This window comes from Cibotium barometz, chromosome 4, assembly GCF_041138505.1.
Source record: "Cibotium barometz isolate CiBa-2024 chromosome 4, ASM4113850v1, whole genome shotgun sequence".
NCBI lineage: Eukaryota > Viridiplantae > Streptophyta > Polypodiopsida > Cyatheales > Cibotiaceae > Cibotium > Cibotium barometz.
In genome coordinates, this window is record NC_141049.1 from 55,426,414 (window position 1) to 55,714,771 (window position 288,358).

At 45.0% G+C, this 288,358-nt stretch overlaps 2 protein-coding genes and 1 pseudogene across 5 annotated transcripts; all 3 read left to right on the forward strand.

Annotated features, from left to right (window-relative positions):
- The first annotated feature begins 5,139 nt into the window (after window positions 1-5,139).
- Window positions 5,140-53,589, forward strand: LOC147639415 (deSI-like protein At4g17486). Its single transcript, XM_086783365.1, has 4 exons — window positions 5,140-5,452; window positions 7,969-8,230; window positions 52,991-53,058; window positions 53,157-53,589. The coding sequence occupies exons 1-4, from the start codon at window positions 5,318-5,320 to the stop codon at window positions 53,436-53,438; spliced, it is 747 nt and encodes a 248-aa protein (XP_086639491.1). The 5' UTR covers window positions 5,140-5,317; the 3' UTR covers window positions 53,439-53,589.
- Window positions 53,590-99,115: 45,526 nt separating this feature from the next.
- Window positions 99,116-228,807, forward strand: LOC147639416 (flagellar radial spoke protein 4-like). Of its 4 annotated transcripts, none has more exons than XM_086791121.1 (6): window positions 99,116-99,399; window positions 141,539-141,696; window positions 153,108-153,359; window positions 153,640-153,883; window positions 222,162-222,272; window positions 227,969-228,807. In XM_086791121.1, exons 1-6 carry the CDS (start codon window positions 99,283-99,285, stop codon window positions 228,563-228,565), a joined length of 1,479 nt encoding a protein of 492 aa, XP_086647247.1. In that variant the 5' UTR covers window positions 99,116-99,282; the 3' UTR covers window positions 228,566-228,807. The 4 variants fall into 4 exon arrangements, with proteins under 4 accessions (XP_086647247.1, XP_086647257.1, XP_086647259.1 ...); XM_086791131.1 differs by having other exon boundaries at window positions 153,108-153,324; window positions 153,671-153,883; XM_086791133.1 differs by having other exon boundaries at window positions 153,108-153,324; window positions 153,683-153,883.
- Window positions 211,779-212,788, forward strand: LOC147639417 (uncharacterized; annotated as a pseudogene).
- Window positions 228,808-288,358: the final 59,551 nt, after the last annotated feature.

Genomic DNA, 288,358 nt, shown 5'->3' on the forward strand with positions numbered 1-288,358 from the left:
CCATCTTCCCCACTAAAAAGGCTTTGTTCACCAAATAAATCAGGGCTTGATGGTCCACATGGAAAACAAATTTGTTTCCCAAGAGGCAGTGTTGGAGCTTGTTTACAACATAAATCAATGAGAGAGCTTCCTGCTCTATCGTGTTGTAGTTCCTTTCTCGCCTTGTGAGGGCTTTGCTAGCATTATGAATGGGTTGCATATACCCCTCTTACTTCTCCTCCATCAGTGCATTGACCACTGCTTTGTGTGAAGCATCTACATACACACATGGAATATTTCATTCCAGTCTGGGGTGCAGTTGACACTATTCTCTTTAGCCATTGAAATGCTTTTTGACACTATTCTCTTTAGCCATTGAAATGCTTTTTGACACTCCGGATTCCATTCATACTTTGCATCTTTCTTGGTAAGTACATACAATGGGTTAGCCACATCTGCTAAATATTTTAAAAATCTAGCATGCCACTTAACCTTACCAAGAAACCTCTCTAGTTGCTTAATATTCTGAGGAGCACAAATTCTAAATATGGCCTCCGCTTAGTAGGATCTACGGCCAATCCTTGGGCTAACACTATGTGTCCTAACAATGTTCCTGATCTTACTGCAAATGCTCGCTTGGCTAGATTTAGCTTAAGCCTTGTGTCTCTGCATCTCTACAGACACAGCCTCAAATGATAGATGTTCTTTGCCTTATCACCGGACACATGGAAGTCATCTACAAAAGCTTTCATGAAGTCTGTCAGGTAATCATAGAAAATCTCTTGCACCATTATGTAAAAAGTATTTGGTGCATTTTTCAAGCCAAACATCATGACAGTCGCACAAAGACACCCCATTCAGTGATGAAGGCTATTTTCTCCCTGTCTTTGGCGCCATGTTTACCTGGTTGTACCCAAAACATCCATCCAGATATGAGTACATTTCCTGCCCATCTACCTCATTCAACAAAGAGCCTGTAAACGGAAGTGGAAAGGGATCCAAGATAGTTGCGGCATTTAGCTTGTGGTAATCCACACAAATTCTAATCTTCATGTTCTTTTTGGGCACTACCACAATGGGGATATCCAAGTAGCTTTCTCTATTGGCACAATGAAACCTACTTTTAATAGTCTATCAATTTCTTTGATTTGTTTGTCATAGTTAGGGTTCATTCTGTACCTCTACTTTCTGATTGGTATTTGATTGGTATGGCTCCTTCTCTTAAATTGAGCATGTTAGGTATGTTGTTACTTGGAAATAATGCATTAAAGGAGATATTTGTGGCTCCGAGATTGGCCACTCAAGCAGGTCTGAAATGAATCAAACACGTGTGTTTTGCCCCAGTTGCAAAAATGAAAATTTTCTCATCATGTGGAAGGTGGTCAGACTGAGCGTTATGTCGCCACTAAGCCGCTGGGCATAACAGAGGACAATTACCCCTCTCGTTTCCAAGTATTCCATAGTTCCTTCGCTCACGTCTATGTTTATTTGGCTTAGTTCTTCCCATGGCTCCTCCTTTGAGATATATTTGAAGGAATCTTATCTTCTTGCAACAATTGAGTGCTAGTCGCTCGATTGGACCAAAGGTTGGGTGTGCTTGAGGAAGCATGGTTTGATGCATTATAGGTCGGTTGTAAACAATTGAGTGCTAGTCGCTCGATTGGAGCAAAGGTTGGGTGGGCTTGAGGAAGCATGGTTTGATGCATTATTGGTCGGTTGTTTTGCGGTTTCCACATGGGCCAAAGGGTTTTCTCTCTGGAGATTGTTCTTTAGCACTCTCACTAATGAGTTGATAAGTGGTTGGTGGTTGGTTGAAACGAGCATGTTAGGTATGTTGTTACTTGGAAATATGCATTAAAGGAGATATTTGTGGCTCTGAGATTGGCCACTCAAGCAGGTCTTAAATAAATCAAACACGTGTGTTTTGCCCCGGTTGCAAAAATGAAAATTTTACACAATTCCATTTTCTCATATGTAACATCCATGCTATAAAGACCTAAGAAGATTTGTCATTGTGTGAGTTGTTCGTTTCCATTTATCAAGGTTATGATTTGTTTTAAGTCACCTCTTCTTGGAATAATGCTCTTATGCCATTAATGATCCAATGTGTTTCACCCGAGGCCGCCCTGGAGAGTGCTAAGTGCACTAGAAAGACAATATTTACATTTTAGATTATTATCAATCTTGTAGAAATATCCTTACCACTTGAAACTTGAACTTTCATATATTGTACTAATCATAACATATTCTTTAAAACAAATTGGTTGCTTTAAGGATCTAATGCGTTTCACTCCATGCTCTAGAGTCCATTGAGAATTTTCTTGAGGACTTCAAGCTATAGTTGGGTGTGAAAATTATAGTTGACACATTGGAGAGTGCTTAGTGCACTAGAAAGACAATATTTACATTTTTAGATTATTATCAATCTTGTACAAATGTCCTTACCACTTGAAACTTGAACTTTGATAGATTGGACTAATCAGAACATATTATTTAAAACAAATTGGTTGTTTTTCCCTCCCCTTTGTATTATCTAAAAAATCAACCATATCGGTAGTTTTTGCTACCCAAATTTTTATTTAGTCAAATAATCAAGTCTTTTTCAAACACTCCAGGATCCCACTTATTATTTGTCACATGTGTCCTCCCACAAAGTGCTAAGGTTTGGAATTGTCCCATGCATTGTACAAGCTTTCACACTTTTAAAAACTGCTACAAAGTAGTGTAAATTCTATCTTTGAAGCTAAAAAACATCTAACATATGAAGCATCCTTTAACTACGTGCTTGTCAAGATGATAAAACTATCATTTGAAGTGTGAACATTGTAAAAAATTAACCATGTAGAATTGTTATGAGGAATTAATTCATGGTATATATATTTCCATGTTTTTTATTATTATGGATTGGAGTTAATCCATGGAATATATATTTCCACGTTCCCACTTTTATGAGTTCTCCTAGATAGATTTAGATTGGGACGCCTTTGGGTACCCTTGTATGTGTTGTGTGTGTACATTAAAGAAATTACCCTTTCATATATATCTTTTTTATTACTATTATAATTATCTTTATTCAAATTAAAATAATATAAAATATCAAAAGTAAAAATAAATATACATTAATATCATATAATAATAAAATATGCATATAAAATAAAAAAAGCTAATTGATAGAGAAAGTAAACTTTTGTTAAAATAGACCTCTCCAAAGTAGTCTATTTTTACATACAACCGAATTTAGCAAAACGGCCCATAGCGGTCGGTTGTAGATCGACAATATTCTCGTAAATTTAAGTATGAAATTGATTATATTATGGCAAAATACTAGAGTTACAACCGTCGCTGCAAGTTGCAAGCTTGTACCTACATACAAGGAGCCGGGCAAACATCTACAAAGAGTATCAGTTTCTTTTACTATTTTTCTTGTATAGTTTAATTATTTCATATGAGAGAGAGAGAGAGAGAGAGAGAGAGAGAGAGAGAGAGAGAGAGAGAGAGAGAGACTCTACCAAATGTGATTTGTAAGAATTACACGTTCCTTGGATGAATCTCCCCTTTCTTTCTATGTTTTCTTTTCTTCTCCGACGAGATGAGATATCATCTCCAAAGAGATTGATTGTACCAAATTACTTCATATCTTAATAAATCATTGAAATACTCATGTATGAATTGGACCCAATATGGTGTTTATGTCTCTATACTTTAATTTCTTGCAAATTATTATTTGAAGTGAAAATTTGATTATTTTGATTTCAATTTGTTCCATTGCGCAACAAGAATTTACACAAAGGAGGGCATACTTTCTTGTGGAAAATCAACATTGGAAATACATATTGCATGAGTGGGGACTTTAAGGTTTTTATGTCCTCCAAGAGTTGGCCTTCTAAAACTATCGGCATTGTCACATAGAAATGACAGACATTTAGCATTTAATGAATTCCACTTAGCATTTAAATTTATGGAATGCATTAATAGGACACTGGTGGTAATGCACAACAGATTAAGAAGAATGTGTTTCTTGAGGGGGAGGGGGTGGGTGATGTCTATGTGTGGCATTTTAAGAGAAAACAAAAATGGAGAGTGTGGGCGAAGGAAAGTTGGCATGAGTGTAAAAGGCACATTATTTGTGTGTAAGATTAGGGAAATTCACATGTGAATAAAAGTACAACCACATCAATGTGTGAAGTGACCATCTCTTATGCAACAACTTTCTATTCACGAAGAAATATCCTAAGTATTACACATGTGAATAAAAGTACCACCACATCAATGTGTGAAGTGACCATCTCTTATGCAACAACTTTCTATTCACGAAGAAATATCCTAAGTATTACACATGTGAATAAAAGTACCACCACATCAATGTGTGAAGTGACCATCTCTTATGCAACTACTTTCTATTCACGAGGAAATATCCTAAGTATTATTTTATGGAAGATATCTAACAAACAATGGTTAAAAAGTATCCGCCTCACTGTAATTGTGGTGTCATGCACAACAGGGGGGTCAAAAAACCATTGTGGGTGTGCACCCAAGTGTAACAAAGTTCAACCCATAAAGTAAATCATTCTTCAAGGCATACTTCTTATGAAACTCTTTCAATCATAGTTGTGTTCGTGGGTTTGGGTGAGTCCCATGGTTGTTTGCAATCCTTGCCTTGCCTCTTTTGACCAGAGATGATCTACTGTGGGGTCTTTAGGTTGTTCCTTAGCATTAAAGGTGCCAAGAGTGGAAGAAGTGGAGGTAAAGGTGTCATGATGTGTCCAATTGATGTATCTAGTGAGTTCCTGATGAATTCCTCGTGATGTGTGTCTCCTCTTTTCTTTTGATGCAAACTAATGTGTAAAGAAAGTCCTTACTCAGTGGAAAATCCTTTCCTCTAAAAGCGTTAAGGTATTTATCACTAAAACCCTCAAATTTTATTCAGTTTCAAACCTTCAAATGTAAAATTGAAAGTATATTTTCAATTTTATAAGGTCGAGGTTTTTTTTGTCACATGGTGAGAACACTTTTTCCTTTTGCGGTGGTTTAACGAGATATGTGCCCACATTCTTTTGCTGATTATTTAACAACCACCAAATGTTTATTATGCGAGCCAACTTTTAAGTTATTTTTTCGCGGGTCGGGCGAAGAGAGGGAAAGAGAAAAAACGAAAGAAAAAAGCCTGTAAAGCTATAGCGCGCGCTTTACGAAACAACAACAGATTATACAAGCAAATGCTTCTTGTTCATCGCCATCGTCATCGCCAGAGAGCTCCATCGCCATAGCCAGGAGACTCTCTCTCTCTCTCTCTCTCTCTCTCTCTGTGTGTGTGTGTGTGTGTGTGTGTGTGTGTGCCATGACACAGGTTTTCCTGCATGTCTACGATGTCACCAACAGTGCCTCTGCCAAAACCAATACCGCCATTGTGCAGTTGAACAAGCTCCTGCGCGATGGCATTGGACTTGGCGGCATTTTCCACAGCGCTGTCGAGGTCTCTCTCTCTCTCTCTCTCAAAAATAAAAATACAAAATCGTTTTCGTAATGCTAGTTAACCTTAGCCACGGTGTTATTGCCGTCCTAGTTGCTCCATTACTTGTATCAGAGCTATGGTGTTTTTTCCTCAATATTTTTATCAGAGCTATGATGTTTTAACTCCACCTAGCGGTTTGCAGTTTTTTCCATTTTTATCAGAAAGAACCCTAGCTATGGCCGTGATGTTTACACCCCAAGTAGGATTTTAACCAGGAATAACCCAGCCATGTCTGTGGTGTTGTTGCATCAACTAGCATTTGTATCAGCATGGCCCTAGCCATGGACATGGCCCCTACTAGCATTTGTAGTAGGAAAACCTGTGTTTTTCACATCAGGAAAGAATGGTGTACTCATGCCGATGGCAGGGCTAAAAAAAATCTTAGGTCGCAGCAGATGAAAGTCTTAATAAGAGAAGAACTGCCTCAAACCAGGCATTGCTGACTCCTAATCCGGATCTGGGCCACGCCCATGGTCTAGAATGCATTTCAAACACCAACAACATTCTGATTGCAAATCTGTGTACTCTAAATTAATTTTTTCTGGTAGCATCACCCATTGACATGCTAGCCTTAGAAACACTTCGGACACAAAAGATTCATCTCATGGACAGGTGTCACAGGATGATTTGACCCTCTGATTGGGGGATGTCCACAACTTTCCACTCTGCAACACAAATTCCGAGTGCTGGTGTGTTCAGATTTATTTTGGAGGAGATTTGCTTTTGATCTGACAGTGGAGATCATTAATCATTCATACTGATACCATGATGATTGCGTGCTTCATTTCTCACTATGGGGACTCTCAGTTTTATGACATTCAAGCTTTTGAAGATGCATTTCTCTTTTTTTTTGGGGGGGGGGGGAGAGGGGGACTCAATCCACTCAAGTCTTCTTAGAAAATTGCATACTATGAAGTTTGTGCCATCTCCATTGTTGGTTTAGTGTTCTTGTCACGCTCAACCTAGTATATAAAGACCTATACACACGCACACGTACTTATATATATAAACACATCTACATACAGTGATTGATATGTGCGTACATGTGTGTACATTGTATGTATATATATGTATATGTGCACGTAGATCTATACACACGCATGTGTATACATATGAATGTGCGTGTGTGTATGTGTAACTAGTAACTCAGAATAGCCATCTGGAAATGTGGAGCTGGTGACAGGGATATGGACATGATAGCAGGTACAAGAGGTATCACCAGCAGAGGATTATGAGTACTAAATTAATCAAAGATAACGAGAACAGAAAGAAAGGCAAGAGTTGTAGTGTTCCATGCAGCTCAACAAGGCCTGTAATTGCAGCAGAGGCCTCAGTGGGCTCACCTGAGGCAGGGACATCTTAGGGAAGCATCTAGGGAGACAAGAAGCAGGAGCACACGTGCCAGCAGTAACCACAGAAGTAAGAGGGCCAGCCGTTCACAGTGAACCAGAGCAATACCCTGTATGCCTAGTTAAGGTGGTTATAGAGAACCGCTTTTTAAAAAAGCCACGTGTCATAGGCTAAAGTACCACTTGCTGACTTGTAAGGCTTATTGAAATGAAGACAAGAGGGATAATATTCGGTGAGAATAACTTATTGACCCCTAGGTGAGGTTCATTAGTCAGAAAAATATGCATCTTGTGTTGCAAGATACTTTCCAGCTAACAAGGACTAAGAATCTCACCTTCAAAAAAAAAGATACTTTCCAGTCTAAGAATCTCACCTTCGAAGATACTTTCCAGCTAAGCTAACAAGGACTAAGAATCATGTTTGTATGTGAGGAGACATTTCCGCCCCTGATAGGGGCACTGTAGACCTATGAGGCGTCACAAACTTGAAAGGGCATCCTGGGAGAGATTTATCTTTTCCTTGCATGGTAAGGACTGTTGGTTAGAGAATGACTTCCATAGGAAGCTAGATTCACCCTTCTTTTCTAAGAGTAATCGCAAGAGTGGTGCAGGTTGCATCTATGCCCACTTGGACCGCTATTATGTTGATGATTGAGCACTTGATAGAGGTGGCACTATCTTCATTGCTCTAGGCACCTCAAAGTCGGACTATTGCCCTGTAGTTTTGTGCATCAAAGATCTGGAGAGCCAGAACTCTCCTCCCCCCCAAGTACGCATATAAGAGTCTCTTTACTCAAATGCAGAGTAATCAGGGCAGGTGATGGATGTTTGGAGAGCTAGTGATGCTCCTGACCCTAGGCCAAGAGTTGCTCTTCCCTTAGGGAGTGTCAGTGATCTTTTATCACAATGTGGTCCTAGACAGGAGGCAAGAGATCTTTGATACAAAGAGAGCCATCCAGCATAGAATGTGCTTTGTAGAGGGATCTTGAGAAACACCCTGATGCCTAGTGGATCTCACATGCATTATGCACCGTTATATGTACGTAAATATATTGTTCCTCTTTCCTCTTGTGGATAAGCAAGCATCATGTATGTATGCTTACATGCTATGGTGCTCCTTGTTTGCAGGTTTATGACCATGAAGAGTGGTCATTTGGATACTGTGAGACAGGCAGTGGTGTTTTCAGTTGTCCTTCAAAGACAAACCCTATGTACTCTTACCGTGAGAGTATCTCTCTTGGAAGGACGACTCTTCCTCGAATCAAAGTTACTCAAATTTTGTGTGAACTTGGTAGAGAATGGCCAGGCTGCTCCTACGATCTTCTTTCGAGGAACTGTAATCACTTTTGTGATGCACTTTGTGAACGGCTTGGTGTACAAAAAATTCCTGGTATGCTGTAGTGTTCTGACCTATACATGGCTCTTTATAAGATGTTTTTTTGGCAGTGTTGTGAGTTTGAAGAGTTTGTCAAAGTAGTGTGTATGCGTTGATATATGTGAATTTTGATGGCATCATGTAGCAGAAATAGGAGTCATAGATTGGCAGGCATCCTAAGTGATTTAAGATCTTTTACTAAAGGAACACTAAGTGCCCATAGTTAGTTGTATGAGATCCTTTTCATGCTTAACAATTTACAAGTTGGCTACTCCTCTTAGCCCCTTCTTCAGCACTTTGAAATGTCTCTTAAGATCCCTATTATAGCCCATTCTTTTGTGCAACCCCAGGCACATGTGAATGCTCATTCCCAACACCTTATTAACCCATTGTGACCATGTCTTCACTGCTTGAAACCTTGCCAATATCTATCGTTAAAATTTCCTATACCTCTGTCCAGTTCAGTGTTGCCACCCTTGCTTCACCTTATATTGAATTTTTAAAAATTCTGGTGGGGTGGTTTGACGGCATAGGTTACTTTCTATTATATGAAAGACCAGTTTGAAATGTCTCTTAAGATCCCTATTATAGCCCATTCTTTTGTGCAACCCCAGGCACATGTGAATGCTCATTCCTGACACCTTATTAACCCATTGTGACCATGTCTTCACTGCTGGAAACCTTGCCAATATCTATTGTTAAAATTTCCCATACCTCTGTCCGGTTCAGTGTTGCCACCCTTGCTTCACCTTATATTGAATTTTTAAAAATTCTGGTGGGGTGGTTTGAGGGCATAGGTTACTTTCTATTATATGAAAGACCAGTTTGCCACTATAAGGACATGGGGCCTTTCTTGCATGCACAAACACTTATCTCACTCTTCTGGCTAATAAAGTTGTGCATTACTGATATAATTCTGGCTTGAAAAACAGACGCTAATGGGCTATAGGTAGAAGATCTTGATGGTTGAACTTATCCTGCTCCTCTTCTTTCTCACTCTTTTTTTCCCATCTCTTCTTCAGAGCTGCCCTTTTGATCTGACTTTTGGTCTTCTTCCTCAGAGGAGCTACATGATGGATAATCTCAATTGTAATTTTCAGAGTCTCCAGACTCTGGAATCTGTATATAGGGGGAACTGCAAGGAGGGCTTGTGCTTGGGTAAGGCTAATGCAAGAGAACTAGGAACTCCTTCGCTCTCTCTAAGACTAGAGAAAGGTTCTCATCTTCGTCTCAAACTTTCTGAGAATGGTCTTTAGAGCAATTATAATTGTGCATCTATATAAAACATGCATGGCTGAGGGAACAAAGTTGCTAAGAGTGATCTTACCAGCGATGAAGAGCCATCTAGTCTTCCTCTATAAAATTCTTGAAAATTCTTCCGAGGAGGTCATTTCAATCTTTGGTGAGCAGCTTCATGCTAGCAATGGTATGTGACTGAGTCCTCTTTTTCGAACCACATACATGGTCTTTAGGACCAAGGGAATAAGAGGAGTCTTGAAAAGCTGCAGATTAAGCTGCCTGAACAGCAACAACTAAAAACAGACATGTGAGGCTTAGTCCTCAGCAGAGTTTGTGGAGGTCTGAGGACTACATAAGGTATATAAGTTTTTCTTGCTATGTTCACAGCCCAAGATCTCTGAGAGAACAAGCAGCCCAAGATCTCTGGGGCTTGGTTCTCAGCAGAGGTTGGAGAGGACCATATAAGGTTTTCTTGCTATGTTCACAGACCAAGATCTGAGAGAACAAGCAGGTCAAAGATCTAGCATGATGTCTTGTAAGTTTATAATCTTTTTTCAGGTCAGTAATATACAATAGGCAGACAGGGAGGACCAGGAGCACATTTGGCAGGAGTCTTGATACCGATCCTCTTGTATGCAGATGATATTATTCTTATTTCTGATTCACCAGAGGGGCTGCAGAGGCATTTGGATGCATTACAGGCCTTTTGCGAGGATCGGGACCTCACTGTGAACCTTGGAAAGACCAAGGTCATGATCTTGAACGCCTCCTCACAGTGGATAAGTAGATCTGCAGTACAGTTTACATACAGTGGAGAGCCTGTGGAGTATGTTACCTCATTTGTATTGGGGTCACTTTTGCTGGACCGCAGTTCTCGATGCGGAAGGCGGCCGAAGCTAGATTGATGAGGGGATATGCAGCCCTTGGCTCGCTAGAGAGGCAATGCTCACAGATACAGTTTTAGGAGCCGAGGACGAAGCTTTGGCTATTTGATACTCTAGTTACACCTGCACTACTGTATGGTGCCCCCATTTGAGGTCCTAGCTTATACCACAGGAGGAGACAGAGGAGAGAGCCAACCGAGACAGATACAGAGGAGGTATATGATGGGTGGAAGCCGATGGAGAGGCCCCTAGTGGCGATGATCTCACACATGATTAGGAGTAAGCCGTCAATGCCTCATGAGATTGTGCGGGCAGAGATGGGGGCTGCACAGATAGTGACAGAAGCTCTATTCCAGACAGTGACATACTGGCATAGGCTATGGGAGCTTCCACTTGATAGATACCCCCGGCTAGCCCTGGAGTCCTCGAGACAGTTGACACTTGAGGGAGATACAGAGTGCTGGTATGCACAAGCAGACACTTGGTTTGGTATGCACGGTATGCAGATGGAGGCACTTCCCCCGGCTAGCCCTGGAGTCCTCGAGATGAGGGAGATACAGAGTGCTGGTATGCACAAGCAGACACTTGGTTTGGTATGCACGGTATGCAGATGGAGGCACTCCCCCCATTCCAGTACAGCATAGAGGCTCCATCATTTGCTCTCAGCCCCATAGAGCGGAACAGGGTTATCAAGGACATTGTCAGACTGGATACTTAGAGGACATGGAGTTCACCTAGTCGTCCACTGGGGATGAAGATGGCCTTCTATAGAGATCACCTCCTATGCTTGACAGAGGACGGGTTCATCATCCACATGGACACACACCTATCCTTTGGGGTGAGATGTGTGATCGGCCAGATCCGCACCTCGTCCCACAACTGAGATGGAGACTGCCAGATATCGGCCTAGGGCGGCCGCACCAAAGGACAGGATATGCTAGCTCTGTCACATAGAGCTCGAGACAGAGGATCATTACATATGTCAATGCCTTGTATACTACGAGATTCGGGGGAGGGTCCACTGCCTCTTCCGAGTTGGGTTCGGACCACTTTCCAAGATCATGGACTTCCCGGATCAGAGATGCCTGGGACTTTTTCTTCTAGAGCTCCGTAGACACAGGAGTCCTTAGTGAGTTCTAGATCAACTGTACTTGCTCGAGGACCAATACAGAGAGCTCTCATCGACTTCCTCCATACCAGCACTTCGAGGGATGATGCACCCATCATACCCAGACCACAGGCTAGTGCAGAAGCTCAGTCGAGAGGTGTGACACTCGACACAGCCACTGAGTTATGCAGAGCTTGACGCCCCAGACTCCATGGCCCTCGCCCATGGCCATGCCACCTCAGGAGGATCCGGGCCATCATCTCCCATCATTGCAGGACCTTGCGCCAGCTCAGTTTTACCACCTTGAGCACCATGTCACAGCAGCCCATGAGGGATGTATTAGGGTGATATGAGAGCTCTCTGCTCATGTACGTAGTTCAGTTCTAGATTTTTGTTATCTTTCTTTATTACTATTTTGTACCCAGGATGATGTACCTCATGGATATGATGTAACCTTTTGGTCTCATAGGTCATTTTGGCCTTTTGAAGACGTTAATACAACTTTCTTTCTTTCTTCTCTCTCTCTCTCTCTCTCTCTCTCTTTTGATCATGTATATGAGGAACACTTATCCCGTCGAATCCCCACCCTAGATCTATTACTACCTCTCTCTGACATCATAGCCCAACTCTCCTCTATCATCCATGACTTTGCCCATGCCAGCTTCCCCCACACTACACACCATGGCCAGCCTACAAATGGGTTCCAAACCTCAGAATGGGGGTTATGATGATGAGTGCGGGACTACCAGATTGGGCATCTTATGTGAGAGGGAACTCAGACAGATCACAATACACGAGATGCAATGTAACTTTCGCTGACTCACCCAGCGCAAGAGGAGGGCTTTCCTTGTGACGAGAACATGAATTTTATTAGCTTTTCTTGAGTGAAGGCAATTCGGAGGCTTGGCACATTTTGGATGAGAAGAAAACTCCCACTCCCATCACAGACCTTGTCATATGGGATGCATATGCGAGGCAGCCTGCACCGCTTGCGCCTCAGATGTGCGCCACCCTGCCTAGCTACCCATCCGTACAGATTTGCACCGCTAGTAGTATCTACGAATGCTGTTCGTCGTCCAAGTGTACCTGCACACTGTAAAATTTGAGGTATTTGAAAATTTTTAAAAATTTCAATCCATACATGGGCATTGATTTCATCAGATTTGGTGCGAAAATGCACTAGAAATTTGGAGATTTTATAGGAATTGGCACTATTTGCAGGCACTTTGGATGTTACAGGTACATTTATGTAACGCGCGGAAGCTTTGGGTAGTCTTCTTTCAGCCCTAAACACTCTTGAAGATCTTCTAATGCAAAAACGCACCATGATGCAAAAACGCAGGTAGAGAGAGAGTAGAGAGAGAGAGTGAGGAGTGCTGGAATTTCAGTATATACTATGTACAAAAAAGGTACAGATCTTTACAGCCATGGGCTGCCTTCATAAAAAGGTTCCTAACCCTAAAATCTGTCCCCTATGGGACCTCTAAGTGACCCACACCCCTAGTGGGTGGAATGCCTAAAACAAAGAGCAAGGGGGGCTATTTATAGCCCCTTGGACAAAATAGGGAACTGGCCGACTGCTGGTCGGCCAGTTAATAAATCATTAATATCCAATAAATGCAGCCAGACTGGATCTCTTGATGCGCCTGCTGCCAGCACCTTCTGCCCTGCAGCCGACAGCCTTTTGGTACTGCTGATGTCAGCCTCCTTGCAGCCGACAGCCCTTTTGATCCATGTTTTGCTACAAGTCCTGCTCCAAGTCCATCTTCTACTGGTTCATAGTCTTTATCTGCTTGCCCCTTCTGGATTTAGTCTTGAGAAAGTCCATGGCATTGCTGATGCACATGACATCCCCCTCTGCTAAACTTGATGACGGGAATCCAACCTGCTCTTGGATGACTGTCATCATCCCAGTCCTGTCCCGAAGTCCCTCTGTCATCTTCCATCCCTGGCAAACCTTTTTCTCTGAAAATCCAATCTGTTCTCCAAACCACTCTGTCTCTGATAAAGATCTATGCATCTGGTCTTCCTCTAGTCCACAATCCATTCCTGCCCTGGCTCTGAACACTGTCTTGGTCTTCGTTCCTGGAACTGAGTCTGGCACTCTCACATCACCCTTGGAGGATCAACCTCCCTTGGGACCGTTCCCTTAGAACCCATCTGGCTCACGGAACTGCCATCCCCATCTGGCACTGTGGAACACCACCGACAAACCTCCTGGGAGTTCTTCCCGCTTCTGTGCTCCTCGCCTTGGGCTTCGAATCCGTGTACTTTCCTGTACCTTGGACCTGTACACTATCATCTGGGACTGAATCAGTGTTTAGCTTTGCTGAGCCTGATGCTCTGATACCAATGTAACGCGCGGAAGCTCTGGGTAGTCTTCTTTCAGCCCTAAACACTCTTGAAGACCTTCTGATGCAAAAACGCACCATGATGCAAAAACGCAAGTAGAGAGAGAGTAGAGAGAGAGAGTGAGGAGTGTTGGAATTTCAGTATATACTATGTACAAAAAAGGTACAGATCTTTACAGCCATGGGCTGCCTTCATAAAAAGGTTCCTAACCCTAAAATCTGTCCCCTATGGGACCTCTAAGTGACCCACACTCCTAGTGGGTGGAATGCCTAAAACAAAGAGCAAGGGGGGCTATTTATAGCCCCTTGGACAAAATAGGAAACTGGCCGACTGCTGGTCGGCCAGTTAATAAATCATTAATATCCAATAAATGCAGCCAGACTGGATCTCTTGATGCGCCTGCTGCCAGCACCTTCTGCCCTGCAGCCGACAGCCTTTTGGTACTGCTGATGTCAGCCTCCTTGCAGCCGACAGCCCTTCTGATCCATGTTTTGCTACAAGTCCCGCTCCAAGTCCATCTTCCCCCTTCTGGATTTAGTCTTGAGAAAGTCCATGGCATTGCTGATGCACATGACAATTTACTTGGCATTGGGACATTTCCCCCAATTTTTGGGGCATTTGGTATAGGTGATAATTGCTTTAGCAGATTTACAGGTGCAGATCCGGTTCAGATTTGGTCTAATTGGCTGCCTAAAAATTGAGGCTTTTCTACATTGAGTCCATTTTTTCAGCATTCGACCAATCTATCTTTGATTTTGCTAGAATTTGAGCACTTGCAGCTCTTACAGGTGTCAGTTGATCGTGTTTTTCATGGCACATGTATACTTTTGTGGTTTGCTGCAATATATGTATGCCATTGTGGACACTTTGACATGTTTGCATCATCGTGTAGTACACTTGCAGAGTTGGGACATGCATATGTATTTCTTGTGGTGAAGGAGTTTCCTTTCAGTCCATTGATTATCTTGCTATTTATTGCCTGCATTCTTACGGTTTTGCCGGGCATTGTCTACTTGTGGTGATTTGTGATAGATTTGTTGTGTTATCATGGCCAACAATAATAATGATCTCTTTAAAATGCTATCTCAAGAGGACAAGCTCAATGGAGATAACTACCCTATGTGGGCTTATATGATGCGTCATGTATTGGTTGCCAAGAATGTATGGCTATATGTGGATGACACTGAGGAGCGTCCTCTTGCACTTGCTCTAGGGGAAGGTGAAGTGATTCCCGCCCACCCTCCTGCAGGTCTACCTCCTTGTCCTCCTACTTAGCAGGAGCGTACTTGGGATACTCAGGTGCATGCGTTAATTGCTCTCTCGTGCCGCAGGCATATCATTTCACACATTCGTTCTTGCACCACTGCAAAGGGTGCTTGGGATACCTTGGCGGCGTTGTATTCAGGTCGCAATGAGGCTCGTGTAGCTTACCTTCGGGGCAAGCTTGTTGAGACTGACCGCATGCTTGAAGATGACTATCGATCAATAGCTTACGCATGTGAAAGACCTACGAGAGCAGCTCATTAACATTGATGAGGTCTTGACAGATGGCTATCTTGTTCAGACAGTTTTGCGTAATTTGCTCGACTCTTATCAGACATTTGGCACCACTCTACGGGTTTTGGTTGGCAATGCACCTAATGTGGTCACTTTTGGCAACCTTGTGACTCTCTTGCTTAGTGAAGAGCAATCTCGTTCTAACAGGAATAACACGATGTCTGCTGAGTCAGCAATGGCTGCTCCCTTTCGTGGGAATCGATCTGGGCCTAAACCTAGTCCATCGGATCCTCCCAAGAGAGAGGACAAGCTTGAAAAGAAAAAGCGTTGTAATCATTGCAAGAAAATAGGGCACACCATAGAGGAATGCAGGAAGTGTATTGAGAGTGAAAAAAAGAAGCTGGCCTCTTCTTCCACAGGTGCAGATCACGCCAATTTGGCTACACATGTATTAGCCTTGACCCTTACATCTTCATCACTTGTAGAGATGTCTTCTGATGCCGTTGCTTTTGATGACTATGCCCTATAGTCAATACTTCTTGGTATGCATTGTCTGGCAGATGCATTTCAGGGGGGGATTTTACTTGCCCACATGCAGTTGGTGATGCCTCATGGTCACTTATGCTTGTTGACTCTTATTCTTGTCTATGCTAGACGCTTTCTCTTATGTGATGTCTATTGGAGATGCCTTTTATGCTGTTTACCCTTGCAGTGGGATTGTTTCTACAGTGTTGACATTGCCACTTTCTCACATGTGATGTTTACTGGGAGTGCCTTGTACACACCTGGCCAGTGTTGGCTTGCTTTGACATGTCACATGTATATTATTCATTGTGGGATTATGCATCTTTACACTTGCTATACATGCCACTGATCATGGCATCGCGGAGAGTTTACCCATCCTCTCATAGCATTGGCTGATGCCCGCCTCGAGTCCCCACTTTTTCTCCCGATTTTCAGCTTTTCCCATTGTTGAATTTTTTCTTTTATCAGCCCTACCATTGCTGATTTTTTCCTCATCGGATCCTCCATTGATGAATTTCTCTCTTGTAGCTTACATCGCATGTCTCACAGGTATGACTTCTGGATCTTGTTGCCTTTACACATGCGTATATCTGCAACCACTTCTTATGCTTATCTCACAGGTGCAGTTACATAGCTATGCTTTGCTCTCTTGTTGTCATTGATATGGATTACATGCAGTTGAGCTTGGCATTTGGATGCTTGCCTTCAGGGGGGGGGGGGGGGGGGGGGGGGGGGGGGGGGTATTATGCGATGCCTCTTGATTTGATGCAATTGATGTCCACATGATCTTTGACATGCATTTTAGGTGATGCGTTCATGTACTACTGTGCTCTAGCATTAGCACTGTGACATTGGGGGTTCTCCTTTTCCCCGTCATATAGTGCTTGCTTTTCCCATTGGCATTGCAGTTCATCTTTGCCATCGTGATCTCTCTAGATCACTCTTATTGTGGAGCATAGTGCAGGGCAACATTCACAGCTTTATCACCCTGTTGCTACCCGTTCACACCGTTCACTTGAGGGGGGTTTGTTGGTCATGTCCACTCTCGGCTAGTTCAGGTGTGAATCCAGCTTACTCACGGGCACTTTTTCCGTGTGACTGGACATAGGTTTTTTTTCTGTGTGAACACACTTATGTGTGTTGGGCACTTAGCCCTAGGCTTTTTAGTACTCACTTGTACTTTCATTTCATATCATTATTGAGTACATCTTTTCCAGCACTCACGTTTTCTCTGTGCTTGAGGTTGTGTGTGTGTGTGTGTGTGTGTGTGTGTGTGTGCAAGCTAGCTGCCCTCCTACCCAACAATAATATGGCCAAGATCTATGGGATGATGCTTGAGGACATAATCAGCTTTGTGATAGAGTATGTAGGTCACAAGGCTGTTGGTCAGGCAGGTTTTATGAAACATTTCTTCACATTGGACCATATATCCACACTTCGGGCTTAATCAACTTTGTGATAGAGTATTTAGGTCACGGGATAGTTGGTGAGGCAGGTTTTATGAAACATTTCTCCAAGTTGGACCATATATCCACACTATGGGCTCTCATAGAGGAAGATGATCACGAATGAAGTATGTGATTGTTGCTTTGTGGATTTCTGTGAAGCTTTTGATTCAGTCTCTCGATCTCGACTCATTGGATGCTTGGAGGAGCTCGAGCTACCACATGATGCAATTTGGGCTGTGATGTCACTATATGTGTAAAGCCTCGAGGCTAAAAGACCTTGCGATTAAGTATAAACAAAAAGGAAAACACACAGACTTAGGCATCTAGCTCATCGCCCAACCATAGAGCCATTCAGACTCACCCCTGCGTGAAAGAGTGCACAGAGCGGAAGCAGAGTGGCACTAGAATGTGCTGAACAGAGAGTGCAAGAGAGAGAGAGATATGGAGCAAACTATGCTGAATATACTGAACCAAAACAGTCCCAAGCAAGAGACAGTGATAGTCTCATAAGTGAGGGAGCAAATAACTACAAGACTCTATGAAAAATGAGAGGCCAGCACCCACTATTTATAGTGGGGAAGGAGCATAGAAACAGGCCGACTGGAGCTGTTGGACATGGCTCCCTAGAAAAATGCCAGAAAGGCTGGGAAAAATCCCAGAAAAATACTAAAAAAGGGGTGGCCAGCCCACAAACAAGGGCCATGCAAAAGGGGACCAAATGGGCACCATACAGAGCAGAAACTGGGGATGAAAGTGCTAACACCCCCTCTCAGCACCAGATGCTGAACAAACTCCGAGAATCCAAAGATGAGGAGCCAAGGAAGCCTGAGAAACCGGCTTGGTGAACAAATCTGCAGCATTCTCCGCGGAAGGACAATACTCCAAACGCAAATCTCCAGCAAGAACCCGTTCACGAACATAGTGATACTGAATCTCAATGTGTTTCGTACGAGCATGAAACACAGGGTTCTTGGCGATGGCGATGCAACTCTGATTGTCACACCAAAGAAGAGTAGATCCGGTAGGAGGACAGCCAAGCTCCTCCAATAATCTCCGCAACCATATCGCCTCACATGCAGCATAGCAAACTGCACGGTACTCCGCCTCGGTAGAGGAAAGCGCCACAGTAGGCTGCTTTTTACTGCTCCAAGAAATGGCTCCAGACCCAAGTGAAAAAACACAACCAGTGGTCGAACGCCGTGTATCTGGATCTCCAGCCCAGTCTGAGTCAGACCATCCAACAAGAGTGCGTCCTTGGCCATAAAAGATGCCAAAATCCAGAGTGCCACGTAAGTACCGAAGAACTCTGAGAGCACACCGCCAATGCTGCTGACGGGGTTTGGATGAGAAGGAACTCAATAAACTGACTGCGAAGCATATGTCCAATCGGGAGTAGGTCAACCATACCAAACAACCGACGAGAACCCGATACTGGCCCTGATCAGTCCCTGGAGAAGCATCAAGTGAAGAAAGCTTCTCACCAATATCCAAAGGAGAAGATACTGGTTTGCACCCAGTCATCTGAAATCTGTCGAGAATCTCCCGAGTGTACTTCTGCTGAGAGAAGAAAATGCCCTTCGAGGTCTGCCAAATCTCAAAGCCAAGAAAATAGTGCAAGAGGCCCAGATCCGTCATCTCAAACTCTGTCTCCAAAGCATCCATAACAGAACGGATCCGCACAGAATAAGAACCTGTAAAGATGAGGTCATCAACATAGACCACAATGATAACAATCAACCCCCTCTCAAGGAGGATATAAAGGTTCGAATCTGCATGAGAGCGGCGCAGGCCGAGCTTCTGAAAGAACTCATCAATCCGCTGGTACCAAGCCCGCGGAGCCTGCTTTAGACCATATAAAGCCTTCTTCAGCCGGTACACATGATCCTGTTTGCCCGGAACAACAAATCCTGGCGGCTGATCAACATAAACCTCCTGTGTAAGCTCTCCATTCAAGAAAGCCGACTTGACGTCCATCTGGAAAACGGGCCATCTATGATGTCCTGCAAGTGCAAGAACGGTACGAATGGTAGTCATTCGGGCCGTTGGAGCGAAAGTCTCATCGAAGTCGACACCGGGGCGCTGAGCATAACCCTTGGCAACCAACCTCGCCTTGTGCTTGTCCAAGCTGCCATCAGCTCGGAACTTTGATTTGAAAATCCAACGCACACCAATCACCTTACGTTGCAGAGGCCGAGGCACCAAAATCCAAGTGCCATTCCGTTCGATAGCATCCAGCTCTGTCTGCATAGCATGACGCCAAGACTCATGTGAAAGAGCCTCGTCTACAGAAGTGGGATCAGAAGGACCATTAATGATTGTAGACATAAGAGCATAATGAACAAACATGTTGCCCTCATGAATTTGTTTCCCTGTAACTCTGGAAGAACGCCGAAGAGAACCAGGCGGAGGAGCAGAAGGAAGCTCACGTAACCCAGAGTCACGAACTGTCTGATAATACCAACCAGGTACAGATCTGCTCGAACTCGCCGGAGGAGGAGCAGGGTCATCATCATCTGACTGAGAATCCTCAGCTGGAGGTGTGACAGTAACAGCGGGAGCAGGAGGATGAGTAGGAGGAGGAGAAGGAGGTGCAGGAAGAAGAAGCTCACCAAGCTCACCACCCCCCTCTGAAGATGTAGGAGTCTCGTCGAACACCACATCACGGCTCACAATAACTTTACCGGCTTGAGGATCATAAAGACGATATGCCTTGGACACAGTGCTGTATCCGAGAAAAGTCATGCGCTGAGACTTCGAGTCCAACTTGGAGCGGTGCTCCTTAGGCACATGAACATACGCGGTACATCCAAATATCCGGAAATGAACAACGGAGGGCTTCTCACCATGGAAAGCCTCATATGGAGTTTTGTCGGGAAGAGCAGCAGTAGGAGACCTATTCTGAATGTAGACAGCAGTGGAAGCCGCCTCAGCCCAGAAACGTCGAGGTAATGAAGAATGCTCAAGCATAGCACGGGCCATCTCCATAATGGTCCTATTCTTCCTCTCGGCAACTCCATTCTGAGATGGAGTATATGCTGTAGTAAGCTGTCTCCGAATGCCATGTGTCTTGCAATATTGCTTAAACTCCTGGGATGTAAACTCACCCCCTCCATCGGTCCTGAGAGCCTTGACCGAGTGACCGGTCTCTTTTTCCACCTCGGCTTTCCAATCACAGAAGTGATGAAAAGTCTCATCCTTGGTCTTCAGAAAGAAAACCCAAGTATATCTGGTAAAATCATCCACCATCACGAGCATGTACAACGCCTTACTCAAAGACGCGGTACTCATAGGACCACACAAGTCTGCATGAATGAGAGCAAGTGATGTCGAAGATCTGTGTGTCGCCTCCTTCGGAAAGGCGGCTCGGTGCTGCTTCCCCTGTAAACAAGAGGAACAAGGAGAAGACGGAGCCTTGATGGTTGGTAATCCATCAACCAACCCATCCTTCGAAGCTCGCTGCAGAAGCTGATAGCTCAAATGGCCAAACCGAGCATGCCAAAGAGCAGAAGAAGCACCAGAAGAAAGCAGAGCGGTCAGTTTGTAGAGGCCACTATCTTGGACTCCCTGAGCCAAGATGCTACCAGTCGCTTTATCACGAATGGTAATCTCATAACGAGAAAAGATCACCTCCGCACCCTGAGCTGTAAGAGCACTCACTGACAAAAGGTTAAAAGCCAAATCTGGAATATACAGAACGTCAGAGAAGTACCTCTTGTCCTCTTCAGAACGGAAGATGGGGATAGTGCCATGACCATGCACTGGCACAGAAGAAGAATCACCCAGAGTGATCTCGCCTGATCTGGCAGTGAAGTCCTCGAACCAATCTCGATGGGGTGTCATATGAGCAGTAGCACCGCTATCAACAATCCAAGACCGTGACTGAGAAGTCACAAGAGCAAGTATACGCCGAGTACCTGCTAAGAGAAGAATTCCATCATCCTTCTTGGGTTGAGACACCGCCGTTGAGGAAGAGTTCTTTGCTGCTTCATCACGCTTCTTCTTGTGACATTGGGGTGACTTGTGACCCTTCTTGCCACAATAGTGACATTCAATGTCTTTATTCTTTGAAGATTTGTTGTCTTTATCCTTATCAGAATCCTTGGAGTTCTTGTCAGAACCCCCTTTACCTTTCTTTTGTTGAGACTTCCCTTTATCTCGTGCTGCCAAAGCTCCATCAGGGCCACCGGAGGTGCCAGTCCGCTCCTCAAAGCGAGACTCTATCTGCATAATGGAGGGGAGAACATCCTCCCAAGTAACTGGAACAGGACGAGGAGAAGAAACCAAAGACTGAAAGTATGCATCAAACCTCTCTGGAAGTTTGGAGAGCAGACGAATAGCCATATCCTCTGTGGAGATGTCCTTGCCACAAACAGCAAGCTCGTCCCGGAGATCTTTCATCTTCGAGATGAAAGCAGATAAAGATGGAAACGCAGAAACTGATAAGTTCATAAGTTGCTTTTCCAATGCCAAAATCCGACCCGGAGACTTAATCTCATAGAGATCTGCAAAAGCCTTCCAAACTTCATGTGCAGCATCAGCTGTACGTACATGAGAGAGAACAGCATCCTGACAGTTCAACATCAGAAAGGAAAAAACACGTCGATCATTCGACTGCCAAATATCAATATGTGCCTGAGTCACACCACCGGAAGCAAGGGTGGGAGGGGTGGCATTGGCTGGTGTAACAAGCCAATCCCAGAGATCCACGCCACGCAAGGCCGATTTCACCTTCACCTTCCATAGGGTGTAGTTGGAACCATCCAACTTGGCAGACTCTGCAAACATATGAAGAGAAGTGGGAGCAGCCATCACAAGAGCTTGGGCTCAATCTCAAGAAATGCACAATCTCTGAAAAAAAGTGTCCTCCACAGGTACCAAGTGTGCCACCAAAGCCTGCAACACCACAAGCCCCCTCTGCAAAGGGAAAGAACCACTGGAGAGGAAAAACGCAGCAATGAAGAAGTGCTGTCCTGTAGAAAACAGGCCGCCTGCAGTCCAATCTCCAAGTGGGCAATGAAACACTGATCTCCAAGAGCCAGACGGCTGAATCGGTGAAGCCAATCTGAAGAGGAACCGACCAGCAGAGTGCTGTCCAGAAAACGCAGCAGCAAAAAGCTATGGATCTGGAAGAAAAACGCAGAGGAGAAGTGCTGAAAACAGGGCTGAACTGGGGCAGCAGAAAGGTTGCTAACCTAGAGCGATGATACCATGAAAGAGTGCACAGAGCGGAAGCAGAGTGGCACTAGAATGTGCTGAACAGAGAGTGCAAGAGAGAGAGAGATATGGAGCAAACTATGCTGAATATACTGAACCAAAACAGTCCCAAGCAAGAGACAGTGATAGTCTCATAAGTGAGGGAGCAAATAACTACAAGACTCTATGAAAAATGAGAGGCCAGCACCCACTATTTATAGTGGGGAAGAGCTGGCCGACTGGAGCATAGAAACAGGCCGACTGGAGCTGTTGGACATGGCTCCCTAGAAAAATGCCAGAAAGGCTGGGAAAAATCCCAGAAAAATACTAAAAAATGGGTGGCCAGCCCACAAACAAGGGCCATGCAAAAGGGGACCAAATGGGCACCATACAGAGCAGAAACTGGGGATGAAAGTGCTAACACTGCGCACAATGGTATAGTAGCATCAGAGGCAACTCTCCACGTGGAAAGTCCCTGGCATTCCATACCACTAGTACACACCCATCGGATGTAAGTATAGAGTAGTCTCAAGGCCTAGAGTCTAGGGCAGAGGAGCTCTCCCTTAGATTGACTCATAAAGTCACTTATATAGGCTTCATAAAAGCTACCTTCACTAAAGATGCCTTGCTCCTAGGCTATGGTTAACCTAACCAGAAGGTCTTAATCTTGGTTAGACTTGGGACATAAGATACTTCTCTCCTTAAGAATCATTGATGTCCTCAACAATGAATCCAAGGAAGTGACTCTTCAGACTATGCAACGACTCTCATGTGGCCTCAACCTCAAACCGTCCTTTCCATTTGATCAAGTACTCTGAATAGATGGTGTGCCGTGATCGTCTAGGATGTTGATCCAGAGCCAACTCGGGTCCCATAGAAATATACCTAGTCATGTCCTGGAGGTTAGGGATTTCCTCCACTGGCACAATCTCATCACCTTCACCCAGACGTTCTTTCAAAAATTGTTGATGTGAAACATAGGGTGAATCTTGATTCTAGGAGGTAGTGCTAATCCGTAAGCCACATCACTAATCTTCTTTGTGAAAAAAAAGGACCACAGCATCGAGAAGATAACTTGTAATGCTTGTCAATCCTCATTGTCTTAAGAGTCCTTTGGGACTTTAAGATACATGCACATGCATATAAGCACATGCCTTGTAAAACTCTTAGGGTCTGTTGCTTCAGAACCCTTGTGGCATTCTACCCTTCACATCTTGAGCTCTCTTTACGCTATCCCTTGCAACGTTCAACATATCTTGCATATCTTGCAAGAAATGCACTGCTGATTGTAACTTGATCCCTCGTAGTCCTATGGCAATGGGTGACTTTGGTTGATAACCGTACATAAGCATAAATGGGCTAACACTAGTAGCCGCATGCTTACTATTGTTATACACTACTCAGGGATCCTACTAAGGGCATCAGTTGCCCCCTTATGGATGTCAAAGTCAAACTCTTGCATGAGGTCAACACATCTGGCCTTTCAACCCTTCAAGTCGGGTTAATCGCAAATATACTTCAACAAGCGGTGATCCATCTAGACAACAAATCGAGATCCATAGAAATAGTGTCTCCAAATTTTCATTGCATGGAGAACAACTAGAAGCTCCTTTTCCTTCGTAGGATACCTCATCTATGTGTTTGAAAGCTTCTTACTCTCAAAGGCTATGGGTCTCTTAGCTTGGAACAAGGCAACATTGTTAGCATTTCATCCTTGTATGCTGTCCATATTTAGCCCATATTTGTTCCCTTTTATGGCCCTTGATTGTGGGCTGGCCACCCTATTTTTTCCCCATTTTTCTCCTTTTTTTTGGCATTTTTCCTAGGTCGGGTCTTCATGTCCAGTCGGCCTTACCTATATATAGGTGGCCTGGCCTCTCCCATTCCATATGTTCATTAGTGTTGTTGTGTGGTTCATGTGTTCACACACTTGCTCCCTTTTGTATCCTTCACTTATGAGACTACTAGGTCTCTTGCTCAGGATTGTATTCGTTGCAGTATATTAAGCCTTTTGGCTTCATCTCTCTCTCTCTCTCTCTCTCTCTCTCTCTCTCTCTCTCTCTCTCTCTCTCTCTCTCTCTCAGAGACGTTAATATATCATTTCATTTCTCTCTCTCTCTCTCTCTCTCTCTCTCTCTCTCTCTCTCTCTCTCTCTCTCTCTCTCTCTCGCTGGTGGTCTTGCCTTGCTCGCTGCTCACGCTACGCACTGGTGGTTCTGTCCTGCTCGCGCTACGCGCTTGTGGTTCTGCCTTGCTCGCGAAAAGCCGTCTGGTCCATGGCGTGACGTCGTGCAAGCTCTCCCTGCTCGCGCTACGCGTTGGTGGTCCTGCCCTCTCTCTGCTCGCGCTACGCGTTGGTGGTCTTGCTCGGCTCGCGAAAGCTGTCTGGTCCATGACGTGACGTCGTGCAAGCTCTCACTGCTCGCGCTACGTGCTGGTGGTCTTGCCTTGCTCGCGTTGCATACCCTGGCTGTGCTGCGCCTGGCGCTGCCCTGTCCATGCTGTGCTACGCCTATCCCCACCCGAACTGCCCTGCTTGCGTCGCACGCCTGGAGTTGTTGTGCTCGCATTGTGCTGGCTTGCTTGCATTGCTAGAAATACTCTCTTTCTCTCTACTGCGATCCCTCTCTCGCTCCTCTCAGAGTAATCTCGAAGAATGGCTCCGAGTCTCCAAGAGAAGCTCGAGGCCCTCGAGACGACAATGAAGGCACTAATCAAGGAAAACAAGAAGACATCCGATTTCAACCTCAATGAGGTGGAGAACAAGTTACACCGGCACATCATGGCCCTCGAAGTACGGGTCACGAAACTTGAACAAGAGAACACGACACTCAAGGAGGAGGTGAGTGCATTGAAAGTGGAACTGGTAGCTGTCAAGAACACCGAGAAGGAAGAAGGGGAGATCAATGGCAACACTCTCACAGCCATCAAAGAAGAGATCTCCAAGGAGATCACAAAAGACATGGAGGGGAAACTCGAAGCCAAGCAATCAGGATGGGTTGAAGTGGTGAAGAAGAACATCCGTAAAGAGGTGAGGGAGGAGACTCAAAGGGAAGAACACCAAATCATTCACACCACCATTGAAGAGGAGAAGATGTGGCAGGCCCGTCGCCTCAACATTTGAGTTACAGGTATAACCGAGACACCCGACTCCACTCCTGAGAAAGATGGACAGCTTCTATGCACGAAGCTCGGCTACAAGGAAGAGGACCCTCCCCCCTTCACCAAAGCATGGAGAGTCGGGAAAGACTCAACACACAAGCGAGCCCTCATCCTACAGTTTGCAGGGGAGATGGAGAGGGCCACCTTCATGAGGAAGAGGGTGATTCTACGAGGATTACAGGGAGATCCCATCTATTTAGATAATGACCTTACGAGGATGCAGATAGAACACAGGAAAACATGTATGCCGAGAGTCCTACAGGCCCGAAAAGAGGGCAAGAGAGCATTCTATCGTGATGGTCGTGTCATCATCGATGGCAAGGCCACCGATTAGCGCCAGGCGGCCTATGGGACATCGGCTATGGAGGATCCAGATTCACAGATACACATAGCAGTTTGGAACTGCAATGGAGCACTTTGGACACATCTTGGGAGGATGGAGGAGGTCATGGAGGGACGGGATATTATACTACTAATAGAGACACACTAGAGCCCAGAGAGGGGGCTACCCAAAGTAGAGGGTTATCACTGGGAGTCTACACACAAAGGGACCACACGGTAGAGCACATTGAGAGGATCTGGAGGTATAGCGGTACTCTTCAGGCGAGAGCTACATGGGCGCCTATGGGTGGTAGCATGTGACCAGGGGGCTAGATACATGTGGATCAAACTGCAGCTCTCAGTAGACAAGGTGTTATACATTGCTCTATGCTACTTCTCTCTTAGAGGATCGAGATATGCCATGACATCAGAGGAGGAGAGTAGAGAGGAGGTGGAGGACACAGGGCCATTAGGAGAGTCACTATATGCAGCCCTTTCAGATGAGATCATAAACTACTCCAACCTCGGGGAAGTCCTCCTTATGGGGGACTTCAATGCTGAGTGCAGAGAGCTATACAGACACCTCCGTGCCCAGAGAGCACTAGGGACCATTACACAGAGATGCGAGCCGACAGATATGGACCCTCACACGCCGTAAGAGGCGTGCATATGAGGAGGCACAATATTGGGATATGTACCACCTTCTCATGAGCAGAGATACAACCATTGCATGGTGTAGGATGAGAGAGCCTTGCCCTTGTACCCCGATTGAGGATCCACACACATAGCACACATGCAAAGAGCCTCTACCATATCCCTCAGCAACCGCCCATATCACAGCCACAGGAGCCCCGCCCTACCACCACCTCTACTTTCTTTACCGCCCTGATGGTAGAGAGAGCTATCTGCCGGTTACAGCATGGGAGATCGGCTGACCACATAGGTATACAGAGTGAGCATCTTATTTATGCAACTGACACACTGGCACCCTTTGTTGCTCGCCTCTTTAATAGGGCACTAGTGGAGGGCCTACCAGCTGAATGGACTATGCACACCATCGTGCCTCTCCACAAAGCGGGAGACATGCTAGACCCTAGCAACTACAGGACTATCATGATTGGTCATACATTGGCCAAACTTTATGGCGCAGTGCTCGAGGCAGAGTGGAGCTCATATGCAAAGAAGGAGGGACTGCGAGCACCAGGGCAGGTTGGATTCCGACGAGCTTTCTCCACTATTGACCATATATTCACTTTGAGATGTTTGATTGATCAAGGAGATTATATTGCTGCTTTGTAGATTTCCGCAAAGCATTTGACACGGTGCCACGGGAGAGACTCTTCCAATGCCTCCAGTCATTGGGGATCCCAACGGAGATGGTCTGGGGCATCTATGCTTTATATGAGTAGGTCATCGGTCGCATATGATGCCCCGAGGGGGCAATCTGATGTTATTGCTAGCACCATAGGTGTGAAGCAAGGATGCCCACTCTCTCCTACACTATTTGGGCTATACATTGATGAGGTGGTTGACTTCATTGTTCATGGTGGTGGGGATGGGGTAGACATCTCAGGTACCACAATCCACATTATGCTATATGTAGATGATATCATTTTGGTCTTTGAGTCGCAGATGGGACTACAGCATCATCTCCATGCACTCGATGCCTTCTGCACACAAAGGGAACTTACAGTGAACCTCGGGAAAACTGAGGTCATGATTTTCCACACCTCAGGGCCGGTTAGACAACATGCCATCTTCACACAGGCAGGAGGACAGGTAGAGGTGGTAGACTCATATGTGTACTTGGGGATTACATTCGCGACTCTGCCAGGTCGACACGGTGCTGACTAGTGATCGTCTCCTCTCTTTATATATATATATATATATATATATATATATATATATATATATATATATATATATATAGATGGGGAGGGGAGGTTCTCATGCAAGTCAAGGAGAGACCTTTATATATATATATATCGACATGCTTCTCCTCTTAAAGAATTAGATAAAGAAATTCATATGTCCTCATCTCGACAATAGGTAGGGAATTTTACATCCTTTCTCTCTTAAAGAAATTCACATGTCCTCATCTCGACAATAGGTAGAAAAAATCTTGATACAACTTAAATTCATCTTTATAGGTAGCATCTTTTGCTGGGAAATCTTTCCATTGAATTAGATATTCTCTAATGCTCTATTTTTGAGAGTCCTTTCTCTAGAACTAAGGATTCTGTCATTGATCATTGATTCTTTTGGTAATAACATAAGATTCACAGTAGCAAGGGCTCAACTTTTTGAACTTTCCTAGAGATATAGAGCTTCTTTTTGGACGTACCCTTAGAAAGACCGTATCTCTTTCTTTGAATAATTATTGAGTTCTTCTAGCATCTGCGTAGTGCTTGTGTCTATTTTGGGTAGCTTTGATCTCCTTTTGGACAGCTTTCATTTGTTGATCCATGTCATCCAACATTTGTTTAGGGATTTCTACTTTGTCCATTGGATCAGCGTGTTATACAATCTTGATTATATAAAGCCTTCAAAGGAGACATATCTATACTCGTGTGATAGGTTGAGTTATAGACAAATTTCACCAATGGTAGTTAATGAAGCCATAGCTTTGGCTCGTGATTGCAATAAGCCTTGAGTATGTCTTTAATGACTTGATTTTTGGACAATAGGCTGTACTAAAGTTTACTTGAGTCCCAATCTCCTAAAAAAGAGGTACAAAATCGAGAAGTGAACTTTGTATCCTTGCCAATAACAGTTCTTCTAGGTAATCCATGCAATTTGAATCTCTCTTTGATGAATATTCTTGCAATGTCTATTACCTTGAAGATCTTTTTGAGTGGGATTAAATGACCTACTTTCGTTAACCTGTCTATCACCACCATGATAGAGTCGTATCCTTCTTGTACAAAGAGAAGACTAGTGACAAAATCCATGTTGATATATTTTCACTTTATTTGAGGAATGTCTAGTGGATATAGCTTGTTTGGCACCTCTACTCTTTTAGCCATGTTTCTTTGACAAGCTAAGCATTGTGTGATATATGTGATTCTTCTTCAATCTTGGCCAAAAGAAACTCCTTTATAGAACATTCAGTATCTTCACATATCTTGGATGTCTGGTTGATAGTGTATCATGAGCTTCATATAGGATTCGATCTTTCAACTCTTTGATGTTTGGTATGCACATCCTTAGTTGATAGAATACACATTCATCATTAAGAGCATAATCTTTGATTATCTTTCTCTTTTACAGAGTGAGTTGTTTCGGTCATAAGTTGTAAAATATGTCCAAAGTACTTATCTAAGGCTATTTTGTCTTTCACTTTCATAAGTAAAGGGTTACCAGACATAGATATTGTAGCCACAAAGGACTTCCTACTCAATGCATCTACAAGTATATTATCTTTGTTCTATCTGTATTTGATTTCAAAATAAAATTTTGATAAGACCTCCATCCAGCGTCTTTGTCTTATGTTGAAATCTGGTTGGGTAAAAATCCACTTTAAGCTCTTATGGTCTTGGGTAAGCATGAACTTTATGTCTAGTAGGTAGTATCGCCATAGCTTAAGGGCAAGAATTATAGCTAAAAGTTCTAGATCATGAGTAGCATAGTTTCTCTCATAATCCTTGAGTTTTCTTGAAATGTAAGCTACTTGTTTTTTGTCTTGTGAGAGTACTCCGCCGACAGCTAATTCACTAGCATCAGTGACTACTTCAAAATCTGCATCAAAATTCGATAGTTGAAGGATGGGTGCAGTGTTGTGAGAGTCACTTTGAGTTTATCGGAGCTTTGTTGATGCCCTTTAGTCCAAACTACTTTTGCATTCTTTTTAAGTAGCTTGGTTAAAAGTGTAACTATCTTTGCATAATCTTGAATAAAGACATAGAACCTTGTGATATCGAGAAATCCTTGGATTTCCTTGACGTTGGATGGTTGAGGTCATTTCACTATATCTTGTACCTTTGTTGGGTCTATTGAAATTCCATCTTTGGAGACAATGAATCCTAGATATAATTTTGTCTGCAAAGAAGAGACACTTATTCTTTTTAGTAAAGAGTTAGTACTCTCATAGGATTTTTAAAACTTCTATAACTTGGGCTTCGTTCTCTTTCTCATCCTTAGAGTAGATTAGAATATCATCAAAGAACACCAAGATATGATTGTCTAGCTACTTCTTGAATATATCTTGCATGAGCCTGTTATAAGTTGTTAGGACATTAGTGAACCCAAATGGCATCATGATGTATTCATAATGCTCATATCTGGGGTTGAATGCTGTCTTTGGAATGTCTTCTTTCTTGACTGTAATTTGATAGTTACCAGACTTGTGATATGCAGCGGAAGTCTTTGTATTGGAAGATCCTGTCACACAAATGCTCACACCGTCTTCTATATCCTGAGTTTCGTGAGTTTAGCAATCCACTTTAATACTTCAAACTTTAAGGAGATGAGAGAGTGAAATATATGAGAACTGTACACTAGATTGGATCTCAAATTATCCATTGAAGGGTTCCCTATCCCGATAACGAGATAGTATTTGCTTTATTACTTTAGAGAGAATGACTGTGGACTATAGATAAGCCAAACGCAAGATCTCGGAGGATCTGAAGCCTGGCTGAATTGTACACGGCTGTAGAAAGACCTCAATGAACTGATCTCGAGCCTATGCACTCTTCCCAAGGGCATGAGGAAGGGCTACACACCTGAGGCTGAGAAAAGAAGGTGGTAGACTGTTCTAAGCTATGTTAGAATGCTGTAAATACTTATGAATGATAGAATACCTTTACTAGATGACTGGTGTATGCTTGGATGATGCACTGAATGCTGGATACTGATGTAGACTAATGAATCAAGGCTGAAACTGCTGGGAATATGCAAACACAGGTATGTAGGGCTGAATACTGGTGTAGGACTGATGTTGGACTAAAACGCAGACTGTAGGGCTGCTGTGGGATTGTAAACGCAGGGCTGGGCTGCTGTAGATTTGTAAACGCAGGGTTGTAGAGGACTGAACACAGGCCGGCTGGGTTATATGCAGAAAACGCAGATGTGTTTGTTGATTTGGGCTTGTGGATGTATTGTATGGCTGCGCCTATGGCTGTAGGGATTGCTGAACTGCTGCGTTGGAGAACCAGGGCTGGCTGAAGCAAAACTCAAGTACTCCAAGGGCTGGATGAGACTAGTCTAGGGCTGAAGGCAAGGGTACTCCTAGGGCTGAGGAGGAAAGCTCTTAGCACACTAAAGACTGAATGGGAAACTAAGTCCTATGCAAGCCTATTTATACTAGATAGGGGTTGGTCAAGTTGGCTGGTCATAATATAATAAACTTTATGTTTATAAATGACATTAAATGCTAAATAAATACCATAAAATATGAAAAAAATACCAGATAAATCCTAGTAAATTTCCTAAGGCTTCTTGGATGTTCTAAATGATGCACAAACATATGAATGCATATTATGCAGGATGCAGAGTGCTTTTTGATGCAAATCCTAAGGCTTCTACTGACTCTACATGCATGAATGATTCTCTCCAAGTGGGTTAAGGGACTTGACTGACTGACTGGTCTGCTAAGGCTGAGGAATGACCTACGTAGCTCGTGCATGATTTATCCTAGATTGAGGATGTACAATAGGGTCACGGCGTACGACAATTATCATCCTACTGGGTTTTAATAATGTACAAATGTTGCACTGCTGATGATGAGCCAGTTTGTCACCATGCATTGAGTGCAGAGTGCATGTGACAAGACTTCAAATTAATCTTTGTGAAGACTTTGGCTTCGTGAAGTCGATTTAGAAGTTTGTCAATCCTAGGAATTGGATACTTATTTTTCATGATGACTTGATATAGACTCTTATAGTCAATGCATGATTGTAAGGCTCTATCCTTTTTCTTTTGAAATAGATTCAGAGCTTCCCAAGGTAATATACTCAGCTTAATGAATCTTTTCTCTAACATCAGTCGAAGTTGTTTCTTGAGTTTCATCGACTCTAGAACTGACTTTTTATATATGCTTTTTGTCACAGGTTGTGCTCCATGAATAAGCTCAATCTCGTGGGTCAATTTTCTTATGTGGATGCATCTGGATAAGCTTCTCTGGGAAGAGATCTTTGTAGTCTTGTAGTCAATCAAGTTCACTTCCTATAGTATCTTTCTCTACCTTGTTGAGTTTTACTACAAACACCCTTTGATACTTCTTGAGATCCTTTAGTAACTTACTAGCTTTTACTAGCTGGAAGTTGGGTCTACCTGAAACCGATCCCGTCAAGTGGGAAAGACTCAGTTGGACACCTACACGTTTAATAGCATAACTTTAAAACCACAAATATGAAAAGGACAACTTAAAACAACTTGAAATTTAAATGAACAGAAATGGAAAGATGGACACCAGCACTGGGGCCGGAACGGGCCGACCCCCCCCTCAATATATGATATATTTATTGGGAGTATTTAAAGAATACAATGCTTCACGGGTTCTGAGAACCAGATCATGTCCATGTACATATGAAAACAGTATTAAACAAATAGCTCGAATTCCGATGTAGAAACTCGAAGAAGATCGACCACTGGTGTGGTCCAATCGCTACGGTCATGTGCTTTCATTGGACTCCGCGGAGAGCACCACACTGGTGTTCCGAGACCACGCACAGACAGGCGCTCTCGTACTAACGCCTGGCTCTCCCGATCTCAGCACCTTTGGACCGAGGTTCGCCCATATAGCTTGGACAACCCGGCACCGAACGGGTGTAGGCCGAGCGGGACGAATCTTTTACCAGATTTAAACATATAATACTTTACTCAAATCTGAAAATCACTTACTTGTAGATGGTTGATATGAAAACCAATCCTCAGAGTATGATGAGGTCTTCCAAGTGATGTGGAGTCTCCTTGTAGAACACCAATGGAAAAAGGATGTACCACCTTTGTAAGATAGAACAAGCAGCACCTGTGGTGTAGAGAGCAGCCGAGTAGGAAGTGGTCGCCTGGTTGCTGTAGGAGCAGCCGAGTAGGAGGTGGCTGTAGAGGTGCACTCAGCCGCCTGGCTGCTGTAGGAGCAGCCGAGTAGGAGGTGGCTGTAGAGGTGCACTCAGCCGCCTGGTAATATCTCTCAGCCACCTGTAGAGGCAGGCGCAGCCAGCAGCAATCGCCTGGGAGCAGAAGCGCATACAGTCCAACAGTCGCCTGAGGTGAACATGCGCAAGGAGAGTGCAGCCGCCTGTAGTTGCAGTCCTTGGGAAGGGTAGCCGCCTGCAGGGCAGTAGCAGCCAGCAGCAACAAGCTTAATCGCCTGTAGAGGCAGGTACAGCAGCAAACGTAGGAAACTCCAGCCGGAAGGGAAGCCAGCGCCGGTTGATGAAAATCCACGCTAAAAAGAAGAAACGATTCCTCTACGCTTGAATGAGGGAACTTTTTTTAATAAAATTAATGTGGAGATAACCTTAGCTTGCATGTGGGGAATTAGTGGGGGTTGGTGACACCCACCCCCACACTCACTTAAAAGTGAGGCTCCCCACCTTGGCCCCAAAGTGGGTGCCCAAAGGGGGTGCCCACTTTTAAGTAAGTGTGAACCCCTAACCTTATAAATCAAAGGGTTAGAATTTAAATCATTAAAACAACATGTACCATATACTTACCACCTGTTCACATGCACTGAAACTCGTCAGAATACAGGGCACACTTCACGACTCACTGGCAGGCGTCCCCGCTCAGTAAGTAACACGTCAGGCAGGCAAACACACGAATACATGTCATGCGAAAACAGTTTCAAGCATGCAAAATATGTGTGCATGTGCAAAAGTAACATGGACATATCTCCCGTTCATGGAACATGTACAAAATATTTGTCGGCACAAAACTGGCACGACATAAAATATAAAAACCTGGTCTTCCTATGGAGTGACAGTCCCATAGGTAAGACACAGTTCCAGGCACGAGTTTCCCTAGGTGTGACAGTCCCATAGGTAAAACACGGCACGAATACTGGCCCTTCCATGGCGTGACAGTCCCATGGATCGAACACAGTCCAGGTCATACACGGGTGGCACTGATCTGGCTCCCGTCCATACGACACCATCCTGCTAACACACGGGTGGCACCAGTCTGGCTCCCGTCCATGTCAGCAAAATACTGGCCTCTTTCACATGAGACACCGGCCTGGCCTCAAGTGAACGAGACGCAAAAATGTGGGAATGGACCAAATGGTCGGCCAATTGGTGACATCCCCCCGGGCTTCTAAAGAGTTGACCTCAACTTAAAAGCCTCAAGATATGCCTGCAACAATTGCGGATAATCTGCAAAATAATCCTCATTTACCCACTTGGCATCAATAGGCAAATAATTCTTAAACTTCACAAGGTATCTCCTGGAAAGCTTTCCTGCAGGTAGCTTTCTCTCCTTGTGAAAAACAATCTGTTCTGGCTGGAGGATCTCCTCAAGCTCTTCAATCTCTGGCGGATCTTCTGTGACAGGCTCATCAGGATCTGGCCCCACATATTTCCGAAATAGACTCACATGAAAAGCATTGTGAATCTTCCAATGATTAGGTAAAGCAAGCCTGTATGACACTTCATTGATCTTGTGAATCACCTTGAAGGGTCCATAATAGCGAGGAGAAAGCTTAGGATATGATCCTTCTCGTCTTGGCCTCTTCCGAAGCCTAGCCTTCTCAAATTTCAGCAATACCCAATCACCTTCTTTGACTTCCATGTCCCTTCTATGCTTGTCAGCAGCCTTTTTATGCTTATCCTGAGATCTTGCAATGGCTGTCCGGACCTGACCAAAGGCAACATCCAAGTCACGAACATATTCATCAGCAGCAAAAATCTCATCCTTGGTACGAAGGATGGGTGGCAAGACCACTCTGCCATAAACAACCTCAAATGGAGCCTTTCCTGTGGAAGCATGGATTGTATTGTTGTAGGCAAACTCAACAAGTGGAAGATACTTCTCCCATGCACTCTTTTGATCTGCCACATAACATTTCAATAGATCCAACACTGCTGAATTTGCAGCTTCACTTTGGCCATCCGTTTGGGGATGATAAGCTGATGAAAACTCAAGCTTAGTACCCATATTATCAAATAAAGCCCTCCAAAATAGGCTTGTAGTCCTGGGATCTCTATCCCCAACAATGGATTTAGGCATACCATGATGCTTGAAAATATTAGCAAGAAAAAGCTTTACCATATGATCAGCTTTGATGGTTTTCTTGACGGGCAAGAAGTGAGCTTGCTTGCTAAACCTGTCCACAATAGTCCAAATAGCATCATTCCCATGTTGGGATCTAGGCAAATCCATAATAAAATCCATCGTGATACTTTCCCAAGGTTGCGAGGGAATAGGCAATGGCTGAAGCAAACCCGGAGGCTTTTGCCTATCAAATTTCACCTTTTAGCAAGTGATACATGCACGCACATAAGCCTCAATATCTTTACGCATGCTTGGCCAAAAGAAATACCTCTGAATCATGCGAGTAGTAGGCATTATACCTCTATGACCAGCGTATGGTGGAGCATGACATTCGTCCATAACCTTTGGACGCAAATCCTTCACCACACATAGGCAATTATCCTTCATGAGATAACCCTCATTGATAACATAAGAGGCATGTGAATGACCAGCCATCAAATCAGTCCATACATGGCAAAAATCAGCATCCAAATGATACAAATCTCTCATAGCAGATAGATCTCCATGAGAGGCCACTGAGACTGCAGCAATATAAGGCCTCCTAGATAGTGCATCGGCCACTACATTTTTCTTTCCTGGAGTATGCACAATCTGAAAATGAAACATGGAAAGAAAATTCGCCATTCTCATTTGCTTCTCCGAAAGCTTGGTTTGAGATAGAAAGTATCTCAAGCTTTGATGATCTGTCTTGACCACAAATTCAGCCCCAAGAAGGTAGTGTTTCCAAATCTTTAAGGCGTGAATTACGGCCAAGAGCTCTTTCTCATAGATATCCATATGAAGCTCAGCATCATGCAAACGACGACTCTCGTATGCAACTGCATGCCCTTCTTGATTAAGGACAGCTCCTATGCAATCACCACAAGCATCACATTCAACCACGAATGGCTTGTGCAAGTCAGGAACAATCAATACTGGACCACTTATGATGGCATGCTTGAGCTGCAAGAAAGCATCCTGTTCCTTTGAAGTCCATTTGAAAACAGTTTTCTTTTTCGTGAGATCATGTAGAGGAGTTGCAATCATAGCAAAGTGCCTTATGAAACGCCTGTAGTACGAACATAATCCCAGAAAACTACGTACTTGATGTACGTTTTGCAATTCGGGCCAATTCCGAATAGTCTCTATCTTTGCAGGATCCATTGTAACTCCATCCTTGGATACAATATGTCCCAGATAATGAATCTCTGAAAGGAAAAACTCACTTTTCTTGGCATTGACGAAAAGTTTATGTTTCCGCAACTCTTCGAACACTGTGAGCAAATGAGTTCTGTGTTCCTGCTCATTCTTGGAGAAAACCAAGATATCATCAAAGAAGACTCCTGTAAACTTGCGATGGGATCGGAATATCCTATCCATCATTCGATTAAAAGTAGCAGGAGCATTGGTGAGACCAAAAGGCATTACCAAGAATTCATATAATCCGAAGGCTGTCCTGAATGCAGTCTTATGGACATCTTGCGGCACCACTCGGATCTGGTGATAACCACTCTTCAAATCAAGTCTGCTAAAGCAAGCTGAGCCATCAAGCTTATCCAAGATATCATCAATACGTGGAATTGGGAATCTATTCTTGATGGTAAGCTTGTTCAAAGCTCTATAGTCAACACACATACGGAATGATCCGTCCTTCTTTTGAACTAGAAGCACAGGAGAGCAGTAAGGTGAGGAACTGGGCTGAACCAAACCTTTCTCTAAAAGCTCGTTTACCTGCTTCATAATTTCTTCTTGTTGTGCGGCACTCACTCGGTATGCGGGTTTGTTAGGTGGAGAACTACCTGGCACAAGATCTATGCAATGATCTTCGGGCCTTTGGGGAGGTAATTCACCTGGCAATGAGTCAGCAAAACAATCTTTGAATGCATCAAGAAAATTCAGCCTATCTTTAGACATAGCATCCACATTTTGTTGATTTGGCACAAGACTATCACGCACAAAAACCAAGTACGCTGAAAGACTCTTTTTCATTGCTTTATTAATCTGGATGTGTGATACAACTGGGATGGAATCCCCTTCTTTGCCAGCATCAATAAAGTGCATGCGGCCTTTATGCATAAAAGAGATCATATTGGACTTGTAGTCTTTGCGGGGCTCAAGCCTATGATGCCAGGGCTTGCCCAACAGTACATCACATCCATTCAGAGGAGCAACTAAGAAATGCTCATTGTCAAGGTAGCCCTGTATATGAATACGCAACTTCCCAATCAAAGGGGTAACCTGCACCTCTTTACCAATGAATGCAGCTTCGGCTTCAATCTGAGGTCCCATGCTTTCAACCTCAATTCCCAAAGCAGCTGCCATTTGCATAGAGATGAAATTGTCAGTTGCACAGTCATCAAACATGAATAGTGCGGGCTGATCCTTAACTTGCCCCCATGCCTTGCAAACCATTCTCTCTTTAGCATCATGACCTGTATTACCTTGCACATCAGGAACTGCATGAACATTTGCTTTGGTATGCTTGTCCTCGTGCTTTGGTTTGCGATCTGGGCATTGCCGGAACATGTGGTCTTTGCTACCACAAGAAAAGCATTTTCCATCCTTAGCATATTGCTCTCTTTGCTCCGGGGTTAATCCAAATTTGTTCTTTCTTGGGCCCTGTTCTTTATTTTCAGCTTTACCACCCTTGTAAGGCTCCCGAAAGCTCTTTTTAGGTGGCTGTCCACCCTTTTGCTGATTTGGGGCAGCCTTGTTCTTCACCTTGGAACCTCCTTGATCTTGCTTGATCTTGAGCACCAATTGCTCTGTAGCAAGGGCAGAAGCTGTGAGTTGTTGCAACGTATGTTTTGGGTGCAATTCAATACCCGATCTATAAGCAGGTTGCAATCCAGAACGAAACTTCCTCTTTCTTTCATCCTCAGAGATTAGCATGAAGGGAGTCACTTCCAGCAACACTTTCCAGAATTTGTTCACATACTGTTGCACACTCTCATTATCTTTTTGTTCCAGCCTGTCCCACTTTTGAGTGAGAGTTTGCTCTGCATTGGGTGGCAGGAACTGAGCATAAAACCTATCTTTGAATTCCTTCCAAGTAGAGATGGGATCCTTGGTGATCTTTTCGGTGATCCACCAATGGGCAGCAGTGCCTTTCAGAAACATACTAGCATGGCGCACCTTCGACTTTTCTGTAAAGTCTTCATCGCTAAAAGCAATGTCGAATTGTGCCACAAACGCTAACACCTTAGAGGCATCATGTTCACCATGAAAGACATCAAATTTGACAGATTTATCACCTGCTTTGAACTCCTTGAGCTTCCTGGTATGAGGCTCATGGTCCTCTCTTTTTCTTTTCCCCTTATCCAATGGGGTAGCCCTGTCTGCATGGGCTCCATGGGCCGTCATAGAAGCTTCATGGGGCACGGTGGCATGTGCTCCACGAACTCGAAGCTCAGATGCATGTGACTTACCTGCATATGGCATAGTCTCTCCATGAGACAACTCAGAAGGTAAATTTTTTCTGGAAGCAGACCTGTCACCATGAGATACATATCTTGCATGCATGTGACTCTCATGCCCTCCATGAGCACTGGCATACATATGTCTGTCAGGCTTAGTGCCTTGGGGAGAGGATGCATGACGAGAAGTGACAGTCACCTCTTCCTTTTGCATATAAGATTTCAGCCTCTGGGATGCGGGATCTCCATGCTTTAAACGAGGTGGATTTCTGAATTTTAGTTCTCCGTCATCCCCCTCTTTGATATCACCTTTGCGAAGGAGATAGGCAAGTGCCAACTCCCTTGGTTTCTTGCCCACTTCACGAGCCATTGATTCAAAGGTTACATCAACCATAGCATCAGCCTTCCTGGCTTCAATAGCACTTTGCAGATGAGGATCTTCATGCAAAAACTTCAATTCTTGCTCTTGAGCCTGCAAAAGTTTTCTCATATGTTCCATTTCAGCCCTCATAGCATCAGGGTCTTGTTCAAGCATAACTGTCTTCCCTGGAGACAGTTGACCTTTGGATTCACTATCCATAACCCTTTCAAGGGGCTTGTGCCTACCACGCAGGGCATCAGACCCACGAGAAGCACTAGAGGGACCCCTCGAATTTGGTACTTCCAAAGGGTTGCCTTGGCTGTCCATTGTGTTCAAAGTTTGCTAAAAGCGGGATGTCCAATACACAGGTTCGTTTCCCCACTAGGAAGAGGGAAACAACCGTGCTCTGATACCAATGAAACCGATCCCGTCAAGTGGGAAAGACTCAGTTGGACACCTACACGTTTAATAGCACAACTTTAAAACCACAAATATGAAAAGGACAACTTAAAACAACTTGAAATTTAAATGAACAGAAATGGAAAGATGGACACCAGCACTGGGGCCGGAACGGGCCGACCCCCCCCTCAATATATGATATATTTATTGGGAGTATTTAAAGAATACAATGCTTCACGGGTTCTGAGAACCAGATCATGTCCATGTACATATGAAAACAGTATTAAACAAATAGCTCGAATTCCGATGTAGAAACTCGAAGAAGATCGACCACTGGTGTGGTCCAATCGCTACGGTCCTGTGCTTTCACTGGACTCCGCGGAGAGCACCACACTGGTGTTCCGAGACCACGCACAGACAGGCGCTCTCGTACTAACGCCTGGCTCTCCCGATCTCAGCACCTTTGGACCGAGGTTCGCCCATATAGCTTGGACAACCCGGCACCGAACGGGTGTAGGCCGAGCGGGACGAATCTTTTACCAGATTTAAACATATAATACTTTACTCAAATCTGAAAATCACTTACTTGTAGATGGTTGATATGAAAACCAATCCTCAGAGTATGATGAGGTCTTCCAAGTGATGTGGAGTCTCCTTGTAGAACACCAATGGAAAAAGGATGTACCACCTTTGTAAGATAGAACAAGCAGCACCTGTGGTGTAGAGAGCAGCCGAGTAGGAAGTGGTCGCCTGGTTGCTGTAGGAGCAGCCGAGTAGGAGGTGGCTGTAGAGGTGCACTCAGCCGCCTGGCTGCTGTAGGAGCAGCCGAGTAGGAGGTGGCTGTAGAGGTGCACTCAGCCGCCTGGTAATATCTCTCAGCCACCTGTAGAGGCAGGCGCAGCCAGCAGCAATCGCCTGGGAGCAGAAGCGCATACAGTCCAACAGTCGCCTGAGGTGAACATGCGCAAGGAGAGTGCAGCCGCCTGTAGTTGCAGTCCTTGGGAAGGGTAGCCGCCTGCAGGGCAGTAGCAGCCAGCAGCAACAAGCTTAATCGCCTGTAGAGGCAGGTACAGCAGCAAACGTAGGAAACTCCAGCCGGAAGGGAAGCCAGCGCCGGTTGATGAAAATCCACGCTAAAAAGAAGAAACGATTCCTCTACGCTTGAATGAGGGAACTTTTTTTAATAAAATTAATGTGGAGATAACCTTAGCTTGCATGTGGGGAATTAGTGGGGGTTGGTGACACCCACCCCCACACTCACTTAAAAGTGAGGCTCCCCACCTTGGCCCCAAAGTGGGTGCCCAAAGGGGGTGCCCACTTTTAAGTAAGTGTGAACCCCTAACCTTATAAATCAAAGGGTTAGAATTTAAATCATTAAAACAACATGTACCATATACTTACCACCTGTTCACATGCACTGAAACTCGTCAGAATACAGGGCACACTTCACGACTCACTGGCAGGCGTCCCCGCTCAGTAAGTAACACGTCAGGCAGGCAAACACACGAATACATGTCATGCGAAAACAGTTTCAAGCATGCAAAATATGTGTGCATGTGCAAAAGTAACATGGACATATCTCCCGTTCATGGAACATGTACAAAATATTTGTCGGCACAAAACTGGCACGACATAAAATATAAAAACCTGGTCTTCCTATGGAGTGACAGTCCCATAGGTAAGACACAGTTCCAGGCACGAGTTTCCCTAGGTGTGACAGTCCCATAGGTAAAACACGGCATGAATACTGGCCCTTCCATGGCGTGACAGTCCCATGGATCGAACACAGTCCAGGTCATACACGGGTGGCACTGATCTGGCTCCCGTCCATACGACACCATCCTGCTAACACACGGGTGGCACCAGTCTGGCTCCCGTCCATGTCAGCAAAATACTGGCCTCTTTCACATGAGACACCGGCCTGGCCTCAAGTGAACGAGACGCAAAAATGTGGGAATGGACCAAATGGTCGGCCAATTGGTGACACTACCAGATCTCCATGAAGTCACTTTTGCGTTTTTGGCATCCTTGGATGAGATTTCTCCACTCTCATAGTCGATAGCAGTACTTTTTGCTTTTAGTCAATCCATTTCAAGAATACCATCATAAATATCCAGGGACATCACGAGAAGTAGCAGTTGGTTGGTTTGCCATCAAGATCAAACTCTAGATTCCCTATGGTATATAGACAAATTACTTCCTTGTCACTAGCTAGCTTGTTGATCACTTTCTAGGATGGTTTTTGATTAAGATCTAATTGTCTGATGCACTTTGGTGAAAGAAATGAATGAGTACTTTCATAATCAATTAATAATTGAAAATGTTTACCATAATGAGATGGTGGTGTCTGGAACATTGAAAATTGTCGATTTTTACTTTGGAGCTCTATCGTAGCATGAACCTGGGCTCTATTCTTCTCTTTATCTTCAAAGGTTGCTTCTTTAGTTGGGACCATAACAACTCTTTCTCTTCTATGATCTCTTTTATGATATCAACCTCTGGGGTCCTGAAGTCCGTTTCTTACTTGATTGGATTGTTGAATGAAAGTAACTCTTCTTCAAGGATTAGTTCGTGGATTCTTGAAAAAGTTTGAAGGAGGTAATTTTGAAAGATTTAGAGCCTTTTGTGGATGAGGACATTCAACACGACGATAATCTGGTTGGTGGTAATTGAGCACACTCCACTTTGCCATGCTAGGTTATTCTATAGGGTTTCGAGCAAGACAAGAGTGGTCGTGAATTTGGGCCACTAATTGGCGGTCGATTGAAGGGCGTCGAGAGAGTCGTTCGAAATTCGACAATTCTCTTCTTGAAGTTGTTACTATTTTTATTCTTCAGTTTTTCTTTTAAGGGTTTAGCTTGAAAAACTAGAAGTTTCCTTTCAGCTTCGACATCCTTTTGGCGTGAAAAAAGAGAGAATATGCTTTAACGCCAAATTTGAGGAAAACTAAAGATACAAAAGATAATATTCACTTTTTATTACATTTTATGAACTAGGGTACATGCTGATTTTCAATAACTTTCTCAGAGATTGCTTATGCCTATGACAAACTTGGGAGGTTGTTTGGTAAGATCCAAGGCATAGATTTTTGTTGAATCAGTGATCCCAAAAAATCTCGAGTGAAACCTACCACAACAATGAATCCTACACTTAGGGATGAGTCGAGTGATCTGATCAAATAGTAGTTGTGAATGAAGAGACTCGTTCTGCATCGCAACATATCTACGATCAGATGGCTCGATTCATCGTGTAGGATTCATTGTTGTGATAGATTTCACTCCGGATTTTTTGGGATCATTGATTCCACAAAAATCTATAGCTTGGATCTTACAAAACAGTCTCCCATGTTTTTTCTATGGATAAACAATCTCTGAGAAAGTATTGTAAGTTAGCATGAAACCTTCTTCGCATAATAATCCTCGAAGATGAAGAGGAGGATAGAGCCCAAGTTCATGTTGCGATAGAGCACCAAGGTGAAAATTAGCAATTTTCAGTGATCCAAATACTAACATCTCATTATGGTAAAATATTTTAAATTGCTGATTGATTTTGGAAGTACTCATTCATTTCTTTTACCAAAGTACATCAATCAATTAGATCTTAATCAAAACCATTCAAGAAAATGGTCATCAAGCTAGTTAGTCGTAAGGAAGTAATTTTTTAACATACATAGAGAATCTAGAGTTTGATCGATGGCAAACCAACCAACTGTTACTTCCACGTGATGTCCTTGGGTATTTATGATAGTATTCTTGGAATGAATTGGCTAAAAGCAGAAAGTGTCGCCATTCACTGTGAGAGTGGAAAAATCTCACTCAAGGATACCAAGAACGAAGAAGTAGAGGCTTCAGGGAGGTCTGGGAGACCCAACTTTCAGCTAGTAAAGGATAGTAAGTTATTAAAGGGTCTGAAGAAGAATCAAAGAGTGTTTATAGTAAAACTCCACAAAGTGGAGAAAGATACTATAGGGAGTGAACCTGATTGGCTACAAGACTACAAAGATCTCTTTCCAGAGAAGCTTATCCAGATGTCTCTATATAGGAAAATACACCATGAGATTGAGCTTATTCATATAGCACAATCTATAGCAAAAAGGATATATAAAATGTCGGTTTCAGAGTCCATAGAACTCAAGGAACAATTCCGACTAATGTTAGAGAAAGAGTTTATTAAGTCGGGTGTATCGCCTTGGGGAGCTTCGGTTTTATTTCAGAAGAAAAAGGATGAAACCTTATGGTTATGCATTGACTATAGAGAACTAAGTCAACTCATCGTGAAAAATAAGTATCTAATCCATAGGATTGACGAACTTCTAGATCGACTTCACGAAGCTAAAGTTTTCAAAAAGATTGATTTGAGGTTTGGTTACTATGAGATTAAAGTCAAGGAGAAAGACATGTCAAAGATAACATTCAACTCCATTATGAATACACCGCGATGTCATTTGGTTAACTAATGCTCCAGTAACTTTCAACAAGCTCATGCGGGATATATCTAGAAAGCAACTACACTATCATATCTTAGTGTTCTTTGATAATATTCTTATCTACTCTAAGGATGAGAAAGAGCACGAAGCCTAAGTTAGAGAAGTTCTAGAAATCCTAAGAAAGCACCAACTCTTTGCTAAAAAGAGTAAGTGTATTTTCTTTGCAGACAAAATTGAATATTTGAGATTTATGGTCTCCAAACATGAAATTTCAGTAGATCTAGCAAAGATACAAGATATAGTGAAATGGCCTCAACTGTCTAAGGAAATCTGAGGATTTCTCGGTATCACAGATTAGTACCGTGTCTTTATTCAAGATTATGCAAAGATAGCTACATCTTTAACCAAGCTACTTAAAAAGAATGTAAAAGTAGTTGGAGTAAGGAGCATCAACAAAGCTTTTACAAACTCAAGGTAGCTCTCACAACTGCATCCATCTTTCAAGTACCGAATTTCGATGCAGATTTAAAAGTAGTCATTGATGCTAGTGAATTAGTTATCGGCGGAGTACTCTCACAAGAAGGAAAACTGGTAGCTTACACTTCAAGGAAACTCAGATTATAAGAAACTATGCTACTCATGATCTAGAACTTTTGGCTCTAATTAATGTCCTTAAGCTATGGTGACACTACCTACTAGACAGAAAGTTCATATATATACTTAGATGAATCCAAGCACATGCCCAAATTTACCTTTTAGGAACGCGCATGTTATATACTCATGGTAGTCAACCCACAAGATTATATAATTATCAACTCCATTATGCATAGTATGGACTAGATACTACGACATCCCCACTAAAGTCATCAGTGCCCAATAGTGGATGTAGAACTCTGTATTAAGATATGCTCTCACACGCGCACTACCATGGACCATAAGAGCTTAAAGTGGATTTTTATCCAACCAGATCTTAACATGAGGCAAAGACATTGGATGGAAGTCTTATCAGAATTTGATTTTGAAATCAAATACAAGCAAGGCAAGGATAATGTAATTACAGATGTATTGAGTGGGAAGTGCTTTGTGTCTACAATCTCTATGTCAGGTAATCCTTTACTTATGGAAGTGAAGGACAAAACAGCCTTACTACATGAGTACTTTGGGTATATTTTACAACTCATGGTTCAAATAACTCACTTTGAGAAAGAGAGGAGGATAATTAAAGGTTATATTCTTAGTGATCGATGCTTATTCTATCAACTAAGGATGTGCATACCAAACATGAAAGAGTTGAAAGATCGAATCCTACATGAAGCTTATGATGCACCATGAGCCGGATATCCAAGATATGTGAAGATGTTGAATGTTCTATAAAGGAGTTTCTTTTGGTCGCGATTGAAGAAGGATGTACTTAGGTATGTTACAGAGTGCTTAGCTTGTCAGAGGAACAAGGTTGAAAGGGTAAAGATGCCAGGCAAGCTGTATCCACTAGACATTTCTCAAATGAAGTGGGAATGTCTCAGCATGGATTTGTCATTAGTCTTTCTTTTATATAAGGGAGATATAACTTTATCATGGTGGTGGTATTAGTCTTTCTTTTATATAAGGGAGATATAACTTTATCATGGTGGTGGTAGACAGGTTGACGAAAGTAGTTCATTTAATCCCAATCAAAAATACCTTCAAGACGATGTACATTATAAGAATATCCATCAAAGAGAGATTCAAATTACATGGATTACCTAAAAGGATTGTCAGTATAACAGGGATACAAAGTTCACTTCTCGATTTAGGCTCTGGTTGCCTTTTCTGGACTAGCTGAGGAACTTGTCCATGGGCATATGTGCACATGACATCCCCCTCTGCTAAACTTGATGACGGGCTTCCAACCTGCTCTTAGATGACTGTCATCATCCCATTCCTTTCCCGAAATCCCTCTGTCATTCATCCATCTCTGGCAATCCTTTTTTTTCTCTGAAAACTCGGCCCGGTCTCCAAACCACTCTGTCATAGACTAAGATCTATGCATCTGTTTCCATCTAGTCCACAATCCATTCCCGCCCTTACTCTGAACACTGTCTTGGTCTTCATTCCTGAGAAATGAGTCTGGCACTCTTACATCACCCTTGGAGGGTAATCCTCGCTTGGGACCGTTGCATGAGAACCTATCTGGCTCACAGGACTGCCATCTCCTCTGGCTCTGTGGAACACCACCAACAAATCTCCTGGGAGCTCTTCTCGATTCTGTGTTCGTTGCCTTGGGCTTCGTATCCGTGTACTTTCTTGTACCTTGGATCTGTACACCATCATATGGGACTGAATCAGTGTTTAGCTTTGTTGAGCTTGATACCAATGTAACACGCGGAAGCTCTGGGGGTCTTCTTTCAGCCCTAAACACTCCTGGAAACATGCTGATACAAAAACGCAGATATGGAGAGAGAGTAGAGAGAGAGAGAGAGATGTGCTGGAAATTCAGTATATTACTATAGTACAAAAAGGTACTCTTCTACAGCCCTAGGCTGTCTTCATGAAAAGGGTGATATACACCAAAATTTTGGTCCCTACTTGGACCCTAAAGGACTCAATCCCTAAAGGATTGAATGAACATAACAATGAGTTCTTGTGCCTATTTATAGGTCTTTGGGAGCATAGAAGAGCTGGCCGACTAACAATGAGCTCTTGTGCCTATTTATAGGTATTTGGGAGCATAGAAGAGCTGGCCGACCAGCAGTCGGCCAGCCGACTGCACTCTTCACCATAATCCTCTCTTTTGCGCTTGCAGCCGCCTGGTGCACTTTCCATGTTTTGATGCGTTTCAGCCCCCTTGCTCTTTGGCACAGTCGACAGTGCCTGTAATCAGCCAACAGTACCTCCTTTTAGGCAGCCGACAACATCCTCTTCTTGTTCTCCAAGCCTTGCTCCACACTGGCTTGCACCTTAGGCTCCATGTCCTAGTTCTAATGGTCTTTTTCTGGCTGCCTTTTCTGGACTAGCTGAGGAACTTGTCCATGGGCATATGTGCACATGACATCCCCCTCTGCTAAACTTGATGACGGGCTTCCAACCTGCTCTTGGATGACTGTCATCATCCCATTCCTTTCTCGAAATCCCTCTGTCATCCATCCATCTCTGGCAATCCTTTTTTTTCTCTGAAAACCCGGCCCGGTCTCCAAACCACTCTGTCATAGACTAAGATCTATGCATCTGTTTCCATCTAGTTCACAATCCATTCCTGCCCTGACTCTGAACACTATCTTGGTCTTCATTCCTGAGAAATGAGTCTGGCACTCTTACATCACCCTTGGAGGGTAATCCTCGCTTGGGACCATTGCACGAGAACCTATGTGGCTCACAGGACTGCCATCCCCACTGGCTCTGTGGAACACCACCAACAAACCTCCTGGGAGCTCTTCTCGATTCTGTGTTCCTTGCCTTGGGCTTCGTATCCGTGTACTTTCATGTACCTTGGACCTGTACACCATCATATGGGACTGAATCAGTGTTTAGTTTTGTTGAGCATGATGCTCTGATACCAATGTAACATGCGGAAGCTCTGGGGGTCTTCTTTTAGTCTAGGAGGTACAGGCGGGTACAGTTCAATCCTGTACAGCTGGTACAGGCGGCGCATCACAAGGACAGTTGCAAGTGCATACGGGTTTAGACAGGTTTTGTCCGGTTGCTACTGACTAGCTCACGTACACCACCTCTGAGCCACTGATGATGTAGGCCATGTGGTAGATGTATGTGTGAGCACTTTAGTCAAGGTCACAGGCACTTGTAGTAGCCTTGGACACATAGAGAGAGAGTGTCAAGGACTATGAGTTTAGGGACTTGAGGCACTGGTCACGGACTATCAAGTAAGAAGGAAACTTGGTATAGGGTCCAGGAACACTCCTGGAAACATGCTGATGCAAAAACGCAGATATGGAGAGAGAGTAGAGAGAGAGAGAGAGAGATGTGCTGGAAATTCAGTATATTACTATAGTACAAAAAGGTATTGTTCTACAGCCCTAGGCTGTCTTCATGAAAAGGGTGATAAACACCAAAATTTTGGTCTCTACTTGGACCCTAAAGGACTCAATCCCTAAAGGACTGAATGAACATAACAATGAGCTCTTGTGCCTGCATAGAAGAGCTGGCCGACCAGCAGTCGGCCAGCCGACTGGACTCTTCACCATAATCCTCTCTTGCGCTTGCAGCCACTTGGTGCACTTACCATGTTCTGATGCGTTTCAGCCGCCCTGCTCTCTGGAACAGCCGACAGTACCTCCTTTTAGGCAGCCGACAGCATCCTCTTCTTGTTCTCCAAGCCTTGCTCCACACTGGCTTGGGCTCCATGTCCTAGTTTTAATGGTCTGTTTCTGGCTGCCTTTTTTGGACTAGCTGAGGAACTTGTCCACGGGCATATGTGCACATGACATCCCCCTCTGCTAAACTTGATGACAGGCTTCCAACCTGCTCTTGGATGACTGTCATCATCCCATTCCTTTCCCGAAATCTCTCTGTCATCCATCCATCTCTGGCAATCCTTTTTTTCCTTTGAAAACCCGGTCCGGTCTCCAAACCACTCTGTCACAGACTAAGATCTATGCATCTGTTTCCATCTAGTCCACAATCCATTCCTGCCCTGACTCTGAACACTGTCTTGGTCTTCATTCTTGAAAAATGAGTCTGGCACTCTCACATCACCCTTGGAGGGTAATCCTCCCTTGGGACCGTTGCCCGAGAACCTATCTGGCTCGCAGGATTGCCATCCCCTTTGGCTCTGTGGAACACCACCAACAAACCTCCTGGGAGCTCTTCTCGATTCTGTGTTCCTTGCCTTGGGCTTCGTATCATGTACTTTCTTGTACCTTGGACCTGTACACCATCATATGGGACTGAATCAGTGTTTAGTTGTGTTGAGCCTGATGCTTTGATACCAATGTAACACGCGGAAGCTCTGGGGGTCTTCTTTCAGCCCTACAAACACTCCTGGAAACATGTTGATGCAAAAACGCAGATATGGAGAGAGAGTAGAGAGAGAGAGAGAGAGATGTGCTGGAAATTCAGTATATTACTATAGTACAAAAAGGTACTCTACAGCCCTAGGCTGTCTTCATGAAAAGGGTGATAAACACCAAAATTTTGGTCCCTACTTGGACCCTAAAGGACTCAATCCCTAAAGGATTGAATGAACATAACAATGAGCTCTTGTGCCTATTTATAGGTCTTTGGGAGCATAGAGGAGCTGGCCGACCAGTAGTCGGGACTCTTCACCATAATCCCCTCTTGCGCTTGCAGCCGCCTGGTGCACTTGCCATGTTCTGATGCGTTTCAGCCGCCTTGCTGTCTGGTACAACCGACAGTGCCTGTAATCAGCCAACAGTACCTCCTTTTAGGCAGCCGACAGCATCCTCTTCTTGTTCTCCAAGCCTTGCACCACATTGGCCTGCACCTTGGGCTCCATGTCCTAGTTCTAATGGTCTTTTTCTGGCTGCCTTTTCTGGACTAGCTGAGGAACTTGTCCATGGGCATATGTGCACATGCCAGAGGAGGAGGAGGAGGAGGAGGAGGAGGAGGCGGAGGAGGAGGAGGAGTAGAAGACCCTAACATGGGACTGGTTTACAGGCTGCAGATTTATGGCCCAGGAAGATCTACAGAAAGTCAATCGTTTTCATCATTCAATAAGGCAAATACACCAATCCTTGGTGGGGGCCTTTCAGAGGGTATTTGGGTCCCAATCGGGTGTACTTGTCTTTGTTGTTGTTGTTGTTGTTGTTGTTGTTCTCTCTCTCTCTCTCTCTCTCTCTCTCTCTCTCTCCTCTGCTACATTGTGCAATCATCAAGAACCAAGGTGCTGAATTTTTCATTATCAAAGTAAAATCCTGTATGTAAGGGCTTCCGCATGTTACAAATCCCTTAGCTTGAAGGAGATTATGCGGACCAAAGGTAGACACACTAATACGACACCCTTGTGATGAATTTCAACAGAAGAGATCAAAGATACCTTGTATTTTCATAATGTGTTCGCCCCGAAGCCTTCGTCTTTGTACAATGCTTGTAGTGATGGTCAGGCTGGTCGCACTCGAAGTACATGTTAAACTTCCACACCTTTGCCACCCATTCCTCGATAAGAGGCATAGACCTTCTCTTGCCTCTAGAGCGCTTCTTGGGATTGTGTGGCGACGACTGATCCTCCTGGAGATGTCGTCCATTGAGTGAATATAGTTATGGAGAACCTCATTCTGATAATCTGGTGAAAGGCCAAACAAGTATAGCATGTAAACCAACACACCACGTTGTTGGTTTCAGTTAGAGGTCTTTCCACCAAGCAAACTCTTTATGATGTAGCATAATTTGAATCTGACTAATATGCTATGCATCAGTGTACTCGTAACAGATAAAAAAAAGTGGTCTGCTTCCCAAGCCACTTATGGTAAAAGTTGTCAAAAATTCCCCATACACATGCTTTTTTCAGATGGTGAGTCACCCCCGTAGTGCACCCATACTTGTAGCCCTTTCCAGCCTTGTTGTCTGCCCTGTAAACTGACATGTGTGGGCCTAGATTGTGTACACGTGTCACAGGCCTCCATACCATGTGTGTCAGCAGTCAGCGCTGTATGGCAGTTTGTTGGCACGCTATACTTTTCAGCCATTCCTGTATCTTCTGTAAACCAGTCCCATGTTAGGGTTTTTCCCCCTCTCCTCTCAGTCGGCAGGCCAAAAGGTAGTGCTGTTTGCAGCTGTACACAAGGAAAGCATGCAAAAGAGTCCCAAAAAGCACAACCCTTGCCCACAACCAAAAGCGCATAGGTTATAGCCTCGACCGGCTCTCTGTTTCATACAGCCAGTGGCCATAAAACCTCGAGCACCAAAACGACCAAGATCTAGGGTTTCACCCATAAAGATGTTGACATGGTGATTGTCATAGAACAAGCAGCACACAGACAAACACAGAACAAGCAGCACACAGACAAACACGACAAAAGATCTTTCTTTTCCCATAGACATGCATCGATTCCAAGAACCGTTTGTGCACATCAAACCATGTCTTCATGTTCTTCTGACTGCCCCATGCTCTGCCAAGTGTCCCATACCATTGGGCCTCTTGATACCAATGTAAAGCCCTCAGGCTAATAGACCTTGCGATTAAGTATAAACAAAAAGGAACACACAAAGACTCGGGCATCTAGCTCACCACCCAACCATAAAGCCATTCAGGCTCACCCCCGAGCACAAGGGAGGGATTGGCTATGAGATTAGCCATGTGCACGTGACAACTTGAAACTAGGAAACAAAAACAGCTAAGAAATGACACGTCTTTAAGTATAGATGTAAATAAAAATGATGGAAAATGTTGAGAGGAATAGAGGGGAAACTTGGGATAGATCATAATTTGGAAGAGATAACAAGGGAAATTGGAGAAAATCCAAACTTCGCAGGGGAAAAATGTGGAAGAAAGTCATACGTGAGAAAACGAAACAAGGAACTCACATCCCCATAGAAACTGAGTTCCGCAATTTTGACTAGGAAACGGTTGTTTCCTTTTACTATGGTTGCCTGACCTGCCCTACCTCTTGCTCACATTGTCGAGCCTGCCAAGATGGTTCCAAATCCGCCCAAAACAACTGCATCTTACCTTCTTGTAATTGATTTTGGTTGACCTTGGCACACCTCAACTCCAAATGGATTTCAAAATTGTGCATGATTCAAGCACGGAAAACTGCCTTGGCTTACCCAAGCCTACCCTGACAACGACTGGCCTAACATGTCCCTGGACTAAGGCTCACAATAGGGCACAGCATGGACTTTGCATGTGGAGCTATGGCTACTATCGATTAGGGGGAGACGTTTTAGGGTAAATAGCAGGCTCTGGCAGGTAAAGAAGAAGTCCCAAAACGCAGCCCACCAGTTGGCCAGGTTATAAGCAGCAAATAGACAAAGTCAACATCATTTAAATGATACTTTTTGTGCTTGTTTCTGTTGGCCGCCAACTGTCAGTTTGCTACAAGGTTGTTCCTAGGAGCCTATGAATAGCAAGTTATCGTCATTCATTAGACTATCTGACCCCCACTCTTGAGACAGGTGTTAGTCAATCCATAGAGGTCTTGGGTAGCCCTTTTGGAAGGCCATGGAAATTGTACAGCAGCAATACATCTTTTGGTATCATATCAATATACTGAAAATACAGTCCATCTCTCTCCTCTCTCTCTATCTATTCGCATTAGTGTTCCTAATCAGTAGGCTTAGGGCTGGATCAAGTGCAGCAAGGCTTCCGCATGGAACATTGGTATCAGAGCATTGAGGCTCAGCCCTCTAAGCACTCAGCTGTCCCAAGCAGGTGCACAAATCCATGGAAGAATGCAGCTAGGGTAGCATTTATGAGGTGGTCGGCAGCAGGCAAAGCGAGAGGAAAAGCATTCCTTGGGAGTTGTGTGCTCAAAGGAGCATACCATTGGCCCTCAGATCAGTTCGTAAGTTGGAGCATTATGCATGATCATTCTCATCGGGAGACCATAGCTGTGTTAAGGGAAAGGGATTGCATGAAGTGGAATAGATGCACAGTTCTCAAACCAGACTTGGAGTGGAATCAGAGGAATTAGCAAGAGGGAATGTCATGTGCACACACGTGGACATGGCTAATCTCATGGGTACAGCAAGCAACCCAGGTCGTCTTCGTTTCCTAATTTCACTCCGTTTTCGTTGTAGAGACATCATCGGTTTCTGTCGCCGTTTCCAGCATAACGGGTGTGTTTTTGCCCTATAAATAGGCTCAGCCTTTCCCTCATTGGGCATTTTAGAAAAAAGAAAAAAAGAGGAACAGAAATAAAGAAGTGTGGATGGGAAAGTGGGCTGATTTCTATAACCTTCAAACATCAAACAAGAAGTAAAACCACTATAACACAAGGAAACTGGAACAAAACCACTATAACAAGGAAACTGACTAAAACATGCCCTCTTACATGATAATTATGATCTTTAAAGGAAGTTTTTGTGAAGCATATCGAAAAAAGTACGTTGGGCGCTACCTAGTTTGATGCCACGTGACTTTCATTAGTCTCGATAACCTAAGGTGTGCTTCGGTGTTTATGTTGACGTAGGCCCTAGGGGTCTCTCTGCCTCGCACACAAGCTTTCAGATATCATTATAGAATGCTTGGGTTACTATAGGTTGCTTTTACTCAAGATTTGTCGGTTAAAAGATCTTGACTGTCATGCTGTCTGTTTGTGGGAGACAAAAAAGGCTTGACATTATCTTCCTTCCTGTGTCCAGCGTGGGTAAATCGCTTTGCGCATGCTGGGGATGCTGCAGTGGAAGTTGCCGAGACCACAATAAAACGGGTAATAATCTGTCTGAGTTAAAAACCCATCTTTCAAGCCCACACACACACACCCCTGTGCTTTCCTTTGCATCATTCTGATGAGTTGATTTCATGCAGCTGAGGCAGGCAAAAACGGATATAGTCACTGCAAGCAAGGTTGCATACCGATTCATGATGGGGGGTGGCTCAACATCCTCAATCAGCCCGGATCCGGGAGCTGTCGACCCTGTGGCCTCACACAGGAACGGCACAAACTTATTCCGATTGTCGTTGCTGAAAACTCCTGTTACTTTTTTGTCCAGAAATTGTCTTGGCTTCCAGGAACAGGTTATGGCGGATAAGTCACAAGTAATTGACAACAGGTTATCCAAGGACACCAATAAAAAATCTCCCGTCTAATGGTTTCTCTTTTCACTACTTTTAAACAGTATTACGTCTCTGCAGGCTAATTTTGAGAAATCACTTCATTAACTACATAAGGTCTTCGTTACGTTTTGAAGAAAAGATTAGAATGCTTTTGTATTAAAAGAAAATAAATGTTTCACATAAATACCATGGTATGTCTTTTTAGTTAAAACGGTGGAATATATTAAAAAAAATATGGTTACAAGATCCCATGTGGAAGGTCCATGGGGAGACACTACGACCTGATGAAACCTTCAGAAAAAGAGGGTAAAAACCCTGAAACAAAAACAGAAACTGTACTAAATCATATCATGAACTGTTCGGCCAGCCAGCACCAGTAAAGGTAAAGATCTTCAGAAAAGGAACAACAGAGACACTGCAGCAGAAAATCTTGATGTATCAGTTCTCGGCGGCCAGCCCCTCTTCTAATCCGTGAGAGAGGATGATGAAACATAATGAGCAGAAGATTGAGGCCAAGAAACACTGAAACATAACAATTCTGATGCACCAGTTTGACAGACAAATCTTGAAGCACAGACTGAGGCACTAGGCAGTGGCCAGTCAGCCCCAGTGGAGCTTGACTGAAAGGTTGGTAGAATATCATGAGCAGAAAATTGAGGCCATGAGGGCTTAAAGAACCCCACAGAAGCTCTCTGAAGCTTGGACGTAGAACTCGGAATTCTGCAGCCTTCTTTGACATTCCAGATGGAGCCCTTGTATCATAACTTCCTTTGTTTGGCTATGCGAGGAGACATGGAATCTCTTCCATTTCCTCCAAGGTAGGTCTTGCCACCGGTCCACCTCCATGGAAACACCACTCGGCTGGAGTCGATGGATAAGCTTGAGTACACTGTCAAGAAAAAGATAAAAGTGGTGATTAGTATTAATTTCATATAGCGCTTCATTACGTTGCTTCCATACATGCCAAAGAAACAGAATTCTGACGGACTGCCACGTTAAGGGGTCCATAGAGTGACACCATGGTATGTCTTTGTATGTGTGTTGCACTATAGAGGTCTTATAGCACCAATACTTAATGATATTTTGTAATTAATTGAGGCCACCTCAATTTATCGTTTTAGGCCACCCGTTGAAGTAATTTACTCAATATGAGGCTTGAAAAGCCCCACGTATCCCTTAATCTTTGTATAACACGAGCACCTTATTTCTTCTAATTCGAATTGTCCCTACCACTAGAATTAAATGACACCATACCTCTTAAGAGGAAAAGTCCCAATCACCAAGCATCCATTGATTACATCGTAAGTTATAGCCAAAAGCATTATAGATCCGATTGGAGATGGCTTTTCCAGATAGTAGCATGATCGGAACAACGTCGGACTGTGGGGTGATGGTCAAGCAATTTGCAGAAGGGAAGGAGTTAAAGGCATCTATCTCTCTCAGCATGGATAAAGCCTTCGGCTTTTCACAACTAGTAGAGACAAAGCTACCAACCACAAATGGGAGTCTCTTTGGAAGCCAGACAAGATAGTGCAGAAAAATGCTTCAGTAAGACAGTAAGACGAGGAGAGGGGAGGTCAGAAAATCCACAGCTATTCTGTTGCAACAAACGGTATGACAATGGACGCAATGAGGCAATAAAGAGTCATCATAGCCACTGATGCTGAAGAGAGAAGAACAGTAGATAAGGTCAGGAGGATGCCTAGGAAAAGGAGAAACTATGAGTTGGCACAAGAGCGACCAGCTTGTCCCAAAGGCTTTTGGAAAGGGATTAAAAGGTTGGAAAATGGTAGCATAGGGAATATCAACATGGAGCAAATGCTAAAGGCCTATATATGCGAGTAAAAGCAGAGAAAATGCCACAATGTGACAAGTGGGGCCCCTCCAGCTAGAAGACATCAGAAAAATGGCAAATGGCAAGGCAAGTGACCTCCAATCAAGCTGAGTAGGTAGGGAAAGAAGCTTCTAAGTGGCTGTGCGGCATGTTCACAAAAGGGGGGAGAAAAAGATAAGCTTGGCATTACTGTACAATCATGGTGAGTTCAACTTTAAAAAAGCTCTTTTGACTAGGAGTTAGGGACTTGATGCACTAATCGCGGGCTACCATTCATGTAAGAGGGAAACTTGGTATAGGGTCCAGGTGTGCTAGAATTATTCACTTGAGGGGAGGTGTCAAAATATACCAGTGAATGGGTGTGTGTGTTGGAACAAGCTCTTAGCAAGAGGTTGTAAAACAGAGTTTGTAAATGAGTGGGTAGGAGTAAAAAGGTGAGAAGTTTCTACTGGGAAAGAGTAAAGGGTAGCATGAGAAGATCTAGGGTGTGTGGAGATATTCTGGGAAAAGTGAAGAGGTGGAGAGGATCAAGCAAAAGAGGTGGAGAGAATCTTGTGTTTCCACTACCAGATGTATTGGCCTTTAAGGCCAATACATCTGGTAGTGGCCTTTAGGTCTCTTACATGCATTTCCACTACCAGATGTATTGGCCTTTAAGCCACTTTGTTCAAGTCAAGAGCTTCCTTAGCCTTGCCAAAGTATGTCGTTGGGCCTTGCCTTACAGCCGTAATTGCAACTTCCCTTCGTGGGTGCACTAGATTGTACATCGCATCCTCACTTCGTTGTCACACCAGAATGCTCCTTACCGATTGGTTTCTCACAAGAGCTAGGGGAAGAAGAAGCTAATTGAAGAGAGAAACCTATAAAGTAAACCTATTCAAGCAAGCATCTATCTAGCATGCATGAATCTAATAGCATACAAGCAAGAAAGAGTAGAGAAGAGAAGAGCTCACAAGTATTCTATTGCAAGGGAATGATCATGTAATGCTTATTGTTAAAAATGACTCATATACAAGTAACTAATTTTCACACTAGGTAGACCAAATTTGGTATGGTCTCTATTACTAGTCTTAAGCAAGTATGTACACGAAGTCCTTAGACTTTCCCTATTTGACTTTGAGCACAGGTAAGGCTGCTTATATGTTCTAGCGTCATCTTATATAAAAAATAAGTGTCCGTTTGAGTGGGTAAGATGGTAAAGCACCTTATGGTAGGTTGGGTAGGGGAAAACATGTTAACCTATAGAGTGTTTAACAGACCCCCTTTCTAATGCATCCTCGTGTCACCCAAGTCGGTGGTGAAGTTGCCATCAAGGTGGAAAGGTGTGATGGTCTAGGATATTCCATGAAGTTGGCATTCGAGGTTCAGTGGTATGGTTTGGGACCGCTCCCGTAGCCATAGATGTTCTCTCTCTCTCTCTCTCTCTCTCTCTCTCTCTCTCTATCCTTCTCTTTTCTAACTTGCTCTATCCTTCTCTCTTTTGTATCTCTCTCTGTCCTCTCCTTGTCTCACACACTCTCTCTCTCTCTCTCTCTCTATCCTTCTCTTTGCTAACTTGCTTTATCCTTCTCTCTTTGTATCTCTCTCTGTCCTCTCCTTTACTCACTCTCTCTACCCTTCTCTTTGCTCTCTCTATTTCTCACCCTTTCTGTTCTTCTCTTTGCTCACTCTCGCCTTCCTCTCTCTCTCTCTACCCTTCTCTTTGCTCTCTCTTTCTCTCAGAGATCTTTTCTTTGCTCACTCTCTATCCTCCCTCTCTCTATTTCCCTCTCTACCCTTATCTTTGCTCTTGCTCCCTCCCTCTCTCTCTCTCTCTCTCTCTCTCTCTCTCTCTCTCTCACACACACACACACACACACACACACACACACACACACACACTCTATACTTCTCTTTGCTCACTCTCTCTATATTTCCTTCTTATTTATCAACGTAGCATACTTAACTCATGTTTTGTGTATAGATCCTCGAGTCTACAAACACTTTACTACTTTATTCATCCACACAATATAAAAAATGTCGATTCTTTATCGGTTTGTATGACAGGTTGTACATAAACATTGTTGTAGAAGAGGGGAATGATGTCTTATTGCAAAAACCTAACGTGCATTGCTCTTGTGCTCTTTCTCTCTCTTTTAATATGAGAAATAAGATTATGACACAATCATAAACAATTGCTAAACGCAGTCACTTGAATATTCACAAATAAATATGTTTACTACACTACAATGAAATATTCATCAAGACACCCTCCTCCGCGAGATCAATACAAATAATGTTCATGCCTGAGTTTTGTGTTACCTGTACCCCTTTGCGGCCCTTGACAAGCTATGTGTTAACTTGCAACCCACTATTATGGCAGAAAAGATCCATTATATGCATTAGCTTTTGTTTGTCCTCTTGGGTTTTGAACACTAGCACAATGTCATCAGCATATAGTAGTAGAGGAATGACTTGTACACTACTTTTGGATTTCGGTGAGCCTTCTTAGGTTGTGTATGCATGTACAATCTCCTCTAGTTTATCAATACAATGTCATCAGCATATAGCATTAGAAGAATGACTTGTGCACAATTTTAGGTTTCGATATCTTGGGCATATTCAAAACTTTTCGTATGCATATTCAAAACTTTTCATATGCTAATGTACCATACTAAGGTAGATCTGAGCTAATACATACTAAAAAAACTAAGAAAGAAACTTCTCTACTTGCATCTTCTTTGCCTACGGTGAAGAAAATGCCACCTCCGCCCCAAGTTCTCATCATCCACATAGACATAGCATACCCTACCTCTCATCTACTCAACTATTCATAGAGACCAACAAACATAGAGACATGCAAGCAAGTTGGTAAAGCCTTTGAAACTTCCTTGAATGAAAGAAACATAATGGCAAGAGAGAAAGACCGATGACGATGCCCGTAGATTTATTACTCTAGGAAGACATGCGAGAGAGAGAGAGAGAGAGAGAGAGAGAGAGAGAGAGAGAGAGAGAGAGAGAGAGAGAGAGAACCCATGTGCTCAAAAAAGAGAAAGAAGGAATCATACGAGGAAGAGAGTGAAAGGCAGAGAGGGGAGAGAAAGAGGCACATGCAAATAGTAAGTATTGAAAGAGAGGCACGAATAAAAAATATGAGGAAGCAAGTGAAAGGCAGAGAGGGAGAGAAACAAGCACACGCAAATAGCGGGTATTGAAAGAGCAGCACGAATAAAAAATACTAAAAAAAAGATCTCTTTTGATTTAGAAGGTCTGAAAGAGCGGCACGAATAAAAAATACTTCTCTTTTGATTTATTTATCACCAAAAACAAACATAAGAGTGAAACTGCCACTCAACTAAAGTTCAACCTATACTAAAACTCACTTTGTATGCTGGGGTTAATTAATTATTATGAAAAAAGCATTTTGGTGGTTTATCTTGGGCTATGTATGCATGTCTAGTTTCCTCGAATTCATCAATGATGCAAAGCCCAAGCAACATGAAGGAGAGTGGGTGCAACCTTGTTTTACCAGAATGTGGGAGGGAGACTGAGCAACCTTGTTTTACCCCAATGTTACTATCAAGGAGAGTAGGCAACGAGAGTGGGCAACTATAAGATTCCTCCCCAGGCTCTCAAGATGTCCAGCATCTTCCCCTGTAATCAAATTCCTCTTCAAAAATATAAAAGATCTTGTTTCTACCAGTTTTGGCCTAGAGAGAGAAAATCTTCTAGAGAGTGGTAATCCAGTTTTTAAATATTTCTAAATAGAAAAATATATCATCTTATTAAAATAAGTTCCCCTGAAACAGTTCAAAAAGATTTTCAGAAGGTGCATTAGAAATTAAGTATAATCTGTTCAAGAGGCATTATCCTGAGGATCAAGATTTTTTTGAAATTTTAAATTAAGGTTCCTATGGACCAATAAGATTCATCCAAATGTAGGAAGGAGATAAATAGAAGAATAAAAAGAAATTCTCTCAAAAATGAGTAAATACTCACATAATATGAAGAGTTGACTAAGGACAAGGTTAATAGTTAAAAAAGAGAGATGAAATGGTGCATTTTTGACACCTCAGTATGGGAGAATTTCCCTCATGAAGGAGGTGTTTTACATGCTTGAATGAGTTTTAAACTCCCAAATAATGAGATATTTTTATCTCTCCTCTCTCCTGTTCAACTAGATCCAAAAAGTGAGCAAAACTGACCCAAAAATGGTCAAAAATTGACCAAACTGATCTAGAAAATTCTAGAATCAGTTGGCTTGGTTAGAAGCTCACTTTTTCCTATAAATAGAGGCCTTCCCCTTTGTTGAAACTCAATAGTGTTTTGCACTGTTACCCTGCCTCTCCCAAGTGCCAAAAACTGTGAATTTTACTCATAATTCATTAGTTTTTGACCTTCCCTCTTCTAAAGGATTGGTGGCCACTCTTGTTTCAAACAAGAGTAGAACCCTCAAACCATCAAGCCAAAGAAAAGCTCTCAAATTATCTATGTAAGTTGGAGATTCTTCTCTTTTCTATTTCTTTTATGATTTTTTATGATTTTTGTCTTCTCTAAAATGAAATGATGTTATGCCTCATTGAAAAAAGGCATTCCCCTCTCTTCTTTAGTAAATCCAATCATTCTTTATCCTAGAAGATTGATTATTGGATAAAATCAAGTTTTTCATAATGTTTCTCTTAAATAAGTAGAAAATATTTACATTAGAATGATTTAAATACTCTTGGTGAACTTCTAATTAATTTTAGTGAGTTAAAATTTAAAAAATGGTCAGCCATACAAAAGAGGTTATGGCAAATTTTTTTAGAAATTTATGAAATAAATTTCATCTTTTATTAATAAAAAAGAGTAATCCCCATCGTTAGAATATTCTAAAAGTGTCATTTTCATTCATGCATAGAAAGATGCATATTGATTAATTTTCATAAAAGAATGATTTTCAATAGAATTAAATTTTATGAAAGATACTTATTGATAAATTTTTTTATTATGAAAGTGTTACTTTCTTCATTATGGATTTTTATGCATAAAATAATGCATAAAGTATTTTTTTATTACAAAAGAGTTACTTTCATCATATTGATTTTTATGCATAAAAGAATATATTTTTTTATTATAAAACTGTTACTTTTATCATTATTGATTTCTATGCATAAAAGTATGCATAAAAGATTTTTTTTTTTATAAAAGTGCTACTTTTATCATTATTGATTTCTATGCATAAAAGAATATTTTTTTATTATAAAAGTGTTACTTTTATCATTATTGATTTCTATGCATAAATGAATATTTTTTATTATAAAAGTGTTATTTTTATCATTATTGCATAAAAGAATATTTTTTTATTATAAAAACGTTACTATTATCATTATTGATTTTTATGCATAAAAGAATATTTTTTTATTATAAAAGTGTTACTTTTATCATTATTGATTTCTATGCATAAAAGAATATTTTTTATTATAAAAGTGTTACTTTTATCATAAATAATTTTTATGCATAAACATATGCATAAAAGATATTTTTTTAATATTAAAAGTATGGTTTTCATCATAAATGATTTTTATGCGTAAACATATGCATAAAAGATAATTTTTTTTATATTAAAAGTGTGATTTTCAGCATAAATAATTTTTATGCATAAACATATGCATAAAAGATATTTTTTATTAAAAATGTGATTTTCATCATAAATGATTTTTATGCATAAACATATGCATAAAAGATATATTTTTTTATATTAAAAGTGTGATTTTCATCATAAATGATTTTTTTTATGCATAAATGGGTGCATAAAAGATATTTTTTTAAGTCATCATAAATGATTTTTATGCATAAACATATGCATAAAAGATATTTTTTTATATTAAGAGTGATTTTCATCATAAATGATTTTTATGATGATAAAAGTGTGACTTTCATCAGAATTAGATTTTATGCATAATTAGATGCATATAGAATCTTTATAATTAAATAAGGGTTCTCCTTAATCCTCTTTTTATTTTCGTAAAAATTAGAAAAATGAATAAGTAGATAATCTGTGAGAAGAAATGCTACCGTTTCATATTTATTAAGATGGTAATGAGAAAATTCAATTAAACTATCGAAGCCGGAGATCGAGATAAATGATTATTTTATTCTTCCTAAGAAATTCATGTTTTAGAAATCTGTAAGCAAATATTCGTCGAATGAAATTTAGAAAAAGAGAAATTGAAATAGTACCTTTCGAGAAAGATAATTTAGGAAGAACCTTTCCAGACCCAAACCCTGATTCAGACTATTGACCAAGACCTAATTCCTTCATCAATTTCAATCAATGATGATGTGCCCAGTTCAGGTAAAATGTACTCAAATCTCCCACCGAATCTGAAACTAAGTTAAGACTTTTGATTTTGATCTGAGGATCAAGTTAACAGAATTCGAGGAATTCTGTTTGGAATTTAGACCTAGATCTAAAAGTATTGAGATACGGAATTAAGATTATTCATGGTTTTCAAACAAAATCAAAATTGAAAACTTTCATAGAAATCCTATTTTCTTAAAGGACTGTCTTACGTCAAAATGCTGGAGGGAGCATTTGGCATATATGTTTATCTAAGGGAAGTTCGGTTGCAACAGCTGGCGGGGAGTGTTCGAGGGACAGCTCACGCGGCAAAAACCTGCCCATGTCTTGACCAGCCTGGGTATGGTGAAAAATGGTGTGCTTCCGGTACGATGGGCGAGGGCCAACGAAGCGGTCCCTGAGTGAAGTGCCAGGACACCTAAGGAGGATCCTGGAGGGTTCTGACCAGGCGATGCACGGGCTCGCGGTGCTTAGGACACCCATACGTATGTCGAGGAAGATATATATATGTATGTTGACAAAGTGATTATTGTAATCTGTTTTACTGGATCTCGTTGCTGTATTAGGTTCGACTCCATTTGTGGCTTCTGGCTTTCACGACTGTACACACTTGTGTTCTGTTGTCTTGGTTTGATGCATGTAGTAATCCAGTACAATGAAATTCATTTTTTTCTGGTAACGCTTGTGTATTTCAGAATTCCAGTCGCTTTTTTTTTGGAAATGTTTGTGTATTTGAGATTTCCATTCGCTTTTCTTTGGTAATGTTTGTGTATTTCGAATGACACGCGTCCCATTTGCTGAAATTATTATTTCAATATTTCGTAAATTATTCTCACTGTATCGTTGACACCAAACAAAACAAGTGAATATGCACACCAAACAAAAAAAAACTCTTTGAGGCTATTATGGAGGATAAAAATCAGCATGTGGGTTGAGATGAATGCAAAAAAGGCCAAAGGCCAAGTAGGGGTCTAGAAAATGAATGGTAGAGTGGACCACCTTGTAACGTTGCGAGTTCTCATGGAGACTTTTGATAGTAACATTGGGGTAAAACAAGGCTGTTGTGAGATCCCTCTGCCCCCTCCGCGCACCGGATTCCCGGTAGAAGCTGACAACGAAAGCAGTCCCCTCATGCGCGGGGCAGGGTTTCTCACTCGGGGCCTCGCCCACGAATATCCGGGCACGAGACTAGGCTGGGGGTCACTCTGAAAACCGAAACCGAGAAAATTTCCCATGCCCGGAAAGCGAGGACGATTTCAAATTTTTGAATTTTCTTAACGAATTTTTTTTCTAACGAGATCAATTCTAAACTATCCTTCACTTGAATAAACCAGATAGAAGGAAGCTATCACTGATATAATTTGATCATTTGAGTAATTTCAACGCTTTTTTCCTAATCAAGATCAAGCACAGTCGTTGATTCACTCAATTGAGAAATTTATCAGGGAATTAACTAACTATTCGAATCCTAACGTGATCCTAAGATTTTTCAGTTTGATTATTAAAACTCCACTGGTTCTAGCCTAACCCCATCCGGCCCATGGGTTAGCCACCACCCTACCACTGAATCGGTAGAACCAAACAAGTACTCATCCACCCATAATTGAAATGTCTTTCTTAACTTTAGCTTTAGAAAACAGGTACGCACACACTCCTCTTTAAAACTTTAATATAAAAATAATCCATTGACAAAACAGATATGATCACAGATTTTATAATTCAAAATTTCCATTCAATCCCTTGTTTCACAAAAACAATACCACTCTGGACTCTCCGTTGGGACCAGGCCAAAACAGGTAGAAACAAGATCTTTTATTATTCTGAAAAGGGGATTAATAACAAGGGAAGAAACTGGACATCTTGAGGGGCTCGAGAGGATTGAAAACTTACTTACACTAGAACTCTAGCCATATTTGGTAGTGACGTGTGAACGCACTAGGACGAGTAGGGAAACTTTTTTCATCTTTAGGAGATCTTTTCCCCCGTGCTAGTATACACCTATCTTGGGGTATACTTATCATCTTTGTATAGCACACATTCATTATCTATCTTTTATCTTATTGTGTACTCCCTTGAGATTCTCCTTCATTGTATGTACATCTGTGTGTGTGTGCGCGTGCACACATTTCTGCAACCCTATTTCCAACATTTGCTATCACAGCTTATGCCCCTTCTTGGAGAAGAAAAAGAACCATGAAGTGTTTAGTACTTTATACTAAAGTATTTACAAATTTAGCATTTTAACGAAAAAACATTTGCAAAACAAATGTGCACCCCATCTCTATCCAATATAATAATCTCTTATTCTCTATGTACATATGCTATTTGTAACTCCATGAAAAATTAAACTTTTGTTGAACTCTCTTGCTATCTTACTTAGTTCTTAGTGGCTTTGTAAGGAAAGAGCCTGGTGGGCCTTTAATGATGGACATAGAAAAGCAGCCTTTAATGATGGACATAGAAAAGCAAGAACCCATTATGAACACAAAACTTCTAAACATGCAATCAATCACCTCAATAGGAGTAGCAACTTAATATAAAGTTTCGAATATTGGTATATTGTAAGACCTTCCTTTTGAAAAGGCATGCCGAAATTCGAAGAAGTTGGTGGGTATTGTCAAATTATTTAGACTACTTTCTTGAAAGCATGCAACGCGTTTCAACACCCTATACACTACCAGTCTACCTTGCTAGATTTTAGTATTTGGAAATTTATTTTCAAGACGGGGGGAAAAAAAAACTCGTGCGGCACGAAGTCATCTCTATTGTGACAAACACTTTTTTGAACTTCTGAGTTCTCTCCCGAACAAAAAGATACGACGTACTGTAGTCTTGTTGTGAGTGTGTTTCCTCATCATCGTCATAACAATATGATTGGTATGACTCCTTTCTCCAATGCACACAATTCCTTCAAGCACTCCATTCTTACAAACTCTTCCAGTAGTTCCCAACATGAGACATTGATGTCTACATTTCCGATGGCTACTGTTACTGACACTTCAAATAGTTTTGTCTTCTTCTCTAGCGGTAAGTGAGGTATCTTGTGCACAGAGGGCCCCGAGTCAACATTCTTCTCATTCATCACATGTTGTTTAACTTTGTTAACACTCTATGAGGATCCTGGATAGCAAGAACATGCAAAAGGAAACGAGTCATCACACGATGTCAAAGCATGCATGACAAATTTTATGAACTCCATGAAAGAACCAAGTTCCAGCAAACAACAGATACAAACTAAAGGACCGGGCTTTTTGCTTGCCTACATGTAGATTGCGCACCGTAGAAGGGCCTTCGATAGGAGTGACATCACGACAAGAAACTGGATCAACTTGCGCTCTTGGCAACAGTCGAGGTCAATAGCTCCTCTCGATCAACTTGCACTCTTGGCACAATTGAGGTCGATCAAACAGCCTCATGACAAAGCAAGGAGGAAGGACAACTATCAATTTTCATCATGTTGCTAATATCATGGAGGGCTTTCCTCCTAGGAGCCATAATAGGCAAGATGAACAAACGTCAATAACCAAGACAACGTGAACTCTCATTAAATAAGCAACACACAATCCATAAAAAGATAGTTATGGTGAACGTGAAGACAAACCAATAACAAAAAGACATGGGAAATAATTCATAACCTGCCATGGGATAAAAATGCTCCAGAAGCATGAGTTGTTCTAGAAAGACGATAACGTCCAGAAGTACTTCGCGTAAAGAGAACTCGAGAAGCAGGGTAATCTAAGAAGCATACAAAAAAACCAATGAGGCATACATGCAGAGACATGGAGAAGCTGCAATGTCCACAAAAACCTAAAGAACACGTCAAACGCTATACGTGGACTGAGCAACATGCGCACGATCATTGCCACGAGATTCCCAAAGAAGAAAGAAATGACGAGAACACAATGCCTCGAGCATCCAACTTCCAAAGGACAAAAATCAAGGTACACTGCAGACCACACAAAGCACAGCAAATACATGCCCAATACACGTGCCAAGAATGAAGCAGCCAACCACGAGGATGCAAATCAGCAAACGACAAAACGAAAACATGTGAAATTGCAAGAAGGTCCAAAAAAGAAAACAATGGCACCACCACCAAAAGAACCATCGACATCGAAAAGAAACACGTCTAAATCCAGCTTCGAGGGGACGATAAACAAGGTACACCGAAGAGACCGCAAAGCAAAGCACGTACAACGCACCACCATCGACAAGGAGGGCATCAGCACGCATCCAATGACAAAAACCAACGACATGCAAAATCGCAACAAGCTCCACCCCCAAAAAAAAAAAAAACCACCACCACCACCACGAGGACAACCATGCAAATCACCAACAAACAGGTGTCAACACTTCCACATGTCGATACTTGCAAACCAAAGCCATCGTGAACTTGAGAGAAGCTTAATCTTCAACGTAATTAAGTAATGCAAAAAAACATTGGGGGTGCTTATTAGGCCCAAAAATCGCAACAAGCTCCACCCCCAAAAAAAAAAAAACCACCACCACCACCACGAGGACAACCATGCAAATCACCAACAAACAGGTGTCAACACTTCCACATGTCGATACTTGCAAACCAAAGCCATCGTGAACTTGAGAGAAGCTTAATCTTCAACGTAATTAAGTAATGCAAAAAAACATTGGGGGTGCTTATTAGGCCCAAAGAGCTTTAACAGCCTATCCCAAAAGTCATATTCATGCTGAGATCCACACCTGCAAAGAAAACATCTCTCTTAATTCCACTAAAAAATGTAAGGCCCTTGTTAATGGATTAACAAACAATGTTCATGCCTAATTTTTGTGCTACCATAGCACAATAGGCATAAAGCTCTACTATCACTTGCCCTTGCTTTACATGATGCTTTTAACAGGCTATCCCAAAAGCATATCCACCTCCACGGTGAGATCCACCTACAAAGAAAACATCTCTCTTAATTCTGCTAAAAAATGTAAGGCCCTTGTTAATGTATTAACATGCTACCTCACAAAGCACAAGAGAGAGGAAGAAGAGAGTGCATGCAAGGGTCGAATCCGATGATTTGGCCAACCCTATTAGGGTTAACTCCCTGATGTGAGGCCGCTAAGGGCTCACTCTACACTCTCTTTGTGTCACCCACCAAGAGGAGATCCAAACAAGCTAGGTAGCAGAAAGAGGGAAGGAGCTATGGAGATCTCAACCTCTACCTCATGACAATCGTATGCAAACAAGACAAGGTGGAGAGCAATGAGAAGGGAGTGAAGGAGAGAAGGGAGAGCAACACCATTCCTATTCACATACACCAAAAATAACAAGCAAGCAAGCATCACAAGCAAGTAAGCCACCATAAGATCAAGAGAGAGAGAAAGAGGGAGAGAAGATAAAATTGAATTGAGACAAATGGGATTGTCCCTTTTCATATTTCATAAAACATCTTATATACATGAGCTCATATTTACAATGTACGGCTGCCCAATTACAAATGGGGGCCCAAAACTAGTCTTCCTAGTTTATCTAGCTCTATGTACATCAATTTCGTATGACCAGCATTCACAAGCCGTAAGCTTGGTCATCCCATGTCTCATTTACAATTGGCTTAGCGCGGTCACAAAAAGATGAATTACAAAGGAAGTATAGTAGCCGCGCGAAAGGTCATGTTAACCAGAGTAGTTATCATACCCCCCTTCTAATTGCAAGTCCGTCCTCAAAATTGGTCGAAGAAGTTATCTATAGTAGATAGAGTAAGTGTGGACAAAGTCCCATCAGGAGGTAGAAGCGGGAGGGGCACGATGGTAGACGCGATAGCTTGTCCCCAGAAGGTCCTCTCCATCATGTCTTCAAAAGTTTGGAGCCTCCCAGCAGCAAGCATCCATATGAATTGTTCGTAGTAGCCGAACAACTACTTGAGTGTGGGCCCTTTGTTGATGTCGAATGGGAAGAAAATCTGGGTTGATCCTCAACACGCGGGGCGCAGTACAATAGATGTCCCAAGAAGGGCCGTCTCGCGAGGCCAACTACTCGTCCATGAGATTGAATGTTATGGGACGAGCATCATTGACTGCTGGTGGCCGGTGGTATATCTGCTCTGCGGGTTCTGGGTGGATAATCACGCCACGCTAGGTGATGTGCTTGGTGCGACGAGGTACGGGCGAAGGACATTGAGGTCGAGGCGATCAGTGATGCGGGTGATGTTGGAGTTGTTGATCGAGCAGGATGGCGATGGCCTGCTCGAACTCTGTGTGGTCTAGAGGATCATGCCAAATCAAAGGATTTGGCGGAGGGTCGAATTCCGTGCGCTCAGACGGTGGTGGCGGCAGGATTTCCCCTTCTTCGAGTGGTGGGTTGGTGGGTGGCAATGATGAAGGTCTTGTGGTGAGGCTCGCGTCAAGAAAATGTGGGGGTCTGGCAAAGGTGGAGGGGATATCTTGGAATGCTGTGTGCATCCCTAAGTTGAGGGTTAGTGAAATTGGTGAGGGAGGTGTGGGTGATGGGGGTGGAGTGGGAAAGTGAAGGGGGGGAGAAGAAGGTGGGGCACCAAAAAGGGGAAGAGTGGAGGTGCTTGAGGGGGGTGGTGGGGGTGGGGGTTGTGTGTGAGGAGATGCAGACGAGGAGCTTGATGGTGGAGCGGGGGTTGTGGTGAAGATCTTGGGGGTGGAGGAGGCAAACCGCCTTGCTCATTAGTGCCATCATTGTAGTCGTTTGGGCCAAGGCCACTTGCAGTGGGATAGCCTGAGGATCATGAGCATAGAAGAAATGGAATGTAGCGGCAGCTTTGGCTTCGTTGTACTCCCATGGAAAGGCAATGTGGGAGTCATGGAATTGGCATATGAAGTGGCCTCCATGACTTCGATCTGGATAAAGCAGCAGTGGTAGAGAATGAGTAAGCCGACTGTTGAGTAGGATGGTAGAGGATGGAGCTTGGATATAGAGAATATGTATACTGTTGGCGGGAGAGGGACTCTTCTATATAGATATCATGTTAGAGAAGGTTAAGGCGGATGGCTCACAAACTATAGATCAAGGAGCTGATAAGGGGTTTGAGGAGGAAATGCCAAAATGGGGAGCTCGGTGGTGGCAGTCTCCATAAGTGCATCCATCTTGTGGTCGATCGAGCTGGATGAAGGAGCCGATGGAGTGGATGACGGATGGGTAGCTCAAGCCTCAGCATCTCCGAGCTGCTTATGCAGGCGATGGATGGTGGCTTCTGTTAAATCACGGTGCTTTGCGAAATTTGTGGTGGTGTGGGCTAGAGTATCCTCTGCTGTTTGAGCCCGGCTCATGGCCTCTTGATGTAGTCCTTCAATGATTGTGAGCTCTTTGTGGGCTGTTGCTACCGTTGCATGGGCTTGGTTGACCTATTGCTGGTGCTTAATAATTCTGTTGATAGCTGTGCCCAACTGCTCTGTTTGTTGGTCGAAGTTTTTCTGTAGCTCCATGAAGTGTACATTGGTCGAAGTTTTTCTGTAGCTCCATGAAGTGTACATTGGTTTGGTATAACTTCTCAGACACCGCTCTCTCTCCTGGTCTTTGGCTAATAAAATTTCCCTCTGTGAAAGTTTTGCAACTTCTTACTGTCGGGAGATGCAGTCTGTTTTCATTTGTTGGATGAGCTTTTGAGCCATGTTAGCAAAGCTGTGGGCAAAGTTAGGCATATCTTCGACGGGCCACATGGATACTCTCTGCATAATTCTGGCTGGAGTTGAAACTGCTTGCACGAGCCCAACGGAGAGTGTTGACTGTGTACTAGTTGGGGGATGAAGGCCCGGCCTGATTATGAGGAGGCATTTCCGTGAGCTTGTGAGGGGGTGGGGTCTCATATAAACTCATGTTAAGAAAATCCTACCTCTGGTGCTCCTCTTCCTCTTCGGTGGCCTTCTTTTAGCAGCTTCTGCAGTTCAGCACAGCAAACGAGCTCTTCCTGTGTGGGCTTGGGGCTTGGGAAGTTTGTCAGTGGTAGCTTGGGGGTGACTGTGTCACATAGGACTTTCTGCTTCCCTTTGTCTTGAGTAATCTTGACTATAGATGTTGCCTGAAGGGTAGGGGATTGTGGTGTGACACCACGAGGTAGGAGCTTAGGTTGGAGAGATTTGGGGATCCATATGGTATGATTAACTTCATAGTAATGTTGGGCGCCGTGGAGGAGAGATTTTGGGATCTAGTGAAGAGTTGAGTGCGTGGGTTTAGGGTTTGGTTGAGGTTCATAGCGCGTAGGTTTGCGTCGATCCTATACCCTCTGTAGGCTTGAGATTGGTGAATGGGGGGCCTACATTGGGGACGAGAAACTTTGGATGCCTGATGGTTGTTGAAATATACAAGTGAATAGGGCGTGTGCGGGAACAAGCCCTTGGCTAGAGGCTGTAAAAGAGAATCTGTAAATGTGAGAGAATATGAAAAGGAAGAATCTACTGGGAGAGAATAAAGGGTAGTATGAGGAGATTTAGGAGGTGCGGACATATTCTGGGAGAGGTGGAGTGAATCAGGGAGAGATTAGTGGGATTAGATGCTTGGATGAAAACCTTATAAATTGAGGCATTGGCCTAATGAGAATTTGCTAGTTTTTTATTATCCATGCCTACATTAAGCTATTAATTAATTACTCACTAATCATGTCTTAGTTATCATCTAATCTCTTGTTAATGATGTTGATTCTAGCATTTTGATCCACCATAGCTCATCACATTGCTGTAATTTTAACATGGTATCAGAGCCTAGCCTAGAATCCATCAAGTTTATGAGCCCATTATCTAACTAATTAGGATTAGTATATGATTAAGAAATAATCATCTTTTTTAGTTATTTTCAAGTAGCCCATTGTACCCCTAGCCAGTGGAGGGGCTTGATCTCCCTCCAAGAGAAACATTATCTCAAGCCCTTATAGCCATACATAGCTATCTCACCTGCGCTCTAGCCAAGCAAATTAGTGCAGCAAACCGCCTACGAAAGCTCATGATTTCTGCTAGTTTACAAGTGTCATTTTTTCTGAGAAAAAATGATTTCTCTTCTTCTCCAGTTGTAATGGGTCTAATTCCTCTTGGCCCTAGGGGTTTTCAAGGGTGCTCTACAAGCTGGTGAAGTTAGAATTTGATTTGATCAAGTCTACAAGGAGATCCAAGCTCTTCATCAAATCTGTAGGTGACTTTGGTAAAACAAAGATTAAGCATCCAATGTTTGGCCAAATCTTGTGTTTCTTGGCTTAATCCTCTACTAGACTAATTGCTATTGATGGCCTTGAAAGGATTTGAGCTCATTTGAACTCTAAGGCCTCATATCTGGGCTCCTCGCATACTCTGTTTTTTGCACACAAAATAGAGGATTAATTTGCTAATCAGTGAATTAATCAGTGCTAATCACTATTTTTGGTGCAATTAAGGATTCAAATTAACCATTAGTATCTGATACAGATCTCTATAACTTCAGATTGCAGTTCGGAGATGATTTGATATTCCGTACAAATTGGTTACCCTTGATTTAATGTAATTTCTAGTGATTTTATGGTGATAAATGTGTTGTAATCATCTCTTAAAAACCAGATTGAGTTTTAAAAGGGTAGACACTGCCCTTGAATCTTGAAATTGGATCGAGGTAAGACCCCCTTCACATTATCATGAGTACGACAGAAGAAATAGCCAAATTTAACCGGGGAGTAGTTTTACACATGGCAGACAAAAACCATGTATCTACTCATGAGGAAAAATCTGTGGGGGCTAGTTGAGGGAAGAGATGAATGCTCAGAGGCGAGAGGGAAAAATGAGTGGAAGAGCAGGAATGAAAAAGCATTGGGACTTATCGCACTCAGTTTAAATGATGAAATCATTCATCACATCATAGAGATACAATGGGCAAAAGAAGCATGGGATGAACTCAATAAATTATTTGGCACACAAGCTAAAAAATTCAAAGATAAATCTGTTAATGCAATTCTACAAATTGGATATGAAGGAAAGTGAACCTTTAATCACACACCTTAATAGATATAAAAGCATTAAGCAACAACTGTCAAATATTGGTAAAAAGGTAGAAGATGATGAGGCACTAGCAGTGCTACTGAGAGTGTGGACAAAGGTGAATATGAAAACATTGTAGAAACACTAAAGAATGTACCTGAATTGAAGCTACACGAGATAGAAGGAGCTCTACTAGAGCAAGAGACCAAAGGCAAAGAGAAGAAATGGCTCGACTCAACAACACGAGAAGAAAAAGCATTCTTCACCCGAGGAAGATTCTCTCGAGGACGAGGACGAGGAAGAGGCAGAGTAGGAGGAAGTAACTTCACTTGCCACTACAACTGTGGAAAGCTAGGACACATGGCAAGAGACTGCTACAGCAAACCCAGTGGAGAAGAAACGACATCGGCAAACTTCATGGAGGCCCCTAAGGAAGTGGAGTCGGATCATCTTCATGGAGGCCCCTAAGGAAGTGGAGTCGGATCATCTTTTCTGAGAGAGAGAGAGAGAGAGAGAGAAACCCCACAACCCAATGTAACCTGCCTCAACAGAGTAAAACCACCTCTGAGACACCGATGATGTAGGCCATGTGGTAGATGTATGTATGAGCACTTTAATCAAGGTCACGGGCACTTGTGGTATAGGGTCGAGGTGTGCTAGGATTATTCACTTGAGGGGAGGTGTTGAAGTATACAAGTGAATAGGGTGTGTGCGAGAACAAGCCCTTGGCTAGATGCTATAAAAGAGAATGTGTAAATGCTGAAATATACAAGTGAATAGGGTGAAATATACAAGTGAATAGGGTGTGTGCAGGAACAAGCCCTTGGCTAGATGCTGTAAAAGAGAATCTGTAAATGTGAGAGAACCTGTGAAAAGGTGAGAAGAATCTCCTGGGAGAGAATAAAGGATAGCATGAGGAGATTTAGGAGGTGTGGAGATATTCTGGGAGAGGTGGAGAGAATCAAGCAAAAGAGGTGGAGTGAATCAGGAAGAGATTAGTGGGATTAGATGCTTGGATGTAAACCCTATAAATTGAGGCATTGGCCTAATGAGAATTTGCTGGTTTTTTATTATCCATTCTTACATTAAGCTATCACTTAATTGCTCACACTAATCACATCTTAATTACTCACTAATCACATCTTAATTATCATCTAATCTCTTGTTAATGATGTTGATTCTAGCATTTGATCCACCATAGCTCATCACATTGCTATAATTTTAACATTGGTATGAGGTGGGACCTTTTGGGGATTCACAATGGAGATGCCTCCTTGTAGTAGCCTTGTCTTGCAAGAAGTTGCTTGGGCACCCAATAGTGAGATATCAAATCCTGTGAAGATTTGTTAGTATGGTTAGTAGTGTTAGTTTGGTTAGTGTGATGTAGTAAGGCAACTGCTTGTGATTTAACCATGTGAGAGTGCGCTACCCCTGTGAGAGTGCACTGCCCCTGTGATTTGACCATGTGAGAGTGCGCTGCCCCTGTGCGTGGTGGTGGTGTGGGTGCGAGAGGCATTGATGTGGATGGCATGTTGAGCGGCCTCTTTTTTTGGGAGAACAGATTAATAAGGGTGAGGTGTTGGGGTACTTGTGGGTGGTGGTATTGGGAGTTCTTGGCATGGGGAAGCGACGGAAATTGACTCTTCATCTGTCATTAGAACGGTAACATGGCTAGAAGCCAATTGTAGGATGGCCGTCGGTGCATCCCAGTCAATGTTACATCTGCTATGGCCCATCCTTCCTGTGCTGAAGGAGGATCTCTTCAGGCATAGTTCCTGCAAGCATCACATAAAACTTCCCTTCCAAGGGATTATTTCCAATGTGGAACAAAAGTGTGATTGTGCCAATGCAATGAATATGCTGTGAGGCAACCATGGTGACACAACGACAAGTGTTTCTTTCAATGTGGGTTCCCTGAGGGAACACCATGTTTCATAAGATTGTAAATTGTAACTAGCCCTTATCTCAACAAGAGCTTTTTTTTGGACAAAGCTGGTTGGTGTGGTCATTCCTAACCATAACCGAGCTGGCTTCACCTCCCAATCTTCTTCTTCTAAGTCAACTACTTGGGCCATGTTGACCATGATATGCTTTTGCTTTAGCTTGGCTTGCCTCACTTTGGCCTCTTCTTGCGTAGTTTTTTTCGTATCCTCTCATGGTCTTGTTTTCATCGTTTTTTTAAATCATGGATGGCTTTCAAGGTGGCCTCGATGAGAGGGCCATACTAGCGTTTAAGTTTGTTGCCATTGAAGTAACCAGCCATCTCAACACCATCAAGTGTTTAAATGCGCACAACGACTTGTGGTGTGATTTTAGAGACTAGGAAAGGTCCTAAGCCCCTAAGCTTAACCTTTTTCTTGTGTGTTTTGGTGTTGAATAAGAGGACCATGTCACCCTCATTTATCTGTTTGTCCTTGAGCTGATGATCAAACCATTATGCCTAAGCTTCTCTACAATCATGCTGTAGACTGCAAAGAGGCGGGTTTCATCAAGCTTTTTAAGTTCACACAGGTGACAACTTAAGGCATTTTTGGTGAGTTTTTCATGCACTGCAACACGTAGACTTGGGACTAAGAACTCCATGAGCATGAGTGCTTCTCAATACCGTAGGTTAAACTGAAAGGGGTAGCTTTGGTTGTTGCTTTATATGAAGTTCTATAGGGGTGCACCTGACAACTTGTTTTCTCAATCGTTTTGCAGGCTGGCCTCCACTGTTTTGGTGAGAATAGCACACATGGTTTTGTTTGTGCTTTCGGCTTGGCCATTCTCGCTTAAGGATAGTAAGGGGAGGACTTCCTGTGGGGCTGACAAGGAACTCTTGCAAGAGGAATTTGATTACCTTGTTGGATGAAATGCGTTCCATTGTCGTCGTCGCGCTGAGACAAGCTCGAGAGGACAACCAAAGCGTGTGATTACAGACTTATAGAGAAATTGAGCCGTCGATCGAGCATCAGCTTTGCAGGTTGCACGAGCTTCTACCACTTGGTGCAGTAGTCCGTGGCAACAATTATATATCTAGCTTGAGTGTATTTGGCTGCCAGATTGATGGGTCCTACGAAATTTATGCCCCATTTTTCAAATGGCTGTAAGGACACAATGAGCTTCAGGGGCATATGATCCTTGAAACGAGGGATTACTACCTGCTCGCATTCATCACATCGTTTGACATACTCATCAGTGTCAGCTATTAAGGTGGGCCACCATAACCCAACTGTGACAACCTTACGAGCAGTGATGCAAAGTGCCCGCCGCCAACATAGGTAAAGTGAGCCTGTTCAAGGAGGAAGATATACTCGTCTTTTGTAATATGTCTTAGGATTTTGTCCTTCCCCTGCTTTGTATAGTTGACTTGCGATAAGTTGGGAAGGGGCTGCCATTTTTATTAAATGATGGGCATTGTCCTTGTTGAGGAGAGGATCAACAGGTAAGCCATTGGCTAAGAAGTGAGCCACTTCTTCACCCCATTTAGGAATTAAGCAAAGTTGGAATAGGGCGACGTCTGGTAAATCATTGTCAACTCCCATTGGCTATTCACCATTGGGGATCCTTGACATGTGGTCTACAAAAACATGATGTTAATCCAATTCTAGGATTAACAAGAGCTATCGCCATTATCTTACATCAAGGAGTCACGGTAGATACACCAAAGGGTCATACATTTAAGATATCAAGCAATAGTGTCCAAAGCTACAACTTGGACGGGCACCCGTAATGGTGTAACGGAGTATTTATGGCAATTCTCGCTTCAAGAGTGTGTGGTAGTAAGATAGGATGAAGTCCTAAGCGATGTACTTCATGGATATATTATGAGAGTAGTTATTGTAATAGCATTAGCATAAAGTGCCCGATCGATCACAATTTAAGTGAGTGTAAACACTTATGGCCATGTATATAGGTGAATTTCTCTCATAATACAAGATACTCTCCCATTATGCAATTGAGTCTTGCTCTTGCTAATCTCTCTCCCTAATGCATGCTAGTGAGTGTGTGTGAGTGAAGTGAGGTGAGGAGGAACGAGGACTCGTACTGCAACGCAACGGTGTGACAACACTCGCGGGAGATGCAGTGGAATTGCTTCTCAAGGAGTTGTAGAGCTTGGATACCTCGAGGGTTACGAGCTCAGACATTGGAAAGATTCTCATGATAGTTATGGTTCACCAGGTAAGCTCTTTTTGGACGTGTTTCAAGGAGGGTTAGGGTGAGACTTAACATTTTTGGCGCCGTTGTGCCGGGGAGCCATCCCTTGGCTTTTTCCACTGTTTTGTCTCTAATCTATTGATAACTCATTGCCCATTATCTTGATTAGTGGTTTCCATGAAAAAGATGTGGATTTGATGGTGATTTGGTGTAGAATATCTCTCTTTTTTGTTATTGAAAAGAATGTTTTTTGCTTAATTTTTAGATTAATTTGTTATTTTTGTTGTTGTTTTTATGGTTTATCATGGGCTTAAGGCTTGTAAAGAGTGTGTACTAGGCTTAGTTTGCATCCCCATTGCATCAAACAATGCAAGAGAATGCATTTGTTAGTGAATATGTTAGCTTTCTTTAGTTTAAACATAGAATCTAAGATCATTAATTCTAGTTTAATTATGAGTTTTTTGTTGAAATTGTTTGGATTAGAGTAATAGCAAACATTAGGAGTAGCATAATCTCTCAAAAAATTTCTTAAAACCATCAAAAAACTCTTGAATTTGACTAATTTCTCTTAATGGACTGGTTTTTTGTCGTTAAGAGTGATTAATCTTGTTCAAAGAGGCTTAAAAATTAGAAAATGTGTTAATCGGGGTCTAAATTGATCATTTGAGTAGTCAAAATTGGGATTTTTGAGTGCTTTGAGAGCATGTAAACGCATCAAAACACCTAATCACATCAAGTTTTTGATCAATTGGAGAATTTTGACTCTCTTTGCTTAACTTTGTCTTAAAAAGGAGACTATAATTAAGAGTCTAATTAATCACCTAATTTAGATTAATTTATACAATTGTTAATGCACATAGATTAGTTTTTCCTTGCTCTATCCAATGATATACTCAATTGTGTGACTTAATTAGGGATTAGTGGTTAATTATAGTCTTTGATTAGTGTAAAAGAGAGAAAGATTAGTGAAAAGATTAATCTTGGTTTAATCCTTGATCACCTTTTTACATAACTCATTAAGGTTGATGAGCATTCAATGAGAAGATACTTATGAGTTGTCAATTTGTCTATTTTGGGGGTCATTTATGAAAGGTGTAAGGTGTGTCATTAAAGGGTTGACTTACTATCCATTCCCTGATGAATAATCACCGTAAAGTTGAGCACAAGCTCCTTTACTACACCGGTCCCTATTATGGAGTTATCGCAGCTGACCTAGCAGTGGTACAGAAATTGGAACAACTTAGATTGGGCTGTCTACCCACCCTGGAGCCTTGGGGGCCAGACTTATATAATGCCTTATACTTCATTGAATCTTATGATGTAGATTAGCACACAGGTGTTATCTTGGATATCGAGGGCCGCAGGCATCCAGTCCAGCTCAGCGTAGGGCTTGTGTGAGAGGCACTTGCACTCCCACATATGGAGCAGCCATATGTACACCTAGTCAACGCCCTTAAGCTCAGTCTCGTGGCTTGTACAGAGGGAATTCTAACAAGGATGGAGTTGAGGGGGGCAACATTGCCCAAGATGACCTTTTGATCCGAGCCCGCGCTCTATAGTTTCTCCTCACCACCACAAGGTAAACTGACAGGTTTAGCAGGTGCAGTTTAACAACCTTATCTCATGTGCACCAAGGGCAACAAGTCGATTGGGCCGACTACCTCTTCCGAGAGCTCCATGCAGTCTGCTCCAACCCCCACGGCAAGTTGGCGGCAACAACATTACTCACCAGGGTACTCTACTACGCGACAGGATGGGAAGAGCTGCCTCGTGCAATCTAGCTGAGCAAGCCAGATGCTGCCATTTCTTCTTTATACTCTCCATCCACCTCTCCTATTTCCCCACTAGCCAAGAGGCCCCACCATGAACCCCCCTATAGAATAGCCTCAATATTCTAATAAAGAAAATTTTTGAATTTAGGTCCCTAATCAAAAGCAAACTACCATCTTACCCTAGCCCAAGTATATCAAGGTTACTTCATCAATGACCCATGACCAATGTGCCCCAATGTCCAAATCACACTTGGAAGAGGCAACCTATATGAATAGAGACTATGACAACTCCACCACTAGTAGCAATTGCTTCACTAAGAGTAGACAAGGGCAAGGCACTTATGGATGTTACTACAGCATCCCCACCTCTCCAAACTTGGCTATCTAAAAAGATTTTGAGGACACAACATAGCTCAGGAAGGGGGGAGTCAAACCATGATTCAACATAAAAAATCCATAGACCTCCTTGTTTGCCAAGAGGCTTCTTCACCTATCAAAGCATCAACTCATACTACTGAACTCCAACTCTTCTCAAATGCAACAGCCCCTTAAGAGAAAATAGATGTGCCAATACATTATAAATAGTACCTAATCCAAATTCACTCTTATTAAAGCACATTGCCACCTCTTCAATTGAATGTAAGCACTTAAATGTGTACCATCACCTAGGCCTTCTCAATATAGCATCTGGAAAAGGATGGTTTCATCAAGCTTACACTAGAGTGAGTAAAGGACAAACTTGAGGTGGTGACCCAAGGAGAGAGTCTCATCTTTCTTCAAACCCTCCTAGACATTTCACCATGTTCACATCGAGAGAGGGAGCTTGTTGGAAAATTTAATAACAAAAAAACTGGTATTGACCCAACATATATAGCATTAATACTTGTACACAACTTAAACATTATTTATCTTTTTCATAATCACAAAAATATAAAAAAACAAAAAACAAAAAAAAAAGTAAGAGAAGAGAGCACTAATTAATGACAAGCAAGCATGTACTTCATAATCTTGGATGTGCAGAGTTTTCTTAAGTATTTTTATAGGTTTATCACGATGTAACAATAAAAGCTTCTACAACAGCAGACACCTACACAAAAAATCTTCATTCTCGACAAGTAGCTACACGATCTTTCACCAAGATCAAGAGCAAAAGGATAAGCAATGACTTCACGAGCTTCAAATTAAAAAGGTGTATTTTAAACTGGCTCTTCATACATCTCTCTTTTGCAATTCTATACTTCAGTTGTTCCCTTGAAGAGCATAATTGCATTGCACTTGTCTGGTTTGCCTTTCTCTTAGTATCTTCCCAGATGAATATTAATGCTAGCATCTTTTCTTTTAAATTGTTCTAGTGTTATGATTCTATATCTAAAGATAAAGTATGCCAAGTACTCCATTTTACATTTATTAAACCATCTTTAGCTATATTCTAGCTCTTTAGGTAACGTGTGAGTGAAAAAGATAGTTGATACATTATAAAAAAGCACACAAAATTTTAAAAATATAAAAAATTAGACCAAGCAGATAGCCATCACAATGTGGAATCGTCGTAGGTATTTGGAAAACTAGAAATGGTACCATAAGACCGATGCCTTGATTTCTCATAGGGTGGAACCTTGTGTCTTTGCTTGACTAACAAGCCATTGCTGTTAGAGGCTCTTAGTGGTTCTTGATATCCTTTGCGGGAGTCACTAGGCCATTGTTTTGGTCTCCATGGGGTGGTAGCTTATCACTCCATTTCACAAAAGAAGCAAAAAAAAAACACACACACTTTTGTTATATAAGTAATCGTCTAATCACTTTCAGTTTTACTTCCAAAGCTAACATATAGCTTTAGATGGTTTGTATATGATGCGACATTGCGTTCAAGACTCTGGTCATAACCATAGGCATATTTTTGAACTAAGTTCATGAATTGTACACTTGTACCTATTTCTAAGTTAGATCCGCATTAATCTTCATCTTTGTAGTATCTTTGGGAAGCTTAACTAGTCTTATCCCTTAATTCATAATTGCTTGCTCAACTATTTTCTTGCTAAATTTTGCTTGTTGCTCAAAGAACATCTTACTGGTTATTACTGTTATTGCCATGCAGATCATCCCAAGCCTTGCATTGCTTTCCTCATGTGACCTCAAATCTTCTTCAACCACATCTTTCGAGGATGGAATCTCCTTCAAGAAGGGGGGCATGTTAAGCGTTGTCAAAGACTTCTATGACACCGCATTTGGCCACCACATATTTCAACATTCATTGGCCTAGGCACTAGAGAATTCATATAATTTCTCTTGTAATGGATTATTTTACATGTGCAATTGCTGCTTATATATGAAAGGTGTGCCATGGGATAATAAGGTTAGAGTTACTAGCTAGGAAAAGGTGTTTGCACTAACATTCATTGGCCTAGGCACTAGAGAATTCATATTTCTCTTGTAATGGATTATTTTACATGTGCAATTTCTGCTTATATATGAAAGGTGTGCCATGGGATAATAAGGTTAGAGCACTAGCTAGGATAAGGTATTTGCACTAGTGTAGGTAGTCTTGGATGCACTAGGATCTCATTTTTAACAAGTGTGAACACTATGAGCCAAGTATAAAGGTCAAATTGTAACTCTAAATCCTCATTCTTGTATACACTCTTGTATGCTCTCAAGTGAAGATAGTGCTCTATTCTTGTCTCAAACCTTGTCTATCTCTTGTCTTCAATGCTTGTGTGAGTATGTGTGTGAGGGAGGGAGTGAGAGAGAGCAGTGGCTACACTTTAGGCATTGTGAGCTGTTTTGGCATGCTTCCATTGATGTAGCTACCAGGAGGAGTCCCCTATTCAAGCAAAAAAGATACAGGTAAGTAAGAGTTTCCTCACTAATGCATTGTATGTTTTCCATGGCATATTGGGTTTGGGTTGGATTCTAGGCTCCCTGAGGCATGAGAGAAGAGTCCCATTGAGTGACCGAAAGCTCGACACCAAGCCTAGGCCAAAGCATGCATAAAAAGTATGTATGCTTAGAGCAAGCCTAGGCCCCTTAACAAGCCTGGGCCAAAGCATGCATAGTATGCAAGCTCTAAGTATGCATAAAGAGTATGCTTTATGTGTGCATAAAGAGTATGATTTATGCATGCATAGAGCATGCTCTCTCTCTCTCTCTCTTTAATCTTAAACCCCAAGGGTACAAACAAGAAAAGCTTAAATAGAAAAAAATCTTACCTCAAGTTGATAAGAAGAGTTAAGATTAGAAATAGAGAGACCTATAATACAAAACAAGAAAACAAGGTAAGCATAAAAGAATTAGGCTTAAACATTATGCATAAAAACCATTACTCTATGCATACTCTAGGTGTGCATAGAGCATAGAGCATGGATACTCTTTATGCTTGCATAGAGTGTAGAGCTCTCTTTATGCTCTATGCACGCCTAGAGCATAGAGCATGGATACACTTTATGTATTCATAGAGCTCTCTTTATGCATGTTAGTCTATGCATACATAGACTATGCATACTCTATGAATGCATAGAGTATGCATGCTCTTAGCATGCATAAAGAGTATGCTTTATGCATGGATGGACTATGCATACTCTATGCATGCATACATAGAGCATGAAGTATAAAGAATGCTTTATGCATGAATTTAGTATACATGCTTAGAGATCTAAGCATGCATAAAGAGTAAGCTTTATACATGCTCTAAGCATGCTCTCTCTCTCTCTCTCTCTCTCTCTCTCTCTCTCTCTCTCTAATCCTAAACCCTAACACCTGAGGGTGAAAACAAGAAAAGCATAAATAATAAAAGAGCTTACCTCAAGTGGTTGACAAGGTACCGATGTAGAGAACTTGCCCTCCTAAAAAATACACACGAAAGGAGCAAACCAATTAGGAAAAATCAATAGATAACATAGCAATTAGGGCAAAGGAAAAATGGGAAAGCCAAGCCCTAGGCAACATTACCTTGACTTGAGACACAAAGGAAAGAAGATATGAGCCTGCAAATACACACAAAAGGAGAAAACCAATAAGGAAAGAAGATATGAGCCTGCAAATACACACAAAAGGAGAAAACCAATAAGGAAAAATTAGAGATAAGAGAAAAATTAGGGCAAAGGAAAGATTGGCAAGCCAAGCCTGGGTAACATTACCTTGACTTGAGAGGGAAAAGCACAAAGATACGAGCCTACAAATAAAAATAGACACACACCCTAGGCAACATTACCTTGACTTGAGACACAAAGGAAAGAAGATATGAGCCTGCAAATACACACAAAAGGAGAAAACCAATAAGGAAAGAAGATATGAGCCTGCAAATACACACAAAAGGAGAAAACCAATAAGGAAAAATTAGAGATAAGAGAAAAATTAGGGCAAAGGAAAGATTGGCAAGCCAAGCCTGGGTAACATTACCTTGACTTGAGAGGGAAAAGCACGAAGATACTAGCCTACAAATAAAAATAGACACACACACACACACACAATAGAAAATTTGTAGCAAAGGCACGAGAAAGAAGGGGAAAGGGTTGGGGAAAGGGAAAGAGAAGGCAAGAGAAAGAAGAGAAAAGGGTTGGGGAAAGGGAAAGAGAAGACAAGAGAAAGAAGAGAAAAGGGTTGGAGAAAGACGGGGATACCTGCCATGTACCCTATAAACACACACTAACCCATAAAATGGTTTGTTGAGGTCATGAAACCCAATTCTGTAATATTTACAGCAGGCACCGATATATGCATCGATATAAGCACGCGGATGGGTGCTGGTAAATAATTATTGGCATCTATACCGATGCCTATATTTTGTTTAAAAATTCAAATTCATAATTTTAATCTTTTCCTTTTGGTTTGCGCATCCAACGTTTAAAATTTGGTCTTGAATTAGTGGATCCACGAATTTGGTCTTTCCTAAATGACCCAAAAACTTCGGCGATGAGACGGATAGGGAGCTACAAAACTCTGGCAGCATGGCAGACATGGAGCCAAGAAATAATGACAACATGGTGCTCTAAAACACTTGTGATGTGGAGCCACAAAGTGGCAATGTGGTCAATATGAATCCCCAAAACACTAGCATGGTACCCATAGAGGTGTCTGCTAATCAATCTTGAGTAGAGATAAATGTGCCCATACACACGTAAGTATCAAGTCACTTGAAAACGAAGAATTTGTAACAACCATGTATGTATGTACAATATATATCTAGTGGAATGTCTACAAAATCTACATTTTTGTTGAGGACCCTAGTAACATTGATGAGCCTATTGACTACATGGGAATCTAGCTCAATAGGACACTACCAGATACTATTTTGAGGACGGGACACTGAACAAGGCAAAATATACTGGATGATACCCCACATGAACCCATCCAACCACCTCAACAATGAGAAGACACATAGAGGAGTCCACAATGGATGAGATGTTAGATGCATTTACAAAATTAATGGACCATGGACCAAAGGATCATGGTGATAAGGAAGATAGCACAATATGGCATCGAGCTACAACACACAAAGAAGAGGAGTTGCGTAACCTCGCATATCTACGTGTGTATTCAGGAGCTGAGATATCCAAATTATGCACATGCCTATTTATGTTGAACTTACAATCCATGTTTAGGTAGTCTGATTCAAGCATGTCAGAACTATTCAGGTGTGTATTGCATGCATAAGATGTATTTTTGTTATGTGTATATTGTACATGGTGTTGATTAAGCATAGCTATTTCATCTTGGCAGGTTATTAAAGGACCAAATCTTGCTGGAGGAAAATGAGATGTCGAGCTCTCATGCGGAACCAAAAGATTGCTACAGACTCTTGCTAAGGGCTTGTTCCCGCACACACCCTATTCACTTGTATATTTCAACACCTCCCCTCAAGTGAATACTCCTAGCACACCTGGACCCTATACCAAGTTTCCCTCTTACTTGATAGTCCGTGACTAGTGCCTCAAGTCCCTAAACTCATAGTCCTTGATACTCTCTCTCTATGTGTCCAAGGCTACTACAAGTGCCCGCACCGTGACCTTGACTAAAGTGCTCATACATACATCTACCACATGGCCTACATCATCGGTGGCTCAGAGGTGGTTTTACTGTGTTAGGGCAGGTTACATTGGGTTGTGGGGTTTCTCTCTCTCTCTCTCTCTCTCTCTCTCTCTCTCTCTCTCTCTTTCTCTTAGCAGAAAAGATGATCTGACTCCACTTCCTTAGGAGCCTCCATGAAGTTTGCCGATGTCGTTCCTTCTCCATTGGGTTTGCTGTAGCAGTCTCTTGCCATGTGTCCTGGCTTTCCTCTTACTCTGCCTCTTCCTCGTCCTCATCCTTGAGAGAATCCTCCTCGGGTGAAGAATGCTTTTTCTTCTCCTGCTATTGAGTCGAGCCATTTCTTCTCTTTGCCTCTAGTCTCTTGCTCTAGTAGAGCTCCTTCTATCTCATGTAGCTTCAATTCATATATATTCTTTAGTGTTGCTACAATGTTTTCATATTCACCTTTGTCCACACTCTTCAGTAGCACTGCTAGTGCCTCATTATCTTCTACCTACAATGTTTTCATATTCACCTTTGTCCACACTCTTCAGTAGCACTGCTAGTGCCTCATTATCTTCTACCTTTTTGCCAATAGTTGCCAGTTATTGCTTAATGCTTTTATATCTATTCAAGTGTGTGATTAAAGGTTCACTTTCCTTCATATCCGATTTGTAAAATTGTATTAACAGATTTATCTTTGAATTTTTAGCTTGTGTGCCAAATAATTCATTGAGTCAATCCCATGCATCTTTTGCCCATTGTATCCCTGTGATGTGATGAATGATTTAAACTGAGTGCGATAAGTCCCAATGCTTTTTCATTCTTGCTCTTCCACTCATTTTTCCCTCTCACCTCTGGGCATTCTTCTCTTCCCTCAACTAGTGCCGTACTCATGATAATGTGAAGGGGGTCTTACCTCTTGATCCAATTTCAAGATTCAAGGGCAGTGTCTACCCTTTTACAACTCAATCTGGTGTTTAGGAGATGATTACAACAGATGATTGCAACAGATTTAGGAGATGATTACAACAGATTTATCAGCATAAAATCACCAGAAATTACATTAAATCAAGGGTAACCAATTTGTACGGAATGGTTGGAGTATCAAACCATCTCTGAATTGCAATCTGAAGTTATAGGGATCTGTATCAGATACCTAATGGCTAATTTGAACCCTCAATTGTACCAAAAAATAGCGATTAGCACTGATTAGCAAATTAATCCTCTGTTTTGTGTGTAAAAAATAGAGTATGCGAGGAGCCCAGATCAAAGGCCTTAGAGTTCAAATGAGCTCAAATCCTTTCAAGGCCATCAGTAGCAATTAGTCTAGTAGAGAATTAAGCTAAGAAACACAAGATTTGACCAAACATTGAATGCTTCATCTCTGTTTTACCAAAGTCACCTAGATTTGATGAAGAGCTTGGATCTCACTATAGACTTGATCAAATCAAATTCTGACTTCACCCGTTTGTAGAGCACCCTTGAAAACCCCTAGGGCCAAGAGGAATTAGACCCATTGCAACTGGAGAAGAAGAGATATCATTTTTCTTAAGAAAAAATGATGCCTGTAAATTAGCAAAAATCGTGAGCTTTTGTAGGCGGTTTGCTGCGCTGATTCGCTTGGCTAGAGCGCAGGCGAGATAGCTATGTATGGCTACAAGGGCTTGAGCTAATGTCGCTTCTGGAGGGAGATCAAGCCCCTCCACTGGCTGGGGGATAGTGGGCTACTTGAAAATAACTAAAAAAGTGATTATTTCTTAATCATCTACTAATCTTAATTAGTTAGATAATGGGCTCATAAACATAGAAATCATCGCTTTTTTTCATTAAGCGAGGCACATCCGTTGATTCTTTTCCACAAAACAAGAATCTTCTTGGGATTTATTCTAACTAACGTAACTTGAATATTTTTAACTGTATTGTAAGAATCCATCAATCCAGCCTAACTCCAACCGGCCCATGGGTTAACCAACCGCCCAACCACTGTATTGGTAGGATCCCTTTTTATAAAAATTTGGTTATGTTTTGTCATCACGGGTACCAGGGAAAAGAGTTCCCAAGCCCCCTAACCAGCACTCAAGCAAATTACAAAATAGACACACCACTTACACACCCAATATGAAATTACCTTTTTCACAGATTCAGCTGTCTTTAAAACAGAGTTGGAATGAAACCATAGTATTTCCATCATAATCCTCAAAATTCTAGTCCAATTGGCAATGTTTTACAATCAAAATGTCATCCAGACTCTCCGTTGAAGACCAGCTAGTCAACAAGATCCAATTTCAAGTTCTAATTCACTTAGATAATTTCTTTCCAGTCCATCAATATCTTCCTAGATATACTCATGGGTGTCCTAGCAACCGCGAGCCTGTGCATCGCCTAGTCAGAACCCTCTAGGATCCTCCTTAGGTGTCCTAGCACTTCACTCAGGGAACGCTTCGTCGGCCCTCGCCCATCGTACCAAAAGCGCACCATTTTAACCATACCAAGGTCGGTCAAGATCTTGGCAGGCTTTGCCGAGAGAGGTCTTTCGCCGCCAGCTATTACAACGTAATTCTCCTTAGATTAAATCATAAGACAAATGCTTCCTCTAGCATTCTGGCGTAAGATAGTCCTTTTAGAAAAACAGAGTTTCTATGCAAGTAAGAATTTTCCGTTGAGTTTGATTCCACAAGACTCTTTTTCTCAATATCCAGACTTTCTTAATGAAAATCACAATTCTAGTATCTTGGTAACCCACCCATCAATTACAATGAATTTTTGACTTATTTTTAGATGATTTCGGTCTAAGGAAAACTTCTCTAAATCGTCGATAATCCATTCTTCGTAGTACTGAAGAAATGGGAATGGTCACAACGTTTTGCTTAATTTCTGATTTGGGAGATAGGTAAGCATCTTACTGGCCCACCATTCTCACGTGGTCGTGGTCTCTAACCATAAATTACTCGGATTTAATCCTAGCTTTGATTCCTAACGATTTTTCTTCTTTTTATCTGATAAATTAACTAGGATTTCTAATCGTAAGGGTAAAATCTAAAATTATTAAAATTTATTATTTCCTGGCCACAATTGAATTATAAATAGTTCTATTCGAGAATAATGGAATTTTATAAAGATAACTCTTTTTTCCAATAATCCATTTGTGAATATGCATACATCATTTTATTGATTTATTCGCATAGAAATATCTTAAAATATCTTTTTCTCCATTTTGATCCTCAACATTAATATACTATAAATTTCTACATGAAATTATGGTGAAATCTTCTCTTTTAACACCGAATTTAATTTATGCATTTTCTAATGAAATTACGATGAAAATTTCTCTTTTAAATAAATAAAAATATCCATGTTTTAAAATATGCCAAGAATTTCTCTTTTAATATTTAAAATATTTGTATCTAGAATATCGTGGAAATTCCTCTTTTGTATCTATTTTTTTTGCATGAAAAAATAAATATAACAAAAATTTTTCTTTTCTCTATTTAAATAATTATGCATAAATACTATAAAATTATATTCTATAAATATGAAAAAAATCATTCTTTAAGCATAAAAATATCTATGCCTAGAATGTGATGGGAATTCTTCTTTTTGGTTTATTAAATTTATGCATAAAAATAAGATTCATCTTTTTTTTAAAAACTTTTTTGCCATAGCTTCACTGGCAATTTTAGAGAATGTTTAATTTTCTAATCTAAAATAAATATTCATAATTGAAATGTGATAGGAACTTCTCTTTTAAACTAAAATTTTATTATGCATACTTAGCATAATTATAAACATAATTATATTTAAACCTTTTGATTATTCTTAAAATATTCATTCATTATACTATATGAAAATACTTACAGAAATATTAGCATAACTCTCTTTCAATCTTTAAATGAATTAATATGATTTTTCTTAATCATAAATAAGCTTTAAAAAATTAATCATAATTTTTAACTAGATTAAAATCATAAAATATTTAATCTTCTTCTCTAGCTGATCAAGCCTAGAGTTTTGATTAAGATCATGAGATTATCATTAAGATCTATTTTTCTTACAAGGATCTAACCATAAAGATGATTAATCTTTTAAAAGGAGAGATTTACTAATAAAAAAATATTATAATTGAGCATAAAGATTACCATTAAACGATTTAAACATTATGAATCATTAAAAAGCTTGATTTCAAGAAAAAACCACTGATTAAAAAACTTTCCAAGCATTAGAGGGTTTGGAAAGAAGATTATCATTGAGAAAGATAGAAAAACACCATGGATTAACACTAGTTCTGTACTCGGACATTAAAGTGTCCAAAGACAGAAAAACGTCCTGAAAGTGAGTCCAATTCATTGATTTAATTTGAAACCCTCTCAATCCCAATTCTCAACTCTAATGGCTCAGAGACATGCTCTAAGATGTAAAAAAAATTCTCAATTTTTGTTTCCCTAAAAATTTCATCATTAGCTTTAACCACATGTAAAAAGTTTAAACTGCTTTATTAAACTTTTAATATCTGCTGTGCAAAAGCTATCCACAGCGTATGAACTCGTGGATGTCTGTTCGAGCATGAAAGCGCTGCAGCGATTGAACTGGCGACGATTGATTGTGTTGAACATACCCTCTCTACGTTCACCAATAGCCAAGAACGAAAATCTGTGAGTTCACGAATACAATTTTTGCATTGCAAACCTCTGTTGCGCTTCCACTGTGTGCGGTTGCAGGTCAGCAAAAACGCCAAGATATGGCAAGTTTGTGCGTCTCTGCTGTGCCTAATGCTCCTCCCCCCTTATCTACACTACAAGGAGAGCCTAGCCATGAATTTTGCAGAGCTTTAGAGGGCCGAGAACTCCTGTATCCAGCCATAGAATTCGGGGTACAATGGGCACAGCAAGCTCACCCTCAGGATTGGATGCATAAGAAGTATAAGGGTAAGATTTGCAGGTACAATGCACGAAAGCGCCTGTTCAAATGTATTTTTGATGGAGATGCCAATGCATACTTCCTCACATGGCAAGGCATACGAGATGTTTTGATAGAACAATCAGACAGCTGTAATGAATGCTTGCATGATAGAGCCGTACTTGATGAATGCAACACCTCTTTAGCAAACTATTTGGGCGCCCAAAAGAGGCTAAAGAGAGATGCAGTGATGCAAAACAGTTTGCCAGTACACCTGATGCAATTCTTGATGTGGATGCTGATGATATGCAAGATGTGATGGTGGGTTTGCAATCTATGCATGACAAGTTGTTGGAAGATGTAGACAGAAATGCAGTGAACATTGATAACTCAGTTATGCACAGTCTTTGTCCTGAGGCTGCAGTATATGCTGATATGCCAACAAATGACATGCGAAATTCCCAAATCATCGCGCAAAAGCGAGGGAGACCACCAAAGAAGGTGATCCTTGGACGAGGTAGGCCGCGATGGCATGAGGATGGCACACATAGTCAAGAAGCTGATGCGTCAAGGAGCAAGAAAGCTCCTAGAAGAGCAAAGAAGAAAGGGAATACTAGTGTGAGAGGTCGGCCACCTCGTCAAGACTCAATGCAAGAGGATTCAGGTGATGAACATGCATCAGTTGGTGAGGGTGATGTTGTGGAAGATGAGCTACTTGAGGCTGAAGGTCCGGTTTTGCATGAAAGTGATGATGAAAGTGAGGTGCCTATACGTTTTCCCTCTTGGGTAAGTGGCAATGGCCTTCATGAAGAGCCCGCCAGCACATTCAAGCCCTTGCCAACATGGTTGGATAATGCAGGACCAGATCTGGGACAAATACCTCGCGAGTTCACAGAAATTCAGTTATTTTTGTCTCTCTTCCCGCTTGATTTGGTAGATATGATTGTGGATGAGACTAATCGCTATGCAAATGAGAAGAGAAACAGAGTGTTGGAGAGCTCTAACTCGACTCGCAGATGGGTACCTCTTGATAGACACTCGTTCTTACGCTTTTTAGGTGTTTCTCTTGGCATGGCTTTGCAATTTATGCCTGACAAGACATACTATTGGCGAGGAGATAGATGTGGGGTCATGAGATATCCTGACTATGCTGAGAAGATGGGACAAACTGAATACCAACAGATTAAACACTTTTTGCATATACGTGATAATGCACAAAGACCTCTTACAAGAGGCATGAAGGAGTACAAGTTGTGGCAAATACTACCTCTTGAGGAAAGACTGAATGCAACTTTTCAATTGCATTATAATTGTGGAAAGCATGTAACCATTGATGAGAGGATCATTCCCTCAAAATGTAAACTAAATCCTTGTCGAGTTTACAATCCCAAGAAGCCGCACAAATTTGGGATTCAATTGTGGAATCTATGTGATTCTTTGACCGGTTATAATTACTCTTTTCGTATATATGATAAGCTTCCTTGTCCTGAGCTATCATTGCATATTGTATCGTTACTTGCCAAGGATTTAAAGCAAAAGGGGCACCATGTATTCTTTGATAGATGGTTCAACTCCGTAAAACTTTTGATGCATTTGTCAAATGAGGGATATGGTGCAACAGGAACATACATATCTAATCGAAAGCATTTCCCTGGCAAGGACATGTTGAATATTGAGCGCATGGAAAGAGGAACTTCAAAGTTTGCATACTGTCGTGACCATGGCTTGTTGGCATGTAGTTGGATGGATAAGAAGCCTATTTTGTTTGCATCCAATGTATATGGTATGCATGAAGGACAGGTCCAAAGACAAATTGGTAATGGTCGAAAAGTTGTAGTTCCATGTCCAGAGATTGCTGTCCAATACAATAAGTTCAAGGCAGGTTGTGATGTGTTTGATAGCATGGTGTTGGGATCTGGATATAGTATGGAAATGAGTATCCATGGGTGGAAATGGTGGCATGCCTTGTTTTGGGGTCTTCTAGATTCTGTAATTGTGAATGCTTACATAATCTGGAGAAGCTTGCATGGCAAGAAGGACACTAATCGCTTCAAGTTTATGTTGAGACTCCAAGAGCAGTTGGTTGATAATCATTTTGCTGGGATGCTATCATGTAGATCACACATATACACTGAGGGACCTATGGGCGGTCACATGTTGGTGAGGTTGAGCTCCCAATCAAGTAAGTTCTGTGTCGTATGCGCTGATGAGCGTAAGAGGTTGACGCGTGAGGGAAAACCTGTCAAAGGAAGCAAGCCATCAAGGACAGTATGGGGTTGTGGAAAATGCAAGATGTTTTTATGCATAGATCCATGCTTCTATAAGTACCATTCCATGGCAGGATACGAGCGGGTTGGTACTACTGCAAAGAGGATTGTGAGATCTGCAAATCGTCCTGTACTGACATAAGTTGGGCAAGAAGTGAACTAGAAATGCATGCTTTTACTCAACATCCATCGTCTCCATGCTTTCTCACATGGACCTAGTTATCCATACATGGCATCTTATCACCTATTGCATGGCCGAGTATCTTCCATGCCATGTACTCTCGTTTCCATTTATTGTGCTTATATCACCATTTCCACCTTGCTGTTTTAGCTATGCATCCATAACTTCATGCAATTTTATATTTGCTAAGATGATTTTTGCTTTGAAAAATGACTTTGCACCATAGATCCTTAGGTATGAAATGAGGAATTTAAATTTAGTTTGGATATGTTTGATTTTTTTTCCTCTCATAATGATGCAATAAAAGAAAATAAGCCTGTCTTTTCATACCATAGTGTATTGTTGTGCTAATTTGACAAATGAAAAATCTTTCAATCTCATGCATAATAATTTTTCTTCCTACCTAGTGTTATCCTTGACAAGCCCTATGAAGGAAATTTTCATTGGACGATTCTATGAATCATGGTATTTTTTGGTTGTAGGCTTAAAAAGGACGTTGTAGCGTCCTGTTTTGGTACCAAACTAGAGAATGTTTTGGCAATTTTAGAGAATGTTTAATTTTCTAATCTAAAATAAATATTCATAATTGAAATGTGATAGGAACTTCTCTTTTAAACTAAAATTTTATTATGCATACATAGCATAATTATAAACATAATTATATTTAAACCTTTTGATTATTCTTAAAATATTCATTCATTATACTATATGAAAATACTTACAGAAATATTAGCATAACTCTCTTTCAATCTTAAAATGAATTAATATGATTTTTCTTAATCATAAATAAGCTTTAAAAAATTAATCATAATTTTTAACTAGATTTAAATTATAAAATATTTAATCTTCTTCTCTAGCTGATCAAGCCTAGAGTTTTGATTAAGATCATGAGATTATCATTAAGATCTATTTTTCTTACAAGGATCTAACCATAAAGATGATTAATCTTTTAAAAGGAGAGATTTACTAATAAAAAAATATTATAATTGAGCATAAAGATTACCATTAAACGATTTAAACATTATGAATCATTAAAAAGCTTGATTTCAAGAAAAAACCACTGATTAAAAAACTTTCCAAGCATTAGAGGGTTTGGAAAGAAGATTATCATTGAGAAAGATAGAAAAACACCATGGATTAAGGCTTACCCTTGAATTTTGGCTTGGTTCTTTAACTAATAAACCTAGTACTTGGTCAACTCTTCATCTTATGTGAGCATTTACTCATTTTTGAGATATTTTCTTTTATTCTTTGTATTTTTGTCATCCCAACACTTGGATTACTCCTATTGGTCCTTTAGAACCTTGTTTGGACCTTAGTCAAAAATTTATAAAATGTAGACCCTTAGGCTAAGGTCTTTAATACACATATTCAATTAATTTCTAATGCACATTGAAAAATTCTTTTTGAACTTCTGTTTTAGGAGAATTCATCTTAGATATTAGGAGAAACTTTGTATCCGAAAATATCTCAAAATTGAATTATCTCTCTCTAAAATATTTTCTCTCTCTAGGCCAAAAAGAAAGGAAAACAATGTGTTCTTGCATTTGTGTTCTTGCATTCTGAAATAGAGGATGATTACAGGGGACTGAGAGAAGAGCTTATACATCTTTTAGGGGTGAGGAGGAACCTTGCAAGTGGGCTTATATCAATGGAAGAAGAGAGTGATGAGAAAAATGACGATGATTTTCGGGTTGAGTTTCCTTGTTTGTGCAAGCCTCATATAGGTTTTGTGACTTTTCAAGCTTACTTGCAAGCCTCTTTTACCCGGGTTTGGCAACAAAGAAGTACTGTGCTGGCTTGGAATGAGGTGGTCACAAGATTTGCAAGAAGAATGGAAAGAGAAGAGAAGAGAGGTTTGGCAAAGGAAAGCCCATAATGCCTACAACTTTGTGCCAGTGTTGATGGAGTAGTAAGTTCGGTTCGTGGAGATCAAGAAGATGAGGAGGATTACTGTGTGCATGAGGTCAAAGGATAGAGATAGAAGATGATATGCTGTGGCGAACAACCTCTGGAGCAATGAAAAGAAGATGCAGACAGGCCGATGTTATGTAGATAGGAGGATTTAAAAAATGGCTGTGTAGTGGAGTCGCGAGCCAAAAGACGAAGGAGAAGTAGCAACATAGGGGCTCTTCATTATGCAGGGGTTTGATAGTTTGCACAAGCCTGGCAGCAGGCGGGGATGCCACAAAAGCGATGGGCGTTCGGTGAAAAAACCCTGCAAAATAGCGAGAAGAAGAAGGGAAGGTGGCTCAATCTGGCCTCGCCATTAGGGCAACGGAACGTGAGAAGGCGCCCAAGTCACCAACCTATAGAAAAAGGTCAACACCCATCAAGCACAGTAGCAAAGAGCCCAAGCTTGCATGGGATCAAGTCGCCAGCCAGCCTATCTCTCCACCAACAAAGCAAAGCGAAGCAGTGTAGCCCATCGTCGCAAAACCAAGAGAAAAAGGGGGATAAAGCGCAGGTTAAAAACAAGAAAAAGGACATGGAGACGGCCTCATGGCTTCCATGGCGGCTGCAACTCTTGGGGATGGTAGCTTGCGTGCACGACTTTAATGGCGAGCTCTACTCTCCAATCGGCCCTGCACAATAGCAATGGCAGGCTCCTCATCCTAAATATTGTGAATGGACGTAGGAGTAAGTGATGGTGTGCCTGTGCGTTCTTCTAGGAGGGCGACAACTGTGAGCTCCTGGTCATGGAGGCGGCCATCTTGAAGGCTATTGGCTGTAGTTCATGGAGAGAAAGCAAAGAACAAGGAGCACAAGAAGGTACACAGTCATCCATGCTCAGCGACCAAATGAATTCGCCAACACCACCACCCATTTGCAGAGAAAAAGATAAGGTTCTAAAATTAAATGAATTGAGTTTTACAAGAGGAATGTGGTATGAATTGCCTTACATAAGTGGCTATTCATGTACACACAGGTTCACCTCTTGCAGACACAGAGAGGGCCCCGGGGGGAGCGCTTCCGCCGCCTACACCGGGGAAGCACGACCACCAACTTCAGGTGTGCTAACTCCAATGCATTGAGCATGGGATCTAGGGGAGGGTTCCTAATAACGCCACCTTTCTCCATTCGCATCATGTGGTGGTGAAATTGGCCCACCTTGAATGGAAGGTTGCATGACATGTTTACCAAGGTTCCACCATTGAAGTAAGAAAACATTGTGTTCCAAGGTGCTTGGGTGGTGAAAGCAGTGCACCGCATAAACCCAGGATGCACTACTCTATGGAAAAGGAGTCTCTTGTCAAACTTTTCGCAGTATGTTATGTGAGAGGGAAAAAAAGAGATGCATTTTATTGTGATCTTGTGGCATTCTCAAAAATTGCCGCTTCCAATTTGATCACCCCTCACAATAGAATTGTATGGCACACCAACAAGATGCATGCCGACGCATCATCTTTCAAGTCTTTAAGGAATTGAGGTAGATTTCCTAGGGGAGTGAAAGTGGAGTGCAATTATCCCATTTCCTTCCACTTCTCGACAGAAAGAAGACCTATAGGCTATTTGGTTCTCTCTTTCCAATTGAGTACGTGCTCGCTTGATAGTCTCCTTCATGAACTCTATCATTTGGACGTCGACCGCATTGGTGTTAGCTATGTGTGCCTCGTTTGCAAGAACTAACAAGAAGCCAAACCTCCTGGTGCAATACTTTCATGACTCTCTTCTTCTCCTCTCGATTCATCTTAGAGATAAGATGAAAATAAGAGGAGACTAAATTTCGGTGTCAAAGAAAAACACTTGCCAAGGAAAAGTATAATATCAAAGCAATAAGTTTTTTTATAATTGTTTATATATGATATTGATGGCAGTGGCGCGAAGGTAACAAGGAAAAATGGACAAGATTTTGTGTGGCTATTGCATAAGAAAGAGAGCAGCGAGTGAAAGAAAACGTCTAGCTGTGGTCTCTTGGGGGATGCACTATTAAGAAACCTCACCTATAACATGCATTCAAGGGGTAACCCCTTGTGAATTTTGAGTTAATAAAAAACCCCTTATTATTTATAGCCTTACAATTTTTATTCAAAGTGTGATAAAAAATTCCATTTTAATATATATTTTTGTAAATTTACCAAAAAATTTGGAATAAAGAACCCCTTGTTGATGAACTCATGTGGTAAGCTTATATACTTGGAAGTGTACCCCCCCTCCCCCCCCCCCCCCCCCCGCACACGTGGTCTTCACTAAGGAGGAAGAGAGTAAGAGAAGGTTTAAGTGATATACGTGTGTGTGCAATATGTGATTATAGATAGCATATGAGAGAGAGAGAGAGAGAGAGAGAGAGAGAGAGAGAGAGAGAGAAATCAAGTGATAAAAGAGAGAGAGAACTCATGTAGTACCTTATGTATATTGTTAGAGTCTGTGTATATGATTGTACAAAAATTGACAACAAACAATATTGTTCGACACACACAGCCGAGCAATATGACCAAGCTATGAACAACATAAATTAGAAAAAACAGTATACGACAATAGATGATTGACCAATATGACCAGGTGCCGCATAGTAGACATATGCAAAAACTAACACTATCCGGCCGATTGAATCTAATGTCTCTCATTCATGGCTAGATGAAAGGACATCATCCGGTCGAATAATATGACCAGATGCCTAAACATTTCCTTGAAGGGAGAGGAGAGGGGAAGGTGTCACTATCAAAACGACACTATCTAGCTGCAAATATACGACCAAGTGCGGAAATGAAGGACATACTTATCTAAAGACACTCGCTTGTCATGCAATACGGTCGAGTGCCTAAAGATAAGCACCATAAAAAAATGGCCGAAAACTCACACATTTATGACTATAGTAAGTGAGTGACACACACTTGCCGAATACACAACAATGTGCCTAAACTAACTATAGTCAAAACCTTAACCAAAGTAGGAAAATGACACGGCTTGATGCATAAATGACAATGTGCCAAATCCTACAACAATAATGCACACATGCATGCATGCACACATGCTACAAGCCTCACCATGCTTCAAGTCTACTACTGGTCTACTCCTAGAATGCTCAAGTATTCTCTACTATGCTCTACTATGCTGTACTATGGTCGTTGCACCCCCACTGGGCCCTAGGGGCCGGGTATATGCCTGTAGGGCTTCTTTAATAACCTGGTGGGCCTACCGAGAAAGGTCAAAAGCCCAGTGGACACCCCACAGGCTTCTTCATAACCCCAGCGAGCTTTTTGAAGGTACTCCCTGGCAATGTGACAATGAGTGATCATGGTAAACACATTAACATGTTATTCATGCTTGATATTAACACAAAATTTTATCTGATCATGAAAATATGGAATCCCTCGTAGTGCTACCTAAAGCATCGTGGGTCTTAAGTACATTGGAGGAAAAAACAAGTACAGACGACCATTGCAGAGTTTTGTACCCCAACCATATGTATGCATTTCCTAAAGGGTGCATTTAGAAAGGATGACAAGCTTGATGGCTTTAAGTCTCATGATTGACACAAATTTCTATAATTTGTGCTTCCAATTGCAGTAAAGGGATGCCTCATTGAAGACATGTAAGAGGTACCATATACAAGATTAGCACATTGGTGTGTTGGATCTCACCATGGAAATAGGGAGGATACCTTGGAGTCTGCACGTCTAAACTCCATTGAGGCCATGTGCATGGTCGAAAAGTTTCTACCAACAAGCATCTTGATCATGCAGATGCACCTCTTAGTTCATGTTGTCGATGACATTACAGGGATTGTCCATAGTCATTGAATGTTTTTTCTAGAGAGATTCATGAAAACTCTTAAGGGATTTTTTCATCAACGAGCTTGCCCAGAGGGTAGTATGGCTTGCACAAAAATCTCTTATTTACATAACATAATTTCTCAATACATCTAACCTAGGAGATGCCTTGGCTATGGAGAAATGAAGAAGATGATAGAGTAGTTGGGGAAGTGCCACAAGGAAATGGGCTCATAAGGACAATGGACAATACTTTATGAGAGAAGATCAATAAATTTTGCATCTTGAACTCAAAGGATATGGTTAAATGGATTTAAAGATACGAGGAGGTCAAGGGACAACATATTATTACCGATGAAATTTTTAGAAGGAGTCAAACAACAAGAAACCCACCATACCCTCTAGAGCTTGCACAACTTCCCTTTAAGTAGATGGCTTGATGCAACAATAACACAAGCGAAACATGATGGTGAGGCTTTCATCACACGAGGAGGAGGAGCTTGCAAAAGGTTGTGATTGGCATGTTAAGTGATCGATCCCCTTGACTATTGCTTTCTGAACTAGCCAATTTCTCTCTGCTGACACCCTACTGACTCAAGTCTGATAATACAGCTGACTTAGGATTGATACACACAACCATCATTTTTGAGAGGAAATAATAGATCGTGAAAGAACAACTTTTGATAGCGGTGTCAAAGCTGATTTCATGTAAGAAAGCCGATCAAGTGTAAGTGACTTGAATGCAGAAGTTGGCATGAACTATTCAAAACATCAGCAAGGTTGCTTTTAGGAAGTTTGACATGTTTATCTTTAATGTGAAGTGATTCAAGGTAGTAACAACTTTTGATAGCGATGTCAAAGCTAACTTCATGTAAGAAAGCTGATCAAGTGCAAGTGACTTGAATGCAGAAGTTGGCATGAACTATTCAAAACATCATCAAGGTTGCTTTTAGGAAGTTTGATATGTTTATCTTTAATGTGAAGTGATTCAAGGTAGTAACAAATGGACCAAATGCAACCATAAGGAAGGACAAGACTGGGTTTGTTCAAGTTAACTTCACGAAGTTTTGGATTGACTAGAGGGACACCTTTGTGCTACAAGAACATTGTGAGAAAATCATCTTTAAAGCATATCCAAAGGATCCAAGGTTGGTGTTTGTAGTCCAAGTTGCTTCTCATGGCAAACACATTTTTAAAGGCGAGAAACTAGAAGAAGAACCAGAGAGTCATAATGATAGAGTTGATGTTGTTGAAACTCAAGAGCCAAATGATAGAGTTAATGTTGAAATCCAAGAGCCAATTAACGACAAACCTAGGCCCGAGAAAAACATCATCAAGTTCTCATAGAGAGCCAAGTACATCCGACAAAGAGGAGCACATAGATTACCTTGATACTACAAAAGAGCAATTCATTGACTAATTGGTTCAAAACTCCTTAGGTGACATTGAAGAGGATACAAAGGAGTTCCTTAAAATTGATCTTTTTGGAGCCATAGATCTAGCCGAGGATGATGAAATAGATGATGATCTATGAGCTTGGCCAAATATTATAATTTTGACTATAAATATGAGTAAAATTCAATATTTTATTAGGTCTTTAAATTTTATTTTTTTATTTTTTTCAGCTACTACTGGTGCATATACCGACGCTTTATGATGTACCTTTTCCCATGGTTTACCACCACTTATATCGCAACGCCTATATAACTGTTAGAGATAACTGATCGCACCGAGAATAACCCATGATTCCGTTGTAGTGCATGAAGCTTACCTTAAGTGCCCTTTGCCTCCGCTTGGTGCTCATGAGTTACATCACACCCTTTACTTGATAGGCAAACGTAACCTCTCCACAGTTATGGTTGTAACATGTAACATGACTAAGCAACATGCCGCATGTCCTCATGCTGATGATGCTCATCGAAGCACACTTTGTCGTGCTCATCCACAAGCCTTCTGACTCCAAGGCTTCTTCTCATGACTTAGTCCTACACACTACTCGGTCTGGTCTACCTTATCGTCGACCTCGTAGTCTATGAGCTACATCCTTCACGAACTAACCTTTTATGCGGCCCCTTATGCACCCGCGAAGCCTTGAGCTCCATACAATCATGGATCAGCCCATATACCGTCTCATATGACTAGTTCACTAAGTAGCCCACCGTGCAAGCTCCTAGCATGTAGCTCGACACCCACTGCCAACGTCACCATATTGGCTCCACTGTCTGACTCCCATTACGGCTCGTCGGTGATGTAACCTAGTCTATGAAGAGGCACAACGTTTGCCTCTCAGTGTATAATGGAGCACGTCTAATGTCCTAATCCATTGCCGGCCCTATATAGTGTCTACACTACACAGTACTCATATAAATGTTGCCATCTCTTGCCGCTTACGGAGTGGGTCACTCCGTCGACCTCTACACATCGTTACGAGTCCCGGGTCTGTGTCTGTCCGCACGTAGCCTTGTTGTGGGTGGCTACGAAGTGGCGCCGCCTTTTTGTATAGGGCGCCACTTCATTCCATTAAGCCGGGCGCCGCCTTTAGTAATGTCCAAGCCCCCTAAGCTTGTTACACACTAAAGAAATGGCGCCGGCTTTTTGTATAGGGCGCCACTTCATTCCGTTAAGCCGGGCGCCTTTAGTAATGTCCAAGCCCCCAAGGGTGGCAAGATTGCCCGTTCGGGAAGAAAATTGTCAACCTATGTGCGTGCATAACGTGTAAGCGTAAGATAATACTTTCCCGGTTTCGGTTTCTGTTGAAGCCTTCAACTGTCGTTCTTGTCCACACACACAGAGAGAGAGAGGGAGAGAGAGAGAGAGAGAGGATTCGATGCCAAACGGCGTGATGGGCACTCGCACGGTCGAAGAAGCACTCGCTTTCCTGCAGAAGAAGAGCACTACCAACGGAGACTCCGTCTTCTCGCACCTCTCTCACCTCATCCAACATGTAAGACCCCTTTTTTAATCTCACATTTCTGTCTTTTTTTTTTTTTCCCCCTTCCGGGGTTGGGGGAATGGGTTACCATGCGTGCGCGTGTGTCCAACAAGGAAACCCTGAGTGTATTCATGCACTTGCATTCGTCTGCAAGCGGGAAACCCTGCTTGCGGCAGCCTCGTTGAACATGTTCCTACCATTCTTGATTAGCCACTAAGGCTATTTTAATTTGGAAAGGAGGGGCCCCGGACGCAGGGGATCTTCTCCCTCATCACGGCCGTCCTAAATATAATCATGTATCCTCTGGTCACGAGCCTCAGCAAAAAGTTCCTCCCTATCAAGGATTGTCGTCTCCACTCCAAATTTGTGGTACCTGTTTTTTCCTGGTGGGCTGTGGATGCCTGGTCTTGGGCCTGGGGCTGCGGGCAGCATCCCGTGGCTGACTCCAGTAGGGGGGCTTTGGAGCTGTTGTGCAAAGAGCCACTTACGGTCATACATGGAAGTGGGGCCATCCCAAACTCTGAGAGTACAATGTTATGTGGCCCAGCAACCATGTGATCATGCACATGGTTGCTGGGCATACCAAAGTGTCAAAAAGCCAACACTTGGTAAGAGGCTCGTGGAAGTGGGGCTGGAAACACTGGCTCTCTAGCCAGGCTTGGGAGGCGTGGCCTCTCGCTAGTTGATCAGAGGTGGCTGTGGTCATGCAAAGCGGGGACCCTTAAAAGTGACTAGGAGATATACATATCTTTTCACAATCTCCACTGGGGCACCTCTAAACAAGAAGGATAGCCGTGATGGCACCTCAAAGGATGTGTTGAAGACCATGACCTTGGTCAAGACCATGACCTTGGTCTTGCTAAGGTTTACGGTAAGGTCTCTCTCCCTGCAAAACCTTCCAATGCATCCAAGTGTTTCTGTAACGAGGCCTCGATTGCATCTGAGTCTGAGACGATGTCATCTACAGCAATATGGGCACCATGACCTGAGTCAGTGGTGGTGAGTCTTTGCCCCCCAAAGCTGTCCATAAAGGCTGCTATCTCATCAAATGTATAGACCAAAGAGTGTAGGAGAGAGTGGGCAACCTTGTTTGATCCCAATAGTACTGCATATGTTCCAAGAGAGTCCACTTGGTGCATGAACTCAACGAGTCACTGCCTCATGTAAGGCCATCACACCCCAAATCATGTCAAGTGGAAGCTGAAGCTCCTGCAAACATCCAAATAGACGGATCAGGAGGAACAGAATCAAAAGCTTTGCAAAAATCCACAAAGGAATAGTATGCATGCTGTTTTTGTCACCTCGTCTCCTCGATGGTAAGAGTGACAATATGAACCAGAGTGGAAAAATTCCTTATGAAGCCTGCGTGACCTGATGCTCTGTACTCGAGAGGTTGGAGTACAGAGTGAAGATATGATCGAGAGTGGAGAACTTATGAAGTCTGCTTGACTTGATGCTCTGTACTCCAACCTCTGAGCTATAAAGCTGTTTTCTGTCTCTAGCAGTGCTCCTTAGATCTTGGCCATTGTGTGTTCAATCATGATACTCCTGTAGTTATTCGGATCCATGGGGTCTCTTGCTTTGTGGATGGGGACAATGGTGTTTCATAGGAGGCAGAGCCTTGTGGCTTGACAAGAACCCCCACACCCATCGGGAGGTCTATGCATGACAGTTTTATGATGTGCCGGGTCAGCCCATACCCTGAGTGTCACGCATCTCGCAACCCACATCGTCTTTCCTCTTTAATGCCACCAATCCCACTTTGGCTCTCAAAAAGTTGCATACTGGGAAAGAAAAAGATTACGAAGGTGTACGCGGAGAACACTTTGCCCACGGGCACCATGTGCTTGCTCCCATCCTTACAAATCTCTTTAATAGAGCCCTTTGAGAAGGCTTCCCCATATGGTGTAGGGAAAGCTGGCGTGGGGAGAGTCAGAATGATGGATGAAAGTTGGGCTGTGATTATGGATATGGGAAGGGAGAGGTCAAGGGCTGAAATACAGTGGGACAGGTGGTCCTCATAGATGTGGTCTAGATTGTGGTGAAAGTGGATATGGGTGAAGGTAGAAACGGGGGACTGAAGTAGGGGGTAAGGCAGGATATGAGATGGTAAGTCTGGTCAGCTTTTATAGGTGTGGGGGAGGATGGTGAAGTCCTAGACGTGTGGCATGAGATAAGGAAGATAGTCCACTCAACTGGAGCCTCGTGTATGTGGGAAGCAAGTGAGGCTGTAGACATAGGCCAACGGGACATCCCATTGTATATAATCAGCTCGTACATTTCTCCCATCTCTAGGAAGTGTCTCCCATATGTTGTAACATGTCCTACATCCTAAGAGACCGGTTGCAAACCCATCTTATTCAAATCATTTTGGATTCTGTGACAACACAATGGCACCATCTTGAAAATCATACATCATGACCTGTTCTCCCGCTGCTCGTGCATTAAAATCACCCAACGAGAGAACATCCCCCTATAGGGAAAACTTTGCAATGTCGATAAACAACTGTGTATATGGGGACTCTCCCTTCTCTGTCAAGGCACATGCAAATGTGGATTTCTTAGGTGGGAAGTAGCATACAACAATGCGAATCAATCTCAAGCCAGGCCTGCCCAAACATATATATCCACATAAACCGGGCCTCCTCATTCCGTCTAACCATTGTAAGCATTTGATGCATGTAAGGCTTGAATAGGCATGCCACTCGTCATGAGCAGTATGTGCGAAAAGTCTTGGAAAGCAAGGAAGCACAAAATTTTTGCTAAGAAGAGTAATTGGACCTTCTGCACCAATCGTATTGAATATTTAGGGTTCATAGTGTCAAAGGATGGAATATTTAGTGACCTAGTAAAGGTGCAAGCTGTTATTGATTGGCCAGAACCAAAGACGGTAAAAGAAGTTCTGAAATTCCTAGGCTTAACAAGGTGTTTTCATCCCCCGATCTGCCAAGATCGCTTCTCTCTTAATTGCGCTTCTCAAGAATGATACTCCGTTTTTTGATGGACTCATATGTGCCATAGCACCTTTGATAAGTTAAAGGTTGCATTGGTGCCAAATCCTGTTTGAAAGAGACTTCTATTATGTATGAGAAAAACATACAACAATCACAGCTATAAGCCGGAAAAGAATAGAATCACCCCAAATATGTAAGGTGATTTCAACCACTGAGGAGCATCATGATGCCATGTAAGACGTGTGGTACTAGAGGAAAAGAAGATGCATGGTCCCACTCCCGCATAAATATCACGTGCTTCGCTTGCGCAAAACGAGAGGGCCCCTGAATGCGATCCCAAGTAGCCATAAGAGTATGGATGATATCACCCCATATAGTACTAATGCACTGAGACCCAAAAATCTGGACACCCTCAATAGCCTCCGTGCATCTAGCTCTCCAGATCTGCCATGCTGTAATATTGGCAATAATCTCCCAATTGGTGTCAATCCTCTGTCTGGGGGGTGTATAATCAGAGTGAGGAACATCTTGCAATAAACCATGTTGGGCAATACCTCTACGAATGAAAATAGCAGAATCTGTACCACTGTCCTCATAAAAAAGCTGCGGACCGGATTGGGAGAGCCAAGCAACTGCCCCCCAAGTCACATGCATGGCGCGGTCACGCAAATTGCCCATAAGTTGGGCTATAGAACCCCAAATCTGCTGTGCAGTGCTGCATCCCCATAAACAATGTTGTACAGTCTCAGAATCTACCACACACCTAGGACAGGAAGGTACTACACTGAAAATTGATCTCCACTGATTGGTGGGGAGACCACCATGTAAGAACAACCAAAAGAAATGAGAGATCTGGCTCCTTTTGTATGAGTGCCAAAGTCTATGCCAATATCTGCGCTGTATCACTGGAGAAATATCGTAGCTCTCCCAATGAGGCCTGAGAGTAGGGATCCTATGCATCTGTCGAGTGAGGAGAAGCCTGGCATTCCGGACAGTGAAACTGAAAAAAGGAAGGCTTTTCAAAGGATCGAAGGCATCAATCCACTCCCACTCTCCTGGATCCCACTGAAGATATCTGATAGGACTGCCACTATATAACCACAAACAACCAAGAGCCATGAGTCACTATTTGAGGAGAAGAGTCAATGAACCAATGTTTTCCCGAGCGACCAACAATCCTCACTGGACTAAGCCTAGTATCTGGGATGATCTCCTCCATACTACATCTCCTCAATCGCCCTCCAGGCATGATAGAGTAAATGATGCAATCTGTAGCCTCCTGGCCCGGGAGAGCAATGACCTGCAGAGGTATGCCTATCCTCAAAAAAACTCCCACAGCCAACTCGGATGATAGTCTCCGTGAAAGGTCCTAGAAAGCCACTCATGTGGAATAGCTGAATCAATCTGATCAATATGAATGCGAGAGTCCCTAAGATGGTGAATGGATGCAGCTCTCCAATCCTTCGGAAGACTCTTAAAGGTATTCCAAGCAAGAACTGTGTATGCACATCTCTCCCATCCTGACCACTGCATATAACGAGATGCACCAAGTGGCCAACCAGCCTCATTGCTAATGAGCTCGTTCCACATAATAGGTTGTCGGTCAGCCTCGTCCAAATACTTAGGAAGCCTTTGTCGCAAAAAAGATCTCATGCTTCTCCATGCTCTGACAATGGCTGCAATAAGAGGGGAAGATGGTGCCCTGATATCAGCCTCTGTGAACAAAAAAATGTGTGCTGGGCATCCAATCTCTACCGACCCTGGGTGTACATCCGGAAATCTGAGACAAGAAAAAATCCTTCTAAGGCTCAGTGCCTAGTAGGAAACCTCTGACCACAAGTTTGAAAAGCAACGCCCTGCACTGAACATCTGGATCGATAATATTCAACCCCCTCCGCTCGTTTGGGCTGAATAACTGTGAGCCAAGCTACCCTGGCACGAGTGTCTGAGGTGCCATCCAAACCCGACCAGACAAAATTGCGGATCAATCTCCGCGATTGGCCAATGCACGCATGAGAGAAGCACCAACAAGAGGCAATAAACCAAGCTAAGGCAAGCAATACGTGATTAGCCACCAAAGCTCTAAATCTAATCTCCTAGAGCTCCAATGGAGGACTTCTTTCGAATACTCATTAGTACCGGAGCAAACTGCTGTGCAGGAGATATATCAATCCCAACTTGGCATCCCAAATATCTATTAGTGCATCCTCTGCTAATCCAAGTAAAACCAAGCTCTGCACCCCAATCAACTCTCGATGAATCACTAACCCAAAAACCAATAGATTTGTGCCAATTAATGAGTGCCCCTACTGCCAAACAGAACTCCTCTAGTGCTACCTGGAAGGAACATAAGCATATATGTACAGCCTCCAAGAACATGGCTGTGTCATCAGCTAACTCAGAGTCAACTGATTCCTCTTGACTACGAAGAGGCAACCTCAATCCCGAAATACCAGCAGTGGAGCGGAGAAAGATGCTCTGGCCTCTGCAACTATGATATATAATAATGGGCTAAAGGACAGCCCTGCCATACTGAGCGAGAAATCTGAAACCACTCTCCTCTATCACCGCAAGAAGCGAGCACTGTACTGTGGGCATCACGATACATGCATGAAACTCCCTTGATCCATCTCTGAGAGAAGCCCATATGGCTAAGAGTACCCTCAAGGAAGTCCCAATCCACTCTATCATAGGCCTTCTCAAAATCCAAGAGCAGAGTGGCTAAGGGCTGATAGCTCGCTTTAGCCCATTCAACGGCCTCCCAAAACGAGAAAATGTTATCAAAGATGCTCCTGCCGTGTAAGAATCCATTCTGAGTATCATGAATGACATCCTACAAAATTGGCTACAATCTGATGCTCACTACCTTAGCAAGAATCTTATCGGCAGTCCCAAGTAAGGTGATAGGTCTCCACTGGCCAATCAATGTCTTATCCGCGTTCTTAGGAATAAGATAAATAAGCCCCTCAGTGAGAGAAGAAGGCATAGAACCCGTGTCCCACATCTCCTGCAAAGCCGATGTGATCTTAGCCCCAATCTCATCCCAAAAAGTAATGAAAAAAACAGGGGAGAGGCCATCCCCCCCTGGACACTTACCATGAGGTAAGGCATGAAGAGCATGACTGAACTCCTGCATAGAAAAAGGGTCATCCAGAGCGGCACACATCTCCTCAGTGATGAAATGTGTCAATGCATTCCAAACCTTCCTTTGTGACCTGTGTCTCAAATCAGAGTGCGGGTCAACACTAAGAAGCTGGCGATAGTGTAACCGGCCTTGACGGGCGGTGAAACAAACACTCGCACATAAAACACTTCAACGCCATTGAGGACCTAGAAAAGGAAAACAAACAAGGGGAGCTAGAGTGCTCCTGCAAATAGTACACGGACACCGATTGGCCCCAAAACGCAGTGGCGTCCCTTGCGGTATTTCTTTAATTGATTATAAGAGCTTTGATTACAATATAAGGCTGGAAACACAGCCGTCACAGTAGAACCCCTGAAGCCTGCAAAGAACCTGCATCTGGCTTCTTGTCCACTCGGCATCCACAAACAAATCCAACCATTGTTCACATCGAAAGACTCTTTCATATTGAGTCTGCATACAGAAGCTTTCTCCCATGATCAAGGCTGCCACAACCATCCATAGCCTCTCACACTATGAACAGCATCACACCCTGACACATCCAGTGCTCCTGCATCACAACACAGACTCCCAAACTGTCTCTCAAAAGAGTATCACAGCACAGCATACCATACAGTCGACACACCTGTACAAACCCTCTCTACCTTCCAAGGGTATTATCCATCTCTATCATGGATTCCCTGTCCCCTGCCCAATCAGTAGCAAGGCTGTACCAAACATGTGTCCAGTCCTGTACCTTCTGCCTGCATGTGACCTATCTCCAGGAGAAACCCAAAAACATGTTTCCTCGAGAAACCTACGACCTGTTTCCACATGAAACCCTTAGGCCTGTTTCCCTTTTGAAACTTCTCTCCTGTTTCCATACATCTAGTTACCTGTTCCCTCATGAAACATCTGGCAACATAGAGATGCCCATAACTGTAGGTCCCACTGTTCCTTTCTAGCAGGAAGAAAACAATCTGCTCCATGAGCACGCAGCCATGCGAGCTTGCATCACTCCCATGCCAAGAAACATAACCAAGTAACCTTGTACTTGCAGCCAAAGACCCAAGCACATAGCTGAATTTGCAGCCAAACAAAAACAGTCCATAAACAGTCCTGTTTCCACCCTCTGAACTGCCAAACCCTTCCTCTCACAAAGGGCTAGAGAGAACCACTCTGGAACAGTCTTGAGCCAGTGAAAAGAGAGACTCCGAAAGACATCACCTGCAGTCCCACTTGCTCACAAAGAAAGAGAAACTTACAGTCTTGATGTCGGTTTCCACAAGGAAGAAAAGACTCAAGGAAAAGCCCCGAATTGTCTTGTCCTCTTGTCTTGCAGCCGGAAGAGGGAGAATACTTGTGAGAGAACCTGCTGTCCAGCCTTGTGTTCCCTTCTCACAACTCACACTTCCCAACTGACAACCATCTTCTGAGAGAGAAAAGAAAGAACCTGCTGGCGCCTGTACCTTCTGCAATTCAGCAACCAACTACTAAAGAGAGAGAGAGAGAGAGAGAGGAAAGAGTCTTGAATCTCTGTTCTGTAGCACAACCAGCAATCAGCCTTTGACTTTTCCCCCATGAAACCAGTCGCCTGTATCTTCTGCAGATCTGTGCAGGTGTTCACCATAGAAAGGGGGAGGTCCATACACTATTCAGCCCCTGCCCGCCAGTCGCTCCAAGATGAAGTACACCCCTGCGTATGCATGCAGTTAACAGACAGAGAAAGGGAAGAAACTCTGTAGCTGTTTTTCCAGGCTTCAGAAAAACGCTGCCCTCCTACAGTCTCTCCAAAGGCAAGAGGAAGCGAGGAGCAGCCCTGCAACCAGCTTGTATGCCTTGTTTTCAGAAAAGCTTCCCTCTCCCTTGTGCTGCCCGCCAGCATCTCCTCTTTTTTCCAAAAAGCACACACGTGGCCCCAAAATAGCATAAGGGCCACGATTATCCCCAAAAAGGGGTTCTTTTATTTTTAAAGGATTTTAAACCTTTGTCCCCTCCAAAATCCTTTGTCACCATGGGTTATGAGAGAAGACTTTAATCACTTGGCCCCCCTCACACTTGGGGTTGTCCACACATGGGCTTACTTTTTGACTCCAACCTGATGCCATTCACACTGTCCACCATGTCCCCGTGCACACCTGCATGCTGTCCAGAGAAAAACACAGGGTCGTAACAGATAGAAATCAGTGGCAATCTGTCTAACCATAAGAGGATCTGGGTGAAGAGTGCCATGTGAATCCTGCAACTGTTGCCTGACACTATCTCTGGCATGAGATGGGCCGTGAGAAGCAAAGAAACGTTTGTTACATCTGCCACCCATCTGTGTCCAAAAGGATTCTTGGGCATGGAAACGGTACTCCGTGCGCTTCTCAAGAGAGTGATGAAGTTCTGCCCTAACAATACATAAAGAATATGCAACCCATTGAGCATGAGGATGTTTCTCGTGCTCTTTCTGCAAGGCAGCCAGTCTGAAAACAAATGATCAGGGATGCGTACATGGGGTGCTGATCCATGACAATTCGGATCTCTAATACATAAAACCACTGGGCAATGATCCGATTTAGAGGTGCCTGTAGCAATAAAAGTATGCCCACCTCTGTCAAGCACCCAATCATCCACATAAAATCTGTCTAACCGTGCATAGATACATCCTGCATCTCTTCTCTTGGTAGACCATGAATAAAGAAGAGTGGATGGACTCCTCAAAATGTCATCCTCATGCCAACAATCTCTGCCATGAGAGTATAAACCTCTCCCAAGACGCTCTTTGAAGAGGATGCACCAAGCCCTCATGTCCACCTCTTTTATCCGTTGGCATCTCAACCATATTAAAATCCCCACCAATAATCCAATGGTCGGCAAGAGGCATCAGTGTAGTGAGAGATTTCCAAAGGGCAATCCTCTCACCTCTATGGTTAGGAGCATAGAGGTTGAGAATACCAATGCGTGTAGTACCCTGCATAAGAAGGATCCACTGCGCTCTCGCAGGCAAAATGACACCATGTCCAATGATGCAAGGCAAGATCAAAGCTGAAACAGAGATACAGACACCACCCTTGGTACCAACAGCCGGTGACCAAAAGGTGTGTCCCGAGAGAAGCTTGCCTGATCTCCCACACTGGCTAGCATCCAGTTTATGCTCTTCCAAGAGCAATACATCCATAGGTCCACCTGTGATTGCACAATGAAGCTGAGTTTTTACAATTTGTTTCCGCCGACACGGAAAAAAACCCCCAAGACCCTAAATGTTCCAAGAGACAATCCTCATAAGGAGTCAGAGTAGGAACGACCAGATCTTGTGGTCAACGAAGGACCCCCTTTAGAGACGGAAGTACGTCTTTCATAGGTAAGGGAGGGAAAATTTGACGATGTATGTCACCAATTGGCCGACCATTTGGTCCATCTCCAGTTTTTGTGTCTCGTTCACTTGAGGCTAGCCCGGTGTCTCATGTGAAGAGGCTAGTATTTTTTGCTTGACATGGACGGGAGCCAGACTGGTGCCACCCGTGTATGACCTGGACTGTGTTCTATCCATGGGATTGTCACGCCATGGAAGAGCCAGTATTTGTGCCGTGTCTTGCCTATGGGACTGTCACTCCATAGGGAGGCTCGTACCTGGAACTGTCTTACCTATAGGAATGTCACTCCATAGGAAGACCAGGATTTATGTTTTACGTCGTGCCATTTTTGTGCCCGACAGATATTTTGTACTTGTTCCATGAACGGGCGATATGTCCATGATACTATTTGCACATGCACTCATGTTCTGTGGAGTTCAATACATTTTGAACATTTGGCATTTGTGTGCTCCATGGTGCTTTAAAAGCATCTAGCTCTTTGTGCATTTGAGCCTGGAGCTCCAGTTTCATGGCCTTAGTTGCATCTTCTACATGTTTCTGAAATTCTTGTTTCATTGCCTTAATTTCATCGCCTTCTTGTGTGAGGATGTCTTTAATGGCCATCATGCTTGTATGTAGTTTTGGAGTGAGGGCCGGTACATTTCTCGGGTGTATAGCTTGAAGCACCTTGACCGCTCTGTCTAGGGATACACATGGGAAAAAATGGTGAAAAAACATTGACAGAAAAAAACCACCACCCTATAAGTGCTAGTGGTACAATGCAATAATGATGCAATGTCACAGGGCCTCTCCCAGTGTTTCCTCTCAGATTTTTGGAAGAGGCTCTGGGACAGTTTTTGGCCTCGAAATATCACCCTCTTTTTGTGGCTGATGGCACACAAGAGCTTGACGGTTGGCACGTGGTTGACCATTGGAGGTCGACCAACAGCTTGCACGAGGTGCGGCCACCCTCAGGAGTCTCGGCGACATTGTCTTTTGGGATTCCCCGAAGGCTCAGCAGGTTCGGTAGCGGATTCTACGCATCTTCACGATGGATAGTGCCTCGACCTCCATCATTACATGGGGCACTGTCGCTTGGGCCACAGAGGTTGAGGTTGTTAGGGCTTATGAGGAGGATGGTGGGGGGCTAGCCCTTGAGGTTTCTTACCTCCACATTTTGGCACTACCAGTCACAGTCCCATCTACTGATCACTGGAGACCGGGCTCATGTCAGAGATGGGAGATTTGCAGTAGCATTGCAGCCTGGCACATCCCCATCTTCACGATGGATAGGGTCTCAACCCAGATCGTTACATGGGGCACTGTCGCTTGGGCCACAGAGGCTGAGGTTGTAAGGGCTTATAAGGAGGATGGTGGAGGGCTAGCCCTTCAGGTTTCTCACCTCCACATTTCGGCAGTACCAGTCACAGCCCCATCTACTGACCACTGGAGATTGGGCTCATGTCAGAGATGGGAGATTTGCAGTAGCACTGTAGCCTTGGCGATCTAGATGCAGCGAAGCCATCAAGGGTATCCACACTCTGCTTGTAGAGTCCATCGGGAGCATTTGGCTCGACATCATCCATACCCTCCACGGTCAGTGGGGGAAGTTGTAGGGTGGCTCTGATTGCATGCGGAAGCGGCGGGAACCTTTCTAGAGGCTCTGGCGGCTTGGCCCTTTTCTCACTGATAGAGGAGGTGATCCCACTTGGCATTATAGACCACCTGTGTGGTTATTCCCCGCCCCCTCTCCCCCTGTATGAGATAGCCTTCTCCTCATCTGGCGGCTTGGCCCTTTTCTCACTGATAGAGGAGGTGATCCCACTTGGCATTATAGACCACCTGTGTGGTTATTCCCCGCCCCCTCTCCCCCTGTATGAGATAGCCTTCTCCTCATAGAGCGGCTAGCCGGAGGGGAAGTGCATCTTTCTCCACCATTTGATTATTTGATCCCCGCCTTGTACATGAGGCGAGGTTGTATCTAGCCCTTTGTGGTTGTACTCAGCCCATCGTGGTTGTTTTTCATTAGCTAATAGAAGGATCTATTTCTCGGAAAAAAAAAAATGATACAATGTGAGGATCAAAGTGGGTCCTTGACATCTATGACTATATAGAGACTGTGCACATCCATTGCGTGTGGAGGGGCACTTCTATATCTTTGGAAGATCTCTCGGATCTTAAGCTGTTGGGTGGAGCATCTCCTTGGACCACTTGGTCTAAGGTGTCTAGCTTGCCCCACCTTGACTGTTTTGGCGAGGGAGATGCCCGCAAGGCGGGGTGGCACTTGTGGCACGTGCTGAGAAATGAAAATGAAATGAAATGATATATTAACGTCCTCAAAAGGCCAAAATGACCTATGAGACCAAAAAGGTTACAACAATTGGTGGATTTGATACAATGTCTGTGTAAGAAAAGCTAAAACAACTAAACAACTAACTGAAACTGAAACAATAACTATGAGGAAAAGTAAGGTACTAGGAGCTCCTAATGAATAACATCTGGGAAGAAAACTCTAGCAACAAAGGTAAGCATCATATACATCACTATCCAAAGACGTCTCTCATCGGTCGATGGCGGATATCCTCAATGTCCTCCATGGTGAGTACTCTAACTGGACGTCTCCCATGCCGTGCTAGTATGGTCCTGATCCTCTGTTGTAGTCTCCGCCGGTTTCGAGATGGGCCTCTCATCTTGGGGCGCCTGGACCGCTCTAGCTCTATAGCCCGATCAATCAGTGTACCTCCAGTGGGGCTATACTCTGGGGCTAGCTGTAATGCCTGCTGGCCTGACTGCTCAATCTCTGGTCGAAAGAAGTCTGTAATCTGCCTCTGTAGGTGTCTCTCCCTCTCTGTTCCCCTCCCTCTCAAGAGACCCTCTCTATGTCTACGCAGCTCCAGCAAGTATAATCCGAGGCATCTCTGATCCTGGTATCTCATGACTCTGGAAGGTGGTCCGAAACCCTCTCTGAACAGGCAGTGAAAACGGCCTCGTATCTCATAATATACAGGACAGTGACATATGTAACTTTGTTTCTGGCTCCATCTGGCACAACTGACAAATCCTGGCCTCAGGTGGTACTCCTTTGAATCTGCGAGTCTCAATGTCTAGCTGGTGTGAGGATGTGCGCATCTGACCAATAGCACACCGTACCCCATGAGAAAGATGAGTATCCATGTAGCTGGGTCTAATCACAAACCCATCCTCCGTGAGCTGGAGAAGATGATCTCTATAAAAAGCCATCTTCGTACCAAGCTCGTGTGTCGGTTGTATCCATGTCCTCCTAGTGTCCAGCTGAGTCAAGTCCTGCCTGATAAGTCTGGTAATCTCTGCTCGTGTGAGAGAGAGGGAGGGTGCATCCAGGGAGTACTGAAATGGAGGTAGCCTGTCCATACTAAAGCCATGCAGTTGGAACCAAGCGGTCATCTGTGCATACCAACATGATCTGTCTCCCTGTGATGCCAACTGTCGTGAAGACTCCAGGGCTAAGCGAGCATATCTGTCTCTAGGGAGAGCCCAAGTGCTATGTATAAAGGAGACTGATCGAGTGAGTGCCTCTACTACCAATGGGGGGGCAGCCATCTCTGCACGGATAATATCATGTGGTACGGAGGCCTTGGCCCTAATCATCCGGGAAATCATAGAAACCAAGGGCCTCTCCATACATCTCCATCCATCAGTGCTACCAGCTTGGCTGTGGTGATCAAATCAACTCTGTGGGCACTCCCATCTCCTGTAGTCTGCGCATGAGTCTGGCTCTCGGTACTGTGTCAAAAGCTTTGCGGAAATCCACAAAGCAACAATAAATCCTCCTGCCATATAATCTGCCCTCCTCAATAATAGCTCTGAGTGTCAAGATGTTGGGGTAAAGGCATAATGCCCACCCTTATAGTGTGTACAAGCCCATAAGTTATAGTACATAGTACACTTAGTACTTTTAATGTACTAAGTGCACTATGTGTACTAGTGCAATATACATGTGTGATAGGGGAGTCACACACTCATATCATGAGTTGACTTATCCCCACAACTCTCTCTCTCTCTCCCCCTTGTTCTCTCTGTGCATGTCTCCCACATGAATTACTCTAACTCTAATTCTCCCATTCAACTGGTATCAGAGCCCAGGCTGCCTCGAACTGCAACTGAGGAAAGTCACTACGCAGAAGAAACTCAACAAAGCGAGGAACAACCCCTGCTGCAATGACTTCTTGAATTGGAGGACTGCGCTCAATGGACAAGAGCTTTCGGAACTGAGCTGGACTGGGCGGCAGTGGTGTTGGACAGCTGCTGGGGCGGCATGCCCTCCTTGCGCTTCTTAAGCAGACTGTGAGGCGTGCAGTGAGTGAGTAAGGCCGGAGGAGGTCCAGTCGGCTGGCTTTCAGGCGGAGGCGGCGAAGGCAGCTGGGAGCGATGGCATAGAAGGTCGCAGCAGCCAAGCGAACCACAAGGCAGCAGTCGCAGGCAGGTGGGCGGACACGTAAGCCTGTAGGCACGCGAGCGAAGAAGCAGGCGAGCGAAGAAGTTGACGGGCGACAGCTGATGGTGTGCTGAGTGTGGAGCGAACACAGGCGAAGGCGAATACGTCACAAGCGGTGAACGTGTAGCGCTACACGGCGCTGGCTACTAGGCGAACTCGGAGGCCAGCGCACACAACTCCCGGCGTCCATCGAATACTAGGCTACGAAGGCGTTGGCAACTGGGCGTGAGTGAACACGTAAGAGCCAAGCGGCTTGTTCATTACGAAATCGCTATGGTGCTGCTGCATAAATCGTGTCCCCGTTGCTGCCTGCTGAGGAGAGCTTCATAGCAGCCAGCCATCTGAGCATCAGCTACAGCTACAGCAAACATCACCATAAGCTTGTGTCTCCACGAACTCTGCAGCACGCCTGAAGAGCCCTCCAACAGCATCAGATTTCTGCAGAGCAGCACCAAATTCAGCACACCCCCCTTTCCTGCAACAAAATTCAGAAATTACAAGGTATCTTGCTTCAATTTTTTTTTGGGACTTGCAATTGAGCAGGTACAATTCAATCAATTGAGCAGGTACAGGTGCCGAATTGCTCAATTTTTGAGCGAAATTGGCAAAATTGGGTGACATTGGTCACAATCAGGATCAATTTGCAGGAAATTGGATGTCGAAATTTGGGGCTTTTGATGTATTTGTGCAATTAAGCATTCATACATGCTGTATGATGTGAGAAATCGCACATTTGGGCAAAATTGCAGCAAATTGCAGTGCAAATCAAGGGGCTTTTGTGCCGATTGGATTGATTTGCATGCAGGCAATCGCATTTGATGCTGTGGATAATGTGTTGATGCCTTACAAGCACTTAAAGTGCCTGTAAATCAAGGGGCTTTCATGTATTGGATGTATATGTGGCCAGGGGGAAACATCGCGAAGACTTTGGATGCCTTCATGTGCGTCAATGTACCATGTATGATCAGCAATTGATCTTAAATCAAGGGGCTTTTCAAGATTGTATGCTTGTTAAGCCTGGCAAAGCAGCAGGCAAGACATTTATGCCTTGAATCCTCAGAAATCAGCTTGCAGTCAAGGGGCTTTTGCCCAATTTCTGTTCGGGACTGTTTTATGCAGTGTTCGGGACTGTAAAAGTCTGATTTTCACTCATTTGGACAGCCAGGAGAGCATTTATTGCTACTGTACTTGTTGGTACAGATTTGGCACAGCTTTGTGCAAGTTTTGGCATGGCTGTACACTGATTTGAGTGAGGAAAAGGTTCAATTTCAGCTGCTGTACTTGCCGGTACAGGTTTGGTACATCACAGGTGAGCACTTAGTACTGCTGTACAGTACTTTGGAAGGGCAACAGAGCACATTTAAGGTGCTGTCCTAAATCTGCAGCAACCAGATTTTGGTGATTTCATCACATAAAGTGGGAGAAAAGTTGCATTCTTGCTTCCGCAGTGGGAGATAAAGCTTGGGAGAACAACTGTGAGCACTTTGTGTGCTTTTGGTGCAGTGTTTGCACATTTTGCAGGGAGTCAGGCATTGACAGGTTGCATATTGCTATGGCAACCACAGGTGAGAGCTCTTCATTGCTTCACATCAAGAAGCTTGAAGGCTCACATAACTATGATATTTGGCAAACCCAGTGCTATAATGTGTTGCTCCAGAAAAAGCAGCACAAGCCTATCAAAGAAAGGGGTGTAATGCCCGCTTCTCTTACTGCTGAAGAGTGGGAAGATATGGATGAGCTGGCAAGATCTACTATCATGTTGTCTGTGTCAGACTCATTACTTTTCAGCATTCGTGAAGAGAAGACAGCTTGGGGAATGTGGCAGAGATTGCAGGACTTGTATGCCCAACAAAGTGCCTTAAGCAAAGTGTATTGGTTGAAGAAACTCATAGGTCTTCAGATGAAGGAAGGGGCGTCTATGACAGCCCATCTAAATGAGTTTAATGGTATTGTCAGCCAGGTCATTAATCAAAAGTTGGCAATGGACGATGAGTTCAAAGCCACTTTTCTGTTATGCACTTTGCCAGAGAGTTGGGACACATTCAGGACAGCCACTAGCAATTCGCATGCTATGCTGTCATATGCAGATGTTGAGGGTGCTCTTCTTCAAGAAGAGATGAACAAGAAAAACAACTCTGTTGGAAAGTCCAATGCAATGAATGCACGTGGGAGATCCCAACAAAGGGGAAAAAGCCAAGAACGGGGAAGGAGCAAGTCTCGCTCCAAAAAGGATTTGGAATGCCATTATTGTGGCAAGAAGGGACACATTAAAAAGCAATGCTACAAATGGAAAAATGATCAAAAGGAAAAGGGAAAAGGCAAAGACAAAGACAAAGATGAAGCCAAAGATGTAAAGCCAAACGGCAAAAGTGGAGTCAAGATTGAAGAAATCAATGTGTCACATGCAGGTGACAGTGAGGATGAGGTCCTATTTACGTCTTCACTTGATGCCCATTCACTTCTTACAGGTGGTCATGGTATGCACTCATGGATCATTGATTCAGGTGCCTCCTTTCATGTCACAGGTTGTAGAGACTTGTTTGTCAGGTATACTGCTGGCAATGAAGGAGTAGTTTATTTGGGTGATAACCATGCATGCAAAATTCTTGGCAGAGGTGATGTGAGGCTTGTGTTTTCAGATGGCTCACAGCTTATGCTCCATGATGTCAGGCATGTGCCTGAGATCAAGAAGAATCTGCTTTCTACTGGACAGCTTGATGATGCTGATTATGTTACCACATTTGGTCGTGGAAAGTGGAAAATTAGTAAGGGCTCACTGGTTGTTGCCAGAGGCTCTAAGGTGGACACTCTTTATTTCATGCATGCAGGTGTTTGTCACCATGCTACTGTAAATGCAACCGAGCTGCCGGAAATCTCTATGTGGCATAGCCGGTTGGGACACATGAGTGTCAAAGGAATGGAGCAATTGTCTCGTTTGGGTTACTTGCCTTCTCTAAAGTTTTCAAGTTTTCAGTTTTGTGAGCATTGTATATATGGTAGGCAACTACAGTGCCCCCACAAGAAAGCTCTTGGACAGAAAGATGCTCAGTTAGAGCTTGTGCATACAGATGTATGTGAGATGCCTCAGCTTTCTTTGGGAGGGGCAAAATATTTTGTGTCTTTTATAGATGATGCCACACGCAAGGTGTGGGTTTATCCTCTTCGTTTGAAGAGTGATACATTCTCAGTGTTTCAGAAGTTTGTTGCTCATGTTGAGAATCAAACTGGCAAAACACTGAAGGCTTTGCATTCCGACAATGGTGGAGAGTATATGTCCAAACAGTTTCAGGACTTTTGTGATGCTAAAGGCATCAAGAGGGAGCTCTCTACTCCTTATGATCCTCCACAAAACGGGACAGCAGAGAGGATGAACAGGACCATTCAGGAGAAGGTCCATTCTATGTTGTCACATGCTGCGTTACCTCATGGTTTTTGGGCTGAAGCTGTTATGACAGCCGTTCACCTTATAAACAGGTCACCTAACACGAGGCTTGGTGGGAAAGTGCCAGAGGAAGTATGGACAGGGAAGCCTCCGTCATACAAGCACTTGAGAGTGTTTGGTTGCATTGTGTACGTGCACATACGCAGGGAAATGCGCACGAAACTTGATCCTAAGTCTCACAAATGCATATTCCTAGGATATGGTGACAGAGGTGAAATGGGGTATAGACTTTGGGATCCCATGAATAGAAAGATCATACGCAGCAATGATGTCATTTTTGATGAAACATGCATGTATAAGGAGCCTGCAAGGCAACAGGAGCCTAGCAGAGTCATCTTTGATGATGATGGACATCATGGACGACAACAAAGGGCTGTGAATCAGCCATTACAGCAGGAAAACCAGCCCTTAAATGGTGCTGAAAATGGTCCAAATGGACAGCCAGAGATGGCAGAAGATATCCCTATGGATATACCACAGTTAGAGGAGATACCGGGCATGATTTTTCAGCCTTATGGCATGGAACAGGAGCCACCAATGGGTGATATGCAGGCTGGACAGCAACCTGCAAATGATGGTCATTGGGTACGGAGGTCCACAAGACCCTCCAGAGCCCCTGACAGGTTTGTTCCAGGGGTTGACTACTTGATGCTTACTGACTGTGGGGAGCCCTCATGTTATAAGGAGGCTTTATAGAGGGCAGGCAAGGCTCTTTGGGAGCGTGCCATGAAGTCAGAGATGGATTCTCTGCATAAAAATGGAACTTGGAAGTTGGTGCATTTGCCCGCAGGCAAGAAGGTTTTGCCATGATGGATGTGAAGACTGCTTTTCTTCACGGTGATCTCCATGAGGAGATATATATGCAACAGCCAGAGGGTTATGCAGAAAGTGGAAAGGAGAAGCTTGTATGCAAGCTGAAAAAGAGTCTTTATGGGCTCAAACAGGCACCAAGGGAATGGTATCATAAATTTGATACATTCATGAAATCCTAGAAATTCAGGAGAAGTGACATAGATCACTGCTTATACACCAAGAAAGCTTTGGATGGCAGTCTATTGATCCTCATCTTGTATGTTGATGATATGTTGATTGCCGGGAAATCTCGTAAGGAGATGGATACCTTGAAGCAGAGGCTGCATCAAACCTTTGATATGAAGGATTTGGGTGATGCAAATCACATCTTGGGTATGCGGATACTTCGGGACAGAAATCAGCATGTGTTGTATTTGTCTCAGAAGGAATACATTGGCAAAGTTTTGCAGAGGTTCAATATGGACGGGGGGAAGAAGACTAGTACTCCTTTGCCTCCATATGTGAAACTCAGTGCTATGGACAGCCCACAGTCAGATAGTGGCAGGGCTGATATGGCCAAGATTCCGTATGCTTCAGCTTGTGGCAGTCTCATGTATGCCATGGTTGCTACTAGGCCGGACATTGCATTTGCAGTGGGAGTGGTTTCTAGATACATGGCCAACCCTGGCAAGAAGCATTGGGAAGCAGTGAACGATGTCATGAGATACCTGAAGGGCACACAAGATATGTGCATATGTTTTGGCAAACAGGAAGCATTAGTGCATGGTTACACGGATTCGGATTATGCCGGTCATCCAGATAATCGGAAGTCTACTACCGGTTATGTGTTTACATTCACAGGAGGTGCTGTGTCATGGATATCCAGGATGCAGAAGTGCACAGCCTTATCTACTACAGAGGCCGAGTATATTGCAGCCACAGAGGCTTGCAAGGAGGCATTATGGCTATCTCGGTTAGTGGTTGATTTGGGTTATACAGGGGATATTCCATTGTTGCATTGTGATAGTCAGAGTGCCATCCAGTTGGCAAAGAACCCTGTCTTTCATGCAAAGACGAAGCATGTGGATGTGAAGTATCACTTCATCAGAGAGGTGATAGAGAACAAGCAAATTCAGCTTGTTAAGATTCATACAGATGACAACCCGGCTGATCTGTTGACAAAGAGTTTGCCTCCGGAGCGGTTTGCTCATTGCAGACACTTGATGGGCATTGGATGAGGCCAGTTTCAGCCTTGATATGGCCTTGTATATTATCATGTACATGCTGATTTTTCTTTTCCTTTACTTAAGGGCACTTTGCCTTTAAGTGGGAGGTTGTTGGGGTAAAGGCATAATGCCCACCCTTAATAGTGTGTACAAGCCCATAAGTTATAGTACATAGTACACTTAGTACTTTTAATGTACTAAGTGCACTATGTGTACTAGTGCAATATACATGTGTGATAGGGGAGTCACACACTCATATCATGAGTTGACTTATCCCCACAACTCTCTCTCTCTCTCCCCCTTGTTCTCTCTGTGCATGTCTCCCACATGAATTACTCTAACTCTAATTCTCCCATTCACAAGATATGGTCAAGAGTGGAGAAACCTCTCCTGAACCCTACCTGCTCTGATGCACGTATGCCCTGTCTCTTTGCCCATCTCTCAACTCCTGCTCAAGAATAGATGCATATAATCTAGCCAATGTGTGACCAATCATGATGGTACGATAATTCCCAAGAAGCATGGGATCCCCTGACTTGAAGATAGGCACAATCGTGAACATGTTCCAAGTCTCAGGAAAACCCTCACACATGGCTCGGTTAAACATCATAGCAATAAGCTCTGCAAGCATATCTCTGGCATGAATAAAGTGCTCTGCTACCAAACCATCATGATCATATGCTCTCCCAATCCTCATCCTGTCAATAGCTTTCCTTACCATCTCAGCAGTAAAGAAAGCACATGTCTCTGGGCATGGCTCCGATGGGTCTGGCACGGGCGGCTGTCCTGGTGCTGTGTACAGGGATGCTGCATACTCACCCCAAATCTCTGTGGAGGTAATACGCTGGTGATGGTGAATGCTTATGGAATAGTCTCCATGCCTCGCCTGAGTCCTGATTCATAAATAACTGATACAAATCCCTCTCTAATTGAGCAAGATAAGCCCTCTTCTTCCGTCGCACTAGGCGCCGGAAGGTAATCCGTGACTGTCTGTGAGTGGTAACACATGAGCACCTCTCTTTGTAATCTGATCCTCATCTCTCTGCACTCCTCATCATACCAGCTGTTCTCGGGCATGTTCCCAGATCGTCTCCGTGTAGGCTGACTATGGAGATATGCCTCTGATGCTGCAGCATGAAGCGTCTCTATCAATATCTGAGTGAGCTCATCTAATGCCCGTCCCGGCTCCTCGGCACATAAGCGTCTGTATATCTCATCTGTGTACACGGTGTTAGTCTCCCTCGTAAAGGTATAATGAGTGTGTGTGGAGACCTGTCCCAATGGAGCTGTGCTGAACTGAAATGTGAGAGTGAAGGACAAGATAGCATGATCCATTGCTACTCCAACCGGCCTAGTGCCTACCATAAAATCCTGAAAAGAGGGAATGAGACTGGGCTGAGCCATAACATAGTCCACTGTACTAGCACCATGCCGATGTGGAAAGCTAGTGAAACTGCCCGTTGTCGAGAATCTCTGTAGGCCATTCAGGATGGCCAATCCATGTGCAGTCCCCATGTCTATCAAATACCGCCCATACACAGTATGTTCCTCATCATGTGAGAGTCTAGATAGGCCCATATCCCTAACATCAAGCTCCCTCAACATCTCCTCTGAGGTATCATAAAATACTGTCTGGTTATGGGCGGTCCTGGCATTGAAGTCCCCCAGGGAGAACGATGTCACCATCCCTGGAGAACTCCCAAATGTCATCATCCAAAATAGAAAAGGGAGACTGCCTGCTAGGTGATGCATACACTGATGTACTAGGAGCAAAATAGCATATAGCAATGTAGAGATATCTGCCCGTCTCTGCCCTCAGTCTAACCCACATGTACCTAGCTTGCTCATCTCTGCGGACTATATGTATCAGTGGCTGCAGCTCCTCTCTAAACAATACTGCCACTCCTCCTGAGCCCCATCCTCTATGCTCTGAACGAGTCTCCTGTCTACCAGCTGTCTCCCATCGGTATCCACTAACATGTGGCATGGACTGTCCAGGAGCCTGATGCGTCTCACAGTAGAAGATGATGTCCCACCCAGTGAAACTATCCTCAAAAGCCCCTACATCAAGGCGTAGAGATCCATTACAATTCCAAGCAGCAACTTTGAGTGTAGTCCCATAGGTCTCGCGCCGTCATGAAGAGCGCCTCTCCATAATAACCACTCTACCATCTCTATAGAAGGCCACTTTCCCTTTCTCTTGGGCTGCCCTTATCTCGGGCATAACTTCTTTCACGTGGGCAAGTTGCGAGAGTGTGAGGTCATCTCCAAGAAATATTCCTGTCTTCTTGAGTGTAGGACGTTATAGGGCGGAGAAATGGATCGAGGTCGCCAAGAAAGGGAAAGGTAAAGAATCGCCACCCATCCCCACTCCCACCATCATCAACATGACCCTTGAAGAGGAGCAAAGGAGGAAGACCCGGGCCTTACATGTACGAGTGTCCGGTCTAAAAAACCGTGATGATGCGGAAGGGGAAACCAAGGAGCTCTTCTCTAACATAACTTCCTTCCTCTCTCTCTCTCTCTCTCTCTCTCTCTCTCTCTCTTTTCGCTGTTCGCCCGCCTTTCTCCCGCCTGGGCTGGCCCGTCCCTCTGCCTCCCTCGCTGTTCGCCCCTGCTCGACGCCCCCCCCTCTCCCTTTGTTCGCTTGCGCCGCCCCCCTCTCTCTCTCTCTCTCTCTCTCTCTCTCTCTCTCTCTCTCTCTCTCTCTTATATTGTTTGTATATGGGCTCCACCGATCCATGATGATTCACAGTTGTATCCAGACACATGCACACTTTTTCTTTTGTTTCTTTTCTTCCGAGGTGACCGGAAGAACACAGTTGTATTATTTTTTGTCTCATAGGCCGACTTTGGCCTCTCGTAGACGTTAATATATCTTGCTTTCTTTCTTTCTTTCTCTCCCCCTCTCTCTCTCTCGCTTCGCTACTGCCACCGCCTTCTGTTCGCTTCGCCCCTTTCCCACCCATGCCGCGCTGCTGTTGGCCGTGCTGCTGTTGGCCGCCCTTTTCCCACCCACGCTCCGCTAATGTTCGCTGCCCTTTCCCACCCACGCTGCGTTGTTGTTCGCCGCCCTTTTCCCACCCACGCTCCGCTACTGTTCGCCTATGCTCGAGAGATAGTGCCACCAGGTGCATTTTCAGGAGCCCCGGACGAAGGGGTGGCTATTTGACACATTAGTCACACCGGCATTAATGTATGGAGCAGCGGTATGGGCGCCAAGCCTTGCTACCCATTGGTGGACACAGATAGAGAGACCACAGGCCCTCATGATGGCACGCATGATACACAGCTAACCGTCAGTACCTCATGACATTATCCGAGCAGAGTTTGCTGCGCCTCCTATGATGGTAGAGGCCATATTTCAGACTATATGCGTGCTAGACAGATTCAGAGAGATGCCACAGACAGATTGTCATACAGAGCTTTCGAGGCATCTAGATAGGTGGCTGAGGCAGGAGACAGAGGATCATGGTATGCATAGGTCACACATTGGTTCTCACAGCATGGCCTAGACATGGATCATCTACCACCATTCCAGTATGACAGGGATGCACCACATATCCGTCTCTCTCATAGTGAGAGGAACAGAGTATTGAGACAGGACCTATGGCAGCTCTATACACGAGAGACATGGATATCGCCTACACAGCCTCTTCCACCGAAGATGCTATACTACAGAGATCACTTCATGAGTATCACTGATGATGGATTTATAGAGAGGCCTAGATACATGGAGGGCTTTTTACAACACGGCTCCCGAGTGGCTATTGGTCAGCTTAGAGTTTCATCACATCGATTGGAGATCGAGACTGGCAGAGTAGCACTGATCCCCCGAGAGGAGAGGGTATGCAGATTGTGCAGAGAGGAGGTGGAGAGTGAGGAGCATTATGGATGCAGAGCATATACGCCATCAGAGAGAGATATCCCATTTTATTCAGAGAGCCACATTCCCTATGCCAGATCTTTGAGGCAGCAGACCAGCGCATACTGGGGAGATTCATTCTAGACATACAATGTCACAGAAAGACATCATTACAGGCTCAGACTGCTCCAGAGGGGGAACGACAGACACAGATTACTACATTTTTTCAGAGATCCATCCCACTCCCAGCCCCTACACGGCAAGGAATTACTCTCCAGAGAGCAGAGACAGTCAGAGCCCACAGGAGACAGAGGACACCTGGCTTTCGGACACCGCGCCTATACCAGAGAGAGATGACAGAGATCAGAGCTCAGTTTCACAGAGAGGGTGCGGAGCGACTGGCTCGATTCAGAGCAAACCCAGGCATGTTCTTCAGGGAGCTGTGGACACCCCCTTCATTGATGTATACCATTTTATACCCCCAGTATGGTACAGGATGGAGCTAGCTAGGTTGCATATCATGATTGTATACTCCATGCATATAGCTTTGCATTCTCCTAGTAGTAGAGCTCCATCCCCTCCCCCACTCATTGTACTTATTGCACACCTAGATTCAGCTTTTTAGTTCAGTACTTTTTCATTTTGTTGGGATGACAGAGGATACCCCATACAGGTACACCGATTTGTCTCATAGGCCGAGTTCGGTCTTTTGGAAGATGTTAATAAAATCTTTCTTTCTTTCTTTCTCTCTCTCTCTCTCTCTCTCTCTCTCTGCTACTGCCTGTTTCGCTCTGCGCGTAGTAGCAGAGAGAGAGAGAGAGAGAAAGAAAGAAAGAAAGATTTTATTAACGTCTTCCAAAAGACTGAACTCGGCCTATGAGACAAATCGGAGTACCTGTATGGGGTATCCTCTGTCATCCCAACAAAATGAAAAAGTACTGAACAAAAATGCTGAATCTGGGTGTGCAGGGGATGGAGCTCTACTACTAGGAGGATGCAAAGCTATATGCATGGAGTATACAATCATGATATGCAACCTAGCTAGCTCCATCCTGTACCATACTGGGGGTATAAAATGGTATACATCAGTGAAGGGGGTGTCCACAGCTCCCTGAAGAACATGCCTGGGTGTGCTCTGAAGCGAGCCAGTCGCTCCGCACCCTCTGTGTGAAACTGAGCTCTGATCTCTGTCATCTCTCTCTGGTATAGGCGTGGTGTCCGAAAGCCAGGTGTCCTCTGTCTCCTGCGGGCTCTAAGTGTCTCTGCTCTCTGAGAGAGAGAGAGAAAGAAAGAAAGAAAGAAAGAAAGATATATTAACGTCTACGAGAGGCCAAAGTCGGCCTATGAGACAAAAAATAATACAACTGTGTTCTTCCGGTCATCGGAAGAAAAGAAACAAAAGAAAAGAGAGAGAGAGAGAGAGAGAGAGAGAGAGAGAGAGAGAGAGAGAGAGAGAGAGAGAGAGAGAAAATGAAATGATATATTAACGTCTTTAGAAGGCCAAAATGACCTATTGGACCAAAAAGGTTACAACAATTGGTGGATCTGATACAATGTCTGTGTAAGAAAAGCTAAAAACAACTAAACAACTAAGTGAAACTAAAACAACTATGAGGAAAAGTACGGTACTAGGAGCTCCTAATGGATAACATCCGGGAGGAAAACTCCAGCAACAAAGGTAAGCATCATACACATCACTATCCAAAGATGTCTCTCATCGGTCGATTGCGGATATCCTCAATGTCCTCCATGGTGAGTACTCTGACTGGACGTCTCCCATGCCGTGCTAGTATGGTCCTGATCCTCTGTTGTAGTCTCCGCCGGTGTTGAGATGGGCCTCTCATCTTGGGGCGCTTGGACTGCCCCAGCTCTATAGCCCGATCAATCAGTGTACCTCTAGTGCGGCTATACGCTGGGGCTAGCTGCAATGCCTGCTCAATCTTTGGTCAAAAGAAGTCTGTAATCTGCCTCTGTAGGTGTCTCTCCCTCTCTGATCCCCTCCCTCTCAAGAGACCCTCTCTATGTCTACCAAGCTCCAGCAAGTATAATCCGAGGCATCTCTGATCTTGGTATCTCATGACTCTAGAAAGTGGTCTGAAACCCTCTCTAAACAGGCAGTGAAAACGGCCTCGTATCTCATAATATACTGGACAGTGATATATTTAATGTAACTCTGTCTCTGGCTCCTTCTGGCACAGCTGACAAATCCTGGCCTCAGCTGGTACTCCTGTGAATCTGCCAGTCTCAATCTCTAGCCGGTGTGAGGATGTGCGCATCTGACCAATAGCACACCGTACCCCATGAGAAAGATGAGTATCCATGTAGCTGGGTCTAATCACAAACCCATCCTGCGTGAGCTGGAGAAGATGATCTCTATAGAAAGCCATCTTCGTACCAATCTCCTGTGTCGGCTGTATCCATGTCCTCCTAGTGTCGAGCTGAATCAAGTCTTGCCTGATAAGTCTGGTAATCTCTGCCCGTGTGAGAGAGAGGGAGGGTGCATCCAGGGAGTACTGAAATGGAGGTAGCCTGTCCATACTAAAGCCATGCAGTTGGAACCAAGCGGTCATCTGTGCATACCAACATGATCCGTCTCCCTGTGATGCCAACTGTCGTGAAGACTCCAGGGCTAAGCGAGCATATCTGTCTCTAGGGAGAGCCCAAGTGCTATGTATAAAGGAGACTGATCGAGTGAGTGCCTCTACTACCAATGGGGGGGCAGCCATCTCTGCACGGATAATATCATGTGGTACGGAGGCCTTGGCCCTAATCATCCGCCGGGGAATCATAGAAACCAAGGGCCTCTCCATATGTCTCCATCCATCAGTGCTACCAGCTCGGCTGTGGTGATCCACTGAGAGAAATGAAATGAAATGAATTCACACCTTTCCAAAAGGTGTGAATTTACCTTTTGGAAAAGAAAAAAGAATCAAAATGATGATGAATTAAAAAAGGAAATGCTTGATTGAGGGAGTTTAGGGCTCGCGCTGCTGTTGCCCTCTGCCTGTTGCCACCAAAAGTGCTCCGACTTCTCCCTATTGCATCCCGCCTCTGTCCCCCCCCACTTCTATCCCTACTCCTTCCATCTAAGAGGCCATAGTGGCCTATGAGACCAAAATTGAGAGTACATCTGAAGTTGGTGTCTCATCAAAGAGAACAAGACTAAAAAGTACAATAAACTGATTGTCCTACAGTTATAAGAACAAAATTGCAAGACTCCGAGATGATACTGAGTAGAAAATACTGGAAAATACTGGAAAATGTATATCAGGTAGATCCATGTATGCTGATCAGTTGAATTGTTGCCCTCTCCTTAGATCAAGTATCTCCGCCATGTATGCTGATCAAGAGAGAGAGAGAAAGAAAGGAAGTTATATTAGACGTCTTCAAAAGACCCAATAGTGTCCATGTAATCTTATCATGGTACAAAAGAAAACAAGACTAGAGCTATGAGCTGAGAGAGAAAGAAAGAAAGAAAGTTATATTAAATGTCTTTAAAAGACCATAAGGTCTATGAGACATAAGGGATTACAAAGATTATGTGCTACAAAAAACTAGTAAACAGACGCAAAAGACAACATAATGCTGCAGGCATTATCGCTCGCTGAAGCTCCGCGCTCCCCCCCCCCCCTTCTCGCGCTTCTGTCTGCACTCCCTTCTCCCTGCCCGCCATCGCGTTTTCCCCCTCCGCCTGCCCTCAGGTTTGCGTCGCCCCCCCCTTCGCCTAGCTTGCCTGCGCTGAAGCGCCCCCCCCTCCACTGCTCTTCACCGTCGCCCCCCCCCTCCCGTAGCTCTTCGCCATCGCGCCCAGCTCTCGTTCCCCCTCTCTCGCCCTTTTCGTGCTGCTTCCGCCCCCCCCCCCCCCCCCCCTTGGGATCCGTCTTCGTCTCTTTGCCTCCCCCCCCCTCCTCTTCTCTCTGTTTTTCTCCGCCCCCAGGGGTTTTTTTATTTTTTTTCCTTTTTTCTTTTCGCCTTCCCCCACCCTCGTGTGCAGCTCGGTTCGTGCAGGTTCTCCATCTCCGCTCCGCCTTCGACACAGCTTCAGACTCTCATGGAGGTTCCTCCCGCCACGCCTCAGAGGGACTCATTCGCAGCCCCCTCGCCCGCCCCTGAGAAAACCCCAATAAGGCTTTCTCTTTCGCCGGAAGAGGAAGCGAGCCTCGCCGCGGAGGTGGAACGCCTTCAGTCACATTCCACCATGTGCCGTATAGTCGGCACTCGCCCCAGCAGAGGGGAGATCCGGGATCTTCTCCAGGCCCGCCTTCTTGCAGATGTGGGCAAGATCCTGGACGTATAGCTTCTGGGCCGTGGACATTACCAGATCGAATTCGAGACCGCCCAGAGCGTGGCCAAGGTCCTTGCCATGAGTCCCCTAGACATCAGGGGTGCTCGGGCTTTTTTCAGACCTTGGCAGCATGGCTTTGACCCAGCAGCGGCTGAGCAGGGAGAGCGCCTTTTCCATGTTACAGTTTGCTTCCCTGGACTCCGCCGGGAGTATCTTCCGCTCCTCTCTAGGCTAGGAGCATTGGTGGGCTCGGTACTAGAGACTGGCCCCACAGCAGCTTCAGTGGTGGCCAGAACAGCTGGGCTACCTTCGGTCAGAGTGTTGGTGTCTGACATCTCCTCCCTTCCTAAGGTCATTCAGCTACCTAGGATAGGGGGGGGGATGGATTGATCAGAGAGTGGAGTTCTCGGGGCTCCCGAACCAGTGCTTCATTTGCAGGCAGGTCGGTCATCTGGCCTAGGCTTGCCCTCGCAGGAGACCCCGACCCTCACCACAGCAGCAGGCCCCTGATGGCCCGGCCACAGATGTGGCTCGGCAGGCTGCCTTTGGGACACCTGCTCAGGCCACAGAGACCTCGGAGTGGCAGCCTGGACAGGGGCGCCGCCGAGGGATACAGCCACAGCAGCACGCCCAAAGACCGCTGCACAGCAGCAGCCACAGTCTCAGCTTCACTGGGTTCGCGTGAGGAATAGTTTTGCTCCCCTCCAGGAGGAGACCCTTGCGGCGACGACTGAGGACCAGGAGATGCCAGCACCCTCTCCTTCACCCCCCACACCCCCGTCCCCTCCCACCGACTCGCTTCCACCTTCGCCGCCTCCCATCCCCGCTCTGGTTTCGGCAGCGGCTCCCTCTCCACCCCCCTCGCCCCCCCCTCCTCCCCCCCCCCTGCCCGCCTCACCTTCCCGGGAGGCCCTGGCAGTCCCCTGGCGCTCACCTGCAGTCCGGAGGGCGCTGAGCACCGACCTCGCTCGAGCACCACAGAGGAGACCTACCATGTCGATTCGGGCTTCACGGATATCATCTATCCGCAGTCGGCTAAGTCGCCTCGGCATTAGACAGCGCTCGGAGGCTTTTGATTACGCCTTCACACGGCTTTTTGGAGCAGAGGGCCCCCATGAGCCAGCACCCATCCGAGTTCATGTAGTGATACCTCTGGCCCGCGCGGAGGAGGCACTTGACCTTGGTCGTGATGCTTCTCGATTTTGAGAAGGCATCCGATAGAGTTGATTGGGGTTTCTTAGAGGGCACTATGCTTTGCCTGGGCTTTGAGCCAGGATGGATCAGAGGGGTGGCGGCTCTGTATTCCACACCTCGTAGCCAGGTTTTGATTGTAGGAGGACGGGGGCCGAGTTTTGAGCTGACCAGATCAGTCCGTCACAGGGGTGTCCCCTCGCCCCTTTTCTTTTTCTCTTCTTTGCGGAGGCTATGAGCATGTATTTGACGGCAGAGGAGGTTGGTTTGAGAGGACTCCAGCTCCCAGTCCGGGGGAAGGACCTGCTCGATGCTGAGTTTGCAGACGACACGGGCTTATTTTTGCATGGCCAAGAGGCCAATCTTCCTCGGGCAGAGCAGTCGCTCCAGGTTTTTAGTGCAGCTTCGGGAGCATTGATCAATTGGCGCAAGAAGTGACCTTTTGGATAAGTAGTGCTCCCACTCCGGCATGGAGCCCGGACCCCGGTTTTAGATGGATTCCTCCTGGCACAACAGTGCGGTATTTGGGATGCCAGATTGGACTAGATTTGTCACCTGAGCAGCAGATTGCCCTGCTTCTTCTGAGCATTCGGAAGAAGCTTTTGTATTGGAGTATAGCTCGACTATCCTTGGCTGGGAGGGTGGTGGTGGCAAATCAGGTGCTGTTAGCGACCATGTGGTACATTACGTCTTGCTGGATCTTCTCGAGCTCTTGCATCAGCCAGGTACAGAGGCTGATCAGGAACTTTCTTTGGTCTGGGCGGGACGGTCGGTCAGCCTGGGCAAAGTTGCATGGGCAGTTATTACACTTCCGCTGGCTCAGGGAGGCTTGGGCATTATAGATCCAGTCGATCAGAGTAGAGCCTTATTGGGGAAGCTTATTGTTCGGGGGCTGCTACCAGGCGCGCTGAGCCTTGGAAAGAGCTTCTCTTGCAGCAGCTGCAGGCTCGGGCTCCCCCAGCAGGGGGTACTTGGGCACCAGAGATTCGCTGGATCTTCATAGAGATGAGGAGGACAGGCCTCAGTAGAGGATGGGAGGACAGATTTGCTTTGAGCATCCTGAGAGCTTGGGAGCTGCTGAGACCGGGGCTCTCTCAGCGACCTCCTTCTAGTGTTGAGGAGCGGGCCAGACAGCCGCTCATCTGGAGCCCAGCGGTTCGCACAGAGCAGGGTCATATGCTGGGTTCTCGGCCTCGTCTAGCCTGGGGACCTTTAGCGGGGCAGGCCCAACACGTAGTTTTGGAGACTGGCAGGCCTTCTGCAGTCTCCCAGAGGAGATCCAGGTGGAGAGGCTGAGTCACTTCAGAGGGGGGTTGATTATGAGGGATGATATTGAGGAGGCACTCACAGAGGAGTGGTTCACGCCTTTCGAGCCAGTGACCCCACGGTGGATGGGAGCCTTTACACAGTTGGAGATCCTGATTGCTGTCAGAGCTTGCACTGAGGATGGCAGATGCCTCTACTATGAGATTCAGGATGAGGGCAGACTTCAGAGAGTGGAGATGGAGTCGCCTTTGGTTGCAGAGTGCACCTTTAAGAGGATACGGGTTGTGGCCGCCGCTTCTCGGAAGTGGCATATTGACCCCGACCCTGTTGATGTGCTCCCGGATTGGCGCATATGGGCATATGCAGCGCGCCCCTTGGCCCGGCTACAGTGGGACCATGGGGAGTACGAGTGGCATGATCCTTATGCATCCCTTGAGGCCACAGAGATCACCTTTTTCCAGTATACTGTTCGGCTGGGGCGGCATATTTTGACGGCGAGGAGGATGGTCTCTCTAGCTGGCAGCGGGGCATTGGCGGCTACAGGGACTCTCACAGGAGTTCCTGGAGGATTTTTGGGCTCGGCTCTGGGCTAGTCGACAGGCCCGCAGGATCTCGACTTTCCAGTGGGCTGGTCGCCCATAAGGGCTCAGCAGTTGGCACCTGGCTTGTTTACAGCGGTCTTCCGGCGGCCTGCGTCCGATGCGGCCACCCTATGGAGACACAGAGACATTGCCTTTGGGATTGCCCTCAGGCGCAGTAGATTTGGCTGCGGATGCTGCGTATTCTGGCCCCCCTCTCTCTAGAGGGTATGTTTACGTGGGGTGCCGCTGCTTGGTCGACTTCGTCAGGGCCTGCTATGGGCTATGAGATGGAGCAAGACAGTCAGGCCATTAGATTCATTAGGGGCCAGCCTCGCCTGGTTCCGGCACCGGATTTCTCGTCCGCCAGCTGGACACAGGAGAGGGATTTACGATGGGAGCTCCTCAAAGCAGCCTCACCATCTGGTTCACCTGGAGGGCCCGGTGTTTCGGGAGACTGGAGCCACGAGCAGAGACTGTACGGGGGATTTGGCAGGAGTTGATCCACACCCTGCGAGGACAGTATGACCGCATCCGGGGCGACTCGGATGAGGCGATCTTGCGGCGCCAGGCTTTTCACACCACCTGGCACAGAGGCCCCTTCTACACCTTACACACGGGATCCCCCCGTTGGCATTACACGCCACCTGTTTGGCTCTTCCCCCCCCTATTGTATGATTTAGCCCTCAGTCCTCTGTGTACTGATGCTTGTATTTTGCAGCACCTGGGAGAGTCTCCCGGGCTGCCTTGCTGTATTCACTGCTCTGTTTCTCTTATGAGCAGGAGAGATCTTTTGTAGCCCTACGGGCGTTTTTATTTAACTAATGAAAGGATCTTTTCTCAGAAAAAAAAAAACATAATGCTGCAAGCTAAAGCTCCAAGGCTTTGGGCCTTGGGGCATATGTGCATCATGTAGCTGGTGTGTCCATGCCATCCACATCTGCATCTATGAGGTGAGACACATCCATTGCCAGGGGGGGTGGTTCCGATACATGGGTACGACGTCTGGTCACATCGGAGGTTGTCTGGGCAAAAAACTGTGTGAGGACTCTCTGTAACGTGTCCCATCCTGGTCTCTGTGCCTTGAATAGTCTATCTCTGTGGGCAACACATCTCCAACAGAAATAGGCCTGGCCAGCTGATCCTCATAATCCATCCTTGGAGAGTGGGCCAAATCCCTCCCTGAATAGGCAATGGTATCGGAATTCGGCCCCGAATCTTATAGTATATTGGGCATCTGCAGATATAGTGCTCTGTCTCTACCTCTCCAATGGTACACATTTGACAGATCCTCTGCTCCTATATGCCCTCATATCTCCTTATCTCTATCCTCAGCAAGTGTGACGAGACTCGGATCTGGCCAATCGCCATCCTTATGGCATGTGACACGTGTCTTTGTAGGTAGTGTGGCTGTTGTATGAATCCATCTGGTGTGAGCTTGAGAAAATGCTCACTATAGAACCGAGATTTGGTGAGCAGCTCTTGACGGTCTAGCCATGTAATAAAGATGCCTAATTGAGTTAGGTCTGTGCAGATGAGGCAGTTTATACTAGAAAGGTGGTAGACAATCAATGCTTAGGGAGTGTGTGGTGAACCATCTCCTGGCACGAGCATACCATGAACAAACTGCTTCTTGTGTCTCTAATCTCATTGAGGACTCTAGGGCTAACCTGGGGAGGCGGTCTCTACATAGTGCGTATCCCTGGTGTAAGTATATCACTGTCTGGAAAAGGGCAGCCACTACCAAGGGGGCAGCTCCAAACTCTGCTGTGATGATCTCATGTGGTACCGATGCTTTGCTCTGGATCATCTTGGACAACATCAAGATCTATAATGTTGCCAATTTTTTTGCCCTAAATGTGGTCCCCAAAAAGCTATCCCATAAGATACTGCGGGTAAAACCGGTCTATGAACACATAAAGTGGTAATTCATTCACAAATAACTTGGACTTTCTCAGACACACAATCACAGAATCCTCGCTCCCTCGCTCAACAACACATTGGCCCCGAAGTCCGGCGCCCCTTGCGGTATTTCTTTATTGTTAAAAAGTTGGAAAATACAAAGCACGAGTGCAACAGAGCACTCTACTTGCACCAGCTGAATTTTACAAACTGGGAGAAATTTGCCAGCATAACTGCACAAACTGTTCCATAACATCTCAGAATGAGTCCCAACTGACAGGCTCACTTCCATAGACATCAGACTACCCAATGGAGTCCAAAACATCACAATTCAGCTTGCTGTAATTTTCTGCATAGACCTATTTTCAGCTCTGTTTTCAGCCCAAATTAACCCTTGTACTGTCCTGGAGGACTTTAGCAAAGTCCTACTGCATTATGGCATCAACCGGGCAACATAACAGCCCAAAAACAGCACCTAAACAGTGCTGAAACAGCGTTGTATTGAAGAGGTTATTACCCTCTTCCGTCCCTGCTTTGGTGTAGGAACTAACTACACCGGTTCCTGTTCAAGGAGGCAACTAGCCTCTGCATATAAGCATGAAATTCACACAACTGTACCTGATTTTATCTGATGAGAGCATCACCATAGTCTGCAAGAGAGAGAGAGAGGCTGTGGGGAGCAAGCTCAACCCTCAATACATGAGTTGCAGGGCAAGGGAGTGCACCACAATGGCTCTTAACCTGCAACAATCCACCATAATGGCTGCAAATGAGCCTCATTCAGCCCAAAATCCCACGCTTCCCCCTTCCCAATGTGGAAAATGCACATAAATTTGACACTTGGCACATTTTTAAGCCTTTTCCACATGCAATCTTCCAAGCTAAAAATCTCATGACTGGTTCACACTCTCACATCAGTCTTTTGCCAGCTTTTGGTCCCCTTGACATTCCGCACAAACTGACGCGAACACTTTTCAATTCTGGCACTGCCCAAAATAGTAGTTCCCTAGATTTTAGGGATGATGTCATCTGCATTCCTTCTGGTCTCCTGACCATCTTTGACCACTATGGTCACTTCAGAATTTGCTTAGAATTCAAGATACATTCACATTTCGGTGGCGGCCACTTACTAGTGTAAACCGGCCTATGCCCTCATTCAGTGGCCATGTCGTGGACACTGTCATTCATCTTTCAGTGCAGTTCTCAGGCTTAGCCAACCACTGGTCCAAAGTCCCATTGGCTGACCCATTCTGACATTGCAATGGCCCAAGCCCTTCCAAGAGATCCCGGGGGAAAACAACAGCAACCAAAGAGAAAGAAAAGAAAAATATATATTTATAAAGAAATGTAAATAAAGAAAACAACTGCAAAAAGTTTCACCTCCTGGTGACATACGACCTCAATTGCAAGTCCACATGCAAACGGATGACACAGGACGATCACAAGATTCCCCAGGTGATTAGTGTCATCGCATGTATCTCTTGCCAACAGATGACACGGGGCGATGATAGGAATTCCCCACTACCATTTGTGCCATCGCAGGTTCAAGCCTTTCAAATACATGTTTCCGGATGCAACACAGGGCGATAGCATATATCTTGTACTATTTGTGTCACATGTAAATCATTCATTTGAAGCGTAACAGATACAACTTCAAAGCACTGAAAGTTCATTTATTGATTAAGTCATTGACAACAAATGTCAAAACTGTACATTGCCAAACATATAATACAAATGTACAGGTCATTCAGAATTCAACTTCAAAAAGCATATTAAATCACTGCAGGTTCTAACAGGAAGGCTTCCTTATAAAGTTGCATTAACTGAGGTGAATCAGCCAGTTCAACCTCATCCATCCATTTAGCATCCATTGGTGAATAATTTCTGAATTTCACCAAGTTTCTTCTTGCAACTTGTCCTTTCACTTTTCTGTCTTTATGGGCCAGAATCTGCTCAGGAACCAGAATTTCATCCAATTCCTCCACTTCAGGCTGTTCCTCTGGCACCATATCTTCTGGCACATTGCCAATAAAAGGTCTCAACAGGCTCACATGGAATGCATTGTGGATCTTCCAAGTGTCTGGCAATTTCAGCCTGTATGCCACATCACTGATCTTCTTTGAGACTTGGAAAGGACCATAATATCGCATACTCAGCTTAGGAAACAGACGTTCCTTGCCCTTTCTTTTTCTCAGTCGTGCCTTTTCAAAGCGCAGTAAGACCCAGTCATTCTCTTTAAACAAGAGCTCTCGACGATGCATGTCAGCAGCTCTCTTCTGCTTAGCTTGTGACTTTTCCAAGGCATATTTGACCTTCTTATACGCTTCTTGCCATCCCTCAACATACCGATCTGCTTCAAATATCTTATCCTTTGTCTGCAGAATGGGAGGTACTTTCTTGCCACCTTCAACAATTTCAAAAGGCGCCTTGCCAGTAGAGGAATGCACTGTATTGTTGTAAGCATACTCTACTAATGGCAAATAATGCTCCCAAGCTGCCTTATGTTCTGACACATAACATTTCAGCAGATCCAAGACAGTAGAGTTAGCCTCTTCAGACTGCCCATCAGTTTGAGGATGAAAAGAAGATGAAAATTTCAAGGTCGTGCCCATATTCTCAAACAATGCTTTCCAAAACAAGCTAGTCATCCTTGGGTCTCTGTCACTGACAATAGACTGTGGCATACCATGGTATTTAAAGATATTCTGCATGAAAATCTTAACCATGTGCTCTGGTTTAATCTTCTTTCTAACAGGAATGAAGTGTGCCTGCTTGCTGAATCTGCATATAATAGTCCAGATTCCATCATTCCTTGTCGTTGTTCTTGGAAGATAAAAAATGAAGTCCATGGCAATACTTTCCCATGGCCTCTCTGGAATAGGCAGTGGTTGCAATAACCCAGGTGCCTTCTGTCTGTCAAACTTGACCTTCTGGCATACTAGGTAAGATCTAACATAAGCATCAAGATCACGTCTCAAAGCTGGCCAATGAAAGAAAGTCTCAACCGCTTTCACTGTAGCATCAATGCCTCGATGTCCAGCATACGGTGGAGCATGACTTTCTAGCATTACTTTCGGCCTTAACTGCTTAGTCACACATAGCTTTCCATGCATCGTGAGAAAGCCGTCTTTCAGAACATAGTGATCATGATGTTGATTATTCATTAGCTGCTCATAAATTCTGGAAAAATCTTCATCACTGGCATACTGCTCTTTCATATCATCCAATTCCTGGTGATAAGAAATAGAAACAGCTGACACTTGTGGTTTGCGAGACAATGCATCTGCAACCATATTCTTCTTGCCTTCCACATGCACTATCTGAAAATGGAACATTGACAGAAAATTGGCCCAGCGCATGTGTTTCTCTGACAACTTTGCCTGTGTGAGAAAGTATCTGAGCGTCTGATGATCCGTTTGCACAACAAAATCAGCACCAAGCAAATAGTGCTTCCAACTGGTAAGTGCATGGATCACAGCTAGCTGCTCTTTCTCATAAATCTGATAGTTCTTCTCAGTGTCAGAGAGTATTCTACTCTCATATGCCACGACTCGGCCATTCTGCATCAAGACAGCACCAATGCTGTTCCCACATGCATCACACTGCACAACAAATGACTTAGACAGATCTGGCAATATCAACATTGGATCTGTAGTCATTTTGTGTTTCAGGCATCTAAATGCTGATTTCTCTTTATCTGTCCATTGCCATTTAATGGCCTTCTTTTCAAGCGCATGTAACGGTGAAGCAATCTCTGCAAAATGCCTTACAAATCTGCGGTAGTAAGAGCATAGGCCAAGAAAACTGCGAACATCATGCACAGTCTGTAAATCTGGCCATGAAACGATTGCTTCAATCTTAGCAGGATCCATTGTGACACCATCCTTTGATGCAATGTGCCCAAGGAAGTGAATTTCTTCCAGAAAGAATTCACTCTTCTTGCCATTAATGAGCAATCTGTTGTGTTTCAGCTCATTAAAGACTGCTGTCAGATGGTCTCTGTGCTCCTCTTCATTCTTTGAATAGACTATCATGTCATCAAAGAATGTGTCCACAAAGCTTCTGTAAGGACGGAAAATTCTGTCCATCATTCTGTTAAATGTGGCAGGAGCATTTGTCAATCCAAAGGGCATGACTAAGAACTCATAGAGACCAAATGTAGTGCGAAATGCAGTCTTGTGCACATCCTCGGGTCTGATTCTAATCTGATGGTACCCACTCTTCAAATCTATCCTGCTAAACATTTCTGCTCCTTGCAAACGGTCAAGAATATCATCTATGTGCAGAATCGGAAATCTATTCTTGATCGTGTTCTTGTTCAAGGCTCTGTAGTCAATACACATTCGCCATGAACCGTCTTTCTTCTGTACTAGTAACACAGGTGAACAAAACGGGGAACTACTGGGCTGAATTAGTCCCTTCTCTAACAGCTCATTAACCTGTGTCATAATCTCTTTCTGCTGGGCTGCACTAACCCTGTACGGTGGCCTATTGGGCGGACTAGACCCTGGAATAAGATCTATAGCATGATCCTCTGGCCTCTCAAGGGGTAACTCTCCTGGTAAAGACTCTGAAAAACAGTCTCTGAACGTATCCAAGAAAGCTTTTCTACCTTCGTCTAGTGTAGACAAATCAGTTTCAACTTCATTCACTTGCTTTGCAAAAACCAAGTATGCAGAAAGATGATTTTTCATTACTGAAGTTATGGCAGAAGCAGAAATAACTGGGACAGACTCTCCTTTCAGCTTCACATCCAGAAGATGAGTCTTGTCCCTATGTACAATTGTGATTTTCCTATTGAAAGCATCCAACACTGCATGTTTCCTATGACACCATGGAATTCCCAACAGGACATCACATCCTTCCAAGGGCATGATAAGAAACTCCTCTGTGTCCACATAACTCTGTATATGCATGCAAAGTTTGCCAAGTATAGGAGTGACAGGAACTGAATGCCCAACTGGTCCCATCTCTCAGCACGAATTCCCAACTTGGCTACCAATGCCGGTGAAATAAAGTTGGCTCGAGCACCAGGGTCAAAGAAAATCAGCACTGTAGCATCTCTGATTTTACCCCATGCTCTGCACAATTCTGTAGCATTATCACATGGCTGGTCACCAACCATGTCAGGTACTAATCCTGCACTCGGCATTGTCTTCTTCTTGGGTGGCCCTTCTTTATCCTCCGCATCTTTTGCTGGCTGTTGTGGACATTTTGCAGCCATATGCCCTTTCTGTTCACAGATGAAACATTTCCCAGCTTGCATCAATGCCTTTCTCTCTTCAAATGACTTGCCATACAGTGGCCTCTTCTGTCCTTTACCTTGACGAGCACTTTTCTAAGGCTGTGACTGCCAAGTCTTCTTCTCAAATGGCTTCTTTCCATAGAATGGTCTAGGTGGGAAATCCCTCTTCACAACTGGTTCCTGTTTGCCCTGAGGTTCCTTGTTCACTGTGTTCTTAAAGCCACGTGAACCTCCCTGTAGCAATGCATTAGCCATGTTTGCATTCTCAATGAGCTGAGTCATATTAGAAACATTGGTCTTAATGCAATAATCCTTGATTTCTTTGGGCAAACCACAGCAATACTTCTCTTTTTGCTCTGACAATGGCACTGTCCTGTAGGAAGTTACTGGCAAGAGTGCATCCCAAAACTTCTTATTATACTCTTCCAAATTTACACAGTTGGCTGCATCAAGTTTGTGCCATGCTGTCATAACATCCACTTCAAAAGTATTTGTAAGCCAGGCAAAAGAGAACTGCTGCTTAAACTGAACCCATGTAGCAGGTGCTTGTCCTTGCATCAACAGCGAGGTCCACCACTGCAATGCATTGCCTTTCAAGAAAGTAGCAGCCTTCCGCACCTTAGAAGACTGTGTAAAATTACCCCTAGTGTATGCTGCATCAAACTGCTGAATAAAAGTCAGCGCTTTCAATTTGTCCTGCATTCCACTGAAAGTCTCAAACTTTACTGCTTGACCTCCTCCTTTGTAATCCTTTTGCACCTTTTCTGCATCAGTCCTTACTGCTCTTTGTCCACTAGGTTGAGAAAATTCAGCCACACTGAGAGGTGCTGGGGGCCCCAAAGCTGGACTAAAATAAGTTTGAAATCCGGGCTGCACACCTATATTGGCATAAAGAGGGTTCACAGCTTCCATAGGCATCATTCCTGGTGACCCTCTTGACATCGGTCCTGGCAAAACTGTGGGTGGCCTAGCCATGGCCTGGAAAACAGACCCACCACTAAAATAGCTAGGCTGGGAAGCAAGGAATGGAGGAATGGTCGGCATGACCCTTTGCACATTACTGCCCTGGCCATTAAATACCTGTACCTGTGCCGGGGTAACATGTTGCACTGGATCAGCTAGTATCACAGGTGCTTGCTCAACATGCTCTACCCTCATTTGCAACTGTTCTTGTGCCCTCTCTACTGCATGCTGGGATGCTTCAACGTGGGAATCCCCTGTACACGTGACTGCAAAAATTTCTTCATTCTGGGATTCTTAACTAGCTGCTGAAAAGTTCCAAGCATGCTAAGAAGCTGTGCCTGAAACAAATCCTCTTGTTCCTGTTCTTCCTCTAGCAAGGCTGGCTGTACTATTGGCTCCGTCCGAGCAGAGGCTGACACCTGGGCACCTGTCACCTCTATACGCTGTCTGCGAGTAGAAGAGGAACTCTCTTCGGCAGGGAGCTTGCCTTTCCCTTTGTCTGTCATACTGTCAACTGAAAGTTTAAGGGAACCTGTATCCAAAGAAAGAGACCGTACTCTTTCTCACCTGTAATCAGTTATACCTCACTATGTGTGTCTCCTGTTCACCCAATCCAATCCGTGTCCGGGCTCTTGCAGAAAAGAGGACCCTATCCCGGCAATGGAACCATAAAACCGGTCTATGGACACATAAAGCAGTAATTCATTCACAAATAACCTGGACTTTCTCAGACACACAATCACAGAATCCTCGCTCCCTCGCTCAACAACACATTGGCCCCGAAGTCCGGCGCCCCTTGCGGTATTTCTTTATTGTTAAAAAGTTGGAAAATACAAAGCACGAGTGCAACAGAGCACTCTACTTGCACCAGCTGAATTTTACAAATTCTTGGAGAAATTTGCCAGCATAACTGCACTAAAACTGTTCCATAACATCTCAGAATGAGTCCCAACTAACAGGCTCACTTCCATAGACATCAGACTACCCAATGGAGTCCAAAACATCACAATTCAGCTTGCTGTAATTTTCTGCACAGACCTATTTTCAGCTCTGTTTTCAGCCCAAATTAACCCTTGTACTGTCCTGGAGGACTTTAGCAAAGTCCTACTGCATTATGGCATCAACCGGGCAACATAACAGCCCAAAAACAGCACCTAAACAGTGCTGAAACAGCGTTGTATTGAAGAGGTTATTACCCTCTTCCGTCCCTGCTTTGGTGTAGGAACTAACTACATCGGTTCCTGTTCAAGGAGGCAACTAGCCTCTGCATATAAGCATGAAATTCACACAACTGTACCTGATTTTATCTGATGAGAGCATTACCATAGTCTGCAAGAGAGAGAGAGAGGCCGTGGGGAGCAAGCTCAACCCTCAATACATGAGTTGCAGGGCAAGGGAGTGCACCACAATGGCTCTTAACCTGCAACAATCCACCATAATGGCTGCAAATGAGCCTCATTCAGCCCAAAATCCCACGCTTCTCCCTTCCCAATGTGGAAAATGCACATAAATTTGACACTTGGCACCTTTTTAGCCTTTTCCACATGCAATCTTCCAAGCTAAAAATCTCCTGACTGGTTCACACTCTCACATCAATCTTTTGCCAGCTTTTGGTCCCCTTGACATTCCGCACAAACTGACGCGAACACTTTTCAATTCCGACACTTCCCAAAATAGTAGTTCCCTAGATTTTAGGGATGATGTCATCTGCATTCCTTCTTGTCTCCTGACCATCTTTGACCACTATGGTCACTTCAGAATTTGCTTAGAATTCAAGATACATTCACATTTCGGTGGCGGCCACTTACTAGTGCAAACCGGCCTATGCCCTCATTCAGTGGCCATGTCCTGGACACTGTCATTCATCTTTCAGTGCAGTTCTCAGGCTTAGCCAACCACTGGTCCAAAGTCCCACTGTGGCTGACCCATTCTAACATTGCAATGGCCCAAGCCCTTCCAAGAGATCCCGGGGGAAAACAACAGCAACCAAAGAGAAAGAAAAGAAAAATATATATTTATAAAGAAATGTAAATAAAGAAAACAAATGCAAAAAGTTTCACCTCCTGGTGACGGCGGGAGTGACCAAGGTATCAAATAGCCACATCTTTGAGCTTGGTTCTTGGAAGTGGGCCTGGAAACATTGCCTCTTGAGCTTAGCCAAATCTGCGTGCCCTCGTGTCTGTGCTGCTGGCCTCATTGTGAAGATGGGTCCTGAGAAAGTGTAGATCCAGCCGCTCCTTATCTGTCAATGAAGTTCTTAATCTCATCAACATAGACTCTAGAGTCCAAAGAGAGTGGGTGATAGTGGGCATCTTTGTTTCACCCCATTAGTACTCATGATGTCCTCTGATATACTTCCGGGTGCCCGTACTCTCTTCGTCACCAACTGATATAGTGTTAGTACTCCCCATATCATATCCGCTAGGATCTCAAGCTCCTGGAGTCTCCTAGCAAGACGAGCCTCGGGACACTATCAAAAGCTTTGCGGAAATCCACAAAGAAGCAGTACATCTATCTTCCCTTATGCTTGGCTTCCTCAATAATGGCCCTCAAGTGAAGATGTGATCTAAGGTGGAGAAGGACCTGCTGAACCCTGCCTGTCCCTTGGCTCGTTGCCCATGTCTCTCTACATGATTGCTGATTTGTGGTTCTAGGACTGAACCAAAAATCTTGGCTAGGATGTGCCCTATCATGATAGTACGGTAGTTGTTTGTGTCGAGGGTATCCCCGGCTTTGGGGATCTGTGATGTATCAAAGGTGGGCTGATCTGGGGCATCATAGAGCCCTTAGGCATATCTGTGCCATGTGACTGGGTCGGTGATGGCGGTGGGGGGACTTTCTTTCCTCTAGCAGCCTTGGAGCTGTCTGCACTCAAGAAACGCCTGCAGAACTCCTTCCTCTTGGCCAAGTATTCCCGCTTCTTGCACCCGGTAAATGGTCTAGATCTCCGTTGTGCTTGTCGTGCCGTGATGATGCCCCTTGCTTGGTCTTAGTGAAGTTGCACACGGTAGGATTTGCACTCCTGATCATACGAGGGGTATGGATCCAATAGAGGCTCGGTTTTGTTGATGGGTGGTGCACAGGTAGGTGGCTTGAGCTGACTCGTGTAGGATGGTATGGATCCAATAGAGGCTCGGTTTTGTTGATGGGTGGTGCACAGGTAGATGGCTTGAGCTGACTCGTGTAGGATAGCTAAGAGCTGGTTGGTGGCATTGGCAAGGGGTGGGCCCGTGGGGTATGCAAGTTAATGGTTGGGAGGCGACGCCATATGTGAACCTTGTAGATGTTGTCGAGATCATGGAGGAAGTGCACCTTAGTGTAGGGGGAGGGTTGTATGGGATATAGCACAGAGAGAGAGAGAGAGAGAGAGAGAGAGAGAGAGAGAGAGAGAGATGAAATGTAATGTTATATTAACGTCTTCAAAAGGCCAAAGTGACCTATGAGACCAAAGTTACAACCATATGACATCTGATACAGAGAGAGAATTTATTGTTTTCGCCATACCATAGATTCTAGAAACAAAAGCTGAAGATGCGATTGATCTTTTGGAGACAAGCATGCTGCTTAAGCAGACACGATTTTTGTTAGAAGATAAAAGACAACCCAATTTGGAAGGAAGGATTCCTGCTGAAGAAAAATCAGTACAAACATTCTTGCAGTTATTCAAGTGAGTGAACATTCTACCCATCAACATCTAACATTTAAATGAAACATGACAAAACCCTTTGTCCATAGTCTAGTTGTTATTGGTGATTATGTGAAACATATAATTACTCTGGAACATGTTGGGGAATTCAAAGAACCCCTTCTCCCTCGTCCCTTTCCCCTCTCCCCCCTCCCCCAAAAAAGATGAGGTAAGAAAGAAAAGCACGTGTTGACATGATCTTGGTACAAGGAGAAATCCACAGTCTAGTTGTTATTGGTGATTATGTGAAACATATAATTACTCTGGAACATGTTGGCGAATTCAAAGAACCCCCTCTCCCTCCTCCCTTCACCCTCCCCCCCCTCCCCCAAAAAAGACGAGGTAAGAAAGAAAAGCACGTGTTGACATGATCTTGGTACAAGGAGAAATCTCTCACTTGTTGTACCAATCATTGTACCTGATGTACCAGCCAATGTACGTGTTGTATAGCCAATGTACGTGCTGTAACAGTCATTGTGCTTGCTGTAACAGTTATTGTACTTGTTGTACTGCCATTGTACCTATTGTACCAACCATTGTACTTGTACAACCATTGTACTTGATGTACCGATCGTTGTACTTGATGTACCAGCCCATGTACCTAATGTACCAGCTTCTATACTTGCTGTACCAGGTATACCGGATGCCCTAAATGCCGTACCAGCCTGATGTAGCAGTTATACCAAATGCCCTAAGTGCTGTACCAACATGTTGTACTTGATATACCAGTTGTACCAGATGTCCTAAGTGCCGTAGCAGCTCTACCGGATACCCTAAGTGTTGTAGCTGTACCGTCTTCTTTATGGCTGAGGTTATGTGGATTTTCTATCTTGGTTATTGTTTGGCAGATGATTATTGGCAAATGTTGGCCTATGTGCATTGAGGGGAAGAATCAGGACCCACATAGGGTACTATTTGTGGATTCATTGTATATGATTTAGGGAGGGGTTAGCCAATTCTCCGACCCTAGTGTCATGTCCATTGTGCAAGTTCTTTATGGTTTGTGGTTAAATGATTGTGGCCATGTTTAACGTTTAATACGCATTGATAGTATAAGAAAGTGTGTCGAAGGCCAAAGAGGTGATAGTCCAAGTGGTAAAGTGTTTGCCTAGGACCGAAAGGTCTTGGGTTCAAACCCTGCTTGGACCCCTCGGCGGCACCTCTCATCCGCGCTCTCCATAAACTTCCCTTTCGGCGTCGATCGTGTTCTGGCCACCTTTCCCAGGAGGACTCTAGTGTAGCCCCTCCACTCTCTGTGGTCGAGTGTGCTCGTCGCCCTCTTCAGAGGGCCGCGTAGATGGTCTTGTAGCTCACGACACCAGCGTGGCTGGGACGTTGAGCGAGTTGTAATGTTAACTATTAGTAGGATCTCTCTCCCGGGAAAAAAAAAAAAGAAAAAAAAAGAAAAAAGAAAAAAAGAAAGTGTGTCGAAGGCCCTAGCCCCCGGGCTAGCGGCAGAGGATTCCTTCCAGGCACTGATCCTTGGAAGATTTTTTTTATGTTTCACATTTCCGGCTTTACACCTCGTGGTGGTGGAGATTGGATGCTTAGTTCACATTTCATCTTTACTGAGGCAAAGTATAGGCCACCTTCCTCTCCACTTATAGCTTCCATTATCAGAGCCTAGAATAGCATGAGACGACCCCGCTTGCCCTAGATGCCCGGTAGCTTCTGAGAGAGTGCAACATTGCATATGGGGGTGTAGAGCTGCTGAGAGGATTGGGGCTCTATAGCTCAGCTTATGTGGAGATTGAGGAGAGACCATTTATGTTACTTGGGGCGCTATTGCTTGGCTCACTCAATCTGGTCCACAGATAGGATCTAGAAACCGCCGTAATGATATGCAGAGGTGTGACCCAACGCTTCATGCTACAAGATATTTCTCATACACGATATAGACCACATGTACAGAGGGTTGATACTACATGGGAGCTCATTGCGAGTATCACAACTTGGTAGATTTGGAGGGTTAGATGTATAGAGGCTATTGAGGGCACTCAGATATACGACACTTAGTGCATTTGTACTATATGGGGGCCACACCACTACTAGACCCATGGAGCCGGCAGAAACTCACACACCCATGATTGAACCCATTGCGCACACACTCCACCTCAATCTCATTGTGCACACACTCCACCTCCGGATTAGAGATGCCTGGGACTTTTTCTTCTAGAGCTCCGTATACACAGGGAGTTCTTAGTGAGATCCAGATCAGCTGTACTTGCTGGAGGACCAGCACAGAGAGCTCTCACCGACTTCTTCCATACCAGCACTCCGAGGGCTGATCCACCCATCATACCGAGACCACAGGTTAGTGCAGGAGCTCGGTCGAGAGGTGTGACACTCGACAGAGCCACTGAGTTATGCAGAGCTCGATGCCCCAGACCCCATGCTCGCCCACGGCCACGCCACCACAGGAGGATCCGGGCCATCATTTCCCATCATCGCAGGACCTTCTCGCGCCAGCTCAGTTTTACCACCTTGAGCTTCATGTCACAGCGGCCCATGAGGGTATATTAGGGTGATATGAGAGCTCTCTGCTCATGTACCTAGATCAGATTTTAAAGTTCTAGATTTTTGTTACCTTTCTTCATTACTATTTTGTACCCAGGATGATGAACCTCATGGATATGATGTAACCTTTTGGTCTCATAGGTCATTTTGGCCTTTTGAAGACATTAATATAACTTTCTTTCTTTCATATGCAGAGAAGGAGGGACTGCGAGCACCAGGGCAGGTTGGATTCCGACGAGCTTTCTCCACTATTGACCATATATTCACTCTGAGATGTCTGATTGACTAGGCTAGGGCACGGGAGAAGAGATTATACTGCTGCTTTGTGGATTTCCGCAAAGCATTTGACACGGTGCCACGAGAGAGACTCTGCCAGCGCCTACAGTCATTGGGGATCCCATCAAAGATGGTTTGGGGCATCTATGCTTTATATGAGCAGGTCCTCGGGCGCATACGATGCCCCGGGGGGCTATCTGATGTTATTGCTAGCACCATAGGTGTGAAGCAAGGAGGCCCACTCTCTCCTACACTATTTGGGCTATACATCGATGAGGTGGCTGACTTCATTGGTCACGGTGGTGGGGACGGGGTAGACATCTCAGGTACCACAGTCCACATTATGCTATATGCAGATGATATTATTTTGGTCTCTGAGTCGCGGATGGGACTACAGCACCATCTCCATGTTCTCGATGACTTCTGCACACAGAGGGGCCTTACAGTGAACCTTGGGAAAACCAAGGCCATGATCTTCCACACCTCAGGGCCGGTTCGACGACAGGCCATCTTCACACTAGCAGGAGGACAGGTAGAGGTGGTAGACTCATATGTGTACCTGGGGATTACATTTATGACTCTGCCAGGAAGATTTACTATGGCACAGGTAGCCAGAGATAGACTCACACGAGGGTATGCAGCTCTGGCCATGCTAGAGAGACAGTGTCACCAGGCACACTTCCAAGAGCCCCGCACGAAGGGGTGGTTGTTTGACACACTAGTCACCCGTGCTTTGATGTATGCTGCAGCAGTATGGGCACCTGGGCTCGCCACCTCCACATGGTCTCAGATAGAGAGGCCTTAGATTCTCATGCTCTCACGGATGATCCACAGCAAACCCTCCGTCCCACATGACATTGTCCTGACGGAGTTTTCTGCACCTCCTATGCTAGTAGAGGCCCTATTCTAGACGCTCTGCTTCATACAGAGGATCAGAGATATGCCATCAGATCGACTCTCACATAGAGCTTTTGAGGCGTCCAGGCAGCTCGCAGAGAGTGGAGATAGGAGATCATGGTATTCACAGAGGATACAGTGGCTCACTTAGCATGGTCTCGACATAGATCACTTGCCACCTTTCCAGTATGATATACATGCACCGCACATCCAGCTCTCTCATAGTGAGAGGAACAGAGTCCTTCGGCAGGATTTATGGCAGCGATACACTCAAGAGACTTGGATTGCACACAATTAGCCTCCACCGCTGAAGATGCTATACTACAGAGATCAGTTTATGCGTATCTTAGATTATGGATTCATACAGAGACCCGGATACATGGATGTGTACATGCCTCACAGTGCCCGAGTGGCGATTGGCCAGCTCAGAGTGTCATCACACCAGCTTGAGATTGAGGCAAGTAGGGTAGCATGGATCCCCAGAGCAGAGAGGATATGTAGACTATGCCAGGTGGAGGTTGAGAGTGAGGAACATTATGTATGCAGATGCAGAGCATATAGTGTCATTAGAGAGAGATACACCACCATCTTCAGTGGACATCCCTCACTCCGCCAGATCATGGAGTCCGCAGACCAGCGCAGATTTGGCTAGTTCTTGTTAGAGACACAGCGCCACAGAGAGACACTGATACGGACGGACTCATACCACAGGGAGAGGTGGGCTCCAGCTCCAGCTCACTGATTTCTTCCAGAGATCTATCCCAGTACCTACCCTGACACAGGAGGGGGTTACACTTCAGCGCGTTGCGAACCTCCGAGCCAGACGAAGACCGAGAGCACTAGGCTACCAGACTCCCAGACTACATAAGAGGGAGATCACAGAGATACGGGCTCGACATCAGCACCATATCCAGGGCTAGCTCACTTACACCTCACACCTGGAGATTATGCTCCGAGGTATTTTTGCCTCGCCACCATCGCCTATGTATCACATATTACACCCCCATTATGGTACTGGTTGGAGCTAGACAAATCTGCATTGCATTCTTGTATACCCTACGCATATAGGTTGCATACTGAGCCTCTAGCAGTAGTGCTCCATCCATCACACCCCCCCACTAGCTCAGTACTTTCATATTTTATTTCATGTTCATTTTGTACTTTTTTTTAATGGACATCCTGAAGACATTGACAGTTGTACATTGATTTGTCTCATAGGTCGAGTTCGGCCTCTAGTAGACGTTAATATAGCTTTCTTTCTTTCTTTCTCTCTCTCTTTTCAAGGGTCCTCGACCAATTATCTTAATCTCAATTCCTCATTATTTTGGTTGTCTTTGCTAATTCAATTAATCCATACAATTTACTAATTATGGTGAACGCATATATACAGGTGCACACATGCACATGTGTAATTTTACACACATGCACTCCTAGGGTCGACATTAGGGTCAAGGCCAAAATTTCTAATGTTTCAACACAGGTGAACCTCGTTCTTCACAGAAAATATGCCACAAAAGTTTTCCAGGCCTTCTAACTTTTCATTAGGCCTTTGTGCAAAAGAGAGCACTTTTATCACTTTCTCTCTCCTCACAATTAACTAGTTTGGAATTAATTACACATAAACATTACAAGAGGGCAGGAGGAACCTTACAACTCCCCATCCCTGGATAGGAACAAAATTCCGACTCTGAGGCTGAGGGAAAGTGGGGGATGTGCTGCATGTGAGGGGGCGCAGCAGGAGCCAGGAGTACAGGGGCGAATGGCGGGAGGTTGTGAGCAGAAGAGCACAACGAAGGGTGTGCAAGCTTGGGTTAGGTGCATGTTGAGATATCGAGCTCTAGTGAGGCGGTGGACACTGATGACCCGCCTGGGGGATAGGCCCCACACTTACACCACTGGCATGGTTGGTGAGATCTTGGGTGATATGCGGCCAGTGGGATGACAGGCTGTGTGACAGCCATTCTAGAGACTGGCATAGTTATAGCGCCAGCTCATTTAGTCGTGTTCACAATATAGAGAACCCGTGTATGTATTGGTTGAGTACCTTTCATATTATTGTGTACTCTTATCTTTGTATATGGTGTGTTGAGTGTTGAGTAGAGAAGAAGAAGATTTTCAGCCTCTCACCTTGTGTGTTCTCTATTAGGGTTTGTGAGTGTGTGTGTGTGCTTGCAAGAGCTCAAGCTCTCTTCCTCCCTGCATCTTTTCATGGTATCAGATCCTGGTTCGTGCTAAGGGCTGAGCTGCAAGCAAGAGAACCACAGGAAGCGGTACGAGGGTAAGAGCTTCAACTACTCTTCCCTATTGTGTTGGTGACTACACCCTTGTCGGGAGCTCTACGGGAGGCACCGGCAAACGATCTCCGATTGAGGAGCTTTCTTCGCGGGAGTGAAGCTATAGGGCAACTATACAGTCCTTTGGACTGAGTCCTTTGGACTGAATTTCCGGGCCAAAAACGCGTTTCGGGCGCGTCTGGACCTCCATTTTCAGAAAGCAGGCGATTTCGAGCACTGCGGGTAAGTCATCGATTCTCTGCAGAACTCTGTTTTAAGAACTGCAGGAAGACAGATTGACTGTGCAGACACTGTGGGTGCTGCAAAGAGGTCTACAGTTGCCATTGGGTGTATGTATGCACATTGGAGTCACTGGTTGTGACATCTGAGAGTACTACAGTACCGCTGTGCAGAAAACAGCAGTTTGTGCAGAAAAACCAGAGTGCAGTTTCTGGTAAAATTGTCTGTTTGGCAAGATGTCAAATGATGGGATAACTCAGATTGTGGCTGAGAAGCTTGATAAGAATAACTTCCATGCTTGGAGGTTCAGGTTAACGAATTTCCTGATGGGAAAAGGCTATTGGGACTACATAGAAGGTGAGCATGAAGAGGCACCGGAGATACCGGATATAAATCCGACGCTGCAGATGTGAAAGAGTTTAAAGATTGGAACCAAGGAGCCAGGAAGGTTATGTATTGGCTTTCCATTAGTATACAGGACACCATGATTGGGCACATTCAGGATGCCAAGTCCCCTAAGGAGGCGTGGGACACCTTGGTAAAGCTTTATGAAACAAACACCAAGGCACGTAAGATACAGTTGAAGAATGAACTTCATACTGTGGAGAAAAAGAGCATGTCTGTGAATGACTATGCGTTGAAGATAAAGGGTATTGTGGAATCCCTTGCATCTATTGGTGTGTCAGTAGATGATGATGATAAGGTGGAGGTTTGTCTACGTGGTCTCGGGCCACAATACAAGGCGTTCAAGACGTCCATTCAGACTCGGGAAAACATTCCCAACTTTACAGATTTGGTGTCTATGCTGATTATCGAAGAGAAGAGCCTGGGTGAAGACCAACAGTCTTCACAAAGCAAAAACAGTTCAGAGCAACAGGCCTTCTACACGAGTTCAGGAAGAGGACGAGGTAGAGGAGGCCGTGGACGCGGTCAAGGAGGTGGCCGAACAGGTAATCAGAATTATGGCCAGCAGCAGCAGCAACAACAACAGTCCCAGAATCAACAACAACAACAACACGTAGGTGGAAGAGGCAAATTCAGAGGCAGGGGGAGTCAAAGAGGCCGTGGAAATTGGCAAAGGCAATACAATGATGCACGTGAATGCTATTATTGTGGTAAGACTGGACATGTGCAGGCAGAATGTTATAAGAAGCAGGCTGACATGCAAAATGGGAAAGTGCAGCAAAACAACTATGCATCCTCAAGCAGAAATAATGAGGATAATGAAAGGTTGTTTGTTATGCAGCATGTCGTGAATGCCATGTCTGAAAATGTTGATGCAGCACAAAAAGATAATGTATGGTATGTGGATTCAGGCGCTTCGAACCACATGACGAGTCATGGAGAGTGGTTCAAGGAGATGAAAAACCCGGAAAGACCAGGTTTTGTGGAAACAGGGGATGACACTGCTCATCCAATTGCCCACGTTGGAGATGTGCCATTGTCTATGCAGGATGGCAAAGTGAAGTACCTTGCAGATGTACTTCATGTACCAAACATAACAAAGAATCTGGTTTCAGTTGGCCAGATGATTGAGCAGGGTTTGCAGGTTCGGTTTAACCCTGATGGGTGTTATGTTGAAGATTTCAAAGACAAGTGCAGGTTAGTTGCAAAAGGCAACAGAGTGGGCAGAATGTTTACGTTGGATGTAGACATGCCTGAAATGAGTGCTGCGATGTTTGCAAATGGTTCAGGAGTTGTTGCAGACACAGACATATGGCATAAAAGAATTGGACATGTAAATGTGCAGAGATTGAAATCTATGCAGACAAAAGGAATTGTGACAGGGCTGCCAAAATTTAAAGTGGAAGGTATGCAGAAAATATGTGAAGCATGCCAATTTGGAAAGCAAACAAAGCATGTGTTTCCACGTAACAGATATGTGAGCAGAAATGCACTAGATGTTGTGCATTCAGATGTATGGGGTCCTACGAAGACCGTGTCTATGGGAGGCTGTAGGTACTATGTCACTTTCATTGATGACCACACAAGGAAAGTGTGGGTATATTTCATGAAGGAGAAGAGTGAGGTGTTCACTCACTTTCAGAATTTCAGAGTTTTGGTTGAAAAGCAAACAGGGAAATATGTAAAGTGCCTAAGGTCAGATGGAGGGGGAGAGTACTTCTCCAATGAGTTCTCTGAATTCTTGAAGAAGAATGGTATTCGGAGACAGTTCACATGCAGATATACTCCGCAGCAAAATGGAGTTGCCGAGCGGAAAAACAGGCACATTGCTGAGATTGCGCGAGCATTGATGGAAGAGAAGAATATGCCGCATTGCTATTGGGCCGAGGCTGTTTCTACAGCAGTATACATCATGAACAGGACTCCAACTGCAGCCATACATGATGTAACTCCAGAGGAGAGGTTTACTGGCAGAAAACCAGATTTGTCTCATCTGAAAGTTTTTGGATGCATTGCATATGTGCATGTGCCAGATGAGCTGAGAACTAAGCTGGATCCGAAAGCTGAAAAATGTGTGTTTATTGGATATTCCCTTGAGCAAAAGGGATACAGGTGTTATAAACCTGCTACACGTGAGTTGAGGGTAAGCAGGGATGTTGTCTTTGATGAGATGAGCAGCTGGTATGCTGCTGAAAAAGAAGCTATTGGGGCTGATGTGAGTGGAAGTGTGGTTGCACAGAATGCAGGTCAGCAATCACAGTCTTTGAGTGGACCAGGAGAGTCCTCATCTAGTGGGTCTGTTGATAGACCATGGAGTGGCAGGTTGTGTCATAATACCAGTCCTGCAAATGTGATTAGTACATCACGTAAAGGAAAAGAGAAAGTGGTTGAGCCCCTTGGTATGCCTGACATTTCTGCAGGGCATTCTCATGTTGATGGAGAGTCTAGTGGCTCAGATATGAGTCTTGATGAGGAGCTTGGGATCCCAGCTATGAGAACACCTGGTGTAAAGAAGGCTATGGAAGCCATGAATGAAAAGCTGCGAAGATCAGGGAGAGTGAAGAACCCTGTGCAGAGATTTACATATGATGGTTATGTGGCACATCACTATGCATATATGGCAAAGGTTGTGCAGGTTGTTGAGCCCACATGCATTGATGAGGCTGTTGGAAATGTGAATTGGGAGAAAGCTATGGATGAGGAGATAGATGCACTTTATGGAAATGAAACTTGGGATTTAGTGCAATTGCCAGAAGGCAAGAAAGCCATTGGATGCAAGTGGGTGTACAAAGTTAAACATAACAGTGATGGGAGCATAAACAGGTACAAGGCTAGATTGGTAGCCAAAGGATATGTGCAGACATATGGGATTGATTATGAGGAAACTTTCAGCCCAGTTGCCAAGATGGCAACGGTGAGAGTTGTGATAGCAGTGGCTGCGTCAAAGCAATGGTCTTTACATCAGATGGATGTAAAGAATGCATTCTTGCATGGGGATTTGCAAGAAGAGGTGTATATGTTGCAGCCACCTGGATATGAGGATGTGGGTCACCCCGAGCATGTTCGCAGGTTGAAGAAAGCCTTGTATGGCTTAAAGCAAGCACCAAGAGCATGGTCTGACAAGATTTCTGAATATCTTGTCACTATTGGCTTTCATGTAGCCAATGCAGATTTCTCATTGTATGTGAGACATGGTGATAGAGGAGTTGTGCTTGTTGTCATCTATGTAGATGATTTGATCATTATGGGGGACCATGATGCAGAGATCTTTGATGTAAAGATCTTGCTAAGAAAGAAGTTTGAGATGAAGGATCTGGGGGAGCTCAGATATTTCTTAGGCATTGAGGTAATTAGGTCACCACATGGTATTGGATTACTGCAGAGACAGTATGGCTTGGACATGTTGTCCAAGTATGGTATGACAGGCTGTAAGCCTATTTCTGTGCCATTGGATCAGAATGGCAAGTTGAGTGCAGATTCAGGAGAGATCTTGGAGGATCCTACTATGTATAGGAGCATAGTAGGAAGCTTGATCTACATGACGATCACCAGACCAGATTTGAGCTATGCTGTTGGGTTGGTGAGTCAGTTTATGCAGGTTCCACGGAAACCGCATTTGGATGCAGTCAGACGCATACTGAGGTATGTGAGGTCTACTTTGCATTGTGGACTATTCTATGAGACTGGGACAGAGATATGTGTACATGGGTACACAGATGCTGATTGGGCTGGTAGTATCTCAGATAGAAGATCTACCAGTGGATTCATGTTTTCTTTGGGGAGTGCTGCTGTGACTTGGAGCAGCAAGAAGCAGCCTACGGTTGCTCTATCGAGTACGGAGGCCGAGTACAGAGGAGCTGCTATGGCAGCATGTGAGGTAGCTTGGTTGAGAAAGCTACTTGCAGATTTGGGTCTATCAGTGGATAGACAAGTTGTCATTTTCTGTGACAACATTAGCAGTATACAGTTGGCCAGGAACCCAGTCTTTCATGCTCGTACGAAGCACATAGAGGTCCACTACCACTTCGTCAGAGAGAAGGTCTTGGCAGGAGACCTTGACCTTGTTTATGTCAGCACAGAGGATCAGGTAGCTGACATCTTCACCAAAGCATTGGGTATAGAGAAGCTCCGCAGATTCAGGGCTTCACTTGGTGTACATGAGATGGAGTTGAGCTCGAGGGGGAGTGTTGAGATATCGAGCTCTAGTGAGGCGGTGGACACTGATGACCCGCCTGGGGGATAGGCCCCACACTTACACCACTGGCATGGTTGGTGAGATCTTGGGTGATATGCGGCCAGTGGGATGACAGGCTGTGTGACAGCCATTCTAGAGACTGGCATAGTTATAGCGCCAGCTCATTTAGTCGTGTTCACAATATAGAGAACCCGTGTATGTATTGGTTGAGTACCTTTCATATTATTGTGTACTCTTATCTTTGTATATGGTGTGTTGAGTGTTGAGTAGAGAAGAAGAAGATTTTCAGCCTCTCACCTTGTGTGTTCTCTATTAGGGTTTGTGAGTGTGTGTGTGTGCTTGCAAGAGCTCAAGCTCTCTTCCCCCCTGCATCTTTTCAGTGCATGGGGGTTCACGCAAGCTCAGGTAGGAGCTCCAGCTCCCACACAAATATATGTATGTATGCATATGTATGGATGTATGTATTGATATGTGTATATGCTCAATTGAACTCAAAATGTGATTGTTTAGTGGATGTCTCAGTGTGGCGACATGGATGTATGTATTGATATGTGTATATGCTCAATTGAACTCAAAATCTGATTGTTTAGTGGATATCTCAGCGTGGCAACAAAACCTCCACCTGATCCAGATGCAGAGGAAGGGGAGCAAGAAGAGGTAGCTGATCCTGAGAACGGTGCTGAGGTGGTGGATTTTTTGACTGAAAGTAATTTTTTTGAGGCAGTGGGAGTTGGTGTTGGTCGAACAGAGAGCTATTACATTGTGTTGGCCCTAAAGCAGCTTGGATCAAGGCCTGGAGTCTCAAAAGTGAGGTTTTTTGGAAAGTTCTTTGGGACACGAGGGTACATTCTCATCAGTTTCTACATGTAGACAAAAATCAAATTTCAAAATTTGTATTGAGTGTAGATAAATACTTAAATAAACAAAAATGGTATATATGATCTAAATACACACAAACAAACTTTTACTAAAAAAATCAAAACTTAAGTTGACTTGCATAATGCAATTCTTAGCATTCGAACCTACTTAAGAATCACATAAAGCAATTCTTAGCATTCGAACTTACACAAGAATCACATAAAGCAGTGTATTTGTAAGCCTTTAGGATTTTGCCTTCTACAGAAACTACTATATATTTGAAACCGATAAACAGCAAGATGACCAGACAGAAGCGGAGGTGGAATTTAAACCGGCTGAGTTTGGTAGACCGATCGAAGCCATACCACAAGAGAAGGAAGGGACAAATGCATACACGTATTGGGCTTGTAGCAGGCTAGGAGAAGCTTTTACCCAGTTGCCAGATGTCACGCCGTTGCAGATCAAGACAGCTAGATCTCTTACAAAGTTCTTGACAGGCAATCTTAATGTATTCACATTTCTCTCTTACTTTCAAGCAAATCAAGAATTAAGATATACACTTTACTTGGAACGAAGTTTTTTCTTTATACTTGACTAAGTGCGTGCTTTTGAAGAATATTACTAACCCTTGCCTAAGTGGCTATTTTATCACCCTGCCCAGGAAGGGGCATGAGTTTGAACTCCAACACTCGATACATAACAAATAACCCACAAAAACAAAGAGAAGAAAGTTGAATTTTAGAGCGCCTAGAAGACCAGGTTGTGAGTGTGGGCTTTTACCAGTGTAGACTTTATGCCTAAAAGCATTTTTCTAGCCTTGACTCAAAACACAAATGAGTAACACGCAATTAGGGTTGAAGAAAGTTGCATGGTTTTCTCAGGGGACTTGTGCTTGATCTCATTATTATTATTGAATCTCCCAATAAAGTGCAAGGCTCCTTTTTTTGGGAAGGTCTCTAAAGGACTTAAGTAAGCCATTTTCATTAATAGTGATAGGCTTATCATTTTCAGGACAATGTAAAGTGAATTAAGGACACTGCTTTTATTAACTGGAACTTTAAATATTTAGTCAAAGCCTACATAAGTGAGTGGATTGCTTATAAGTAGATATCTCTGCCAGGGAGGACTCCCAAGAGATTAGCACCCATATCAGGCCTTGGCCAAGATTCAGCTAGGCACTTGGAAAGTGGGCTCCGGTGTATGGAGTTGTCACGGTTAGGACAAAGTGCATGTTCCATGTAGGGCTCCATTCACGTTGGGGGGTGCATGGTTCTTGTGAACAGAGCATGGTGAGCTTGCCTGCGAGCCCTTGTATGGTTTTTGTGTTCTACCCATGTTAAGATGGAGTTTAAGCGATTGTGTGAGACTCAGGCTGTGGGCTCCTTTAGTCCTACAGATGCACAGCCTGTTTTAAGGCGGTTGCAGATGAAGATGGAGGATGGAGGTAGCGGGGTCATGTATGCAAGACGGCACACATAGCATGCACAAGGAGGAGGACGTTGGTTGTGCAATGAGATACAGGTGGCATGAAGGGCCACAGTGGTCTATGGGCTTTAGTAGCATCTAGGGTAGGATGGATGGGGGGTGGCAATCTCTGGCTTTTGATTCCACCAGATTGCTCTCATTCCACCTTTCCTTCCCCTAGTTTTACCTAGAGTGTCTTCCAACTGCAATGCAGAATCCCTTTTCCGGCCTTCATCCTCTATGGATGCTGTTTTCATGGAGGCAACAAGGGTACTGGAGGTTGAAACAGGATGGCAGATAGCCTAGTAACAACACTGTCAGCCTCCTAAAAATATCTCAGCTGGAGCCTGAAGACGTTTTTGTCTTTTCACAAGCCTCTGAGAGCCAGTTTATGAGAGAGTGGGACTATGGCAACTTTTTTCACTGGCACTCATATGGGACCTTGTTGGCAGCACAACCCACCTGCTTGGTTAAGATTTCCTCCCTGTTTGGTTTGAAATCTGCCTTTTGTATATTTTTTCATACTTACTAGAAGTCTCTTTTCTAGGGGGAAAAAAAATATGTAGCCAGGTTTCCACCCAAGCCTTACCAAAGACTACGCTGACTGCAGTCAGGCAACATCTACTATTGTAGAACAGGCTCCTATCTCTTAGTGACTAGGCAAATGGTCTCCACTTGTGCGCTGACCGGTCATCTCCTGCCTGAAGCAAGCCTTCAGGTATTTTGAGAGTTATTTCCTAAACCCTTCCATATATCATCAAGGCACACCTTCAAAGGAGGGTAATCTGACAACACAGTGCTAAGATGCTTTATCCCCTCGCCCAATCAGTGGCACCCATCCACATAGAAGTGACAAGACAAGTTAGATGCCAAGTCTTCTGATTACAATAAAAGAACCGTAGATCCCTGGATTCTGGCCCATGTGGCCATGAGGGTGTGGATGATATCACTTCAAGTCCTGCAAATGCACTGTGACTCAAAAACCAAAGTGCCCTCAACGGCCTCAGTGCATCTAGCCTTTCAAATGTGCCAGGCTGCAGTGCTAGCAATAATCTCCCATGCACTATCTAGCCTCTATGCAGGTGGAACGTATCCTGACGCCGGCATGTCTTGAAGACAACTGCTGAGCAACTCCCGGACTGATCATAATGACCAGATCCTTCTCGTTCCCTTCATACCTGAGCTGTGGGTTTGATTGTGTAAACCAAATGCTCACCAAATGATAGCACCAAAAGAAATGTAAGCATCCTTCCTCATCTTTCTAAGAAGATGAGCTATTGCAACAAAACCTCTATGCTTCCTGGCACTCCCATAAGCAATGGTAGACTGACTGTCTTTGAAGCTCTTGCACATCTTGGGCATGCTGGGCTAACATGGACGACCGATCTCTTCTGGTTGGTGGCAAGACCATCACGTAGAGAAAGCCAAATATAAGGAGGATATTTGTGTCCTCTTGTGTCACATGCACTTTGCACTGTAGTGCACGGTGACAAGATGGCTCATCATCAGTGCATCATTGTACAACAGTAGGACCCTTTAGGATATGATTTTGTCGTATGCCGTGGCCCCATTGTAAGCCCCAGTCCAGGATATATTAGGCATGAGCAACGTAGGTCTTTCCTCAGCCTTAGTCAATCAGTCAAGTCCCTTAACCCACTTGAAGAGAATCATTCATTCATGTAGAAGTCAATAGAAGCCTTAGGGTTTGCATTAGGTCATCATAGCATTCATCTCATGTGCATGCGAACCATATGCGAACCATTGCATATGCATATAATCAATTGCATAAGCCTTAGACCATTTTATCCAAGCTAATCATCCAGTTGGCAGCATTAATATCCAGTCGACCAGCATTATTAGCATTATATTCAGCATATTCTAATCGTGTAGCTTATTTACATCAGCCGAAATGCCCTACAGCCAGCCGACCAGCCATATACATGCATATAAATAGCAAGAGATTGCATTCATCATCGATCAAGCATACAAGTATTCAGCCATCCAGAAAACGCATCAGCATCAGCCTTGTGAAGAAGCGCTTCAGTCCAACAGCTCTTCCCAGCCTCACATCAGAATTCAGCATTCATACCTCATCATTGTTCTCCATCCTCCCAGGTGAAGGAAAACACAACATATTCAGTCATCATTATTGCATATTCACAGCCATAGAACAGTCCCAATTCAGCCTTCTCTTAGCCTCAGTCTTGCAGCCTTCCTACAGCCCCTTGGAAGAGTGCATTGGCATTGAGATTGATCATCATTGGTGCTTCTACAACAGTGTACAGTCAGCCCAACTCTTGGTCTTCCGAAGGTCTTGCGTTTGGCTTATCTACAGCCCCAAAGTCAGTCCTACAATCATTCTTTTCAAAGTAATAAAGCAAATACTCCTAGCAATACGAGGGGCCCCTTTAGTGGATAATTTGGGACCCAATAAGCGGGAAAGGGAAAGGGAGGCCATGCATCTACATTTTCAACATACCCTCTCTTCCTTCTCTTTGCCCATAGGTGCGACTAGCTAGACTCCCGCAACATCAACGACCGTCATCCGGGCTCAACCAAATTTTAGGAAGTATGACAGTAAGTGTGATCATTCAGCTGTCAATCAATTTATTCATCAATTTAATGCATATTTTCCTGTGGCTAAGCTGACAGATTTGCAAGATAAAGTCCACGTAGCGGCTTCCCACCTCACAGGTGAGGCAATCACTTGGTGGCAACATTGGTCTAGTTTACATACAGACCTGACCACAGGTGTCACAACTTTTCATTGGGACACCTTCGTCCATGACCTGAAGACCAGATTTCTCCCTCCCCACTATATGACCAACCTGGTAGATGAGTTCTATGGACTCAAACGGAATGGGTTGCCTGTGCTTCAGTTTCCCGGTAAGGTTATCACTTTAGCACAACAGGTAGGGTTATCTAAGTGGGCTAAGATGGATCAATTCATTTGTGGATGGGATTCTAACATTCGGTTCACAGTTCGCAACTTTGAACCCAGCACATATGACCGGGCTTTACTCTCGCTCAAAATGAAGATGAACGGAGGCAAGTCAAAACAACCCTAGTCTCGTACCAAACCCCAGCAGCAGCAATCTGTTTCGCAGTCGAGGAAGGGTACTCCATCTTCTAAAGACGCTAAGAAGGACAACAGTTCTAGCTCTAGTCCAGGAGGTAAGAAGAATAAGGAATTGAAACCTAAGAAAACCCCCGAGGAAAAGGCTAAAGCAGGCATCATTGGAGTCTATGTTCCTCCAGAGGAGCAAAGAAAGTACCAGACAGAGAACCGTTGTTTCTTCTGTCATACATTGGGGCATGGTAAGAAGGATTGTCCGAAATAGCAAGCGGAGCAAGCCTCCAAGCAGCCTTCTGCCACAGTTTCCATATCTCTTGCTCCTCCAGCATCTCTTGCTGCCGCCAATGCGTTTCAGCTCTTACCTTCTATGCATCCCATGCCATCTGTGGTGTTTGATGCTAAGCAGGAGGGTGAGGTTGCAATCACAGAAAAGCTTGATCCAAGCTTATGGCTCTGCAAAGGGTGGCCAGTTTGTAGTCCTTTTTGACATGGGGAAGTTCTGAGGACGCCATCTCTACCCAGTTGGCTACCAAAATGAGATGTACCTTAGTGCCCTATCATTTGGAGGTGGATGGGTTTACACCTGGTCTCTACACCCACATATCTCAAAAGGCACAACATCTTTCTTTTCAGGTTCAAAAGGCCTCATTCCAGCAAGATTTCATTGTCTCTCCTCTTTTGGGGTATGACATGATATTAGGAATCCAGTGGTTTCGCCAGTATGAACCCATTCCCAATTGGGGGTAGGACACTTTTATTATCTATAAAGGTTTTCGTGAGCCTGTCATGATTTGTGGGTAGGAACATTCTTGGCATTCCTTTGATTTCTCATCTCTAGGCCCGATGAGTTATCCACAAGGGAGCAGAAGGAGCATTGATTTGTGTTCGTGCAGACAGTGTCTATCTAATCTAACACTTGTCTCATCTTCTTCTTCACTCCCTTAGTTGATAGATCTCCTTTCTCGACATTTGAACATTATGCTTAAGGATGATTCCCCACCCAGTCTCTCTCTCTCTCTCTCTCTCTTCGCTGCCTGCATCTTTCTCTCTCGTCGTCCCCCTTTCCCCACCCGCCCTTGCTCAGGCCCCCAAGGCAGCAACATAATCCTATCTGCTGCTACTTGCCTCCCCACTTGCAGCTAGCCATCTATGGGGGCCACCAGTTGAGGACCAAAATCAGTACAAGAAGGGGGACCCCTTCAGTCCAACATGGACAGCTCGCCGGCAACAAGGACTAGAGGTGAGAAGGAGAGAAAATACAACTCGATTTGGGCGAGCACACAAAAGATTGGTGACCCCCATATCAAAACATGCTTGACCACCATGAGAGAAGTATGCAAAATGCAGGATATAGACATTGAGCACCTACAAAAGAAGCTCGAGGAGAACAAGGATAGTGATGACCTTAGGCGTGAGTTGCGTGCCTCCATGCAAGAGGAGATGGATAGGTGGAAGGTAGACATGCAGGTATACATGGCAACTCAGCTAAGCAAGATGCAGAAGGAAATGGTCCAAATGTTGGATGCAAAAACCAGCCACCACACCTCGCTAATTACGGAGCTGGAGGCCCAAGTCGCCACCCTTAAAGTGGAAAACGAGACCTTGAGGGCACGTACTCAATTCAAAGAAGGAGAAATTCAACTATCCCTCAATGATGAGCTGAATACACTTAGAGAGCAAATGAAGACCCTCTAGGAACAAGAGGAGAAGAAGGCAAATGAGGCAACCACATGGGCCGAGGTGATTAAGAAGACACGGAAACAAGTGGAAGAAGCGGGCAGTTGGATTGAGGTTGCGAAGAAGCAACGGAACCCACCATCATCCCCAAACATCATCAATGACACACTTGAAGAGGAGAAAAGAAGGAAGATTAGGGCATTGAATGTGAGAGTGGTGGGATGGAAGGAAGGAGCCTTGCCGAAAGAGGACACCATAGCACTATGTAGAAAGCTGGAAATCGCTCATAGCCCCTTCGTCGAGGCATGGAGGGTGGGCAAAGACACCACCAAGGAACCCACACTCATCCTCAAGTTTGCGGGGTTGGAGGCAAGGCAAGCATTCCTTACCAAAAGGCGGGCACTAAAAGGAGAAAAGACTTACCTCAAAGACGATCTCACACTAGCACAGGTGGCACACAGGAGGGAGTGCATGCCACGCATCCTGGATGCACGGAAGGCAGGGAAATGGGAAGTGTACAGTGATTGGAGGGTGATCATCATTGAGCGATGTGCCCAATGATGGTGCGAGACCTATGAGACCAAGCTTGAGATTGCGATTTGGAACTGCAATGGCGCCTTGAGGACAGATGCAGGTCTGTTCGAAGAGACATTTAGAGGGAGAGACTTGGTCTTATCCATAGAGACATATCAGTGCCAGGGGAGTCGGCGTCCGGAGGTGAGAGGATACAGATGGGAGTCTGTTCACCGCCCACACCCACGCACAGTTGGGGGTACCCGGGGGTTGGGAGGGGTGGCTTTACTATACAGAGAGGAGCTTCAACATCTCAACCACCCTCCATACGTCCGCTTTAGCCGCCTTCCCGCACTCTGGAGCCACCCCTACATCACCAGGAGGGGCTGTCCCATAGAATAGCTGGTACGACGAGGAATGTCGTGATACCCAAGCCCATCTACGTCACCAGTAGGCGTGAGTGGTCTTTCGACGTCTCACACGGAGAAAGAAGAGAGCCTACCTAGCTAGGCTTGAGCAGGAGCTATACCAGCTATTTCTTGGAAGGGGCTGTAAGGAGGCCTGGAGGATCTTCCAGGATCATCGCCTTCCGACTCCGATTACTTCACCCAGCATCTGGCACACCTATGCCACCTCTCTCTACTATACCCCCGAGCAGCCACCTCTCCCCCATCCACCCGAACCTCATCCCCCACACTCTTCCTTCTTTCACCTTAGCATGGTGAGAGATGCTATTGACAGGATGCAGATTGGGAATGCACAGGATCATGATGGACTCCTCACCGAGCATTTCTCCCATGCTAGGGACACGCTAGCCCCTTTACTGGTTCACATGTTTAACAGAGCTTTATGTGAGGGCTTCCCTGTCAGCTGGTTATCAAATACTATTGTACCTATCTTGAAAGCAGGAGACCCCATGGACCCCAACAACTACAGGACTATCATGATTGGTCACACACCTTGGCCAAGAGCTTAGTAGATGGTCCGAGGAGCAGAGACTTAGAGCACCAGGGAAGGCAGGCTTCAGGAGAGGGCACTTCACACTAGATCATATCTTTACACCACGGGGGATCATTGAGGATGGGAGAGCTCACGGGCATCGGATATACTGTTGCTTTGTGGATTTTCGCAAAGCTTTTGATACCGTGCGACTGATGAGGAGACTGCAGGATATGGGAGTGCCAGCAGAGATGCTTTGGGGGATCATTACACTCTGAGTCAGTCACATGCAGAGTACGGGCTCCAGGAGGTGACTTAGAGATCATACACAGCACTATTGGGTGAAGCAGGGCTGCCCCTTGTCTCCTACTCTATTTGGTCTATACATTGACGAGATCTCGGATTACATAGATAGACAGGGAGGACTAGGAGCACATTTGGCAGGAGTCCTGATACCGATCCTCTTGTATGCAGATAATATTGTTCTTATTTCTGATTCACCAGAGGGGCTGCAGAGGCATTTGGATGCATTACGGGCCTTTTGCGAGGACCGGGACCTCACTGTGAACCTTGGAAAGACCAAGGTCATGATCTTTAACACCTCCTCACAGTGGATAAGTAGATCTGCAGTAAAGTTTACATACAGTTGAGAGCATGTGGAGTTTGTTACCTCATATGTATACCTTGGGATCACTTTTGCTGGACCTCAGTTCTCGATGCGGAAGGCGGCCGAAGCTAGATTGATGAGGGCATATGTAGCCCTTGGCTCGCTAGAGAAGCAATGGTCATAGATATAGTTTCAAGAGCCGAGGACGAAGCTTTGCCTATTTGATACTCTAGTTACACCTGCACTACTGTATGGTGGCCCCATTTGGGGTCCTAGCTTATACGACAGGAGGAGACAGAGAGAGAGTCGGCCAAGACAGATACAGAGGAGGTATATGATGGGTGGAAGCTGATGGAGAGGCCCCTAGTGGCGATGATCTCACACGTGATTAGGAGTAAGCCATTAGTGCCACATGAGATTGTGCGGGCAGAGATGGGGGCTGCACCGATAGTGACAGAGGCTCTATTCTAGACAGTGACATATTGGCACAGGTTATGGGAGCTTCCACTTGATAGCTACCCCCGGCTAGCCTTGGAGTCCTCGAGACACTTGAGGGAGATACAGAGTGCTGGTATGCATAGGTAGGCACTTGATTTGGCATGCACGGTATGCAGATGGAGGCACTCCCCCTTTCCAGTACAACATAGAGGCCCCGTCATTTGCTCTCAGCCGCATAGAACGCAACAAGGTTATCAGGAATGTCAGACTGGATACTCAGAGGACATGGAGTTCACCTAGTCGTCCACTGGGGATGAAGATGGCCTTCTACAGAGATCACCTCCTATGCTTGACAGAGAATGGCTTCGTTATCCGCCCGTGCTACATGGACACACCTATCCTCTGGGTTGATGTGGGATTGGCCAGATTTGCACCTCGTCCCACTAGTTGAGAGTGGAGACTGCACCAAAGCACAGGATATGCCAGCTCTGTCACATAGAGCCTGAGACAGAGGATCATTACATATGCCGATGCCTTGTATTCTATGAGATTCGGGGGAAGTTCCGCTGCCTCTTCCAAGCTGGGTTCGGACCACTTTCCAGGATCATGGACTTCCCGGATCAGAGATGCGTGGGATTTTTTCTTCTAGAGCTCCGTAGACACAAGGAGTCCGTAGTGAGATCCAGATTAGCTGTACTTGCTAGAGGTCCAGCACAGAGATCTCTCACCGACTTCTTCCATCCTAGCACTCCGAGGGCCGATCCACCCATCATACCCAGACCACAGGCTAGTGCAGGAGCTTAGCCGAGAGGTGTGGCTCGACAGAGCCAATGAGTTATGCAGAGCTCGACGCCCCATACCCCATGGCCGTCACCCAGGGCCATGCCACCACAGGAGGATCCGGGCCATCATCTCCCATCATCGCAGGACCTCCTTGTGCCAGCTCAATTTTACCACCTTAAGCACCATGTCACAGCGGCCCATGAGGGATGTATTAGGGTGATATGAGAGCTCTCTGCTCATGTACCTAGATCAGATTTTAAAGTTCTAGATTTTTGTTATCTTTCTTTATTACTATTTTGTACTTAGGATGATGTACCTCATGGATATGATGTAACCTTTTGGTCTCACAGGTCATTTTGGCCTTTTGAAGATGTTAATACAACTTCCTTTCTTTCTTTCTTTCTCTCTCTCTCTCTTTCTCTCTCTCTCTCTCCCCCCCTCGTCTTGAGGATCATCATATGGATTTGGTCGCTGGGGTAGAACCTCCTAGCAAGTTTCCTTATTGTCTTTCCATGACTTTAGAGGGCAAGCTACAAAAGCAGTCAGTGATCACAATGCTCGAACATTGGAAGCCTGTTCTTTCTGAACGAGTTTTCACAATCAAAACAGAGCACGAAGAACTTAAGTGGCTAGAGACGATGCCAAGTGCCCATTGGATTGATCGGTAAGCCAGATGGAGTCTGATCTTCCACCAGTTTGGAGGAATGATCGAGCACATCCTTGGTAAGCATTGCCTAGTGGCAGATGCTCTTAGTAGAAAGACCAGAATCCAGACCATGCAGGAGTCTACCATTCTCGAGATCCCTGGAAATGACTTGGTTAGCATGAAAGATCAGTCTGTCGATTCCGCAAAGTTTGGTACTCAATACAGTTTGGCTCTCAATTCTGAGCCTGGCCATTATTTAGCGCACAGACAGGCAAATAAATTTAGACGAGATGCCCACTTCAAGGAAGGGGATTGGGTCTATTGGCATATCATGAAACAGAGATTGACACAAGTGGGCAAACGTTTTCCCAAGCTTTCTTTCCATAGTTTTGGACCTTTTTCTATAGTTAAGAAGCTAAGTGATGTCTCCATAAAGTTAAAGTTGCCTAACAGTTGGATGATGCATGATGTTTTCCATGTTTCTTGGCTAAAACCATATGTTGGACCAGAAGTTTTTTTTTGTTTTAGATGAATAGCAGCCAGACATGGTTGACGAAGTAGAAGTCATTGAGCCCGAGCAGATCCTTCTTCATCGTTGGAAGGATGGTTCCGGTCGAAGACTTCATATAAGTTCTACACAAAGTTCTAAGATCGAGGTACTCCCGAAGCAATTTGGCTAGATGAAGAGTTATTTCAAGAGTACCTCCTAGTTGTTGGTGGACTACTTGGAAGCCATGAACCTGTTGCCAAGCTAAGCAAGAGGGAATGTCACATGCACTCTGTAGTGTAGTGCATGGTGACAAGATGGCTCATCATTAGTGCATCATTGTACAGCAGTAGGACCCTTTAGGATATGATTTTGTCGTATGCCGTGGCCCCATTGTAAGCCCCGGTCCGGGATATGTCAGGCACGAGCTACATAGGTCTTTCCTCAGTCTTAGAGTGTCAGTCAATCAGTCAAGTCCCTTAACCCACTTGAAGAGAATCATTCATTCATGTAGAAGTCAGTAGAAGCCTTTGGGTTTGCATTAGGTCATGGTTTGCATTGGATATCATTCATCTCATGTGCATGTGAACCATTGCATAAGCATATAATCCATTGCATAAGCCGTAGACCATTTTATCCAAGCTTCTCATCCTGTCATACTTCAGCATTAATATCTAGTCGGCCAGCATTATTAGCATTATATTCAGCATATTCTAGTCGTGTAGCTTATTTACATCAGTCGACCTGCCCTACAGCCAGCCAACCAGCCATATACATGCATATAAATAGCAAGAGATTGCATTCATCATCAATCAAGCATACAAGTATTCAGCCCTGCATCTTCGGAGGTTTGACAGAAACTCAGTACGAAGGGCTTTGTGTGAATATATACTCTTATGTGTGTGTGTGTGGAGTGCGTGTGTGAGAGCATATCTTGATACAGAGTCATACACCCACTATTGGGCAGTGATGACGTTAGTAGGGATGTCGTAGTATCTAGTCCATACTATGCATAATGGAGTTGATAGTTATATAGTCTTGTGGATTGACTACCATGAGTATATAACATGCACGTTCCTAAAAGGTGAATTTGGGCATGTTCTTGGATTCATCTAGGTACATAATTCAGCCGTATTAGCGGACATGCAGATTTCACATTGTGAAGTTTTCGTCCGAGTTGCAGCCAATTGATATTGTGCTAATTCTTTCTTCTTTAGCGGTGCATTTGCCCTATCAACTACTTATTTGGTGTACTAATTCTTTCTATTTACTACTTCCCTTAGTGCTAGGCTTCATTATGGCTGAGTCTGCCCTGCATCTTCGGAGGTTTGACAGAAACTCAGTACGAAGGGCTTTGTGTGAATATATGCTCTTATGTGTGTGTGTGTGTGGAGTGCGTGTGTGAGAGCATATTTTGATAGAGAGGTCTACACCCACTTGTAACACGCGGAAGCTCTGGGGGTCTTCTTTCAGCCCTAAACACCATCTAGAACATGCTGATGCAAAAACGCAGACAGAAGGGAGAGTAGAGAGAGAGAGAGATAGCTGGAATTTTAGTATCCTTATATGGTACAAAAAGGTACCCTAATCTACAGCCATAGGCTGCCTTACATAAAAGGTGGAATACACCCAAAACTACTCCTAGTACTTGACCCATTCCATAAGGGAATGAATGATTATAACAATGAGCATATGCGCCTTTTATAGGCCCTTTGGACACAAGGAGAGCTGGCCGATTGCTGGTCGGCGAGCCGACATGGCATCTTCTCCATAAAACGCAGCGCTTGCAGCCGACAGCAGCCCTAGTACAGCTGACTCCTAACTGGTTCAGCCGACAGACCTTCTTGCAGGCGACAGCTTCTTCCAAGTGCTCCATGCCTTGCTCCAAGTCCACACTAGCCACTTCTACACCTTATGCTCCAACTTCTGGTTCTAAATGCTCTTTTTCTGGCTGCCCCTTCTGGATTAGCTTCTGAGAATGTCCATGGGCAATTCTTGCACATGACACCACTATTGGGCACTGATGACATTAGTGGGGATGTCGTAGTATCTAGTCCATACTATGCATAATGGAGTTGATAGTTATATAGTCTTGTGGATTGATTACCATGAGTATATAACATGCACATTGCTAAAAGGTGAATTTGGGCATGTTCTTGGATTCATCTAGGTATATAATTCAGCCGTATTAGCGGACATGCAGATTTCACATTGTGAAGTTTTCGTCCGAGTTGCGGCCAGTTGATATTGTGCTAATTCTTTCTATCTTTAGTGGTGCATTTGCCCTATCAACTACTTATTTGGTGTACTAATTCTTTCTATTTACTACTTCCCTTAGTGCTAGGCTTCATTATGGCTGAGTCTGCCCTGCATCTTCGGAGGTTTGACAGAAACTCAGTACGAAGGGCTTTGTGTGAATATATGCTCTTATGTGTGTGTGTGTGGAGTGCGTGTGTGAGAGCATATCTTGATACAGAGTTCTACACCCACTATTGGGCACTAATGACGTTAGTGGGGATGTCGTAGTATCTAGTCCATACTATGCATAATGGAGTTGATAGTTATATAGTCTTGTGGATTGACTACCATGAGTATATAACATGCACGTTCCTAAAAGGTGAATTTGGGCATGTTCTTGGATTCATCTAGGTATATATAAGTATTCAGCCATCCAAAAAATCAGCCTTGTGAAGAAGCGCTTCAGTCCAACAGCTCTTCTCAGCCTCACATCAGAATTCGGCATTCATACCTCATTGTTGTTCTCCATCCTCCTGGGTGAAGGAAAACGCAGCATATTCAGTCATCATCATTGCATATTCACAGCCATAGAACAGTCCCAATTCAGCCTTCTCTCAGCCTCAGTCTTGCAGCCTTCGTACAGCCCCTTCGCAGAGTGCATTGGCATCGAGATTGGTCATCATTGGTGCTTCTACAGAAGTGTACAGTCAGCCTGACTCTTGGTCTTCCGAAGGTCTTGCATTTGGCTTATCTACAGCTCCAAAGTCAGTCCTACAGTCATTCTCTTCAAAGTAATAAAGCAAACACTCCTAGCAATAGGAGGGGGTCCTTCAGTGGGTAATTTGGGATCCAATAAGGTGTACAGATCTCTATCTCTCTCTCGCCGGCTGGCCACAGGTGTTACTACATATAGACAGTCAGGCATCATCTTCCGATCCCTCATTCAGTGGAAGAAGAGAGCATTCGTAGCTCGGATGGAGAGAGACATCTATCAGTTGTTTTTGAGTCAGGATTCTGGGGAGGCCTGGAGATTGCTTAGAGTGCAGCTTAGAGTGCACCCCCCGCCTCCGGCCATTACCTCTCTAGATACATGGGGCGAGTATGCAGCCTCCCTCTACACAGTACCAGAGCAGCCACCACTACCGAACCCTCCAAAGCCTTGTCCACCCACTTCTACCTTCTTCACAGCAGAGATGGTGAGGAGGGCCATCAACGGATTGCATACAGGGAGGGCACAGGATCATGAGGGCATTGTAGCCGAGCATTTCATACATGCTAGAGATATGATTGCAGACTTGCTAGCTCTCATGTTTAATAGAGCCATGCGTGAGGGGTTTCGTGGGACTTGGAGTACTTCCACGATTGTGCCGGTACTCAAGTCTGGAGATCCGAGCCTGCCGACTAACTACCGCACCATTATGATTGGTCACTCGCTGGCCAAGCTATATGCCTCTATTCTTGCGCAGGAGTTGAGCAAATGGGCAGAGAGACAAGGGGTCTGAGCTCAGGGACAGGCCTGTTTCAGGAGGAGATTCTCTACTTTGGATCATATCTTTACCCTCAAGGCTATCGTTGAGGAAGGCAGAGCACATGGGAGGAGGATCTACTGTGGCTTTGTGGATTTCCGCTAGGCCTTTGACACAGTGCCCAGAGCTAGACTGATGCGCAGGCTGCAAGACTTGGGGGTTCCATGTGAGCTCATTTGGGGTATTATGGAACTTTATGAGACAGTAGTTGGGCAGGTGCAGACTTCAGAGGGTCCCTCCTAGCCAATACACTCCACTATAGGGGTGAAACAGGGCTGCCCCATCTCTCCGACTCTATTTGGACTATACATTGATGAGATCTCTGATTATATTGGGACACGAGGGGACAGAGGAGCTCAGTTGGCTAGCACTTCGATACCTCTGCTCTTATATGCTGATGATATTGTGCTTATAGCAGACTCACTAGAGGGTATGTAGAGGCACTTGGATACTTTACATGCTTATGCACAGGACAGTGGGCTCTCAGTTAACCTTGGTAAGACGAAGGTTATGGTGTTTAACACTACAGCTCAGTGGGTCTGGAGATCAGCGCCTATTTTCACATATGGGCAGAAGACAATGGAGTATGTTGACTCATACACATATCTTGGAGTGGTGTTCACTGGTCCCACATTTTCCATGAGGGGGGCAGTAGAGGCCAGATTGACTAGAGGATATGCAGCACTAGGAGGTCTAGAGAGGATGTGCTCACAGGTACAGTTTCACGAGCTACGCACTAAGCTGTGGCTTTTTGACATGTTGGTCACATCGGCTATGCTATATGGAGTACAGATCTGGGGGCCTAGCCTAGATCGTCACAGTCGATCAGGACGCACATACGATGGATGGAGATCGATGGAGAGACCACTTGTGTCCATGATCTCCAGGATGATTCGGTCTAAGGCCTTGGTACCCCATGAGATTATCAGAGCCGAGATGGGAGCACCAGCGATCGTAGTTGAGGCTCTTGCCAGATCAGTGTCCTTCATTCATAGCACCTGGGAGCTTCCCCGACACCGGTATGCACGACTTGCTTTTGAGTCCTCTCATCAGCTAGCCATGGAGGGAGACACTTCATGTTGGTATGCGCAGATAGCATCCTGGTTTGAGCTCCACGGGTTCAGTTTAGATAGACTTCCACCCTTCCAGTACTCTGTGGAGGCACCCTCTCTCACCTTGACACATTCTGAGATTAGTAGAGTCATGAGACAGGACCTCATTCAGTTGGACACTAGGAGGACATGGCTAGAGCCCTCACAGGAGTTGGGGACGAAGATGGCTTTCTATAGAGACCATCTTTCTCGCACCACTGAGGATGGCTTTATACTTAGACCGAGCTACATGGATACCCATCTGTCTCATGGATTGAGGTGCGCCATTGGGCAGATCCGCACCTCTTCACATCAATTAGAGATAGAGACAGGAAGATTTAAAGGCATACCTCTAGGGGACAGAATTTGTCAGATTTGTTGGATAGAGCCAGAGACGGAGGAGCACTACATCTGTCGCTGCACAGCATATTATGAGATTCAAGGGCGCTACCATTGCCTTTTCAGAGAGTATTCGGACCACTGGCTAGAGTCATGGACTATTGTGATCAGCGATGCTTGGGTTTTTCTCTTCCGGAGATCCGCAGGCTCAGAGAGTCCATTATCAGGAGCAGACGCCTGAGTGGCAGGGAGTCCACACAGAGACAGATTACTGACTTCTTTAGAGGGACTACCCGAGAGGACACACAGCCGACAGCCCAGCAGTGGGCACCCCGTGGGACTCTAGTTGAGAGAGCTATCCAGTTGGGCAGATCCAGACGCTCGAGGGTTCGCGGATCCTCACATCGGAGACGGTGCCTACACCGGAGGATTCAGAGCATCATTGCGAGGCATCGGGCTCGTCCGACCAGGCATCTCACTATGGCAGATATCTAGGCCATCCGGCAGAGACCCATGCTAGAGCTCCTACGATGATTACGACTCCAGCCATACACTGTTGTACTCATTGTCACTTTTGTACTCCCCCATATTCATGTATTCATGTACTCATGTACCCCATTTTGACTAGTAGCATTAGCTTCCCACTCTCCCTAGTTGTTGCTTCCGGATGCTCCCTACTGATGTATTGTAGAGCTAGATACTTACCCTCAGTTCTTTCTTTTCTTTTCCAGACAGTGTATCAGATGTCACATGGTTGTAACTTTGGTCTCATAGGTTACTTTGGCCTTTTGAAGATGTTAATATAACATTTCATTTCATTTTTTTTTTCCCGAGAAAAGATCCTTTCATTAGTTATGTAAAAAATGCCCGTAGGGCTACAAAAGAGATCTCTCCTGCTCCTAACAGAGAGAAGAGCAGTGAATACATCATGGCAGCCCGGGAGACTCTCCCTAGGTGCTGCAAAATACAAGCATCAGTCTAAAGAACTGAGCGGCTAAATCATACAATAGGGGGGGGGAAGAGCCAAACAGGTGGCCTGTAGTGCCAACTGGGGGATCCAGTGTGTAGGGTGTAGAACGGGCCGCAGCGCCAAGTGGTGTGAAAGGCCTGGCGCCGTAAGATCGCCTCATCCGAGTCTCCCCGGATGCGGTCGTACTGTCCTCGCAGGGTGTGGATCAACTCCTGCCAAATCCCCCGAACAGTCTCTGCTGGTGGCTCTAATCTCCCCTCAAAGGTCATAAAGCACCGGGCCCTCCAGGTGAACCAGATGGTGAGGCTGCTGAGGAGCTCCCATCGTAAATCCCTCTCCTGTGTCCAGCTGGCGGATGAGAAATCCGGTGCCGGAACCAGGCGAGGCTGGCCCATAATAAATCTGATGGCCTGACTGCCCTGCTCCATCTCATAGCCCATAGCAGGCCCTGATGAAGTCGACCAAGCAGCGGCACCCCACGTAAACATACCCTCTGGAGAGAGGGGGGCCAGAATACGCAGCATCCGCAGCCAAATCTGCTGTGCCTGAGGGCAGTCCCAAAGGCAATGTCTCTGTGTCTCCATAGGGTGGCCGCATCGGACGCAGGCCGCCGGAAGACCGCTGTAAACAAGCCAAGTGCCAACCGCTGAGCCCCTGTGGGCGACCAGCCACTGAAAAGCCGAGATCCTGCGGGCCTGTCGACTAGCCCAGAGCCGAGCGCAGAAATCCTCCAGGAACTCCTGTGATAGTCCCTGCAATTGCCAATGCCCCGCTGCCGCTGGAGAAACCGTCCTCCTCGCCGTCAAAATATGCCGTCCCAGCCGAACAGTATACTGGAAAAAGGTGATCTCTGTGGCCTCAAGGGATGCATAAGGATCATGCCACTCGTACTCCCCGGGGTCCCACTGTAGCCGGGCCAAGGGGCGCGCTGCATATGCCCATATGCGCCAATCCGGGAGCACGTCAGCAGGGTCGGGGTCAATATGCCACTTCCGAGAAGCGGCAGCCACTACCCGAATCCTCTGAAAAGTGCACTCTGCAACCAAAGGCGACTCCACCTCCACTCTCTGGAGTCTGCCCTCATCCTGTATCTCATAATAGAGGCATCTGCCATCCTCAGTGCTAGCTCTGACAGCAATCAGGATCTCCAACTGTGTAAAGGCTCCCATCCACCGTGGGGCCACTGGCTCGAGAGGTGTGAACCACTCCTCTGTAAGTGCCTCCTGAATATCATCCCTCATAATCAACCCCCCTCTGAAGTGACTCAGCCTCTCCACCTGGGTCTCCTCTGGTAGACTGCAGAAAGCCTGCCAGTCTCCAAAACTATGAGCTGGGCCTGCCGCTAAAGGTCCCCAGGCTAGACGAGGCCGAGAACCCAGCATATGACCCTGCTCTGTACGAACCGCCGGGCTCCAGATGAGCGGCTGCCTGGCCCGCTTCTCAACACAAGAAGGAGGCCGCTGAGAGAGCCCTGGTCTCAGCAGCTCCCAAGCTCTCAGGATACTCAAAGCAAATCTGTCCTCCCATCCTCTACTGAGGCCTGTCCTCCTCATCTCTATGAAGATCCAGCGAATCTCTGGTGCCCAAGTACCCCCTGCAGGAGGCGCCCGGGCCTGCAGTCGCTGCAAGAGGAGCTCTTTCCAAGGCTCAGCGCCTGGAAGCAACCCCCGAACAATAAGCTTCCCCAATAAGGCTCTACTCTGATCGACTGGATCTATAATGCCCAAACCGCCCTGAGCCAGCGGAAGTGTAATAACTGCCCATGCAACCTTTGCCCGAGCTGGCTGACCGTCCCGCCCAGACCACAGAAAGTTCCTGATCAGCCTCTGTACCTGGCTGCTGCAAGAGCTCGAGAAAATCCAGCAAGACGTAATGTACCACATAGTCGCTAACAGCACCTGATTTGCCACCACCACCCTCCCAGCCAAGGATAGTCGAGCTGTACTCCAATACAAAAGTTTCTCCCTCACCTCTTAAAGTTTGAAGTGATAAAGTGGATTGCTAGAGACTCAAGAAACTCAGGATATAGAAGGCGGTGTGAGACTTGTGTGACAGGATCCTTCATTTATGCATAATTCCGCTGCATGTTACATCCTGTATGAATGTTACCACCTCCTCCAAAAAGTCCTGTGAATGTCAGATGTGATACTACAAGCCTCCCAATGAGGTCTAAGAGCAGAGACTCTTGGAATGTGTCCTAGGACAAGATGCTTGGTGTTCATCACAATATAACTAAAGAAAGGCATGCTTTTCATCAGGTTGGTAGCATCCCTTCACTCCCACTCATTGGGGTCCCAATGCAAATAATTGATGGGGAATCTGCCATACAACCAAAGGCTTCAAGCATCTGTGCTCATCCCTAGGGTGAGACCAGTTTCAAAGTGCCTCTTTGCTCTGCCGGTAACTCTCACAAGATGGACCACCAGGCCATCGGTGATATCCCGCACATCACATCTCTCCAAATACCATCCATCGTGGTGAGGGAAAAAGAATGGTGCATCGTCCTCCCCCATGAGACCGTCATTGGACGAGTGAGAGCCCTAGGAGGCATGTCGTAGTAGGAGATTTCTAGCACTATTGGGGTGAAACTGGGCTGTCCTCTATTGCCCACTCTTATTGGACCCTACATTGATGAGATCTAGAGCTTCATTGACAAATTATGTGGGGCTGGTTCCACATTGGCAGGCATGCTGATCCCGCTATTACTCTATGCAGATGACATCATCCTTCTTTCAGATTCAGCCAAGGGGCTTTAGAGATATTTGGATGTCTCATAGGATTTTTGCACTCGGTAGGACCTCACTGCATAGTCACCAGAAACAGGAAACATGGACAAGACTGGCACTCCCTAGAAACATGAACCGGTAGATGTATAGGAAACGGACAAAAAACGTTTACACGTTTAAAAAAAAACATTTGTGTTATGTTTTTAAAAAAACGTTATGACATGGAGTTTCAAGCCATTTCAGCCCGTTTTTGACTAATCTTACCTTAGAAACGACGTTTCAAGACCTTATCTTTGTACTTGCACACTAAGTAATACTACTTCTTGTTATTCTAGGTGGAGAATCTGAGATCGCCTGCGAGCTTCGCTTCTCCCCCCCCCCCCCCCCCCCCCCCCCCCCCCCGCTGCTTCTCGCCATCGCGCCCCCCCTCTCCCCCCCGCCAGTCCGCCGCTTTCTCCTCCGTCCTCTCCCCCGCCTCCTCCATTGCGCCCTCTTCGCCATCTCTCCCCCGCCTTCTGCCTCGTGTCCTCCCCCGCCTTCGCTCCCCGCCTCCCTCCTCGTTTCCGCCTTCTTTCCCCCCCGTCTTCTCTTCCTTCGCCACCTTCCACGCTGCCGTCCCGCCATTCCCCCCGCCGCTTGCTTCCTTCCCCCGTCCTCTTTTCCTCCGCCTCTCTAACCCCTTCGCCTCCTTCTCCCCCGCCTCTCTTCTCTCCCCCGCCACCTCTCCCCCCTCCGCCTACTCCTGTGCGGCGCATCTCTTCCCCCCCGCCTTCTCCCTCTCCTCCCTTCCGTCTCGCCCCGCCGCCCACCGCTAGCTCTTCCTCCCCCCCCCCCCCCCCCCCCCCCCCCGCCTTGCCCCCACTATCCTGTAGCCCTCCGCCTCTTTTTTCCTCGCAGGGCTGTGTCCCTCCCGTTGGTGACCCCGGTTTCTGGCTTTTTCCCTCTGGAGGACTCCATGGAAGCCGCTCCGACTAACCCTGCCGATTCCGGTCTCCGTCTGGAGTTCACAGCTGAAGATCTTCAGTTGTTTGTTTCCACAGTTTCCGCTCTTGAGGCCTCTTCCTTGGTCTGCAAGATAGTGGGTAGCCGTCCGATGCGGAGAGAGCTTCGCGACCTTCTGCAAGGCAGCCTTGTTGGCGTGCCCGCCAAGATTGTCAGCGTAGATTTTTTGGGACGTGGCTACTACCAGGTGGATTTCGAGTCCCCACAGGTAGCTCAGATGGTGCTGGCTCGGAGCCCCATTGCCCTCCGCTCATCCCGGGCGTTCCTGGCGCGATGGACTCATGGTTTCGACCCCGCTTCTGACCCGCTAGCAGGCGCGACAGGTTTCCCCGTCACTATCTGCTTTCCTGGACTCCGTAGGGAGTACTTGCCCCTCTTGTCATCCATTGGCAAGGCGTTCGGGCAGGTGGTGGAGACGCCTCAGACAGCGGCCTCAGTGATTGCTCGGGCAGCAGGACTCCCGGCCATTCGGGTTGTGGTTCCGTCACCGGAGTCCCTCCCGAAGACGATCCTTCTCCCTTGTCTTTCTGGAGGACATATGATACAGCGCGTGGAGTATTCGGGCCTCCCCGGCCAGTGTTACACATGTCGGGAGATGGGCCATCTCGCACGCGCCTGTCCCCGCAAGGGGGTTCATCCTTCACGCTATGCCGCCTCTGGACCCCCTGCAGGAGTCCCGAGGGGTGGCCATCCACCTCAGAGACCGGACATCCCTGGCTCGCCACAGCAGGCGCCATCATCTGACGAGCAGGCCCCGGCGGAGGATGCCGCGCAGTCCCAGGAGGCTGGCGGATGGCAGGAGGTTCGCCGGCGGAAACGCCCGGCCCGCAGGGACCGTCGCAGACGCCAGCAGGCAGCACAGGCTAGCGGACAGGTTGGCGGACAGATGACTCCGGTTGGCGTTCAGGCACCTACCCGCACTTATGCTCCTGTCAGGGATAGGCGGCCAGCAGGTCCCACCCCGATGGACGAGGATTCAGACTCAGTGCCCGTTGAGGCCGCTGGTGGAGCCTCCCACGTGGAGACCCCGCTCCCGCCTCCCCCGCGGGGGGCCCCGCCCCCTCCTTGGAGCAGATCCCTGAGGATCCCGGGCCGCACTCTTCGACCCCCGGCTCCCCTTCCCCTCACCCGGAGAGCACTCCTTCCACCCCCCCCTCTCCCCCCCCCAGCCCCCCCCCCCAGCCCCCCCCCTCCCGCCTCCCCCGGCGGCCCCCCCTGACACCTATCCTCTGGCAGATGCCTCTCCATCCTCTCCTCGCTCTCCCCCCTCCTCGCCGCGAGCCCCCATCCCTCCCTCGGCCTCTCCAGGATACTTCGCCAGACCACCCACTGCCTCGGGGCAGCGCAGAGCTGGGTAGACCAGAGCTCAGTCCAGCGGCTGTTCCACCGCCACTCCGGGCCGGTGGAGATGGCGATCCTTGCTTCGCCCGCCACAGAGTTCTCTCCAGCCTCCCCTGGGGGGCCCCCGCGAGTGATGGGGCTACCAGTGGATTACGGTTTTTTCAGGTGCCTCCAGCTGGATGCTGGCCCGTTCGAGACACTGGTCGCGCCCTTGCGAGTTTGCGTGGTGTGCCATCCTTCTCGTTCTCCCTCAATGGTGAGCAGCATGGTGGCTTTCTCCTTTCCTCTCAGTGTTGCCCCAGACACAGCATGGGATTGCAACTCTGTAGAGGAAGTTTTGCGTGATCAGATACTGGAGTTTTCTCACTACTTCAGTGACTTGGGGCTCACGGACCTATTGCAGACCCGATTACACTCAGCCCGCATGAGCTTGTTTGGTATAGGAGACTGGCGGGCGGATCCTGTCCACACCTCAGTTGAGGCGGTGCTTCTGATTCTCCTCCATGCCGCCCCGAGGGTGCAGCCTACCTTTAGATACATATATGCAGAGGATTGGTCTCACGCCTATGCCCTGGACAGGGCGAAGGCGGAGTGGGGCTGGACACAGAGACAGGTCACCCTCTTTTTGGAGAGACTCCGCACCCGGACAGACAGTGATTATTCTCCCTCCAAGCCGGCGCCCAAGACTCACAGAGTGGAGGGCAGATCATCCGGGCCGGCTGAGAGGGGTGAGCCAGTGGAGGCTGCTTCACTTGCCATAGCTCATCCATGAGGATCCTCTCATGGAACATCCAGGGTCTCGGTGGACATCGCTGCTACATTGGTCGGGGCAGACTTCGCCAGGAGATCCAGAGGGCTCTCGTTGGAGGACCCATAGATATCCTTTTCATCCAGGAGCACCACCTTTCTGCCGGGCGTACCCGCACCTGCGGGAAGATCTTGCCAGGCAGGAGTCACACTTTTTGGTCACCGGCATATGGCTCCCGGGGGAACCAGGGTGGAGTATGCATCTCAGTCAGCGAGCAGCTTCTATCCGAGGTTGTGGACTCTGGCATTCTGGTCCAGGGTCGTGCGCAGTGGATCATCCTTCGGGTTGGGGAAGACCGCATTGGCTTCCTCAACTTCTACGCCCCTAATGGGGCGACCGGGAGAGCCGAGTTCTGGAGCACCATTAGGCAGTCCCTCCCCTTGGCAGACCACTGGTGCCTCGGAGGGGATTGCAACATGTTGGAGGATGCAGAGGACAGGATGGGGGGCAGCCAGGAGACCATTCATGGGCCGGAGCTCGCTGCCTGGGAGGAACTAGTGCTACAGGTGAGAGGCCAGGATCCGTGGACGCTCCCGGAGTTTGGCAGGTTGCAGGGGAGTCTATCTTTCTCGCGCTCGGATAGACGGGCCACAGGAGTTAACCTTTCCCGCATCGACAGGTTCTACATTGATGAGTGGGCCTGTGATAGAGGTGGCACAGTGGGCATACTCGCAGGCTCCTCGTTTTCAGACCACTTTCCAGTGCTTCTCCAGATCGAGGACCCCACGAGAGGAGAGCAGGGCCAGAGCGTCCGGATTCCAGATTGTCTCATAGAGGAGCCCGAGATTGCGATCAGAGTTGAGCAGGTCTGGCAGGAGTTGCAGTTCAGGAGAGGATCGGCAGCCAGCGATCTTGCCAGTGGCTTGCAGGAGATCAGCCAGATGCTCAGACAGGCTGCCTTGGACCGGCTGGAGGCCTTCAGAGAGCAGGAGAGGAGCCTACGGAGGAGTCTAGCGTCCCTCCAGAGACTCCAGGAGAGGGAGCCTACGAGCCCTTGGATCTTAGAGCAGATGGAGTCAGCTCGCACTGAGATCAGATCCATCGAGGAGAGGAGGGTGGAGTTCCGATTCCATGCTCGGGCTTCTTTTTGGACACAGGCTGGAGACAGAGTGACTCAAGACTTCTTTGAGGCGACAGGGCCTCGCTTCAGACGAGAGGGTCTCAGGCGTCTTCGGCAGGCTGATGGCCAGGTTGTGGTGGATCCCCCCAGGGTTCGGGCTATAGCCACAGATTTTTACAGGGATCTTCTCTCTGCTGAGCCAGCAGATGACAGGGTGAGAGAGGCTCGGGAGGCAGTCTGGAGCTTCACGAGACCGGTTGTGCCGGCCCATTTGCAGCACTCCCTTCTCTCCCCCTTCTCGGATACGGAACTGGGGGAGGCTCTTCAGGCATTACCTCGGGGCAAATGCCCAGGAGAGGACGGTCTTTCGGTGGCCTTCTTCTAGAGGTACTGGGGCCTCTTACATAGGGGCTTCAGATTGGCTTTCCAGGAGATTATGGAGTCAGGAGTCATGCCGGACAGCATGGCAGAGGGGTTGATCCACTTGATCCCCAAAGAGGGAGGAGACAGACTGGAGATTAGACAGTGGAGACCGATCACCTTGCTAGGCACGGCCTACAAGGTCCTAGCTAAGGCGATCAGCAGGCGGCTTGAGCCTCACCTTCCGGACATCATCCACTCCACGCAGACAGGCTTCATCCAGGATAGGAGCATTCTGGATAACATTTTCTCTTTCTGGGAGGCTACGGCTCTGGCTAGATTTCGACAGGAGGATCTGGCAGTGCTCCTTCTCGACTACGAGAAGGCATATGATCGGGTGGACTGGGCCTTCTTGGAAGGCACTATGGAGAGGATGGGCTTCCCCCCTCAGTGGATCCGTGGGGTCTCTGCACTCTACACATCGGCTCATAGCCAGGTGTGCTGATACAGGGCGTGCGGCGCGGAGAGAGGTTCCAGATCTCGCGCTCGGTGCGGCAGGGGTGCCCCTTGGCGCCCTTTCTTTTTCTTTTTGTGGCGGAGGCCATGAGCACTTTTTTGACGGCACAGGATACAAGTTTGCGGGGCCTCCAGCTTCCCATCCGCACCTCGGAGGAGCTCCTAGACTCGGAGTTTGCGGATGACACAGCTGTCTATCTTCAGGGAGGTGAGGAGAACCTCCGCCGCTTCGCCTTAGCCATGGACAGGTTTTGCAGAGCTTCGGGCGCCTTGATCAACTGGCACAAGTCGTGTGGGCTGTGGGTCAGCTCTATGCCCCCCCCCCCCCCCCCCCCCCCCCCCCCCGACTTGGAGGCCAGTTGACGGTTTTCAGTGGCTGCCCCCCGGCACTACAGTGCGTTATTTGGGATGCTATGTGGGCATTGACATATCTCCGGAGCAGCAGATAGCCCCCCTTCTTCTGAGCATTCGGAAGAAGCTTCTGTATTGGAGTACCGCTCGTTTATCGCTGGCTGGCCGAGTAGTTGTGGCCAACCAGGTTCTGCTTGCTACTATGTGGTACATCACTTCTTGCTGGGCCTTCTCACGGGCGTGCATTGGCCAGGTGCAGAGGCTCATCAGGAACTTTCTTTGGTCCGGTGGCGACGGGCGGCCCGCCAGGGCCAAGGTGGCATGGGCGGTGATCACTCAGCCGAGGGAGAGAGGCGGCCTGGGCATTGTTGATCCTATTTGCCAAAGCCGAGCATTGCTTGGCAAGTTGGTAGTTCGTGGCCTCCTGCCAGGCGCTGAGCCGTGGAAGGAGTTTCTTGTTTCCAGGATGCTCAGCCGCACCCCTTCTCTTAGCGGCCCCTGGACCCCCAGCATCAGGTGGATCTTTACAGAGCAGCGATCCAGAGGAGTGGGCCTTGGCTTCGAGGAGCGTTTTGCAGCTAGCCTTCTGAGGGCCTGGGCGCATCTGAGGCTGTCACTCTTCCAGACTCCCCCGGGCACCGATGAGGAGCGCCTGAGGCAGCCTTTGATCTGGAACCCCTTGATTCGTCTCCCCAGTGGCCATATGGTTGGATCGCGGTCTCATGTGTCGTGGGGCCCGCTGAGCTCTGGCCCAGCCCAGTCCCTAGACGACTGGATAGGTTTTCAGCAGCTGCCTCTCGAGGCTCAGGAGAGGAGACTCAGTGGGATGAGGGGCAGAGAGTTGATGAGACAGGACATTGAGGCGGCCATCCCCCGGGAGTGGCGGACCCCAGTACAGGACCCTTCACCTCCACAGTGGATGGGTGTCTTTACTCGGCATGAGATCCTTCTAGCGGTCTGCGGCACAGCGGAGAGAGTCGCCCCACTCACTTTCGAGGTGGGAGAGGGTAGAGGACACGACTAGATTTGGATGGGCTCCAGGGATGTATTTTTCAGAGGGTGCGGGTGGTCGGCTTTCATCAGAGACAGTGGTATGTAGACCCCTCACCGGCCTCGATAGGGGAGGACTGTTCTTGGAGATTATGGGCTTGGGACAGCAGGCCTCTTATTCGCCTTCAGTGGGATCCAGGTGAGTGGTTTTGGCGAGATCCCTACTTGGCCCCTACCAGCCCAGGCATCCCCTTTTTTCAGTACACAGCGAGGCTGGGGCGGCGGATTCAGAGACACAGGATAGCGAGCACCCCGGCGGCGGCCGAGCATTGGCGGCGACAGGGGCTCTCCCCTACCTTTCTTAGGGACTTCTGGTAGCGCCTTTGGGCCAGCTTCCGGCCCCGGAAGGTGACGCTGTTTCTCTGGCTCACAGCGCATATAGGACTGGCTGTGGGGGCTTGGCTAGCTTTCGGTAGTCACCCAGCGTCCTGCCCTCGGTGCGGCCATGCACAGGAGTCGCAGCGGCACTGCTTATGGGATTGCCCACAGGCACAGCAAGTCTGGCAGCGCGCTCTCAGGATGGTTTTTGCAGGCTCACCAGGTGAGATGCTGGTGACGTGGGGTGCGGTGGCTTGGGCCACGGACAGCGGCCCGGCCCTTGGATATGAGGACGTCCCTGGCAGTGCGACCATCCAGGTCTCTGACAGGGCGATGGCGGTGGTTCCGACGCCAGACTTCTCTTCGGCAGCATCGCAGGAGGGGGTCGGGCACAGATGGGAGATGGTCAGCAGCATGACAGCTTGGCACATTTGGAGAGCCCGATGCAGGGAGGCCATTGACCGCCAGGCGACTCCACCGGCGGAGGTCATACAGGCCCTCTGGGTGGACATCATTCACACCTTGAGGGGGAAACTCCAGGGCGACTCGGATCGCATGAGAGGGCGCTGCAAGGCTTTCCTCCGCACTTGGCAGCCCGGCCCTTTCCTCACCGCGAGGGGCGAGGATGTCACTTGGCACTACAGGCCTCCAGTTTGGCTTTTCTCACCTCCCACATGTACTATTAGGTAGCCCCCCCCAGAGAGCGGCCAGCCACGGGGGTGGAGCTCAGGAGTTCACTGTGTTTTTATCCCTCCTTGCGAGGTGAGCTTTGTAGCCTTATGGCGTTTTCTCATTAACTAATAGAAGGATCTTTTTTCCGGACAAAAAAAAAAAAGAAAAAGAAAAAAAGAAACGACGTTTCAACGATTCAAACCTCCGATTGCCTCGATTCCTATGACTATGCCTCATTGTTTGTCAACCTTGTAAAACCATGGTTGGTCTTCAATATCTCCTGCCCCTTCACATCCAGATTAAGCTTCACATATAGAGGGGATTGTGTGGTGATTGTGTCATCCTGTGTCTACCTTGGTGTCACTTTCTGTGGCCCACATGCCACGCTTCACCATGGTTCCCATAGCACATGCTAGAGTGACACGGGGATATGCAGCCTTGAGCTTACTTGAGCGGCAATGCTTCCATGCACATTTCCAGGAGCCTAGGATGAAGGGTTGGCTGTTTTACACCCTCGTCACACGAGCCTTTATGTATGGAGCAGCTTTCCGGGGCTTGATTTATCGGATGAAGATTGGCAACGAGCTGAGAGGCCCCAAGTCATGATGTTCTCCGGTATGATCTGCAGCAAACTATTAGTCCCACACGAGATTATCCAAAGAGAGTGTTGCAGCCCCAATGGTAGTGGATGCACTCTTCTAGATAGAGTATGTTGCAGCCCCGATGGTAGTGGATGCACTCTTCTAGACAGCCACATACCTCCATTGCATCACTGAGATGGATCCCCACAGGTCCCCAAGGCTTGCCCTGGAGTCCTGGAGACAACTAGCACTTGAAGGCCACCCTCGAGTATGATATGCCCGAGTTCCACTTGGTTCTTAGGATATGGGCTCCACATGGACTGCATCCCATCCCTTCAATACAGTTTGGAATCCCCTTTTTTCCAGCTCTCTCATGAGGACACCAACCGGGTTATCCGGTTAGATCTTCTCAGCCTCTACACCCACTACACATGGATCACACCTTCGCAGCTTCCACCAAAGATGAACTTCTATAGAGATCACTTCGTCAGGCTCACTGAGGATGGATTCATCCAGCAATCGGGCTACTTGAGTGTTCACATGTCCCATGCCATGCAGATTGCAATTGGCCACCTACGGGTTTCATCCCCACTGCCTCAGAGTGGAGACATGGAGAGCTAAGCCGGGGAGTTCATACGGAGACCTAGGGAGGAGAGGGATCTAGTGATTATGTCACACAGAGGTTGAGATAGAGGAGCATTACATATGTCATTGCCTAGTATATTATGAGATCCGCGGGAGGTTTCACTGTTTGTTCCATGGAGGGTTTGGCCCACTTTTGAGGATCAGACTTCCCGGACTAGTGCTGCCTAGGGCTGTTCTTGCTCAAGCTCCGTAGACGAAGGGACACATTCTTGAGAGAGCTTAGGCCCCAACCACCCTGCCCCCTCTTTGGCAATTGAACCATCACTAGCTTCTTTTGGACCCAACAGGAGGACACCCACACATCAGATCGCGTGGATCCACCTCTGGCTATTACAGACCCCCTCACCCGAGAGGAGTTACTTAGGATCACAGTGTGCCCAGCTCCCATGGCCCCCCAGATAACCACCACAATCCACTCATCAGCTCTAGATCTAGGACCTGCTCCATCGCCATGGAGCTACCTTTCCATGTGATGTAGCTGAGGGAGACCTCTCAACCATACTCATTAGCCCCATGCTTGATATGTGGAGAGTGGTATAACATATCTATTGGGGGCTGATGTTCCTCTCTGTCACATGCATTTTTTGCACTTGGATGCCACGTAGAGATATCTGAAAAAGAAGGTGCACGACTTGGAGTGGAAATTGGTCCCATGTGAGCCCGGTCCGGGATGAGTCAACGACTACGTGTCCGAGGTCAGGTGTGCATTGTCGTGCACATGAAGCAGTGCGAGTCCACACTATGAGTCTCCCTTTGGAATGATGTTAGGTGTCTTGTGTATTTGGTTTGCAACCAGATCCCTGGCATCTGTCTAGAAGCATGTAGAAAATGGGCCAGCCCTTAGGGCTACCCCAGAAAAGGAGAGTCATCTCTTGCATTGGGCTTTGGGTGAGCTTAGGCCACCCAAGAAGGGCCAGGCATGCCCCAGGACTTGCCCAGCAGCATCAGAAGGGGCTGGGCAGGTTATCGGCCAGCCCAAGATGGCTTGGCCAGGCAGCCAACTGGTCCACAGGCCAGCCCAACCAGGCGGCCAGGCCTGGGTGCTGCCCAGCACCCAGTCGGCCATGCTAAATGGCTGCCCAACACCCTATGGCCAGACCCAGGCGCTGCCCAGCAGCAGGGTGGTCAGGACTTTTCAGTGTGAAAATGCTGCTTAAAAAGCATTTTATTGCTTTTTGTCCAAGTCGTGGAGGAAACAAGAACAGGCTGCGCCGTTTCTTCTTTGGAGGCCTCTTCCTTGGTTTGCAAGGTGGTGGGTAGCCGCCCAATGCGGAGAGAGTTGCGCGACCTCCTACAGGGTAGCCTCATTGGCGAGACTGCCAGAATCGTCAGCGTGGATTTTTTAGGCCGCGGCTACTACCAGGTGGAGTTCGAGTCCCCACCAGCAGCGCAGAGGGTGTTGGCTCGGAGCCCCATTGCCCTACGCTCCTCTCGGGCGTTCTTGGCGCGATGGACACATGGTTTCGACCCATCGTCTGATCCACTGGCAGGCGCGACTGGATTCCCCATCACCGTCTGCTTTCCAGGTCTCCGAAGGGAGTACTTGCCCCTCCTGCCGGCCATAGGCAAGGCTTTCGGGCAAGTGGTGGAGGTGCCACAGACCGCGGCCTCAGTGGTTGCGCGGACAGCAGGACTCCCGGCCATTCGTGTTGTGGTTCAGTCACCGGAGTCCCTCCCGAAGACGATCCTCCTCCCTTGTCTTTCTGGAGGACATCTGATTCAGCGCGTGGAGTATTCGGGCCTCCCCGGCCAGTGTTTCATATGTCGGGAGATGGGCCATCTCGCACGCTCCTGTCCCCGCAAGGGGGCTCCTCCTTCACGCTATGCTGCCGCTGGACCCCCTGCAGGAGACCCGAGAGGTGGCCATCCACCTCCGAGACCGGACATCCCAGGCTCGCCACAGCAGGCGCCACCATCGGACGAGCAGGCTCCGGCGGAGGACGCCGCGCAGACTCAGGAGGCTGGAGGCTGCTGGCAGGAGGTTCGCCGGCGGAAACGCCCGGCCCGCAGGGACCGTCGCAGACGCCAGCAGCAGCAGGCAGCACAGGCTGGCGGACAGGATGGTGGACGGGTGGCTCCGTCTGGCCTACCGGCACCTACCCGCATTTATGCTCCAGTCAGGGATAGGCGGCCTGTAGGTCCCACCCCGATGGACGAGGATTCAGACTCAGTGCCCGTTGTTGAGGCCGATGGTGGAGTCTCCCACGTGGAGACCCCACTCCCGCCTCCCCCCGCGGGAGGCCCCGCCCCCTCCTTGGAGCAGTTCCCTGAGGATCCCCGGCCGCACTCTGCGACCCCCGGCTCCCCTCCCCCCCACCCGGAGAGCTCTCTTCCCTCCCCCCCCTCTCCCCCCCCCGGCCCCCCCCTCCCACCTCCCCCGGCGGACCCCCCTGACACCTATCCTCTGGCAGATGCCTCTCCATCCTCCCCTCGCTCTCCCCCCTCCTCGCCGCGAGCCCCCATCCCTCCTTCGGCCTCTCCAGGATACTTCGCCAGACCTCCCGCTGCCCCGGGGCAGCGCAGCAGGGTAGGTCAGAGTTCAGTCCAGCGGCTGTTTCACCGCCACTCCGGGCCGGTGGAGATGGCGATACTAGCCTCGCCCGTCACAGAGTTCTCCCCAGCCTCCCCTGGGGGGCCCCCGCGAGTGATGGGGTTACCAGTGGACTACAGTTTTTTCAGATGCCTCCAGCTGGATGCTGGCCCTTTCGAGACTCTGGTCGCGCCCTTGCGAGTTTGCGTGGTGTGCCATCCCTCGCGTTCTCCTTCAGTGGTGAGCAGCATGGTGGCCTTCTCCTTTCCTCTCAGCGTTGCCCCAGACACAGCATGGGATTGCAACTCTGTAGAGGAAGTTCTGCGTGACCAGATACTGGAGTTTTCTCACCACTTCAGTGACTTGGGGCTCACGGATTTACTGCAGACCCGACTACACTCAGCCCGCATGAGCCTGTTTGGTATAGGAGATTGGCGGGTGGATCCGGTCCACACATCAGTTGAGGCGGTGCTACTGATTCTCCTCCATGCCGCCCCGAGGGTGCAGCCTACCTTTAGATATTTATATGCAGAGGATTGGTCTCACGCCTATGCTCTGGACAGGGCGAAGGCGGAGTGGGGCTGGACTCAGACACAGGTCACCCTCTTTCTGGAGAGACTCCGCACCCGGACAGACAGTGACTATTCTCCCTCCAAGCCGGCGCCCAAGACTCATAGAGTGGAGGGCAGATCATCCGGGCCGGCTGAGAGGGGTGAGCCAGTGGCGGCTACTTCACTTGCCACAGTTCATCCATGAGGATCCTCTCATGGAACATCCAGGGTCTCGGTGGACACCGCTGCTACATTGGTCGGGGCAGACTTCGCCAGGAGATCCAGAGGGCTCTCGTTGGAGGACCCATAGATATTCTCTTCATCCAGGAGCACCACCTTTCTGCCGGGCGTACCCGCACCTGCGGGAAGATCTTGCCAGGCAGGAGCCACACTTTTTGGTCCCCAGCATATGGCCCCCAGGGGAACCAGGGCGGAGTATGCATCTCAGTCAGCGAGCAGCTTCTATCCGAGGTTGTGGACTCTGGCACTCTGGTTCAGGGTCGAGCGCAGTGGATCATCCTTCGGGTTGGGGAAGACCGCATTGGCTTCCTCAACTTCTACGCCCCTAACGGGGCGTCCGGGAGAGCCGAGTTCTGGAGCACCATCAGGCAGTCCCTCCCCTTGGCAGACCATTGGTGCCTAGGAGGGGACTGCAACATGCTGGAGGACGCAGAGGACAGGATGGGGGGCAGCCAGGAGACCATTCATGGGCCAGAGCTCGCTGCCTGGGAGGAGCTAGTGCTACAGGTGAGAGGCCAGGATCCGTGGACTCTCCCGGAGTTTGGCAGGTTGCAGGGGAGTCTATCTTTCTCGCGCTCGGATAGACGGGCCACAGGAGTTAACCTTTCCCGTATCGACAGATTCTACGTTGATGAGTGGGCCTGTGATAGAGGCGGCACTGTGGGCATACTTGCTGGATCCTCCTTCTCAGACCACTTCCCAGTGCTTCTCCAGATTGAGGACCCTACGAGAGGAGAGCGGGGCCAGAGCGTCCGGATTCCTGATTGTCTCATAGAGGAGCCTGAGATCGCGCTCAGAGTTGAGCAGGTCTGGCAGGAGCTGCAGTTCAGGAGAGGCTCGGCAGCCAGTGATCTTGCCAGTGGCTTGCAGGAGATCAGTCGGATGCTCAGACTGGCTGCCTTGGACCGTCTGGAGGCCTTCAGGGAGCAGGAGAGGAGCCTTCGGAGGAGTTTAGCGTCCCTCCAGAGACTCCAGGAGAGAGAGCCTCTGAGCCCTTGGATTTCAGAGCAGATGGAGACAGCTCGCACTGAGATCAGATCCATCGAGGAGAGGCGGGTGGAGTTCCGATTCCATGCTCGGGCTTCTTTTTGGACTCAGGCTGGAGACAGAGTGACTCGGGATTTCTTTGAGGCGACTGGGCCTCGCTTCAGACGAGAGGGTCTCAGGCGGCTTCGTCAGGCTGATGGCCAGGTTGTGGTGGATCCCCCCAGGGTTCGGGCGATAGCCACAGATTTTTACAGAGATCTCCTCTCTGCTGAGCCAGCAGACGACAGGGTGAGAGAGGCTAGGGAGGCAGTCTGGAGCTTCACGCGACCGGTTGTGCCGGCCCATTTGCAGCACTCCCTTCTCTCCCCCTTCTCGGATACGGAACTAGAGGAGGCTCTTCAGGCATTACCTCGGGGCAAATGCCCAGGTGAGGACGGTTTATCAGTGGCTTTCTTCCAGAGGTACTGGGGCCTCCTTCACAGGGGCTTCAGATTGGCATTCCAGGAGATTATGGAGACGGGAGTCATGCCGGACAGCATGGCAGAGGGGTTGATTCACTTGATCCCCAAAGAGGGAGGAGACAGACTGGAGATTAGACAGTGGAGACCGATCACCTTGCTAGGCACGGCCTACAAAGTCCTAGCTAAGGCGATCAGCAGGCGGCTTCAGCCTCACCTTCCGGACATCATCCACTCCACGCAGACAGGCTTCATCCAGGATAGGAGCATTCTGGATAACATTTTTTCTTTCTGGGAGGCTACGGCTTTGGCTAGATTTCGGCAGGAGGATCTGGCGGTGCTCCTTCTCGACTTCGAGAAGGCCTATGATCGGGTGGACTGGGCCTTCTTGGAAGGTACTATGGAGAGGATGGGCTTCCCCCCTCAGTGGATCCGTGGGGTCTCTGCACTCTACACTTCGGCTCATAGCCAAGTGCTGATACAGGGCGTGTGCGGTGAGCGGTTCCAGCTCTCGCGCTCGGTGCGGCAGGGGTGCCCCTTGGCGCCCTTTCTTTTTCTTTTTGTGGCGGAGGCCATGAGCACCTTCTTGACGGCACAGGATACAGGTTTGAGGGGCCTCCAGCTTCCCATCCGCACCTCGGAGGAGCTCCTAGACTCGGAGTTTGCGGATGACACTGCTGTCTATCTTCAGGGAGGTGAGGAGAACCTCCGCCGCTTCGCCTCAGCCATGGACAGGTTTTGCAGAGCCTCGGGCGCTTTGATCAACTGGCACAAGTCGTGTGGGTTGTGGGTCAGTTCTTTGCCCCCCCCGACTTGGAGGCCAGTTGATGGTTTTCAGTGGCTGCCCCCCGGCACTACAGTGCGTTATTTGGGCTGCTATGTGGGCATTGATATATCTCCGGAGCAGCAGATAGCCCCCCTTCTTCTGAGCATTCGGAAGAAGCTTCTGTATTGGAGTACTGCTCGTTTATCTCTGGCTGGCCGAGTAGTTGTGGCCAACCAGGTTCTGCTCGCTACCATGTGGTACATCACTTCTTGCTGGGCCTTCTCTCGGGCGTGCATTGGCCAGGTGCAGAGGCTCATCAGGAACTTTCTCTGGTCCGGAGGCGACGGGCGACCCGCCAGGGCCAAGGTGGCATGGGCTGTGATCACTCAGCCGAGGGAGAGAGGCGGCTTGGGCATTGTAGATCCTATTTGCCAAAGCCGCGCTTTGCTTGGCAAGCTGGTAGTTCGTGGTCTCCTGCCAGGCGTTGAGCCGTGGAAGGAGTTTCTTGTTTCCAGGATGCTCAGCCGCACTCCTTCTCTTAGCGGCCCCTGGACCCCCAGCATCAGGTGGATCTTTACGGAGCAGCGATCCAGAGGAGTTGGCCTTGGCTTCGAGGAGCGTTTTGCAGCCAGCCTTCTGAGGGCCTGGGCGCATCTGAGGCCGTCACTCTTCCAGACTCCCCCGGGCACCGATGAGGAGCGCCTGAGACAGCCATTGATCTGGAACCCCTTGATTCGACTCCCCAGTGGCCATATGGTTGGCTCGCGGTCTCACGTGTCGTGGGGCCCGTTGAGCTCCGGCCCGGCCCAGTCCCTAGATGACTGGATTTGTTTTCAGCAGCTGCCTCCAGAGGCTCAGGAGAGGAGACTCAGTGGGATGAGGGGCAGAGAGTTGATGAGACAGGATATTGAGGCGGCCATCCCCCGGGAGTGGCGGACCCCAGTACAGGACCCTTCACCTCCACAGTGGATGGGTGTCTTTACTCGGCATGAGATCCTTCTAGCGGTCTGCGGCACAGCGGAGAGAGTCGCCCCACTCACTTTCGAGGTGGGAGAGGGTGGCCAGCTTCAGAGGACACGACTAGATTTGGATGGGCTCCAGGGTTGTATCCTACAGAGGGTTCGGGTGGTCGGCTTTCATCAGAGACAGTGGCATGTAGACCCCTCACCGGCCTCGATAGGGGAGGATTGTTCTTGGAGACTCTGGGCTTGGGACAGCAAGCCTCTTATTCGCCTTCAGTGGGACCCAGGTGAGTGGTTTTGGCGAGACCCCTATTCGGCCCCTACCAGCCCGGCCATCCCCTTTTTTCAGTACACCGCGAGGCTGGGGCGGCGGATTCAGAGACACAGGATAGCGAGCACCCCGGCAGCGGCCGAGCATTGGCGGCAACAGGGGCTCTCCCCTGCCTTTCTTAGGGACTTCTGGCAGCGCCTTTGGGCCAGCTTCCGGCCCCGGAAGGTGACGCTTTTTCTCTGGCTCACAGCGCATAGGGGACTGGCTGTGGGGGCTTGGCTAGCCTTTGGCAGACACCCAGCGTCCTGCCCTCGGTGCGACCATGCACAGGAGTCACAGCGGCACTGCTTATGGGACTGCCCACAGGCACAGCAGGTCTGGCAGCGCGCTCTCAGGATGGTTTTTGCAGGTTCTCCAGGGGAGATGGTGGTGACATGGGGTGCGGTGGCTTGGGCCACGGACAGCGGCCCTGCACTTGGATATGAGGACGTTCCTGGCAGTGTGACCATCCAGGTCTCTGATAGGGCGATGGCTGTGGTTCCGACGCCAGACTTCTCTTCGGCAGCCTCACTGGAGGGGGTCGGGCAGAGATGGGAGATGATCAGCAGCATGACGGCCTGGCACATATGGAGAGCCCGATGCAGGGAGGCCATTGATCATCAGACGACTCCACCGGCGGAGGTCATACAGGCTCTCTGGGTGGACATCATTCACACCTTGAGAGGACACTGGGGGAAACTCCAGGGTGACTCGGATCGCATGAGAGGGCGCCGCAAGGCTTTCCTCCGCACTTGGCAGCCTGGCCCTTTCCTCACCGCGAGGGACGAGGATGTCGCTTGGCACTATCGGCCGCCAGTTTGGCTCTTCTCACCTCCTTCATGTATTACTAGGTAGCCCCCCCCAGAGAGCGGCCAGCCACGGGGGGGAGCTCAGGTGTTCATTGTGTTTTATCCCTCCTTGCGAGGTGAGCTTTGTAGCCATATGGCGTTTTCTCAGTAACTAATAGAAGGATCTTTTTTCCAAAAAAAAAAAAAAAAAAACAAGAACAGGCTGCGGACCAGCAGCATTAGGGGGTATAAATACCCAGACTTGAATTCAGTCATACTATCTCATTATTCACAACGGTTGCTGTGTTCCAAGGGCCAGGACAGCCAAGGGGAAGGTGCTCAACCAAGGTGAAGAACTCCAGGTCAAGAACCAATCTTTATTTCAGATTTACATCATTCTAATAAAGAAAATACACCATTCGTGGTGGAGGCCTTACAGAGGGTATTCGGGACACAATACTATGTCCTTTTCTCCCTCTCCCTCTCTCTCTCTCTCTCTCTCTCTCTCTCTCTCTATGGAGAGGTATGGAGAGGCCTTTGGTATCTATGATTGCTAGGATTATTAGAGCCAAGGCCGTGGTACCTCATGAGATTATTCGAGCACAGCTGGCGGCTGCCCCTCTGGTGATTGAGGCTCTTACGAGATCAGTCTCCCACATACATGGCTTGTGGGATCTCCCCCGAGACAGATATGCACGCCTCGCCCTGGAGTCCTCCCGACAGTTAGCTTTACAGGGAGACACGGCTTGTTGGTATGGACAGATGACATCTTGGTTCCAGGCACATGGTTTTAGCATGGACAGATTGCCTCCCTTCCAGTATTCTCTGGAGGCACCCTCTCTCACTCTCACACGGACAGAGATTACCAGACTCATCCGTCAGGATTTAGTTCAGCTGGACATTAGGAGGACATGGATACAGCCGACTGAGGAGCTGGGCACGAAGATGGCTTTCTACAGAGAGCATTTTCTTCAGCTCACAGCAGATGGTTTTGTGATCAGACCCAGTTACATGGATGTACACTTGTCTCATGCAGTACGATGTGCTATTGGTCAGATTCGCACATCCTCACACCAGCTTGAGATTGAGATTGGCCGATATAGAGGTATACCAGCTGAGGCTTTGATATGCCGAGTATGCCATGGGGAGCCAGAGACAGAGCTGCATTATATATGCCATTGTACTGCATACTATGAGATACGTGGTCGTTTCCACTGTTTATTCAGAGAGGGTTTTGGACCACTTTCCAGAGTCATGGGATACCAGGACCAAAGGTGTTTGGGATTGTTCTTTCTTGAGCTGCGGAGACATAGAGATAGCTTGCTTAGGCGCACAGAGAGCCAGACTCAGAGGCACATTACAGACTTCTTTAGTCCAGCCATCACTGCGCCAGATGGACCACAGCAGCAGCAGCAGCAGGACATGGATACCGCCCACACCAGAGGTACACTGATTGATCGTGTGATTGAGCTTGGGTGGTCCAGACGCCCACGACTACGGAGGAGGGCATCCCAGCATAGACGGAGGTTGCAGCGGCGGATTCGGATTATTCTTGCGAGGCATGCGAGACACCCAGTCAGGGTGCTGACCACAGAGGATATTGAGGAGATCCGCCAGCGTCCGATGCGGCACATATTATGAGATGGAGGCACCTCCATAGTGTACCCCTCCGTCCCACATGATATTGTATCCCCTCACTATATTCCACTCACCTCCATAGCATACCCCCCCCATCACTATATTCACACCCTATAAGGGTTTCTGTTTACCTTCCATTTCCAGTTTCATTTTCTAGGTGCCAGTAGTATCATCTTTATTTTTCATTTTCTGGGTTTTTTTATCCAGACATTGTATCAGATCCACCATGATGTAACTTTTGGTCTCATAGGTCATTATGACCTTTTGAAGACGTTAATATAACATTTCATTTCATTTCATTTATATATATATATATATATATATATTTTGCACATCTTCTTTTATGTTGTGCGTTATATTCATCGTGAATGATTGCTGAATTCTGAGCATTGAAGTTATCGATTCTTCCACCAAGCTTCCGCATGTTACATTGGTATCAGAGCCTTCTTCAAGTGTGAAGATTCAACTAGAAAACCAGAAAAAAAGAAAGAATTTTTTTTTCTTGCTTGTGTGGTTGGTTTCTATTCTCCAGCAGACCAAGGACGGTTGGTTTTTACCCTCTGGAAGTCTCCCACACGCATAGTGAAATGTCAGATTGCGCTTTGGAAAGGAAGTGCATTTTTTTGCTATGGCGAGCTTCAATGAAGAGAGAGAACGACGAACTTGGGAACAAAGTGCACCAGGTAGTCCTTCGAGGGTAGCAAACATGAGTGTGCAGGATATGTTCCAGCAGATGATGCGAGCAATCGTAGAACAGAGTACCAAATTGGAAGAGCAAAAGGTGCAGATCTTGGCCCTAGAAGAGCGCACTGAAACCGATCCCGTCAAGTGGAAATAGACTCCGTTGGACACCCACACGCGTAATAGCACAACGTAATATCACAATTTGAAATGGACAACTTAATAACAACTAAAAATTGAAATGAAATAGATGGACACCAGCATTGGGGCCGGAACGGGCCGACCCCCCCCTCAATATATGATATATTATTGGGAGTATTTAACAAATACAATGCTCCATGGGTTCAATGAACCAGATGATGTCCATGTACAAATGAATACAGTACCAAACAAAAGGCTCGAAGTAGATGTTCAAAGGAGACTGGACCACTTGAGTGGTCCAGTCTCTACGGTCCTGTGCCTTCACTGGAACCCGCGGAGAGCACCCCACTGGTGTTCCAGGACCACGCACAAATAGGCGCTCCCGTACTAACGCCTGGTTCTCCTGATCTCGGCACCCTTGGACCGTGGTTCTCCAAAATCTTGGACTACCCGGCACCGAACGGGTGTTTAGCGGTAGAGAGAATTCTTTATCAGATTTACAACAAAGCTCTTTACTTAAATCTGAATTCACTTACTTGTAGCTCGCAAATGGAAGACAGATACCCGAGGTGTTTATAAGCAGCTACTTGAGAGGGACACCAGGGCGCAACAGCCTGTCGAGGAGGAGGAGGAGGAGTTTCCTGTGTAGAAGGTTTAGCGACCTAGGAGGTGTAAAACCACCTGTAGTAGCTGCCTATGGAGGGAGGTGCGACCGCCTGCAGAGGAGCATAGCCAATTGTTGAGCAGGACTTAGCCACCGATGGAAAAGAAGTATAGCTGCTTGTATAGAGCATACGCAGCTGTCTGCTTGTGGAGATAGCGCGCAGCTTGCTGGAGATGACAGCTTGCTGGAGGTGGAGCATGCGCAGCCTGCTGGAGGTGGAGCAAGTCGCCTGGCTGCAGTGGAGAAGGGGCAGCCGTCTGCAGGAGGGGAGGTGGAGTAGGCGCAGCAGTCTGCTGGAGAGGACAAGAGCCGCCGACGGATAGGAGACACCTGGCTGCAACCTGTGCAGCCGTCTGCTGTGTAGTGGGCAGCCCGCTGGAGAACAAGCGCAGCCACCACTAGAGGGTACAGTCGCCAGAAGAGGTGGTACAGCCGCCTGTATGGGAGAAGCAGGAGCATGCGCCGATGGAAGGAAACAGCCACCAGCTAGAACATGCGCAGTCGTCTGTGGAGGGGGTGAAGGTGGTGCAGCTTGAAGTGGAGGCGGCGCACCAAAACGTCTGAGAGAGAGAGAAGGGTGGTCGCCTCTTTGTAGGTGTTGGAGGGGAAGTTACACCACCACAGCTGGCCGGCTTCCCACGTTTGCATGGGGGCGGCCAGCTTCATGGTGTGGTGTTGGTAGGTGACCATGCACCCACCCCCACACACACTTAAGGGGCTAAGTGTGGCTCCCCACCTTGGCCCATATGTGGGTGCCCCTAAAGGGTGCCCACTTTTAAATGAAATGTGAACTTACAACCTTATAAAATGAAAGGTTAGAAATAAAACTATTAAACCAACAAGTGCAAAACACTTACCACCTGTTCACATGCAACAAAACTCGTCAGAAGACAGAGCAAACTTCATGACTCACTGGCAGGCGTCCCCACTCAGTAAGTGACACGTCAAACAGGCAAACACAAGAATACAAGTCATGCAAAAACAGTTTCAAACATGCAAAACATAAGTGCATGTGCAAATAGTATCATGGACATATCTCCCGTTCATGGAACAAGTACAAAATATCTGTCGGGCACAAAAATGGCACGACATAAAACATAAATCCTAGTCTTCCTATGGAGTGACAGTCCCATAGGTAAGACACAGCACAAATAGTGGCTCTTCCATGGCGTGACAATCCCAGGGATAGAACACAGTCTAGGTCATACACGGGTGGCACCAGTCTGGCTCCCGTCCATGTTAAGCAAAAATACTGACCTCTTGACATGAGACACCGGCTTGGCCTCAAGTGAACAAGACACAAAACTGGAGATGGACCAAATGGTCGGCCCATAGTTGTGTCTCGTACTGTTACGAATGGGTTCGTACGGTACGATACCGTACGATATCGTACGGTGCGAGTTTTTTTTTTTTAAAAAAAAATATTTATTTTTCCTTGAACTTTTTTTTCCAAATGCTTAAAAAAATATAGAAACCCTGCTTCACGAAGATCCAAAATGCTCGCAATACTTCGCAACTTTTGTGTCCACTCAGTATTCCATATGGGGTTGTTGAGAGACCTAAAAAATCTGGCGAGGTAGACTGGTAGTGTACACTTGATTGGTAGGATGAGAGAATCTTGCTACATCACTTGGGGATCCCTGGTATAGGTAGGCTAGACAATTAGATTCTCAAGTTATGTACGAGGGAGAAGATTTGGACATGGCCATTTTGATCTAGAGAGGAGTCCCTAAACTTATCACCCTAGATGCACTCCTCGTATTTGTGCAAGGACGGTCCCTTAGTCATAAACGCTACACTGGGAGACCTTTGGTATTGCATTACCCATCCAAGTACTTTTTTGGAGACAATCGGGAGATCCAACCGGGAGAGACACATATCCATGTTCTGGTTCCTCAAGCACTGTAGACTCCTCCCCTCCCAACCTTCCCTCACATTCAAGCTTGAAGCTCCATAGGTTGTAAGTGTAAAAAATAAAAACCGTATTTTATCGTACGGTATCCGAAAATTTCATATCGTACCAAAAATTCCCATACGGTATCGTATCGTACGGTATCGTATTTTCGTATCGTGACAACCATGGGTCGGCCAATTGGTGACATCCCCCCGGGCTTCTAAAGAGTTGTCCTCAACTGAAAAGCCTCAAGATATGCCTGCAACAACTGTGGGTAGTCAACAAAATAATCCTCATTTACCCACTTTGCATCAATAGGCAAATAATTTTTAAACTTCACAAGGTATCTCCCAGAAAGCTTTCCTGCAGGTAGCTTTCGCTCCTTGTGAAAAACAATCTGTTCTGGCTGGAGAATCTCCTCAAGCTCATCAATCTCTGGTGGATCTTCTGTGTGACAGGCTCGTCAGGATTTGGCCCCGCATATTTCCGAGAAAGACTCACATGAAATGCATTGTGAATCTTCCAATGACTAGGTGAAGCAAGCTTGTATGACACTTCATTGATCTTTTGAATCACCTTGATGGGTCCATAATAGCGAGGAGAAAGCTTAGGATATGATCCTTCTCGTCCTGGCCTCTTCCACAGCCTAGCCTTCTCAAATTTCAGCAAAACCCAATCTTGTTTGACTTGCATGTCCCTTCTATGCTTGTCAACAGCCACTTTATGCTTATCTTGTGACCTTGCGATGGTTGTTCGCACTTGGAGCAAAGGCTACATCCAAGTCACGAACATATTCATCAGCTGCAAAAATCTCATCCTTTGTACGATGGATGGTTGGCAATACCACTCTGCCATAAATAATCTCAAACGGAGCCTTTCCCGTGGAGGCATGGATCGTATTGTTGTAGGCAAACTCAACAAGTGGAAGATACTTCTCCCATGCAGTCTTTTGATCTGCCACATAACACTTAAACAAATCCAACACGGCTGAATTTGCAGCTTCACTTTGGCCATCCGTTTGGGGATGATAAGCTGATGAAAAGTCAAGTTTAGTACCCATATTATCAAATAAAGCCCTCCAAAAGAGGCTCGTAGTCCTGGGATCTCTATCCCCAACAATGGATTTAGGCATACCATGATGCTTGAAAATGTTAGCAAGAAAAAGCGTTACCATGTGATCAACTTTAATGGTTTTCTTGACAGGCAAGAAATGAGCTTGCTTGCTAAACCTGTCCACAATGGTCCAAATCACATCATTCCCATGCTGGGATTGAGGCAAGTCCATAATAAAATCCATAGTAATACTTTCCCAAGGTTGCGAGGGAATAGGCAATGGCTGAAGGAAACCTGGAGGCTTTTGCATGTCAAATTTGACCGTTTGGCAAGTAATACATGCACGTACATAAGCCTCAATGTCTTTACGCATGCTTGGCCAAAAGAAATATCTCTCAATCATGCGTGTAGTAGGCATGATACCTCTATGACCAGCATAAGGTGGAGCGTGATATTCCCCCATAACCTTTGGACGCAAATCCTTCACCACACATACGCAATTATCCTTCATAAGGTAACCCTCGCTGATAACATAAGAGGCATGTGAATGACCAGCCATCAAATCAGTCCATATATGGCAAAAATCAGCATCCAAATGATACAAATCACGCATAGCAGATAAGTCCCCATGAGAGGCCACTGAGCCTGCAGCTACATAAGGCCCCCTGGATAATGCATCTGCTACCACATTTTTCTTTCCCGGAGTATGCACAATCTGAAAATGAAACATGGAAAAAATTTGCCATTCTCATCTGCTTCTCCGAAAGCTTTGTTTGAGATAGAAAGTATCTTAAGCTTTGATGATCTGTCTTGACTGCAAATTCAGCCCCAAGAAGATAATGTTTCCATATCTTTAAGGCATGAATTACAGCCAAGAGCTCTTTCTCATAGATATCCATATGAAGCTCAGCATCATGCAAACGACGGCTCTCGTATGCAATTGCATGTCCTTCTTGATTTAGGACAGCCCCAATACAATCGCCACAGGCATCACATTCTACTACGAATGATCTTTGCAAGTCAGGAACAATCAATACGGGTCCACATATGATAGCATGCTCGAGCTGCAAGAAGGCATCCTGTTCTTTTGAAGTCCATTTGAAAGTGGTTTTCTTCTTTGTGAGATCATGTAGAGGGGTGGCTATCATAGCAAAATGCCTTATGAAACGTATTATAATATGAATATAATCCTAGAAAACTACGTACTTGATGTACGTTTTGCAATTCTGGCCAATTCCGAATGGTCTCTATCTTTGCAGGATCCATTGTTACGCTATCTTTGGATACAATGTGACCCAAATAATGTATCTTTGAAAGGAAGAACTCACTTTTCTTGGCATTAATAAAAAGTTTATGCTTCCACAACTCTTCAAACACTGTGACCAAATGAGTTCTGTGTTCCTGCTCATTCTTGGAGAAAACCAAGATATCATCAAAGAATACTCCTGTAAATTTGCGATGGGGTCGGAATATCCTATCCATCATACGATTAAACGTAGCAGGAGCATTGGTGAGACCAAAAGGTATCACCAAAAATTCATATAATCCAAAGGCTGTCCTGAATGCAGTTTTATGGACATCTTGTGGCACCACTCGTATTTGGTGATAGCCACTCTTCAAATCAAGTCGGCTGAAACAAGCCGAACCATCAAGCTTATCCAAAATGTATCAATACGTGGAATTGGGAATCTGTTCTTGATGGTAAGCTTGTTTAAAGCTCTATAGTCCACATACATGCGGAATGAGCCGTCTTTCTTTTGAACAAGAAGCACAGGAGAGCAATAAGGTGAGGAACTAGGCTGAACCAAACCTTTCTCTAAAAGCTCATTTACCTGCTTCATGATCTCTTGTTGTGCAGCACTCTCTCTGTATGCGGGTTTGTTAGGTGGAGAACTACCTGGCACAAGATCTATGCGATGATCTTCAGGCCTTTGGGGAGGTAATTCACCTGGCAGTGCATCAGCAAAACAGTCGTTGAATGCATGAAGAAAATTCAGCCTATCATGAGTCATAGCATCCACATTTTGATGACTTGGTACAATGCTATCACGAACAAAAACCAAGTACGCAGAAAGACTCTTTTTCATTGCTTTATTAATTTGGATGTGAGATACAAGTGGGATGGAATCCCCTTCTTTGCCAGCATCAATGAAATGCATGCGGCCTTTATGCATAAAAAAAAATCATGTTGGTCTTGTATTCTGTGCGGGGCTCAAGCCTATGATGCCATGGCTTGCCCAACAATACATCACATCCATTTAGTGGTGCAACTAAGAAATGTTCATTATCAAGGTAGCCCTGGATATGTATGCGCAACTTCCCTATCAATGGAGTAACCTGCACCTCTTTACCAACAAAAGCAGCTTCGGCTTCAATCTGAGGTCCCATGTTCTCAACCTCAATACCCAATGCAGCTGCCGTTTGTATAGAGATGAAGTTATCAGTTGCACAGTCATCAAACATGAATAAGGCGGGCTGATCCTTGATTTGACCCCAAGCCTTGCATACCATCTGCGCTTTTGCATCATGAATTGTGTTTCCCAGCACATCGGGAACTGCATGTACATTAGCCTTGGTCTGCTTGTCCTCGTGCTTTGGTTTGCGGTCAGGGCATTGTCGAAACATGTGCTCTTTGCTGCCACAAGAAAAATATTTTCTCTCCTTGGCATATTGCTCTCTTTGCTCCGGGGTCAAGCCGAATTTGTTCTTCTTTGGGCCTTGATCTTTAGATGAGGTATTTTCAGCTTTACCTCCCTTGTGGGTCTCCCGGAAGTTCTTTCTAGGTGGATGTCCACCTTTTTGCAGATTTGGGACAGCCTTGTCTTTCCCCTTTGAACCGCCTTGATCCTGCATAATTTTGAGCACCAATTGCTCCGTAGCAAGAGTAGAGGCTGTGAGCTGTTGCAAAGTACGTTTTGGGTGCAATTCAATGCCCGAACGATAAGATGGTTGCAATCCGGAGCGAAACTTCCTCTTTCTTTCATCCTCAGTGATTTGCATAAAAGGAGTTATCTCTAGCAACACTTTCCAAAACTTATTGACATACTCTTGCACACTTTCATTATCTCTTTGCTCAAGTCTATCCCACTTTTGGGTGAGAGTTTGCTCTGCATTTGGTGGCAAAAACTGAGCATAGAATCTGTCCTTAAACTCCTTCTAGGTGCAAATGGGGTCCTTGGTGATCTTTTCAGTGATCCACCAATGAGCAGTGGTCCCCTTCAAAAACATGCTAGCATGGCGTACTTTAGACTTCTCAGTGAAGTCCTCATCGCTAAAAGCAATGTCAAACTGTGCCACAAATGCTAACACTTTGGAAGCATCATGCTCTCCGTGAAAAACATCAAACTTAACGGACTTGTCACCTGCTTTAAATTCCTTGAGCTTTCTGGCATGAGGCTCATGGTCTTCTCTTTTTCTTTTCCCCTTATCCAACGGGGCGGCTCTATCTGCATGGGCTCCATGGGCCATCTTGGAAGTTTCATGAAGCACGGTGGCATGTGCTCCACGAACTTGAGAATCAGATGCATGTGACTTTCCTGCATAAGGCAGTGTCTCTCCATGAGACAACTCAGAAGGCAAAGCTCTTCTAGTGGCAGACCTGTCACCCCTACCATGGGATACATGTCTTGAATGCATGTGACCATCATGCCCTCCATGAGCACTAGCATACATATATCTGTCAGGCTTTCTGCCTTGTGGAGAAGATGCATGACGAGAGGTGACTGTCACCTCTTCCTTTTGCATAAATGACCTCAACCTTTGAGATGCGGGATCTCCTTGCTTCAAGCGAGGTGGATTTCTGAATTTCAGCTCTCCATCTTCCCCCTCTTTGATGTCACCTTTGCGGAGGAGATAGGAAAGTGCCAACTCCCTTGGCTTCTTGCCCACTTCCCGTGCCATGGACTCAAAAGTCACATCTACCATTGCATCGGCTTTCCTTGCTTCAATGGCACTTTGAACGTGGGGATCTTGATGCAAAAATTTCAGCTCTTGCTCTTGTGCTTGCAAAAGCTTTCTCATATGCTCCATTTCAGCCCTCATTGCATCAGGCTCTTCTTCTAGCATGATTGTCTTTCCTCGAGACACTTATCCCTTTGAATCACTATCATTTACTCTTTCAAGGGACTTGTGCCTTCCTCGTAGAGCATAAGAACCACGTGAGGCACTTGATACGACCCTTGAATTAGGCACTTCCAAAGGGTGGCCTTGGCTGTCCATTGTGTTAAGTGTGCTAGAAACGGGGTGTCCAATACACAGGTTCGTTTCCCCACTAAGAAGAGGGAAACAACCGTGCTCTGATACCAATGAAATCGATCCCGTCAAGTGGGAATAGACTCCGTTGGACACCCACACGCGTAATAGCACAACTTAATATCACAATTTGAAATGGACAACTTAATAACAACTGAAAATTGAAATGAAATAGATGGACACCAGCACTGGGGTCGAGACTCGGAACGGGCCGACCCCCCCCTCAATATATGATATATTATTGGGAGTATTTAACAAATACAATGCTCCATGGGTTCAATGAACCAGATGATGTCCAAATGAATACAGTACCAAACAAAAGGCTCAAAGTAGATGTTCGAAGAAGAGCGACCATTTGAGTGGTCCAGTCTCTATGGTCCTGTGCCTTCACTGGAATCCACGGAGAGCGCCCCACTAGTGTTCTAGGACCACGCACAAACAGGCGCTCCCGTACTAACGCCTGGCTCTCCCGATCTTGGCACCTTTGGACCGTGGTTCTCCAAAAGCTTGGACTACCCGGCACCGAACAGGTGTTTAGCGGTAGAGAGAATCTGCTTGTGGAGATGGTGCGCAGCCTGCTAGAGATGATAGCCTGCCAGGTGGAGCAGGCGCAGCCTGCTGGAGATGGAGCCGCCTGTATGCAGAGCACAGCCGCCTGTAAAGTCGCCTGGCTGCAATGGAGAAGGGGCAGCCGTTTGCAGGGGGGGAGGTGGAGTAGGCGCAGCAGTCTGCTGGAGAGGACAGGAGCCGCTGACGGATAGGAGACACCTGGCTGCAGCCTCTGCGCAGCTGTCTGCTGTGTAGTGGGCAGCTCGCTGGAGAACAAGCGCAGCCACCACTAGAGGGTACAGCCGCAAGAAGAGGTGGTACAGCCGCCTGTATGGGAGAAGCAGGAGCATGTGCCGATGGAAGGAAACAACAACCAGCTAGAACATGCGCAGTCGTCTGTGGAAGAGGTGAAGGTGGCGCAACTTGAAGTGGAGGAGGCGCAGCAAAACGTCTGAGAGAGAGAGAAGGGTGGTCGCCTCTTTGTAGGTGTTGGAGGGGAAGTTACACCACCACAGCTGGCCGGCTCCCCACGTTTGCATGGGGGCGGCCAGCTTCATGGTGTAGTGTGGGTAGGTGACCCTCTACCCACCCCCACACACACTTAAGGGGCTAAGTGTGGCTCCCCACCTTGGCCCATATGTGGGTGCCCCTAAAGGGTGCCCACTTTTAAATGAAATGTGAACTTACAACCTTATAAAATGAAAGGTTAGAAATAAAACTATTAAACCAACAAGTGCAATACACTTACCACCTGTTCACGTGCAACAAAACTCGTCAGAAGACAGAGCAAACTTCACGACTCACTGGCAGGCGTCCCCGCTCAGTAAGTGACACGTCAAGCAGGCAAACACAAGAATACAAGTCATGCGAAAACAGTTTCAAACATGCAAAACATAAGTGCATGTGCAAATAGTATATATCATTTCATTTCATTTTTCATTTCTCTCTCTCTCTCTCTCCCACCCGCTTCGCTTCTCTCTCTGCGCCAGCCTCCCGCCAGCCCCTCGCTCCCCTTTGTGCCAGCCCCCTCTGCGCCCCCTCCCACTAGCCCCTCGCCCCCCTCTGCGCCAGCCCCCTCTGCGCCCCCTCCCGCCAGCCCCTCGCCCCCCTCTGCGCGCCAGACCCCTCTGCCCCCCCCCCCCTCTCGCTAGCAACCCCCTCTGCGCCACGCCCCCTGCCCCCCCTTCGTATCATCTCGGAGTCTTACAATTCTGTTTTTATAACTGTTATTGTAACTTTTCAATCTCATTTAGTTGTTCTCTTTGATGAGACACCAACTTCAGATGTACTCTCAGTTTTGGTCTCATAGGCCATTATGGCCTCTTAGAGACCTTAATATATCATTTCATTTCATTTTTCCTTTCTCTCTCTCTCTCTCTCTCTCCCCCACCCGCTTCGCTTCTCTCTCTGCGCCAGCCCCCTCTGCGCCGCCTGCCTCCCGCCAGCCGCTCGCCCCCCTTTGCGCCAACCCCCTCTGCGCCCCCTCTTGCTAGCCCCTCGCCCCCCTCTGCACCAGCCCCTCGCCCCCCTCTGCGCTAGCTCCCTCTGCCCCCCCCTCCCGCTAGCAACCCCCTCTGCGCTAGCCCCCCTGCCCTCTCTCTCTCTCTCTCTCTCTCTCTCTCTCTCTCTCCCACCTGCGCATCCCCTCCCACCTCTCTCTCTCCCCGTTGCCCACCTCTCTCTCTCTCTCTCTCTCAATAAAAAACCAAAGAGAGAGAGAGAGAGAGAGAGAGAGAGAGGTGGGCAGCGGGGAGACATTGTATCAGATCCACCATGATGTAACTTTTTGGTCTCATAGGTCATTATGGCCTTTTGAAGACATTAATATAACATTTCATTTCATTTTATTTCTCTCTCTCTCTCTCTCATACGCACCTGTGCACCTATTGCCCACCTGCGCACCTTAGTGTAGGGTAGGGTTGTAACCCACCTCCAAGCAGGTAAGGGCTTGCACCTCATGGGGGTGGGGTTCGTGAAGAGCAACCTCTCAAACAGTCCAGCAGTTTGACATGGCCAGCAAGAAAACCTTCTCCGAAACCCTTATCTCCCCTCCTACCAAACCCAATGAAAAACCATCACCATGGGAGCTGTACCTCCTGAGCATGATTCAACATCTTCAGCAAACAAATTCAGCCTTGCAAAATGAACTACATCAGACAAAACAACATCTTTCAACCTTGGAGAAACAGATTAAGGAACAACAACACGAAAAAGAAAACACGGAGGAAATCACAGAGGTAAATTTACTTGATCCACAGCCTAAAGAAATTCTCATTAAAGAAGTAATATCACAGATTAATGAAGAGAACGAGCAGCAATGGATTGCAAAAGAAATTAGGGTGGGTGGTTTGTCAGAGGGTTGGGAACAGGTGGAGGTATTGGAGGACGAGGAGATTGCGAATGATACTTATGTCCCGGAATGCGAGATTCTACAAAGAAAGCTGTGCAAAGCTATCCCTTTGATCGACATTGGAGATCCCTCAGTGGCAATCAAAGGAAGACATGTGGTTTTGAGGTACGCAGATATGAAAGACAAAATTAAAGTCATGAAGCAAACAAGGTCACTTAAGGGAACGAAGGTGTGGATGGCGGATGAACTCACAGCCACACAACTAAAAAACAGGAAACAAGAACTCAATAAAGTATACGAAGCAAGGAAACAAGGAAAATGGGCAGTCTACCGAAGAGGTAGAGCTGTTATTGGAGATTTCAGGACAACCAAACATGGTAGTAATGAAGAATAACTTCTAGAGAAATCCTTCATGTTATCTAGGATTCTCCTATTGTAGGAAATTTGAACTATTTTTAGTTTTATCTCTATTTTCATTTTGTTGCCCCCGAAGTGGAATGTAATCACATGGATGTATCTTATTAGTCCTATAGGTCAGATGTGGCCTCTAAAGGACGTTAATATAGTTCTCTCTCTCTCTCTCTCTCTCTCTCTCCCCCCCCCGGTCGCCTTCGCATCTCTCTCCCCGTCGCCTCTCTCTCTTTCTCTCCCCGTCGCCTGCGCTTTCTCTCCCCCCGTCGCCTGCGCATCCCCTCCTCGTCGCTTCGTTTTGGTCGCTGCCTGTGCTGCTGCTGCCGCCATGTGATGTTGAGATATCGAGCTCATCTAGTGAGGCGGTGGACACTGATGACCCACCTGGGGGATAGGCACCACACTTACACCACTGGCGTGGTTGGTGAGATCATGGGTGATATGCGGCCAGTGGGATGACAGGCTGTGTGACAGCCATTCTAGAGACTGGCATAGTTATAGCGCCAGCTCATTTAGTTGGGTTCATACTATAGAGAACCCCAGTATGTATTTGGTAGAGTACCTTTTTATATATGTTGTACTCTTATCTTTGTATATGGTGTGTTGAGTGTTGTGTGAAGAAGAAGATTTTCAGCCTCGCACCTTGTGCGTTCTCGTTTAGGGTTTTGTGAGTGTGTGTGTGCTTGCAAGAGCTCAAGCTCTCTTTCCCCCCTGCATCTTTTCATGGTATCAGAGCCTGGTTCATGCTAAGGGCTGAGCTGTAAGCAAGAGAAGCACAGGAAGCGGTACGAGGGTTAGAGCTTCATCTACTCTTCTCTATTTGTGTTGGCGACTACACCCTTGTCGGGAGCTCTACGGGAGGCACCAGCAAACGATCTCTGTTTGAGGAGCTTTCTTCGCGGGAGTAAAGCTATAGGGCAACTATACTGTTTACATCGCCTCGACATTTATGAGTTATACTTCATTATTTTTGGTTGGCCGTGTGCCATTTATTTATACTCGAATATTTATGCATCCCGATGTGCATAGGTGTAGTGCGTGTGAACTAGAGGTTCACTATTGTTTTTGGTACACACTAGATGTGTGTGAACATCCTCTAGAAGGATTGATTATTTTTGTAAAAGAGCCCTATTTTTGGCAAAAGCTTCACGATTGGCTCAAGGGCTATTTTTGGGAATACATGATTAAAGACTCATGTCGTGTAATGAGCCAGCACACATGAGGGGGAGATTTAACCCAATCCTTGTTGATTTGATGGTGATGTTTATTTTTCGTACAGTTTTCAAGTTTATGGTTTATCTTCCATGTTTATTTCCATGTCTATGTTTAATATGTTGGAATCTGTTATTTGTTTGGAGTTGAATATTTATTCGTGATTATTGTGTGCAATTTTGGTACTTTGATTCTCTTTTGTGTGGACACCGACGTGGATGCCATTCGAGTTCATTGTGTCTCTGTGTGTGCCTTAAGGTGATTACACTATTGTCAATGTAGCGGGGCTTGTTATGCTTGCATGTCAACCTTGCAAAATAATGGAGAGCATACGTCGGGCCAAAAACGCGTTTCAGGTGCGTTAGGACCTCCGTTTTTTGGAAAGCAGGCGATTTCAAGCACTGCGGGTAAGTCATCAATTCTGTGCAGAACTCTGTTTTAAGAACTGCAGGAAGACAGATTGGTTGTGCACACATTGTGTGTGCTGCAAGGAGGTCAACAGTTGCCATTGAGTGTATGTATGTACATTGAGGTAACTGGTTGTGACATTTGAGTGTAGTGAGGTACCGCTGCAGAAAATACAGCAGTTTGTGTAGGACAAACCAGAGTACTGTTTCTGGTAAATTTATGTGTCTGGCAAGATGTCAAATGATGGCATAAACCAGAATGTTGCTGAGAAGCTTGATAAGAACAACTTCCATGTTTGGAGGTTCAGGTTGACAAATTTCCTGATGGGAAAGGGTTACTGGGACTACATAGAAGGTGAGCATGAAGAGGCACCGGAGATACCGGAGATCAATCCGACTGCTGTAGATGTGAAAGAGTTCAAGGATTGGAACCAAGGAGCCAGAAAAGTTATGTATTGGCTCTCTATCAGTATACAGGACACCATGATTGGGCACATACAAGATGCCAAGTCTCCCAAGGATGCGTGGGACACCTTGGTAAAACTCTATGAAACGAATACCAAGGCACGAAAGATACAGTTGAAGAATGAACTTCATACTGTGGAGAAAAAGAGTATGTCTGTGAATGACTATGCATTGAAGATAAAGGGTATTGTGGATGATGATGATAAGGTGGAAGTCTCTCTACGTGGTCTTGGGCCACAATACAAGGCATTCAAGACGTCTATTCAGACTCGGGAAAACATTCTCAATTTCACAGATTTGGTGTCTATGTTGATTATAGAAGAGAAGAGCTTGGGTGAAGACCAACAGTCTTCACAAAACAAAAACAGTTCAGAGCAACAGGCCTTCTACACAAGTTCAAGAAGAGGATGAGGTAGAGGAGGCCGTGGACGCGGTCAAGGAGGTGGCCGAACAGGTAATCAGAATTATGGCCAGCAGCAGCAGCAACAACAGTCCCAGAATTCACAACATCAACAACACGCAGGTGGAAGAGGCCAATTCATAGAGAGACAGGGGGAGTCAAAGAGGTCGTGGAAATTGGCAAAGGCAGTATAATGATACACGTGGATGCTTTTATTGTGGTAAGCCTGGACATGTGCAGGCAGATTGTTATAAGAAGCAGGCTGACATGCAAAATGGGAAATAGCAAAACAACTATGCATCTGTAACTCGCGGGGGGCGGGTGCCCGGGGGACTAGGGCCTTTGACACACTTGTTGATACCATCAATGCATATTAAAACATTTAAACATGGCCACAGCCTTAACACATATCCATCATCACTTTGCATAAAACATAAAGCTGGACAAAACATCCACAAATGCTGAAAATGGAGCTTGCATGCGTGACACCGCATAGAGGCCCGACCCCCCCCTTGGAGTATTTTATTACCCAAGGAGAATAATATCATGTACAAGCTTTGAGGGCCTTACTCTCCCCACGGGAGATGCCGGATTATCCATATACAAATGCCATAACACAGCCCAACACAAGGCAACTGAGCCGGAACATAGGCTGTAGAAATGCCGAGCCAACAATATAATCCATATACCTCCGTGTGGGTACTGATTCTTCCCCAAAAACCACGGGTCTTCATGCAATAGAGCTAGTACAGCAAGTACAACTCTCCATTCAGCCGGTACAGCAGGTACAATGGCTGGTACAACAGGTACAGTGGCTGGTACAGCCGGTACGGCAAGTACAGAAGCTGGTACAGCAAGTACAGTGGCTGGTACAGCCGGTACGGTGGCTGGTGCAGCAGGTACAGCAAGTACAAATGCTGGTACAACACATACAATGGCTAGAAATCATAATAAATGATTGAATACCCTTGCCTTTAGTATTTCTTCACGATGGAAGCCTCCAAAACAGTCCCATACAGCCGGTATTCTTCATGGGCAGCCTTCAAGTGAGAGAGAAAGAGAGTAGCCATCATTAGAGAAGCCTTCAACGGTGGTAGAGGCTAGTGTGCAGCAAGAGAGCCTCCATTAATGAAGAGAGAGGGCTCCAATTTATAGATTTAGGCCTCCCATGAGCTAAAATGGCAAGAGAAGGCTACAATGACAAGTGTGAGGCCACTTGTCTCACTTTGATCCTTTTTCTAACAAGTGTCAGGCCACTTGTCTCACTTTGGTCCACTTTCTTGCCACATGTCCCAATCTAAGAGATGGATCCTTCCATAATCTTTACCTCTAAAAATATCCCAAATGGTAGACATTCTGTCATAGGCACTTTGCCAACTCTTGGTATCTGCTCAATTCCAGATGTAATGACGCGAACAGAATTTCCATCGGAGTCGGGCCAAAAATAGCAACTCTCCTAAATTTTAGGAGTGTGGTTCTTTGTATTCTAGGATAATCCCCCATTCCCAAAGCTTGTACTTTCCAAATATTTAAGCATCCTGGAGTCCACCAGACCCCTTTTCAGACTGGGAAATGTCCAGGCTGGTGACATCCTCCCCAACTTCTTAAAAGTTGTCCGCAACTTTAAGCTTTAAGCCATATATTCAAGATATAATCATGTCCCATCAAGTGGGCGAGACTAGACAGTCTCAAAAATCCAATATGACTGAAATAATCCATGTCCCAAATAAATGGGCGAGAGAAAACAGTCCCATAAGTCAAGATACCATAATCATGTCCCAAAATAAATGGGTGAGACAAAAAAGTCCCATAAGGCCAGGTATCATAATCATGTCTCTCTGTCCATACTCTAAGTTGAATCCAACTCCAAGAAGCAATTACTCGTTCCCCAATCCCCAGTGTCACGTCAAACGCATGCTACTCTCCACTGGCTTCCATGCTTACATATGCAAAGACCAGGCAGAGAAATAGAAGACCGATTGACCGTGCACGCGGATGTAGAACGTCCACTGGATCTGAGCGCAGACGTCAAGTCCCCAGCATACCACATTCCAGTCTACTGACACTTGGCGTAGACATAGTCTCCTGCCAAGAAGGTGTCAGTCCACATGACCCTTGGTATAGACATAAGTCCCCTACCAACTAGGCATCATGTCCACTCTTACCACTTGCACTCCGTGTTGGTACTCTGAACACACACCTTGGAGGAGAGGTGGACTCAAGTGTGTAACATAAAATAAGAATCACTCACAGGCATAGATAGTTTATAGGCATATCTGCTACACATAGTTCATAGGCATTTCGACCACCAGTAGTTTTACATGCATTTCGGCCGCCAATAGAAATCCTCGATCCATGAGATAACCACGACTTCCATAAAATCAATGCATCCCAAATAAAGGGAGCCAAAAAGAATAATCCATAAACCTGAGGATGGATCCAAATTCCTAGAAAAGAAGTCCAGGAATCCATACACCTGTATATCATAATCCTTGTATACCATAACTCTTACCACATACTCCGTGCTAACCACACACCTTGGAGTAGAGGTGGACTTTATCCATAAAAGCATCATATCCATGAGATATCCAAAGATTGCTTCTCTATAAACTCGGACAGATTCGTCCATAGAAATTGCTTGTGAAGCCCAATATCTATATAAATCTCGTCCAAGAAAGAAATCTCCATAGATATAATCCATCCCAATAAAGGGAGCCATGAAAAGAATTCATCCCATTAAAGGGAGCCATAAACAATGTTTCCCTGAAACCATCTCAAGGCAAACAACAACACCTTTCTCCTTGCATAGCTATACAAGGGTTAGTGAACATCAAAAACACTTCATAGTAAATAGCAAAAGCACCAACTTTGCAAACTCAAAGTATACTTAGCTGTTCTTTGCCAGGTTGGTCATGAAGCCAACAGAAATATCTCGTCACCATATCCTTAAGATATCTTGAGATATATCTCCATATAGCTTGCCTGTAAGCTTGATAATATAATCCACAATATCCATATGGAAAGAGTGCTAAACGTGTGCACATAAAGCCAACTCCATACTTCCAAGATAAATTTTGTGAATTCATAAATCCTTAGACCAAGCTGTCTATTGCTCATGCTCTTGCTTCATAGGCTCTGAAGTGGCTGGCCATGCTTAATAGCAATGATGGTAAGTGTGGTCCCCACTCCAGATCTTTTCTCTTCCTTATTGATAGAAGGAAGCCTTCGCTTCCAAGAAAGCCTATGCTCTGATACCAATGTAACTCGCGGGGGGCGGGTGCCCGGGGGACTAGGGCCTTTGACACACTTGTTGATACCATCAATGCATATTAAAACATTTAAACATGGCCACAGCCTTAACACATATCCATCATCACTTTGCATAAAACATAAAGCTGGACAAAACATCCACAAATGCTGAAAATGGAGCTTGCATGCGTGACACCGCATAGAGGCCCGACCCCCCCCTTGGAGTATTTTATTACCCAAGGAGAATAATATCATGTACAAGCTTTGAGGGCCTTACTCTCCCCACGGGAGATGCCGGATTATCCATATACAAATGCCATAACACAGCCCAACACAAGGCAACTGAGCCGGAACATAGGCTGTAGAAATGCCGAGCCAACAATATAATCCATATACCTCCGTGTGGGTACTGATTCTTCCCCAAAAACCACGGGTCTTCATGCAATAGAGCTAGTACAGCAAGTACAACTCTCCATTCAGCCGGTACAGCAGGTACAATGGCTGGTACAACAGGTACAATGGCTGGTACAGCCGGTACGGCAAGTACAGAAGCTGGTACAGCAAGTACAGTGGCTGGTACAGCCGGTACGGTGGCTGGTGCAGCAGGTACAGCAAGTACAAATGCTGGTACAACACATACAATGGCTAGAAATCATAATAAATGATTGAATACCCTTGCCTTTAGTATTTCTTCGCGATGGAAGCCTCCAAAACAGTCCCATACAGCCGGTATTCTTCATGGGCAGCCTTCAAGTGAGAGAGAAAGAGAGTAGCCATCATTAGAGAAGCCTTCAACGGTAGTAGAGGCTAGTGTGCAGCAAGAGAGCCTCCATTAATGAAGAGAGAGGGCTCCAATTTATAGATTTAGGCCTCCCATGAGCTAAAATGGCAAGAGAAGGCTACAATGACAAGTGTGAGGCCACTTGTCTCACTTTGATCCTTTTTCTAACAAGTGTCAGGCCACTTGTCTCACTTTGGTCCACTTTCTTGCCACATGTCCCAATCTAAGAGATGGGTCCTTCCATAATCTTTACCTCTAAAAATATCCCAAATGGTAGACATTCTGTCATAGGCACTTTGCCAACTCTTGGTATCTGCTCAATTCCAGATGTAATGACGCGAACAGAATTTCCATCGGAGTCGGGCCAAAAATAGCAACTCTCCTAAATTTTAGGAGTGTGGTTCTTTGTATTCTAGGATAATCCCCCATTCCCAAAGCTTGTACTTTCCAAATATTTAAGCATCCTGGAGTCCACCAGACCCCTTTTCAGACTGGGAAATGTCCAGGCTGGTGACAGCATCCTCGAGCAAAAACAATGAGGATAATGAAAGGTTGTTTGTTATGTAGCATGTCGTTAATGCCATGTCTGAAAATGTTGAAGCAGCACATAAAGATGATGTATGGTACGTTGATTCAGGTGCTTCGAACCACATGACAAGTCATGGGGAGTGGTTCAAGGAGATGAAAAACCTTGAAAGACCGGGTTTTGTGGAAACAGGGGATGACACTGCTCATCCAATTGCCCATGTTGGAGATGTGCCATTGTCTATGCAGGATGGCAAAGTGAAGTACCTTGCAGATGTACTTTATGTTCCGAACATAACAAAGAATCTGGTTTTAGTTGGCCAGATGATTGAGCGGGGTTTCAAGTTCGGTTTAACCCTGATGGTTGTTATGTTGAAGACTTTAGAGACAAGTGCAGGTTGGTTGCAAAAGGCAATAGAGTGGGCAGAATGTTTACATTGAATGTAAACATGCCTGAAGTGAGTGCTGCGATATTTGCAAATGGTTCAGGAATTGTTGCAGACACAGACATTTGGCATAAAAGAATTGGACATGTGAATGTGCAGAGAATGAAGTCTATGCAGACTAAGGGAATTGTGACAGGGCTGCCAAACTTTAAAGTTGAAGATATGCAGAAAATATGTGAAGCATGCCAATTTGGAAAGCAAACAAAGCATGTATTTCCATGTGACAGAAATGTGAGCAGAAATGCACTAGATGTTGTGCATTCAGATGTATGGGGTCCTACGAAGACCATGTCTATGGGAGGCTGCAGGTATTATGTGATTTATTGATGACCACACAAGGAAAGTGTGGGTATACTTCATGAAGGAGAAGGGTGAGGTGTTCACTCATTTTCAGAATTTCAAAGTTATGGTTGAAAAGCAAATAGAGAAATATGTAAAGTGTCTAAGGTTAGATGGAGGGGGAGAGTACTTCTCCAATGAGTTCTTTGAATTTTTAAAGAAGAATGGTATTCGGAGACAGTTTACATGTAGATACACTCCGCAGGAAAATGGAATTGCTGAGTGGAAAAACAGGCACATTGCTGAGATTGCGCGAGCATTGATGGAAGAGAAGAATATGCCGCATAGCTATTGGGCTGAGGCTGTTTGTACAGTAGTTTACATCATGAACAAGACTCTAACTACAGCCATACATGATGTAACTCCAGAGGAGAGGTTTACTTTGGCGGAAAACCTGATTTTTCTCATCGACAAGTTGTCATTTTCTGTGACAACATTAGTAGTATACGGTTGGCCAGGAACCCAGTTTTTCATGCTCGCACGAAGCATATAGAGGTCCACTATCATTTTGTCAGAGAGAAGGTTTTGGCAGTAGACGTTGACCTTGTTTATGTCAGCACACAGGATCAGGTCGCTGACATCTTCACCAAAGCATTGGGTACAGAGAAGCTTTGCAGATTCAGGGCTTCGCTTGGTGTACATGAGATGGAGTTGAGCTCGAGGGGAAGTGTTGAGATATCGAGCTCATCTAGTGAGGCGGTGGACATTGATGACCGCCTGGGAGATAGGCTCCACACTTACACCACTGGCATGGTTGGTGAGATCATGGGTGATATGCGGCCAATGGGATGACGTGTGTGACAGCCATTCTAGAGACTGGCATAGTTATAGCGCCAGCTCATTTAGTTGGGTTCACACTATAGAGAACCCTAGTATGTATTTGGTTGAGTACGTTTTCATATATGGTGTACTCTTATCTTTGTATATGGTGTGTTGAGTGTTGTGAAGAAGAAGAAGAAGATTTTCAGCCTCTCACCTTGTGTGTTCTCTTTTAGGGTTTTGTGAGTGTGTGTGCTTACAAGAGCTCAAGCTCTCTTCCCCCCCCTGCATCTTTTCATGTGAAGCCCCAGCCCAATCCAGGTTATGTTCGCTACCCTTTCCTCACGCACCCTTGCTCAAGCCTCCAAGGCAGCAACATAAGTGTTAGGGTTCTATCTCTCCGAGGTACATCGACATGGCCAAGGGTGCAAGCAAAGAGGAGATAGTCAAAATGGAGGATAAGCTGCACATCTCCATCAGAGAAAACAAGAAGACGGCAGACTCCGCCATCAACAACATCATCAACTGACTCTCCAAAGTGGAGAAGGAGATCAAAGCTTTACAAAAAGAGAAGGAAGCTTGGAAAAGGGAGAAGCAGACTTGGGAGAAGGAGAGGGAGAAAGAGAAGGAAGGAGGGAAGAAGGAGAAAGAAGCATGGAAAGAGGAGAAAGAGGGATGGAAGAAGGAACGGGACACTATGAAGGAGGAAATCGACATCCTCAAAGTGGAGGTGATCTCTCTACGGGACCGACCACCACAGGAGGAGGGGGAGATTGTGGAAGTTGACAAAGAGGCCATTAAAGAGGAACTCACCAAGGCAATCACCAAGAGCCTAGAAGGTAAGATGGAGGCAACAAGGGAGGGTTGGGTAGAAGTGGTGAAGAGGAACATCAAAAAGGAAGTGAAAGAGGATGCCCAAAAAGAAGGGCTCCAAATCGTCAACATCACCATTGAGGAGGAGCGGATGCGACATGCTCATAGACTCAATGTGAGAGTCACGGGGATTCCCGAGGTAGCTGAATCTACCCCCGAGGGGGATGGGCGGACACTAAGCACACGACTTGGATACTCACATGAGGGACCCCCCCCCCCCCCCCCCCCCCCCCTTCCTCAAAGCTTGGAGGGCCGGGAAAGACATGACAAAGAAGAGAGCTCTCATCATACAGTTTCGGGATGTGGAGGCACGCACCATCTTCATGGGGAAGAGGGTCATACTACGAGGCTTAGAGGAAGCTCCTATTTTCTTGGATGATGATCTCACGAGGATGCAGCTAGAGCATAGGAGAGCTTACATGCCACAAGTCTTACATGCGAGGAGAGAAGGCAAGAAGGCCTTCTATCGAGATGGTCAGGTCATCATTGATGGCCGGCCCATGGATTAGCGGTTTGGGGCCTATGGGACATAGACCAGGCCACTGACAGAGATACACATGGCAGTATGGAATTGTAATGGTTCACTATGGGTGCAGTTTGGACGACTGGAGCATGTTATGGTGAGGAGAGACATCATATTTTGACAGAGACACATCAGAGTCCAAAGAGAGGGCTACCTCGAGTAGAGGGATTCCAGTGGGAGTCAGTATACAGGAGGACCACACGCCAGGGTACCTCGAGAGGGTCGGGGGGAGTAGCAATTGTATTCAGACGAGAGCTACAGGGGAGACTGAGAGTGGTAGCACAGGATCCAGGGGCCAGATACATGTGGATCAGCTTACAACTCTCACAGGACAGGGTTATATACATAGCCCCATGTTATTTTCCTCGATCACGATCCTCCTATGTCATTACAGAGGACATGTCACAGGAGGAGGAGACAGGAGCCTCGCCATACACTTGTCTGTCAGAGGAGATTATGCATTATTCTACACTAGGGAGGTATTTCTTACGGGTGACTTCAATGCCCACACATAGAGCAGACAGTGTGAGGTGTATGACTATGATGACATGGAGATTCTCCACCTTGTGGATCCAGAGGAGATAGGGGCTAGTCGGGCATCAGACTCGTTATTTATAACGGGATGCTACAGTGGCCAGGATTAGGAGGGCTGACATGCTTCCCACATGGGGGTCATACACGGACCGGAGGCACGGTGGTAGACTACATTATGGGGTCTTTGGAGGCATCACAGCTTGTCACCTCATTCTCCATCCCACCTTGTCCTATTGGGGCAGATCATACATGGCATTTTCACTAGCCGGATCACCAGTATCACCAGCCCCCCACATACCGACGCCACACACTACCATCTACTTCACACATGACATGGCAGACATATACACTGGCAGAGTAGAGGATGGGCTCCTACTCATGGATCCCCTGGCACCTATGGATACCACTCACTATAGCCCAGCTGGCATCACTCCTACACACGGCTGCATTACAGAGCTTCCCACATCATGTCCACTCAAGAGAGCCTGCGAGATCTGGGACTATGCCCCAGAACAGATGGTATGATGACGAGTGCAGAGTCCTATACTCACGGCTCCGCATACAGAGAGCCTTGGGAGCCATCACAGAGGAGGAGTCGAGGAGAGAGACGAGGAGACTTACTCGCCGCAAAAGGCGGGCCTTTGCAGAGATATAGGAGCTAGAGATCTTCCATTTCTTCAGTCTTTTGGAAGACGTTAATAAAATATTTCTTTCTTTCTTTCTTTCTTTCTTTCTCTTGGGGCGAAGATGAGTTTTTAGAGAGATCACCTGCTTCGCCACACAGAGGATGCTTTCATCACTCGTCCGAGATACATGGACATACATTGGTCACATGGCATCAAATGCACTATTGGTCAGATCCGCACTTCCTCTCATTAGCTGAGGATTGAGACAGGTAGAGATGGACCACAGAGAGTACCGGTAGAGCAGCGTATATGTCAGCTATGTCAGCTAGAGCCAGAGACGGAGGAGCACTACATCTACCGATGCCCCGCGTACTATGAGACTAGAGGGAGGTTCCATTGCCTTTTCAGAGAGGGGTTCGGCCCCTTGCGAGAGTGAAGGACTATAGTGACCAAAGATGCCTAGGACTTTTTCTACCAGAGATACGCCGGCATAGAGAGACTCTCATACGTGGAGGAGTAGCACACACAGGTCCTGTGCAAAGATAGCTTACTGATTTCTCTGGGAGCACCACTTCAGCACAGCAGAGGTAGGGTCAGGACACAGCCGCATCCACATCCAGAAGGGTCACCCTTGAGCATGCCTCTCAGCTATGTGGAGACAGATGCCCTGGACCTCGGGGTATCCGTAGCAGATCGAGATGGCATGAGAGGATTAGAGAGATCATCGCAAATCACCAGTAGATACCCTCGAGGCAGTTCACCCCGAAGGAGCTTGTCTTCATGCTTCAGCGACCTATGAGGGGTTTCATCCACTGAGGGCCCATCTATACCCTCACACATTCATGAGCCTCACGTGCCCAAAGATGTCTCTGTGTGGACACTTTCGTCCCCTCTTAGTAGCTTCCCACGTTTCCCATGTTTCCCATTCTCCCATGTTACTCTTGTACTCTAGATCTATAGATCTTTGGATCTTTTCTCACTTTTTTCTGTTACACACCACTAACATTTGTACTTCATCTGATCAGATTATTTGTAACTTTTGGTCTTATAGGTCATTTTGGCCTTTCGAAGACGTTAATATAGATTTCATTTCATTTCTCTCTTGTGCCGCGCGCGCACATTTCTCTCTATCTTGTGCGTTATCTTCTTCACGAAAGATTACTTAATTCTGTCCATTGAAGTACCAATCCCCTTTTTTTTCGCCTTTTTTTTTTGAGAAAAGATCCTTTCATTAGTTATATAAAAAACGCCCGTAGGGCTACAAAAGACCCTCTCCTGCTCATAAGAAAACAGAGCAGAGATCCAATCAAGGCAGCTAGGGAGACTCTCCCTTGGTGCAAAAAAGTACAAATATCAGTACAAAGAACTGAGGGGCTATATCATACAATAAAAGGGGGGGAAAGCCAAAGAGGTGGCCTGTAGTGCCAGCGGGGGGAACCCGCGTGTAGGGTATAGAAGGGGCCGCTGCGCCAAGTGGTGTGAAAGGCCTGGCGCCGCAAGATCACCTCATCCGAGTCGCGAATGCAGTCATACTGTCCTCGCAGGGTGTGGATCAACTCTTGCCAAATCCCCCGAATAGTCTCTGCTGGTGGCTCCAGTCTCCCCTCAAAGGCCCTGAAACACCGGGCTCTCCAGGTGAACCAGATGGTGAGGCTGCTGAGGAGCTCCCATCGTATATCCCTCTCCTGTGTCCAGCCGGCGGACGAGAAATCCGGTGAAGGAACAAGGCGAGGCTGGCCCCTAATGTATCTGATGGCCTGGTTGTCCTGCTCCGTCTCATATCCCAGTGCAGGCCCTGACGAAGTTGACCAAGCAGCCGCACCCCACGTATACATGTCCTCTGGAGAGAGGAGGGCCAGAATGCGCAGCATCCGCAGCCAAATCTGCTACGCCTGAGGACAGTCCCATAGGTAGTGTCTCTGTGTCTCCAAAGGGTGGCCGCATCGGACGCAGGCCGCCGGAAGACCACTGTAGACAAGCCAGGTGCCAACTGCAGAGCCCCTGTGGGTGACCAGCCACTGGAAAGTCGAGATCTTGCGTGCCTATCGACTAGCCCAGAGCCTGGTCCAAAAATCCTCCAGGAAGTCCTGTGAGAGTCCCTGTAGCCGCCAATGCTCCGATGCAGCTGGAGAGACCATCCTCCTCGCAGTCAAAATGTGTTTCCCAACCGAACAGTGTACTGGAAAAAGGTGATCTCTGTGGCCTCGGGGGATGCATAAGGATCATGCCACTCGTACTCGCCAGGGTCCCACTGGAGCCGGGGGCCAAGGGGCGTGCAGCATATGCCCATATGCGCCAATCAGAGTCCACATCTACAGGGTCTGGATCAATATGCCACTTCCGGGAAGCGGCGGCCACTACCCGTATCCTCTGAAAGATGCACTCTGCAACCAAAGGTGACTCCGCCTCCACTCTCTGAAGTCTGCCCTCATCCTGGATCTCATAGTAGAGGCATCTACCATCCTCAGTGCAAGCTCTTACAGCAATCAGGATCTCCAACTGTGTAAAGGCTCCCATCCACCGGACTGGGAGCTGGAGTCCTCTCAAACGAACCTCCTCTGCCGTCAGATACATGCTCATAGCCTCAGCAAAGAAGAGAAAAAGAAATGGAGCGAGAGGACACCCCTGACGGACTGATCTGGTCAACTCAAAACTCGGCCCCCGTCCTCCTGCCATCAGCACCTGGCTACGTGGAATATAGAGCCGCCACTCCTTGAATCCAAACTGGCTCAAAGCCCAGGCGAAGCATAGTGCCCTCTAAGAAACCCCAATCGACTCTATTGTATGCCCTCTCAAAATTGAGAAGCATCACGACCAGGTTCTCACCGAGAAATCTAGCTCGAGCCGTCGCCTCCCAGAAGGTGAAAATGTTGTCAAGGATATTGCGCTCCTTGACGAATCCTGTCTGGGTAGCATGAATCAACTCCCCAAGGAAGGGCTGGATCCTCAAACTCAAGGCCTTTGCTAAGACCTTGTAGACAGTATTGAGGATCGTAATAGGTGTCCAATGCCGAATATCATCTGACACTCCCTCCCCCTTGGGGATAAGAAAGATCAAGCCCTCTGAAAAGCTCTGTGGCATCACCCCAGTGTCCAAAACATACTGAAAGCCCCTGCGGAGGCCTGGCCCCAAAAGGTCCCAATAGCGCATAAAAAAGACAGGCGTCAATCCGTCCTCCCCAGGGCAACTATGACGCGGAAGGACCCTCAAAGGCTCAACAAGCTCAACCTCTGAAAGAGGCTCACCCAGAACTGTGCGCATATGATATGTGACCCTCCTCTGCACATGGGCCCACACAGTCTGTCTGCAAGCATCCCGAGCCTCCGTGGTTGGCTGGCTCCGCTGAAAGCAGGTCTCTATAGAACTTAGTGGCAATGGCTCTGATCTCCCCGGGCTCAGTGGCTACCGATCCGTCCTGCCTCCTGAGCTGGCGTACTCCTTCTCGAGCATGGCAGGGTCCAGTAATCTCAAAAAACTCCCCAGTCACTCTATCACCAAGGTGCGTCCACTGAGAGGCCTGGCGACGATAGTAGAACTCATGTCTCTGCTCCTCTGCCTCTCTAACCTCCTAGCGTGCCTGGCTCAGCTGGGACGCCACCCACTCACATGTAGGCTGTTGCTCCTGAAGGCGCTGGAGCGAAGCAAGGCTACGTCTCAACCGACGCTCTCGCTCTCGAGTCTCTCCCACCCGTGTCAAGGCTACAGCGTGCAAAAAAGAGCTGAGCTCGATGAGTCCCTGGGCACACTGGCCTGCTGCATCCTGGTCAGAGCTCTGGCTATCATGCCATATCCTCTCAATGTCCTCAGAAAGACTAGGATCTGTAAGTACCCTCTCTGGGATCCTCAACTGCAAGCTGGTCTCCCGTATGCTCTCCTCAAGTATCAAAATAACTGGCGCATGGTCTGAAAAAGAGGTGCCAGCGAGAATGCCAACGGAGCCCCCAAGCTCCCCGAACGTGTCGCCCACATAGAAGCGATCAATCCGTGATAGATTAGTCCCTCCCTGCCGGCGATCCGACCGAGAAAAACTAAGACTGTCCTGAGAGCGGGAGAAAGCCTCATGCTGCCATGCATCAGTGATCCGCAGTGCCATGCAAAATCACTCCCAAGCTGCAAGCTCTGTGCCGTGCATTGTAACATGACTACCTCCCACCCTATCGGTCGGGTCCTCAAGCATGTTGAAGTCTCCCCCGACACACCAATGTGCGGCCTCTGGCAATGCATCCGTAACAAGGGTCCAGAACTCTGCTCGGGCACTAGCATGGTTGGGCGCATAGACATTGAGCACGCCAAAGAGCTCATCATGCATCCTCAGAATGACATACTGTGCTCTACCAAGCACAATGACCCCGCGATCCACAATGGTTGCCGCCATACATACATACTCCTCCCTGCCCACCCAAGGGGCCAAACCCTGCAGACCAAAATGTGTCCCATCTACCAGGCATCACCGAACCGTATCTCCGGATCGTGCTCTCACCCAAATGGTGCTCCTGCATCATCAGAATATCAATACTGCCCCCAACCAGGCATCTCTGAAGCTCCTGCCTCAAGCAACCACGATAACGTACATAGTGTGCACTGCCAAGGCCCTGTACATTCCATGAGATGATCCTCATGGAGGACCTGCTGAGGTGGAGGCTGTCTCAGCCGTATGGTGGACCTTCGCAAGCGGCTTGGATCGAGAATAGTCCCCATCCGAGCGGCTACGAATCTGCCCACCCGGTGTGCTGCAAGAATCTCGGCCAGTGGCTGTGTCCCATGGCGACTGCCTCCCGCTTAGAGAGAGCAACCTCGTGTATGCATACATAACCAGGGTCCCGTGCTAAGTCTGCCACTATGCGAACCACCAAATGTCGAATCCCGGAGGCATCCACACTCCCAGTATCAAAGAAAAAATGAGCCAACTCCCATAGTCGGCCTATCATGTCTGTCACCTCCAGATCGCTCACATGGTGAGAAAACTCAACTGCCTGAGTCTTCAAAATGCTAAGAGCGAGATCCAGAGTCCACTCCCGGTCGCTAGGGCCACAAAGAGGGAAGGAGAAGGCCACCGCTGAATCAAGTGCCTCCTCCCCTCGGGCCGGAGGTATCACTACATGAACTCTGATGGGTGCTGGCTCATGGGGGCCCTCCGCTCCAAAAAGCCGTGTGAAGGAGTAGTCAAAAGCCTCCGAGCGCTGTCTAGTGTGGAAACGACTCAGCCGACTGCGTTTAGAGGATATCCGTGAAGCCCGAATCGGCATGGTAAGTCTCCTCTGCGGTGCTCGAGCAAGGTCGGTGCTCAGTGCCCGCCGGACTGCAGGTGAGCGCCAGGGAACTGCCACGGCCTCCGGGGGAGCTGAGGCGAGCGGAGGTGGAGGAGGGGGTGGAGAAGGAGCCGCTGCCTAAACCGGAGCGGGAACGGGAGGAGGGGAAGGTGGAAGCGAGGCAGGAGGGGGGGACGGGGGAGGGGGGGGTGGGGGCGAAGGAGGGGGTGCTGGCATCTCCTGGTCCTCAGTCGGCGCTGGGGTCTCATCCTGGAGGGGAGCAAAGCTGTTCCTCACGGGAACCCAGTGATGCTGAGACTGTGGCTGTTGCTGCATCGGTCTCTGGGCATGCTGCTGTGGCTGTCTCCCTCTACGGCGCCCCTGTCCAGGCTGCCACTCCGAGGTCTCTGTGGGTTGAGCAGGTGTCCCGGAGGCTGCCTGCCGAGCCGCATCTGTGGGCGGGCCATCGGGGGCCTGCTGCTGCTGCGGTGAAGGTCGGGGTCTCCTGCGAGGGGCAGGCCTTGGCCATGTGGCCGATCTGCCTGCATATAAAACACTGGTTCGGGAGCCCCGAAAACTCCACTCTCTGATCAATCCATCCCCCCCCCCCCTATCCTAGGTAGCTGAATGACCTTCGGAAGGGAGGAGATGTCAGGAACCAAAACTCTGACCGAAGGTAGCCCAGCTGCTCTAGCCACCACTGAAGCTGCTGTGGGGCCAGTCTCAAGCACCGAGCCCACCAATGCTCCTAGCCTAGAAAGGAGCGGAAGGTACTCGCAACGAAGTCCAGGGAAGCAAACTGTAACATGGAATAGGCGCTCTCCCTGCTCGGCCGCTGCTGGGTCAAAGCCATGCTGCCAAGGTCTGAAGAATGCCCGAGCGCCCTTGATGTCAAGGGGACTCATGGCTAGGACCTGGGCCACGCTTTGGGCTGTCCGGAACTCAATCTGGTAGTGTCCACGGCCTTGTAACTGAACGTCCAGGATCTTGCCCACATCTGCAAGAAGGCGGGCCTGGAGAAGATCCCGGATCTCCCCTCTGCTGACTATACGGCAGATGGTGAAATGTGCCTGGAGGCGTTCCACCTCTGCGGCGAGGCTCGCTTCCTCTTCTGGCGAAAGAGAAAGCCTGATGGGGGTATCCTCAGGGGCGGGCAAGGGGGCTGCGGAAGAGTCCCTCTGAGGTGGGGCGGGAGGAGCCTCCATCAGTGTCTGAAGCTAGGTCGAAGGCGAAGCGAATGCGGAGAGTCCTGCAAGAACCGAGCTGCACAAAAATCGGAGGGGGAAAGGTGGAAGGCAGAGAAAAACAGAGGGGGCGGAAAAAAACAAAAAAGTGCATGCAGGCTGCAGCGCGGGCGCGGGGGGGGGGGGGGGGGGGGGGGGGGGGGGGGGGGGCGGCGGAAGCTTCAGCGATCTTCTCCTAGGCATTTTCCCCTAGGTAGTGTCGTCAGAGCCTCTGCAAGCTCCTCTGCAGTAACGGATGTCAACAAGAAAGTCCGAAGAGCAGGAAGGACCACCTCTCTTGTGTGCCGCTAGACCCGGTCACACATGTCTAGCACCTGAGAGGATAGGGGGGCACGCGTGAGGAGAGAACATAAGAAATTTGTGGCGATGGCTTGCATCCGCACGGGGGGGGGGGGGGGGGGGGGGGGGGGGGGGGGGATCCACAACTATGAATATCCTAGCCTCGCAACTTGTGGATACAGTCCCTCCGCCTGTGTGGGCCTGAAATCTCAAAGAAATCTCTGGTGACCTTGTCTCCTGCCTAGGTCCAAAAGGAGGCTCTAGCATGGTATCTGTACTCCACCCTCCGCTCCTCAATGGAACTAGGCTCTGTACGGGCTGCAGCCAACTGGGCCTCAATCCATGGGCTGTCCGGGGTACTCTCCTGAAACCGCTGCAAGGTGGCTAGGCTCTGACAGATGCTCGTCTCCTACTCTCGGAAGCCAGTGGGTCTGCTCTGTGCGGTCTCCTGTAATAAAATTTTAATCTCTCCAAGGTCTACGTCCAAAGCTCCTACAGCTGAACCAGTGTGAAAATCGAGAATCTCCAAATGATTAAACTTGCTTGAGAACATAAAGATATGCACGGAGTTGTGTGAAGTTTGAACACCTATTGAAGAAGGGTAATGCTCACTTAAGGATGAAAAAGGTTTTTTGTGAGTACTTTGAAAACCCTAAATCAAACTCTCTGTGGTTCATTCATATCATCAAGTAAGACAAGCAAAGTTTCTTATGAATTAAGGGGTTCTCCTAAGGGTGATTGTTTGAAACTGGAGAGGACCTTATACCATCAAAGAAGGTGGCTAATGTGAAAAAGGAATGCCAGAGAAGAGACCAAGGCATTGATTTGAAGTGGCTAAATAGGAAATTTAAGGGCCACAGGGCAGCCATGGGCAAGGGAAGATTTGATCAAAGCATGGAGTGTAGAAGTTTAGGACAAAGGTTTCATTTCTCATGGGGGCATGAGTATCAGATCCAGCTAAGTCCTTTGTTATGTGGATTTCTTTCACTCAGGTTTTGGAGGATCCTGTGGGGAAGAGTGGATGCCTGGTTTGCATAGGGCACCAGAACGTATTTACACCATCAAAATGAAAATTATGAATTCATGGGGTGGCAGCAAGCAGGTATCATTTAGAGTGAGCCAAGGTTGCTGTAGGTGCAAAGCTAAATCTCTAATCCTCTTACTATATTGCTAGCCTTCTCGACACATGCAAAACCTGTTGCCGCTTTCAAGTAATGAAACTCCTACTCTAAAAAAAGATCGATTCTGTTGTCATCTCAGCCTCTATTGAACCTAAGAGTGGTGTCTGTGGCAATGTGTGCAAGATAACATTTTATAGGCTTAAAAGAAAGATAATATGGGAGTGTTTGCAAATGCATGGAAGTGTCTAGTTATCTTTGGTGTTGCCAAAATTCAGAAGTTGATCACATTGTTTTTGGTATTGCAGGCAGAGGTATCAGCATATCCTCCTTTCCCAGGATTAGAGAAAAACTATCTAAGGGCACAGATAGCTCGCATATCAGCAACTACAGTCTTGGCTATCAAGGGATACTTTTTGGTGAGTCACTTTAGTCTTTCAGCTCTCACTCTCTTTCTCTCTCTCTCTCTCTCTCTCTCTCACACACACACACACACACACACGTGTCGGAGGATTACCAGAGAAGTGGTGGCATTATGGGATTGATAAGTAGGAGGGATGGACTCTCGTTGTTCCAGAAATTCAATGGAATTGGTCAACAATAACAAAGTTTGAAACAATTGCAAATCATCATGCAGTCCTCACTTATGCCACCAGAGCCAACAAGGTAGGTATCCTTAAGAAGTCGAAGAACTTGAAGGGTACTAGTGTGGATTGGAGAGGAGCTCAAGCAAAAAAGCATGGAACTTGCTGAAGTTCAAGCAGTTCGAAAGGAAGTCTCTCACTTGACTTGTGGATGAAGATAAAGACTATAAAATGTTAGTTATATGTTTCTTTGTATATGCATGATGAGAAGGCCTAGATGGTCCAAGTTTCTATATATCCCATGGATGCTAAGTTCATCTACCTCCCACTCCGGTTCCCCTCAGTTTCCACTTCACCTGCATTCTTTATGATCTTGACTCCATCTATGAAGATCCACCCTCCAGCACTTGAACCTACTTTGCCCATATCTACACTTACATCTCAGTTCTCGTCCATCATCTGAGATTCTGTTCATGCTAGCTTCCCTTTTACCACCTGCTCCACCGCCAATCTCCCTACAGGACCACAGCCACAAAATGGGTGGTGTGACAATGCATGCAGGAACACAACTTAGGAAAGAACGGATTGATCTCGGCACGTAAAACCGAGAATATTCCGTCACTTGGCCCATAGGAAGAAGCATGCATTCCTAGCCAAAAGTGAGCAGGAGTTGTACACCAGCTCTGTTAGAGCGAGGATAACTCAGATGCAGCGGACATTCTGGAGGAAAAGAAAAGCCCAAAACCCATCACCAATCCTCTCCTTTGGGAAGCCTATGTAGGACAGCTTTATGATGTCCTAGATCAGTCCACACCTCGTGTGTGCCACATCCCACCCCTCACATCATCTATCCTCTTCAACTCACTAGGGCTCTATTAAAGTTGCACAATGGCAGAACGAAAGATCATGAGGATCTACATGCGGGGCATTCCACACATTTTAGCTCCCATTCTTGCAGAAATCTTTAATAGAGACCTCTGTGAAGTAGCCCCAATCGTAGGGTTGGTTGCCCGGCACACTAAAGTGGCGGTTCTTCTCTGGATAGTATGTCCGGAGTCCTTGACACTCATGTCACAATGACAAGAATACTGTAAACATTACTTGTATTAATTCCAAGAAGCTGTTACATGCCCATCACTGCACCGTACATACCAGCAGTGGTTGTAGAGAGATGGACACCACACATGATGAAACGACAGAGTGACTACAGGACTTAATGAACAAAACGAGATGAAAAAATGAATCATTTTAATGGTTCTTGCAGCATCAGTGGCATCTCCTACCTTTGGTAGATGCCCATTGGGTTGAGAGTGTGGTGCCCTCAATGTCAGTGCGTGCACCTCCCATGGACTCGTTGGTTGTGCGCTTTAGGAGATCCGTTGCTTGATGGTCCAGCTGGGATTGTCCAATGTGGGACACTTGGTGGCTTGTTACATGCGGAAGATTTGGGAGTCTTCTTTCAGCCCTAAACACCATCTTGGAACATGCTAATGCAAAACACTGATGAACTGGTTGACTGCTGGTCGCCAGGACAAAAACCAAGAGATTGCAGCAGCCGACACGTCTTTCTTCCTTCCCGTGCTGGCCAACAGCCTTCCATGTCCACCACCAGTCAAATCCCTTGCCATAGTAGCAACCCATGCTCCAAAACTTAGGCTTTAATCTGTCTTTATCTTGTTGCCTCTTCAAGATTAGCTTGGGATTAGCCAGTGCATGTCTTGCACATGACATCCCCCTCTGATAAGCTTGATGACGGGATTCCAATCTATGTTCTTGGATGACTGTCATCATCCCATTCTCTATTCTCAGAGTCTCCCTGTCATCCTTTCCCTCTCATATGTTTATTGTTTATGCTTCCACTTGTGCTATCTCCTTCACATCCTCCCCTAGAACTGTTGCCTAAAAGCCTCTCCTAGTGTGCCCCAAGGGTTTTGTGGAACACCACCAACCAACCTCTTGGGAATTCTTCCATGTCTATATTCTTTGCCTTGGGCCTCATACCTGTGCACTTTCGTGTACCTTGGACCTGTGCACCTTCGTATGGGACTAAATTAGTGTTTAGCCTTGTTGAGTCTGATGCTCTGATATCAGTGTTACATGTGGAAGCTCTGGGAATCTTCTTTCAGCCCTAAACACCATCTTGGAACATGCTAATGCAAAACACATGCAGAAGAGAGAGAGAGAGAGAGATAGCTGAGTATTCAGTATATTCTCTATAGTACAAAAAGGTACATCTAATCTTGCAGCCATAGGCTGCCTTCTTGAAAAGGTGTAAAACCTAATCTAAAGCCTAGTCTAGTGATCCAGTCCTGGCTGGACTGAATGCCTCAAATCGATGAGCATGGTGCCTTTTATAGGCCTTGAATATACTGATGGACTGGCCGACTACTGGTCGGCTAGGTCCAGGACAAAAACCAGGAGATTGCTGCAGTTGATAGGTCTTTCTTCTTCCAGTGCTGGCCGACAGCCCTCCATGTCCACTACCCGTCAAATCCCTTGCCACAGCAGCAACCATGCTCCAAAACTCAGGTTCTAATCTATCTTTATCTTGTTGCCTCTTCAGGATTAGCCAGTGCATGTCTTGCACATGACATGGCTACAGGTTGCCCACCACTAGAGTCCTCAGCGTCCTCTCATTGAGGAAAATAGAAAAAAAAATGAAAAACATCACTATTGAAATATTGTGAATTGATAAAACTTGTACTGAATGAAAATAAGCACTATATTGCCAATACATCATGAAAGATGGTATGTACAATGAGAGAAAAACTAAAGGCCCTCATCATGCTGGAGGGAAATTCCGAGTGCTAAAACTGACGAGCGGCATACACTACCGGTGAGAAGGGACTGACCTCTTTGGTAGGATTAAGAGGGATGCTATCATTTCTTTTGGTTCTATCATTCGGTTGACACAGTCTAGGCCTCAGCTGAGATTCGAGGGGACTGACAGAAGCTTGGCCATTATGGTTAGGCAAGGAGTTGCTCGACAGTGTTGTCTTTAGGATTTGCCACTTTCACACTTTGTCCCTCCGGCACAGAGGTTAGACAGCTCTTGGGAGATTATTGCTAGCATCTCAGCCTGGAATATCTGGAAGGCTAGATGCACCGAGGCCATTGAGGGTACTCCCGTTCTTGTTTCTCAATGTCTTTGCAGGATTTGGAGTGATATTATTCACACCATCGTGGCTACCTGGGCTAGAATCCAGGGATCTTCGAGGGCTGCGGAGAGGAAGCGTGGCCAGTTTATGAGAGAGTGGGACATTGGTATCTTTTTCACGTCCTCTCATTCGGGACCCTATTGACAGCACAGGGCTTCTGATTGGTTGAGATCTCCACCTTACTTGGTGTGAAATCTCCATTTTGTAAAATTTTTTCATACTTAATAGAAGTCTCTTTTCTGAAAAAAAAAAAACCGGTGAGAAGGGACTGAAGAGGCCGGAGAGGCTAGCGTAGAGCATGTAGGTCCGCTACTTGGGCTCGTGAGAAGAGATGAGGTCAATGTTTGCTGTGCCGCCTGATCACGCATCGCAAACACCTCCTGTGTTGTGGGAAGATGATGTGCGGAGGTGGGTGATCTCCGATTCTGCTTCGTAAGAGTGGAGACTTGAGTTTGGGGACCTCGAACCATGTCCTCAGCCTATCGAGTGTGGCTCCTTTGGCTGCGGGTATCATGGGCTAGCTCGAAGTAGTAGTCTGTGAGATAGGTGGAGTTAATGGGAAGATCAGCGGAGAGATTATGCAAACCTCTGACTATGCGGTGAGCTTGACAAGGATGAGGCAAAGGCAGCCGCTTTGGACGATCGGGGAACCGCAAGCAGGGCAGATCTCCCATGGAAATAACTGGAGCACTGTAAGAAAAAGGGGAGTCGGGAAGCTCAAGGCACTTTGTACTATCACCTTGATCAACCGGGAAGGTGACCTCATGTGGAGAACCCAAAGTAGGTATGGAAACACATGGCTCCTCAGAAGCTTTGGTCGAAGGAGCTGCAGGAAGTGTTGTGACCACCGTAGGAGTAAGAGGGGTACGTGGGAGGGATCCGGATAAGGACCCACTTCCCATGTGCAGTGGCGGGGAAGTGGTGAGGCTGCCATGGCTGAGGCGTGAGGTAGGGAAGGGGGCGGAAATTGTTGGTGGTGAGGATAGGGACAAGGTGGAGAGGGTGGGGACCGCCACAGGCGAGGATAGTGGGCATCCGGACGATGCTATGCCAAGAGAGACCTCAGGGGTGGAAACGGGATTGGAATGGACTGGAAGGGTTGCGGAGGGGTGACCGATTGGGTGGAGTTGATGATGGTATGGGTGTTGTGGCGGTGGGATGAGTCTGGGGAATCTTGTTGCACCTAAGGTTGGATGCGGGATGCGGGGGGGAGAAGAATGGTGAGGCTGGCAGGGTGGTGGCATGGAGGGAATTGTAGTGGGGGGCTGTCGCAGGAGGTAGGCAAGGAGACGTGCAGAAGTCCAACTAATATCGGGCTTGTTGAGTTGAGCCCGAAATCGGCAAAAACAGAGGCGGGTGGATTCACAGAGCAGATGGTGCAAGGGAGACAGTCGGCCAGTGCAAAGGAGACTTTTGAAGGCTTTGCAGACGGATGGTTCAATTGGATCCCAATCGACCACTTTGTGGACTGGGCCATCTTGAGGGACAACTTCCTTTGCACCTTCCAACTTGGTAACTCCTACGACGACCACATTCTCTAGGAGATAGAGAAACTGCAACTACTAATAGGGGAGAGAGTGTCAGAACGCATGACACAGACCACACAGTGCTAGTAGCGTGCCTCCTGGCTTACCCTGGCGACTTCATGGTGGGTCAATGGGTGACAAAGGCCTTGCCCAGGACCACCTAGCAGAAGATTCAGGAGAGTTGGCCGGCACCACCCTGCTTGTAGTTGTTCCGGGAGCTAGCCTCCCAACTAGAAAATGCATGCCTCGTGTTTGAGCATGATGTGGGCTCTGCAGCACCTATGGCAACACCACTGATGACCCAGTGGCTCAGCTGAAGCAGGAGCTGGAGGCACTCAAAGTGCGCCAGAAGTCTCAAAATGAGGAGAGCACTCTGCTCGAACTCAAGAAAGAGATTGAAGAACTGAAGACCCATCAAGAAGCCAAGGGGTTGTGGTGTGCCATATGCCATTCTCCTGGACACACCGTCCAGGATGCCCAAAGAGGAGGTACTGCCCCTTCTATGAGAAGGGGGGACATGAAGATAAAGACTGTTATTATCTGAAGGGATTTTTCGATGCATGGGACTAGAAGCAGGCAGAGGAATGTAATTATCTAAGATAGTCTTTGGCAACTATACATGTTTGGGACATGGGTCCAACCTGACCACACTCACAATGAGAATGAGTCCATACAAATATAACTTTCTCACTGTGACAAGGATCTCAACAGTCACAGCTTGCAGATGTTGTTTCCTTGTAATCAGTACAATCTCTTTCTTTAATGATGAAAAACTGTGCGCTATGAATCATGGCTTTGCATATGAGACCAGCTGTTTACATGCCAAGTTTTTCCTTTATTTGTGCAGGCAGAGGAGCCAGAAGAAGGAGAGGAACCAAGTGGGAAAATTGAGAAAAACGAGGAATGGGCAATGCCATCACCCACTGAACTTGGCAAGTTGGAGGCATGGGTGCATCAAAATCCTCATATCAAGAAACAAGGGAGATGCTCACTATATGTTCCAGAGGCCGAGTCTCATGAAGAAAGTGAAGAAGAGGTTGAAGAGGAAACCCCAAAGGCCGATGAAGAACCTGAACAGAGCCCGGAAATGTTGAGTTCTGTGGACAATGATGCAGACATGATGAATGACTTGAAATCATGGTCAGTTTCATGCAGTTCGTCTATCAAAGGCCTCAAGCATCAAGTTATCTGTTTACGCTCCCTTCTATGGCCAGGGGCTTATACAGTTGCAACCAAGGATGGGTTCAGTAATGTTTACATTGGGTGGGGTGTCAAGAATAGCCCCTACGAGCCACCACTTCCACCGGAGGTACAGAAGGAATATGAAGGAGAGCTCCATGAGAGCCTGGAGCTACCTCCGATTCCAGAGCCGGAAGTACATGAAGAACCGACTGAGAGTGAGGCGGAGCATGATGCAGAGGAAGAAGAGGAGGAAGAAGGCTGATTTTGCATCTTGGCATGAACCTTGTAGGGTGAATCAGAGTAATTTTGGAAGCACCTCACACAGACACCTTGCTTGCAGAGTTGCTCTGCTGATCATGTGTGATTTCAAACTTTTTCCGGAGATGTCGAGCTCATGGGAGGTAGCCTGCAACACTAAATAGCTGTAGACGAGAACTTTATGGAACGAGGACAAATGAATACAAGTGCATAATATCTTTTATTTTCTCTTAATGTAATGCTCCCAAGAACATCCTGGACTTATTAGTGTGTTTATAGAGTTTTTGGTCTCTTTTTATTTGTGAGTGTTAGGTAGGCTGTTTTGAAGTTGCAAGGTATGCTGGCAGTCTGTTGAAGGGACTGCTTAAGCTTGCAGCCACACGGTCGGTCGCCCTTGTTGCTGAGATCACCGCATCCATTTGGTGAGGTTAGGTTTGGCCACCATGGTAGCTGGCTGGCTGGGCTCTGCCCGTGCAAGAACATGCGATCTGTTCTTCCTTTTGGAAGGGGGGTCGAGGAAGGCATCTGCGCTGTTGAGATGAGTTCAATAACATAGAGCTGTCAACATCATGGAGCTCGCATTTTGCAGAGCTGAGTCGTCCTGTTTCTTGGCACTTGCTATCGTTGTGTCCTCTGGAATGGTGAATCTTGAAATAGTGGAGGTGACTGTCAGATGGGTTGCCATAAGCTTGGACATCATGGCTTGTGGGGGCCCATCACGGGGCAGGGTTACGTATTATGTGGAGTGAGAAAGTAGAGAAGCGAGCTGAAAATGCAGATTAGGTCCTGCAGGCATTGCCTTGCAAGGCATCAGGCATCATGATATAATACAATCGTTAAACAAAGCAACACTCACAGATTACAAAAACTAAGATTGCACACCATTGGAAATCGACTGTGCATTCTTGTTTTCTTGCACTCAAAAACCATAGTCAAGCCAAACCACCCATAGCCTCCTGAAGGCAGATTAGCCATTTGGTTAAGTGCTACATGGCTACCACACCCCCGTGATGAGCCGTAACAAGCCATCGTTACACAATTGTCAAAGCTTACTACAATTTCCTTAACTACAATTGAAGAAACCTTGTTGATGAGGTTCCACCTAGTCTCTACTTCAAGGCAGTGTGAAGTATTATTTATAATCACCACCAGTGCGGTAGAGCAATTGGTGAAGCGTGTGTGTGTTTGGGGTAAGGTCTCGTGATTGAGTCTTACTTCCAGCTCTCATCCGTAAGGACACTGCTTGGTACAAATAAAAATCTCGCATTACAAAAAAAGAAAGAAAGAAGTATTATTTATAATCTTAAATTTTATGTTTAATATGTGCAAGTTAAAAGGATCCCAACTTTACAAGTATACTAGTATATTCAGACAAATATTTGTATTGTATTAATTAAATGCCACTGACGTGGCATTTAATTAATAGAGACCTTAGGCATGAGTTCCCCACGGCCACCCCCTCCCTCTTCTTCTCTCCCCTTCCCTTTACTCATCAAATGAGTGCTTTATGGCCTTTTATATAGAATTGTGAGATTAAATAGAAAGGGTATGGGTGAATACATGGAAATAGAAAGCATATGGGGGTTCATCATTTCATTGCCTTAAATAGAGAGTACATGGAGGGGTGAATGCATGCAAATAGCAAGCATATGGGGGGTCATCATTTGATTGCCTTAAATAGAGAGGAATATGGAGGGGTGAATGCATGCAAATAGCAAGCACATGGAGGGTCATCATTTCATTGACTTTTTCAAACCATACTAAAATGGAACCTTAGAAAAATACCCTTATTCTTGAAAATCTCTCAGAATATATTTAATCGAAATGCAAAAAACATTTTGGTGCCATATTAAGGATCCCAACTTCACATTGTTAAGAATTTGCAACCACGTTAATTTTGAAAAAAAAAAAGAAAATACAAATGGTAAATAATTTATGGTGTAGCTTCTAATTGTGCATTGTGCAAGAGTTATGGCTCGGTGTCAGTGATAAACAAAACTTAACTCTAGCTTCTATTGTGTATTTAAGGTGATCTTTTTTGTTAGGTGGCCACGTTGGGGTAAATTGGATCATGCAAAATTATAGTGATAGGATAAAAACTATCCAAGATGGGTTAATAATAGATGTTGAGTATTTAACAAGGAGTGTGAGTTGGTACCAAGATGAGTTGAAGTGGAGATGGGGGCGATAGCCCAACAGTCCTACATCGCCATAGCTTGGATTCAATACCCGTCCCCTCCTCCCGCATGCCTAAATTGCATGTGGTCTGTCCATTTCCTCACTAAAAATAAATAAAACTATCCCTCACAATACAAAAAAAAATGAGTTGAAGTGACTATTCACTCGTGCATGTGACCTCATGTGATGGGACGAGTGGCTAAGCAAGATTAAAGACTTCCACAAACTTTGTTGCACGGAAATAAGTCTCTTCAACATTTAATTGTCTCTTTATTAATGGGTTTCCTTATCCATATGTGTGAAAAGATGCAGGGGGAAGAGAGCTTGAGCTCTTGCAAGCACACACTCACAAAACCCTAAAAGAGAACACACAAGGTGAGAGGCTGAAAATCTTCTTCTTCTTCTTCCAACACTCAACACACCATATACAAAGATAAGAGCACACTATATGAGGTACTCAACCAAATACATACTAGGGTTCTCTATAGTGTGAACCTAACTAAATGAGCTGGCGCTATAACTATGCCAGTCTCTAGAATGGCTGTCACACAGCTTGTCATCCCACTGGCCGCATATCACCGATGATCTCACCAACCATGCCAGTGGTGTAAGTGTGGGGCCTATCCCCAGGGCGGGTCATCAGTGTCCACCGCCTCACTAGATGAGCTCGATATCTCAACACTCCCCCTTGAGCTCAACTCCATCTCATGTACACCAAGCGAAGCTCTGAATCTGCGGAGCTTCTCTGTACCCAATGCTTTGGTGAAGATGTTAGCGACATGATCTTGTGTGTGCTGACATAAACAAGGTCAATGTCTCCTGCCAAAACCTTCTCTCTAACAAAATGACTTACCTTCAAGCAATTGCACTAAATCCCAAGTCTCATTTCCATATAGTGCATCTATCGCCTCATCCATAGCTTTCTCCCAACACACATTTCCATATAGTGCATCTATCGCCTCATCCATAGCTTTCTCCCAACACACATTTCCAACAGTCTCATCAATGCATGTAGGCTCTACAACAACGTGCACAACTTTTGCCATGTATGCATAGTGATGTGCCACATAACCATCATAGGTAAACCTCTGCACAGGATTCTTCACTCTCCCAGATCTTCGCAGCTTTGCATTCATGGCTTCCATAGCCTTCTTTACACCAGGTGTTCTCATATAGCTGGTATCCCAAGATCTTCATCAAAGCTCATCTCTGAGCCACTAGACTCTTCATCAACATGAGAATGCTCTACAGAATGTCAGGCATACTAAGGGGCTCAACACTTTCTCTTTGCCTTTATGTGGTGATGTACTAATCACATTTGCAGGACTGGTATTATGATGCAGCCTGCCACTCCATGGTCTATCAACTGAACCACTAGATGAGGACTCTCCTGGTCCACTCAAAGACTGTGATTGCTGACTTGCATTCTGTGCAGCCACATTTCCACTCACATCAGTCCCAACAGCTTCTTTTTCAGCAGCATACCAGCTGCTCATCTCATCAAAAACATCTCTGCTTATCCTCAACTCACGTGTAGCAGGATTATAAAACCTGTATCCCTTTTGCTCAAGGGAATACCCAATAAACACACATTTTTCAGTTTTTGGATCCAGCTTAGTTCTCAGCTCATCTGGCACATGCACATATGCAATGCATCCAAAGACTTTCAGATGAGACAAATCAGGTTTTCTGCCAGTAAACCTCTCCTCTGGAGTTACATCATGTATGGCTGTAGTTGGAGTCCTGTTCATGATGTAAACTGTTGTAGAAACAGCCTCAGCCCAATAGCTATGCGGCATATTCTTCTCTCCCATCAATGCTTGTGCAATCTCAGCAATGTGCCTGTTTTTCCGCTTAGCAACTCCATTTTGCTGCGGAGTATATCTGCATGTAAACTGTCTCCGAATACCATTCTTCTTCAAAAATTCAGAGAACTCATTGGAGAAGTACTCTCCCCCTCCATCTGACCTTAGGCACTTTACATATTTCCCTGTTTGCTTTTCAGCTTTAACTCTGAAATTCTGAAAATGAGTGAACACCTCACCCTTCTCCTTCATGAAGTATACCCACACTTTCCTTGTGTGGTCATCAATAAATGTCACATAATACGTGTAGCCTCCCATAGACATGGTCTTTTCGTAGGACCCCATACATCTGAATGCACAACATCTAGTGCATTTCTGCTCACATTTATATTACGTGAAAATACATGCTTTGTTTGCTTTCCAAATTGGCATGCTTCACATATTTTCTGCATACCTTCAACTTTAAACTTTGGCAGCCCTGTCACAATTCCTTTTGTCTGCATAGACTTCATTCTCTGCACATTCACATGTCCAATTCTTTTATGCCAAATGTCTGTGTCTGCAACAATTCTTTAACCATTTGTAAACATCGCAGCACTCACTTCAGGCATGTATACATTCAATGTAAACATTCTGCCCACTCTGTTGCCTTTTGCAAACCTGCACTTGTCTTTAAAGTCTTTAACATAACAACCATCAGGGTTAAACCGAACCTGCAAACCCTGCTTAGTCATCTGGCCAAGTGAAACCGATTCTTTGTTATGTTTGGAACATGAAGTACGTCTGCAAGGTACTTCACTTTGCCATCCTGCATAGACAATGGCACATCTCCAACATGGGCAATTGGATGAGCAGTGTCATCCCCTATTTCCACAAAACCTGGTCTTTCAAGGTTTCTCATCTCCTTGAACCACTCCCCATGACTTGTCATGTGGTTCGAAGCACCTGAATCAATGTACCATACATCATATTTATGTGCTGCTTCAACATTTTCAGACATGGCATTAACGACATGTTGCATAACAAACAACCTTTCATTATCGTCATTGTTTGTGCTCGAGGATGCATAGTTTCTGCTCGAGGATGCATAGTTGTTTTGCTGCAATTTTTCATTTTTCATGTCTCCCTGCTTCTTATAACAATCTACGTGCACATGTCCAGGCTTACCATAATAAAAGCATCCACGTGTATCATTATACTGCCTTTGCTAATTTTCACGACCTCTTTGACTTCCCCTGCCTCTGAATTGGCCTCTTCCACCTGTGTGTTGTTGTTGTTGTGAATTCTTGGACTGTTGTTGTTGCTGCTGCTGCTGCTGGCCATAATTCTGATTACCTGTTCGGCCACCTCCTTGGCCGCGTCCACGGCCTGCTCTACCTCGTCCTCTTCTTGAACTTGTGTAGAAGGCCTGTTGCTCTGAAACTGTTTTTGTTGGGTGAAGGCTGTTGCTCTTCACCCAAGCTATTCTCTTCTATAATCAACATAGACACCAAATCCGTGAAATTTGGAATGTTTTTCTGAGTCTGAATAGACGTCTTGAACACCTTGAACTGTGGGCGAGACCACGTAGACAGACTTCCACCTTATCATCATCATCTACTGAAACGCTAATAGATGCAAGGGATTCCACAATACCCTTGATCTTCAATGCATAGTCATTCACAGACATACTCTTTTTCTCCACAGTATGAAGTTCATTCTTCAACTATATCTTTCGTGCCTTGGTATTCGTTTCATAGAGTTTTACCAAAGTGTCCCACGCCTCCTTGGGAGACTTGGCATCCTGTATGTGTCCAATCAGGGTGTCCTGTATACTGATAGAGAGCCAATACATAACTTTTATGGCTCCTTGGTTTCAATCCTTGAACTCTTTCACATCTGCAACAACAGTCGGATTGATCTCCCGGTATCTCTGGTGCCTCTTCATGCTCACCTTCTATATAGTCCCAGTAACCCTTTCCCATCAGGAAATTTGTCAGCATGAACCTCCAAGCATGGAAGTTGTTCTTATCAAGCTTCTCAGCAACAATCTGGTTTATGCCATCATTTGACATCTTGCCAGACACACAAATTTACCAGAACCAGCACTCTGGTTTGTCCTGCAAAAACTGCTTTATTTTCAGCAGAGCAGCGGTACTGTACTACAGTTAAATATCACAACCAGTGACCTCAATGTGCATACATACACCCAATGGCAACTGTTGACCTCCTTGCAGCACACACAATGTCTGCACAACCAATCTGTCTTCCTGCAGTTCTTAAAATAGAGTTCTACGAGAATCGATGACTTACCCGCAGTGCTCGAAATTGCCTGCTTTATGAAAAACGGAGGTCGTAACAACGCGTTTTCGGTCCGAAAAATCAGTCTAATAGGACAGTATAGTTGTCTTATAGCTTTACTCCCGCGAAGAAAGCTCCTCAATCAGAGATCGTTTGCCGGTGCCTCCCGTAGAGCTCCCGACAAGGGTATAGTCGCCAACACAAATAGGAAAAAGTAGTTGAAGCTCTTACCCTTGTACCGCTTCCTGTGCTTCTCTTGCTTGCAGCTCAGCCCTTAGCATGAACCAGGCTCTGATACCATGAAAAGATGCAGGGGGAAGAGAGCTTGAGCTCTTGTAAGCACACACACACTCACAAAACCCTAAAAGAGAATACACAAGGTGAGAGGCTGAAAATCTTCTTCTTCTTCTTCACAACACTCAACACACCATATACAAAGATAAAAGTACACACCATATGAAAAGGTACTCAACCAAATACATACTAGGGTTCTCTATAGTGTGAACTCAACTAAATGAGCTGGCGCTATAACTATGCCAGTCTCTAGAATGGCTATCACACAGTCTGTCATCCCACTGGCCGCATATCATCCATGATCTCACCAACCATGCCAGTGGCGTAAGCGTGGGGCCTATCCCCCAGGCGGCGGGTCATCAGTGTCCACCGCCTCACTAGATGAGCTCGATATCTCAACAATGTGAGGATCAATTTATAAGTCTTTTCAATCTTCATGGTTAACAACAATCATTGCACATGGTTGTATGATTCACTCTCTCAAGTCACAAGAATCATTGTTGCAATAGATACCAAAATCCTTTTCTTTATTAATTTCTATAGAATATTCCAAAGAAATTATTTAAAAAAAGGATTTTGGTAATGAAAAGGATGTTTGAGGTTGGTGTCTCCTCACGGTTGGGGCACATGTGCTGCCTATTGTGCTATTTGTCCACTCTTTGCATGTGTTGTTGTCCTCGACTATGGGAGCCGGCATTTTTGCGAACCACTCATTTGGCTCTTCACATCTCGGCTATGCAACCTTCATCAATGAGGCTAGGTGATATGTGGCACCTTTGTTGATTTCTACTGGTTTAGCATTTTCTTTCTAGTTTTGGTTGGGTGGCTTGTTTGGTTATGGTTCTTGCATGTGGGTATACAGATCCGTATCCTCGTCTGGTTTTGGTATACGAGCGCATATGTTCCTCATCGTTGGGGTGGCTCTCGTGGTGGCAACTACATGATGCGCTATCTCTCAGCTATTTGCTACCTTTGTTGAAAGTAGCAAGCTCAAGTACAAGATATTGTGTAGAGCGTGTGAACAAACTCTTAGGTTAATAGTTTTTGTTGTTAATTGTATTTTATAAAAAGCACACTTTATGCTTTTTGAGAAAAAGCAAATCGCTTTTGTAAAATTGTATATAAGGGCATGGATCCAAGCATAATAGACAAGTTAGAGTTTTTTGCTTCAAGAGTATTATCAAGTTTTTATCAATGGTATGAGAGCTCAATCAAGCCATTCGTTGCCCGTGGAAGCCGTCTTGGAGGCGTGGAAAAGAAAAAACTTTAAAAAGCATTAAATTTTTTTTAAAAGCTTTATAAAGCCTTAAGGGTGTGCCATCTCGGCTCTTACAAGTCGCTCCTATCCAACGGTAATGTAAAAACCGGGGTTTGATTCGCCCACTGGCCAAAATTGGGATGAGATGAAGGCGTAACCTTCTGCACCTCTACTGCCACTGGCAGTATATGCTATCTCGGTTACTACGAGTTGCTGTTATCCAACGGTAATGTATAATGCCTTAAGGGGCGCACATCATAAGTGTGTGATTCGAATCAATCAAGACAACCACTGTTGACATTAGGTCAATGATCACATGCAAAAGCACAGGCTGTGAGACAAGGTGCTGGCGCACTCGACAATCATGTGAAAGAGTCGCAGAATGATAGCCAATAGCATAGGCAACGAGGGAGTTCAATGTGCTGATGGAGGTGATTGTGCATGCAGAATCTGAAGAGCTCAAGAATAGGCATATAATTGGTACTACCTCCTCGAGAGCTTCTATGACTGTGTGCAGAAGCTCAAGAGCTCAAGAACATACTTATAATCGCTACTATCCCCTCCTTGGACACGCGAAAATGTGTGGATATTGTGTTAAGCGTGTGAACAAACTCTTAGGTTAATAGTTTTTGTTGTTAATGGTATTTTATAAAAAGCACACTATATGTTGTTTGGAAAAAAGCAAATTGCTTTCGTAAAATTGTATATAAGGGCATAGATCCAAGCATAATAGACAAGTTGGAGTTTTTGGCTTATTATCAAGTTTTTATCAATGGTATCAAAGCTCGGTCAAGTTCGTGGAAGCTGTATTTGGAAAAGCAAAAGAATTACAGTTTTTTCTTGTGAAGCTTTATAAAACCTTAAGGGTGACTACTGTGAGTCAAGGGTGTGCGCGCCATCCGGGCTACAATGAGTCACTCCTATCAAACGGTAATGTAAAAACCAGGGTTCGATTCGCCCAGTGGCCAAAATTAGCATGAAGTGAAAGCGCAACCAAAATTAGGATATGAAATGAAAGCTATTGCCAATGACAGCATGTGCCACCCCGGGTACTACGAGTCGCTACTATATCCAATAATGGTGATGTATAAAGCCAAGCCTTTAAGGGCACGCATCGTAAACGCGTGGTTCGAATCAATCAAGACGATCACTGTTCACGTTGGGTCAACGATGAGGTGCAAAAGCACAAGTCGTGAGAAGGTGCTGGTGGTGCGGCGCCCGCCGACGAGAAGAATGAGATAGCCAACAGCGTAGGCAACGAGGGAGCTCAGTGTGCTAACGGAGGCGATTGTGCATGCAGAGAAGCTGAAGAGCTCCTCCTCAAGAATAGGAATATAATTGCTACTTATACCTCCTCCAGAGTTTCTGTGTAACTGTGCATGCAAAAGCTCAAGAAGAACATAAAATATGATTGCGGATGCTCGAAAATGCATGGCTTCATTGACTAGCACGAGATGCTGCTGTAGGGTTTTGTTGAGCCGAGCCGTGCCCCCCCAGTGCTTTTGGTTATAAATGTGTGTAGGCAGCGCCATTTTATTATTTTTGGCCCATCTTTATATATATATATATATAATCCTTTATTATAAAAAAACCAAAAGTAGGTCATCCAAGTGAAGAAACGCAAAAGTAGGGGATCGAAATTTTCTGGACAAATTTTTGAGCTTTTAGCCTCTTCCTGTCCCTCTCATCTATCCTATAAGCTTTCTCTTTAACCTTTCACTTTTAAAAATCCTCTATATCTATACTTTATCCTTATCATCATGACTGAAGTACAAATTAACACCATTGAAAAGCTTGAAAAGAACAACTATGAGGCTTGACAAGAATAACTATTAGGCTTGGATATTCAAAATCAAAATATTCCTCCAATCTTACGATCTATGGGGGTACAGTCACTAGAGCTGACACAATGCCAAACATGTCTCTAGAGCTACTAGAAGGTAGTAGAAAAGAAGACGAAGAAAGAGATGGTCAATTTCGTGAGACTCAACAAAATCTAAGAAGACAATATGAAATTGATGTCAAAGCATGGCAATAAAAGGAGAAGAAGGTGATGAGGATTATTGCTCAGACAATGAGTTAAGAAATAATTCCACACATCGAACATTTAAATCGGCTCTGATATGTGGGAGATACTTTCAAGCATGTTTGAAAGTGTGTCAAAGTCAAGGTACAACTCACAAGAGATACTTTCACAGGAGATTTGCATACAATTGAGAAGAAGAACTTGTCTCGGTGTTTGACTGTTGCAAAGATCAGTGATAGTTCAAGAGAGTATATGTCATAGGAATTTAACAAGTACCTAAAGCAACAAGGTATCAAAAGATAGTTGACTCCAAGAGAGATGCTATACGAGTGGTAGAAACATTAGGAGGAATTTGGACTACGAAATGGGCCCTGTAAGAAATCTTAATTTTTAGTAATCTTTTGATTAAAAATGCTAATTTTGATCCCATAGTGGGAGACAAATGATTCCCCTATTTTTTATAGACTTTTTAGGTCCTGCCATCTACATTTTATATACTCTCACTAGCTTTTAGTACTATTCAAATATTAACTTATGAATTTTTTATGGTTAAACATTATGCTTAAATGACAAAAGTGATAGGATTAGAAGAACCAAAAAAGTTTGAGAATGCTACACAAAGCCATGAGGTGGAAAGTGGCTATGTATAAAGAGATTGATGCTCTTCAAGAGAATCAAACTTGAGGTCTTAAAGATCAGATTGGGGATATCTTCACCATAGCATTGGTAAGAGAGAAGTTTGAAAAGTTTTGATTGACTAGTGTTGAAGAAATGAGCATCACCTCAACTTGAGCTTGAGGGGGAGTGTTGATATTTTGTATAAAGAAAACTCAAGTAGAAGACGTTGTGTAAAGCGTGTAAACAAACCCTTAGGTGATAGTTTTTGTTGTTAGTGATATTTTGTATAAAGAAAACTTTATGTTTTTTTAAGGAAAAGAAGATTTCTTTTGTAAGATTGTACATAAGGGCATGGACCCAAGCTTGATAAAAAAAACCCAGAGATTTTGGCTTCAATAATACTATCAAATTTTTATCACCTCTCGTGCTATTTGTTGCCTCTCGTGTCTGCATGTGATGATTTTCTCAGCTATGTGAGACAGAGCTCTTTGTCACTGGGGCTCAAGTAATATCTAGCATCTTTTGTTAGGGTTTTATTTCTGGTTATGGTTTTTTGAGCTCCTAAAGCTTCATGGAGAAGCTCATCTATTCTTCTGTCCATTTGATCCTTAGGGTTTGTATGGTGCACTTGCACCTTAGAGTGGCCATCTCTGAAGTGACTCAACTATAAAGGAGATATCAACGCTCATGCCTGTGTGTTGTGTGGTCTATCAGGCTATCAGGATGCCCATCCAGGTCTTTGTGTGTGGGTGTGTGTGTCTTTGTCTTGTTTGTCTCTGTGTCTCTATCGATCCCTCTATTTAGGGTTTGCTGATCTTAGGTCTTTGTCACATTTGCCTATGCCTGTGTCTAATTTGGCTTTGTGTGTGTCAATTTGTTTCTATTTGCTACCCTTTCTTGCATGTTCTCTGTCACTTAGGCTATGTGCTATGGCCTCTCTGCTGCTTGTTAACCACTCTATAGGTTAATATGGTCTTTCGAGCCTAACCTACCGTAAGGTGCTTTGCTATCTTAATCATGTGAATGGAAACTTGTATTTTATAAGACAACACTCAAACATATAGATAAATCTTATATATGCTCAATGTCAAATAGGAAAAGTTTACAGACTTAGTATACATAGTTGCGTAAGACTAGTAATAGAGGCCGAGCCATTTTTAAGTTTGGTTAGCCTAGTGTGAAAGCTAGTCACTTGTATATAAGTCATTTTTTACAATAAGCAATAGAGTCTCATTTCCTTGCAGCATTAGTTTGGTTGGCCTAGTGTGAAAGCTAGTCACTTTTATTTAAGCCATTTTTTACAATAGGCAAACAGAGTCTCATTTCCTTGCATTAGTTTTCTTGTGAGCTCTCTTCTTTCCCTCTTCTTATGCTTGCTTGCATGCTATTATGTTCTTACTTGCTTGATGGATGCTTTTTTTGGATAGGTGTGATTGTGGTTTTCCTCTTGCATCATCATTAGTTTCTCTTTTACCATCTTTTGTGAGAGAGAACCATTGTGAGGGTGTCTCTATCTAGGCATTAAGAGCTCTCTCCACACCTTTGGCAAGGAGTATTCTAGTGTGGCAATGGGGAGATAGACAAGCTAGCGTAACCACATGGGACATTTCATTTACATAGCTCAAGGGTAAGACCCAATGACACATGTTTTAGCAAGGCTAAGATAAGCTCTTTTGACTTGAACATATTTGGCACCGCTATGTTGGGGACTAGCCTAGGGCTTAGCTCTATTTTTTTGCCATTCCAAGCTATTGGGATACTTAATATTACCCGATGTTTCCTAAGAGGTCACAATTTAAAAAACATACGATTTTTGAGCCTTGGATGTGTTTGTTTGTTGCTTTTGATTTCCATTTGAAGTTTATTGTGCATTAAGATATTCTATGTTCATCTATTAGTAGGGTAAAATTTTGGTTTCTTGGTGATTTACATGAAATTAAACCCCAAGAGGCTTAGATTTCATTGCTTTGATCCAAGAATTAGGTTTTCAACTATGATTAGGAGTGGAATCCACTCCAAAAACATGAGCATTAGTGAAGTTGTCAATTTTAGTTCACGCATTTCATAATTTTTTATAAATTGTTCATGCATTATGAAATTGGTAGAGTAGTCTAAGCATGTTGGATCATCCAATTAAAGAACACTTAAGTAGTTGTTGGAATCACATGGTGCTCAAAGTTGAAAAGTGAGAGAAAGAAGCTTGAGCACACAAGAGAGAGCAAAGTGGGCATAACACAAGAATGATTTTTTTAATGAAAGCATAATAAGACCACCAATTACAATACCCTTTTATAGGCACCAAGGCCCTATCTTTTGACTCTTACTAGGGGTAAAGTGTTCACACCAAGTTGGCTGTAGGCCATATGAACTATAAGCCCATATCCCGAAGTCACATAATATTTGGTGTATTATTTCAACACCTTCCCTCAACAAAATATCCATGGCTACTATGATGTTAGTGCTAGATCTAGTTATTGTTTACAATGCTATTTATGATGTCCATCTCTTAAGGAAGCACAAAATATTTGCTAAGAATTTTTTCATTGATCGTATTGAATAATTGGGGTTTATTGTGTCTAAAGATGGTATCTTAGGTGACCCCGCTAAAGTACAAGCCGCTATAGATTTGACGGAAACCAAAAACTATAAAGGAAGTTCAAGGATTTATGCAAATATTACAAGAGTTTGATTTTAAAATAAAGTAAAAATCTAGAAAAGGAAATGTAGCCCATCGCAAATGTCTAAAATAAAAAAGTATCCTTGCTTGTCATAACAGTTATATCAAATTTCTTCTATAGGTGGATATCAAAGAAAATGTTGGGACATACTTATTCTTTACTGCAATCACCTTATTAAGACAAGAAAGAAAAACTGATTAAGAAATGAACAAAAGTTCAAGGATATAAATTTAAAGATGAAAACTTGTATTTCAACAATCATTTATGTGTCCCAAGAGAAGGAAATTTCAAGAACAGAATCTTAGTTGAGGCTCATGTGATCACAAGACATCCTAGTTACATAAAGACCTCTATATCATTCAAGAAAAGCTTCTTTTGGCCAAGAATAAAAAAGGTAATGTCTTATTTGTCACAAAAGATTAAAGCCAAAAGATTCAAGTTGCCTAGAAAAATGCCTCCCTTGGATATTCCGACAATGAAATGGGAATGCATTAGTATGGATTTTATCATTGGATTACCTTCTAGTTCCAAATATGATTCCATATTTGTGGTGGTCAATAGACTTACAAAGGTTTTACATCTTATACCAGTAAATAAGACCTTCGCTACCTCAAAAATTGCCAGGATATTCTTACAAGAGACCTTTGTTTACATGGATTATCCCCCATAATTATGAGAAATGTGAGCAACAGAGATGCAAAGTTTACTTCTCAATTTTGAACATCATGTTTTAAAGAAATTGGGACTTCTCTTGATCTTAGCAGAGTTTATCATCATGATTCTAATGGTCAAAGTGAAAGGGTTAGTCAAGTTATCAAAGATAACCTCAGAGCCTTCTGTGGATGTGTGAGCCAAAAAGACGATCAAATTGAAAGGGTTAATTATCATCGAAGTATTGATATGAGTCCTTTGAAAGCTTTGTACAGTCAAGATTGCCTTACATGCTTGACTTGTAGAGATTTTGAAGCAGATGCTTGATGAAACGGACAACCAAATGCACTCTATAAGAAAAGATATCAAAGCTACTCCCCAGACAAACAAAAACATTATGCAAAAATATTCGAAGCAGATGCTCGATGAAACGGACAACCAAATGCACTCTATAAGAAAAGATACCAAAGCTACTCCAGACAAACAAAAACATTATGCAAACATTATTTGAAGCAGATGCTTGATGAAATAGACAACCAAATGCACTCTATAAGAAAAGATATCAAAGCTACTCCAGACAAACAAAAACATTATGCAAATCCAAAAAGGTTAAGTCGCAAGTTTAAATAAGGTGACATGGTTTTTCTTTGTGTATGACCCAAAAGGAGTTCTTTATCCTTAGGGAAGTAAGGCCCTAGATAAAAATCTAGAGTACTTTTTCAAAGCATGTTTATAAGTCAACCTGGTGGTATCATCTGATAAATGAGGAGAGCTTATCCTAGAAGGATTCTCTTCTAGATTTAGAAGAAGAAGGGGAACTTGCCTTGAGCTTGGAAGAAGGGGAAATTCTTGCTAAAGATGATTGGGAATTCTAAAAGCACCAAAGATATTTAGGCAACCTTCTACTCCTACTTGTGTAAAACATCACCCATTGTTAAAATGGTGAAAATTTATGTAGAAAAATAGGTTAAAACCATATGTTAAAAGGATGGATAACACTTGAGGGGGAGAAGGGCTTGTTGCTTAAGTGGTCCTTCAGTATAAATTGTGATAGCATGATGGCCACCACGAGTTCAACCCTCATGTTGGCAAGAGCTTGCTTGTCAAGTGCTCATTCCACATTGTGATAGCACGATAGCTCCAAATGTTTTAGCTATTACAATTTAGTGAAGCTCAATCTTGTGTGATTACCAAGAGAGAGAGAGAGAGAAAAAAAATTTGTTTTTGTATAATGCCTAGATTTGTAAGGAGAAAATTGAGAAGAAGAGGTATTGATCCAATGGATTGCATTGCCTTTTCAAACTTTAAGCATAGACATGCCCACACTCGCTAAATTAGAGCTATGAGAGAGAGAGAGAGAGAGAGAGAGAGAGAGCACTCAATTATTCCATGAATGGGAATATTCTTACATCATGAATGGGAAGATTCTTACAACATACGAGGAAATTTGACTTATACACCTCATAAGTCTTTTCTCACTAGGTTGCTCTGAGATGAGTGATGTGAGGGCACTTTCACCTGATTTGCCTTACTAACTAGGTTCCTGATGATACAAGCTTGATCCCCAAGATGTGTGATCATCCTCAAGATGCTTATAACTTAGAAGAGACACTTTTGAATATGTACTTTACAAATTTAATATGAGCATGGAAATTGTGAACTTAAATTATTAGTGTTCCATGTTAATTCATTCACTTCAAATTTGCTTCATGGCTTTGTCAAGACACTTAGAATTGAGAAGAGGAACTTTTATGAACTCATTATGAAGGTTTCTTTTTCAAATTTAATATAGACATAGAAATTCTCAACTTGAATGTTCCATGTTAACTCATTCACTTCAAATTTCATGGATTTAGTCATCTCCATGCACCATTTTTTAGAATTAAGGGTTATACTGGTGATTTTCATCCTTTTATGATAATTTTGCAAGCACAATGGTTATAACATCATTCACTACCCCAAGAAAGACACTGAGCTTAAATGTTTAGAATCAAGGCTTTCCTACACAAAAAGGCCCTTGAGACATGGTTATAGGAGGAAAAAATGCAAGAAGGAGAAGAAAATGAAGCATGGCTAGAAAACCTTGGCAATTGTGAACTTAAATTATTAGCGTTCCATGTTAATTCATTCACTTCAAACTTCATGGCTTCCACAAGACACTTCCAATTGAGAAGAGGCACCTTTACAATACAATGAAGTCATTATGAAGTTGTCTTTTTCAATTTCAAATTTAATATAAACATGGAAATTCTAAACTTGAATGTTCCATGTTAGCTCATTCACTTCAAACTTCATGGATTTAGTCATCTCCATGCACAATTTTTTAGAACTTAGGGTTATAGTGGTGATTTTTATCCTTTTATTACAATTTTGCCAGTACAATGGTTATAGCATCATTCATTGCCCAAATAAAAAAAACTGAGCCTAAATGTTTAGAATCAAGGCTTTCCTACATAAAAAGACCTTTGGACATGGTTATAGCAGATGAAAAAAATGCAAGAAGGAGAAGAAAATGAAGCATATCTAGAAAACCTTGGACATGCCTACTTGAAAAACTCCATTAAGAAGCACCCAAATGTCCGCATATGGTGGGCAAGTAGATATCTAATTCTCTCATAGTACCCATAGATCTAGCGAGATGACTTGGTACTATGGTGAAATCAAAGACAAGCTATTAGTGAGGGTGTTCATAATAAATGTGCTAGCCTTTATTTATTTTTATATCTTCAAAATTCTCTAAGCAAATCAGAAGAGTTGTAAAGATCTTATAGGATATCTGTATGTGAAAATCTTTTGAATTGTGGTGCTTGTCTAAAAACAACTCATTACTTGTCTCATCCCAAATCTTCATCTATCTCTTCCCCTTAGAAAATTGACTAGATATTCATGATATGCTAGCTTATCTATGTATTCTTGCCAGTCGTACATCTTTGGCATTGGCATATAATGCGGATCAATTATTTTGGGCTATCAGAGCATGCCTATATGTGTCTTTATGGATGCGGCCTTTTCAAAACTAGGAGAGTCACCATGCAGGCTGATGTGTATCATAAGTAAAAAAATTAACCTTTGGTGGTCATGAAAATCGGGCCCACTAGTGTTTCTCTGGGTTGGCGTCTTGCCACTCTTTCCATCGAGCTTCCATGTAAGCCTTTAATAATGCCATATCCATCATGTATATCTGTGGCATGGCCTTTGTTGGCTTGTAGTGGACAACAATGGAATAAATCAACTTATTGTACTTGGTAATGTTTTGTCATGCCACCGTAGTTAGCTAACATATTTTGGTGGCATATCATAAACATCCTCCTTTGATGGTTGTTTATCTTTTGTTTGGTCCCATTTGGTGGGAGAGGGATGTTCCAATGGGTCAGTGCAAACCATGGGTCCTCCTTGGGGTTGGCGGCCTGAATTTTGGGTTTCCTTTCCTTTGGGTTTAGTAGCAAAGAATCATTTGGGTGTTGCTCTAGAAAGGTATTGTCTTGTTCTTCCAACTTTCCCTGGCCCTTCTCCTTGTTTTGTATCATCTGCCTAGGCTTCTCTTTGCCTTGCTCCCTAAAATCTATTGTTCCCTTTGGTTGTTTGGCCTCATTTTCATGTTTTTAATCTGTCCCACTACCCTTGTTTTTCTTAGAGGCATCTTAATCCTTTTCTTTACTTGGCTTCCCCAGGTCCTACTTCTTATCACCCCCATCTAATTATTTCCTTCCTTAGTGGCCTATTTTCGATTTCAATCAGTAAGTCATCCAGGTCGTTATGCTCATCCAATTCTAGGATGTCAAGGTATGCCACATGCTTTGTGTCAAAAAAATATGCATTTTCTTCTCATCTTGTTACTTCTTCATCTACGTGTAGGTTCTTATATATAGCACCAAAAATAGCTTGAGAGGGTAGGCTGTGTACTTGAGAGGGTAGGCCATGTACTTGATCATACTGAGCTTTTGATATCTTGTAATTGCAAGCCACTCTTCCCTGTGTCTGCTAACCATTCAATGTCCCTAAAGCTCTGCTCGGCTTGGAAGGGGGCTCTATGCATGTACACCTCGGCTTTTAGCATTATTTTTTCCTCTTGCTCTGGCTTCTCTGAGGTAGAGTTGTCAAATAAGCAGAACCAAGAAATGAAATTTGTTACAATGGGGTGTTGGTCTACAGTATAGATATCCATGGGCTCCTATATGGAGATGGACCCTTAAAAGATGAGCATTGTAATGTATGTGTATTAACACCGGTGCTTTTTTGTTGATGATTTCCAAACTGACCAAAGGTAGAGGCAATTCTAGGGATATATTCTAACATATGGCCATAAGGCCAAGTGCATGCTTGACCAATTTTAAGTACCTTCCTAGGTGGTGTCTCTAGTACACTAGCTCTCAGGGAGCTTAGTGATAAGTAGATAAGGATGAATTCTTTGTCAGCATCCAGGTTAAGGATGGAGAAGAGACAATTGAGGGGCTTGCCACTTCCTTTTGCTTCATTGCTGCCACCTCAACTTGACATTTTTTCTTTTGAGAGCTTTTTACATGGTTTCTAATCGAATGTGTAGGCCTGCCTCTGCACCCTGTACCTTGTTCAACTTCATGTTGAGTTTCCTATTGGTGTCCTTCTTTTGTTTCAGATAATAATTAGACCTATCTAAGAGTGGCTCTGTAAGGTGTCAACTTTTTGTACTTTAATAGAAAGCAGGGCATGTTGTTGATGAGTATAAGACAACATAAGTTGTTACTTCTCCTCCATCAGCAAGTCCTTTTGGAGGTCTAAATGTGCTGAGTTTCCCTTTCCAACTTGCTTATGGTTACTTGGGCTCCTTAGAATCGTGCTTTAGATTGTTCTGATTTAGAATTATGAGTATGTAACAACTTGAGAGTGGTATACACTATTGACTTTGCATAGGCATCTATCACTTTCAGCTTTGGGGTTACCTCCTCTGTTAAGATCTGCCTAGCTTCTTTGGAAAGTGTCCTGAAGACTTGGTTAGACCATTGTGTTGGGGTCATGATCATGTCTTCCTCTCTAGTCTATTCTTGCTTAATCCTAAGTTTTGGGTTTCATTGAAATGGCCTCTTCCTTGATAGCCTTCCCATGCTTATAAAATTTTGCACCCCGCTATGTCTGTATCTGTTTTTGGTCTTGAAAATTATTTTTCTTTTCTTTGGATCCAGAGGGGTGACAAGAGCATTGTTATTTTGTCCTTGATGCGCTCATAAGTCTTCGTTGTAGATGTGGGTATTGATTCTAGAATTTGTTGCTCAGATGTTGTCGAGGGCAATAGGGAAGACTGTTGATTGTTTGGTTGAACACACAAGCTCTTGTGTTGGTGCTGAATGCACAAAAGTTGTTGAGTGATTTGCTTTCTGTTTGCTTGGGCCTCCATTCTTGTCAAACTTTAGGTGAAGTTGTTGGGGTTGAAGTTGGTGTTGAGATTTTCTTCACATTGTTTGATTTTGGCAACCATATGATGGAATTACCATCATAGTATCCTTGTTGTTGAAGCGCAGGCAGCACAGGCACCCATTTTAGATGAACATTGTAAATTGATGGCCGATGTGCTTGAAGTTGAGGCTTTCTTCGTTGTACAAGCTTACGGAGTTTGTGATGCGCTTGGGGACCCAAGCTTTGGTATTTCTTTGGTAGTACCCTTGTGCATGCAACAATGTTTGTGGTACCCACACTTGTTGCATTGGTGGAATTCTCTGAGGAACTCGCATAGGCTTTTGTGGACAGTGTTGTGGAGTAATCTTCTTCTTCCTTGGCCTCCAAGTGCTGCGTTGAGGAAGAGGTTTTGACTGTCGAGGCACCCAAATTTGATTGGCATCTTCATAGTAACCTTGAGCTACAAGTAGTTGCTTTTCTACTACCCATATTTTGATACTATTAAGATACCTTGATTGTGGTTGTCGTTGTCATGGTGGAGTTTTCAGAGTTGATGATGTTGAAGGTATTGTGTCCTCCTTGACTTTGGTTGGCGCTGAGGTTGCATGTTTGAGACTCATGGGCATTGTTGATGATGATGAGGCTAGAGTCTCTTGTGGAGTGGTTGTCGATGAATTGCGTTCAGCATCATATATATCCATTAAAGTTGGATCCTCTTCCTTGTTGCAGTATGGTATTATCAACTTTTTATCGTTGACCATCATGATGACTCTATTGCTAGCAAAGCAGAGTGGTGCTTGGGCAGCAAGTCCATTTATGCCGCCCCAAGATTAAATCTTCTTCCAAAACATAATCAACCACAAAAAACTTGCAAGTAAGGGATTTAGTTTCAATATACATTGTATGTTCAAAGTATCCCAAAAATGGCATGTTCAAGTCTTATGTAAAGTTTATTCTTTCAGGATGGGCCGTGAGTGTTAGTTGACCTAACAAATCCCATAGCTCTAGGGTCATGAGATTGTGTTCTCGTGTTGGATATAAAGCTGTGCTTGAGCTGGGGTGATTTTATTTGAAATTTTCAATTCCACCAAAATCCTAGGGATCTTTTCAGTAAGATATGTTGGAAGTTCCAGCTCTTGCTAGGTCTTTTCCTGTCGTTAATAGCAATTTTACATTGCTTCCAAGAGTGTTCAAGGTGACTGCATGGATTCATCTATTGAATACAACGATTCACCTATCCAAGTTCCACCAAAACAAGGACGACATCATACTTAAGGGAATATAGGGTAACATGGAATGTAAATTCCATATCGCAAATTGATTGTTTGAGTAGTGTATCTAAAGTAACCTGGAACTTCAATGTTTTGTTCATTGGCTCTTTTTGTAAGACTATTGCTTGTAGGGATGAGTTTAGGTTGTCCCAATGACACCCAAGTGTCTATTGCACATTAGCCTGAGGGCTAATCAATGCGTGTGCGCTTAACATCATTGCCTGTAGTAGTAGGGGAAAATCCAACCATACCATGATAGAATCTTCCAAAGGAACCATCGGTGTTTTGGTTATTGTTTCAGCTTCAGATCCTGTTTCTATTTCATATTCCCATTCATTTTCATCCTCTGTTTGGGCCTCACTGTTTTCAAGAGTACCCAATGCGTACATTGGCACACTTGGCCCTCTGACAATTCTTAATGAGGGCTATTTGGAAACTTGCAAATCTTACAGTCCCGTTTTATGGAGTTTGTTATCTTTTTGTATAACTCAGGTTGAGCCCTTAAAGGTGCAAGTGCTGATGTGATGCTGGCTCATGAGAGAAGAGAATTCTTCCAAATGAGGTTTTGAGAGACTGTTTTAATCTTGTAAGGGAATTATCGAATTCCTCACGTGCTTTCTAAAGTGTATAGTTTGTACAATGTGTTTCGATGACTCTTTTGTAGTAGATCACGAAAGCATGCTTAGCTTGGTTAAATGTCTTACAGGGTCACCGGATGTGATTGAGCCTCATAATGCCAATCCTAAAATAGTAATCACTAGAACTTGTTTCATTATCTGACTTTCTTTGGTTTGTCAGTTTTTCATTATGTTTACCCATGATGCGACGAGATCGAATTTTCTTTTGGGTTTTTGTATCTTGTGTCGCACATATGGGTGTTGAGGTTTGTGTGGTGGTCTTTGAGGTGGATGCTTCTGCATTTTGTATAGCTTTTGGCTCTTTTGTGTTTATGTCCTCTATAGGCTCCTTTTCCTTGTCTTTTAATTTGACCTTGGCTTTGACAATTTGTTGTCCTTTGTTTTTCTTGTTTTTAGAAGGTTTTGCTCCTTCTTTTGGGTTCTGTTTTGAAGCATGTTCTTCTACCCATGTTGAGGTATTGTCTTTTGCGTTCTTTTTGACTATTTCTTGTGCCTTGGCTTGTAAGCATGTAAGCACATTCAAGGGCACTGCCCATTTTGTACACTTAAGATGTTAAGAGATATATTTTGTGAGACAAGCAACTCGTCTTGGGCAATCTTGGAACATGTGATCAATGCCACATCGTTCACACATTGGTCGCAAGATGGCAGTGACTATGGGCAAGAATTGATATGGAAATTCAGCTTTAACATCCCTTTGCATTCATTATACATTCCTGAGACATATTGTTTAAGAGATTGAGTTGGATCGAGAGAAGGTTTCCCTAATGAGACCCTCATATGATATTAAGCTTCTTCTACTTCTTTATCTAATAAAGCAAGTTTGGCTATTGTTTGTGTGTTTATAAGGAAGTCTAGGTAAAGCCTTGTGGGTTTGACCTCTTCCTTCTTGTGATCATTATGAATTTTAGCCATGTGGATAGGTATAACACCTCTCCTTCGCTTTTCTTTCTCTTTAGGTTCCTGTTGGGCTCATCTCTTCATCTCAGCCTCTTGTTTTCTCCTTTCTTCGGTTTTGTGAATGGCTTGATGTTGTTCACAGGACAATGGCCCATAGTACTTTCAAAGCTTTCTCCCATTGAGGAATCCTTCTATTTGGACTCTATCAAGGATCTCTAGGCAAGATTCCCCTGCTATTGTGAGTTAGTAGACCCTAAAAGGACCCATATCTCTTAACTTTAATTTCCTTTTGTTCTTCTTGAGGTTATAAAGTAGGAGCAGGTCCCCTTCCTTGAACCTCTTGGTTTTAATGTTGACATCAAACCACCTTTTTCTTCTTCTTCTTGGCATACATGCCCACCATAGAGTGTAGCCTCACTTCATCCATTTTTTTTATCTCTATGAGTTGTTTAGACAACTCAATGCCTACCTATTTCATTTGCTTTGCTACCCTCAAAGTTGTTATCATGAGTTCTACTGCATCGAGTCGTCTGAAGACTAAGTTATATGGAGTAGTCCCAGTCAAATTTTATAAGCGGTTCTATAAGTCCATAATGTGGATGAGAGATTTTGCTCCGAGTTTGTCCTCGTCGATGCTTCTAGTGATCTCAGCCTATCCATTTGTTTGTGGATTATCATTAGTTCTTCTAAGAGAAACTTCACCACTTCACTAAGAAATTGGTCCCTTGGTCACTATTAGCTCCAGAGGACATCTCAATCTAGTGACGATGTGCTCATATATAAACTTGGTGGTTGTTCCCACATCATCTTTTATTATGGCCCACTTGGTCACATAATCAGTAGAGCCACTACGCTGATGTATCATGCTTGTGTGCTTCTAGGTGGCAAGGCTAATGGGTCTTACAAAGTCAATCCCCCATTTGGCAAAAGGTCTTATGGGAATGATTGGATGTAAGGGCATTCTATCCTTTTTTTGGGGAATGGTGAAGCATAGACACTCATTGCAACAACATTTTTGCACAATGTTGACAACACCATAGTCCCTACACATAGGATCTTTCTTGCTATGATATTCCTGCCAAAGTGCCTCCAACAACTCGTGTGAGCTTGTTCTAGAATATTAACATACTCGTCCTCACAAACTTAGAGTCTTAAGACATCATCTATCCCTTTCCTATAGAGTTGTCTAAAAATGAGGGTGTACAGGGTTGCTATCTTCACTGACTGGCATTTCCTCCTCCTTGGCACTAAGCTTATTTAAAATAGAAAAAAGATCGTCCCTCCCCGATGGAAATTCTAGACAGGTGATTAGCTATAACATGCGACGTTCCTTTGTAAACTGACACTAAAAAATCAAACTCAAAAAGAAGTAAGGGTAATTTTCTATGTGGTGGCTATTCGGAAGGTAGAGCAAAGCTTGATGGCACAAAGAAAATATATTTATTCATCTCCAAAGATAATGCCAAAACTTCATGACCACATAAACCATTGCTAATCCTTCCTTCTTGGTGGTGGTGTAGTTCTTCTCAAGATCGTTGAGTTGTCTACTGGTGTAACTAACAGGGAAATCCATGTTCTCGCTAGGTTGAGCTAATATGCATCCTATAGCATAAGCTAATGCATCTATGTGTACGTGGAAGATAACATCCCACCTTAGCGCTCAGAGAATCAGAGTTGTTATCAAGGAACCCTTGAGATTATGGAATGACTCCACATTCTTCAATCCGCACAAAATATACCAATAGGGAATATAGTGGTCTAGAAAAATTTCACACACATAAATATGAAGCATCTATAATACCCTATCTGACCGATGAATCTTTGAACTGCTTTTGATGTTTTTGGTCTTTCAAGCTCTACACTAACTTAAATCTTTTCTTCATCTATGGAGATTCCATTCTTAGACACCACATGCCATAGGATTACACCTTGTGTCCCCATGAACTTACACTTTTCAGGGTTGAAACATAGTCTATATTGTCGGCATCTTTCCAACACTAATCTCAAATTGGGTATGTGCTCTTGTCTCAATTTTGAGTTTACACAAATATCATCCATGAAGATCTCTAAGAGTTTCCTCTGGAAATACTTGTATGCATACACATGAATCTTTAAAATGTAGCATTACCTTATAAGTAAATGTTCCCCATTCTGTAGTGAAGGTTATTTTGTGTTGGTCCTTCAAGTCTATGGATACTTGATTATACATCCACCTAATAAGTTGTAGACTTCTTTGTTTAATGTAAGGCAACGGTAATAATCTCTTACCATGGCTGCATTTATGTTTTTCACTAAAGTCGATAATGGCAAAAGTATGCTCATAGGTCACGCCACACACGAAGCTACCTTAACATCCTGCAAGATTGCCATAGGGGCTCCTAAATTCCCATCTACTAGCTTGAGGACTATTTTTCTCTTTTAAGAGTCTTGCTTTCCCATTTTTATCATATGTCTTTGGTGTAGAAATTCTCAGTCCCACTCCCTTGTTAAGGCCTACAATGGTGGTCACTCCTCCCAATTTGATTGGGATGGTGACATTCATATCATCTTCCTTATAGTAATTCCTAACCGCATTGGCTAGAACATCCTTGAATGTTTGTCATGGATTATTTATTTAAGCTTGTTCTGTTGCCTCAATTTCTCCAATTGGTTTGAGCTTTTCTTTCATCCACTAATGAACTTTATCCCAAGCTTCTAGCTTGCATGCTAAGTACTTAGCCATGGTTATCATGATTGGGGCTGAGAGAATTGCTCTCAAGGCTTGGATTTCTCATTTTAATGTAGGCCTTGACGATGACATGTTTGCAACTATTATTGAATCCTCGTACATACCCATGTAGGATGATGCAGTAGAGGTAATGAGCTAGGTTTAGATTTGTGTGGTACCTATGCCCATTCTAAAGGCAGTCTCTCAGTGTATCTTGCCATTAGGGATTCCCCTAGGGGCATACAACCTTTCTTGGTTGAGCCTTTCTTGTATAGTGTGCTCATGAAGCAACCTAATATTCTTGGTTTCTTCAAGCTCTTGGAGCTCTTCTAATGTTTTTGGTTTATTTTTAAGCTCTTCGTGAGGCTTTCTATAAGTAATTCTTGTGTTCCTTAATATAATCCCCTCATTTAATTCCTCTCCAACTAGCTCTAACGGTGTTGTGATAGGGATTCTCTGTGGGAACATTGAAATCGGTCTTGCTAGCCTTTTTATTTCTAGCCAGGTCTACTGCACCAACTCCAATGCGCCATTTAACATCAAGATTTTCTCTCTTAGGTTAGAATAAACTCATAACTTTTTGGGAATGGGTTCTTTTAATCCTCTAAATTTGTATGCCATTTCAAGAAGCTCCTCCTCCTTTTTCAAGAAGCTCCTCCTCTAAATTTAATCCTCTAAATTAGTATGCCATTTCAAGAAGCTCCTCCTCCTTTCTATCCATCATGATCGATCCATCTTCACTTTCATCACCCTATTGTTCCTCTTTGAGAGTGATTTGAACTGAGGTTCTAGGATAATTTCTATTTCTACATAACTCAGATCGTCAATTGGTTTTACTTATGGGGTTGTTCATTCTTCTCTATAGGCTTACAAATCTCTTTCTGCTTTCTCCTAGAGTTCTAGGGTTCTCTCCATCAAGATAGGCTTCTCATGACCCTTTAACCCCTTTTCTTCATCCAAGGTTATTTGACTTGCTGAATCAGGGACATCTTCAATCTTAGCATAGCTTGGATGGTCCTTTGGGTTTCTTACCCTTGTCTCCTTACCACTAGGACATTTTGAGGCCCCTAGTTGATTGGGTACTTTAGTTGGCTTAGGGAACGCAATGTAGATTTACTGTCCTTACCTTATTTCTTATTTTTAACACTTTTAGAAGTTTTCAATGCTCGAGTCATAGATTGAGGACTTTCCTGATTTTGCTTTTGTTGAGCCTCTGACCTAGTCACAATCATCACTCGTACTTTTCATTCTTTATCTAAAGATGGTTGGCTTGACACTCGCTATTCCAAAGCTCGCATGGTGGTGGCTGGGGTGCGATGGTAGATGGATTTGAAGTTGTGGGCTTATGCGAGCAATCACTGATCAAGTGATCAATGCCACACCTAATGCACCATCTATCCAAGGGTGGCAAATTTATTGTTTACCGCTTCCAGATTTGCTTTTATGGGACATCCAACCACTCTTTGTGGGAACCTTGACATCTAAAACAAGAGAGAGGACCTCTCCTCATTCCATTAATGTCCCACAATCTATAGTCTCCCGATGTTATTTACATTAATGTAGTCAATTGTTGTGTGTCCTGAAACATTGGTCTTGGTTATCCCAAATGATATTTGTTTCTAAGTGGGCTTCCAGGGATTGATCCTGGATAGTCAATGTAAAATTTCAACGTTCTAGGAGTCTCATAAAAAATAAGTTCAAAGTCTACAAGCCTCTTGGTGGCATTGGTTGTGGCAGTAACACTGGAGGTGAAACCTCCAATGCTCTGTATGGGTTTCTTGCCAACACGGGATTCATTGCTACTGGTAGCGTTAGTTGTGGCAATAACACTGGAGGTGTAACCTCCAATTCTGTGTATGGGTTTCTTGACAACATGAGGTTCATTGCTACTTGTGTAGCATTTGGTCCAAATGTAGTTGGGGCCGTAAAGCTAAATGGCTGAGGAGATGCTGGTAGTGCAAGCGCTCCTATCATTCTAGCCATTCGTTATGTGTGTGGTAGCAGTTAGATGATTCATGATTTCCATATCTTTTGTAATATACACGCCATTGATTTCCCCTTGCTCTCAAGACTGGGCACTCATGCACTATGTGGTTACTTTTGTAAATAGTGCCCCAAGTTATTTCCCATCTTGGAGCTAAATGTGGATGGCATGTCTCCCTAGTAGGAAAAGCTTTCCACACTTCTTCTAGCCCTTCAATCATTTCCTTAGCAATGTCTTTTGCACTCTTGGGCTTTTCTGCCTTCCTAGAGTCTTGACTTTTAACATTGGGTCATGTTTTGACCAAAGTGTCTAGTCTTCTACTTTCCGTGGAAGGGATGCTTGTAAAGTTTTCGTTAAAATCTACTACATCTAGGCAACACTCCACTAGCATTCGGTGTCGTCTCACATATAATGCATCCTGCAATTTTTTTGCTTCTCAATCCTTCCAAGAATAATGAAATCAATTGCCTCATTTGGCTTGATTTTTCCATTAAGGCATTTGTTGTTTAAGTTCTTAAGATAGTTGATACAATATCTTACAAACCCATGCTCAAGCTGTTGGAATTAGTACAATTGTGTAACAAGGCTATGCTTTTGACACTAGTCTTGGAGAAGCCCCCATGGTAAATGCTAGTTTGAGATCCTCCATGGTCCCTTTCTATGACTCTTCTAGCATTTGAAACCTTTTAGAGTCAATGCGAAGGAAACTATCTTAGTTCTAGGATCGGTTATCCTTTCCACCATGTAGATTTATCTAAACACAATAAAATAGCTATAGCTTGGATATGTGTGAGGCTCGAATCCTTGGATGGTTATGATCGTATTCATCCCTTATTCCTGTGGGCGGTTTGACCACCATAGGTGAAAAGATGTAGGGGAGAAGAGAGCTTGAGCTCTTGCAAGCACACACACACACAAAACCCTAAAAGAGAACACACAAGGTGAGAGGTTGAAAATCTTCTTCTTCTTGACACCACTCACCACACCATATACAAAGATAAGAGTACACACAATATGAAAAGGTACTCAACCAAATACATACTAGGGTTCTCTATAGTGTGAACCCAACTAAATGAGTTGGCGCTATAACTATGCGAGTCACTAAAATGGCTATTACACAGCCTGTCATCCCACTCGCCGCATATCACCCATGATCTCACCAACCATGCCAGTGGTGTAAGTGTGGGGCCTATCCCCCAGCGGGTCATCAGTGTCCACTGCCTCACTAGATGACCTCGATATCTCAACACTCCCCCTCGAGCTTAACTCCATCTCATGTACACCAAGCGAAGCCCTAAATCTGCAGAGATTCTTTGTACCCAATGCTTTGGTGAAGATGTCAGCTACCTGATCCTGTGTGTGCTGACATAAACAAGGTCAATGTCTCCTGCCAAAACCTTCTCTCTGACAAAATGGTAGTGGACCTCTATATGCTTTGTGCGAGCATGAAAAACTAGGTTCCTGGCCAACTGTATACTGCTACAAAAAATGACAACTTGTCTATCCAACCACTGATAGATCCAAATCTGCAAGTAGCTTTCTCAACCAAGCTACCTCACATGCTGCCATAGCAGCACCTCTGTACTCGGCCTCTGTAGTAGTACTGGATAGAGCCACCGTAGGCTGCTTCTTGCTGCTCCAAGTCACAGCAGCACTCCCCAAAGAAAACATGAAGCCATTAGTAGATCTTCTATATAAGATACTACCAGTCTAATCAGCATCTATGTACCCATGTACACATATCTTCTAATCAGCATCTATGTACCCATGTACACATATCTCTGTCCCAGTTTCATAAAATAGTCCACAATGCAAAGTAGACCTCACATACCTCAGTATGCGTCTCAATGCATCCAAATGCAGCTTCCAAGGAACCTGCATAAACTGACTCACCAACCCAATAGCATAGCTCAAATCTGGCCTGGTGATCATCATGTAGATCAAACTTCCTACTATGCACCTATACATAGTAGGATCCTCAAAAATCTCTCCTGAATCTGCACTCAACTTACCATTCTGATCCAATGGCACTGAGATAGGCTTATAGCCTGTCATACCATACATGGACAACATGTCCAAGCCATACTGTCTCTACAGTAATCCAATACCATGTGGTGACCTAATCACCTCAATGCCCAAGAAATATCTGAGCTCCCCCAGATCCTTAATCTCAAACTTCTATCTAAGCAAGATCTTTACATCAAAGATCTCTGCATCATGGTCCCCCGTAAGATCAAGTCATCTACATAGATGACAACAAGCACAACCCCTCTATCACTGTGTCTCACATATAGCAAGAAATCTTCATTGGCTACATGAAAGCCAATAGTGATAAGATATTCAAAAATCTTGTCAAACCATGCTCTTGGTGCTTGTTTTACGCCATACAAGGCTTTCTTCAACCTGCAAACATGCTCGGGGTGACTCACATCCTCATAACCAGGTGGTTGCAACATATACACCTCTTCTTGCAATTTCCCATGCAAGAATGCATTCTTTACGTCCATCTAATGTAAAGGCCATTGCTTTGACACAGCCACTACTATCACAACTCTCACTGTTGCCATCTTGGCAACTGGGCTGAAAGTTTCCTCATGATCAATGCCATATGTCTGCGTATATCCTTTGGCTACCAGTCTAGCCTTGTACCTTCTTATGCTTCCATCACTGTTATGTTTTACTTTGTACACCCACTTGCATCCCAATGGCTTTCTTGCCTTCAGGCAATTGCACTAAATCCCAAGTCTCATTTCCATATAGTGCATCCATCTCCTCATCCATAGCTTTCTTCCAACACACATTTCCAACAACCTCATCAATGCATGTGGGATCTACAACCTGTACAATTTTTGCCATGTATGCATAGTGATGTGCCACATAACCATCATAGGTAAACCTCTGCTTGCACAGGATTCTTCACTCTCCCAGATCTTTGTAGCTTTGCATTCAGCTTCTTTACACCAGGTGTTCTCATAGCTGGTATCCCAAGATCCTCATCAAGGCTCATCTCTGAGCCACTAGACTCTCCATCAACATGAGAATGCCCTACAGAAATGTCAGGCATACTAAGGGGCTCAACCACTTTCTCTTTGCCTTTATGTGATGTACTAATCACATTTGCATAACTGGTATTATGATGCAGCCTGCCACTCCATGGTCTATTATGAACCACTAGATGAGGACTCTCCTGGTCCACTCAAAGACTATGATTGCTGACTTGCATTCTGTGCAACCACATTTCCACTCACATCAGTCCCAACAACTTCTTTTTCAGAAGCATACTAGCTACTCATCTCATCAAAAACAACAACCCTGCTTACCCTCAACTCACATGTAGCAGGGTTATAACACATGTATCCCTTTTGCTCAAGGGAATATCCAATTATAAACACACATTTTTCAGCTTTTGGATCTAGCTTAGTTCTCAGCTCATCTAACACATGCACATATGCAATGCATCCAAAGGCTTTCAGATGAGACAAATCAGGTTTTCTGCTAGTAAACCTCTCCTCTGGAGTTACATCATGTATGGCTGTAGTTGGAGTCCTGTTCATGATATAAACTGCTGTAGTAGAAACAGCCTCAGCCCAATAGCTGTGCAGCATATTCTTCTTTCCCATCAATGCTCGCGCAATTCAACAATGTGCTTGTTTTTCCGCTCAGCAACTCCATTTTGCTGCGGAGTGTATCTGCATAAACTGTCTCTAAATACCACTCTTCTCTGTAAAAATCCAGAGAACTCATTGGAGAAGTACTCTCCCCCTCCATTTGACCTTAGACACTTTACATGTTTCCCTATTTGCTTTTCAACCATAACTCTGAAATTCTGAAAATGAGTGAAAACCTCACTCTTCTCCTTCATGAAGTATACCCACACTTTCCTTGTGTGGTCATCAATAAATGTCACATAATACCTGCAGCCTCCCATAGACATGGTCTTCGTAGGACCCCATACATCTCATTGGCTTCTGTGTTATCATAGGGTATCCCACTATCGGTATCCCATTAACCACTAGTAGGCTCGTGGTTCTATGTTTATAACTGGGTAGTCTCTCAGGTGCCCAAACTCCTTGAGCTGGTACTCTAGTTTCTAAGAGATTGGTTACCCTTGTTCTTTTGAGAGGTGTTGCCTCTCTTTGGATAGTATTGCTTTCCCTCATTCTTTCTTCCTTTATTGGGTCCATTAAAGAAGGAATACAAAAATTGACATCCTATTTTTGCGGCTATAGAATGAGAATTCTTGGCCCTCCGGTTGGTTTACCTCTTCTTAAAGTTAGTTTTTCCTAAGAGGTTCTCGCTTCCTTTCCTCCTAGTGCTCTTTTACTCTAGTAGGCTAGGGGTGGTGTAAAACCCCATGCCTATATCTTTTATATTCCTTACCTCCTTGGCAAGTCTTAGGGTATAGGTGTTCCTCATCAACATATGTCATTTGATTAGTGGTGTGTTGGTAACACTTTCTCACTAGGGGTGCAACACTTTCTCACTAGTGGTGTGTTGGTAACATTTTCTCACTAGGGGTGCAACACTTTCTCACTAGGGGTGCATCTGGGAATCGAAATGATCCTTGAATGTCTCTAGGGATATCAATGGTTGTGTAAAGGTTGCTTGAGGCATCCTCATACAACACAACTCCTTCATCATTAACTCTCAGCCTCCTCAAAAAGAATTTATTAATGACATTAGGACGTTAAGGCTTGATCGGCTCTGTTTGATCTCTGGTAGCTGCCTGCAATCTTTTGGGCCTTTCTATCTCATTTTCCATGGCCAATGGTCTAACATTCTTGTTGTCCCTTGTTGGGATATGCATCATTACATTAGATTCCAGATAGAACTCTTAGTTTCCTCTAGCTGACAATACCACTCGTGGGTTATCCAAGAGATCTTGCTCAATTCCACGCACTATGGCATTGGCCATCTCTCTAGGAGTATCCTGTTCATGTCAATTAAGATTTGGGCTTGGTTAGTTGCATGGAATCAGTAATGTTGTAACACGTTTGCGTCACTAGTTCCCATATTATTGGCTAGGCCCAACTTGTTCGCTCGTGGTGGCTCTTCTCTCATCCATTAGTCTTCCAGCTTGGGGCCTTTGGCTCCTTCCGATGACTCCTCCCTGAACACCACATTGTGTCATTCGGTCATATCTAAGTTTGGGCGCCAATCTGGGCTAATGCCCCCCACAATTGTGATATAATATCCTCCATTCAAGATTCCTAGTAGTCTGTTTCCGAATTGGAATCATCAGGGGTAGTTAAATGACTCTTGGTCCTGTCCCACTCCCTAGTGTTTGTGCATATGATAATTTTTTGTATTCAAAAGTTGGGTTCGAGTACAAAGTTGCAATGATTCGTCCCAAATGTAAATTCATAAGTACTTGGTCCAACACCAGAGTCACTTGTAAGAGATTCTTTTTATGGATTTTTTTAATTATTTTTATGGTTTTTGTTTTTATGTGCTCAAGGAATGGTAGATCTTTTGAGGGTCCTTGGGTTTTCTATAGATCTAAGAAACTGTAAAACTCTGTGCTAGGAAGTTCTAGAAATTCTCTCTGTGGAATCTCTAATTGAACGATTGACTTTTTCAAATCGGGTGGTAGAATTCTTGGCAATTATACTTCATGACGATCGAACTGGTAATGATTGAACTTTGCTAGTCACGATGATCAGACTCAAGACGACTGGTCTATCCAGTGCGATTGGACTTTTTGACGATTGGATTCTTGGCAATTATACTTCCTGAACGATTGGATTCTTGGCAATTATACTTCCTGAACGATCGAACTTTGCCAGGCGATTGAACATTGCCAGGCGATGGATCGGTCGAGACGACTAGTGACTGGAACACTAGTCCTTCGACGATTGAATTCTTGGCGATTAGACTTCCTGAACGATCGAACTGATAACGATTGAACATTGCCAGTCGATGGATCGGTCGAGATGACTAGTGACTGGATGCTAGTCTTTCGAGTGATTACACTTTTTGACGCAACACAATTGACCGTACTATGATGAGAGGTCTCTGTGCATGTGACTGAAGGATTTAGCAGCCATAGAGCAATCGGACTCTGCAGTTACTCGTACACCCGATCGATGATCCGATCTTAGATGTGGTTATAGGCCCTAAATGAGGCGATTGTGATTGTACCTTCAGCATGTCTATACCCATGTTGACTGTCAGTCTCCATGCCTTGAATGTCAAGTTTGGTCAGTTTATACCATTTAGTGGATTCTCTTACCATTTATAGCTCTATAGTCTAAAAACTAGCAAGTTAGGTCAGTTTTTGGCATTTAGTGGATTCTCTCACCAAAAACCAGAAGAGATTGAACTTAACTTTCTATTGGAACACTTAGACTTCACAATCCCCAACGATTGGACTGTTCAAAGTGCAAATTTGGCCCATTTTTCATGTACAATTTTGCTTTCTACACCCTTTTGGGCCATATAAACCCCTTATTGCATAGATTGAAGCTCTTCTTGTTGATGGCACATTGCCTTCAACCAAGCATCAAATCACCAAAAAAAAATGTGCAAAAAATGAGAGTTCCTTAATCAAGCAAAAATTGGGCCAAATTGATGATGAAATTAGTGCCTAAGGATATCACGGGACTTCCACCTAAACACATGAAGGGTTTCCATGGATCAAAATCAAGAAAAGAAGACAAAAGAACATAGTTATAGCTAGCAGAAATCACACAAAACTCCTACCCTAATCACATTTTCATCGCTCTAACCTAGTTTCTCCAATTCTCAACACTTAGTCACTCTACCACAAGTTTTTGCAACTCATGGGAAAACTAAATCAAAGAATGGATCTCCAAATCCACTCGATCACTAGTTCTACTCCCCGCATCTCAATAAGTATTGTTAGTCGAAAGTATGAACCTATCTAAAGCATGAAAGTGCATTGATCACTGAAAATCGAAGCCTCAAAGGGTGTCAAACCCTTGAGATCTATCAATCCTATTGCTTGGACTCCTTGCAATCCAATCATCAAGAGAGGGAAGCTAGAAAGTTGTCTCTCCACCTACTCTCTCTCTCTCTCTCTCTCTCTCTCTCTCTCTCTCTCTCTCTCCCTCTTCACAACTAGAAATCATAAGACCTGAACTATGCAAGCTTCAAGCTCTCAACATGCAATCACACACACACACACACTGTCACTCACCCAGCAAGCAAGCAAGCATCATTTCTCGGGGGGGTCACTATATGTAAATCCTCTATATCACGTGCGTTCAAGGCCTATTTAAAAAGTCCCTTATCTGTGAATTTTCTAGTGAATATAATGTATCCTTTCCTATTCAAATCTGTAAATTTTTTTTAAAATACAATAAATAAATCCCCTCTGTAAATATATTTCTGTAAGTTTTAAATATTTAAAATGTCCTTCTGTTGAACCCACGTGATACTTACATATTTATACGAGTGATCCCCCCGAGCATCATTTATAGCCATAGACATGCAAGAAAATGAAAGTAACAAGAGACATGAAATCACAAGACAATGCAAGTAGAGGATGTCTCCAAGGTTGATCTCAAAAGACCTGAACTATGCAAGTAGAGGATGTCTCCAAGGTTGATCTCCAAAAGACCTGAACTATGCAAGTAGAGGATGTCTCCAAGGTTGATCTCCAAGATTGTATTGCTGAGAATCCCTTTACAAACCTTCGTAAGTCACTTATATACAATGGGGTTTGCCCAACCGTGCACCCTTATGGGGTGCCTATTACTAGTTCTCTTCTATTGACAAGCCTTATATGACCGGCTTCCATTACAAGGTTGGGCCCTTGGCCATATGTGGAGTGGGATTCCTAAGCTTGGGTGGGGACCACATCATGTGTATAGAAATAGTAGAAACAAGGATAATACAAAAAATGAAGAGGAATATTTTGTAAGCAACAAAAGTTGTAATTACTATGAGATACTTGGTCATTAGACCGAGTATTAGACTGGAGAATTAGAAAGAAGCAAAATGACATTAGAATAAGAAAGTTTCCCGAATCAAATTATGCAACAACTTCACAAAATAATGTAAGGAAAGATGAGCATAGTTTTTTTTATGTTATATTATCATAATTTTTTCATGTTACATTATCATACTGGGATGTATAGTACATAAAGTGATAATCCTCTAGCCATATGAGCAATCATGGAAAACTACTTCCTATGCATGAAGGAGCCCAAAAATCTATATGTTGTGATTACTAGGGATGAAGGAGCCCAAAAATATATATGTTGTGATTACTAGGGGGGAATGATAACATAAAATTTCCCATCTTGGGAAGGTGCCTATCAAGTTTCATGATGTTGTGGTGGTGAAGATATTTAATGGTGTTTTCAATGTGCCAAGAATTTTTAAGAACCTACATCTACGAAGTATATGTGGTGAAACAAAGGGTATAAGGGTTATAAGAATGTTTTAGTTTAATGCCACCATATGCTTAAGGCAAATGAATAAGTGATATATGTCAAGGGAGAAGGATAGATTTTGGATCTAGAGATGTGGCACAAGAGGGTTGGCCATGTTATTATGAAAAAGCCATGGGTTAGTCAAAGATCTACTAAAGTTCAAGGTATTCAAGACACTACTACATGTATGTGAAGATTTCCAATCAGGTAAAAACAAGATAGGAAATCACTTCTTAGGATGATAAGAGATGTTATAGTCCTATTGGATCTCATACACTCAAATGTAACAAGGAGAATCACTAGGTTGTTGTTGCCACTACTATTAATGACTATTCCAAGAAATTTTGGGTCTAATGTTCTCAAACCTAATATGTTTCAAATCTATGATTTAAATGCAAAGGGTTAGGCACATAAAGACCTTGAGGTCTGATGTGGTTAGGCTAATGGTGGTAACTAAAAAGATTAGAGTAGGAGAGAGATCTTGAGCTCTTGTTGCAAAGCACACACACACACACACACACTCACAACAATGGATAACATACACAAAGATGGAAAGCTGAAATCCTCTGCTCCTTGTTTTTCTCAAAAGAGGTCTACAAAAGATAAGTGAAAAACCAACATAAGTACTAGAGTACTATATACAAGCGGTCCATAATGTGAACATGCTAAATAGGCGAGCGCTGGCAAGATAAGTATGTCGGGTCAAAGCATGTATTGGTGGTACTGCTATTTTCCCTTTTTGGTGGTACCACTTGTGCAACTTTAGAGGAAATTTCAAGTGCATTTGGTTTTTCAAATGTTAATAATAAGGACACATTTAAGTGTTCATGATGGTGTGATGAGGAGTCAGGATAGTTATGACTGGGAGTGGGGGTCTTCATACGTGTGGACTGGCAGAACGATTGGTGGCTCGCCCCATTCTACGGTTTAGAGAAGCTAGAGAGGAAAATGAGCCGAGAGCACCCTCATATTCCTTCCTCTCCTCACATTCTTTCGTGCCACATTCCCACTTCCAAGCGAAGCGCAGGCATCCTTCTGGTTGGTTCTCACCACCTTCCTCCCCTCAACACACAACTCACAGCAGGATGAAGATGACTCCTCGAAAGTCTGTGGCCAAGACTAGAGAAGATGACACTGCAACAAACTGGGAAGACTCCCCCTCGGAAGTCCGTGGGTTGAAACATATCCAAAAAGAGATTACCTGGTGAACCGTAACTGCCATGAGTGAGAGGATCTTTCCAATGTCCGAGCTCATAACCCTTGAGGTCTCCAAGCTCTACAACTCCTAAGAAGCAATTCCATCATGCCTCCCGCGAGTGTTGTCACACCGCCGCGTTGCACTACGCAGGTACTTATCCTTCCTCTCACCTCACTTCACTCACACTCACTCACTAGCATGCATTAGGGAGGAGAGAGATTAGGAAGAGGATCAGCAAGAGCAAGACTCAATTTCATAATGGAAGAGTCTCTTGTATTATGAGAGAAATTCACTTATATACATGGCCATAAGTGTTCACACTCACTTAAACTGTGGTCGGTCAGGCACTTTAGGCTCCTAAGAGGCCTAATGCTATTACAATGACTACTCTCATAATATATCCATGAAGTACATCACTTAGGACTTCATCTCCTAACTTGCTACCACACGATCTTGAAGCAGGAATTGTAAGGTTCCTCCCTTTAAAAATGGGAGAAACACTTAAGATAGTCCGCTAAGTCTTATCTTGGGAAAAATTTCCTATTCATCGACACCTTAACCCTGTAGAGATTCAAGGATACGATTCATAGGTATGACCTAGCTCTATCCCGCGGGGAAGCGTGATTTTCTAAACATCAAATCACCCATAGGGCAATTGATGAAAAATTGGGCAACTACTAGACTTGATATCTAGAGACAACGCTTTTTTCCTCATCTTATGTAAGGCACAGCCGCTGGCCTAGTTTTCTTGAATAGAGTTGCCTGAGAACCTAACTATCTAACGTAGGGCTTTCACTTAATCTGTTGGAAAGCTACCCGACTAATCGGGTCCACCCGCCGTCCGTAGGATGGTGCCGTCAGGGCATTCCATCCTCCCACTTTCCACCCTACTCACGCATCAATTTGTTTTCTAATTAATACTACCACAATGTTTGACATAAATAAACATATTCCTTAATTAGGGTCCTTCTTCACAAGGTTCGTTAAAACAGCCTTCTTGTACAATACAATCATACCAAAGACAAGATGTAATTATATAAAAAGTTTATGCATGAACCAATTCCATACAAGCCAAACTGGCTCTCTTATTCTTATTCTGCCGCGATGATCTAGAATTCGGCCTTCCAGCCTCTACATGTTGGGCAAAACCCTACGGGACCATACACCTCATCGTCGGCCACTGGCGAGGACTCAAGCCGGCCTGTCGCCCTCTCAGGCTCCATCGCTCGATCCTCCCGTCCCTCAGAGGGATGTCTGCACACTAGGGTGGGCTAATTTACCGCACTAGCCTGGGCCCTCAGAACTAGGCAGCCTCATAATCTCTCGCCTCAATCGGCGATCCTTATTCTTCCAAAGGTATGAGGGATACCTTGGGCCATTACCGGGCTTTGCTAACGACGCCGCCCGGCTACACAAGCACGGAACGGAGTTAGCGTTGAAGCCAAAGAAAATCTTGAATTCCAAGGATAACATCTTCATTGCAATTTACCAAATATCCATAATTCATGAAGATAACAATTTCAATGCAATTTATCGAATACAACATCACATAGTTCATAACTTCATATAATTTTTATGTCGTCATTTTAAGAGGAAAAGACACCATTCATTAATACTAATTTAAGGAAAAATCTCTTCTTTTGAAAATTAACCAAGATCAGTGGCCTGCATGGGTCTAGGGGAAAGGTACGGTGTCAGTTGTCTGGGAAAGGAGTGGTACGCATGTACCTTATCTGGTCTGGGTGTCCACCTAAGGGTACGCGTGGACCATACAGTGGGCAGCCGTCCTTTGGTTCTTGGGCGGTCATTGTACGGGCACCCTAGTAAGTGTGTACGGACCAAATTTTGGGGCAGGGTACCCAAATTTGGGACGCCCGCCTCGATTTGCGTGCCGGAACGCCCCGGGGGGCGAAATTTTTTTTTGTCCGGGAGGTTCTCCTGGTCGCAGGGGTTCAGACCGTTCGTCAATCGGACGTGCGGTCGTGCATTTATTAAGGTTTAAAGGTCACCGTTTTTTAACTAAAATGATTGAAATTAGCGTATAGGCTTGATCCGGTGTCCGTTTTGGATGCTGTAAAATCCTATATTAGGGTAAAATCGCGCGCAGATTTCAAATTTGGACTCAAAATTTGAAGATTCCAAGTAGAAATGACCCAAATAATAAAATCATTGATAAAAACTCATAATTACATGGACATTTCTTTATTAGTGAAGATGGGTATGTTACATCCTTCCCCCCTTAAAGAAATCGAGATGTCCTCATCTCGTCATGAATTGGGGATAATCCTTTAAGAGTGTAGCTTCATCTTCCCATGTTGCATCCTCTTCAGGGTAATCTTTCCACTGAACTAGATGTTCTACGAGAGTTCTATTTCGGAGTTGCCTTTCCCTAGAATCTATGAGCCGGGTGGCGCGCTCTTCTTCAGCCGCTTCCAAGGTCGGTTCTTCACTTATAACACAGGCAGTTCTAGCAACTGTTCCTCCGCGGCCTCTACCACGGCCACTGCCTCTTGCTCCTTGGTGGGTAGGGGTTCCACGGCCTTGATTTCCTCTGTTACCTTGGGGAAATAATGTTGCCATCTTGGGACAGTTGGCTCTAAAGTGTCCCGGCTCATTACACTCAAAACACAAAGGGCCTTCTCTGGAAGAAGCAGCATATGAGCGGGGGGCAAAAGAGTTGCCTTGTCGCCCTCTGTTGTAGTAGGGGAAATCTTGTTGAGGTTTCTTGTAGGGTTGATCTCTAAGGTTTGCCTCAGGGTAAGATCTCTTTTGATTCTTCGGTTTGTTAGCCTTCATTTCTTTCACAAGGGGCTTTGCTCGTATGAGAGCATCCTGTAAAGTGCTTGGCCTCATTGCTTCAAGGCGGGAATCTAGGGGTTCATTTAGCCCTTGGCAGAAACGAGCCACTTGCTGGGAAGTAGTCATAGCTGGGGCATACTTCCGAAGGGTAATAAATTTGGAATAGTAGTCCTCAAGAGTTAAGGTGCACTGTCTAAGACTAAAAAACTCATTCATCTTTATGGATTCATGGGATGGAGGAAGATATCTTTCCTTCACTGCCTGCTTGATGTCTTCCCACGTTTGAGAATGCTCGGTGACTTCCTTGTCACGGCACCACTGTTTCCACCAGAGTTTAGCATCTCCAGTGAGGCGAAACCGTGCGAGCATAGACTGATTTGCTACTCCAGTACCGGCAGCAGAGAAATAATCGTCCATCGCCTCAATCCAGACTTCAGCATCCTTCTCAACCTTTGAACCTTCTCCTTTAAAGGAGGGAGGTTGCATTTGCTTGAGCAGGAGCTTCTTCTCCTGGGTATCGGTGTAAAGCGCATTGGGAAGTGGAGGGTGGTCATCCTGGCCATCATTGTAAAAACAATTCTAAGATTACAAGATTCTTATTTGCACAACACTTAATATTTGGAGAGTAAAACATTGAAATTATTTTATTTCTAAATATTTTCAAGGACAAGTTTTATTACAAAGATCTGAGACTAATATAATTAGTCTTATTTGACATCAAGGGGAATTCCTAGGCTTGACTATGACATAAGGGTAGAGCGGTCCACATAGGTGAAGTATGGGGGTTCCGCTGTAGTTTCTAAGACTCTAAAAACTGATGGTAAGGGTGGTAAACTCTGGATTGGGGTAGATCCCAACACCGCTACTCTATCAGCAGGTAAGACCTGCATCACTTTGTCATACACCCAACGATCCTGAGGTATGCAAACCCCATCTATAGTCACCGAGGTGTCGTCCCTGGGGGTACCGACGAACCAAAATAAGCGGACCATCTTCAGCTTCTCAATCCAACGAATCCGCTTAAGGTCGGTGGTGAGGTTCCCAATCTGATCTGCTCGGATGATGAAGTATCTCGGCCCACGACTCCAGAAATCTCTACCCCATCCTCTTTGAATACGAGAGAAATGAGGGAGGGATATCTTCTCTAATATCTGCACCATGGTGTCGCGGAACTCGAAATTCGGGGAGTGACTAGCAGTCTCGAAGATGCATTGGAAAACTAAAAACTTGGAGTAGGCATCATCCTCTTCCTACAATCATTCAAACATCGATTCAATCTTATTTGTTTTAGTAGGATGTCTTTACTAATTAGCATTATGTTAGGTAAAATATTTATTACAAAACAGTCCTTAAACTGCAATTCCTAGGAGCCAAACTTGCTCTGATACCAATTGTAAGGTTCCTCCCTTTAAAAATGGGAGAAACACTTAAGATAGTTCGCTAAGTCTTATCTTGGGAAAAATTTCCTATTCATCGACACCTTGACCCTGTAGAGATTCAAGGATACGATTCATAGGTATGACCTAGCTCTATCCCACAGGGGAAGCGTGATTTTCTAAACATCAAATCACCCATAGGGCAATTGATCAAAAATTGGGCAACTACTAGACTTGATATCTAGAGACAACGCTTTTTTCCTCATCTTATGCAAGGCACAGGGCTGGCCTAGTTTTCTTGAATAGAGTTGCCCGAGAACCTAACTATCTAACGTAGGGCTTTCACTTAATCTGTTGGAAAGCTACCCGACTAATCGGGTCCACCCGTCCGTAGGATGGTGCCGTCAGGGCATTCCATCCTCCCACTTTCCACCCTACTCACGCATTAATTTGTTTTCTAATTAATACTACCACACTGTTTGACATAAATAAACATATTCCTTAATTAGGGTCCTTCTTCACAAGGTTCGTTAAAACAGCCTTCTTGCACAATACAATCATACCAAAGACAAGATGTAATTATATAAAAAGTTTATGCATGAACCAATTCCATACAAGCCAAACTGGCTCTCTTATTCTTATTCTGCCGATGATCTAGAATTCGGCCTTCCAGCCTCTACATGCTGGGCAAAACCCTACGGGACCATACACCTCATCGTCGACCGCTGGCGAGGACTCAAGCCGGCCTGTCGCCCTCTCAGGCTCCATCGCTCGATCCTCCCGCCCCTCAGAGGGATGTCTGCACACTAGGGTGGGCTAATTTACCGCACTAGCCTGGGCCCTCAGAACTAGGCAGCCTCATAATCTCTCGCCTCAATCGGCAATCCTTATTCTTCCAAAGGTATGAGGGATACCTTGGGCCATTACCGGGCTTTGCTAACGACGCCGCCCGGCTACACAAGCACGGAACGGAGTTAGCGTTGAAGCCAAAGAAAATCTTAAATTCCAAGGATAACATCTTCATTGCAATTTACCAAATATCCATAATTCATGAAGATAACAATTTCAATGCAATTTATCGAATACAACATCACATAGTTCATAACTTCATATAATTTTTATGTCGTCATTTTAAGAGGAAAAGACACCATTCATTAATACTAATTTAAGGAAAAATCTCTTCTTTTGAAAATTAACCAAGCTAACCTGGCCACCGTTTCCTTGAGGGGCTTGAAAAGGGCGGACTGGAGCTGCGTTGGGCGCATCTTCCCCCATCTCGTTGTTACGTGCTCCTCTTGAGGCAATATTTTGTCGTCTCCGAGATGAGGACATTTTAGGCATCGCCTTGTAGAGCTCGCTGTTGCGATCGAAACGCTTCAGTCGGATCTAAATTCCGAGCTCGTTTGCTCACCGTATGAGCAAAAGAATATGACGCACGAACCCTCGCTTGAGTCAAAAATCCCTTACTAAAGTCTACGCAAATGGGGGGGGAATTGTGAGATGTCCTTAAGGGCAAAGGCAAAAACGTGGAGAGGGTTGGGAGGGTGGCTGCAAGCCTCTCTGTAAGTCTATTCACACGGGGGGGGAGGGGGGAGAAGAGTTAAGGACACTGGCTCTTGGCAAGAGGGGGATGGAGGAAAATTGGCTTATCTAAAAAGAGCCAAATGAGGGGGTGTGAGAGGGGTGGCTGCAAGGGCGGCTGTACTTGCAGCGGACGGACGACGGTACGGACGGCGGTACAACAGGGCATACGCTACACAGAAGTGCGTGCTGTCTGAGGAGCACCCCGGTGGTTTATATAGCTGAGGGGTGAGGGTACGGGCGCTGGATCAGTGGCCTGCATGGGTCTAGGGGAAAGGTACGGTGTCAGTTGTCTGGGAAAGGAGTGGTACGCATGTACCTTATCTGGTCTGGGTGTCCACCTAAGGGTACGCGTGGATCATATAGTGGGCGGTCGTCCTTTGGTTCTTGGGCGGTCATTGTACGGGCACCCTAGTAAGTGTGTACGGACCAAATTTTGGGACGGGGTATCCAAATTTGGGATGCCCGCCTCGATTTGCGTGCCGGAACGCCCCGGGGGGCGAAAATTTTTTTTGTTTCTTTATTAGTGAAGATGGGTATGTTACAGGAATCGCCATAAATACACCGCCACACCATTACGGGCGCCTGTCCAAGCTGTAGCTTTGGACACTATTGCTGCATATCTTGAATGTATGACCCTTTGGTGTATCTATCGTGACTCCTTGATGTAATATAATGGCGGTAGCTCTTGTTAACCCTAGAATTGGGTTAACATCCCCCCTTCCTGATGGCGATCGCATCCTCGTGATCGCTCATTGAAGACCTTTTTGTGGGGAGAATGGACAAGCTTTGTCGATGGCTTTCATGTTGATTGATGCTCAATAGTCTTTTTCCCTCCGTAAGAAAAGCTAGTTAGTGAATGAAAAGGTTAGTGGTTTATTGGGAATTCCTAACGGGGTGGGGGGTGGGGTTTATTGGGAATTCCTAACGGGGTGGGGGGTGGGGGTGGGGTTTGCTTGCGAATGATTGCATATTTGTGTGAGCATGTTTTGTTTTTTGCTCACTTTGTTTTTGGCAATCATAAGCAAGGTTATAGGTGATTTGTGTTAGTGGGGATACTAAGAGATGTTTATAATGGGAGAGAAGAGAAGGGAAGGATCTAGAGGAATGTTGACTCATCAAAATGAGATGGTGATTCTTAGCTCCTCATTTGATTCATTGAAGCGACATTCATCATTTGAAGAAATTGGCCTTCATGATGTCCCTTTGTGTGGCAGGATTCTTGTCAAATGTTATTAAGTAGGACCTATACTTGTCTTCTTCTGCCCATGTGCTTTTTATGTTTTTATGTATGTTTATGTGCTCTTATGAAGCAGATATACATGAAGTACAAGAATTGAGTCATATAGACTCTTATTGAGCTGCTCTGTGTTGAAGTAGCCATTTGTTGGTGAGGATTGAAAAAACTACGTCGACTTACGAGGCTAATATAGATATTTTCACTAAGGATTGATTTGTGAAGATGGTAGCATCATTTGGAGAGGTTTGTAATTCGAAGGAAAATTCCAAGCGATGGGTTGTACCATTGACTAGGCTTTCGCCCCCACCATGGCCCCTCCATCCAAGGTAATTCCGTGAGATGGAATTTTGTTAAGTGTAATTCTGTGAGATGTAATTCCATGAAGTTGCAGGTTTTGACCCTGTGAAGTTGCAGGTTTTGACCTCGATGGTTTTTTATTTTAATTGACTTTATGGGTCAGCTAGGTCATGACTTGGAAAAGCAACAGGTTCTTGTGCACTTATTTCTCACAGCATTGTTATTTTGTCCTTGATGTGCTCAGAAGTCTCCGTTGTTGCAGAGGTGGGTATTGAATCTTGAATTTTTTTGCTCAAATGTTATCGAGGCAGTAGGTAAGATTGTTGATTGTTTGCTTGAACACACAAGCTCTTGTGTTGGTGCTGAATGTACGAGAGTGGTTGGGGTGATTTTCTTGTTGTTGCTTGGGTCTCCATTCTTGTCGAAATTTAGGTGAAGCTGTTGGGGTTGAAGTCGATGGTGAGGCTTTCTTTACATTATTCAATTTTGGCAACCATCTGATGGAACTACCATCATAGTATCCTTGTTGTTGAAGCACATGCACAGGTACCCATCTTTGATGAGCATTATAAACAAGTGACGGATGTGCTTGGTGTTGAGGCTTCCTTCTTTGTGCAAGCTTAGGGGACTTTGTGATGCGCTTGGGGATCCAAGATTTGGTATTTCTTTGGTAGTACCCCTGTGTTTGCAGTAGTGTTTTTGGTACCCACACTTGTTGACTTGGTGGAGTTCTTTGGGGAACTCACATAGGCATTTGTGGACGGTGTTGTGGAGTACTTTTCTTTTTCCTTGGCCTTTGAGTGCTGCGTGTTGAGGAAGATGCTTTGACTGTCAAGGCACCCAAATTTGATTGACACCTTCATAGTAGCCGTGAGCTACAAGTAGTTACTTTTCCACCCACATTTTGATACTCTCAAGATACCTTGATTGTGGTTGTCTTGGCGAAGTTTTCTTTTGGGTTGATGTGGAAGGTTTGGGGCCCTCCTTAACTTTGGTTGGCGCGGAGGCTACAGGTTTGAGACGCATGGGCATTGTTGACAATGATGAGTCTAGAGTCTCTTATGGAGTGGTTGTCGATGATGAGGCTTTCGAGCATGTGGTTGTCTCCTTTGGCTTTCGAGCATGTGGTTGTCTCCTTTGGTGAGGTTTGTCAATGAAGATGCATAGACTTCGGGGCTTTTCCTTTGAGTTCCTTGTTAGCTATAGATGGTTGAGTTGTGGGAACTTCCTCAAGAATAGCTATTGATTGCAAGGTTTTGGCACGCATCAAACTTCGTAGATGAGGATGGAGTTGAAGGAGTAGATGCTTTATCGGTGTCGGTTGTAGGCATAGATGGTAGGTCATTGTGTAGAGGGGCATCTGTGGAAGAGGCTTATAACTTTTTGCGTTCAGCATCATAGAAATCCATTGAAGGATGGGGTTGAAGGATTAGATGCTTTATCGGTGTCGGTTGTAGGCACAGATGGTAGGTCATTGTGTAGAGGGGCATCTGTGGAAGAGGCTTATAACTTTTTGCGTTCAGCATCATAGAAATCCATTAAATTTTGATCCTCTTCCTTGCAGTATGGTATTGTCAACTTTTTGTCGTTGACCATCATGATGACTCTATCGCTAGCAAAGCACAGTGGTGCTTAGGCAACAATAGTCCATTTATGCCCCAGGATCAAATCTTTTTCCAACACATACTCAACCATAAAAAACTTGCAAGTAAGGGGATTAGTTTCAAAATACATTGTATGTTCAAAGTACCCCAAACATGGCATGTTCAAGTCTTATTTAAAGTTTATTCTTTCAGGATGTGCTGTGAGTGTTGAGTTGACCTAACAAATCCCATAGCTCAAGGGTCATGAGACTGTGTTCTCCTGTTAGATAAAGTTGTGCTTGAGCTATGGTTGATTTTGTAGGAAATTTTCAATCCAACCAAAATCCTAGGGATATTTTCAGTAAGATATGTTGGAAGTTCCAGCTCCTCCAAGGTCTCGTCCTCCCTAATAGCAATTGTACATTGCCTGTAGTAGGAGTGTTCAAGGTGACTGTTTGCATGGATTCATCTATTGAATACAACGATTTACCTATCCAAGTTCCACCAAAGACGACATCATACTCAAGGGAATCTAGGGTAACATGCAATGTAAATTCCATATCACCACCGATTGCTTGAGTAGTGTAGTTAAAGTAACCTGGAACTTCAATGTTTTGTCCAATGGCTCCTCTTGCAAGACTATTGCTTGTAGGGATGAGTTTAGGTTATCCCAATGACACCCAAGTACCTATTGTCATGATGTTATGATGAGTAGCTCAAGGACTAATCAATGCGTTTTGCACTTAACATCATGGCCTGCTGTAGGGAAATCCAACCATACCATGATAGAATCTTCCAAAGGAACCATGTATGTTTTAGTTTTTGTTTCAACGTCAGATCCCGTTTCTATTTCATATTCCCATTCACTTTCATCCTCTTTTTGGCTCTCAGCTTTTTTAAGAGTGTCCAATGTGTACACCGGCACACTTGGTTTGACAATTCTTAATGAGGTCTGTTTGGAAACTTGTGAATCCTCACAATCCTATTCTATGGAGTTCTTTATGTCTTTGTATAACTCATGTTGAGCCCTTAAAGGTGCAAGTGCTGATGTTATGTTGGCTTCACTACTATGAGAGAAGAGCATTCCTCCAAATGAGGCTTTGAGAGATTGCTTTAATTTTGTAAGGGAATTATCGAATTCCGCACGTACTTTCTTAAGCATATAGTTCGTGAAATCTGTCTCAAATGACTCTTCTATAGAGAGTATGTCTTCCTCTTGAAAGGGGAAGCGGTACTCCTCTAGGATTTATATTTTGGTTGCTTTGTTAGGATTGGCATTATGAGGCTCAATCACAATGGGGGACCTTGTAAGACACTCAACCAAAGCTAAGCATGCTCACTTGAGCTTTCTTTTTGCGTTCCACATATGTCATATGATCATTATTATCAATTTGGAGTGGTTGGGTGGGTTGTAGTTTCTTGATTAGTCTATGGGGTGTGCACTGAGTGAAGAGTCAGAACTTGTTTCATCCTCACTTATTGACATACTAGAACTTGTCTCATTTTCTGACTTTCTTTGTATTGCCAGTTTTTCATTATGTTTGCCCATGCAATGAGATCGAATTTTATTTTGGGCTTTTGTACCATGTGTCGCACCTATGGGTTTTGAGGTTTGTGTGGTTTTCTTTGAGGTGGATACTTCTGCATCATGTATAGCTTTTGACTCTTTTTGGTTTATGTCCCCTTTTGGGTTTATGTCCTCTATAGGCTCCTTTTCCCTGTCTCTTAATTCAACTTTGGTTTCAATAGTTTGTAGTCCCTTGTCTGTCTTGGGTTTAAAAGGTTTTGTTCTCTATTTTGGGTTCTACTTTAAAGCATGTTCTTCTACCCATGTTGAGGTATTGTCTTTTGCGTTCTTTTTTACTATGTCTCGTGCCTTGGCTTGTAAGCGTGTAAGCACATTTAAGGGTACTGTGGACAATTGACTGTTTTGTACACTTAAGATGTTAAGAGTTATATTTTGTGAGGCAAGTTGAATTGAAGCAACTCATCTTGGTGTGGGCAATCTTGGAACATGTGATTAATGCCACATTGTTCACACATGGGTTGCAAAGTGTCAGTGACTATGGGCATGTAAGTATTCCAAACTGTGCAGTCTGCCACATTGTGAGGTCTCCCACGACTGTTAATCCCATTTTGGATTAACAAGTATACTCCTCCAATTGAGGACATTAATAATAAGTGTCATGAAAAGGCACTATAAAAGTTATACATTATGAGATATTGGCCACCCAAGGCATAGTTAAGTAAGTTTTGGGCGCCCAAGTGTGAATAAGGGTCAAATGTATATAAGGCATTTTCTCATAATGAAAAGACACAATCCCCCTTTGTGCTATTGAGAGCTCTTCTTTGTGTCTTGCGAGAGATTGAGAGTTCTAGCATTTGTGCCTTTTCTATGCTTGTATGATTCATGCTTATGTGAGAGAGTGAGAGGTTGATTGCCCTATGTGACAGTGTTAGCGACTCTACGGTGACAGCGTGGAGGTGGAGCTTGGAGGTTTGGAGCTTAACAAACAAGTAAGCTTGGAGGCCTCAAGGGACTCAAGTAAGCTTGGAGGCCTCAAGGGACTCAAGTTCGAAACATTGCTATGACAGTTGTGTTCTATTTCTCATCCTTTAGGTGAATGCATTGAGTTCCCTCTTGGAGGTGTGGTAGCCCATAACATTTTTGGCATCGCTGCCAGGGAAACACCTTTGTTTCTTCCTTCCTCTTGGAGTTTCAGCTCCCATTGCATAAAATTCATGATTGCCTTTACATTCTGGTAGTGCATTATGTAGGAAATGAATGGATAAGAATTGTGTGGAAGTAAAGAATTGTGAGAAATTGGTTGTGTTTGTTGTGTATGTGTGTGGTGGAGTGGTTTTAGAATAGAGCTTCAATTTTTTCTAGTTAATTATGATAATTGCATCACTTGAATCATCAACGTGAACGAGTAGGTTGGTGTTTTGTGTTTCTTCTTTTCCAAAAATTCACAAAAATCTAAAAATAAGGAGCCATTGACTCTGCCTCTTGAACTTGCATTCCACTCCTTAGACGTGGCACAATCATTTTGGGAACTATTGGATAAGTATTTTGCACCCAGAATCACATTAGTCGACGCAGGAAGTTCCCACGTGAAAATGCAAAAAAATATTCACGTCGTGAACCATTTTCTACAACTTCACGCCGTGAACCGCTCCCGACATCAGCGTTGCGATTAACGTCGTAGTTCACAGCATTACCTTGCCAAAAATAGGTAACCTTATCCCCGACACCTTTGACGCCACGAGGTTTGACAAAATTAAGAATCATGAAAGTGCATAAAATTGTTCACGACATGAACTATTTTAGAACTCTTCACAGCATGAACCAATTCATTCATGATGTGAACCATTTTAGAAACTTTCATGACGTGAATCATTTTAGAAACTTTCACGACATGAACCATTTTTTGTTCACAGTGTGAACCCATTATTTTTCACGACATGAAACCTTATCTCTTCACGGCATGAACTTTTTCCTGCAATCTCACGCCTTAATCAAATCCAACTCACGAGCTTGGTATAGTCAAGTTAAGGCTAAGGAAGTCTTGAAAAGTTTGACACCCATAACAAGGTAACGAGGAATTATGATCCCAAGAACAAAATTTTTAAAACACGTGAAAGTGTAGAAAATCGTTCACGACATGAATTGTTTTCTGACACTTCACACCATGAACTATTCTTTGCAATCTCACGACCTCATAAACAGGTCGACAGAATCTGATCAAAACTTAATTAGGACATCAAAGTAGCTTATCAAATCATACATACATGCACTTAATATCTAGAAAGCTCATTGGAGACAATCTTACACCTGACGATAGTGCATCAAATCACCCAGGATCTTCCTATCAAAAAAGTGTGGGTTTAGGTCACTTAGTAAGCACTCACTTGAGTGTCTTAAGGAATCTGACCACCGTTGAAACTAGTAGTAAAGAGTCCATGGAAGAAGGGCTCAAGTCTCTGGGTTTGGGGAAGAGGAGAAACCACCCTCCCCAACGAGATCTAGTGGTATCATTGATATCACCCGAGGATTTTTCGGTCTCCAAACCAGTCATGTGAGGAAGAAGCGCAATCTACGGGCATGGGTCTGTCAACCAGCGCTGGACTTGGTCTAAGGCAAGAAGTGTCCATCCAAACATCAAATTCAAGGCTGTTGAACACCGGCACCCCCCGAATGAGACGGGACATGGAAAGTGTAGCTAGGACAGCAGTTAAAGTATTCTTCCCCATCTCAGAGGAAGTGGAGTTAGATCTAAAAAGGATCAAGGTGGAACGATAGCTCTACGAGAGTGGAGCTTAAGGAAATAAGAGCTCGATACTTACTTGAAGGGCGAGAGCTGAACAAAAGAAGATGGGACTCGTTTAAACCTACTCCAATCATGGGGTAAGGAGCCAAAGATAGTCATGGGAAGAAGTGAGGGAGAAAATCCAAACTTAGAACCCATAAATGAAGAGCCCAGAGCTGAGGAAGGGTTTGTAACCCTAGAAGAAGAGGATAATCTAGCCAGAGAGGCGGGTGAAGTTAAGGATCGTCTGTACACCAAAAAAGACATTGAGCAGATGATTAATCATCCTACATTCCTACAGGACATGGAACTTTTAATTTTGCAAAGGCCTGCAAAGGCAGCTAATGATGAGTCACTCCAAGGTGCAGTGGTAGGATCATGTGTTAATCCAATTCTAGGATCAACAAGAGCTACCACCATTATCTTAGATCAAGGAGTCATGGTAGATACACCAAAGGGTCATACATTCAAGATATGAAGCAATAGTGTCCAAAGCTACAATTTGGACGGGCGCCCTTAAAATGGTGTGACGGAGTATTTATGGCAATTCTCGCTTCACTTCAAGAGCATGTGGTAGCAAGATAGGATGAAGTCCTAAGTGATTTACTTCATGGATATGTTATGAGAGTAGTTATTGTAATAGCATTAGGCCTCTTATGAGCCTAAAGTGCCTGGCCAGCCCCACAGTTTAAGTGAGTGTGTACACTTATGGCCAAATATATATAAGTGAATTTCTCTCATAATACAACAGACTCTCCCACTGTGCAATCGAGTCTTGCTCTTGCTAATCCTCTTGCTAATCTCTCTACCTAATGCATGCTAGTGAGTGTGTGAGTGAAGTGAGGTGAGAGGAGGGATGAGGATCCGTAGTGCAACGCGGCGGTGTGACAATGCTCACAGGAGGACGCGGTGGAATTGGAGTTGTAGAGCTTGGAGACCTCAAGGGTTACGAGCTCGACCATTGGAAAGATCCTCATCAAGACAGTTTGGTACACCAAGTAATCTCTTTTTGGATGTGTTTCAAGGATGGTTAGGGTGAGCCATAACATTTTTGGTGTCACTATGCTACGGACGGGGAGCCATCCTTTGGCTTTTTCCATTGTTTTGCCTCTAATCTACGCATAACCCATTGCCCATTATCTTGATTAATGGTTTTCCATGAAAAAGATATGGATTTGATGGTGATTTGTGTGAGATTTGGTGTAGAATAACTCTCTTTTTTTTTAATAATTCTTTTTGCTTAATTTTAGATTAATTTGTTGTTTTTGTTATTGTTTTTGTTATTATTTTTGTGATTTTTCATGTTCTTCAGGCTTGCACATAGTTTGTATTAGGCTTAGTTTGTATCCATTGCATTAAACAATGCAAGAGAATGCATTTATTAGTGAATGTTAGCTCTTTTTAGTTTAAACATGGATCTAAGATCATTAATTCTAATTTAATTGTGTGTTTTTTGTCGAAATTGTTTGAATTAGAGTGTTAGTAAACATTAGGAGTAGCTTAATCTTTCAAAAAATTTCTTAAAACCATAAAAAAACCCTTGAATTTGACTGATTTCTCTTGATGGACTGGTTTCATTAAGGGTGATTAATCTTGTTCAAGAGGCCAAAAAATTAGAAAATATGTTAATTGGGGTCTAAACTGATCATATGAGTAGTCAAAATTGGGATTTTGAGTGTTTTGAGAGCATCTAGATGCATCAAAACACCTAATCACATCAATTTTTTGATCAATTGGAGAAATTTGACTGTCTTTGCTTAAATTTACCTTAAAAGAGGAGACTATAATTAAGAGTCTAATTAATTTTCTAATTTAAATTAATTTACACAATTGTTGATGCACAAACATTGGCATTCTCTTACTCTATCCAATGATGTGCTCAATTGTGTGAATTAATTAGGGATTAATGGTTAGTTAGAGTCCTTGATTAGTATAAAAGAGGAAAAGATTAGTGAAAGAATTAATTTAGGATTAATTCTTAATCACTTTTTTTTGCATAATTCATTAAGGCTAATGAGCATTCAATGAGTAGATGCTCATGAGTTGTCAAAATTGTCCATTTTGGGGGTCATTTATGAAGGGTGTAAGGGGTGTCATTAAAAGGTTGACTTTTTTATTCCCACTTACTTTTTTGGGAAAATGCCCATACCCCTTTCATTTTAAATTCAAAAATATTTCCCTGCCCAAAAAGAGAAATTCATATTTTCCACTAGATTAAAAAAATCAAATTTAATATTCCGTGGAGTCGGGTTGACGGTGTGAAGAAACACTCAGTGTTTCATGGTGTGAAAGCCTAAGGTTTCACGCGAAAAAAAAAACAAAAACAAATCGAATTTAATATTCCATGGAGTCCAATTCATGGCGTGAAATACTCAGTGTTTCACGGTGTGAAAGCCTAAGGTTTCACGTGGAAAAAAAATCAAATTTAATATTCTGTGAAGTGCGGTTCATGGAGTGAACCACTCAATGTTTCATGGCGTGAAAGCCTAAGGTTTCATGCAAAAAAAAAATCGAATTTAATATTCCGTGGAGTCTGGTTCACGGTGTGAAAACCTCAGCTACGCGAGAAAAAAAATCAAATTTAATATTCCGTGGAGTCCAGTTCACGGCCGTGAATCATTTTTGTGCACTTTCATGGAACTAGGTTTCACATGAAAAATAAATAAATTTAATATTCCATGGAGTCCGGTTCACGGCGTGAAAGCCTAAGGTTTCACGCAGAAAACAAAAAATCAAATTTAATATTCCGTGGAGTCCAGTTCACGACGTGAACCATCTTTCTACACTTTCACGGAACTAGGTTTCACGTGAAAAGAAAAGCGAATTTAATATTTCCTGGGGGTTCACGGTGTGAAAAGAGATCCGTCGTCCAAAAAAAAAGACTCTGGAAAACACAGCTATTTGGAGACCCGTATCTCCTAAACCATATATCTGATGAAGGCGGTCTATGGCTCATCGCAAAGATGACATCGAGCTCTTCGACTTTGGACGTAGTCGTCCGAAGTCAAAATTGACCATTTTGGCCTCCGACCAGCAGCCTCAAAATTCAACCTGAAAATCAAGGCAAAAAAAAACAGCCAAAAAACCACAAAAAATCGTAAAAATTAACGTGATGACGACTATATTCAGGCTACTTTTTGAGGTTCTAAATGACAAAATCACGGACGACTCAGGAGAACAAAGTTGTAGTACTCCAAAAATACTACAACTTCCTTATACAAAGTTTTTCATCAAAATTCCTTTTGGAACACCCTAAAAAATGTGTTGCGAAACAGGGAAAAATTCTCATAATTTTTTTTCGTCCTTGGGTTGACAGTGGTGGAAAATAGGTTTTAGGACCTCCTCTTCCATTTGGGAAGTTCATAACATTCACTTTTTCTAGAAAAATATATCGAGGTCGTTCACGTGCGTATAGCGCCTAAGCTAATTAGGGCAAACGGATACCCCATTTGATCCAACGAAGAGTACACCAAGGCTCTTGAGGTTGTAACGGGCTGTGGGAAAGTATAAAAAGCAAAAAAAAAAGTGATTATTTAGGAGCAGTTAGGCACTTTGGCATGGCCACGATGATAGAGGGATTGCCAGGGATCACACAAGGACTAAACCCAATGGCTGACATCTTCGAGCCATTGAGATGTATGCCGCAAATTCACCTCCCCATGCCATTGTCCATGCCTATAACAAGTGTCATCGGGTTTTACACCCCCTATGACTTTGATCCCACCGGACTTTGGTCCCTTGCCTAACATTTCCACAAATCCTATAAGTACCAACCCTTTCCTGGATGCCCACACCTTGGACATACTGACTAGTCTAGGAAGGGGGTGGCCCAAGGACTCACTGAGTCTCTTCCAACAAGAGCCTCAATGATTCATACAAAAATACGACCGTACAAATTTCTAAAATTATGGGGGCAAATATGACGGAACAACAGACCATGTTCAATTCATTCAGATGTTTGAATATAGATGTGAAGCCTTTGGAAATCCCAACTTCCTAACTAAGGTACATGCGTTGAACTTATGCTTAGAGGAAAAAGCTAGTCGATGGTTCATCGCATTGATGCCGGCAATCAAGACCAACTTCAAAACCTTGAAATCAGCCTTTATACATGGATTTTCCAGACAAGGTGATTGGTGGAGTGCAGTGGTAGAACTCTATTCAATTGAGTATTAACCAAATGAATCCATTAGAGATTTTATCCTTAGGATAAAACTATTTGACTCAGGTTGTGAGTCATAGGAAAAATTAAACGATGTTCAATTGAAGAGATGTTTCATGATGGGCTTAAAGAGTAACAGCTTACACAACTTGATCATTGTAACAAATCCGAAAACATTCGATCAATGTTATAAAGAAACAATACGTTTAGATGACAACATGCTAGAAGATGATCATGCTACGAGGTGTTTCTCATCTAAACCAAGTGAAGCAATGATAAAAGAAAGATCGATCTTGGAATTGACATTCCCCAAATTTTATGCAGTCTTGCTTAAAACCTTACAGCAAACATGGCCAAGTAGTGGATCTAAAAATCCTCTTCAATTGTAAAATATACAAGTGGTGGATTTGAAAAATCTTGAAACCTTTCTATTTCTAAGATCAAGCTAGGTTCGATCTAGCATCACTTGATAAAGCAAACCATTTTTAAATTTTTTATACTAGGTTGAAGAAGGTAGATTCTAGATTAAATGCATTAAATTTTTCAATGTGGGAATGGGATTTTTCCCACTTTACCTAATATGGTCTTAGGTGCTGATGATTGATCCCAAGGATCAGCACAAAATAGCCTTTACCACCAAATGGGGCACATATACATAGCGTGTTATGCCCTTTGGGTTGACCAACACCCCCAGTACCTTCCAATGTCTCATGTGCACGGCTTACAAGGAATATCTTTAGAAATTCCTTGAGGTCTTTATGGATGACCTTTGTGTCAACTGGTCCTGGAAGGAGCACCTCGCATGTTTGGAAAGGTGCAGGCTATATAGCATCTTGTTAAACCCACTTAAATGTCAATTTAGGGTTCGACACGGAGTGATCCTAGGACATATTATCTCCAAGCACGAAATATACTGATGATAGCAAAGTGCGGCTCATCTTAGAGCTGCCCCCACCCACTAACTTCAAGCAAGTCCAGCGCTTTATGGGGCACGTCGACTACTATCGATGATTCATTTTTATGTACGCTGATATTGCTCGACCTCTTTATAGACTCTTAATTATCTTCAAGTGGACTAAAGAATGCCAATAGGCTTATACAACGCTCAAAAAATCCCTCGCAAGCACCCCGATTCTCAGGTCCCCCAACTAGGACATTATTTTCCACGTTCATATCGATGCCTCAACTTTTGCTATTGGCTGTGTGCTTGCCCAATTGGGAGAACACAAGATGGATTTCCTCATCAGCTTTGCTAGTCACCAACTCAATCAAGTGGAGAGAAACTACACAACAACTGAGAGAGAGGGTCTACACCGTCAAGAAGTTTTGCCATTATCTTATGGCAACTAAGTTTGTTTTCTTTGTAGACCATCAAGCTCTTATAAACCCGGTAAACAAGCCCTGTATGACAAACAGAATCACTAGGTGTGGCTTCTTATATTAGTCAAATTTGACTTCATCATCACGGTGAGGAAAGGCTCTCAGCATGTTCTAGTAGACCACATGTCGAGGATCCCCAACGGTGAACCACTAGTGGGAGTATATGATAGTTTACCAGATGCCGCCCTATTCCAACTATGCTTGATTCCTGAAAGGGGTGAGGAGGTGGCACACTTCTTAGCGAACGGCTTACAAGTGGATCACCTCCTCAACAGAGACCGAGCCCGCCATCTAATCAAATAGGCAACCCCCTACAAACTCATCGCATGCCAACTTTAAAGTAGGAAAAAGATAAAATTCTACATCACTGTGTCCAAGAAGATGAGTATGTGCTCCTTCTTGAGCAAGCTCACTCTGCCTAAGCTGGGGGGCACTTTGCAGTAAATATCATTTTGTGAAAGGTCCTCCACGACTGGGTTATGGTGGCCCACTCTAATGGCAAACGTAGCAGAATACGTCAAGCGGTGTCATAAGTGCCAGCGTATAGCAATTCCCCGGACCACATGCCCCTGAACCCAATTGTGTCCCCCTACAACCATTTGAGAAATGGGTTATAGATTTCATTGGACCCATCAGTCTAGCAGCCATTTGAGAAATGGGGTATAGATTTCATTGGACCCATCAGTCTAGCAGCCAAATACACTCAAGTTCGATACATAATAGCTGCTACTGACTATTGCACCAAGTGGGTAGAAGCTCGGATGACCCGCAAGGCTGATGCAAGCTCGCTGATGCAAGCTCGACTGCCAAATTCCTATATGAATCAATCACATCACACACTTCAGTTGCCCCTTCGAGCTCGTCAGTGACAATGGGACACATTTCATTGATGAGGTAATCGAATTCCTCTTGCAAGAGTTCCTTGTTGCTCCTCCACAGAAAGTCCTCCCCCTGTTACCCACAAGTGAATGGCCAGGCAGAAAGCATGAATAAAATTTTGTGTGCCATTCTGACTAAAACCGAGGCCAGCCGCAATGATTGGGAACAAAAGTTGTCGGCTGCACTTTGGGCTTATCGAACTTGCTATAAGACAGCAACCAATGCCACCCCTTTCTGTTTAACCTATAGTACTGGAGTTGTCATGCCCATGGAGTTCTTAGTCCGCAGTTTGCGTGTCACAGTGCGGGTGGACAGCTGTAGGCGGTCAGCCACCTTACCACCGAGTCAGGTCAGCGTCGTTGGATGTCAAAGACAATGGAATGTCAGAGATAGCAGAACAGCTCACTTTACCATAGAGCCGAAATTCCAGAGTTAGGTGTGCCCACCTACCTTATATTCAGGGGGCATTCAGATCATTCAAGTTAGTTGTTGAGTTGGTTGAGTAGCTGGTAGAGAGTGTGTGTGTGTGTGTGCTGTTGTAGAGAGATATTCACTATTTTGGATTTTGGCTAAGAGCAGCAATGGAGACTCTCTCTCTTTGTTTTCTCTATGTTTTTGTTCCTTTTTCCTGTTTCTTTTTGGTTTCTATGTTAGGGCAAAAATGCCGCTAACACTTTGGGGATCATCATATCAAGAATCTCCTTTTGGTGAATGAAGGCGAGTGGGTGATTGGTGCTCTTGAGAATGGGAACTGCCCGATGTGGAAGAAGACCCAAAATTGCAGGCAAAGCACTCTCATTACCTCAAATTGAATGGCAAATAGGCTCATGACGTTGGGTATTTGCTGCCTCCCTTCTTCAGTTACTGGGCATTCAATGGGGTAGTTTCTGCTCTCCGTGGGTACCCTTCTCAAGAACAGGCTTCGTATTACTCGCTCTCGGCTTCAATGGTGGTTCCGTGACCTATAGTGTAGTCGCCACCTCCTGTGGATCTAAGGAAAGTGGCAAGTGAAGCACGGATGAGCGTGCAACCAAGCAACAGTCATGGGCAGCGTCGGTGGCTGCCAGCGTAGGAGAAGGGGCACATGGGAGGGGCCATGGTCGGGACATGGTGAAGGAGGGGTGGTGGTTGCACCAGGCAGTGGCCTCGAATAGGGTAAACAGTTCTAGGAGTGCATTTCGCCAAACTCAAGATGTGCTGCAGCCGTTAATCAAACCAGTCCCCAACTGTTGACGTCCGAGACACCTTCCACAGTCCGGATTCCGCCAACACCGCACCAGCCACCCAACATTCCGTCTCGGAAAATTCCGCCACACCCGGAATCCAATTCCGCACATCCCCGACTCCGGCAACAAGCGTGCAGACTCCGCCATCCCGACGGTCACCCGGACTCCGGATTCCTGATGCACCCCGGACTGCTCGTTCCGGAAGCACTCCGCAAACCATCACCTTCCGCACGTCACTCGATTAATAATATCGCACCCGCCCCCACAGTCCATTTTGCACTCCACCAATCGTCCAGACTCTTGCCCCGGAATGCCAATTCCGCCTTCACCCGGTTGCTTTCTCCAGTGCACCCCGGCTTGCTGTTCATGGTGTTGTTTGCGCGGACTGAACCTATACAGAGCATGGAAACCTGGCTGCGTCGCGCACACAGGGTATGCCTAGAATTGGAGATAGGTGTTGACCACATGGGTTGTGGCGTACATGCAAGCGGCTAGGCTGTCAAGCTTGCTACATATCAAGTAACATGTGTTTGGTGCAGCTGCCGACTCTTTTTCTGGTAAGGCCTCTTTTTCTTATTTTCTGTGATCTGACCAATCTGTGAAAAGAGGCCATCCGACCTGCTGAACGGAAGGCGCAGCAGATCTAGCTGCTCTCGAACCACTCGTTCCACATAAATTTGTATGGGAGCCATCATGGCCAATACTCTCTATGTAGAACTCACCAAAATCACACTGATCGGAGTATCCTGAGGGGCTAAACCAGCAACCAAGGTGGACAACCCACTTCAACCAGATCTGGATGCAAGAGTGATAGCTGAGTAATCCGATGATGCTGATTTGTTCAGAGTCCAGTTCGACATCGACGTAACATTCTGTGAATTCAGCATGTGCTACAACCAGTATACTAGAGCCGGGTAGACTTAGCTGATGGGCCGGAAAGCATGTAAACACTATGGCAGCACGCAGCATTGGTCTAGTGAATGTCTGACCTACAGGCAGTGTGGCCAACACGACCATCGAACCAATGATTGCTTGTACCATGTATGTGGCCAATGCGGATTCAAGAGTCAACTCCTAGGTATGTCCAAATGCATTGTTGGAGCAGTTTGAGGATGTACAGCACCGATAGCTCAAGTGGAAGAATGCCCATGATACCGACCGCCTTTTGAAGAGTAAAAAGGAGCTCAAGCAGTTTCTCAAAGATGTTGCCTCAGTCCTGGAATGGCATTCCCAACACCCTCGAAGAGGAGACTCCTTGTTGCAGGATATGGCATGGAGGGTAATTGCACAGCCAGAAACTTCTTGTCTGATGTAAAGCATGCAATTGCAAACCCTAAGGATAATCCGGAAGCTAACTATGGTTGCTGTGAGGTGAAAACAAGAAAAAAAGACCATGCCTCTATAGCCCTTCACCTCCCAAACTTTGAAAATACTAACACGAACGGGGACACCACCAGCCCCACTGGCTGGAACACTTTTTACAGTTCATCACCCACCCACACCAGAACGATAGCCAAAATAAGGGCACCAACAACAAAATAATTACCCAGTAACACATACAGTCTCAAAGAGCCCTCGCTGAATTGCATAGGCTATCACAAACTGTAAATACATGAACACTGCGTTCTGACCAGGTCCCTTAATTCTCAAGACAAGGAGTACCAAACAGCCTCGAGTTCACAAACCCACACAAGCCTGTCTCCTATCTTTCCTGAGATACATCCCTGAGCCCCTGTACACGCAGCCAAACCTCCATGCATACAGCTGTAAACACAGCCGTTAAAAACAGCCCACCAGCTCATCCTCCAAAACAGCCCCAAAGCTTTCCCTGCAGTTGGCGCTTCTCTACTGCCCCCGGCTTGCAGTCGACACCAACTTCCTCTTCTACTGCCTTGCATCAACTCCCTCTCTCAGAGGGCGCCCCACCAGCAACTCCCTCTCTCAGAGGGCGCCCCACCAGCAACCCCACTTTCGGCATCTCTTAGGCGACTTCCCCAGCCTGTCCCCAGATAGCTTCTCCTGTGGCCCTTTCACCCAGTCAGTCGCGGCGCCAACTTCCTCGCTGCCTTCTCAGGTCTTCGACACAGCCACTGTCATCTCTTCACGAGACGATCCTGCCACAACCGGCCTCTGTTTGTCGCTAGTCACCATCCTTCGCTGCTTCACTGCGCCCATCACCAATCCTCCTGTCGCCCAGTAGCCAGCGCCAACACGACCAAGGCGGCTCCTAGGCGACTTCCCCTCTCTACAGCGCTGCGGGCTGTCCACCTTTTTCCAATCCTCCGTCCCTCGTTTTGCCACCCTGTGCATACCAAAAGGCGGCCATCTCCCAGCCTCTCTTGCACACACCAGAGGCCCCTAGCTAACCCAAGGTGGCTTCGACACCTTCACTCCCTGAGGTCTTCGACACCAGCATCCCTAGCCAGTCAACCACAGTACCAAGCGGCTCCTTAGCTCCGTCCGCTCACAAGATCGCTTCCGGCTGCGCCTAGCCACACACCATGACCACTTCTCTTTCCTGCGCCTGTGGTGGCTGCTTTCGCTACCAGCACTTCACTACCCAGGGACCATTCTCCTCTCGCCGCCAACAGCTGCTTACCTGCTCTTCGCCCGAGAAGCCCCCAGCTCTGCAAGGCGGCCACTCTTTTCCAACCCGCCGACTCGCCAACCTTCGCCTTTTTTTTCTTCTCTTTCGCCAACCTTCTGGCG

What these genes read in the sequence shown, in the direction of transcription:
- LOC147639415 (XM_086783365.1), top strand. Translation starts at nt 5,318, where the DNA reads ATGACACAGGTTTTCCTGCATGTCTACGATGTCACCAACAGTGCCTCT. An exon ending in TGGTGTACAAAAAATTCCTG is followed by an intron (nt 8,231 to 52,990) that starts GTATGCTGTAGT and finishes TCCTGTGTCCAG; the next exon opens with CGTGGGTAAATCGCTTTGCG. An exon ending in CCGAGACCACAATAAAACGG is followed by an intron (nt 53,059 to 53,156) that starts GTAATAATCTGT and finishes GATTTCATGCAG; the next exon opens with CTGAGGCAGGCAAAAACGGA.
- LOC147639416 (XM_086791121.1), top strand. Translation starts at nt 99,283, where the DNA reads ATGCCAAACGGCGTGATGGGCACTCGCACGGTCGAAGAAGCACTCGCT. An exon ending in ACATTCTTGCAGTTATTCAA is followed by an intron (nt 141,697 to 153,107) that starts GTGAGTGAACAT and finishes CTGATTGTTTAG; the next exon opens with TGGATATCTCAGCGTGGCAA. An exon ending in TCTTGACAGGCAATCTTAAT is followed by an intron (nt 153,884 to 222,161) that starts GTATTCACATTT and finishes TTGGTATTGCAG; the next exon opens with GCAGAGGTATCAGCATATCC.